Raw genomic sequence first — 283,117 nt, 5'->3', positions numbered from 1 at the left:
GATTAGCCACATTTAAACAAGCATTGCCATAATAAAAAATAACTGGGGCCACTGCACCTCTGAAAAAGCAGATATACAGAGGCTGTTTATACATTTTTACAGAGATTTCAATAAAGAATTAAGCAAAAAAGCAAATGTTTTGAAATAAAAATTTCTGGCATTAGCTCATTATTTTAAAAGAGAAATATCTTCCTCCGCTTTGAAATTTTTCTTCCTTCAAAATATCATATGTAAACAAGCTGTGGTGGATGGATATATTTTTACGCTTTCCAAAGAGAAATATTCCTATTCTATAGTTAAAAAAATGTTGTGAAATGCATGGCATTAAAATTTCTAAGTGTGAAATAAGTAACATTTTTAATAGGAAAGGGAAAATCCACCGACCATTACTTCTACTTGGAAGGAAGACTTCAAACGAATACCCGAAAAATGTATGTTCTGTTTTCAATGTTTCTAAAGGTAAATCGCTATTAACAAAAGAAATCCACCCATGCAGAAATCAATTGCAAAGTCTTTAAATACATCTGTAGCAACAATAAATAAAATAATAAACTAAGATTTATAGTTTAGAAAAGCTAAAAACGTAACTTTCAGCAGGCTTTGTCGATGCATGTGGCTCAGGGTAGAAGAACAATTTGTGCAATCCTGTTTGAAAACTATTCAGCAAGAGATAAATAAAAATTCTTTGTAAAATTTGATGAAGCATGGGATTACGTCATACTGCAAAAAAAATTATTATTGAATATATTGTTGTGTTATTTTCTTCCTTCACGTTCATATGGAGTTCGTAGATTTGGAGTGAATAACGACGACACTTGATCAGCTATCGAAACACACTTTATTTACCAGTATTGTCAGGACAGCTCCAAAACACGTTTTACAGTCGTCGATGAGCTACTATAAACACGCTGACACGATCAGCGACACAGCCTTCAGGTTATCAGGCTATCACGGTGGAGACAGCTTCACTGCAAAGCACTAGAGTACAGCTCCTGACTCTGCTCGGTCGTTCTCGGAACTCCACGTACTCTCGAGACTCTCTACGCTACAACTCATGGTGCACTCGACGACACATAGAGCACGGCTCCCGACTCTTCGGTTCAGTCGTTCCCGGAGCTCACACGCTCTCTCGATGATGCACTAACCGCGATACACTACGAGACTCTTTTGGTGCACTCGACGACCCACTCGGCACTCGCTGCCCGGCTTTCAACTCGATCGACTCCGCAGGGATTGACTCGCTAGACGAGACACACACTAACTCGTAACTGACTCTCTCGCACTCTATGCGAGGCACACACACTCGCCCTCTCGATGAAGCACACACTCTCAGTACTACTGACTGACTGCGGACCAGCAGGGTTTATATAGCTTTCGGCTTGTGTTCGGGAACATTCTGGGCTAAACCGGTAAGAATTCGTTTCAGAAGGTTCTCCAACCGTCCATGGTATATCGCCAATTTTGTCGGCAAATGGGCGATTTATCGCCAAATGTGGCAACCATGCCATCCTTTGCCATTTTATGGCAACCCTAAAACTGCTTTGCGGGAAAGCTATCTTACCGCGCCTGTACATTTCGTAACAATATTGTTATTATCCATTTATTATCGAAAACGAAGCCAAAAAATGTACAAACCTGATTCAACTCAACACACTATCAAGAGAAAATTTTACGTCCTATATTTACAAAAGAAAGTCCATCTCTTTATCCCAGTGATTTTCAAAGAGTGAAATTTCTTGAAATTTTCTAAAACAATTACTGCATTTCTTTGGAAAAAAAAAAAAAAAAAAAAAGGAAGAATGATACAAGTATTGCATCCATCCTTTTCAACGAAAACCTACGAAGTCCTTTGACGTTGCACTTATGAACTATTATGCTTCTGGTCTCTTGAAAAGAGCACTTTCTAGGCGCACTCCGCCACGATTGATGGACTTTGGAATGTAGAGGAAGGAGAATGAAAATCAATACCCGTGAAAATTTTACAAAAAGCCCTTCTGTCATGGAAATCACGAGACACACTTATAATCCAAAAGAAAGGCTATCAGAATGAGCATTTAAAAAATACTCTCTACATTTTAAATGTTTAATAAACGGCCTCGAAATCATTCCAGAAGCATGTAAAAACCCTCTGGAGGGCTCTTCTATATACTTTGGTACCACTCAAGGTTTCTAAAATATCCTAAAGGTTTGTGCATTCGGGTAGCTCAGCAGTCATTGGCTATCTGTTTTTGACGTAGCTCGTAGACCAGTCGTACTCTTGTTTATGTCGTGTTTACGATATATGCCAGCATCCGATTGATATTTTGGAATGTAAAATGCTTTATGAAACATTATTTTTTAATTATGTTATATGCTATTAAAACAAAACAACATTTTATTGTGTTTATACTTTCAAGTTGCGAAAAATATATGAAATAATCATTGTTCACGCAGTTGAATTAAACTAAACTGGCAAGTCATTAAATATACTGTTAACCAGAGAACAGAGGCTCCATTACCTAGCTGACATGATGTCTGCCTTACACGGATTAAAGCCCCTGCCTCCAGAAGCTATTTATTATGACTAAGCAGAATAAGTTTACAGTGGCATACAAGGCCTTCAAGAACACAAGAACATAAGTAACATAGTCATAAAAGACCCTAAAGAAAGCATGTTACAAGTAGTACCTATAAGCATTCAAACAATTTCAAAACTGAGTCCAACTAATTTAAATAAAAACTATGGTACAAACAAAATATAATACAACCATTACTGTATTATACACAATTAATATCAATTAGATTCACAATTTCAAGAAGAACCATTCAATTTAGAAAAAAATGCATAAAGATAAACTAAGACAATAATAAACTGCCAAATAAAATATTTTCATATGAATTCAGAATTAAGAACCAATAACTTTGATAACTGAACAATATTATCATAAAATACACTGAACCTGAGATATTATTACAATACAAAACATAAATTTGGTTTAAAAACAAAACCACTCCAAGTAATATAAAAACTCTACATCAGGTTTTCTGGCAACGCGATAGAAATACACTACAAGAATAATGCCAACATAAAGATATGAAAAATTTCCAATTCCAAAAACCACATTCATTCAAAAATAAGTCAAACATTCAAAAATAAGTCAAAGAAAATTATTATAAAATACTGCCTTAAATGCACATTTTACAATAGAGAACTCAAGTAAAACCAATCAAATTCACAAAAACAGGTCAACTATTCAATTCAGAAAAGTGCAAAAAGGTATACAAAATAATTATTCTAGATTAGGTTTGCTGGCATCGCTAAGACAAATGCAATACTAGAAAAATGCCGACATAAAATTTTACAGAATTTCAAAATCAAATACAAAATGCATTCAAGATTAAAGTAAAGAATAATATAAAATAACTATCATGAATGCAAATTTTTATAATAGAATGCACAATTAATGCCTATCAAGTTCACCAAAGTGAATCAATTCAATTACAAAAGAACGCATTAAAATATGCAAAATAATAAAATTGTCACAAAAATTTTCTGTTAAATTTAATTAACAATTACAAAACTGAACAAAATAATCATGAAATATATATATGATTAAGAACGATTTCAGTACCATACATCAAATACTATGTGCATCACAAATAAAACCGACTATTTGTACAATATAAGAAAGTAATAGGCTACAAGTAACCGTTACAATTTATAAGAGCATAGATGCATTCAATGTCAGATACGTCTGTTCTACGTAAAACCATTTCTAATTTTAAATCAGTAACATAAGTAGTGGAAACAACAAAACTGAACAATAATAAGCATCAAACACACAAAGTTAAACAATTACCATTGTACAGTAAAAATCTAACAGTCGCTGAAAGTCAATTACTCACTCCCAATAGAGATGATCTGAGAGAATTATTTACAGAAAAATTTAATTCCTGATAGAAAAGCATAATTTCCTTAAATTTCTTACTTTCACTAGAGTTTTTTAATATCAATTGAGCCCATTTTGGCCTGTGTTGATCTAAAGGTTTATTCAAGTGAAGGTTTTTAGTAAATGGACAGTGAAAGATAAAGTGTTCAGGGTCTCCCAACTCCCCGCAAGAACAAAGCTCAGTCATTTTTTACGAATGTATTTCAGCTTCTGTGTAAAACAGTGTGTTTAAGTATGTTTAGAATTTATTGAGCTATGTTTCAGTTTTCGCCGCATCACATAAACTGTAACAAATTAGCAATGAAACTTATAATGTTGCATATTTTAGTTTTGTAATTATTTGGGAGTGTTTTTTTTTATTATTATTTATCTATTTATTTATTTTTTTAATTTTTCAGAAAATTTCACCTTCCATCATAATTTTGGGTGAAATTTGTCGAATCCGGAGAAGTTTGATTAGAATATTTTCTTTGTATACACTAAGTTATAATTTTCTGTAAAATATGATTATATAAAAGCAACAGGAATACCTTTGTTTTTAGTAAATTAAGGTACTTGAGAAAATTTTTGCTTCTTTTCAAATGTAGATTAGTTTATACTTGCCTTCATTTCAAAACATATTCTTGTTTGTCTAATTAACTACACATAAATCAAGTATAATTTTCTTAAAAATTCTATTTCTCCAGGTGTCTTAAGGGAAATAAATACAATGTGAATGTGAATGTAAATTGTAGATTTAAATTCAGTATGTTTATTTCTTTTATGGAAATCAGAATTTTTATCCAGAATTTGAAAGGCAAAACCTTACCTTCACAAGCAAAAGCATATTTGATGGTTGATCAACCATTACCCTAAGATGGTCATTTCTAAAATTGATAAGTATTTCTAAGAATATAAGTATTGATACAGAGCATCATTTCTTTAAAATGACCATCTTCATATAAGAATCAATTAATCTGTAATTACAGGCTGTCACCTTCACTATGAATATGATTGACTGAAACACTATTCGATGAACTTCATGATTTATTTTGTAATGTGTGAGAAATATTTTAAGTGATGTTGAAATTGTGCATACTTAGACTAGACTAATTTTACTAAACAGAATTTTTTTTTATTTAATGACATGTTAGTGGAGTTCTTGATTTGAGGGAAATTTATGATATGTTATATCCTTAGTATCTGGATTACATTTTGTTTCTATGTAACTATTATTGCAGAGCTACAGTAAATCGTGTTCCAGGCATTTTTAATCATACATTTAAACCAACATCGCGCAAATACAGCAGAATAGCGTCGGCGGGAAGGAATTTGGGTCTACGAATGACGTGTTAGTGACGTCATAGAGCATGCGCAGTAGCTATCGCTTTAAAAATACGCCAACCTTATAAGAAAGTATTTTACTGATCTTGGGTACCACTCATATAATCTCTATCAAAAACCTTGCACAACCCAATAAACCTCTGTTTTCTGGTCTCTTTTGCGCATCTCGGCGGACAGACAGAGAGGACCATGGTTCTCTCCAGATGAAGGTATATCGAGAATAAATAGTTAGGCTGAACTGGGACCCATCTGTCCGGGAATGCTACAGTCTATCTATCGTAAGAAAAGCTCTCGCCAGTTAGTCTGTAACTGCCTGTTGCCGTAGAAACCAGCCTTGACCCATTTTCCGTAGGGGTGTCTTGAAGACGAATGATAAACTCTTTTCTCCTCAGCCAACAGTCGTCAAAAACAAAATAACAATAAAGCAACCCTTGGTTCGCCCCTATTCGAAATATACTAGCCCTGTTGCTATAGCGACCGCCTCCCGCCAAACACTAGGGCGGGACTCTTTTTCTCATAGACAGACAGTAAATGGACTGTGTTGTGTACTGATGTAATGCCGAACGCAAATCGAGGTTTTCTTGTAAACTGACGAGGTCTCAGAGCTCCGTGTTTTAAGTATGTAATTATATTGTGAGGTTTTTCGCTTAAAGAGTTTGAAAAATACGAGTTTTACATTGCATCATATTTCATTTCATAAAAGAGGAAAGCTAATGGAAAGAGAAAATTTTCTCGTAAAAGGGCATTAAAGTAGAGTAAAGTAATGCTATAAAAAACAAGAAATTTGAAAACTATACTATTATTAAAATTTAAAAATTCATCGATGTTGACGGCAGATGTTTAAATCTTGTTCCCTGAAAGAACTTAAGTTAATTTTATTTATCATTTATTTACATACTTATTTACGAATTTTTACTTAATGTTACACCACTTTTTTTTATATAAATTAAAAAAAAATAATACTTTCTATTATGTTCTTTTCTTTAATGTTTAACCTGATCAGAACCGCTGTTTTATCCTTTTCAAAAGTAATTTTGCTGTTTCCTTGTATTTTTATTTATTTATTTATTTATTTTCCTAGGTTAGATGTTCAGTTTTCAACATTTCTTTACATAGAACACAATGTAAGGGTGATTGGACAGCCGTAGCTGGCGGCCGAGCGGTAAAGACGCTGAACAATGGTAGTTCGATCTGAGGTTCGAATCCCGTTAACGGGCTGGCTGCATGGGCGTTTTGTGGTTTTCCTCATGTGTAACGTGTATACGAGCCAGTTTCCCTCGGAGAGTCCTCCACGAAGGCATCCCTCTTTAGGCAGATAGCCTTCCTGTGCTTTGCCATAATTGAATAACCCTAATCCAAAATCCGTTTGCCGGCGCAAACGATAAAGTTGCCAATAATGGTACAACTGATGCCAAACGGAATATCTTCGCTGGTAACATTTTACGCTTCATTTTCAAAACAAGTCGCAGCCATTTCTTATCAGATTGATTGGTTCTTTCAATGCTGGCATACAATTACATAGAGTTTTTACCTAGATAGATAAATTTTATGCCCTAAGAGCATTCGCGGTAATTAAGTCAATTAGGATGCAATCACACCGCTCACCCGAAGGCGAAAATATAGAAAAGGCAACATCAAGGTTTAAATTCATCAGTTCTAATGAGAATGCACTAGCGAAGTAAAGCAATGCGGTTTTACATAATCTCTGAGTAAGCTAATCGTACGGATGAGATACATTCCGATGACTCATTGATCACGTGACTTATGTATACCTTTTGTAAACAAACAATGCAGAAGACCTCAGAGATCACGTGACTTATGTACAGCTAATGCAAACAAGCAAGGTCATTCTTCTTCTTCTCTTGCGGAATGTATCTCATTGAAGTAATTCTTGCGTTTAAACTTTTATTCCAAATTTAAGATTTAACTTGAAATTAATGTAGATAATTATTGAGAGAATTAGATTTTTGTAGCGCAGTTTACTTGAGATCACTTGGGATCACATGATATGGAAAGGCGAATCAGGATGTTGAACCATGAAAGCATGGTAAATACCTTTTTACAAATTTATTGTCTTTATTTATTGGCCTTTTACAAAATTTTAAACGATATTAATATGTTTATGCCTTCAAAATAAAAAAATTCTTAGAACTAACATTTGTTAACATTTTTCTTTGTGTATACTGTATGCTTTCGCCAATAAAGTCTGTTTGGCGAGATTTGCGCCGGCGAAACGGAAAAGTACCTTATTTATTTATTTTTCTAGGTTAGATGTCCAGTTTTCAACATTTCGTTACATAGAACACAATGTAAAGCTGATTGGAAGCAAAAAGTTTTTAAAAAATGATTTAGATAGAAAAAAGAAAAAGAAAACAATGATAGAAACTCCTGTGTTGACTAATGCGGAAAATACGCTAACATAATTATTTGAATGCATCATTTGAAGCGATATATCCTCCAAGATTTTAAAAAAAAAAAAAAAAAAAAATGCATAGGTAAAATAACTAAGGTAAGTGCAGCAACTTAGAACTAAGTAACGAGAGTATTAATCAGCAACTTAGAACTAAGTAACGAGAGTATTAATTAGCAACTTAGAACTAAGCAACGAGAAGCGGATGGGATCTTCTTATTGGCTCGATCAACAGGTAAAGGTGCAGATACCTTTTTTTTTTTTTTTTTTTTTTTCTAGGAGTTGGCCATTATCTAACAAGACGCAAGGATTGCAGGCACCCCTTGGGAGTTTACACCATGAATAATGTAATTTCATCAGGATGCCATGACGCCTATGTGAAAATCTAGTTGAATAATTACCGACTTGCATAAGGTGTTAGCAGGACATGAAAATTCTTCACTTTATTCTGTGGAGTTAAGAATTATGTTCAATCACTTTTGTCTACGCTATGCTGTGCCCACTTGCTGTTCAGGTCATGCTGTGCTGTATATTTATTTTGTTTGTTATAAAAATGTTTTGTCAATATGTATGCCTCCATGCTATTTTCATATGCAAGGCTATGTTCTGTATGCCGCGTCTCTGTATGACGCTGTGTATTTTATTTTATGTTGTAAATCTGTGACATCAATATGTTATGTCGCAATACTATGTATGTTATGCCTATGAAATGCTATGGTATATCGCTACGCTATATGCACTTTTCATGTCATCAAATGCTCCCAAGATCTAATCTTGTTTTGTTACATTTTGTACGAGAATGATGTCTGCATGAATTTTACCAAAAAACCTATCTACCGTATAAAATCAAAATTTTGTATGTTTATCAGGTATTTTCTCCCTCTTTTCCGAATGCCTTCGTGGTGTAATTGGAAGCATACTAGACGCGTATTCGCGAGGTCCAGGCAGTGGAGTAGCGAGCATAACTGGCGCCCGGGGCAAAATACCTTTTTGACGTCCCTCCCCCGAAAAAAAACACAGTGTATAAAATATTATATTCACCGTCAAGAATTCAAGTTATCCTGGTTAAAGAACACTAATTCAAATCACACATAACATCAAGGTAAAATGAACCTCACGAATCAGGTTTCTAAACTGCGAAGTTTATTCACGTCTAAGACACATTCAACTGGCACTGCCAGATCCAAGAACAAGAAGTATAACATCATGAAAGATTTACGCCCTCTTTGGCGATTAAAATATATTTTCACATAAAATTTCTTACATACTGGGCCCAGCTGAACTGTAGTTCAGAACAATCAAGATTATCAGTAATACACGAACATTTTCAAGAATTATTTTCTAGAATCATTATGCATTTCAATACAAATTCAAGTTTTTGTAATCAAGAAATGTCACATAAACCTCAAGAACATGTAAAACTTACCATATGTTTCAAGAATATCAAGTAAATTTTCATTCATCAAGGATTATTGTTATAACATTTCTGTTCAAGCATCAGGATTTAAATCAAGAATTTAAATAATTCAAGATAATATTAAACAAATAACATTTCAAAATCAAGATTATCATAATTCAACTAAAATACTAGAATTATTACAAGAAACCTGTCTTTTTCTTTTTTTCTTTCAGAATTAAATTAACTTTTAAATACACTTATACATTTCTACAACCTTAAAATTTTCTAATATATACATTTCTTTAAATATTAAATATACAATACTTTAAATATTAAGCATAGATACAGCATTAGTAGCATTAAGATTACTTTTTCAATAAGAAATATACTATCAAACAATATTAATACTCTTATCATTCTAACTTAACTAATAATTGTAAAGTCTCTTTATAATGCCTTTTTCAGTCTTTATTTCACAACTGCGAATTAGTCCATCTCTACCAGTAAATATTTTGAGAACCTTTCCTAATCTCCACATATTACGTGGTAAATGTTCGGGCCCACCAGCGGCCGAGCGGTAAAGTTGCTGAACGCTGGTAGTTCGGTCCGAGGTTCGAATCCCGCGAACGGGCTGGCTGCATGGGCGTTTTCGTGGTTTTCCCCATGTGTAACGTATATACGAGCCAGTTTCCCTTAGGAAGTCCTCCACGAAGGCATCCCTCCTCTTAGGCAGATAGCCCTCGAGGCTTTGCCATAATCACATACACACACGTGGTAAATGTTCATTATATATTATCACCATATCGTTCACACTCAAGTCGTGCTTTGCACGGTGATTGTTCACACAATTTGCAGATTTCAGATTCAACAAATAATCTTTATAAAAGATTTTTCAAAAGTTACTTAATAATTTTTCACGATATGGATGCGCTTTTAAATGAATTTTTTTAGTACTGCACTCTTCATGAGTGTATTTGACAGGAAGCAAATTAGCAATTTTCTGCCCTAGCAGAACTTGGGGCTCATTATCTTGGACGTAAGTCAAGGGTCAACGATTTATCACCGCCTCAATTTCAGTCAGTACAGTTTCCAATTCTTCAGGTAGCAGTGATGTTCTACCAAGAATTTTTCTTAATATTGCTTTGACAGATCGCACAAGTCTCTCGTAAAATCCGCCCCACCAGCCTCCTCTTTCAATGATATACCTCCATTGAATGCCCTTTGCTGCATAATAATTCTTTACATCGGGATGGCTTAATACCTGCCACATCTTTCTGAGCTCTGCATCAGCTGCCTTGAATGTACGCTCGTTATCTGAGAGCACAACTCTCTTCTTGATGTGAATCGACGAAAAGCAAGTAGGAAAGATTTAGTTGTGAGATCTTTTGTTAGTTTAAGATGAATGCCTCTAGTCACTGCGCAGGTAAATAATAGGATATAATACTTTGTATCTTCATTTTTCACGAAAAGTGGGCCTGCATAATCCAGTCCTATAACATCAAAAGGATTTGCTTTTTCAATTCTAGATGGAGGTAATGGTGCTATGACTTGTCGCATCGGTCGGGAGTTATAACGCTGACACAGTACACAGTTTCTTATAACAGGTTTCACATTTTGTCTGGATCTAATTATCCAATATTTTTCACGGAGGAACATGAGAATACTAGCTACACCTGTATGAAGAACTCGTTTATATGCATCACGTGCCAGAAGAACTGTAAAATGAGTTTTTGAAGGAATAATTATAGGATGCTTTTCATGAAAACTTAAAGTTGATTTTTGTAGTCTTCCTCCTACTAACAAAACTCTTTCCTCACTTAGAAAAGGATTTAGTTCATAAATGTTTGAGTTTTTTAAAATCAGCTGTCCAGACTTTAAACTATTAATTTCATCAGAGTAATGTTCATATTGAACTTTTTTATCAAATATAATTCTGCGGCAAAGAGTTCTTCTGCTATTAAGGGTCCTGTTTTCTTATCAGTTTTATTTTTCAGATTGTGAATAAACCTAAATATCCATGCAGTCACTCTAATAGCTCTAATTAATTTACTATAATTTTCAAGGTTCAACAGAGAATTAGAGTTTTCTGCAATAGTGTGTGTGTGTGTGTGATTATGGCAAAGCCTCGAGGGCTATCTGCTTAAAGGGAGGGATGCCTTCGTGGAGGACTTTCTAAGGGAAACTGGTTCGTATACACGTTACACATGGGGAAAACCACGAAAACGCCCATGCAGCCAGCCCGTTCGCGGGATTCGAACCTCAGACCGAACTACCAGTGTTCAGCGACTTTACCGCTCGGCCGCTGGTGGGCTTTTTTTCTGCAATAGACGGTAGTATTGTCGTATCATTTATACACTTTTTCTGCTTTAATTTAGCATCAGAAAATTCCGTTGTCACGATAAATTTACTGTGCCAAGCACTCACTGATTCAACTAACCAATCTGGCCCAGACTGCCATAATCTTGAAGACAACATATATTCGGCTGAACATCCTCGAGATAAAATGTCCGCTGGATTGGACTTTCCATTACAATGTCTCCAGTTATATGGGCAAGTTAAAGATTGTATTTCAGATACTCGATTTTTTACAAACATTTTCCATCGTTCAGGAGCACTATGAATCCAGTGAACCACTATCATACTGTTAGTCCACAGATAAATATTTTCTTCATTAATTGAAAACAGCTCTTTTAAATTTTTAGCAAGTCTTGCCGATATTAATGCTCCTTGCTACTCTAACCTTGGAAGTGTGAGTTTTTGTTTTATTGGTGCAATTCTAGATTTTGCCATAATGAATGCTACCTGCCCTTCTTCAACCGATCTAAAATATGCAACTGAACCGTACGCTTTAATAGATGCATCACAAAATAAATGCAGTTCGATGTCTTTATTTTGATTCAATTTGCCAGGGAAATATTCTCGAAAAATTTCAAATTTCTTTAACTTTTCGATTTCACCGCTCCACTCGGACCACAACTGCTTACAATCAGTTGGAAATTCGCCGTCAAATTCTAAACCCAACTGCCAAAGGTTTTGCATTATCAATTTTGCACGTATTACAAATGGCGCCAAGAAACCTACTGGATCGAAAATAGTAGCACTCACCTTTAATATATTTCTTTTTGTGGTTTTTCTACAACTATTTAATGTTTCGCACAAGTTATCTATGTTCAAGGAAATTATATCTTTACTCGTACACTAGTTAAGCCCTAATACTTTGAAGGAGCTATTTATTTCATTTTATGATTTAATTATTCCACAATCATCCCAAAGTTTTTTGAGTTTCTCTGAATTTGTATTAAATTCACGCAAATTCATTCCGGCATCTTTAAGCACGCAACAGGCTCCAGTACTTAACTTAAAAGCCTGTTCCACAGAATCTGCACCATAGAAAACATCATCTACGTAGGTCGAACAGTTCAACATCTCAAATATATCTGGATTTTCTAACTCTATTTTCTTTATATGCTTTTTTATAGTGCACGCCAGAATGAAAGGGCTACATGACACACCGAAAGGAACGCGAGTCATTCTATAATGTTTCAAATTGTAATTATTATCAAAGTATAAAAACCGTAATACATCTCTATCAATTTCAGAGATTCCAATCTGGAGAAAGGCCTTTTCAATGTCTGCTGAGAACGCAATTTTGTATTGTCTGAAGCTCAATATCAAGTACAAAACAGAAGGATTCAAATTTGGGCCAGGCATCAAACAATTGTTTAGAGATACCCCATTACACTTCGAAGATGCGTCAAACACGATACGGACTTTAGTTTTCGATACATGTTTTCTTACAACTGGAGAATGTGGCATGCAATACATTTTACTACTATCACAACTTTCAATTTCGCACTCTTCAATTATTTCATTTTTTAACTGTTCGTTTATTATGCTATCATAATTCGCCCTAAGCCATTCATCACTTAGTTTATTAACCAAAGATACTAGACGTCGCTTGGCATTTTCTAAATTATTACCCAAGTTTGCATGATGTGATTTCCATGACAAACGAGCTACATATCTACCATTAGTAAAATGCAATTCTTTTTCAAATTTCTTGCTTTATTATAGTATTTGAATAGAACATGTGGCTACGATTAGATAATTCTTTAAATGATATAAATTTTGTGCATTCTGAGTTATAATATCATTCTGAGTTGGAATTTGCTTTGAGTTGTTTGTCTTTTTAATCTCGTCCAGATCGGGTTTTTCAACGCATCGTCTGCGCATCCATTCGGATATTATTGCTTTTCTTTGGAGTACGCCTTCCGGTATTTCACCGAAGCTGCTGCTCTGGATTTAGGTAAGATATTTTTGCTTTTTGATTCCCTCGCTATGCTTTACCTCGGTGAAATATGAGTGAGTGTCAGCCATTAGCAGATTTAGATAATGAAATCTCAGCCGCCGAACAAGCCTTCGGTAGAATTAATATACACTTAGAGAGAGCTAATCTCCCACCCAATGTTAGCTCTTACACAACCCTAAAAAAGCAAGCTATTGCTGATCTCCTTAAATTCAACTCAGTTGAAAACAAAACTAGCGATGATCTCAAACGTATAGCGGAACTTGAACGCATCATTCAAGATTACGACGCATTCTTAAATCTGGCCGTCATGCATAAAAATCAAACAAACAATTCCATTATGGAAAATAACAGCGAAAGTGATGCTATGTTAAAGGCAGAAGCATCTAATAAAACACAAAAAAGCGATGCAAAAAATATAGAGCGTTCGAATATATCTAAGGATATGAAAAAGAAAATTGCTACTGACAGCGAGGGGTTTAAAGCCCCCCGCATCACGCATAAACGAACGCATTCAAATTCATCGGAAGCTGAACTACCCGTACAGAAAAATAAGTTCAATGACCTACAGGACGATGACCGCATGGAGCAGGAATCGAACTCAGAGTCCGCAGGATTTACTCTCGCCAAAAAAAGCACTGGACATATTCCCCCAATTGTTCTCTCAGATTTTACAGCCAACTGGGATACGTTAAAAGAGGAAATCGAAAATTTAGGAGTAAAAAAAGTCAAAGGCAATCTCACAGGAGATACACTCAACATCAAAGTCTGGGATAAAGATGACTATCGCGCAATCACGGAGTTTCTGGCCAAACGAGGTGTGCAATTCCACATATACAAAATTAATTCCGAAAAACCAATCAAAGTAGTAATTAAGAAGCTGCCTAGAAACTCAAACGTGGAAAGAATTCACAAAGAACTCACTGAACACGGAATTCCTGTAGAAAAGATACGTCAGCTCGAAAGATTCCGAGAAGGAAAAATTGTTAATTTACCTATATTCTTAGTCGAGGTCAAAAGAAACGAAAAGGGTAAACAAATCTACCAAATAAAGCAACTTCGTGGATTAGACGTCATAGTCCGTGCTTACAAATCCAGACCTGGCCCACAGGTGCCAGAGATACGGACACACTCGAGATCTATGTTACAAACCTAGGTGTCTTAAATGCGCCGAACCGCACGAAACTTACACCTGTAAGAAGAACAAGGACAAACTACCAGCGCTCTGCGTTCTGTGCGGCGATTGCCACCCGAGCAACTCGAAGGAATGTAAATACCATCCGGATAACCTACCCAGAAGAGTCTTCAATAAGAGCAATCAAAACGAGAAAAAGCATGAACAGGAACAATTTCAATTAAATAAAGAAGATTTTCCTACTCTCCCTGGAGCTACGGAATACGAAAATACTAAAAATCAACCAAGCTGGACAACTCAAAAGGAAAACAAAAATAAACAAGAAAGCGAAGCTAAAGAAGTTTCATTTTTTGAGTGGATAAAAACCCAACTCCTAAAAGCGAAAGAATTCTTTACAGAATTTAAAAAAGCAAAAAGCATCATGGGTAAACTCGTCGGAATGGCCGCAATTGAATATTTCACTTCTTTAGACTATGACTTTTAGACCTCATAGCAATATAAACGCGATGATTTCAGCTACCAATAGCTTCTTAAAAATTTCCTATTTCAATGCGAACGGTGTCATAAAACAATATCAAGAAATTAAAGATTACTTGGATAAGTACAACATTGGTGTCATGATGATAGGTGAAACTCACCTTAAAGCTTGGGATAAATTTAAAATAAACGGCTATAATATTATAAGGAAAGACAGAACCCGAAGTAGATGGGGTGGTACTGCAATTATCATTAAAAATCACTTAAAGCATACTGAATATGATCTTCCTCACAATAGTCTGCTCGAATTTACTTCAGCTATCATTTATACTGCTTTAACTGAAGCCTACCTATTTATTTCAATTTACAATCCTCCTAATAATCTGATGACTAATAATGACCTGGATATCTTAACCTCCACCAGCTTCCCGACTATCATCGCAGGGGACTTGAACGCAAAGCATAATGCTTGGAATTCTAGAGGATCTAATAGCAATGGAAACATTTTACATGACTATTTAATTAGCAACGACCTCGATTTTGCTGCTCCCACTTCTCCAACAAGATTTGGTGCTAAAGGAAACGGCGAAGTTTTGGACATTGTACTTCTTAAAAATATTCCTCATACCCCTCTCTTAGAAGTAATAACGGACTTAAATTCTGATCATCTTCCAGTGAACTTCGACTTTTATGGATTTTGTCCCCCGTTAAAGAAACACAGAACTAAGATAAATTGGACCCAATTCTCTGATACTATGAAAGACTATAATTGCAGAAATAATTATAATCATTGCGGTGATATCGAAGATGAAATTTATAAATTTACCACTAAAATGAAAGATGCAATAAATAATGCGACTTATCCCTGCAAAAGCACTAATTTTCTCTTCCTTCCTAAATATATAAAAGATATTATTACAGAGAAGAATAGAAAACATAAGGAATGGCAGCGGTCCGGTGACCCTCGTGCCAAAAGGCACATCAACTTTTTAAACAGGAAAATCAAGCAAGAAATTATGGAATTCAGAAACAAAAAATTGGACTTTCTCCTTTCAAACCTGGATCCTCAAGATCAAGAAGTAAGGAAAATTGCTAAATCTCTAAGAAATAGCAGACCAAATCAAACTCATGCAATTCATCACATGGGAATCTCCTATCAATCTGAGGACGAGATTGCTAATATAATGGCTAATGAATTAGAGAAAATATTTCAACCTCACCCGCTTGAGAATAACTCCCTAGAAGAAGAAGAAGTTAATTTTACCATTGACAATATTAACAATTATCCTATAACAAATTTCATTCCCTTTACTTCACCAAGAGAAGTAAGAGAAATTATTCACAAACTCAAGCCAAGGAAAGCCAAAGACTATGATCAAATTAGCAATGAAGCACTTAAAGCTCTTCCTAGACGTTGTATTACTAACATAGTCAATATTTTTAATGCCTGCATCCGAAATAATTATTTCCCTCAGCAATGGAAACACTCAATAATAGTCAATATCTTAAAACCAAAGAAAGATCCTAAACTCGTCACTTCCTACAGACCTATCAGTCTTTTACCTTCATTAGGAAAAGTATTTGAGAAAATCCTCTGCTCAAGGCTCACTAACCATCTCGAAAGACTCAATTTAATAGATGATCTGCAATTCGGCTTCCGCAGTGGACACTGCATGACTCATCAAATTCTCAATTTGGTGGAATTTGTTTCGCAAGCCTTTACTAAGAAAAACGGGGTGGCTGCATGCTATCTCGACTTCGAAAAGGCCTTTGATAGAGTGTGGCATGCAGGCCTCCTGCATAAATTGAATAATTTTATGCTTCCAAACAGTTTCGTAAAACTCATTAGTTCCTATCTGAAAAACAGGACTTTTCAAGTTCGCTGCGGTGACGCCTTATCTGTCAGAAAAAGAATTCATAGCGGGGTTCTGCAAGGAGCCGTTCTTTCCCCCCGGCTCTATAATGTTTATATCAATGATTTCCCGCACCCATTCAACACGAAAATACTCAAATATGCTGACGACACTGTAGTACTGACTGAATCCAGAAGTCCCCAGCTCGCTCTAAGTAATTTACAAATGCATCTCAATATGATCAATCACTGGTGCAAGACTTGGAAAATTAAGCTCAACGCCTCTAAATGTTGTATTGTGCTCTATCGGAGATAAAAAAACAAGATTAAGAGTTAATACTGATATCTACTTAGATAGAACTCTAATCCCTGTAGCTAATTCCTATAAATATTTAGGTGTTTACATAGATAAGTCTCTCAACTTCAAAGATCATATTTCTTATATCTTAAACAAAGCAAATGCAGCCTATATGGCAATTTATCCTATTATCGGCAAAAAATCGAAGCTCAGTCTAAAAATAAAGAAAATGCTTTACATATCTCTAATTCGACCGATCATGCTATATGCAGTGCCGGCCTGGGCAATCGCCAATAAAACTGAGCGCAAAAAATTGGATATACTTCAAAATAAAATTCTACGTAGCATTATGAATGCACCTTGGTACGTGAGAAACTCTATAATTCATAACGACCTGGATATTCCATCTGTGCATAACTTTATACTCATGACAGCTCACAACTTCTTCGAGAAGATGAAGCATAGTCAGTATAACGCAATTAAACAAATGTTGGATTATGATCCAACCATTGAATATACTGTCAAACGCCCAAGGACAATTCATCACAATTCGTTATGGTGGTAACTTGTAAATTTTAATTTTAAAATTTACTTGAACTCTAATTGGACTCTATCCTATTATTTGTGTTGCATCTTATACTTATGTTAATCAAGAAAATTTTTTATTCAAGATTTTTATGTTACTATTTCATTTTTTAAATTATTTTGTATGGATTTTTACTTTATCGTATGATTCTACGAACTTTTGAACTTTTTACGGCCTATCTAACTACTGCATACTTCTGAAGGACTTTGAACTCTTATGCCATTCACAGCTTCAAACTGTCTTCGCGCCATTTTCATGATGTCTCACTATTGCTTATCCTGCACTCTTACTAGCTATATTGCACTCACCACCTGCATTTGCCATACAACTCACTGCCTACATGCTTCAATTTAATGCCATTGCTTACCACTGCACAATTTTTATGATGAACACCTACTTTCGTAAGTATTAAGATAGGCCTGCTCACGCAGCTGAATTTTCTTCGCCCACGGGTGAAGGTACTTCCCTAGTACTGTAAGGATCTTAAGTTTTACTAACGTTTATTTTATTTTAAATCTTTACTATCACTTCTTATTTTCTACTTCCGGCCAGAATTATAAGCGTGAAGGTTTTTATGCAAAGTTTGTCTGGCGAACGCCAAGTACTTAAGTTGTGGCTTTTTGCCAAGCGAAAGAGAGAGGAAGCAGTGAGTTCGAAGCAGGCCGCTTACCTTAGAAGTTACGCAGTTGCTATTTGCCTTCCAGGCCAGAGGTTTTAATCCTCTTGATAAATTAAACGTATTGTAGTGTTCACAGTCTCTGTGCTACATACGCTTCCTGTTATTATAAGGCCAATCTTCCACGTGTATTATTCTAAAGTTAAATTAGAGTTTAGTTTTATTTTTATACCTTTTTACGTTAGACCCCGAGTGGAGGGTCATTGTATTCCGAAGTACGGAAGTTATTGTATATAGAGAAAAATAAAGGGTTTTGTATACCCTTCGTCTGTATCCTGTCTACTTAATACAATTAGTGAACATAGCTTTAGTAAGCTCTCTGTTCCTAGTCAGGTCCTTGTATGTTCCCGAAGAAGGTTAGAAGGAACATTGAACCTGATAGTGGCGCCCGACGAAGAAGAATAACCATGGCCGAGTTTCAAGAAGAACCTGTGCTGCCTGCAGAAACGGCTCAGAATCCAGAAATGCCAGCTGCCGCCCTGGAAGGATTTGGGTACATCGTCCAGACCATGCGCGCTTCGATGAAACCAGAAGCAACGTTTAATGGAAACTCACCGGTAACCAGGTTTTTGGAAAAATTGGATGACCACTTCATGCTCTACCCCGTGCACGAGTTTCAAAAAGTTACCTTAGCTACCAGCGCTTTGAGGGGCCAAGCGCTTAACTGGTTCAAATGTATCGGCAGAAGTCTCTTGGGTCAAGCAGGAAGTCCCACCTATACTTAACGAAAATTTCAAGACTGCCCTACTAAAAGCCTTCCCTGTTGTAAGGGATCGTGCGAAATTAGAAACGGAACGTTTTAGCATATATCAACAAAGAATCGAAAACCTCTCGAGCTTTATTTTAAGAAAAATTCACGTTTTCAAGCTCTTGTATGGAAACCGTCCGGATCCTGAAATAATTCAAGTGATTTTGCCGAGGTTACTACCCCAAGTGCAAGACTTTATTGAATTGAGAAATCCGACTACACTGGAAAAATTATTTGAGCTAGCAATCCAGTTTGAAAGTAGAAGAACGGCGGACGTCGAAAGAAGACGCCAATATCAACAGCGAAACCAATTTGGTACGCCAAGACTACAGCAAACTCAAGCATACGGCTACGGAGAAAAAGCGAATCAGTGGGCAAGGAAACCCGAGCATTCAAAAACAGCCGGCGAACGTCGACAGTTCAATAGCAACCCAGGAAAAAAGTCTCAAGGCCAGTGGAAAAAGGAAAGCACGGAAAGGAAAAATAATTTAAACTAAAACGGATTTCTGCTGACGAGAGGGTGCGGAAATCCGAAGGCCACGAAAACCCCTCTTCCTTCAAGTTAAATACAGTAATGGTGAAAAATTTGACTCTTCCGAAGATTGAAGTGTTGGTGAATAATATCCCGGCCACCGCACTCCTGGATACCGGCGCGCAGTGTTCCTGTGTGGCAGAAGTCTTTTTTAGAAAGTATTTTTGCAAATACCGCATATATAATGCGGATAATACGACAGTATTATCGGCGCAAGGAAAAGAATGTAAGTGCGTAGGTAAAGTACCTTTATATATCCGTATCAAGGACGAACAAGTAAAGGTGATGTTTTTTATAGTAAAGAATTTGCAAGCACATTTAATCCTAGGAATAGACTTTCTTTCAGACGCACAAGCTACACTGGATTTTAATGAAGCGTCCCTTAGGCTGACAATGAAACCAGTGCGTGTAGAAAAGGTTGAACCGCCAAGGTTAAATCTTGACCACCTGCCTAATGACGAGCAAGACAGAATCCGACAAGTGATAAGTGAATTTGCTTCCTTATTTAGTGATATTCCAGGATTTACTCAGGTTACTAACCATAGTATTGACACCGGAGATGCATTGCCAGTTCGTCAAAAACCATACCGGTATGATAAGAATAAGGAAAAAATTATAGAATGGCATATTACCGATATGCTACTTAAAAAGATCATAACGCCCATCTCAAGTAGTTATGCTAGCCCGGTGGTTTTATGTAAGAAAAATAATGATTATCCTTTGGAGCATACAAAAAGGTGGAGATTCGGTATTGATTACCGTAAATTAAATTCCATAACGAAATATCCGGTATATCCGTTACCGATCATAGAAGAAATTTTAAGGAACATAAAATCAACCAAATTGATGACGACTTTAGACTTAACGAATGGTTATTTTCAAATAGGGGTCAGGCCTGAGAACGTGCCTAAGACTGCTTTTATAACCAAGTCTGGCACTTATGCATTTTTGCGTATGCCGTTTGGCCTTTCTGGGGCCCCAGCAACATTTCAGCGATGCATGGACATTGTGTTAAGACCTGTTCTTGGAAAGTCCACATTTATCTATTTAGACGATATCATTATTACTAGTGATAATCTCGACCAACATTTACAGGATTTAAGACAGGTGTTTTCTTTATTAAATGAGGCCGGTCTAAAAGTTAATGTCGAAAAGTGCAAATTTGCAGCCCCTGAATTAAAATATTTAGGTTACAAAATATCGCAAAAAGGGATCGAGACAGATGAATCAAAAATAATCGCTGTACAAAAGTATCCGACTCCAAACATGGCAAAGAAGCTCTCTTCTTTTCTAGGACTTTGTTCATATTATAGGTCCTTTATAAAAGATTTTGCGGCTATCGCTGAGCCATTGTTAAAATTAAAAAGGAAAAAGGCAAGATTCTCGTGGACGGCCGAAGCCAATAGTGCTTTCGAAAAATTAAAACAAGCATTAACGCAAGCCCCTGTGTTGAAATTTCCTGAAAAGGATGAAAATTTAGAAATTTCAGCGGATGCTTCGGATTATGCGGTAGGAGCGGTACTTTCGCAAAATCAGCAGCCCGTGGCATTTTTTAGCCGAACTTTAAATCAAACACAAAGAAACTATTCCGCGACCGAGAGAGAGGCACTTGCAGTTCTGTTAGCAGTGCAAAAGTTCCGAGTCTATTTTGGAAAGGCGCCGATAACAGTATATTCTGATCATGCGGCGGTAACTAGATTGTACTCAGGGAAAAATTTATCCCCAAGGTTAATAAGATGGGCACTCAAGCTGCAAGAATATAATCTGGTAATCAAGCATACCCCCGGAAAGGAAAATATCGTAGCAGATGCCCTATCACGAATTAAATTAGACGAACAGGGTAATACCGTAAAAGTTGCAATGCTTACAGCGTGTACAAAAAATTTCCGAGAAACTGTAATAACCGAACTGGGTAAGGATCCTGAGTTTGGAAGTATTTATGAGTATTTGAAGGATCCTGAAAATTTTAGCCACCAAGATATTGTGGCGATAAGAAATAGGGCGGCCCATTACGAACTAATAGATGGTCTATTATTCTATACAAAAACTACGAATTCCAACAACGAATTTCGACCTGTTATCCCAGCTAGTCTTAGATTAAATATCCAGCAAGAGCTCCATGACAGCCCTTTAGCTTCTCATGCTGGTATTCGAAAAACTATCCAACGCGTACGCGAGGCAGTCTACTTTCCTGAACTGCAAAAGTTAACAAGGGCGTATGTCGAGTCCTGCCCAACATGTCAAGCCGTTAATTATATTAATTTCCGCCCGGCCGGGTTTCTAAATAGTATTAAATCCGAATTTCCAAATGAAATAATTGGCATCGATTTATTGGGCCCTTTCCCAAAAAGTCAGTTAAATAAAAGTCGCTATCTCCTTGTTATGGTTGATCATTTTAGTAAATGGACCGAAATTGTTCCCTTAAAACGAGCCTCCGCGAAATTAGTTACTGATTCTATTTTAAATAAATATATTTTAAAATACGGGGCGCCCCTAAAAGTTATATCGGATAATGGTCCTCAATTTGTAAGTAATATATTTGAAGACATGTGCCAAAAACTGGGCATACGTCATTTAAAAATGGTCCCGTATCGGCCGCAATCAAATATAGCGGAACGGGTCAACAGAAATATAGTGAAAATTATCCGTAGTTATATTAAAAATTTTCATAAAAGCTGGGATAACTATGTCAATGAATTTGCTTTCGCCCTTAGGACCGCAAAACATGATACAACGGGAAAAACTCCTGCTGAGTTATTTCTAGGCAGAAAGATTATAACACCGTTAGATAAATTATTTTATGTGCAACAAAGAGCCCCAGAATTTAAAATGGGTGATATAGAAAAACTAATAAAAGAAGCAAAAAAGAATACGGAAGTAGCACAAAGAAAACAGAAGTTATATTATGATCTGAAACGACGGGGAGTAACTTATAAAGTAGGGGATGAAGTTTTAAAAATTAAGCATTCACTTTCTTCAGCACCAGAAGATAAAACTGCCAAATTTTTTCTACGATTTGAAGGACCATATGTTATAGAAAAAATAACTCACGCTGTTGTAGTGTTAAAGGCCAGAAATGGTGAAACCTGTTCCGCAAATATTGATCAAATTAAGCCCTACTTCGATCGTAATAAAATGCAAATCTTTTCAGACCTTTTGCAGGATCCGGCACGGCAGACACCGCAGGTACAAGTTCCAGAGGTGGGAAAACGACAAGTACAAGGGCAAACCGATGAGAGACAGAAAAAAGTGAAAAGAAAATTGCCCCGCGGAAAAATTGAATGTAACAAGAAAAAGAAGCCGTTCCACCGTCCAGAAAACAGAGTTCACGAACACCCCCAGAATGAAGAAGGAAGAAGGACGACGTATGTGAAGAGGACCAGGAGAAATGACGGCAACTATAACCCGGCTTTAAAACGGAAGATCGACTCATCCGACAGAACTCTCCGCAGCAAAAATCGCCGAACTGCGGAAGGGCCATCAGCGGCGGAGGAAAAAGTACAAGGAAAATTTGAACGGCCAACAACGAGGTCCAAGCAGGATCACGACAGAAGTTTCCCGGTTCCGCCAAGACCAGCTGCCTTCAAACGGCCAAGACCACAAGCAGAGGAGAAAAGGAAGGTGTTCAAGGGTGGCCGTACTGGTGAAAAACGGAAGCTTCCAGAGGAAAGCACTGAAGGGCGAGCCCGTACAAGAAGGAGGATAAACCAGGCTAATATCTGCAGTACCTTTAAAGACTGGGCCCAGAAAAGGATGTCCGAATATTACAAAGATAAGTAAAATTTTATGTTACTTTGCAAACTTAAGTTAATCTTTCATTCTTACTGCAAGTGGCAGATTTCAAGAAGTTTTACCTCATGCGAGGTCTACCTTTATCGCCAAAAGGGCGAGAAATGAGTTGTGACCGATTTTCTTATTATGTTTTTCAATTACTCGCGCGTAAAACTAAAGTTGATGTATAATAGCGTTGTGTAAAAACTTAAATATTGTAAAAAGTTATTGTATAAATTTTATTTAAAACATTCTAGCAAGAGAGAAGTTTTAGTCTGAAAGACTTTTTGAAATGTAGTATTATTTCAATGTAGAAAGAATTGGCACTTGCTTTGAAAAGAATAGAAGTTAACAATGTACTACTAATGTATGTTTTCAAATCTGTAAAATTAACGGCATGTTGATATGTTCTGTTATTTTAAATGTTAAGAAATACCGTGATATGGTAAAAGTGAAAGTAATGTTAAAAATTTGTTATTCGTGTGACTGTAAAGATTAAATCATGGCGAATATGTGGTAAAGGTTGAATGATGTAGTTAGGCTCTCTGACGCTACACTTTAGAGTTAGCCACTTTTAGAATAGTACCTCAGGGTTTAGAGTTGAAAGTAGGGTGTGTTAAGAGGTCTCGTTATGTTGAATTTTAACACGTTAGTCTTTTGATTGTAGGAGGAAGTGTGGCACACGTAGACAGAAACACATTCGTGTTTGGTGTTCTTTTACAACACATGTCAGAGAGCACGGGGAGAGATAATTAAAATATTCATGAATGAAATAAGAATGTTAAGAGAAGTATATTCTATATGTTATTTGCAATGTCATTGTGTAACATTTCATTAAACTAGTTTTCCTTCCAGATCTCTGGAAGGAACCAGAATTGAATAAAGCTCCTGTTTAGATGCAGTACAGATGAAAAAAAAGATTGTTGTATATCCTGGGAGCTGCTATTGTAACAAATTTCTTTCTTTTAAATTTTCTAGTTTCTAGCTAAGTTGTGGTTGTAAAAGGTTGGCCTCGCGTTAGATTCTAGAGCTAAAAGTTTTCAACAAGGTCGTTTTAGACCTCAGTTTCAAACTAATTAACTCTGGCGGGAAGTATGTAAGGATCTTAAGTTTTACTAACGTTTATTTTATTTTAAATCTTTACTATCACTTCTTATTTTCTACTTCCGGCCAGAATTATAAGCGTGAAGGTTTTTATGCAAAGTTTGTCTGGCGAACGCCAAGTACTTAAGTTGTGGCTTTTTGCCAAGCGAAAGAGAGAGGAAGCAGTGAGTTCGAAGCAGGCCGCTTACCTTAGAAGTTACGCAGTTGCTATTTGCCTTCCAGGCCAGAGGTTTTAATCCTCTTGATAAATTAAACGTATTGTAGTGTTCACAGTCTCTGTGCTACATATGCTTCCTGTTATTATAAGGCCAATCTTCCACGTGTATTATTCTAAAGTTAAATTAGAGTTTATTATTATTTTTATACCTTTTTACGTTAGACCCCGAGTGGAGGGTCATTGTATTCCGAAGTACGGAAGTTATTGTATATAGAGAAAAATAAAGGGTTTTGTATACCCTTCGTCTGTATCCTGTCTACTTAATACAATTAGTGAACATAGCTTTAGTAAGCTCTCTGTTCCTAGTCAGGCCCTTGTATGTTCCCGAAGAAGGTTAGAAGGAACATTGAACCTGATAGTACCATTTATTTGAAAATACCTTTGCCTAGTGCACTTTAATGCGATCTACTGGCGAAAACTATTTAGTAGTTAATGACCAGAAAAAAGTAAGTCATAAGTCAAATTTCTCAATGACTGATTTATCATCAGGATTCTCGTTCTCCTCTAAACCCAAGTAAGTCCAAAACCTTCGCAAACAGTCATTGACTGAATTATTATCTTCCTTGAAGCAATGAGAAGTACCAGTTGCAAAAATACAGGCACTAGAACTGATCACCTTCCAAAGATCTAACCAAGGACCAACCAAATATAGAAGACACCGCAAATAATTTATTACTTACTCTTTTCTTTTCGCCTGTTTGCACTTCCCAACATGAATCAGATCCTAACAATATTTTTATTTCAGCTGCTTTATCGGCTAATTTTAGATTTTCTGATTTTAATATTTCTAAAATGTTTTTGGGAGGAATTTTTATGATCGCTCCTGAAATTGTATCTGTAACAAGAACTTCAACAGTGATTGAGTCACTAGGGCAATGTATACTTTTCAGGGTAATTTGAACAACATTATATTCCATTAGCCTAACCTGGATATACCCAAAAGAATAAATATATAACCTTTCTTTCCTTAAAGTCCTTAATTTTAGTTCTTTAGCTAAATCAGATCTAATAAATGACCTCTCTGATCCACCATCAATTAAGATTTTTACTATTTGGCTTCTAGTATTATCTGTATCTGAAGCATAAACAGTGCAAGTTTGTAACTATGCACCTTTATCAGCAGTTTTAGAAACAGTCTTAGAGTTAAACGACAGGGATGCAACTACATTCTGCTTAGAATCTGATACTATTCCTACTTTCTGTTTAACATCTAAAACTGCTTCCACTTCAGGAACAATATTTTTACAAAATAACTTATTATGATTTAAACCATTACACAACTCACAAGGCTGAAGTTTCATTTTACATGTGGGGGATACATGACCTTTCTTAATAACATCTGTAACAACGTCCATGGCATTTTAATATCGCTCTTTTTTGCTCATTTGTTTTCTCACATTTCCTACATGATGTGTATTTTGATTACAATAGAAACAATATGGCTTAGTCACTGTGGCTAACGCCGAAGCAGTAGGAACGCTTGCCCCTTTTAAGTAATTATTTTTATTCTGCTTAACACCGTAATTTGTGACTCGTTTCTTTGAGTTTATTATTAAATTAGAAGCTTCCCGACTCTCAACTTCCAGTCTAATGAATTCGAGAAGTTCTGTTAGGCTATATCGCTGTTTAGAGTTTCTTTTTCTATTAAACTCCAGATTCATATCGTCTGGCAAAAGCTTTAAAATAACAGGTCCTAAAAGGGTTCCGTAAGCTTCCGACACAATACCTAATGAATTTAAACTTCTTATATTGATTTCACAAGAATCATAAAGTAGTCTTAGTGCTTTCACTTTGGACGAACTTCTAATCGCTTCAAGATTCAAGAGTTTATTCATGTGCGAAGATATTATCAAATCTGTTCGTCCAAATCTTTCTTTAATTAAACTTATAGAAGCGTCATAATTTTCATTAGATAGTGCAAACCCGGATACTGCACTTAAAGCAGGTCCTGCGAGTAAGGATTTAAGATAGTAGATTAAGATAGATTAATCTACTGTCTTAAATCATATTATCTTTAAATATCTTTAAATTAAGATTTATATCTTTAAATTAAGATATAAATTATTTAAATTTATATCTTTAAATTAAGGATTAAGATAGATAAACTTCTCGACCTTTGTTAACTCATTATTATTACCAATAGCATTTTCAAAAGAATTATAAAATTCCAGAAATAAACTAGGATTACCATAATATTTAGGAATTGAAATTTTAGGTAACCGAATGTTAGTTTTGTTTTCGACCTTTACGGCAGCAGTATGGTTACCAGGCGAATCATTTTCAATGCTCACTATCTGAAAATTTAAATTAAGCTTCTTTTTAGCCCTAAAAATACATAAACTCATTTTTTCATCATACTCTAACACAGTATTACATTCTTTCTCAATTTCAGACTCATCCCCTTTAAAACAATCTAGTATTTTTTCATTAATTTCTTTTAACGCAGACTGTTTAGAAGTAAGTAAAAACATATTTTCTTCTACCATATTCTTTTCCCAAATGTCATTTTTAATTTCAGGTTCTAGAACATTCATTTTTTTAGAAATAGCTTGTCTCATAATTTTTCTAGTAGCTTTCAATTTAATAATATCGTCTGCCATAATAACAACAAAAGTAATTTTATTCTCTTACCTGGTGCAGGCTTCAAATGGTATAATCCTAATTTAGGAACTCACTTTCCTGGTGAAACACATTCACAAGTATTCCGAACATTAATCCTGCCACGTTCAGTGCAAAGGAATAATTTTTCAGTAACACGAAAAAACACTGTATTCTAAATCAAAAAAATTGCTCGTGCGCAACTGTTGGGCACCAAAAATATAAAATATTATAATAACCGTCAAGAATTCAAGTTATCCTGGTTCAAGAACACTAATTCAAATCACACATAACATCAAGGTAAAATGAACATCACTAATCAGTTTCTAAACTGCCAAGTTTATTCACATCTAAGACACTTTCAACTGGCACTGCCAGATCCAAGAACAAGAAGTATAACATCATGAAAGATTTACGCCCTCTTTGGCGATTAAAATATATTTTCACATAAAAGCTCTTACACAGTGATATGATGGAAATCTTGTTTGGAGACCATTTGGCGCCCCTCTGCGAGCGGCGCCCGGGCATCATACACCCCCTTGCCCCCCTCGCTACGCCACTGGTTCCAGGGTTCAAATCCCGGTAAGGGCATTGCACATTTTTCACGTCTCCTGCTTCAAAATAACCTAATGCGTTTACAAGTGGCGCCCGAACTACACTCATGTCCATAAATTAAGGATAATGCAAAATCAGGCAAAGGAAGAGTTAGAAGCAAAACAAATTTGACTTATTTGTAAAGATTATTTATTAAACAAAAGGTAAAGAGCAAAAAAAAGATGCTGTATGTTTGATATTATTAAAAAAATTAGCGATTTTTTTCTCCCTGGAGCAAATTACAAAAAAATATATTTACAAAAATCAATAGTACATGCTTGATAAGATTGTTTATACATTGTATGTCTCCCAGACGATGCAATACAGTCCGTACAGCGCCTAGGCATGCTGAGTATCAAATTATTGATCTAATCTTGGGGGATATTACACCACTCAAAAAGCAATGTTCTCCGAAGTTCCGATAGACATGTAGGAGGAGGTTGACGGGCTGCAACTCGTCGGCCAAGCATGTCCCACACGTATTCTACTGGTTTCAAGTCCGGTGAGAAGGCTGGCCAGTCCGTACGGGTGATATCCTCCGATTGAAGGCATTCGCTTACAATGTTTGCACGGTGAGGACGGGCGTTGTCATCTATAAACACAAATTGTGCGCCCATGACGCCCCGAAACAAACGTACATGTTGTTCCAGAATGACGTCACGATAGATTTGGCTTCTCATGGTTCCAATTTGAACATGCAGGTCAGTTCTGGAACCCAGAATAGTTCCACCCCAAAGGAACACTCCTGCACCACAGTAACCGTGTCGTTCAATGATGTTTTCTTGGTGGTAACGGGTACCTGGAGCTCTCCATATGAAAGTCCGGCGAGAATCAGACTGCAAGCTAAACCTGGACTCGTCGGAAAACATCACACAAGCCCACTGTTGCGGTGTCCACAATGCATGCTCTCTACTCCAGGCTAACCGCAGGCGACAGTGAGTTGCAGTAAGTGGAACGCATCTGACAGGTCTACGAGCATATAGACCAATCTGCGCTAAGCGTCTGTACACGGTCTGCCTTGAAATTGTCGTACCAGTGGCTGAAGAGAGCTGACGAGACAGGTCTGAGACTGTGCTCCGCCTGTTTCTTTTGGCGGTAACTGCCAAATGCCGGTCCTTATTCGGCGTTGTAACTCTGGGGCGACCTGTGCTGTAACGTCTATTCACATTACCATCATCTTGGAATCGTTGCTAAAACTTGGAGATGACACACTGAGCAATTCCAAGTTCGTCTGATACTTCCAGTTGGGTACGCCCACATTCCAGACGACCGATAATTCTACCACGTAAAAAATCATCCAAATGCGTCCTTTGTGTCATAACTATTCGGTTATTGCACTGAAATGCTTATAAAGCGCCTGCGAACAATTTTACTTCTTTGCCTGTATTCCTTATCACTCTCTTACACTCTCGTCATTGTGACGTACCATCGGTGTCATCTGGTAATTTCCTGAAATTTGCATATGATTCTTGAAGATGTGTGTAGTGATTTTACAGGTGATATATTTATTTTAGAGTTCGATTTCCGCGTGACTCCGAATTATCCTTAATTTATGGATATGAGTGTAAAAAGTGCTGGACGATAATTCGGTATTTGGCGACTGGGTCCCCTCATCCCCAGTAGCCCTTTAAAAGGAGAGTGTCATTATCATTATAAGGGCACAGCCCCGATCCTTCTAACCGGCACAAGCCGGTCGTATAAAAAAGGGGGAGTATATATGTCATTTTCTGTCTGTTGGGCATTGAGGTGTTGTTCGAGGTCTCTGTCTCCTTCTTATACGTAATAACTACTCACTCTCCCCCCCCCCGCGCTATTTGTATCGCTCAGTAGTTCATTCATGTGACAAAGTGTAAAATAAGCGAGTGTTTTCTGTCTTTATGTTTTCTAAATAATGTTAAATTTAGTGATCGTAATTTTTTATCAGTATGGGTTATCAAACGAAGGAAATAATTGGCAGAACAAAGGAATTTGCACAAGAGGGTTATATTTAGTAACACGAGTATGCTATGTGATTGTAAATATTGCGACGTTAGTATAGAAGGTCAGAAAAAGGATACTGTAACAAATCACATGATTAAAGTTAGTCGTTTAAAGAAGAAAATTGTATCCATCTCAAGCCCACGTGGGATTAAATAGCAGACTACAATTCTCGGTAGTGCAAAACGTGCCAAAATGGGCAAAAGAAGAATTTGTTGAGGATACGGTAAAAATGTGTTTAGAAAACTATTTAACGGTACAAATTAGATCATTTAACTAAGCATGCTTTTTTAGTAAAATACGTGCTTAGTTCAAATAATCTTCCGTTTGGAGATATGTTGAACCGTAACTAAATACCATTTCGCATATATTCTGCAAAAAGAAGAAAGTGAAATAAAAGACGAACTAAATGTTAAGTCAGTAACTATAATATATGGCGAAACATGTTATTAATTTTTTTTTCATATTGTTGCAGTAGTTTATTTGTTAATTTAGTAGTTAATAAGTAGTTAAATTCTTAGAGTAGTGGTCTAAATTTCTTCTTATTTATTTATTTTATATTTTGGAGAGAAAAATGCAAAATTTTTATTTTTGTTTCTTTCAGTTCTGCGAAATTTTCATTTTTTAATTCGATATGCCCATCTCCAACCTTAATTATGGAAAAATTTTAAAAGGTGTGGAATAAAAAGCGAAACGCATACAATGAATCAAGAAGAAAAGAATATTTTTTTCGATTCATAATAACCGGAATTTTATTGTCCTAACGAGAATTTAGTTATATCGTCCTAGACTGTGTAATGTCAGGTCATTAGTCATGTCAAAATTAGTATCCCAAGTGGGTCAAATAGTCACCAGTACACAATAATGCAGACAATGAGAAATAATAATAAAAAAAATTTGCATACTTAATGATGTATTTAAAAATTGAATAAATAAATACAATTTATATAAATATAAATAAACTTAAATAAAATGTAACATATAATATAACTCTAGATTAGTCAGTAGGCTGAATATTTTTAAATAACCTGCAGTCCTTCAAAACTTGGACCCACCAGCTGCCGATTGGTATAATCACTGAACACTGGTATTTCGGTTCGAGGTTCGAATCCCGCGAACGGGTTGGCTACATAGGTTTTTCCCATGTGTAATGTGTATACGAGACAGCCTCCTTTAGAAAATCCTCCACGAAGGCATCCTTCCCCTTAGGCAGATACTGTAATCGAATAAACCAGCAGTTCTCAACCGGTGGTAATCGTACCACTGGTGGTACGCAAGAGAAAAATAGGTGGTACGCAAAATATTTTTAACTACTGAATTCAAAAATCTCGTGAAGGAAAAGAACAATTGATAGACATATCCTATGATCGAACTCTAACCGAAGATTTCAAAAATAACACACTTGCTAACATTCGGCTGAACTGAAAAAAAGAATTTAAAGGCATTTAAAATAAAGCTATTAAATTTTTATTGCCTTTTTGCGCAATCTATTTGCGCGAACAAGGATTTTCTTTTATGTTTCATTTGAAAAATAAATGCAGAACAAAATTAAAAGTGGATCTTAATTTACGGTTAAAAGTAAATGAAATAAGACAAGACTGACATAAATAAATTGATCTCTCTTAAACAGGCCCAAGTTTCGCAATAAATTTTAGAATTAAATTACTATAACTTAAATTTTGATAGCAAAAATGGTAATCAATTTTTAATCTAATATTCTTTATGTGTGCACATTTAATATAAATAGTGAATAGGTCTTGCAAATGGCAAAATATTTCTTTTTAATATTTCTATTGAGAAAATGAAAAATAACCAATGCAAAATGTAGTAGTGGTACTGATGTTTTCAATTTTTGTTTAGATGGTACGTGCTAGTCAAATGGCTGAGAACCGCTGGAATAAACCAACTAAACCAAATCTTCAAACGTTAAAAGGAATATAAGGAAATTCGGGTAGTGGATGGAATTCCAAACTCTTGTAGAGACATTAGGAATTTTTTGGATGTCGGAGAGATGAAAAATTAGCAATCGCCTTCTCGGGGAATCGAACCACGGACCTCTGGAATACCGGCCCAGCGTGCAGAACCACTATACCACGAAGGCATGTTAGGAAAACGGGAGAAATACCTTATATAGTTCCCTTTTTAAAGGGCGACTGGGATTTTTAGGGCACCCAATTCCCAAATCCTGGGTGTGGAGAATCCTCATCCACAATCTTTTTAGTTCGGGCGCCACTGTAGAGACAATAGGAATTTTTTGGAAGCAAGAGAGGTGAAAAATTATCAATCGCCTTCGCCGGGAATCGAACCACGGACCTCTGGAATACCGACTCAGCGTGCAGAACCACTACACCACGAAGGCACGCTAGGAAAGCGGGAGAAATAACTTATACTCTTAAGCTGAAAAATTTTAATCTAGGAAAATATAAAATGATATCTTTGAAATGCATCCAAAGTATCAATCTGAATTGAGTTGGATATTAGGCGAAAAGACTGGCTGCATGGGCATTTTCGTGGTTTTCCCCATGTGTCACGTGTATACCAGCCAGTTTCCCTTAGCTAGTCTTCTGTTAGATAGATAGCCCTAATGTGCTTTGCCGTAATCAACAAAACCTCAAACCTTTAAAATCACAACTCATAAATGGGTATCATTTAAACGGAAAATTCTAAAACAGACAGTTATCTAAAAGTTTGATTTGAAATTTTGAAAATGTTGTGGACTGGATAATTATTTCAAAATGTTAGATACGAGGTGATATCAAAATGTAATTTCTTCTCAGGTTCTGTAACACATCAACAGTTAGGCGCAGAGAGCATCGACTTCAAGACACATCGTTCCTGAGTACGTCAGGAACTCTGTAGCTGATGTTATTTTGACCACATGCGTTACCTCGTCTGTGATTTCATCACGCACAGTAAGTTAGTATTTGTTATAAGCATGTAGTTTTATTTTCCCATTTCTATACATATTGTTATTAAAAATTTACAATTTGTCCTCATTCGATCCTTAATGTATTTTTCTTAGAAAATTTGTCCTCAACACTTAAAAATTTGTTTATGTTTTTTGCTAAAAAATTTAATATTTATTTGTCATTATCGTGTTTATTAAAAATTTTTCCTTGGTTTGTAAGTTGAGGTGATGAATGGTTGGGAAATCTTAAAATCGTTAAACATTAAAACAGGACAAAAATAAAAAAAAAATATGATAATAATAATAAAAGATATTTAGATATGTCTTTTAATTTAATTTTTTTATCAGAAAAACTAGATTTTTTTAAAAACTGCCTTGAATGGGCAGGGTCTGCAATCATTTAATCGGTATTTGTTATTGAATGAATTTTAACAAGAGGGATTTTTAAAAACTGCAAATTTTCAGGAATATTATTTATGGTCTGTATATTGAAGCTCCAACCTAAAGAGCATAGCTGTAGAATGCTGACGTTCACATGCTTTTTTAAGAATGTACAGTAAAACCCCGCTTAACGCGGGGTATACGTTCCATCAAAGTAGAGCGTAATGCGAAACAGCGCTAAACGAGGCTATCTTTACATGTAAATATTGGGATAAGGGAAAGATGGCTAGGAAATTGGTTAGGTATTAAATTTAAAAAGTATGTTTTTTTAATAAAAATAAAACCAAACATTTATTTCTTAAAGCCCAAATTAATACCACATTATTATTTCTTGCAAAAATAAAAACAAAATATAAATAACAAAACGAATATTCTTAAAAAAAAAACAAATAAAATTTTAAGTCATATTTAGTTAGCCTTCCGCGTTTTCAGTGTTCTGCCTTTTTGTGACAAAAGCATCTAATGTTGTTTGCCTTTTTCTTTTGCGTTGTTCTCTTAAAAGTTCTTCATAAACGGATAGAGCATCTCTAACACCACGCCTTACTTTTGAGCTCCTGTCAAAATTCGGATCATTTTCAATGAATTGATCCATTATTTCAGTTATGGTAGACAAACTCCTTTTTACAAACGCCATCGAAAGTTCTTTTTGCTCTTCTTCTGAATCACTGCTGTCAACATTTTTGTTTTCTTCTTGTTCAGTTAATTCCTTGAGCTCATCATTAGAAAGACTAGCCTCTGCTTCTTGAATTATTTCTTCGACATCTTCCACATTTACCCCTTCAAAATATGTCTGTACAATACCGCACCAAACAAGAAATACAAGTACACTCTTTCGGATATGTATTTGAAACCTATCGCTGCATAATATTTCGGGGAATCCCCGTATGCTGCGAGCGATTTCGTGGAATCCCCGGGTTGAAATAAAAGAGCGCTAAACCGAAACAGCGTTAAGCGGGGTCTTACTGTATATATAGTGAGGTGATCTTGAGAAAAATGTTTCAATGGCCAAAATATTAGAAATAATCTTTCTTGAGTTTCTTGTAATTCTTGGTCCTTTTCTGGTTATTAAATTAAGTTGGTGTACATAACAATGAATGAAATGTGCATTATCATAAATTTATTTCACATTTACTGATAGTACTCCTCTGTCTTCATTTATCTCCCCTTCCGTTTCACGGTATTTGCTCCATCAAAAAACTGAGCTCTCAGTTTTAGTCCAAAAGGGCAATTTGCCCAGAAGGACTATTAATTTCGTTTTGACATTTTGTGTTGGTTCACTATAAATGTTTTCAAATTGTTGCCACCAAATATTATCGCCCTGTATTATATTTAAAGAAACTAAATAATGAAGAATATGCATAGATGTGTGCATGTTTCTCGTATTGTAATAAAACAACGGTAGCTAGATTCATCAAATTTTGAATAACGTACGTCTCCACCCGAGTATGGGTATCTGGAAGCCCAAATTTGGAATTTGTTAGTCCAAAGAGGCAATTTGCCCAGGACTAATAATTTCGTTTTGGCATTTTGCGTTGGTTCACTATAAATGTCGGTTCCCTTTTCAAATTATTGCTGCCAAATATTATCGCCCTGTATTACATTTAAAGAAATTAAATAGTGAAGAATATCTATGAAAGTATGCATGTTTCTCGCGCTGTGATAAAACAATGGTGCCTAGAGCCATTAAAATTTGGATAACGTATAATCTTCCATAGAATATGGACATGTGGAAGCTCTAACTTGAATTTGAAATTTGTTTTATTATCGATTTCATATTTTGTAACACTTCAACGAATTTTTGATTAACTAAACGATTTCAAAGCGAGCAATGGCAACACTGTACGGAAAAAAAAAAAAGTTTGAATGTGCCACCTGCGATTTCATTTGCCATCAGTCTGAGGTATCAAATTTTTATTCACTTTCTTGAAAGATTACGTGTAATTGTTCTAGGATGCGGTTTGATGTGCCATCTGCAGTTTGATTTCCTAAAATAAAGAATCTCCAATAAGCCCGCCGTTCAACACGTACCGTAGAACAATATTCATTTGTGTGGTTTCAAAACATCTGATGTGTCATGTACCATGACAGATATAAAAGAAGCTTATCTACTTTTTGTCCTTATTTTCTCTTGATATATTTGTAAAAGGTAGTCAAATGGCTCATTCTGAATAACCCATAGAAACATATTTTAAGACTATTGATTTCTAAGTGATTCTTCAAATCTGGGCAATACAAAATTTATTAATCATCTAAATATCCTTGAATGTAATGAAGTACCTTTTTCAACATGCCCAACTAAGGAAGTTGCAAAGTTTCCACAAAAAACACAGTCTATTATTTTAATGAAATTTCATGGTTCTTATGTTATGCCCATTGACTGAGAGTCTATTTCTCATTAAGTTTCTTCTTAACATTTACATCCCTTAAAAGTGACGGTGTAACCACGTTTTCAATGTCCTTCTTTTATATAGATTTTCACTTACTTTAAATTAACAAAATCATCTCAGTCGCCATTCAGACTGCCAGAGGATTTATCATCCCATCTGCCTTTTAACAAGAAGTGCCACAACTCGGTGTAAAGCTTGAAAATAAAAACTATTTATCACAGGTTAATTTGACGATTGCACAAACTAGAACGTTTAACAGAAATTTAATTTCATTACTTGCCGGTAATTTAGAATGGCAGTTCAAACTGAATCAGGAATACAAAATCAGTGTGTTTATCTAAGCTTTGACACGAATCCAGGTCTTCGCAGTGCCAACGGGATTACTCAAGATTAAGCTGATGTAGTCTTCGCAGTACCAAAGAGATTACTCAAGATTAAGCTAATATAAGTTCAACGAGCATTTACCTTGCTTAACGTCTGACTTACAACTTAGACATTGGCAATTATAAATTTGAAAAAGTTAACAGTTTTATTTATTTGGGAGCGGAGATAAATAATAAAAATGTGTTGGCCGCAGAAATATATAAAAGAATCATTGCTGCAAATAGATGTTTTCATGCCCTGAAGAGTTATTTAAAATCCAGCTTTCGTAAATTAAGAACTAAATTGCTTCTTTACAAAAGTCTTATATCTGTCTTGAATTGTGCATCAGAGATTTGGGCATTGACTTTACATGATGCGGAAGCTCTGGAAAGTTTTGAGCAAAAGATCTGACTTTGCATTCTTAAGTAGGATCAAAGTGAATGGATAATGGATAAGAAGTTCTTTTTTAGAACTCTATAAAATTTACAAACAACATTATATTATAAAATTCATCAAATTACAGAGACCATCTGGCTAGAATGAAAGAAGATAGTTGCTGAAAGAAAATCTTTTTGGCAAAGCCCATGAGAAATAGACATCGAAGCAGACTTCTGCTGCTTGTGTCGAAAAAGATCTTAATATTTTAAAGGTTAAAAACTGGAAAACAGTTGCCAAAAATAGAGATGCCTGGAGAAGACTTCTGAAGAAGGCCAGGGCTCATCCTGGGCTCATCCAGGGCTGTTGAGCCATTGAAGAAGAAGTTCAACGAGTAGGAACTTGAAATAGACATTACAAAACAAGGAACTTGAAATAGACCTTACATTACGAAACAGTCACATTTATATCTGAAAAACAGAGTGGGGTCAGTAATCCAATGCATCATCCAGTGCCAGTAAGTAGACAGAAGCAAAGGGGATGAATCATTAAGTTTAAGCGATCCCTTTAGGCCTTATTCACTACAGTATTAAGTGAGATTCAATGGATCACATGATGCTCTAACGTCAGGAGTCGTTAAATATGCTGTTTTTGTATTCTCATTATCTGCGTCGTTAAATTTGATCTTTAAATTTCGTAACATTTAAGGACAGGTTCGGAGGCAGTTTTAAGTAAGAAAAAATTACTCTGCTTACAAATAAAATAGTTGACGTGTCTACGTTCGAGATGGGTCGCCCAGATGGTAAAAATGACTAATAACTCTGACTGTCGTACCAAACGGCCTGGGTTCGTATACCGGAGAAGGCATGGTTTAGCCTGTCTATCTCTCCTGTCTCTTCATAGAAGGCAATAGTGACCGCTTATTTGGAGCCTCCATAATAAAACGACCACTGCTTCTGGCCTTAGTAATGGTTAAAGCCTTTTAAATGGCTAGTATCCTCCATAAAAAAAAGTTCGAAGTGGATATAAATATTGTTTTGTAAAAATTCTCATGTAATTCTGTAGCGCAGGCAAATATTTAAACGTCAGGAAATACTCCTAATTTATCAGAACATACATTTCTAATGAAAAAAATCTGTTTCTCAAGGCAGTTACCGTCTAAAATTATGGCATATTTAAGCGACTGTTTTACCCCAGGAAAAAAAAAAAAGAATACTAGAATATATAATACGTATCTTTTACAGCTAAAAGAAAAAAAAAATTCTTTCTGAAATTTACGTAAAAGAAGATTTCTTTAATGGCCTTTATATTTCCACATGTATTTTGTTTTAACAAGCACAATTTACCGCTTCGAGTAATAGTTATGGGTAATAGCTCACATGAATGTTTATTGTGTTGTAAGGTTTTTGTAAGGTTTTACTTTATTCTAATCAGTTATTTTTAGTTTGACTTTCTTGTTCCTCTTGATTTCAGTTTCCTGCCGAAATGTAAATTTTGTAGGACGTAGATGTAAATTTAAAACGTGTTTCGGAAGCAGTATTTAAACTGCGTTTCAAGAGTTCAGAAGTTATAGTAGCGGACTTAAGTTCCGATGTTTATGCTGTGAGTTTAAGATTAGCTCTCAAGTTCATTGTTCGACACCTTTCAGTTTATACTGATATTTCTCGGCTCAGCTTTGCTGCGTGCAGTTGATTTAGCGTTGGTAAGCTAAGGAGCCAGGCATTAGATTATCTTAATTTACTAGTAAATTGTTACATTCTTATTTTCTGTTACGTAACCACAAGTGATGGTGATTCGTGAGCACGAAGTGCGTGCGCCTGTTTTAATTTAAGATTTAAATAAAAAGGTTATTTATACCTTTCTTCTGGAGTATTTATTTTTAAAGATATGGCGAAAATTCGCTGCTTAGCCTTCGACATAGGGTTTAAAAGTGTATGCTTCCAAAGAATACCTACACACATTCTATAGTGTGAGTTAGAGTTCTAAACTTATATTCATTCATTAATGCGTGTTTTAATTAACTATTTTCCCATATCTATTCAGTCTTATTCATATCTTCCATATCTATTTAACTATCATTGAGAGGTCATACTCAGTATGTCATATCTTAAAATGCAGGTAGAGATTTTAATAACATAGACACACTAAAATTCTAGACAGCCATATTCGCCACTAAATTTATTTCAGAAATTAAATGTATCATATTTTCTCCTTGTTTCTATTGTTACACTTATTTCTGTCGTTACTACATGAAATTCTAACAGTCCCACGTTCAAGTTTGCCATAAGAATACTTCTTCCGAGCGCATTTAGTTGTTTTCTGTTTTTGAATGCTATTAAACATCCACTTCATAGCTCAACTTACCTGGCCACAATCTGTTACTTTAGAATAGTCACTTGAAGGCCTTTTCTTTCCCCCCAAAACATGGCAAAGAGTCCTGCAGAAAAAGTTCGAATTCTCCAATTTGATAAAACACCCTTGTTAACTCTGCACGGTGAAGACGCTCCAGGTCACGACCTAAATGAGAGGAGGCTAGCTATGACTCAGAAATGCCTATTCCAAAGTAACAGACTGTAGTGGTCCGCAGAGCAAATGCCGTAGGATCAAAACCAATAGTGAATTCTTAGTTGATTTCTGTATTTAAATCATCAATCTTTGAGCATTTAATACACTTGAAAAACTATTTTGAGTTGTCCTGATCGGTAAAGAGATCGACATTGCTGGCTGTTGAGATGCAGAACCCATGTGTGAATTCCGAAGAAGAATGTCTTAAATGTTCGTTAGTACTTAATGTTTTTATGGCATGGGGACACTCAAAATATAGGGGTAGCCGAGAGTTGCCTCGAGTAACACGGGGGCAGGAAAAGAAAAGTGAGAAACACCTGGATTCCTCCAACAAGGGAATTTTCCCTTACGGAACTTATAAGATATTTCTACCGCCTTCTTAGCATGCCTTCGTGGTGTGGTCGTCTGCATGCAGAGTGCGTATGCCAGAGGTCCGTGGTTCGATTACAGGCGAAAGCGTTGCTCATTTTTCATGACTCCTGCTTCCAAAAAATCCTAATGTCTCTACAAACTCTGTAAAGTCCATCCCAGTTTTGTAAAGTCGTACTATCAGCTATAACATAACTGTGTTCCAATTTTGTTGTTAAGAACTATAAGGGGTTACTACTATATTATTACTACTTCCACCTATAAGGAGCCCAAAGCTTAGGCTAACAAAAGACACATTCCTGCGTTTCTCGCTACCATAAATTTTAACGTAGAGATTATTTAATGTTATTGTCCGACAAAGTAAGATAAATTAGAATAAGTAATTTATTTATATCAGATTGTGCATTTTGCTATTAAGTTGTGGTTATATTTTAATTGAAATATACTCGAACTCGGATCTCTCGAATACGTGCCGAATGTACTGACCATTACACCACGAAGGCATGCCAAGAAGGCGGGAGAAATACCTCATATTCTGTTCAGACTTTTAGCACTCGTTTACCGCTGTCTTTAATTCAAATCATCCAATTTAATGCTTTAATTGTACTCAAAGTTGATTAAGTTCATGTGATACTACACAATTTTTTTAATTAACTTTATTTATATTTTAATTGAATTGCATTCGTTTTCTGTCAACTTATGACTCTCGCTATATTTATCAATTAATCGCTATATTTCTAATGTGATCAATTCATTACTTTAAAAATATATTTCAAGCACAATTTTTATTTTAACTGAGATTTTTCGTGTACTAATTTTGGTAATGATGTAATATGCGATGCACCGCTTTAAGTTACCCAGGGGTTCTCAACCGGTGATACGCAAGAGAAACATGTGGTACGCAAAGAAGCAAAGTATTTTTAGCTATTAAATTCAAAAATTTAAACCTCAACATCCTGATTGAGTTTTTTCCCCCTAACACTCGTAATTTTATGGGATCTGAGCTTTGTTCAAGAGTGGTGGTGGTAATAGTACTTTTTAATGGTGGTGCTAATGGTTTTCAATTTTTGTTTAGATGGTACGCTTTAGTCAAAAGGTTGAGAACCGCTGAATTAGACAGTTGTTTATTTCTTAGACGGCGGCATTAAAATGCTATGTTTATATTGTCAGAATTTTTACTAATGAAACTCTAGCATGCATTTGCGAGATAATGTAGAAGCATTTGCGGTACTCCGCATGTGCCGAATTTTAACTTTAAAAGCGCTGAATGGGATTCAATTGTTTGAGTGATAGCACCATCTCCGAAGTCGGCAAGAACTTAGTCGGTCCTTCAGACGGTACTAATACTAACAGTTCTGAAGATGGTATTAAAAGAAATTATCAAAAGAGCAGCCGCTTTTAATGGCGCCATCTAAAACTAACTAAAAAATGGTAGATTGCATTCTTCATCATTACTCTAATTTTTCTTACACGTGATTAAATTTTGTGCTGAACAAGTTCTTTCTGTTGGGCACCCAGTGAATAGATGATACACACAGTTTCCGAGCAATTATCATAGCATATTGAAGGTAAGATACACTTTCTCCAACAGTAACAATAGCAATAAAAGTTCATAGGTTGACTTGGCATACTCTAGTAAGAAATAATGTCTCGATTGTTAGCACTAAGGTAGTAGAATAGCTAGTGGTTGAGATCAAGGAGGTTAGAATAGCCAAAGAATCTCTAATGCTAGAATTCCAAAGAATGCTAGATTCCAAGAATCTCTAAAAGATTCTTTGGAATAGCCTTCTATGACCTCCTTGGTTGAGATAAAAGATCAAATGGCATTTTCTACATTTCAAGTATGGCTGCAATAGAAGCTGAGTGGTGCGCTAGCGTTATCTACAAAATCTCGAGGATGAACAAATAAATAAAATAAAATAAAATAAAATGAAACTAGAAGTAAGAAGCTAGGAGAGATCTCGCTGATTAGTAAGAAAGAGCAGGATTGGATAGAGCACGAACTTAGTGTGCTAGCGCGGCTAGCGTTAGGAGGTACTGGGGAGGATCTTTTTGGGGTCGAAGGAGGTATTTTTTTGAAAGCATACAATTAAAAGTTAAAATAAGAAATAAATACGCATACATAAGAGATTAATTATACATACATAAGAGATTAAGTATACATACATAAGAGATTAAGTATACGTACATAAGAGATTAAGTATACATTTTAAGCACATTAGATGTTCATACAGACATAATTTAAAATAATGCGCATACATATGTCATCATTATTATTAATTAATTTCGTTTTTTCTTGAACAACTGCGTTGTATGAGACAAGCATTATCAGTCATTTTAATTTAGATTGCGAAGTATTGCCCTTCGTCTTTTCTTTATGATTCCCAATATTATTGTAGAATTTTTCTGAGTGTTGGTTATAGAATTTATGATTAGAGGAATATTACATTCTTCATAAATTGCTTCATTTCGAACATACCAAGGGCAGTAAGGAAAATGCCTAAACATTATATTCTGCAGATGATGGATTTTTAACAGAGAACTTTTGCATAAATAATCCCAGACAGGACAAGCAAAGGAGATAAAAGGATCCATCATGTTCTTATAAATGAGTAATTTAGAATTGATACCTAAAACACGGTTTCGAGCAATTAGGGGCTCAAGTGTAATTTTTACCAATTTGAAACTTGGAGATTATTGTTTCATGTAAGGTTTCCATGTTAAGTGGTTGTCCAGAATAACACCAAAGTAATTTACAGAACAGATAATTTGAATTCGAACAATTTCTGTTGGCATAAATTCCGTTCAGTTAATTTTCTGTGGTATGTATAATTTTTTTTGTAAATTTTGATACCCTTTAGATCATAATTGTTCTTTATTTCATAAATTAAGGTTTCATATTTTTAATTATATAATTTCTGCATGCCATCTTACCAGATTTAAACTAATGATCTATAATCCGGAAAAATCGATAATCCGGAATCGCCGAAGTCCCGACGAGTCCGGATTAACGACTTTTTACTGTATTAACTATAATATATTTTTTCATAATACAGTAGTCTTAAAAACTTCGTGTTTTAATGCATTAGATTTGCTATCTAAAATATAGACTTCTTCAGAATTGCTGACAAACAGATGATACTGATGATACCAAGAAAAAATTAAAATCCACAGATATCTATGGTTAAATCATAGAAACTTAATGAAAATGCTTATTATTTTCATAGTTCCCTTGAAAAGAATTTTCGGCATTTTAAGACGTTAAGTAAAAGAAAAAATTTTCTTAATCTTCATTTCCGTTATGTGCCCTAGTGTGCATTTTGAGAACCTTTATTAAAAGAAGTTTTGCAATAGTTAAGTACTCTATGCTATTTACAATATATACAAGTAAAAAAATTTTCATGGAGAATTGAGTGGCATGTGTCAGTTTGTTGAAGTACCGGTGAATTCCTGTAAACGTGATGTGCCTGGGAAGATATAAGCAATAGCCCAGAGGTTCGTTAAGTAATATAAAGTTACGTACATAATTACTTATTAAATGGGGTACATTGCTCAAGTAAAGAAATAATATGAAATGTGCGACTTATAAATGAAAATTTACTATTAGACGAAAAATATATACTTTTGATATTTTCATCCCTTAGTTTTAGGAGATCGTTTCAGATTTATGCCTAAATCTGAACGCTGTTGGAAAACTGTATTTTCACTTTTTGTTGCTTATTAAAAGTTTTTGTTGCATTTATATTTATTAGTATGAACTACGTTTTGACAGTGAGAATTCTCCTCTTAGATGTAAAAATTATTTTACAAAAAATTAAATCGGGTATTAAAACTTAAAAAACCAAAACTGTTACTATAATGCAGTATCTTAAAAAACTTTTTTAATGAGGTAACTGACATATTAATAGGTTGAAACAAAATTTTATACAATATAGTATGTATGTAGCGATATATCCAAATGCTTGAAGGCAGAGCATATTTAAATAGCGCATTTTAATTCTTTTAAGTGGGCTCATATGTGACATGTTAAATGCTCATATGTGATTGTTAAATAATAGTGCAGAATTTTTCTTGTTCATATTTTATCATTTAAGAATAAGATGAAAATAAATACTTTAATTATTAATGTTAATTAAACTTGTTCTGCTTGTTAGATAAAGAATTTCTGTTAAACAGGTGAGCTTTATTGTTTTAATAACAATGCACATTTCTTGCACCATTCAGAGTTGTAATTATTTATTCAAGTATATTTTGTGCAAATATGTCATTGTGAAATAGTATACTTAGGTAAAATCCTAGTATACGGTGCAGCCATGGCGCGATTTTGAAAATTATCGCCAACACCAAAATGACCCGTATAACTACTTATCCTGTATGTCTCGTTTACTGCTCATCATAAAGTCGCCCCTTTGTGCACCGGATACTAGGATTAAACCGTATACTTATTTATGAAATAAGAGAGCAAAATTAAATGGTGGTGCCAAAAAACACTTTATAGATAATTTACTGTCAACTTAATTAGCTGATTATTTTTTTCCATTTAGGCATGCTATATTTTGTTTGTAGTAAAATTTTCGGCTAATCTTTAGAATATGGTAACAGGTAGTTTGGCGACATTTTGGTAAGGCGATAAAGGTTACTAGCTAGGACTTTAGAAATAATCTGAGAAGTACACAGTTCGAATCACAGATTATTTTGTCTCAGAGAAATGAGAGATCATGAGACATGTCATGTGACATTTTCCGGAAAATTCCGATCGTGATTTTAGCTAATAAGCACTTAGAAACAATTTCGCTGCTAAAGTGCAGAATCGCCCACTTATTTGTTTGGCACTTTTTACAAGAGTAAGAAGAATTGGATTTTTGTCAATTTTCTTTGACTTTTTAAGTGAAAATAGGTCGATGTGTACGTAGATAAAGTCAAGAGTGTGCGCAATGCCATTTTTGTGCAATTCTGAGATTTTTTTTTAAGTGAAAATAGGTCGACGTGTACATGGATACCGTGTATGTGCGATTCTTAAAAACGCGGGAAGCGGTTTGCGATTCTGCACTTTCTCCCAATTTCGCACCTAATCTTCGTCATGATTAAGCATTTATGTTCCATAAAAGTTCTAGTATAAACGTAATTCGGCTAGCAGATTGCTGGAAAAAATGTTGAGTTTAAAAAAAAAAAAAATGCCTTTACCTCGTGAATTCGTGAAAACAAAATGGCGTCCAAAACAAAACTAGCAGGTTGCTGTAGCAGGGTTGGTCGCCAAATTTTCGCCAAAAAATCGCCAAGTTACCATAATGTAAAGATTCACCAAATTTTCTGTACAGTAGAAATAAAGGAAAAAGGGCAGAATCGCCCACTGCTTGGTGTATTTTTAAAAATTGCACAAATTGAGTATCTATGTACACGTGACCTATTTTCACTTAAAAAAAAAAATTCCAGAATTGCACAAAAATGGCACTGTGCACTCACTTCCTTGACTTTATATATGTACACATCGACCTATTTTCACTTCAAAAGTAAAAGAAAAAAATCCAATTGTTCTTACCTTTGTAAAAAGCGACAAACAAATCGGTGGGCGATTCTGCACTTTACCCGAAATAAAAGCTCATGCCCTTCCTTACCTGTTGCACATTTTTAATAATTTTTTTTCAGAAATAATTATTTATTGCACTCATTTTATTATTCTGAACTGATTGATATCAATGGCAGCATATTTTTTGTGAAATTAGACATTTTAAGTGACATAAAGTAATTTAAAACTAGTGCGTTTTTTCTTTTACTTGTCTAATTTGTGACTTCCTACACTCAGACACATATGGCATGCATTTATGTTTAAACTATATGGTCGAGATAATTTATATTGCTATTTTATAAGATAATAATTCTATTCGCATAAAATTGCTTATGAATGATTACAGTTTCAAAATTTAATAATTTTCTTGTGTATGATTTAATCTTGAAAGAAGGTAGGCACAATCAAATATTGCAATTCTGTGAAAGAAATAAACTCGAGAAAAAATACTTTTTAAAAAAAATGTGCACATATTTTATTTTGTACAAAGTAGTCGAGCAGTAATTGGTAACATCAAACTTACAAGACTTATCCTGTAATCTGTTGGATGAAGCTTGTAAGATGTGATAACTTGATGAAATCATTTCGGAATGACTCTTTATATGTGAGGCAGATGCTACGCCTAATGAGTCAAATTAAAAGCAACATAGAAGGAAATAAAAATTTGACAGTAACTGTTAACTGTCAAATTTTATTGTGAACTTGTTTTTAAAGTATTTGTAAGATATTTTAGGAAGTTTGAAATGTAAAGACGAAAGGATTGTGAAAAGTGTAAAATTTTCACAGGTAGATATTCATCATACGGTATTGTTAAAGATTTGATTGCATAAAATTTTTATTTTAAGAATTTGCATGGATTAAAATATTAAATGTAAAATTACACTAATGGTTATTGTTTTTGACAACATTCTTTGAATGATACTTATATAGTGCAACCATTTTAGTGCAGTTGGGAAATGTTTTGCAAAAGAAAAATAATGGTGACTTATAATTAAAAAAATTTATTTATTATATATACACATATTGTATTCAAATTTTACATTTTAATTAGCTATTTATCCCAGAAACCTTATAGGAAGGTTTTTAATTTTTTTATCCTGATGAAAATTTTGTGGTTATAAATTTAATAATAGATTTAAAGCAGTTTTCTATTCAGTGAATTTGTGATAAAATAAGTTACGCAAGAATTTTACTGTAGTTTCTTCTATTGCAAGCAGATTCCACAAATGCATATGGCAGCTGCCAACTCTTCTGGTTTATCATTGCATCTCTGGTAGAGCACCAACAATCTTGGTTTTTAATCTTTAGATTTCATTATTTAATCTTTAGACTACCAAGAAAACTTATTTCAGCAGTCGATGAAATTTGAATAGGGTAGATTCCCCACCTTACTGATTTACACTGTAATTTTTCATATAAAATTTTATTTGATCTGAATGTCTTAATTTGCTGTAGACATTTGCAAAACTTTTTATGAAAATATATCAGTATTTAACCAGTTAATATTAGTATTAAATTTTGTTTTATGTCAATACATTGTGTAGTACTTTCTGCATGCCTTCATGGTCTAATGGTTAGCACACTCGGCGGGGATCAAGAGGTCCAAGTGAGAGCATGGCTCATTATTCATGTCTCCTGAATGAAAAATACTTAATGTCTCTGCAGTGGTGCTCTAACTAAAAGGTAGTGGATGAAGATTCTTCACCACCAGATTTGGGGATTGGGTCTCCTAATCCCCAGTCACCCTTTTAAGAAGGAGGAGTATGTATATAAGGTATTTCCCCCCTCCTCAGCATGCCTTCATAGTGTAACAATTAGCACACTTGGCACGTATTCAGGAGGTCCAGGGTTTGAGTACAGGTGATTGCTCCATCTTCAAAAAATCCTTATGACTTTGCAAGTTTATCCAGACATTTAGTAGATACATTTATAGGGTTTTATAATCATATAATTTTTGTAATTATCTTCTCAGAATTTGTATATGGAGTTTTGAGATGAAATCTAGAGTCACTGTCATTGTTCATAAATAAATTTCATCTGAAAACCAGGTTGTTGATGCCATTATTGAGAAACCCGAGTTCTTTACTGATCTGGTATTAGAGCAGCCATGTTAGTAGAAGTTACCAAAGTTTTAAAAGTTGCCAAACTCTAGCAACCATGTGCATAATAGTTCTGTACGTAAACATATCCATTGTAAGTTGTAATTCAAAAACTCACCGAATCTTTTTTTCTTCTGTAAAAAAAACGTCAAACTGCACTAAGGTAGGTGCTCTAGAATGTAAGTACTGCTGATTTTTGCTATGTTGCGTATAACTTCTTTTAAACTTTTTTTTTTTTTTTTTTTACTTTTTTATGTACTAAGAATTATTGGATTATAAGGTCTGCAAAGTAGGGCTTTGAATCTATTCCCTGATTTTTTTTTTCGTTGAGTTTGTTATTTGTCTGCATGAATGAGTCTGTGTATTACCACAAAATTGTAGGATTCTTTTTTTTCTCTTGGTTATTTTATAGTCATATCACATATTCAAAGCATTTTGAAAGATCCACATTTGAGAACAAATTTTCTGCTTTGTCACATAATACAAAACAGCCAATCACCCCTGATCATTTTGAGGTTATTATGTAAAAGGAAAACTAGTACTCAAAAAAAAAAAAAAAAAAAAAAAACGAACAACTTGCAATTTTTTGCAAAAGAAGGAAAATATTGTGCATCTTTCTTTCAGTGGTAAAGCAGGTTAAAAAATTGTCTGGAACAATTGTTTTTCTGAAATAAATAAATAAATAAATAAATAAATAGATATGTGATACCAGCCTTAGGCAAACTTACTGAGATGTTGACTTGCTAATAAGTCAGATGAGTACAGTAGACTTCAGGATTTGTTTCACCAAGTTCGGGAATCTTCTTGTGAATTGAACTTCTCAGTCTTATCAGTTGCTCAATACAGGGTTCGTACAGTGCTTAAGAGTATTTAAAAGTCATTAAGTTTTTTGGAATTGATTTTTGGTCCTTAAAAGTCTTTAATTTTGGCCAAAATCGGCAGAAGGTCCTTAATTTTAATCATTTGAAATTTCTGTCTGTTTTATGACTGCTCTTTTAAGTGTGAATTAACATTTTGGAGGAATATTTTGGGAAGTTCGCTGACAAATATGGTTATCTTTTGAATGGGTTCATGGGTTATAATTTGTTCCTATTTCTAATATAAATGGTGGATACTGGAGTTTCTGAGCAAGAAGTGAAACATGAGCCTGTCGAAATTATTTCATTTTTTCTAATGAAGAGCTCTTAAACAACTTTTTGCTTTTGCGGATGTGAATTCTATTATTAAACGAAATTTTTTCTGCTTTATTAACTTTCTAGTAACATACAGAAACTATATGTGACATCTTCAAATTCAGTGCTTTTTAATGCACTTTATTAACTTGTCTGTTTGATATTTTCCCCTCTTTTGCTGTTTGGAATTAGTTGAGGAATTAATTTAAGTGTACCATATAGTGCCCTGTATCTTGAAGTATTATCATATAGTGCCATATATCATGTAGTATAAATAGTATCACTCTGAGTAATGAACATTTAAGTCATTTATCTAAATTTATAACTTGATTATATAATTCTGTCAGAGGTGCTATACATGGCCTGCCCACTGAATTAGTTCCATGCTTGTTCTGAACTGTAGTGTGACATTACAAACTTAATGTAAACATTTATGGGTACTGACATTTTATCGCAACCACCGTGGTGCACTTTATCAAATTTTATGGAAGAAAAGAGCAATTAATTTTATCGTAAAAAGTTATATGTTATATGCATACATATTATTACATATATATTCTGCATTTCAACTATATAGTTATTCCAAAAGGCAATCAGTAAACCTAGTTACAAATGGGCTTTTATTGTGGTGGAAATTTCATAGCGATTTTCATTGAGAAAGAATTCATAGCATTGTTCCTTTAGTGATTTTATGGCAAAATAATATATTGCTGCGGAAATTTCACTCTTCTTCTTTCTGTTATAGGCAAATCCTACAAGCTTAAATCTTAAAATAGAGTTTAAGACAAAAAATAATCAATTTTTAAGCCATTGGATCTTGGAATGCGATATAAAGAATGCATATGAAACTGAATATTTGTCCTGTGTATCGTTGCGTGATTAATAGTTATGTGTGCAGTTATCAGAGTTTGGTGTATTCTGAAGCTTTGGTGACTGCTACTAAGGTGATTGTAATAATATGTATGTCAAAAGATAATACAGTCAAAAGTCGTTAATCCGGACTCGTCGGGACTTCGGCGATTCCGGATTATCGATTTTTCCGGATTATAGATCATCACTTTAAATCTGGTAGGATGGCATGCAGAAATTACAAAATTAAAAATATGAAACTGTAATTTATGAAATAAAGAACAATTATGATCTAAAGGGTATCAAAATTTACAAAAAGAAAAAGCTTAATATTTATTTGTTTACTTTATTAAACATTTCTTTCAATGTAAGTTGCTTCGTTTCATGTGATAATACTTTCTCTTTAATTCTATTAAACAGACATGATTTCTTGTTTAGTTACAAAGTTCCGCTGTTCAAGTCCTATAATTTGCTGTGTTGAGAATACCGACTAATTTGTCAATCGAAATGTTTTCGTTTTCAATAACCTCTGGGTCACTTTCTTCACTTATCGGAAGCGAATTATTGATTTAAATCATATCAAAGACGCCAATACTACACTTAGTAAGGAATATAAGCCAAATAAAATAAAAACATCTGCCCTGAAGATAAGGATAGTGCTGACAGATCAACTTCCAATCCGCAGCGTGAAATTGATAAACAGATTTCGGATTTCAAAACATACTCTCGCTTTGTAGATACAAATTACATATTAGTAAATATATATCGGAAATTCTATTTGACATAATCGAAAGTTCGAGCTTACTTTTATGAAATTGCTCTAACAGTCTGCAAAAAATAATAAACCGGATCCAATTCGAAAATTAAGGAACAACGCAATCTGCAACATTAACTGTATTAGATAATTTTAGCCTAGCTTATACCTCCATTACACATTAAACGCGCATGCGCACAAACATATTCGCAGCCGTAAAGGTCTTACGCGCACTCTTAAACGCCTGTGCGCATGCGTGGACGCGACGCATGCGCAGAAAGTTTGTAGCTTTGAGGTCCGGATTATGGGTGTCCGAATTAACGACTTTTGACTGTAGCAACCATCACTGTTATTTAATCAACCATCACTGTTATTTCTTATTTCTGAAGTAATAAAATTAGTATAGGTTTGATGTTAAGAGGAAAAAATTTATTTATATGAATTATGCAAAGAGAAGTGACGGAAACCATTTGGTATACAGAAGTGCATGCTCCAATCCCTTTTTTAGTTGTTGATGTTTCGTAATGTTTCTATTATGAGGCATTAACAGAGTTTGTTGGTTGTTACACTTAAAAAGGTTTCTTGCATTAATACTTTAAACTGTATGCTATTGATTTGCTAATGAGATTTTTTGTTGCTATTTTTTCTTTAATGCGTAAAGTTCCTCACTCTTTTTGTCTCAGATGAACATTGAGGAACCTAGTGAACTGTGTAACGATATTTTTAGTGATTATTCACCATATAATGTACACCCAATTATTCACGAAGAAACCTAAACGGTACATGTGCAATGCTATTATCTTTTGAGGTTACTCATTTGAATATTTGTGCTAGTTTTTCGAACAATGCTAAATTGTGCTGACAGTATGCTTGTGGGTTAAATGCCTGAAGGAGTAAATATTTCGGCAAAGAGTGTGGATTGTATTAATTACAGATGTTCAAAAAAGTGCTATTGTAGAGCACTTCCAACCTGAATGAATTCAAGGAATTAGGAATTGGATGTTTTCTCTTTCTGCAGTCATTTGAAGCCGTAATTTTGAAGTGAGTATTGAATGCTGTAGTAAATCGCATTTGCTTTGAGTTGAAATACAGTTGATCTAGTGCTCCTTTTAGTAGTAAATATGGCTCCTGCGAAAAAAAAAAAAAAAAAAAAAAAAAAAAGGTGCTGATTTCAAATGCAAAGCCATTTATTTTGCAAAAGAAAATGGAATTCCTACTGCAGTAAGGATATTTGGTGTTGGTGAAAAATGGATCGGATAATGATTATTTATTTATGGATCAAAATAACAGTGATGGTGAAGATGAAATATAATTTGATGATATGCCTGAAGATATAACGGATGATGAACTCTTCATGTTATCCGATAATGAAAATGTTTAATTTCATAAGGTATATCATTTCTTTTAAATAAGCAGTATTTTAATGCGTGTAAAAATCTAATTTTTTTCTTATTTTTAAGCTATCATTTTTATATCTAGCGTACAACGTGCACCCGTAAATTTTGTTCCTATTTTTTGCATTAAAAGTGTGCTTAATACCCTGGAATGTATGATAATTTAAACTATGATGAAATAGATTAAAAGAACAAACTGATCATGAAAGGGGCTGAAATACTGGACTCAAGCAAATGAGGCTTTTGTATAGTATTAATTACTGTTATGATGTGTGGTATGCTTGGCAAGGCTATAGAGTTGTAGTTTTGTAGCAGGTATGATTTCTGCCAGTTGAATATCCTACCTTCATTGGTATTTCTGTAGTTTTTTCCATGTATAACTTGAATATGAAGAAGTTTTCTTTAAAAGTTCCTTAAGTAAAACATCCCTACCTAAAATACTGATATTCTTTATTGCTGTATTGTAATTATTTCACTAATCTGTTGTTATTTTATTATGCTGGTCTGAACAATTTAATATGTACATTGTTCTTGTTGGACTTGCATCTTAGTATTTTGACAGCAGTTTCAACTAATAATATTAATAATTATAATGAACTTTTATAGCATGAAGAATATGGTTAGTAAAACACGTAGAGTATTGTAATGACAACAGAACTGGAGGACATCGATGCAATCTCGAAAAAATCATGATAAAGCCACAAAATCTCCCAAAGAGGTATTTGTTTTCTAATAATTTAAAAAGAACTTTTCTTATGATTTATTTTTGAATAAATGTTTATAACATAACTGCAGAAGAAATAATTAGTAAAGTTTTATGTTTTTAAAAGTTTAGTAAAGAAAGAGTACAAAACGTGAAGTGTTTTTTTAAAAAAATGTATGTTTGGCTAAGAAAAAAATTCTTAAAAAGTTTTCAAATGTGTTATCTTATTATAAATAAAAATAATGCAGTTATTCTAATTTCTTTTTTCTTTTAAAATTCTAACAGTTGAACATTTTTTCAATGAGTTTTTATAAACAAGTATGCTTTTTAATAAATCATTTTTACAAGAAATCTTTTGAAAAACTGTTTTTAGCATATTTTATTTTGAATACATTATTATATGTGGCTGTCTTACAACTTTTGCCATTTTTCATGCAATGAAAGCATTTTTTGAAATTGATGAAATGTAGAGTGGTATTTTGTATATAGACCATTTGCTAAAATAGATTATAATAGTGGATAACAACTAAACGCCTTGACTCATTGTTGAGTTATTTATTCTGTAACAAAAGAACTATGGCTGATAAGCTTGCAGTTCTGGCAATGGATATATTTCATTTCACTGAATGTAGATAACATTAGTTATGATCAGAAAATTGATTGTAATTTGCTAAATTATTACCCAAATAGAGTAGGGAATCTGAAATTATGGATGAAAAGATGCTAATTCATTCTGCTGTAAAATAATTATACTACTTTTAGTCATTCTTGAATAAATGAAAACTATATACTACAGTACGAAGTCTGAAATATGAATATCCAATGTTCAAAATGATCTAATACTCGAGCCTCTGAACCTATTTTTTAAAAAAATACCCTTATAAAATCTAGAGATGAAGGAAAGCAGGTACGCTTTAAAGGATTTTCCTGCCAACTAATATATTCCTATATATCACTTTTGAACACCCGTGCTGGCTAGGGAATCAGATGGTGACTTAGGACAATACATTGATTGGCATTACCCATGAACACACTTTCTGCCTTTGGGTGGTTGTGGCTGGGGAAGGTAGTATTTTTCTATCTGATCTAAGCTAGGGTTTCTTAAACTTTTTTCAGTTGCAACCCTTTTTATCATTGAGATTTTTTCGTGACTCCCAGGACCCCATAATATTTACAAAAATTTTGTGGGACACCACAAGTATTGCGCAAATCCGACACACGTGCGAGTGAAACTGTCAATTTTTTCACTTGTACTGTAATATGCTGTTGCAGTTTTAGGTCAGTAACTTTAGTTTCTAATTTTAAGACATAGTCAAATGCTCGTGCACACATACACACACACAAAATAAATAAATAATAAATTCGAAAAAGTTGGTGATGGCTTTGAGTTCCAGATTTTAGATCATTCTGGATAATGAACATCCGGATCTTGGACTTTGTACTGTATTATTCATTCTATCAAAATTATAGTTTTAGTGAATGAAGATGTCTCCATCAATCAGCCAATTGATATCGGGAATTCAAATGTATAAGACCAAACTCTACCCCTTAATTGCTCAAAACAGCATTCTTGCTATTGACAGTGAATTACTCATTTATAAATCTCTTCTGCATCTCATGCTTTGCTATGCCTATCCTATCTGGATCTATTCGTGCAAAACTTACTGCAAGGCACTGCAAATTGTGCAGAACAATATTCTACATCAAATTACTTATGCACCGTTATATGTTCAAAATGATAAAATCAATGCAGAATAGAATTTTTTGCTACTTCTCGCCTTCTAACTTGCCAGAAATTTTTATCAAAAACAAAATAGTATAGGTAGTAATGAAATTAAAATTTATAACATATAATATTAATGATCTCATTAATATTAATGTTAAAAGACCTAAATCATTCTTAAAAATCTGGTAACCACATGTAATCTTTTTGTTGTATTGCATTTTTGCTGTAATTTATTATATTTGAACTACTTGGCTGACATCAGTAGATCATACTTGCTCTTCATTAATTTGTGTAATGATCATTTTGCTCTGTCTCCTTTTCTGTACATCAGCAAAACCTGGAACAGTTTTTTATGCAAGCTATTCCTGAAAATATTCATTTGTGATGATTGTTATTGTTACAGCAAATAATTTACAGTTGTAAATTGATAGATGAGGGTAATGCTTCCTGTACTGACACCCCTATGATACACCATTTGATCTCTATGAAGTATAAAGTCTTTTTTATCTGGATTATTCTCAATTTTAAATCTGGCAGGGCAAATCCATCAAAGTTGCCCATTATAGTTCTTCCATTGCTTGTGCATCTCCATATATTCTTCCAAACTTTGAATCACATCAGGGAAGTACTTGGAACCATGCACTGCAAAAAGTATACTTGGCAATTTTACCTGTACTGAGATATTGTCGGTAGTTTCTTGGTACAGTCAAAAGTCGTTAATCCGGACTCGTCGGGACTTTGGCGATTCCGGATTATCGATTTTTCCGGATTATAGATCATTAGTTTAAATCTGGTAAGATGGCATGCAGAAATTACAAAATTAAAAATATGAAACCGTAATTTATGAAATAAAGAACAATTATGATCTAAAGGGTATCAAAATTTACAAAACAAAAAGCTTAATATTTATTTGTTTACTTTATTAAACATTTCTTTCAATGTAAGTTGTTTAAGTTGCTTCATTTCATGTGATAATACTTTCTATTTAATTCTATTAAACAGACATAATTTCTTGTTTAGTTAAAAAGTTCCGCTGTTCAAGTCCTATAATTGCTGTGTCTACCGACTAATTTGTCAATTGAAATATTTTCATTTTCAATAACCTCTGTCACTTTCTTCGCTATCGGAAGCGAATTATAATGATGAGGAATTTGATTTAAATCATATCAAAGATGGAGTACATCGAGATGAAATACTACATTCAGTAAAGAATTATAAGCCAAATAAAATAAAAACATCTACCCTGAAGATAAGGATAGTGCTGACAGATCAACTTCCAATTCATTGTGCGCCGCCGCATTTCTGCCCCCCCCTGCCGCAGAGCAGCGTGAAATTGATAAACAGATTTCGGATTTCAAAACATACTTTCGCTTTGTAGATCTTTTACATATTAGTAAATATATATTGGAAATTCTATTTGACATAATCGAACGTTCAAGCTTACTTTTATAAAATTGCTCTAACAGTCTGCAAAAAATAATAAGCCGGATCCAATTTGAAGATTAAGGAACAACGCAATCTGCAACATTAACTGAATTAGATAATTTTAGCTTCGTTTATACCGTCCGTTATACATTAAACGCGCATGCGTAAACGTATTCTGCGCTTGCGCACACCCATATTCGCTGCCGTAAAGGTCTTACGCGCAGGTCTTACGCGCCGTAAAGGTCTTACGTCAAAGCGACGCATGCGCAGAAAGCTTGTAACTTTGAGGTGCGGATTATAGATCATTCCGGATTATGGGTGTCCGAATTAACGACTTTAGACTTACAGAACTTTATAACTGGGAGCCTGTACAGAATTGTTTTTCATGATAGTAATGAAGTTGCGTTGCTGAAAGTGGCTAATAAAGGGGTGTAGGAAAATTTTGTTACTGAGCTATTAAGTATTTGTATGCAGACATAATATTTCTGAATTAATTATAAAATATGCACTCTGTTGAAAATATATATATCTATGCACCCACAAAACATTGATCCACAACTGTGAAATGTGGCATGTAAATACGGTTTGGTGGGTTGGGTAAATGATTAAACTTCCAGCACCAGTCAGCACCGTGGAGCAATACAATGCACGTCTTAAGTACACAGCTAGTAGAATGTAAAAGGGTAGTTGTCTCGAGTGATGAGCACTTACAACTGAGCTGATGGCTTGAAAACACAACATTGTAAGGAAAGATGCCTTTAATATGTACTCGATGGTGTTATGAACAGTTGTCAGACTTTTTTTTCATATCATTGGGCTGAAAGTTAGTAAAACAACATTGTTGGAACGAGTGCTTCAGCAAAGGCATAGTCAGCTTCTGTAGTAGTTTGGGATGTTCCTGGGCCATCAATGAATGAGATGATCGTGCAGTTAGAAGAGCTGCCATGAAAGCAGCAACAGTTATGCTATCATCAATTCAATGCTTTTTTCCAACTCACAGAGATCTGGAGATATCCAGGGATATGATTCTTAGAAGACTAAATGATGCTGGGGTTAGATCTCGATGTCCATTAAGATTCTTGCCATTGACTGTCCACCATAAGTAATGTTGTCTTTTATGGTACTGCTTTCGCTCAAGTTGGACAATCTCCAGTTGGAGAAATGTAATCTTCAGTGACAGATCGCACTTTTCTCTCGATGCTGATGACTGCCGTATATATGTCTGGAGACGGAAAGGTGAGTGGTCAAATGTACCGTGTGTTACAAAGCAACACACAACCAGGACACAGGGTGTAACAGTCTGGGGAGCAATCAGCTGGGACAGCCATTTACCATTAGTCATGCTGTGAGGTACTCTTGACTGTTTGCAGATACATTGAGACATTTTTCAGCCAGTTGTACTCCTATGGTAGCAGGTCATACAGACTTTGTTTTCCAGCAAGACAATGCTCAGACACACACAGCATGACTTTCCTAACAATATCTTCAATGTGTTAATGTCCTTGAATAGCCTGCCAGGTCCCCAGACCTCTCGCCTATTGAACATGTTTAGAACATATTGGCAGACAAATTCAGCCTTATCCAAATACATCCTAACTTGCTGACATGTTGTTTCATTTGTGGCACATCTATCACAGAAAAACATTTGCAACTTCATAGACTCCATTCCCAAATATCGGCTTGTATAGCTGCCAAGGGTGGCTTTGCTACCTACTGATTTTCACATTCTTTGTATTGCTACTAATAAATAAAACACTTTTTTTGCTCTAGTTTTTGATCATTTGTTTATCTATTTGAATACTATACTATTGCTGAGTTTCAAAGTTGTGGCTTATTTCTTTCTGGGTGCATATATTTTTTTGCAACAGAATGTATTATGTTTTGCTTTTCTTATGAAGGTAACTGAAGCATTACTTGTAAATTTAAGCTTGAATTTCAGTTTGGAAAACATTTTGTTTATTTAGCATATTGATTTAATTTTTTATATAAATTGATCTGTTTTGATGATATTGTTGAATTTTCATTAAAAGTCGCTATTTTTAGTACTTTTTCAATGATCAGCACATTATAGAATTAATTTATATATATGCAAATCAATTCTCTCTGTATGTTCTTATATATATATGTATATATATTAAAATATTTTAAAATTGAATATTTTTGGTTAAAATTTGAAATTTCAGAACTTATTAGATTTTAGTCATCCATATTGTGAATGATAAAAATGATCAGCTACATACTTTTATCAATATTTACATAAAATATCAGGTATATATTTTCTATATTTGTAACTTTTTTGGTATTTCCTAAATACTGACATCTTGACAGGAAAGTGGTAAACTTGTTTGTGACTTTGGAGAGCATTTCCAGACTTGTTGGCAACTAATATTTCATTAAGTTAATGTGTGAAAGGCAACAGCTATTTTCATAATGATAGTGCACTAAGAATTCCAAATGAACAATTCATCAATACAGTCAAAAGTCGTTAATCCAGACTCGTCAGGACTTCGGCGATTCCGGATTATAGATCGTCAGTTTAAATCTCGTAAGATGGCATGCAGAAATTCTAAAATTAAAAATATGAAATCGTAATTTATGAAATAAAGAACAATTATGATCTAAAGGGTATCAAAATTTACAAAAAAAAAGCTTAATATTTATTTGTTTACTTTATTAAACATTTCTTTCAATGTAAGTTGTTTAAGTTGATTCATTTTATGTGATAATACTTTCTCTTTAATTCTATAAACAGACACAATTTCTTGTTCAGTTACAAAGTTCCGCTGTTTAAGTCCCGTTAATTGTTGTGCCGAGAATACCGACTAACTTGTCAATCGAAATTTTTTCATTTCCACTAACCTCTCTGTCACATTCTTCATGTCTTTATCCATTTTTTGCAGCAATTCCACTTTTTGTTTGAGGGACATTGAAACATACTTTCGTTTTGTACGATCCTTTGTGAGCTCCAGAATCGGAAATTCCATTTGGCATAGTCGAAAGTTCAAGTTTACTTTTATAAAATTGCTCTTACAGCCTGCAAAAAATAATAAGCTGGATCCAATTCGAAGATTAAGGAACAACGCAATCATCAACATTAACTGAAATAGATAATTAAATAATTTTAGCTTATACCTTCTGTTATACATTAAATGCGCACGCGTAAACGCCTATGCTCATGTGTGAACGCAGCGCATGCGCAGAAAGTTTTTAGCTTTGAGGTCCAGATTATAGATCATTCCGGATTATGGGTGTCCATATTAACGACTTTTGACTGTAATATTAAAAAAGTAAAAAACATCAGTAATAAAGCACTTTTTCGAGAAATCCTCTCCCTGCCTTTTTTTGCTGTTGTTTTCTGCATGTATACAGTGATCTGCTTGTAATTTGCTTTGCTTTGAGAGTCAGAGAATTACACAGATATGGCACCATACAACTTTGGCATTGCAGACCATCCAAAACAGTTATGTGCTACATGCGTATCTGGGTTGCCACATAAATACTTTTCTGTCACATCATGGGTTTCCACATTTTGGCAATATACTACTTTGCCTTGTGAATATTTTTTCTTGACTTTTTGGTGGGACTGCCGATAATCAGAAAATACCTTTCTTTTTCATTTTTCAGTAAAGATTTTTATTACAGATAATCATTCTACTTTAAATAATATTTTTAATCCTAAGTCTGTGTGCTGTCCTTTGTTTATTAAATAACCAAATAGTTCTAGGTAAACCCACAGAAAAATCAAGTATTGCAAACGTATTTAGCATATTTATGTTTATATCATGCAGTGAAACAGGCTTACTGAATATTTCACATTAACATTTGATGAAGACATAATGCTGAGTGTTTAATTATTGTAGTGCATTATTACTTTTTTATTATTAAGAAAGAAATTTCAACTGTGATTGAAAAGCTAAAAGCATTTGCTTCTGTATATGGTATTTTGAAATACCATCTTATAAAATTTACAAAGAGAAACAAGGAGGATTTTGATTTATGTAATAAAATACATGAAATAGTAATAATAGTTTAAAATTGTAGGCAGATATCCATGTCTTTGGCCTTAGTGTTGTGATATCTGAAGGAAAAGTAATTTCAGCAGAAAAGGCAAAACAGGTACATAATGATTAATTTTGCATCACTATTTCAGAGCATATGAAATAATTTTTGTGTCAAATTTTTGTATAATTTTTGTAAGATAGTCACATTTTTTTGCATATTTTTGTAAAATTTAATTTTTGCTTTTTGCACAGTTTTGTTCGCTTTTGTATTAGTGTAGGAATTTTTTCATTGAGAGTTTTTTGTAAAATTATGATTTTGATTGTTTCATATTATGATGTAAATAAGATAAATATTTCAAATCATATTAAACATTATCTATTTTGTCAATGAAAAAATATAGATTTTTAGTGAATACAAAAGCAGATTTTGAACTATTTTAAAATTTATTTATGCTATTTTTAAGCACATTTAGGTAAATCTATTTCTTTTTAAAAGCTGACAAATTAAGAGTAGGAAAGCTTAATTTTATATTTTCATAGTATGCAACCTAATAAGATATTGTTCTGGATGAGAGATTTAAAAATATTGTTTGAATATGAAAGATGAATACCTGTTGGAAGTAGTTAGCCTCAAAATCATTAGTGGTGTTAACAGTGATGATCTGTAGGGGGTTTGCACGAACAATTTGTTAAATTTCTCTTTAATTTGTGAGCCCATTGTTCTTTTTTTATTTGCTTAAAGCAAATAAATTCTATTTTTAAATTAAAGGGATTTGAAAGATTAACAATTGAAAGCAAGAATAAATTTCACAAATTCTTGCAAGAAACATTATTGAATTCTCTCATGATATCTTTAAAAAATAGATTAACAAAATAAACGAACAACAAAATAAATATAAAATGAAAAATGAAAATGTCGCATAATTAAAAGTAAATTTTAATACTTGTTGTCGAGAAGCATGGGATATGGAAGAAGTACCACACCTATGGCCACAAGGTGATAAAAGGATATAAACAGTTTATTTTCGTATTGCAGTTTGAAATTAAAAAAAAGAAAAAAGAAAGATTTTGTGGGGTTCCCTGAAATGATTTTGACAGGAAAAGTGCATAACAATATGTCTATATTATTAAAAAAGGTAAAGATATTTGGAGAAACATCGCTATTAATAGTGCTGAAGCTGAATGACCTTTCAGCTTGATAAACAGTATTTCCACAATAAGAACATTCTTTGACTATGCTGTATGTTTCATGTTTGAGATTTAATAACACTCTTCTTAGTCAAGAAACCTTTAGAGTTTAATCCTAAACCTTATGAAAGGTTTTTTTTTTTTTTGAAAAATTATCACAAGACCTACTTGAAAATCAGCTGAAGAAAATAATGTATGGCTGTTTGTGGCAGAAACTGTGCAGCATAACTAAATCTACATATTATTTTTACATAATTTCTGCCATATTTTGTAATTTTTTAAATTTTAAAGATTTTTTAATTAATTTTTGTTTATTTATGTGCAAATTTCGTATTTGTAAAAAGTAAATTATTTAACTAAAAAAATAAGAGGAAATGCAGGAATCAGAATTATAAAGGAATACATCATATCATATGTTGATTGATAACTCTTGGGGTTAGAGATTCATAAACTTGTTTGATTTATGATGCCCCATGAAGTTTACTTATGGCAAGGAGAAGAGTGTATTTATATAATGGATTTTTTAAAAAACTTATTCTCTTTTGGGAAGAAATTCTAACAAGGACATGGAGGAACTTTGATATTTCCATGGGTCTTTCAAAAATACTGCTGTTGAGTGGGATCGAAATCAGCCAAAGGATGATTATCATCACAAGCCTAATAAAAAAGAAGTGGAACTCTTCCCAGTATCAGAAAAAATATTGCTTCTGGAGAGTGGTGGGGTAATATTTAAAGTAGAAAAGGAAATGTGCTGCATTAAATTTGTACCTTCATTTTTTATCTGTTTAAGTTTTGTATGTGTGTGTGAGAAAGAGAGAGAGAGAGCGTTAAAAAGTTGAAGGGGACTATTCCTTCACATTTGATTGTGATAATTCATTTTAGACCAAAAAGCATGGAAAGTTTTTTATAGTTATAAGTATGCTACACAATTGCATGCTACCATTTTTTATATAAATATGATGCAACATAAGTATTGGGATAAGTAAGGAACAATTCTAAAAAGAAAAATAAATCTCTTCATTTTCATTGAAACTTTTATAATTTTCAAAATTTTAATATTTTTTCATTTTTATTTATTGGGTAATCTTAATGGAGTTTGTATTTCTTTTAATTAAAATGTAGATGTTGCATAATTATTTTATTGTAACATGTAGATGCAGGAAATGTGATAATGATAACATTTAAATCTTATTCAATGATCATAGCAATGTTTAACCTCTTAACAGTGGCATATATTTCAGAAAAATACACCAAAAATGGAAATTTTGTGACCAAAAATAAATTTTTAATTTTGTTTTTTGTTTTTTATATCAATATAAAAGTTAGAAAATGGTTATTTAGTAAAAAAAGTAAAATTTTAAATGCAATAACTACTATATTAACTATTTTGACATAAAAAGTAATGGACAGACACATGTTATTCAAATACAGCAAATTAAATAGAATTTTGATGCTAAATATAATATAAACAAATGCTAATACAACAATATGATTTGGAATATTCAAATTTCACTAATCTTTCACACTATGATATGCCAAAACATGGTACATCACATAAGCCCATATTTTTCACTCTTTGCGATAAACTCATGTCTCACGTCATCCTTTTACCTTTCCAAAATGGAAACTTTGGAGGGGCAGGAGGAAGGTTATCCAAACATAATGGCTTCCAATCTCTACATGAAGAAATATTACTATCATCTTCACTTTCAATGTATTCATTGGTAGAAATATCGGTATTCAATCCCAAAGAACCTAAACTGTATTCCTCATCAACATTTGAATCAGACATTGCAAAACAAGAAAACTTTTTGGTATAAAATTGATGGAAAAACAACTGAAATAACAACCGAAACTAAACATGGGAAAACAAAACTCATTCTCAATACATGTCTTTCTTTGCCTGAGCAGCTAAACACGCTTATGCCTTTCCCCAACTGAAATTGGTGAAAAAGTAGGACAGTATGCCATCTATTATGAAAATAGTGAATTAAGTCTTAAATGAATATCTTAAAACAGAAATGAACTTAGTTTGGGTTTGATGAAATAGAAACACTAATTTTTCTTCTGCCCAGTCATTCAGTTTGGTCATCATAAATACTGCACATAGTAGTTGCCCAAACTGGACTTGGGTGATGCTGGCAAGGGGCATTAATGCGTGTTTATATCACTTGATGAATCCACTCAGAAGTACTGCTATAAATCTCATACACTTGTATATTAACACACGAATATGTGAATTACTGGAAATTATTTTGTTTACAAGTTATCTTATTATAATTCTTAACTGCATCCATCATAATATCTGCGATTCCAAAAGCTGATGAGTGAAAAGTTATTAATCTTCATATTGTAATTTCACTTCACATTTGTTTATAGTCATGTAAATTTATTTAATGGAACTCAGTTTCTTTCATTGAAATAATTTCATAATTAAAATCTTTTCAGACTCCTCCAAAAATTGCATCGAAGTCACAAACATCTAAAGCTTCTCCTAGAAGAAAATTTCAAACTAGAACAGGTTGGTCCTCTTTTTTTTTTTTTACTTGGATTGCAGTTTTTATTTCACTGTAAAGTTACTAGTAATGATTTTAAATTCAGTTATGTTTTAGTTAAGAGGGTTTTCAGAAGGATTGTTCCATCTTCACATACATTAATCTGTTTTTGGATTCATGAATTTTAATCTTGGGTTATAATATCAAAATATAATTGATAAAATAATTTCAATTTTCATTTGCTTTATTAATGTCATTAGTATATTTAGTAAATTTTGAAATTTTCATAAGCAATAATTTTTAATTTCAGTATATTTTAATGAAAGAATTTTTATGTAAATAAAATGAGATGTAATTTATAAAATGTAAGTAAAATTTGAAATAAAAAAGTAGATGTTTAAACTGAATTGCAATTAGTTTATTTTAAAAACTGGAATGAGTCTTTAGATCTTCAACCATCCTAATAATATTTTAAGTTATATGAGTTAATTTTATTCATATTTTTAATGCAAATATTAATAAAAAATTAGCATATGATCAATAATTTTCACAAATTTGGATGTAAAATTGGATTATTTTGTTTATAAGACACTATGGTCCTTAAACTTTACAAAATGTGAGAAACTGGTCTGTTATGTTAGTTTTTTCAACAAAGAAAAAATAAAGTAGGCTGAAACTTAATTTTTTTTTATTGAAGTGCTTACTTTGAAATCAAGAACACTGTTATTAGAAATAAGAATTACATATTTAATTTAAAGGTGCCCACTAAGTAACAATACCAGTTAAGATCTGTCAAATGGCTTTCTGTCTTATTCTGGCATCCACATGACTTCACATAAATGCAAATCAAATAAGTAGTACTAGAGTGCACATCTTGCCAGAAGTATATTGGTGCATAGAAAATGAAGGATTTTCTATGAGAACTTGATATATTTTGTTCTGTGGCAGAAAATAACTATGAAGTCACTGGACGTGTTTAGTAATGATTGTAATGGAAGAACAACAGTTTTATATGTTCTCTTCTGATGAGTTACACTAAAGTTATTGTTATGCAAAATTGTTTAAAATTATTACAGAAACTTAATAAATAAGTTTATTTTCTAATAATTTCACAATTTAAAAATAACCTTAAAAAAAAAAAAAAAAAAAAAAAAAAAGATAGCAGTACCTGATGGCTGATGTCCAAGGAGAAATTTTAATACCTATAACTCATGTTGGATATGATGTTGTTGTGCTAACTTTTGCACTGTTACAGTTAAATGTCTTTCATTTTACAGATGACATAAAAAATGTACAAAGTACGCTAAACCGTAACCAATCCCCATCTCCATCCAGAGGTTCCAGCCGTGCATCTTCCAGTCCGGTTTCCTCTACATCTTATGTCTCTGATGCCTGCACTTCACTATCGAAGGTAGAAGATGCAACAACTGCCACATCAACATCTATTTCATCTTCTCCTGTCAATGCTGGACCGTCCTCATACAGAGCTCAATGGGTCCTGGCGAGAAAACTTTCGGGAAGATCCCGCTTTAGTGAATTACAAGGTAAAGCATAATTCTTATTCTTAAGATAAAAAATACCACTTTTCCTAGATATAAATTTTTTTCATTTTAGCCTCCCTGCCCCAAAAAAATTATAAAAATGTTGGAAATATTACTATACAACTAATTGATAGCCTTAACTGTTTTTTACTCTTTTCTCTCTCTTTTTATTCATTTATTTTTACACTTTTTTATATTATAAATCTTTTTTATCACATATTAAAAAAACATTTAAATTTCAAAACATTATCGTTTGCTTATTTTTGATGATGACATTTAAAAAACATTTAGATTAAAAAAATAAAGGACATTTTAATTTCAAAACATTATAGTTTGTTTATTTTTGATGATTGATAAAGTGGTGTGTTATTAAACTAATTATTTAAACTTTTTAATTTTAAGATTCTTATTTGTAATTTTGGTTTTTTTGTGTGTTTCTTTTATTGTCATGTTACTTGGATGCAGTGTGATAAATATAATCAACATATTTTCATTCAGAAGTATCTGTTCTGTAGGGAAATCTAAGGTAGCTATACGTATAGCAGATGATGGGAGAATTTATGCTAAACGGTCTTCTGAAGAGAGGACACTTGATCCAGATCGTCTTTCTATAGAAAGGTAAATTTATAGCGATGCCAGATTTCATGTTGTCTATATATCATTCATATTAGTAAGGACATAAGTAAAATTTTTGTAAATCGTTTTAAATAGAAAGACAGTTCTTTTATTTATGGAGAAGTAGTTGTGCTATGTTCTTAAGAAATGGTACTAGAATTAGAGAAAAATATACTAAAAGATTTACCTGTTTCCTTTATGCGTTTTATAGATGCATTGTTATTTTTTTTTAACTTGGCAGATACTTTTAGTAATTATCAAAATTTAAATGTTTGTTTTTAAAGAAACGTTTAGAAATGAATTGTTCATTAATGGGTACTGGGATAGAGGATCCCTTATGGAATATTCAACTGTATTCATTTCCTTAAATTGTTGGTTATTCGGTGCTTGGTAATACACCACGAACATCTATTAGCATTTTTTGGTGACAAAAATCTGGGTTTTTAATCTCTGATGGGTATCAAACAAATTATTATTTTTTGCAGTTTGTTTCTGCCTCTTTATAAACTTGGTAAGTAAGAAGATGAGTGATCATGAGCTATACCAAGTTGCCACTTATTCCTTCATTTTCATGATCCTTGTTCGTGTTCCACTGTTTGCATGAAGATGGCCAATTTAGGATTGATATTGGCATTAAAGAGGAAAAAACATTCCTCCCCAAAAGACATTCACAAGGGAAGAAAAGAAATAAAATTGTAATCTTTATGGAAGAATCTGGAACAATACCTAGGTTTGCTAATGCTAAAAACCAGAGTTATGAGTGATATTTTTGGTTACGTATTGGTGGATACTGGGTAACCAATAAGTAGCCTCATTTTTCTGAAATGTTTTAATCCAAAATCTGCTAATATTTTTGATGAGTATGGAAGCTTAAAAAGTTGATTAGTTAGTAAAGATGGAGATTGTCTTGATAGGTGCTCACAGTGAATCGAAATATGGAGAAAAGTTGGCATGTCCTTTCAGAAAAAGTCTGATTCAGATTGTGTCAAAATACCTATATTAGAACAATGCTATATATAAATTTAGTATGTATCGTAAATTGCGGTTTCGAGACATGAAAAACATAATTTGAATTTCGTCAGTCGGCCCAGTAGAACAAGAGATATAGAACTGTCTCATTTTTGGGGGGGGGGCACAGTGTACAAGCAAAAAAGGGAAAAAAAGTCCTACACTTGACCATTTAAAAGATGTAATTTGAATGCAAGAATTCTAATAAACCTCTGAATTCATAGCAGCAGACTGGCTGTCAAAAGACTGTAAATGATTTTGACAAGAGACATTTCAAGCAACAAGTGTGCATGACTTCTCTAAATGAATCAAATTTCAATTTTGGAGTTTCTGCTAAGACTGATACTCCCTATATAATATTTTAACTATCTATGTTCAGCTTGAAGGCCATCATAACACAGAACCTTGTACCTTGCCTAGACTTGAGAATACCAACAGAGGAGTTGGACAAACAAAATGAGTAGTATAGTCTGACAAATCATATTTCTTGGGCAGATAGATGAGCCCATAGTGGTGAAAATTCTTGAACACAGAATTCATCATGTTAGGAAGTATAGGCTCGTGGTGGCTTCATAATAGCGCAAAATGTATTGAGCTAGCTTAAATTGAAAATCCATCATGTGTGTCTAAAATATTCTGTAATGAACAAAAGTTATATTAATGCTATGTGAGTGGCTTACAAACTTTCATTCATGAATGGAATTGATAAGTTTGGTCTTTACGAACAAGACAATGTGCACAACTGTACGTGCTTACCTTACCTATTTATGGCTTGAATGAGTATCGGTTTATGGAATTCCCTGTTTATTCAATAAATATCAACGTATCAGCCCAATTTGAAAAGCCATGCAATATTCCATTCAAAAAAGAGGTCTACTACCTGGGAGCATTATATAATTATGGACTGTTCCTCAGAAGGCATGACTTCTTTGCCTACATTACATCTGTGTAGGAAACCTATCATACATATTTAATATTTATGAATATTTTTATAGTTTAGAAATCACATTTCTTTAAAGACTATTGGAAAAATTATCTTGTTTCACACAATTTTCTGTAAAATAAATAAATAAAAGAAAATAAAAATATTAAAAGAAAATCTGAAAAGAAAATAATACAGTGCGATAACATTTGGTGGCAACAGTTTGAAAAGTGATTTGGACATTTAAAGTGATTCGATGCAGAATGCCTTTTCGAGACTAATAGAAAGGACCATTTGAATATGGGATAGACTTTAATAAAATCTATCTCATATTCAATTGGTAGCAAACCATGTGCAAACAAAAGCAAAAAATCAGAAAGAGAATGTTTTACATGTTTTGATTTTTGAACTCAGTCCACTTAAATAGAAAACACTTTTTATTAGATTTTTAAGCTTTTCTGATTTCTTATGGTTTCGAGGCTACAATTTTGTTAAACCTGTTTTATTCCGGCGTGTATGGATTCAAATTTTCATATGTCATTATATTTTTTCATGTGATGGATTGCTTGTATTTTCATGGTTTGTCTTTTGGACATGGTCTGCTCAAAATAAAATAAAATAAAAATAAAAATAAATAAACCTGAAAGGTTTCAGATTTTAAATTACGTCTAAAGGGATGTTTTTTTAACGTTTTGTGTGTTGCCTTTATTTATTAAATATCATGTTCTACGTACTCAAACAACTTTAATACTCACTGTGGTCACAAGATAAAACACAAAAATGTAAAAATTCAAGTAAAACTTATTCTTTGTATCCAGTGAGACTTAAAATAATACAAAACAATTTATCACCTTTGGTGCTTTAATCGCTTTTTGGAACCTTAAAGTATATTAACTGGGTTACAACCCCTGGAACTCTACACGAAACTATGACACTAACTGCATCAAACAGAGCCTGACTAACATGCAACACTTGCCAACCATGCCTGGCCTTACAGGTTAGTTCTAATCAGCAGGTCTCTCTCTAGACAAGCAGCAGTGGTGAAAACATTTAGTCTTTTGTTATGAATCATGCTGATTATGATCTTACTTTTCATTTTAACCTATGCCGTTTGACATAAAAATCTATGTGCTACTTACTAAACCTCTAGACTGATTAAGTATGTGATAAAATTAGATATAAAAAAAAATCAACATAAAGCTAACTGTTAGTAAAACATAAATGTCACTTATCTTCTTTCAAATATGTCCAACTATCATAAGTGTAAAATATTAAACACTACTTGATAAATTGCATAAAGTTTATTTTATTCTCAAACTTATTAATTAATTAATTTGTGTACTTAAGGATCTATTTTATTTTTAGGATGGTATTTCAAAAGTGAAATTCAGGCATAGATAATATTTTTAATTGAATTTATTCAGTTCCCATTTGCTCATAGGTCCTTAATTTTTTTCATTCATGGTCCTTAAAAGTCCTTAAAAGTACTTATTTTCCATGTGCAGAAATGTGTATGATCCCTGTTTTACATAATGTACCTGAAAATGGATAAAGATAAGACAGTATAGACAAAGAAAAAAGGGAAACGTTTCGACGCATTCTTTTTATTATAGAAACGCTCATTTTACTTGCTTTCTACATAAGTAACGTCATTTCATCTGTTACTTATGGGGCCACACAAAATTTCGTAAATGCAACACCCTGAAGGAAGCATGCAAATAACATGAAATTTACAACATGCATTAGCAGAGGTGAGATATGCAAATGATTAGAATTTCAGCTCAGAACGCACATCACGCATGCCTGTGGCGCCACTTTAAAGTAAGGAGGCTTGGAGTTTTCGACAATTTCAAGTTCAGCAATTGTGTTTTTCTTGTGGTTAAAAAAAAAAAAAAAAAAAAAAAAAAAAGATCAATTAAGTAAGTAAACAGCAATCATCGTTTGATCAAGTATCTGAGTTCAACAGAGGAAGGATAGTGGCCTTCAGTGAGTGTGGATCATCTTTCAGGGAAATTTGTAGTCGTGTTGGACGAAACCAAACAACTGTAATGCGGATATGTGACTGTTGGATGCTGGAAGGTACAACGGACCGACGTGTTCGATCGCATCCACCTCAGTGCACCACTTCATGTGATGACAGGAACATTGTGTGCATGGCAGTGATAGATCGCTAAGTCACATCACGAACATTAGCACAGCACATACAGTCTATAATGCATCATCCAGTGTCTGCGTGTGCCATTCGATGCCGTTTACAGCAGAGTGGTCTGTTCACAAGACGTCCATTGCTTCGTCTACCCTTGACACAGAACCACAGACCGCCAATGGTGCGATGAAAGAAGGATGTGGATGGCAGAATGGAATGAAATTGTCTTTACTGGTGAGTCACACTTCTGTCTGCAACACCACGATGGCTGGATTTGAGTCTGGAGACACAGTGGAGAGAGGATGCTGAAGACACCGTGGAGAGAGATGCGTTATGCACCGCCACACTGGTCCTGCACCGGGTATTATGGTATGGGGTGGTATTGGATATCACTCTCGCACTCCTCTAATACGCTTTGCCGGTACTTTAAACAGCCAGCGCTACGTCTCCGAGGTTTTGGAGCCAATTGGCCTTCCTGACCTTCAGGGCTTGCCCACAGCCATATTTCAACAGGATAATGCGCGACCAAACGTGGCACACATTGTCCAAGAGTTCTTCGTCAATTGCCAGATTGAATTGCTTCCTGGCTGGCTCGCTCTCCAGATCTTTCGCTGATAGAAAACATGTAGTCGATGGTTGCTAAACAATTGACTCAGATTACATCCCAAGCTGCCACACCAGATCAACTTTGGCAACGCGTAGAAGCTGCTTTGTCTGCTTACCACAAGAACACATACAAAGTCTCTTTGAATCAATGCCGAGGCGTGTGGCAGCGGTGATCTCCAGCAACGATAGCTACTCTGGCTACTGATTCTGGAAGGAACCACACTTCACAGAAGTCTATAAATTTAATCAATTGATACTTGGTCAACATGTGATCTACTAAATAAATTTTTTTGTGTTATCTCTTGTCTTTCTCGGTGTTGCAATTTGGGTGGCCAGCAGTGTATTATGGGGTCCTTGGGGTCGCAAAAAAAATCTCAGTGATAAAAAAAAGGGTCGCGACTGAAAAAAGTTTAAGAAACCCTGCTTTACATTGTTAAATATATGTGAGCTGTATATTCTGAGGTTAGTTAGAGTGTTTCTGTATGAGGCAAAACACCAGACTGTCTGTAAATTAGTTACCAATCTTTTTATTTGAAAATGTGATGCATTTTTATGTTTAGTTTCCATTTAAAGTATTTTCAAATTATATGGAAAGTAAAACCAGACAAGATTAAAATTTAACTGTTTATTCCTCTTTAATTACTGTATTTCTGTAAGTTCAATATTAACTTATTTTTTTTAATTTTATGTTTCTGGAATTTTACCAAATTTTATTAAAATAAGTCTTTTGTTAGATAATCTGGATCACAAGCATCTTGCAAGTTGCAGTTATCAACACCTAGTGTATTGAAATTTATATATATATATATTAAACTTTATTTTAAGTGTGTATGGAATCTGTATACTTTGTGTTCTGCTGTTTAATGCACTGCACCCTTGTTTCAGAAGTAATTTGACACATTGCCCAGTCATTGAAGGCGAAGACCAACTTCATTTACTCAGCCTACAGCAAAATCAAATATCAGTTATTGAAAACTTGGAGTTGTTTTCAAATCTTAAGTTCCTTGATCTATCAGATAACTTAATAGAACAGATCAGTGGCTTGGATAGTTTGTTTTCTCTAAGAATGCTCACACTTGCAAGAAACAGGTAATTTTGGCTTTGCTTTTAAAAAAGAAATAACTAATTTATCTTTATTCACGTTTAAAGTTTTACTAAGAAATAATTGTTAAATAGTTTATATTTTTGGTATAATGAGCAAATATGAATCAATCTAATGAATTATGAATATGCTACATTTTCAGTTTTATTTTTGTAGTAGGATTTTGTGCTTAATGATCACTGCTGATCCATTAAGTTTTTCAATTAATTTCAACATTAAACATTTAAAGTTTGCATTTTGGAATTATTAACATTCAAATTAGTCTGAAATATTACAATTATAAGCATTGTTATTTTTAAGTAATTAACTCTGAATGGAGCTTACATAAATTTAGGTTGAGAACACAGGCATTTCTACCTTTTTGACTAGGAGAAAGTATGTATTTTTTATTAAAATAATTAACTTGCTTTCAAAATATCAAGAATAATCTTCTGTGTCTCTAGGATTCTTACTATTGCACTCTAAAATGTTAAATTGAAAGTACTTCTAATCACTTGTAAGATATTTCAAATACAAATAAAGAAAATCTTGATTTAAAGTGAAAAAAATTAAAAAATAGAAAAAGAAATAATTATATCTAGAATATAACTTACTGTGAATTAATTCTCACTTTACAATTTACAGTGAAAATGTTAGTCAATCTAAAATCATAAAATTAGCAACAATTCTTTTAATTCTGTTTTAATAATGCAATTTATTTTTAAGTATTTTAATAAAACTTCCTTTTGGATGCATTAATTTAAAAATTCTGGCTTACACTTTTAAGTTTTTTAACATTCTCAGTTTCCAAAAAATATTTGTACTGTTTGTATTAATTATTTGCTTAATTTAATAAATAAAATCTCAGCTGCATTAGTGCTGAATTAGAGTTTGAAATTGCATGAAAAGTGCAAATAATTGTTGAAACTAAAATGGAAAAGGAAAAAAGAAATTTACATGTTTCACTGCATCATCATCAGGATGTTTGTGAAACAAAAGAAGTAGATGCATAAAATTAGCTTCTGAACTAACAACTATCGTTACCACCACTTGTTGCTGCTATCAGCGGGCAGTTGGATTGAGTTTAAAACTACTTTGTATTTATTCATATTTATATAGAGAGATATGCAGAGAGGCAAGGTTAGGTAGATAGATTTTGTTCTAATTAATGATATTATTTTTTTGATTTAGAATCCGGTATATTGATGGACTTCAGAGTTTGCACCATCTGGATTCTCTGGATTTAAGTGGAAATGAGGTATTATTTTGGCATCCTTTTGAAATTTGTAAGTTGTTTATTGTGATGCTGTTATGGCATGGAGGTTGCATTTATATTTTATTATTGCTCATGTTTTATTCTTTTTAATTTTTACATTGAAAATTATTGCTGTGTTAATCTGTTAACTCATATATAAAATGTAATTATGAGATAGAGGACTTAAAGGATTTTAAAAACAAGTGCAGGGATACTTAAGATAAGAGAACAGAGAAGAAAAGTTTTCAGACGGTGCCGCTGATTTAAATACATATTTTTTTCATAATAGAACAAGTTTTGATACACATAAATGGATTCATACAGCATTCCTTAATTCTTTAATTAGCAAAATGCACTTCACAATTTTATACAGCTTACATCTTAGACAAAAGACGAAGTGGAAAGCAAATGCTGCCTGGCTAGCAGCTAGGCAAAACAGGAAAAAAAAGGGGGGGGGGTTCCACAACAGTAGCAGTATTATTTATAGCCTTGATTTCTTTGTTTAAATTTTGAGCTATCCACAATGCAGGACAATTGGCATGAATGAATTAATTTGGAAAGATGCATCCCTGAAAAACTATTATAAACAATTTTGAATAGAAAGGGGAATTGGCCAAATTAAAATGTAGAATAAAAAAAAACTATTCCCAAATTGAAGAGAATAATTTTGAGTGACTTATTTTATCTTATATATTCCTCCATTCAAAGAGAAAAAAGTGACAGAAAATTCTTTTAATAAAAACATTAGATAGCCAGCAGAACAAGAGAAATATAATTTTGTACAAAGTCATAAAATTTGTATCTAAATTTTGAATATAATACTTTTAACCAATGAATGCAAAATTTGAAGTTCTATTGAAATTTTCAGTCCTATTTTAACACTTTGCAAGTTCATTTTTTTGTGAAAGTATTGTAAAGACTTCCCTAATTTTTTCAAGAAATAATTGTAAAAGTGCACAGTTCTTGAAATCTTTGTGTGAATATCATAATGGTCCTTGGCATGAAAGACTTTTATAAAAATTGTGTTAGTCGATATAAAGCCATTTTTTTTTCCTAATTCATATTCATAAAATTATATTACAGCGAAATTAATTATTTACTCATTATAAACATTACACATTTTTTTATTATAAAGCAATGTCACATAAACTTAAGAAATTAATAACATAGAAAACTAAGGAAAAACAATACAATAACAGTGATAAAAATGAGCAGGTCCTCAAAAAACTACTTGTTTATGACTATGGGATGCTTACATATAATAACAATTAAAAACCTCCATACTTTATACAAGATAAGTGGCTTTTAGCATTGTATAAATATTTCAAAATTATTAATTATGATTTATGGCCCTAAAATTCTTTAGATAATGCAACTAAAATAAAAATAAGTATACAAAAACTCAAATTCAAATTAAGACAAGTAACTTGTGTATTCAAATTAGGTCTTACAAATTTAGTAAATAAAAAGAAATTTTACATTACCCTACAATAATAATTAAAAAAAAAAAAGAAATGTTAAAAAGGAAAGTTCAGATTTTTATTATTATAACTTGTATTTTAACATCATTTACAGTGTATTACTGAATTTAGGTTTTTTATTATTATTATGACATTTTCAATTTTCTTATTTTACACCAAACTGTAAGACCACACAGCTTTCTCCCGGTATACAAACATATCCATTATTAGGCAAGTTCACCTTAATTAATTTATGATTAACCACCAATGGTTAAAAGAATGCTTCAGCAGTTAACTTACAAAGGCCTCTGTTTCTTGTATGAAGCAAATCGATTTTTTTTTAACTAGACCAATCATTCCTTATATAAAAAATAAAATAATGAGAAGAAAAAAATTAATTTTTTTTCATAATATGGAAGCCTACAAAGCATATCTATAATCTACTTAGTTATTACTTATAATCTTTCTTTCCATACAATTATTAATTAATGTTGACATTATTTACCAAATTCTATACCAGTTTTTCAAAATTATTTCATTTATTTTTCATATTAACATCATTCTCAAAATAATTATAAAATTCTTAGCAGTAATCAAGAATTTTCAACATAAATTCAAAAGTATAATTATTTATCTTGATAATTTTCCCTTAAATATTTTTTAAAATCTTAAAATTCTTTATTTGCTGTAGTAAATCAGATTAAGACTTATATTCAAAATTTACATAAAATTTTTTATAATATTTCCCCAAATTGTGTTTCTCTTGTTCTGCTAACACCCTAATGTTTTTATAAAAAGGCTTTTTTATAAACATTTTTCTATTTGAAGGGGCAAGATGTAAGATATAAAATATGTAACTCAAAATTTTCAGCTTAAATTTGGCAACAGTTCAATTATTCCCCATTTTAATTTGGCTATCTCCCCTTTTTGTTCTAAATCATTTATATTAGTTTTTCTGGACTGCATCTTTGCAAATTAATTCATTCATGCCTGTTTATGCAAACCATCTGCATTGTAGATGGCTGTCATCCAATCGCAGAGCTCAAAATTTAAACAAAAAAAAAAAAAAAAAAAAAAAAAAAAAAAAAAAAAAAAAAAAAAATTCAAGTGTATAAATACTTTTGCTACTTTTGTGCAGAACTTTTTTCTTTCTCTACTTTGCCTCTCTGCTAGCCATGCAGAGTTTGCTTTCCACTTCGAAGCTATACAAAACTGTAGGGTGTATCTTGCATCCACATGATGCTATGTGAATCTGTTTACATATATCAAAGCTTGTTCTGTTATGAAAGTATGTGTTTAAATCAGTGGCCAGCTCTGAAAGCTTTTCTTCTCCTTTTTCTCTTCTTAAGTATTCTTGCAGCTGTTTTTGTAATCTGAAGATATTTACAGAATTATTTTAATTTTTACGTAGAAAAATACTGATTTTTTTTAATAAATAAACCCATATATATATAATACTTTTTTTTAGGTCAAAGAAATTAGTAACATAAATCACCTTTACGAGCTGAGGTTATTGAATCTATCATCAAATCAGCTGACTCAAATGAGTGGTTTGAGAGGGCTGAAATCTTTAGTAGAACTGAATTTATCAAAAAATTTTATAATAGAAGTGGTAAGTGTATTTATCTTTGTGATTTTTATTAATATTAAATTTACAAGATTGTTTTACAATATTCATCTCATGCTTTCATTTTTTTTAATTTGATAAAAAATTTTAAAGTGTTAATTCATGTTGTAATATTTCACTTTTTGAATTTTGAATATAATTTTTTATTTTTAAAAGCTATTTTAAGATCATTAAATATTTATTTTCTACTTTAAATTGTTTCTACAGTACATTTCCATGAAAGCCATACATCTTGATTTTTTTTATATAAATACAAATATAATTAATTTTTATATAAATATAAATACAAATTTTTATATAAATATAAATTATAATTTTTTGTATAAATATAAATACAAATATACAATTTGGTTGTATTTTCTTGGGGCCAGGTGGTGGTGTTTTCTCTTCTGGCAATCATTGCCTTTAAAACCATTGCTTGCACATCATGCCTTTTTAATTTGTCAGTTTTCTTTTTGTTTGTTTCTGTTTACTGCAATGGATTTAATGAGTTTAGCTTTGCCCATGACATAAAAAGCAACTTTTCTAATTTTTTTTTTTTTTTTTTTTTTTTTTTTTTACTGAGGAAGATTGTGTTTGAATAATCAGCTCATGAAATTAAAACACAGCTGAGAACCAAAATGGCTATACAGTCTTCATTCATCCAACAAAAAAAAGGTGTTTGAATACAAACATGTTTTTGGATTCTGCTACTGTCATATGGTTCATTTACATTTGATGTCAAGAGTTAACATATGTAGAATTTTGTGAATTACAGCTTCAAATGAATCACACACAATGGTTGATTAGAATAATTACAATTAATATTACTTGTCGACTTTATGCATTATAACAACTGTCTTGATAGAAGTCATCAAATTTTCAGAATGTGCCAAGTTGAGGCAACCGTATTCATAACCGTTCTTCAGGCAACCATGCTCATAACAATCTTTCACCCAAGCAGCGTTGCCATTTTCATACGTGTTCTTAATGCTGTATTTTTTCAAATTCCAATGGCCTTTAATAAATAAACTGTGAAATTTTCTGCTTGTAATACTTTTTTGATTTTTAAAATATGCAGTTGTGGAATTTTCTGGCAATATAAGAAATTTCAGTAAACTGCAGAAATATAAAATCACCTCCCCCCGGATTTCTAAAGGAACATCGAGGAAATGTGTTTAGTAGATATATGATGTTTCCAAGGTTTTGCACGATACTGAGTCTGTGCAATTCTCTGATGTTTTTAAGTAAAAAGGGAGTGCTGTGTGCTTGGTGAGATAAACAATGCAAAAATATTGCAGAAAGATTTGGAGGGTGAATGTGTTTTATTTTTTGAATGTATCACATAATCCTTATTTAATAATTAAAATTTGTATTTTAAATTGCTAAAGTATTTGGCTTTTCATATGTTGTTAATATTTGCCAACTTACAATAAATAACGATAGTTAGAAAATCTTTAAGGGGAAAAAGTCTCAAAAGCCACTAACCTGTGTACTAACTTTTACTTTTTCATGTGTAAAAAATCACCAGATTGTACCAAGATGTATCAGTATGTAAATACCTCTACCTGTTCCTAGTTTACTCATCCTAATGTTAAAATTGATAGATACAACAAATTGTAGAAAGGGAAGAGAAAATGAAAAGTAACATTCAAGAAGGAAAAGTTACATTGACCATCTTCTTTCTCCATAAGAGTATTTTAGAAGACTGTATTGTGAAACTACAGAGTATTTCGCCCTTTCTGTTCCCAATTAGTCCATGCCAACTTTAATGGCTTTAATAGAGGAAAATGTCATAGATGGATCTATTTATATTTTTTAACTGCTAAAGTGGACATTAATCTTCCAAAGTAAGAAATAAGAACATTTCAAATTTTATGCAGTAAATCAAAGTTTATGGCACATAATAATAATCATGACAGTTTATATTAGATTATTATTAATAATAAATTGAAAATTACATATTTTGCTGTGTAAAATCAAATTAAAAGAATTAAATTATAATTATTTAATTTTACAGCTTTTACTTGAAATATAATATTTTGTATAATAATTCTCATCAAAATTATGCACTTTATATGCTGATTAAAACTGAACTGTATGTTAACTTTCACACATCTGAAGTATGTACAGTCAAAAGTCGTTAATTCGGACACCCATAATCCGGAATGATCTATAATCCGGACCTCAAAGTTACAAACTTTCTGCGCATGCGTCATGCGCGTAAGACCTTTACGGCTGCGAATAAGCTTGTGCGTGTGCGCAAAATACGTTTACAAGTGCACGTTTAAAGTATAACGGACGGTATAAGGTAAGCTAAAATTATCTAATTATCTATTTCAGTTAATGTTGTAGATTGCATTGTTCCTTAATCTTTGAATTGGGTCCGGCTTATTATTTTTTGCAAACTGTTAGAGCAATTTTATAAAAGTAAGCTTGAACTTTCGATTATGTCAAATAGAATTTCTGATATACATTTACTAATATGTAAATGATTACAAAGCGAAAGTATATTTTGAAGTTCATTAAACAAAAAGTGGAATTGCTGCAAAAAATGGATAAATGCATATCCTTTGTTTATCTAAACTTTAACGTTTGTTTATCTAAACTTTAACGTTTGTTTATCTAAACTTTGTTTATCTTTAATGCTGCAGCGGGCGCGCAATGAATTGGAAGTTGATCTGTCAGCACTATCCTTATCTTCAGGGTAGATGTTTTTATTTTATTTGGCTTATAATTCTTTACTGAATGTAGTATTTCATCTCGATGTACTCCATCTTTGATATGATTTAAATCAAATTCCTCATCATTATAATTCGCTTCCGATAGCGAAGAAAGTGACAGAGGTTATTGAAAATGAAAATATTTCAATTGACAAATTAGTCGGTAGACACAGCAATTATAGGACTTGAACAGCGGAACTTTGTAACTGAACAAGAAATTATGTCTGTTTATAGAATTAAAGAGAATGTATTATCATGTAAAAAACGAAGCAACTTAAACAACTTACATTGAAAGAAATGTTTAATAAAGTAAACAAATAAATATTAAGCTTTTTTTTTTGTAAATTTTGATACCCTTTATATCATAATTGTTCTTTATTTCATAAATTACGGTTTCATATTTTTAATTTTATAATTTCTGCATGCCATCTTACCAGATTTAAACTGATGATCTATAATCCGGAAAAATCGATAATCCGGAATCGCCGAAGTCCTGACGAGTCCGGATTAACGACTTTTGACTGTATTTGATGCTGTATCTTACTAAGTCAAATGCTATGATTATCTCAACAAATATACTGTTGAAAACTATATAGGATTTTAATTGCTATTAAAGCATCTGAAATTAATCAGGTATTTTGTGTTATATTAAGGAAGCAAATATTTATTAAAAATTAGATTATTGAATTTTTAGAATTAAATATTTTCAATTTATTTCAGTGTGAAGTGGATGTGTTGCCTCGTTTGCAAAGGCTTTATTTATCACAAAATTCAATAGAAGGGTAAATATATATATAACAAATTAATTTTATGCTTTCTTAATTGTTTATTAAATTATAGATAATGAATAATTATTTTATTATTTATAATTTTATGTGCAGCTTCATTATACATAAATAGAATAAATTTTACTTTTAAGGCTTTTTATCTATATTAGTATATTATTATTTATTGCTATATTGATGTGAACTTTATGGTCATATACTTTCAAATTAAATGAATTGTACTCTTCAGAGGGGGAGAGATTAAAATTTAAAACGTGGAACTTTTTTACAATAAATTGAGTTATTGTTAATACAATTAAATCTGTTTTAATCAACATTTCCTGCTAATAGACAGCTTCAGGATTCTCAGACCTTAAAAGCTGAAGACCAGTGCATTCTCATTTAGTAGACATGCCTTGGTAATAGACGAAAGCCTTGATCCTGTGAGTTGCCAGCTAATAGGAAATTCGATTGTACCTTTAAGGACCAGTTTGTTTGCTTTATTGTTAACCTCAATCCCTACATGTTTTGTAATATAAGTAAAAGAGAAACTGCAAAATTTCATATGTAGAATATAAACAAATAGTTATTTTTATGAGAAATTTAGTGAAATATCTTACTTAATGTACTAGTAGCTTTTTATTCTTCTATACATGCCATATCTTGTATCTTATTATGGTTCAGAATCATTCATTCTTAATAGACTGACTTCTTGCACAATGTTGTGTTACGAGAGCTTAAAGAATCATATTAAAGTTCTGTCTATTTGCCAGCTTGAGTACTTCTGAATATATATCAGCAATATTTGCCAAGGAAAAAACTAGATGTATTCAAGAAATCTGCATATGAAATGGAATTTTTTTTCCCCTTCCCTGAAACTATTTTAAAATGTGTTGCTAGAACACAAATTTGTCATGATTGCAAGTGTTTGTTACCAAGAGATACAAATTTCTATTTTTACCATGTAAGCACTGGTTACAAAAAAGCACAAATTTTTGTTTCCTGATGCTGAAAGAATTAAGTATGTTTCAAGAGAATTTCTCTGGTGTAAATATACATGTATGCAATTTTAACAGGTAGCTTTTCACTGTGTTATTGCTTGATTGCAGATTGATTAAAAATGCAATGTTGTAATTTACTCTTGAATATATTGCATTTAAAATTTGTATTACTGTACAGAATTACATAATCTCTTTCTGTCAATCTTTTTTATGTGTGCTGTATTATAGGCCTGCATAATCTACATTAGTTCTGTAGATGAACATGTTTTTGCTGTCACATTTAACAAAATTAACATTTTTTAAATTGCTTTGGCATGCCATTTGTAGCTTAATGCTCTGCAATATTTCATTCTTTTTTCCATGACTTTAAACGTAGGTCATGCAAAAAAGAATGAAATATTTACTTGGTTACTTGATGAATAAAAGAAATTTACTTGGTTAGCTCATCAATGACTGAAATGCTCATTTTCTGCAGGAATATAATTTTTTATAAATGCATATAACTTGAGTTTACATAAAAAAAATTACTTTGCCAAAAAAAAGGGGGGCAGATTTAAATTTACTATGAAACTTTCTATATTCAATACCATAGAACATTGATTTCTTTTTATAAATAATGAATGCTCATTAAATTCAATTTTTGTAGTAGTCCATTTACTAATGTAAAATATGCTTTTAAAAACTCATGTAAGTATCAGAATATTGCCCACAACACTTCAGTGTGAAGTTTATGTGTTAAATTGCTTCTAGGTTTGAAGATATGTACTGTGTGAGCAACGTTCCATTACTTTGTGATTTAACTTTAGAAGGTTGTCCTATAACTACACACCCAAATTATCGTCACCTCATCCTGTATAATATTCCACAACTGAAGGTTCTGGATACAAGACGAGCTTTGGTACAGCCATTAACTAAGTCACATTTTCAAATATTTTACAAGATGCAGGATTATTATAAAAACTGAGAACTATTTAAATGCTGGTGTATCCCAAGATTCAAGCAGTATTCCTTTTAATGTGAATAATACTGGCACTTAAATTTTTGTAGTTGTTAATTACCTGATCTTAAGGGGAGAAATGTAAACAGGATTTTAAATTAATGAACAGTTGAGTAGTACTATGCTGATGAACAACTAGTGGAGTTTTGTCTTTTTTCTATAAAGCTGGAGAAATAATAGGGGTATTCATCTAAAATGTGATTTAGGTCTTTAACTGGTTTCACATTTGTGCTAACAAGTGCACTGCGAAGAAAAAAAAAGTTCTATATCTCCCGTTCTACTGGGCCGATTTGCGAAATTCAACTTGTGTTTTTCATGTCTCAAAAGCACGCCTTAATGATATGTATTAGATTTATACATAGCATTATTTTAATATAGGTCTTTTGACGCAAGATCCAACTTTTTCTGAAATGACAATTTTTTTCATGTTTCGATTCTACAACTCAAATTATGCTAAAAGTTCTGTAAAAATCGCACGAGTAGTTTTTAAAAAATAAGCTCTCAAAGTTTTAGCTCCTCAATGTTAATTGAATTTATGTATATTTATTAATATATCTCTTTTTTTTTTGATTAAACTTACTCTATTCCTTCTTCCAGAATTCGAAATTTAGGCTTAATCCAAATATAATTTGCAATTTTTTTAATTTATTTTAAAAATTTGTATTTTTAAGTATTTTTTATAAATTTTTTGAAACAATATTTGTATTATAACCAATAAAATTTTTAACATCATTTTAAAGTAGATGTATTTCTAGGCACACCTGCCAAAAATTAGTTTTTTTATTCAAAATTTCCTGAGATATACGTGAAATTACATTTTAGCACATTTTGAAGTTTGTCGTATTTAATATAAGCAATAATAACGAAAATATGGCTAAGCCACATCTTCGTTATTTTGCACTTTGTTAAAATTATTTGAAAGAATGAATGATGCCAAGATAAATTTTTAAACTCCTCCATAAACCGAAAATTACAAAATATCTAGGCATAATTGAGTCATAGAATCGAAATATGAAAAAAAAAAATTGATATATTATTTCAGAAAAAGTACAATTTTGTGTCAAAAAACCTATGTTAGACTAATGCTATGTATAAATCTAATATGTATCCTAAATCGCACTCTCAACACATGAAAAATGCAATTTGAATTTCGTCAATCGGCCCATTAGAACGGGAGATACAGATCTGCCCCCTTTTTTTTGTGCGTAGTGTACTTCTCTGTTATATTTCATTAAATAATAAGTAATCATTACGACAAATGTGTACTGCTTGGTCAAGGTTCCCATTTACTAGAAAATCAAGAAGTCAGAAAAATAAAAAATGGTCTGGCAAAATATGAAATTTTTTTAAAAACAGATGAGAAATTGAAACTTTATCTAAAAAGGGAGGAAAAAATAGAGAACAGTCTTCTTAAGGAATAAAAAATTCATATATTAAATAATAATCAACAAATAAAAATTTCCAAAAGAGAGCTAATGAAGAGTTTTGTAATCTTTGTTTTTCATACAGAAAGTAATATTTGATATAGTTTTATCGTCCCATTACTTTCCTTTCTACTTTAGGGTGATTTTTCATTATGTTAAACAATTACAGTAATTAAACACTTTTTTTTTAATCCAGCGTAAATCTCAGTTTCATTTTGAAGCAATATGAGTAATATTTAATATTAATGATGAGATGCTATAAATTTCTTTAACAGAATGTGTAATCCTCTGCCCACCCCTATGTGATATTTTTTATAAAAAAAGACCACTTCTGTTTTTGAAGAGTTTAGATGCAAATTTTATGCAAATGTATTTTACATTTGCTTTATAATGATAATATCTCATTGTTATGAAAGTTTTCTATAAAAAAATGTTCTTATTAAAGTTAGGGGAAAAAACAAGCTTAAAACTAGTACCTTTAATGTGGGTATTAATCACTGCTTAAATCTATGATCTTTTGCCAACATTTTGATAGTTTTTCAAAGGCTTTGCCCAGATACTTGGTAACTGTGAGTCCAAAAACATATCAACCTCCTTTTGGTTCTTTATGACTGTTTCTTAAAGTAGACTGTATTAATAGCTCAAAGTTTTATAATCTTAAAACATTACAGCATGCAAATTTGTGCCTTTTTAATTCAAAATATATTTATTTAATTTTAATCTTTGTACATATGTAGGGTTATTTAGAATTCATGGAACAAATTTTAAAGGTGGTTGAACACATTATAACACTTTTCTTACAGGAGTGTATAGGTACGAGTAATATGTTAAAGCATAAACATAAGAAATAAGACATGAAAGGAAACAAGTTATTTAATTACAGCATAATTGACAAATGCTTCTTTACAGCAGTTCTTACAATAATTGCCCAATATTGCATTCACCAACAATAATAATACATACTTAGAAGTATCAACAGAGTTATTGGTTTGTATTGTTGCCAGCAGAGTAGTAGAAGGTAGTAAATGGATTGCCACCCATTAACGTTATGCATCTGTAAGAAAGTGCCATTTGCAACTTTGTTGTCACCCACCTTGGAAGATTTCACAACTGCCGAGAAAACAGAGGTGCATGGAACAGGAGGATTGCAAATGGTAACTATGTTTAGAGAGGGAGATGTTCATTTTGACCTTGTGTAAGGCACGAAGAATTATTACATCTATTCCATTTTCACAGAACTAAAACTTTGAAAATGAAAAATACCCTCTGCATGTAGAATTCTGCAAGTGTTTTTTTGCAGCACAGCACATTGCTTCTGATAAATTAATTTCTGGCAATTGTTGCCTTGTGACCATTTTCCAGAACTACAGAAATTTGCTGAGTTATATTTGTCATTTTGAAGCAATGTACAGAAGTTAACAAGCATTTTGATCAACAGAAATGATTAAAAATAAACTAAGTGGAATTAATTAAGAATTTTTTTAAAAAATGCTTTCTTTAACTGATTTAACTCCAAACATTACAGGCTTAACAAAAGAAATGCGTTGCAGAAGCCTGTTTAACTCTTTTGCATCGAGAGAGGACCAGATCTCTTTTCCTTAAACATAGAAAATGCTCGTGTATACGAATTGCTCTTGGAATGCTTTTCCCTCCCCCATGACAAATTGAATACTACGGCGCTAACAATAACCTGCTTAAGTAAAGCGACAACTTCAGTCTTGTGATGCTTTCACCTCGTGTGAAGTTCGCCCTTGGGACAGGATTGCAATTTCGGGCATCAATAGCTAAACATTGACGGCAAACAAAGGAAAAAGAAGGTGCATTAAAATAACAGAACTACTTTTAGTCGCTTCGAAAGAATGATTGACTTGTCATTTTGTAGAGATATTAGGATTTTTTTTAGATGCAGGCAAGATGAAAAATGAGCAATCACCTTCGCCGGGAATCGAACCACAGACCTCTGGAATACCGGCCCAGTGTGCAAAACCACTACACCACGAAGGTATGCTAAGAAGGCAGGAGAAATACCTTATATACTCTCCCTTTTAAAGTGCAACTGGGTTTTTTTAGGGGACCCAATCACCAAATCCTGGGTGTGATGAGTCATCATCCGCAACCCTTTTTTAGTTTGGGAGCCACTTGTAGAGACATCAGGATTTTTTTTGGATGCAGGGAAGATGAAAAATGAGCAATCACCTTCGCCGGGAATTGAACCGTGGACCTCTGAAATACTGGCCCAGCGTGCAGAACCACTACACCACGAAGGCAGGCTAGGAAGGCGGGAAAAATACCTTATAATTTAACAACTCTTGAAAGCAATGAGCAATACAGTAACTCGATGGGGGGGGAAAGCACTAAGTGAGAAATTATTTAGGCATTCGGGCGACCTGCCGATGTCTGAATGCTCGGGCGTTTGGAGTGATGTCAGTGTGAAAAGAAGGTGCATTAAAATAACAGAACTACTTTTAGTCGCTTCAAAAGAATGATTGACTTGTCATTTTGTAGAGATATTAGGATTTTTTTTAGATGCAGGCAAGGTGAAAGTTAATGCTAACCTTTATATGAAATCCTTTTATTTAAAACTGCTAAAAGCATCTATAATACATTATACAATATAATAAATCATTTTATGTATCCATATTATGATATTTCATAAGGGCTGAAAAGGGGTATAAAAATTGTGTGGTGCATTTGAATAAAAAATGAAAAAATTGACATATGAACTGTTAAAGATTGACTATCCTTACTATAGGTAAACTGTTTGTTTCCTTTCATGACTTGAGTTTATGCGTTAATGTATTACATGCTCCCATGTATTTCGATACAAAGAAATATTTGCTATAGTGTCCTCTGCCACCCATCAAAATTTGTCCCATGAGTTCTGAATCACCCTGTATAATTTAGAGCCAAAATAGTTTTATGAAAGAAAATTTTTTTGAAGAAATAGGCCTATAAAAAAGGAAAACTTTATATCAAATCATCTTTATACCCGAAGACATTGGAAGGAATTTATAAATCTTGAGGAACTGAGTTTTGGGATATGCCTGCATAGTATGCACAACTTGTTCAATACTTCATGTATTTACAATAATAATTAAAATGAAAAAATAATAATAATGTATATAATGGTAGGAGGATAAGACAGTATAGTGATGTCAATATCCAGTTGAAAAATTTAAGTTACTTTCTGTGGAAGTTATCATTAATAGCTGAAGTAGGGAATCCAAATTATAATAATCCTGTTAATATAATATCTTTTATAACTATTAATTTTCATTATTATCTAAGCATGCTGTCTAATATTTAACATCTCTAACACTTTAAATTAACTAGCTAATGCTTGCTTCATAGTTTTCTATTAGCTATTTGATTCCTAGATTCACACTATGTATAATCAATTATTCAAAAAGTTATTACTTCATACATTAAGTATCTTATGTATACATGCATACTAATTAAATAATTTTTATTATTTCTGGGGTAAGAAGATTAGTTTTGCAAACTAGGAATTGTTGCTTTAATTCTAGAAAAGATAATTATTGGTAAAAATCTTTTCTTACATATCTTAAACAGAAATATGGAATGTTTCACTTGTGTGAGGTCCTGCATTGTTGTTTATTCTAGACATAAAATACAGATAATCACTTTTGAACAGAACATACTTCAATAAAATCAATGTATTGCATTAAAAAAGTGATCACCTCCTTCTTGTAAATATCTGACAATCCTTGTTTGGTTTTATTGCACTAAGCTGTTTTAAGCTGGTGTCATTAGTTGATTAACCAGACTGAAGATAGAAATGAATCCATAATAAGCAATAAATTCATTCTGTTCTTCAAATTAATTCCTGAAGAGAAGTGAATCATAATCATCTTCAGTGGCACAATAGCCCATAATGGACATACATGTTTTCAGAGAATTCTTACAGTACATTATACATTTGGTTTGGCTTTCAAGTTTGAATATTTACGTTAAATCATTCTTAATGTCCTATAAATGTCTTAATCTGGGTTTTCTGTGCATTCTACTTCCTTTTTGGCTTATGACTAAATATTTTAACAGTTATTTTTTTCCTATAAAGAGGTGAGAGTTTTTTTTTTGGGGGGGGGAGTCAGTTTGCAGATCTTTGAAGCATATGCTAAGCTGGTTCACATGATAGTTTTATTAAATAATGTTTTGGCATTTCTGTTGATTAAGTGGGATTTTAGATATTGAGGCATCAATTTGTAGATACGATTCTTCCCTGTATATTAGTAATATCCTTATTGCAGCTAATTTAAGAACTAGATAATGCTATCTACTTTTGCAAATTTAAACTGATCTTAGTATTTTAACATGCATATAAACCAAACTTGTTTTATTTTAAATCTAATTTTAACTGCATGTGCATTTTGATTCTTTCACAGGTCTGACCTGAGCAGTTTTTTAAAAAAGGTAGAATTAGGCATTATTTAGGCCATAAATGGTCATAAATTTCATTTTATCTGTATTAGTTTTTAAGCCAACATGTCCTGAAGCATTCATAAGAGCCAGATAAAGCTTTTGAGAGAAGTTTATAAAATTAGGTCTGTGTCAACTACATTAGCTAAAATTTGTGAAAACCTTCAAAAATAGTGTCTCACAGTTTTAAACTGCAGTCACAAATTCTCTTTACAAGAGCAAGGTTAAAATGTAGACATGCAAGAGTGACTTTATTTTATTTCAATACTAATATGAAAATAGCTTGAAATATTTCCCTTGATTTTTACATAAGAAGTTTTATCATAGTAAGTATTGTTACCTTAATTAGTTTTCAGGAATTTTAAATTCATACACAGCAGTTTTATAGGTGAGTTTAGTCATATGCTGCTTTAAAGTCCACGAATAAATTATATGTGTCAGTTCTGAATTCCTCTGTTCTGAATTTTGCATTGATATTTGAGCACATTAGTGCAGGCCCGAACACGTCCTCATCTGGAGTCAGCTCATATGAGACCCAGCAATTAAACTTGTACTTCAAGTTTATGTGATACATAGTGCAGCTAATGGCCATGGCACTAGCGTTTAACTCTTCAGCAAGCTCTCAAGTGGTTTCATTCCAATCTTCTTGCAGGCGGACCTCATCAACATCAGTAGGCCAGCCTGAGCACTGTGCTTCTTGAATGTCATAAGCCTTTTTTTTTTAACTTTACCAAACCTTCACAATGTCATATAATACAACATTAGTACCTAAAGCTGAACGTGTGTTTTGGTGACATTCTGTAGCTGACTTTTTGCAACAGAACTGGAAGTAAATGAAATCTGGTAGCATCATAGTTCCATTTCAGACACCTTGTACTTTATGATAGGAATATTTTTTTACAAATTTCGCAACACAATGTTCTAAAGCAAGTCTTTTTCTTTCAGATGCCAAAAATTCTTTGGCAAAATATGATTAAACATGGCAATGTGAACTGTTTGCACAGACAATATTTGGTGGTAGGAAACTTATTAAAACCTGATATATTGCTTAGTATCTGGTTAATGTTGAGTAAATTCAGAAAACATTCAGTATATCTTTTAAACATTTCATCTATTTCAGTGATGATTTCAGCATTTTTATTTTTACGTGTGATAATACCTATTTTGAATTCTTTCCAAGTAGATGTTTCTGTAGAAAGCTTTGGTTTTGTTAATAACTCTGAGGTGTTCAATATCTGTAAGAAGTGATAAAGAATTTTAAGAAATAATAAAGAATCTAAGACTAGAGAAAGAATCAAAGAAATGATAAAGAATGGCACATTTCAGCAGCCATTCTTAAACCAGAATAACTCAACTGAACAATATAACTATTATTGTATTTTAATCAAAGACAAAACCAACATGAAAAGTTAAGGGAGGTGAGCAGAACTGAAAGGAGAAGAAAAAAAGAGTGACACATTCCATCATTTTATCTCACTGACAAAGCAGGCAGACTATCTTAGGAAATAGTTTTTAGAAATAGATTAACTGTTATAGTTTTAAGGCCAGTTTACACCTGTCTGAGCGACCCACAGTGAGCCCCTCATTCGAGTGTCTCGAACGGAAGGAACAGACCTGTACTCCAATAGATTATTTACATCAGTCGGAGCAGACTGACGGGGAAAAAAAGAAAAAAGAAGAAGAAAAGGAAAATAAAATGTGACTGTTGAGCTCGCCGCAAGGCATTTGAAGCATTAAATCAATTCTTAAATGAACTTCGGGGTGAGGATATCCAAAGGTACAAAAACTTCATCAGAATGGGTTAAGGATAATTTGAAACTTTATTGGAAATGGCCACTCCACTTATTCCCCTACAAAAAAACCCCATTCTTTTGAGATGCTCAAAATTTAAATGCAAATAGCATTTCGATTTCTGAGGACAGGTGACTTTTACAGTTCTCTGCAATATTTATTAGAGTGCCAAAATGCACAATCAGCATATTTATTCCAGAAGTGTTTGAGGCCATTTTCTGTGTATGAGGTTGAGCAAAAATTATTAATCTTTTGCTTGAACTCTTCAGCACCCTCAAATTTTAACATGTTAATAGTAGTCTCATTAGCATTCTGTCAGCGATTTTTATTTTAATACTTCCGACTGATCGTTTGTAAATAAAATCTGATTTGTGCTTCAAATAAAAAGGAAAGTATGTAAAACAAAATTTAAAAAATTTACATTATATTTTATTAGATGTAATTGGCCATGAGTAGAAACTGGTTTTCAAAATTTATATCTACAAAATAAAATAAATGTTTGCCTTTTCACTTATTTTTTAAATTAAAAACTGTATTTTATTGGTTAGTTGAATTATTTTTTTGGGTACTTGAATAACATATAATTTAACTGCTTTTTGCTTAACAAAAATTTAGAAATAAATATGTTTAAAATAAATATTTTGAATCTGATACCCTAATTTAATTTTCTTCTATTTGTTTTCTACAATATCAAAAACCTAAATTCATTCTGATCAGTAGTTATACCCACGTTATATTTAGATATTAGTAAACAATGGTCGTAATATTCAGGTAGTGAAGTATCCCATAATACTTCACAAAATGCATATGCATTAAAAAATGCAATAGTTAAATTATTGCTCCATTTTGGAATTTTCTATATGACGAAAAAATTTGGCACGACGTCTCTGTGAACACTGCTCGGAGTTCGTGGATAGATTTTCAACTGGTTCAAAGTAGAAATGGACTCACTGACTCATCTCCCATACATTTCTATTCGGATGAAGGGGGTGTTTATATTGTCAAAGTAGTCGTAGCGAAGTGCTCGCTGCAGGTCGCTTGGACAGATGTAAACTGTTCTTTTAAGTATGTGGTTTTAATCTTGAATATTCGAATAGAAAAAAAAAATTGAATTGTAAATTGATTAAACTAAGTAATTTATACTGAAGGCGGTTATTTAAAAAAAAAATTATAATTTGACATGAAATTCAGAAGTGAAATATGTGTTCACAATCAAGATCAGTAATGGGGATTAATCAGAACAGAGTTGTTCATGACAAAATTTATATTCACTAGATATATAAGAGAATTTTTTGCATAACTTGTAATTTGTTGAAATCATTCCATTGTATGCTAATCTTATTGTAAGGTGGAGAAGTGCAATTTTTGGGCTTTCTGAATAATAATAATAATAAAAAAAAAAAAAAAAAAAAAAAAAATGTGTTCTACAAGACTGTCCGGGAGCATTTCCCACTACATCAAGTCGATAATGTTCCATTTTTTGCGTTTCCCTTTTCTACTTCATAGTGCAGGTTTGCACAAGGAGGATTGCTGTTTATACAACCAGTGAAGATCATACTATGAAATACGCATTCAAAAGAGCAAGCTTAGTATTTAGATTAATTACTCAGTAACAGGAAAGTATAATAAACATGGTCAGAATGTTTATTAATGAAAGTGAATCCTGTCATTGATGGCATTCATAGCTGTTGCCTCCTGAGTGATCAAACACTGTTATGCTTAGACTAACAAACTATGCACAGGATTGCAAGTGTAAGAGAAGATGCATTCATTCATTTTATGAAACTGGTAAAGAATGTCTGGTTTATTAAATTAAGAACTGTGGTTTTCTTAATCTTTCAGCTGGCACATGCATTGAAGAGAGAAGATATCTATAAATGCAAAATTTCATTTTTTAACTTTTGATTTGTTTGTTCTTCAAACTGACAATACATTACCAATGGTTATGTTAATGAACATGGTCTTTGATGTAACACAACTGATAAAAGACTTTTACATGGTATTTGACTTGAGTTATCAGTCAAAAGTGATAACTTAGCTGGGTAAGCAGAATCATAAATTATGTTGCCCCCAATGATTTGATTTTCAGCAATTTTTGTTTGAGTCTGTAGGACTATGTAAAAATCTGTAGGACTAAGGTTTTGATCTGGTGACACAAATTACCTCTGGTTATTTAAATGTTTATGAACATGGAATGTCAGATTGCTATGGGCATACAAGAAGGAGGCAGTCATTTCCATCATTTATTTATTTTGATGCTGTATATTGAAGATTTCACATGGTATAATTAAAAAAAAAAAAAAAAAAAAAAAAAAAATTCTATTATTATTTAGGGTCTTTCAGCAATGAAACACTCTGTGTAATAAATAGTCTATGCTTTTTAATATAATACAGGTTTCACAAAAGAAGTGATCATGCATGCCTTGCAATATTAAAAAATACACAGTAAAAACTTTAAATTTTCTAAACGTATAGGATGAAGAAAGACGCACAGCACATGCATTGATGAGAAAAGAAGAGCAGAGAAGACAGGAGGGTATCAGGCAAGCAAAAGTGAAAGTAAATGTTCTTTCAGTTTTGTGAAATTTGCTGTCATTTTTCTTTTAATGGTAATATACTTGTATCTTTTATATATATATTAATATATTTTTAACCATTCACATTATTTTGAAGTTTTTACAATAAATTATATATTATGATATATTTCACATTTTCTACTATAATGCATTGCTGTTGTGTCAGCATAATGGTAATTTGTTATTTTGCTAACAACTCAGATTAGTTATCATAAAACATAATTATGCTATAGAAGATTTATTAGCATGCACTTCACTTTGAATCATATATTAATTATCACATTTGAGCCTCTTTTTATATAATAAGTACATAATTTAGATTTTCTAAGTTTTCTGAAGAGCTTATAGTTTTGTTGTTTATCTTAAAAAAATAAATAAATAAATAAATAAAAAATTCCGGTATGTGGTGCATAGACCATGTTAAATTTTAAGATTAATAAATTTTTGATAATGATTAAATATCTAAATAAATAATTAATATTTACTAAATAGCTTCCACTTGATGATATAGTTTATTAAATTTGTGTTTTTGTGCTACATAGGAGGCTAAAGTGAAAGCTATTGCCACTGCCCGACAGTTGTGGGAAAATGCCTGTAAAGAACCTGAAACATTAAATCAACGAGAATTACCATCATCTAATTCATCTATTGCTTCTGCTGTACCATTACATCTTCTTGCATCTAGATCTAGCCATTCATTCAGTGAAGAGGAAGAAGATTTGTTTTGCTCTTATTGGTATTTAAATTATTGGTATTTTATAATATTTTTTTGGCATACATTATTTCAAAAGTTTTGAAAAAGTTTGATTCCGCATTTATCAAGTATGCATGAATTACTTGTATATATAGTTGCAGTTTATTATGACTTGCATGTATTTGCTGTGAAAAAAAGTGGAAGGAAAGAAAAGGAAGGGAAAAAAATGTAATAAACAAATTGCAATCCTTAAAAAAGTATAATTATTAACAGTTACTTTATCATTTTACATATATATAAATTATGTAACATAACTCGCACAACATCAAAATATTTATGACCTAACAAACTCCTGTCTGATTTACTTCTGGGTTGCAATTGATATTTTAAGAGCTAATGATTTGAAATTGTTACATGGTGTAAATACTTTTAGCCTTACTGTATTACATTTTTCTAGTAAAATAAAAAATTGCATTTCTGTATGGTAGCTTATAAAGAGAAGCGACTTATCTTGAATTCTTTTTATACAGTGCTAATATAAATAATTATTAATTTTACTTTTTCATCTTTTTTTAAAAATTGGATATCATAATTTTTCTTAAAAAATTTCATGAAAAATTGGATATCTTAAGTATTCAGTTAATAGTTCTGTTTTTATTCTAAATAAAAAAAATAAATAACATATATTAGTAAATTATTAGAATGATTTGTTTCTATCAATTGATTAATATATGTTGTTTCAAAATTTGTTAAGCATTTTCATGTGAAAATTAAGAACACTTGATAAACAAAGAATAATTTATTATTATAAACTTTTAATGTTTTTTCCTTTTCTAAGTTGATTCCCACCATCAATAAAAATTTAAGTGATTAGTATGATTTTACTTAAATATCTTCAAACTACTTTTCATCTGGATGTGTAAGGGAATAAGTTTTATTGCAACATAATGTGAATTTTTTTAATACTGAATAATTACTTTTGCGATTAAGGCACAATCATTTAGCTGAATGCTATTTTATTTTTAGTGGTGGACAAGGTGGTGAATGTAATGAATGTGATGGTGGAAGGCCAAAAGTTGTTTCTAATGGCATTAATCTAAAATCTAAAAAATCAAAACAAAAGTCCCAAAAAAGGAGTTACGATTTACTAAAGGCTAAGTAAGATTTCTTTGTGACTCATTTTAAATCTTTCATTAAGGAAGCAAAATTATGACTCTTTATACAAAATATGCATTACTTTGTTAGACTTTTACTGAATAAAAATATGCTACTGTTTTTCTTTTATTTTTAGTAAGAAATCAAGAACCTCTATTGCTCTGGATTTGGAAGTTGCCGATTCAAGATTGACATATCTAGCTGAACTTGAATTTGGAAATTTGCAACTTTATGGTCCTGGTGCTGTAGCAACTACAATAAGCAATACCTGGGCACCTCAGACTGTTTCTCTTATCCACACAGTGTGCTTCCATTTTATTGTTTTTGACACAATTTGTCATCTTTTAGGCAAAATGAAAACTCAGTTTCCAAATATTGAAGTAAGTACAATGAAATAATATTAAAAGACTTATTTCAATAAAATTTCCATGAGAATTTATCAATATGTTTTTAGGTTATGCATTTTATTTTGATGTTGCATTATTAAAACACATTTTTTACTAAATGAGTAAGAAAAGGAGATGGAAGTTTTGTTTGCAGAATTTTGTTTTGTAATGTAAAACACATATACAGAAGTGTAAAGGTAAGCTTAAACATTTTACCTTGACATTAGATATGAAAAACTTAAATTACAGCTGAAAAAAGTAGCTAACTCTAGTTAAAATTAATAAAGTAATTATGGGTAAGTTGTATCTGTTGCTATAAGCAACATAAGTAGCCGATGCATTAACAATTGCAATGTGCATTTATGACTGGAAAGATTTTCTATTTTATCACACGAAATTATTTTTGATGCTATTTTGATGCTTCTATAAGAGTGAGACTTCAAAAAATCTATTAGATATATTCTTATTTCAACTATAATACTTTTAGCCAAGACTTAAAAACATCACAAAAGTAGCTCACAGCTATCTTTAATAGTGAAGCAGAAGACTACAAGAAATATCATGGATTTCTTTCATTAAAGAAAATACTTATGTCCTGTTTTATTTGAAAAATAGCATTTTCCAACATGGAATGCAGGCTAGCATTACAAAAGGAAATGCTAACATTATTAACCCTTTGATGCACGTGATGTTATTTTTACAATGTTTTAACTTAAAAACTGTAGAAATTGAATATTATAATCCTAGAGACAAATAATATATGAATTAAAAAAATATATACTCTCGCCCACTGATCTGTGGTTGGTGGTCTCCCTGTAAAACTAGCGCTTGTCTAGGACTTTGAAACTGAATGATTTAGTAGGAAAAAACGACTTACCTTTTTCAATGCGCATTTCCAATGAATGACGAAATTTGCAAATTAAACAAAATTTGCATTATATGTAAATTTTTTACTTTGTATTATAAAGTAAATCATCAGAAAAAATGAAAAATTAAACATTTATTTAATTTTTCTACAGCAATGAAAACATAAGAATGTACTTAATAAAGAAGTTCGAATAAATATATAAAATAGACCCAGTAGAATTAAAAAAAAAAAAAAAAAATGCAAAAGAACAAAGTTATTTTTTATGAAACTGTTCAAAGCTTTTTTTTTTTCTTTTTGGTACATCCATAAGCCAATATTGCACGTTTCGCACATGCATCATGCATCTTATTCTATGAGGTTTCTCCCTAGCGCTACAAAATGTACACTGCCAGGATTTGCATTTTACTGGAATATATTCTGTGTTAAATATTTTAAATTTTCATTATAATATGCATATTATGCAATTTCTAGTTTTAATTATCGAAAAATATAATTGCATTTTATTTAAACCACAGAAAATAATTTAGAAAATCATACTACTAGCTTAGGAAGCAAGCGTGTTGAGTTCAGAGAAAATCTCTGAAAATGAAAGACTTTTCCTCTGGACAGGTGCATGTATTGTTTAGTAATAAAATAGCTCTCTGGTTTCTAAACCCCTTATAATTATCTGGGTAAAAATAAACATTCCTATTTGAAAGCAGCAAATACCATTGTGAAGAGCAATGGTTTCAGGGTGCGACCACTGAGCCTGTAGGGAATTGTGAGCACTGTAACACAATGTTCTAGCTGCTCAGTGGTCGTGTCCTGAAACCACAAAGCAAATGCCATAAATATACATAGGTTGTTTATATATGCAGATTAATTTTTGCTGTATTTTTATTGTTTATGATAGAAATAATGACCTGCGATTAATAACTTTTGAAATTTAAAGATGCTTATATTAATAAAAGTAAATTATTTTGTCTTATTGAAAACAAATTTTAAAAGGCATCCGATTTGAAATACTAAGACCTAAAAAGATTTGGTTCTGCTCTCATTTTGCATTATTTATAGGTAAAAGATAAATAATCAATTGGTTTTTCCTCAAAAAGTTTGGAAAGAAGAGTGAGAAAAATTCAGAAATTGGTGGTTTCAGGGCACATCTAAGGGTTAAGCAGATGTGAAAACCATAGAAGAATTCTGAAGTTTGATAGTAAATATTCATTTCTATAGATGCAGTGTCAAGTTAATGTGAACAGTGCATGAGTTTCAGCAGTTAAAGCTTCTATAAGCTTGTAGGTTTTTATTAAAATGTTGTAAATGAAACTGTGTATTAAATGAAGATTTATTTAATCAATGAAGAGTAAATATTTTAAAGGAAACAGACAGTTTTTGAATAAGGTAGTTTTTTTTTAATTGACATTAAGTATTATCTTGATGGAGTGGGAGTGTGCTCCATTTTCTAGGTAATGTTTTTATATTTTTAAACTATTTGTTATTGACCGAGATTTTTTATAAATAAAGAGGGAAATTTACTAAAGTTTGAAATGGATTTATGTTAAAATATTTAGTTACAATAAGTAATGAATGGCATTCAGTCACAATTATTAATTTACATGGACGTGAAACGTAGTGTAAAAATGTCAAATTTGGGGTATAAGGATGATCTCAGATTAGAGTAGAAATTTTGCTTCTGAAGAAGAGGGACCTTTGTCACTCACCTTTGAAATCTATAAAGCTCTATAATCATAATCTATACTATTAATCTTATTTAAAACCTGTGCCAATCTAAGGTTGCTTTTTACCTAATTTAGCAGTGGATGGTATCAGAAATTCTTGGAAAATTATAAAAAATAAAGTTGAAAGCCATTGTAAGTAGTGAATTGTAATGGCCGATAAAATTAAATTATTTTGCATTAGATGTAGTTTATATAGTGAATAATAAAATAATAGAAACAGCAGGGATGAAAAATATATAATAGCATTCTTGAGCAGAATAGAACAAGAAACATAAACTCAAATGAAACAAACATAAGCTATAAACAGGTCAAAATCTATATCAGAATTGACAAAAATGAATGAATTGGACAACGTGTATAACTTTGATCCTGGATGTATTACTTACTGGTAAGATTGGATCATACTGTTTTTGGGGAGATAGTAATCTATCATTGATGGATATAACCATTGCCATAACCAGCATGTACATGGCATGTGTCTATGTGCTGTTAATACCTGAGCTTTTTTAGATGACCCATATAAGTGCAATTTATATTTTAACTGAGTACTGTGTTTTTATGGAACATAAATGATCAGAAGGAAGACTTGCATTGTAAACCTCTGAAAAAATCCTATTTATTTGCCACTGCTAAGTATGCATTATCTGAGCACTTTGTCTAGAGGCAGAAGCATCAGAAGTCAGTCTACAGAATAATGCTGAATTTTGTGATCAGAAGAATCTTGTTTCCTGCTGCACTGTGTTGATGAAAAGATGTCATAGTCTACTAAGTTGATTTTGTTAAGATGGTGCTGTAAGGAAATTTTTGTCATAGTCTAAAAATTTTTGTCATAATAAAAGATGTCATAGTCTACTAAGTTGATTTTGTTAAGATGGTGCTGTAAGGAAATTTTTCAAAATTCCATTAGTTTGACTTGATTAGGCCTTTAAATACTGTAGCATATCTAAAAAGCCACTTTGTCATATAAATCTTAAAGGAGATGGTTTATTTAGGTAAGATATTCCACCACCTCCCTAAGCTGTTAGTATCCTGGCATAGCTTGGAACAATAATTAATGTGTTTTAGGTCTAAAATTGGCTTCTAAGATCTGCATGGCTAAGCTGTGTCAATCTTTATAATGCTGTGGAGTCAGGCAGAAGATCAATGAATCTGGAAAAAATAATTTAGGGTAGAGTAGCAAACAGTGTTGCAGCAGGTGTGATTTACATTTCTCTTGGCAACATTTGAGAGTTTTGATGCTGTCTGTAATTTTAGTCATTTGTATCTTAAGAGTAAAAAAATGTTAGAAGCCTGAATTTATCTTGTGTTGGATTTGTAAACTTTTATTGGCAAGTTTGTAGTAATCATTTGATAGAAATTGTGTTTTTCTGAAAATACTTGGGAACAACTTAAGTAATTAAACTTAACTTAATACTTTAAAAATTATGAAGGGAGAAAAACCTCTGAAATATAAAGATTTCTTAAACTTTTCATTTCATTGTGTTCAAAAAACGGAAAATAAAAAAGTTGCACTTTAAGATTTTTTATAAACTTTCAAAACTGAAATAATTTTCATGCCAACTTTTTGGTTTGCCCTCCTTTTCTAATCAGTTACAACTTTTATAAAATGATTGCTTCAGTGGTCACCATAATAAAACTTGAAATTGTAGGTGTACGTGAATAGAATTTTTTTTTTTAAATCGTATATTGTAAAATTTTTGCATTATTCTAATAATGATCTTTAAATGTTTTCTAGGCAGCTTCTTTTGAATGCACTTGTATAGAATCTTTGTCACAACTTAATGCTTTAGGTCAAATTCCTGGACTTAAAACTCTAACAATTGAGAGTGAAGGAAATCCTGTACTTCAGTTGTCTTTTTGGAGAATGTATGCAATTTATAGGTTAAGTCCTACCATTGAGCTGATAAATGGTACCACTGTGAGTAACTAAAAACATTTTCTGCAAATATTTTAAACATTTATTGAGATCAAAATCTGATTTAAAGTTTGTTTACATTTTGATTACTCTCAGGTTTCACGAAATTCATTATGTTTTTTCGTTAATATTTATTATCAACCTATTTTTATTTGTTTAACCTCTTAACTGCAGCGGAAAATGCACAAGATTCATTTCCCAGTGCCACAGTTTTTCACACAGGTGCGCATAGTTATGCGATGTATTAGTGGAAAAATAAGTGCAAGTTTTACTTTCTAAAAACTGTTTATTTTCACAAAATGAAGAATAAAATAAAAAAATGAATGCACAAAATTTAATGTTTTGAGTAAAAGTATAATAAAAAGATGTAAGTATAATGAAAAAGATCCCTAAAATGGAGCTTTGATCAATTCATTTTTAGACCAGTAAAGTGTAATACCAGGTTTCAGTGTTCTTGTGAAATCAGTATGCCTAAAAAAACATATATTTCTTCTGAACTGGTTGAATGCCACGATTTTGTTCTTGATTTTTCGTTTGCAAGGTCATATACTCGTCTACAAAACGGTTACTTTCAGTAACAATATGAAGCACAAGCAGTTCATCAAAAATTAATTCAACAACAATAAATTGGGTTTGAAACATCCGTTATATCTTTCTTTATTCCTGGAACCTACTACAAAAAGTAAACGAAAACGGAGGACACAGAACAAAAAAAAAAAAAAAGTTTAACTCAAAAAACACCAGCTAATACTGCGCAGTCATTACTTTCACTGCTTTAGACACACCCCTCTTAAATAGTATCCTCCTTCGCATACGGAACCTAGTACAAAAAGAAAACAAAAACGAAGGACACAGAACAAACACAAAAAAAAAAAAAAAGTTTAACTCGAAAAACACCAGCTAATACTGCGCAGTCATTACTTTCACTGCTTTAGACACACCCCTCTTAAATAGTATCCTCCTTCGCATACTTTGTCATTGTGGTGTTGCATTCCAAAGCTTTGCAAATAATTTTACGGGCAGCAGTGCAAAGCAAATGATAGTAGTTTGGAAGGGTGTATATATAAGCCCGGAGCAGTTAACACATAACACGTAGGCTGAGCAAGTCATATATATACGCCCGTGGCAGTTAAGGGGTTAAAGAGAGTTTAATGCAGTATAAAAAGTTCTTATTGAATTTCGAAGTTTGTTCTACACTCTTTTGCAAAAAGTTCGTAGCACCAAGAAGGACTTTTGTGTTCGTGACGAAATTTGGTATGCAAAAATATCTTGATCGAACATGCACATGATCAAAGTTTCAAGGTAAATGAACACGAATTTCAATCATTGCATGCATTTCTAATGCACAATTTGCAAAGTATAGAACCAGTAACAGAGGCAGAAAATTTATCTTTTTTTTTTTTTTTTTTTGTTGCTGCCATTGTAATTCCATAAAGAAGCTACTAAAAATGCCATTATGATGATATCAAAGACCTTACAGACAACTAAACGACTTCGAACGTGGTCGCACTGTAGGTTTGTGTGAAGTTGGGTGGTCATCCCGAGCAGTAGGCCACCACCTGCAGCATACAGACACTGTGCAAAGATGTTGGCAGCAATGGTTGCTACAAGGAAATTGCCGATGAAGGCTCTGGAAGGTCAAGGAGCACAAATGCGAGGCAAGATTGGATGATTGTCCGCCAGGCCCGAATCGCCCCAACGGTATCATTGTCGACTATTCAACACACTACAGCCATGTGTATACCATCGACATGGTACCATCCACCATCTCATGGTGCTTGTTTGAGGCGTGGTTATGCTCACAGAGGCTTTTAAGACATTTGCCTTCGACCCCACAACATCGGCAGCGTCGTCTGGAGTGGTGTAGCAGCCGATCAGACTGGCATCATATAGTGTACAGCGATGGATCCCGCTTGACTTTTGAAGCAGATGACCACCGTGTTCGTGTTTGGAGAGGACGGGGCCAGCGGTTTGTTTTACAAAGGCTGATTGGGCTAGTCTCTGGACTGTCTCCGCGTGGTCGATACTCTTGGTCACCAGGCCTTTCACCAATCGAGCATGTCTGGGACAGGGTAGGCCGCCAGATTCAGGCACCACAAAATATCATAAATCTGGAGCGACAACTGATGAATGCCTGGCAGAATGTGTCGGGCATTCATCAGGATGACATTAGGAACCTCTACCACTCCTTGCCTCGAGGAATTCAAGCATGCATTGCTGCCAGGGGAGTTTCGATCAACTACTAATTTGAACACTCAATGAGTGATTGTGAGCCGGCAACAGGTACTATGACCTTGATTTTTTAATCATTTTGTTATCTGTCTATGAGCTATACACATATTCAATTTCATCAAAACCAACCACGTTCCTTCGTGGTGCTTCGATTTTTTTGCAAAAGAGTGTATTTTGAATATTTACGTTCATCCATATGTAATCTTGGATAGGATTTCATAAGCTGATCTAAAAGATAAATAGTCTTACATATAAAAGGATATTTTATCAAGGAGATATTATTTAAATTACTCAAAAATATTTTTTATGGGTCCCACATGTAATTATTTAATCATTTCTGCCTAAGGGAAGGGATGTCTTTAAGGAGGATTTTCTAACAGAAACGGTTGTATTCATCTTACCTGTGTACTTGCAAAAAATCATGTAAGTGCTGATGCCGCTAGCCTTACCTGTATACTTGCAAAAAATCACGGAAATGCTAATGCAGCTGGCCAGCACACTGCAATTCAAACTCTTGGGCCAGATATCTACTGCTCAGCTGTCTGTCCACTTGACTACTGATAAGCATATTTCAGTCAAATTTAATTTCTGAATTCTAAAGTCATTTGCCCCCCCTTCTTTTCCCTAGGCTTGGATCCTGGACATGCTCTTGTCACCACCATCTTAAATGGCCCTTCTTGGAAAATGAAGTGAATGGGACACAAATCATTTTTCTCCCCATTAGGTCATTAAGCTTTTAGTCAGCAGTAGAATGATTCATTCAAATTCTATCGGCAACCTGAATTTCAATTACCTCAATTCCCCCTCCCCCCATTATGCTGGCAGGGACAGAAAACAAACTTTTAGATGCAGTTGTTGCTCTTGGCTACCTTTGAACAGGCTATTTACTAACTATTTAAAATGTGGTTTTTAGTCCTTGATTGATGGATATTCAGGTCATAGGTGACCTTTGTTTTTGTTTACTCATCCTTCTGGTTTGCTATTTAATTGCCACTTTTTTAAATGATGCCTTTGGGTCATAACAGATAAATACTGATCACTCTCAGAAAGTAAACCAGCTTTAAACAACACTATGCACACACACACATCCATTGCCTCTCTCCGAATTTGCTTAGAGTAAGAGAAAATAATGATAGTATCAACTGTAATGGATATATCATAGTGACAATTTTTGATTTATGATAAATAATATAAAATATTGTATTAACAGAGTATTTCTCTTGGACATTTTGTGAACCAAACTGTTATAAATTGAAGCAGTTACTGTTAATTTGTATGGGAAGAAGCTATGGACATTCTCATGTCCCTCTTCCCATATTACTATCTTATGGGCCCACTTTACTTAAATTGTGTCAAAAGTCTTTTGTTAATGAATTGCATCAGTGCTGCAAACCTTACTTGGATCTCTTTGCAAATTGTCATCCAAGTAGGCTGCAGTCCTAATTATAATCTGTCCATTACAAGAAAAGCTCTGAATCTGTTTGTCACAAATTTCTTTAATAATGTAAATATCATCTTAATGTAAGTTTATGAAAATAGATATTAAAATAAGTAATTATACAATTCAACTAATATATGCTGTTTGAATACAGGTCTTCAATACATATCTAAAATTCTGTGTCACTCAGAGGCTTAATAGAAATAACATTACAATATAGTATCAGCTTCCAAAACTGAAATGATAGAGAAGAGTTTACTGAAAGTTGTAAATAGTGATGTGCATTGAGGTATAACAAAATTGAGATGAAGTGTCTGTGTTTTAAGAGAGAAAACAGAGATCATCTATTATTGTCATTTATATTATCACTGTGTCTACAACAATATCTGTGCCTGAATGGCCCATGGCCCTATGTCAAAAATCAAAATTATTTGTCTGCGATTGATGCAAAATGCTGTTATATTAAGTTTGACTGCTATATTTTTCTGCAGAGTAGTAGTTCTCACATAATCAACATAGCATACAAAATCTTCCATAAATATATGTATTCTATCATAATTAATGTTATTTTTATTCAATAATTGCATTGAATAAATGCTGAACCATATTTTCACTTTTCTCCTGTCTTCATAAAAGCAAACCCCTTTTTTTTAAATGTGTGTGAATTGAAAAATATGCCAATATAGTTTTTTTAAAAATAAATCATAAAGCAGGGAGAATCGTATATCAAAGATTTAGTAAATAATAAATACTTTTATTTGGATTAATTGACTTTTAACCTTTTTATTTGTAAAATGCCATTTTAAGCATTTTATTTTTTAATAATCTATCTAATAAATCTAAATTTATGAAAAAATACTTTTCTGTTTTATAATAGAATATTATTTTGTGCATACAGGTAACAGAATTAGAAAGAGTGAAAGCTGAAGATATTTTTGGTGGGCTTGGCTTTGCAGCATCTCTGTTACTTCCAAAGTATAGGTTATCTTCTCTATTAAATAGTCCTAGGTAAGTTTTAATTTTTGACAATTGTTTACTTTAAATTGCCTGTTAACTGCTTAACTTTAAATTGCCAAACTAATTAAATTGTTATTAAATCTTTATTTAATTATTAATAATGCAACATTATAAGTAAACTTTTATTGAGTAAACCAATGTTTTTACTTCTAGAGTAAAGCAAATGTTTTTGAAAGAAAAAGGATATTCACCAAATAGTTTGCAAAGGCAACCCGATTGTCAAGTTGCACCAGAAGTGATGAAAGCTGTGTTTACTTATAATCCAGATTTTGAGGTTTGTAATTACAAATTATGCATTTTTCATTTCTGTGATAAAACTTAATGTAAGATACTGTGCACATCAGCATATATATATATATATTTTTCAGCAGGGGTTCTCAACCAGGAATATGGTCAGCCCTTTTATTTAGCTATTAAGTTTTAGCTTATGTGTGTAAAAAACTGCTTTCGCTCAAGTTTTGGTACTTACAAACATTTTTTGTACTGTTTAATTTATAAAACATATTAGAAAATAATCTAAAACTTAAGTGCATAAATGTAATTATCAAGTTTTGGAAAGGAGGGGTGGTGCTGTGGTGAAAGGGTTGCATGGGCCAAAGGAGGTACAGAACCACTGCTTTACAGCATCATGGAATGTCCAAGTCTGTCTCTCTTTCGAGGAGTAAACACTGAAATTAAAATTTTCCCATGCATGCAAATAGGGTGCAGTATATTACATATTAAAGTTAATTTCATGTAGAAGTTAAAGATGAAATTTTTCTCTGCAGAATAAATTTCACAAAACATCTCCTGTTTCTTCTGAGAAATTTTGGATGACCTGTTAAAACTTGTGATCATGTTGCTGTTTTAATCCTCATCCCAGCCCAAAACTTACATTGAAAGAAATCTTTAATAAAGTAAACAAATAAATATTAAGCTTTTTTTTTTTTTGTAAATTTTGATACCCTTTAGATCATAATTGTTCTTTATTTCATAAATTACGGTTTCATATTTTAAATTTTATAATTTCTGCATGCCATCTTACGAGATTTAAACTGATGATCTATAATCCAGAATCGCCGAAGTCCCGACGAGTCCGGATTAACGACTTTTGACTGTACTTAAGAGATCCTCTCTCCATTACAGATCCACCAGTCAGTATAGTTGAACATGAAATCCATAGATTCATAAGCTTTTCTCTGCATAGAGATCTTTCCTATTTGAAAACTGAAACAGTAAGAAATAGTAGCTTGGACTTGCTAATCTGAGCTACTACTATGGCCAAGTCGCTGAACACTAATAGTTCGGTTCGAATCCAACGTATATATGAGTCAGTTTCCTTTAGAAAATCCTCCTTAGGCAGATATCCCTCGAGGCTTTGACATAATTAAATAAACCAAACCCAGCTACTTGTTTCAATCAAACCTAAGATCAGATAAGCTACATAACTGTGTGTCATACATTCATCAAGTATAGTTTGGTTTGTTATAGACTCTTAGACTCTATTATATCACATTATTGTTATAAAGTTTTGCAGTCATACAGGCATGGTACACCGAAATACCCTCATATGCGGTCAGGTCGTAAATTTAGAACCCCTTTTTTCACAGGGGGGCTGAAACGTAAGGGATAATTTTGCTCGTGGTCTAGAGGAAATGTGGGGGTCATTTAAACATCTAACTTCTCTACATTCAGTTTTATACAGAGGAAAATAGAAATTGAATTCTTCGAATGAATGCAATTTTGTACAATGAAAATGTATTACTTAACGATAAACTGTAAGATAAATAACATCTTTTTTTAAAGCCATAGGTGTAGAAAGACATATTTGTTACACGAATGAATTTGTAGTAAATATCAGAGTTTTTAATTTCGAATGCTATGTTCCATGTATGCGAAGTAGCTGAGTATGTGAGATAATAGTCATAACCGAATGCTTTCAACCTTTTCACGGCTAAGGACTGTTTCTTAATTACATTGTGGTCGCTGCTTTTTGGTTAATTTTCTAATGACATATAAACAATAGTTGTTTTTATTTGAGACTTATGAATAAAATAACGCAAACTAGACTGCTGAAAAATACATTATTGATGCACTTTTGTGCTTTATATGTAGTAGTATTAACTACTACTATAATCCTTAAATTATATATATCTATGTATATGTATATATTAATGGAACCAAATATAGAACAAGGTATAAAATATCTTTATTAAACAATATTCATTACCATATGTATATCAATATAAATAGTGAGTTAGGTTTCGTACATATTTTATTTTTATATTTTGTATTAGATTGAGTACTGTATACGTATCTGAAGTTTAATTTGTTCTCTTTTTGGGTTAGGACTTTAAGTGAGAAAGAATTGTTAGGGCCTTCATAGGGATTACATTATATACAATCAGTTAGGATCCGACTTTTCCTTTCTTTTAATCATTATATATATTGAAATACTACTTGATAAGTATACGTAAAATATAGCAGTTTTTTAAGCTACTTATTTATATATCTATTGTTTGGTCTGGTTTGTTTGATTATAGCAAAGCATTTGACGGTTATTTGCCTAAGGGTAAGGGTGCCTCGTGGAGAACTTTCTAAGCAAAAATGACTCTCATGCACGTTACACGTGGGGAAAACCTCGAAAACGCCAATACAGCCATCCCCGTCGATCCGGATTCGAACCCCGGATCGACCTGCCAGAGTTCAACGACTTTACAGCTCAGCCGCTAGTGAGCCCCCCCCCCACATACATTAAATAGTATTTACATGTCGTTTATAAAGTATAATTGAGTGCAATTTAATCATAAAGAGTTAGAAAATATTCTACGGAATTACTTCACTTCGTAGATTTTGTTAAGCTTCACCATATTTCTTAAAGAGAATCTCAATGCTAGTTCCATTTCTAAGCTGTTTATGTACCTTATTTTTCATGCTTTGAATTACATTTAGAAAATTATTTCACTTGGTTATAGCTGAAAATGCAGTCTTTTTATTGAAGAATTTAAGTATAAGAAGAGAATTATGCCCTTTTCTAATTATTCTTGAAGCATTTAAATTTTTTTTTAAAACTAAAACACATTAATACGGATCACTGAACTAAAGTGCTTGATACATGACAGATTAATTAGCTACTAAATTTTGATTTTCGTTGAGTAAAAATGAATTCATCTGCATTTTATAAGAAAGTAAATATTCAAAAAATGTTTTTTTTTTCCTATTCTCGCAGTCATAATATTTTTCTTAAATAAATATTCAGCTAATTCATATTCAAATATTCCAATCCATTACAATAAGTAATAAATCGATACAGTAAATAAATAATTAAAATCAATTAAATGTAATTTTAATTGCCATTTTCCCTCTGATAAACCCCTCTTTAGAGTTCAATAGCAGTCGATTAGCTTTTGTTGGGGGTTCATTTTTCTTTATCGTATGCTTACGTTATACAGTCAAAAGTCGTTAATTCGGACCTCAAAGCTACAAACTTTCTGCGCATGCGTCGCGTAAGACCTTCACCGCTGCTAATTTGCGTGTGCGCAAAATACGTTTACGAATGCGCGTTTAATGTATAACGGACAGGATAAGCTAAGCTAAAATTATCTATTTCAGTTAATGTTGCAGATTGCATTGTTCCTTAATCTTCGAATTGGATCCGGATTATTATTTTTTGCAGACTTATAGAGCAATTTTATAAAAGTAAGCTTGAACTTTCGATTATGTCAAATAGAATTTCCGATATATATTTACTAATATGTAAAGGATACTTTCGGAGTCCATTAAACAAAAAGTGGAATTGCTGCAAAAAATGGATAAAGTTTATCTAAACTTTAACGTTTATCTTTAACGCTGCCGCGGCGTGCATTGAATTGGAAGTTGATCTGTCAGCACTATCCTTATCTTAAGGGCAGATGTTTTTATTTTATTTGGCTTATAATTGCTTACTCAATGTAGTATTTCATCTCGTCTTTGATATGATTTAAATCAAATGCCTCGTCATTATAATTCGCTTCCGATAGCGAAGAAAGTGACAGAGATAATTGAAAACGAAAAAATTGCGATTGACAAATTAGTCTTAGTCGGTATTCTCGACACAGCAATTATATCACTTGAACAGCGGAACTTTTTAACTGAACAAGAAATTATGTCTGTTTATAGAATTAAAGAGAATGTATTATAACATAAAAAACGAAGCAACTTAAACAACTTACATTGAAAGAAATGTTTAATAAAGTAAACAAATAAATATTAAGCTTTTTTTTTTGTAAATTTTGATACCCTTTAAATCATAATTGTTCTTTATTTCGTAAATTACGGTTTCATTTTTTAATTTTATAATTTCTGCATGCCATTTTACCAGATTTAAACTGATGATCTATAATCCGGAATCGCTGAAGTCCCGACGAGTCCGGATTAACGACTTTTGACTGTATATGTATGTATTATGCATTGCTCATACTCGTCAATTGCAGCTTTTAATATTTTTTGGAAAAAAATCAATATGAGAATCCAGAAAATGATTTTTAGCGACGCTAAAATAATTATTACTAGGCACTCTCATGCCACAGTGTTTCTATGCCCATATTTTAGTCTAAAATTAAAAGCTGCGAGTCAAAATTAAGGGGGTTGCTCTTAGAAAGCCTCAATTAGAAGTTATAGGATAGGATATGTTAATCAATACTTATAATCTTATGGATTGAACACTTATTACCTATTTGATGACGTGTATGGCAAACAGATATTCGTCATTCATGAAGAAAACAAAGGTGAATCAAAATGAGTTATATTCTTGTTTTTCCAACTGCAAAAACATCTTAAGATACTATCGGATTTAATCTTTTAAATTATTCTAGTAATAATCAGAACAATGGGGGCCATTATTCTTAACTATAATTTACTAGTGCAAATCCTATTTTGGTTTCAAATGGCTTTCATTAATTACGTTAATGATATACTGATACTGAATGAGACCTAAAAACACATTTAAAAAAAATATATCTCCTCTTATGATCCCTAACACAGCCGTTTACTTTCCCCTTCCGTAATTAACGTTAGTCTCCTGCTCTTGACCGCATTTGCCAAGCCACCGGTACACCATTTAAAAATGTAAAAAATTCAAATTTCGCCTTTTTGGAATGCCCATCTTTATACTCCAAATATTATGTATGCCACATGAAGAATTGCTTACATCAGATGTGTGGATAACTAATATAAAACTTCTGTAATACCTATCATTTTATATGTGTACTTTATTATTTATTCATATACATTTATACGAACCTAGCAAGTAACTGTTGGTGCATTTTCCAAAAATTCATCTATACTAGTATTTTTTGGCACTTCAATGTACTTATCTGTGTTGCTGCAAATTGATGCAATTGTAATCAAGTGTATTTTCTCTTTCAGTATTCTTTACCTGGATACAAAACGACAGGGAGTAAGATTGTGGAGAAAAATTTGAGTTACGTTCAAGAAACCACAAAAAAACGTTTAGTCTTTCAACGGCTATGGCCGTCTATGTTTTTAGGCATAGTAAATGATGCTTTAGAAGATTACATCGATCTAAATCGCCACATGAAGCTGTCCATGCAAAGCTTGCTGAAAAAATGCAAATCTCTAGATGAAAGTGATAGTAATGACTAAGTTTAATGATATTTTTTAATCTTTTTTCTAAAACAAAGATTTTTTGAAATTGCAATTAACTCTTAGTCTTGTCTCTATTTGTTGGCTTACTATTTCATAATCAAAATCTTCAATTTTGGAATTTTTTTAATTGACAATCAATGTTCTATTTAGATAAAACACAATTACAACTATTTAAGAATAACACTTTAAATATTGTTAATAAATTTTGTTCTAATAAAGCTTATCTATTTATCTCAGTTTGGTTTAAAAAAATGTTTTATATTAAGTACTTTTGTTGGTAAAGTGGAAGTGTAAATAAAAGTGTAACTATACACAACAGTTTTAAGCTTTTCTGTGAGCACAATTGTTAAAATTTTGCATTAAATATGTCAAGTTATGAAACTGTTAAATTGTATAAATTTTATACAGGAATGTTTAAAATTTATGAAGCAAAACTCCAAAGATCTGCAGTTTCCTCTAAAAATTTTTTAGATAGACTATATATAATTTAGAAAGATTAAAAAACTATTTTATAGTAGAGAATTTAAAACCGACCAAAAATCTGAATAATGCAGAAAATAGTTTTAGTAGTTTACACATCCAATTTTTAGAAGGTATTCCAAAAAGATAAAAAAAAAAAAAATTAAAAACACGTTTTAAATACATAAAAATATGAAGTAATTTTCTAGTATTACTTTTTCATAATGTGAATTAAAACAATTGAATTTTCAAAGTTTACTTCCCCCAAAATGAAAGGTAACACACATTTTAAGTCAGGGCATTGATCCATATGTGTGGGCTCATATGTGCTTGGTTTTGTAAAGCTAAATTCAATTATTTATCGCTCTTAAAAGTACTCGCACTAGTCTTTAAAGTACTATCAGATGTCATATAGAATATGCAACTTTATTCGAAAACAAATGAAGGGCACTGCATTCTGAAAAATTATGACAAAAAATGCTCCATAACTTTTTGATTCTCTAAATAGCTAACAAAGTTCTTTCAAACACTAAGTGGAATGATTACAGCAGGATCTAAAACGAATTTATCACCGACAGAAGTTAGCCAACTGTACGATCTGGTTAAAGAACGAGAAAAGCTAATAATTCCAGGTTTAAAAGCTCTGCAGGTTACTAAGAGAATTCATGAGATAACTATCAAACTTAATGATTTTCAGCTTAAAGCCAAAAATCAGGAAAGTACTAGCACAATGAAAGATCTGAATCAGGAAAATGTTAAAATTACACGAGTTAAAAAGAAAAAAGTAATTAATGATGAGGGTTTTGAGAAACACGTTTGGAGAATGAAATAGCCGAACCACCGACAGAAAAATAAATTTGCGAAATTATCTGATGATAATAAAATGGATAGCACAGAAGAGGGAGAATTCTTAACCCCCAAAAGAACAGCCATACCCCATCGTACTCTGTGAATTTGCAGGAGACGGGGGAAAATTAAAACAAGAATTGAGGATAAGCTAAATATAAAAAATTATAAAGGTGGGATGACAGGAGACACACTAACGATTCGTGCAAAAACTTCAGATGATTACCGTGGAATAACAGACATGTTTCAGAAAGACTGTGTGCCTTTTCAAGTTAACTCTAGAAAGCAGATAAAAGTTGTAATCAAAAGATTACCTCGCACTACAAAACCAGGAGAAATTGAACAAAAATTAAAAGAACTCGAAATCCCTGTTAGCAAAGTCAGGCAAATTACTAGTTACAGAGACGGTCAAGTCATTAAATTGCCCCTATTCCTAGTTGAAACTAAAGAAAATGAAGCAGGAAAGTATGGAAGCTAGAAAAATTGAGAGAATTGGATATTCTTGTAATCGGCATTTATCTATGCCATCCCTAGAAGCTACAGCCAGATCATCAATAGCCTCTGAAAATACAGCCACCAGACCTTCAACAACAACAACTCCAGCAACTAAATGCGGGGTGCTCTCTCCAAGACAGCAGACATCCAACCACCATAATGTCTACAACCCCTTAAGAAAGAAATTGGCCCTGTGCAATGCCACAGGTGTCAGCATTACGGAAATACCATCTGACCATGTAGTGCAGGCCCCTATGAAACGGATACTTGCAAAGATACAAAGGAAAAACTACCAGCACGCCGTGCCCTCTGCGATGGTTCCCGCAAGAAATACCCAAAATTTAGGAAAGCTAAAATTCCTCCCAAAGCAACCAAGCAAAAAGAAACTTTTAGCTTAAATAAGGAAGATTTCCCTGTCCTACCAAACAGGAAAAAAGTATAGAGGACACCAATAAATCGAGCTCGGTTAATAGCAAAACTAACTTTTTTGACTCAATTATCTAAAGTGAAAGAATTTTAAAATTGGGGAATAATGGAGACATCCTGGATACTGTTCTGTTCAAAGGAATTACCCAGACCCCCTATTTAGAAGTTCTGGAGGAGCTTTCTTCTGATCATTTTCCTGTAATCTTTTATTTTTATCTACCCTACTCCGCCAAAAATCCACACTAAAGTTAACTGGAATCAATTCACGGAACATATGAACAATCTGCCCTACAATCCCCCACTTAGAGACTGTGGTGAAATCGAAATCTACCAAAATTCAAAATGTTCTTCTGCCTTGTGAATGTAAGGATTCATACACTAGAAAACTGCCAGATGATATCCTAAATACTAAAGGAACATATTAAGGAAAAGGTATAATATCACTCAAGACCCTACCTTAAAAAGGCAAATTAATTATTTAAGCAGAAAAATTTCTAATGATATTAATGATTTTAAATCACGCAGTTGAGAAGATTTATTGGATAACATAGGTGCAGATACAAACAACAGTTTGGAAAATTGCTAATGCTATGCGGAAAGAAAATACAAATCATATCACACCGTTAAATCACATGGGCTTCACCCACAACTCCGCAGCTGGCATTGTGAATGTCTTTGTTGATACGGAGGAAGAGACTTTTCAGCCAAACCCTATGACCGACACACAACATGAAGAGGAGATCAAAAATGAAATTAATAGCATCAAAGGAAGATAACCAAGATTTTATTAAATTTGTTTCACCAGGTGAAATTCAGTATATCATTAAAAGACTTAACATCAGGAAAGCTTGAGGTTTTCGTGGGATAAACAATCGAGCCTTGAAAGCCCTCCCCCACAGATGTTTTGCATTACTTCCTAACATTTTTAATGCGTGCATAATAAACTGCTACTTCCCCTCTGAGTGGAAACACTATAATTATTACGATCTTAAAACCGGGGGGAAAACCCATCGGAAGCTACCAGTTATCGCCCCATCAGCCTTTTACCGGTGATTGGCAAAGTATACGAGAGAGCTCTTATCACAAGTCACCTAGAATGCCTTCATCTGATCCACCCAGTGCAGTTTGGCTTCAGAAAGCACCACAGCATGACCCACTAAGTACTTGATGTTGTAGAATTTATTCCAGAAGACAGGAGTTGCGGCATGTTTCCTAGACCTGGAGAAAGCGTTCGATAGAGTCTGGCATGATGGCCTGATCTATAAAATCAATAATTTCATATTCCACATCAGTTTTGTGAAGCTCATGATTTCTTATCTGAAGAGAAGAACTTTTCAAGTTCGGGTTGGACAGAAGAAAGTAATACAAAGTGGGGTCCCCTGCAAGGCTGTTATCGCATCAAAGCTTTTTAATATTTTTATAAATGACTTACCTAATCCACTGGGGTCTAAAACACTAAAAATATGCAGATGACACAATGATTTTGTCGCAATCAAGAAGCCCGCAGTTAGCTTTAAACAACCTCTACATGAACATTGTCGCTGCGTTACAGGAAAAATGAGAGAACAAATAATGACATAAAAATTGGAAATGATATCATCCCAGTCTTTTCACATGTTAAATATCCCGTAGTGATTCTTGATTAACGACTTAGCTTTAAAAGACCATGTAATTAACCAAGTTAACAAAGCAAATAGAGCTTACGTGTCCCTCTATAATCTCATAGGACGGAAATCTAACTTAAACGTATTAGACCAATTTTGCTTTATGCAGCCCTGGCCTGGGCCACTGCATTCAAGACTGAACAAAGGAAAATTAACCTCCTGCAAAACAAAATACTAAAAGCGATGGTTAATGCATCTTGGTATGTTAGAAATACGATTATTTATGAAGATTTAAAAATTAAACCAATACTGGAGCAGATCCTAATGGATGCTCACAACTTTTTTGAGAAAATTGAGAATTCGGCAGTCAATACTTTGACAGAACTTACGAACTATGATCACAACGACCTAGGTCAATTCAGCACAATGTAAAGTGGTAGCTGTAAATATGTATACAGTTTTATCCATCTTATCTTATTTTATTCAAGTATTTAATCCTAGTATTTATTTTGTGTTTACTACTAAGAATGTGGACTTGGTGCCTGGACAGGCAAAGTGTTATTTGTACAAAGTGTAAATAATTGAACTCACCATGCCTACCACACTGTGGATCCAACCGTATTGGCTAGTAACGGTCACATGATACTCATACCCTGAATTCCCAAGAATTAGATATTATTCTCTCGAATCTCCCATTAAGCAGTTTTATGTTCTTCAGTCAGGACTCGGATAATTTCTATGACTTAAAAATTGAAATTTCTGCTATTATGTTAGTGTAAGCCACCTTAAAGCTCCTATTGCCTGATCTCTCAGACCCTTTTTTTCACCTTCGGAGAAAATAATTCGGTGTAATTCGATTTCGGCCGAGTGGCATGATAGCACCCTAAATTTTTCTACAACAGTAAATGGCCATGTGGCATGTTACAAAGTTGATACCTGTGAGTGAAAGTAAAGCATAAGCATCTGAAAAGTTAAATCTTATTTGGTACTTGCCTTCTATTAAGAGACTTTGACAAGAAAATTGTATTGCCACAATTTGAGCCTAAGAAAGTGATATTTCAAAATCAGACAAAACAACCTTATTTTGTGTAGATTTCAAACACTATAGAAGCAAATTTTTTTTTAATTAATCAAATTTCTGAAGAAATGATAACAAATGAGTCTTCCATTAAATTCACGGTCACTATCAGAAAACAGCTAATGGACAACATCTGTTAACTGAATTTAGTGGAAATTCTTGACATGGCAATTACAAGAAACTATCGAACTACAGAAATTTAGGAAATGGGTATTAACTCAGAAACCAATATATTTGAACTCAATATTTCATTAAGTGTGGAAGAATGTGAATAATTTCATTAAAATAAAGCTATCAAGGTAGATGGACAGAACAGGACAATGTAAGTGAACAAAAAGTTATTTATTAATTTTACACTCTTGGCCCACCAGCAAATGGCATTGCAACTTGTAATCCAGGTATTTTGCCGACATCCTGAAAAACAAAAAAATATTAAAGATGAAAATAAGTTGTTAAAACAAAACTTTTTAATTAACGCTTGCATTTTAAAAATACTAAACCTAAAATACCAAAAATATGCCCTCATCATTAATTTTTTTAAAAATCTAAATTGAATGGGAATACATCAGAAATTATAGCAAACACAGTATTTTGATAGCTTTTGATCGATAAAAGCAGCAATCATAATTTAAATGGATTAATAGTCAAATTATAGCTCGCTTTCACAAAAAATATATTGTAAAACCAGGTTAGCAATTCAAAATTTGTTCCACATAATAAGAGATCTAGAAATAAGATTTGTATCTTTTGCATATTTCTTAGGTGTAACACAAACCCAATCAGCCACCACTTCTTTGGAAAACTTTATAGAAGTTTGGTGCGATTTGTTATGTAGTTTAAATGTGGGACCGTTGAAAGTTTTGAAACAGCTAATTTACTTAAGCCATTTAAAGTAATATAAATGGCAGAAACTTTTATTGATATGTGTTTCAGCACAAAGGACTATTTAGATGGATTTTAAATGGTTCCAATTTGCATCAAAGTATATATACATGAAAGCGAACAAAACTTACAATTAGCAAAAGTAAATTTTTTTAAAGTATCTTTTGAAAATCTAAAAATGAAACAGTAAATATTTCTTAAAAAGAATTTACAAAACTTCTGCAATAGCCAATGAATATTAATTAGTTTTATATTTTCTTAATTCCTATTTGTAAGTATTACAGCAGTTATCTAATTAGGCATTATGAAAATTAAATGTATATCATTTCACAATGCTAATTCCAAATATATTCACTGAGTAATTACTACAACATCAAGCACGAGTCGGGCATCTTATGCATTACAGTATTCTTGTCTAATACTATCAGTTTTGAGTAACAAAATTTAAGGCAAAATTGTGGACACTTTTGGAAATTTCTATGTTTTTGAACTTTGTATGCTTATAGAAAATGTTACGTTTCGCAAAATGAAAACTTGTATATATCATTTTAAAGAAAATTTATTACTGAATTCAATACAAAACACAAAATTCAATTATTTGCAATACAAAAAGTTATATATACTTTAATATAAATAAAAAACACAGTTATGAAGTGGTTTGTAATGTCTAACTTTCCTGGCCAATCACTGTTCTTGTTCTGAGAACCAATCAAATATTAGTAACTGCCAGTAGAAGCTGACATCATGTTTACACTTGAAACAATTCATTATTTTGCTTTGTTCTGTAGAAGGAGGACCTGTTTCTTATACACTGCAATTACAAGTAGGAATTTTTGTAAAAATTTTTAATATTTAGTCAAGAAGCAATGGACACCTAGAAAGAGATGTAATATCATTGTGTTACAAGAAAGTGGTCTTTCCTATGCTGAAATTGCAAGACAGGTGGGTGGTTCAGTGATTACATCTGGAGTACGAAAGTTTTGTTTACGTTATCAGGAGACAAATTCAATAAAAAACAAAGAAGGAAAAGGCCGAAAAAGGTGCACCACATCTATTGATGACAGAAGAATAAAAAGACTATGTCTCCAAGATAGGAAAATGTCATCAGCGGCCATCAGAAGTGATCTTAATGATGCTGGTGTTTCTGTCAGTTCAAGAACAATCAGGAGAAGATTAACAGATGTTGGACTGAGAGGTAAAATTCCCCCCCCCCCACAAAAAAAAAAAAAAGCCTTATCTTAATTTTCAGCAATGCAAAGAAACACTAAGGGCAAAGGAACACATTAATTAGGCAGATGATCAGTGGTCACAAGTTATATGGAGTGATGAAACTAAGATATCGTTATTCGGTAATGATGGGCAAAAATATGTAAGACATAGAATAGGAGAAGAGCTACATGCTGACTGCATTCAAGCAACTGTGAAGAACCCAGTTAGTGTTATGATTTGGTCATGCATGTCAGCAGATGGTATTGGCCGCCTTCATGTCATCGATGGGACACTGAATGCCAGAAAATACATTGACACTATTCTAGAACCAAAACTTCTACCTTCCCTCAGAGATCTCTTTCCCAACAATGCTTCGTTTATTTTTCAGCAACTGATTCTGCTCCTTGCCACATGGCCAAAATATGGAAAGAGTGGTTTCGTACAAAGAGCATTAAATGGCCAGGAAACAGTCCTGACCTCAATCCTATCGAAAATTTGTGGCACTGTTTGAAAGCTCTTGTCCGAATGAGGTGCCCATCAAATAAAAGGGAACTAATTGAGGCTATGATTGTTTCTTGGCATCATGTAATAACGAAAGAAGAGCTTAAAACTTGTCAGCTCAATGAAACGTCGATGTGAAGCTGTAATAAAAAATAAAGGGTACCTTACTAATCACTGATAACTCACTGCAATCCTCACTATCTAATGTATATCGATAACTATTATCATTTAACTTTTTTTGTATTGCAAATAATTGAATTTTGTGTTTTGTATTGAATTCAGTAATAAATTCTCATTAAAATGATATATACAAGTTTGCATTTTGTGAAACGTAACGTTTTCTATAAGCATACAAAGTTCAAAAACATAAAAATTTCCAAAAGTGTCCACAATTTTGGCCACCACTGTATAATTTACATAAAATATATGATTATCTTGAAACATATATGTGCATAACAAAATACAGACCCAACTGTACAAATTGACCGCACACATCATTCATCCATTCCACATAATTGGTTTCATTTAATTATTGTTATTTTATATAAACTTTTTTTTAAACTTTGAAGCCAAGTACTGATGCGTTAATAAATGTATATACTAGGCAAACAACAGAATTTAAACATCTGAATACAATACAACTGCTTGTATTATGAATACTCCCCAATTAGTGGATATATCTACCATTAATATTCTCCAAGAAACATGTTTCAATATTTCTATAGATTATAAACATTACTATATATATGTAATATGATGACTTGAAGTAAGCTGCAAAGGATTAATTCAGGGTTCGTACACATTTCTGCACACGGAAATTAAGTACTTTTAAGGACCACTAATGAACAAAATTAAGGACCTATGAGCAAATGGGAACTGAATAAATTCAATTAAAAACATTATATATGCCCGAATTTCACTTTTGTAAAAATAAATTAAATCCTTAAGCAGAATGCATTATCACTAAACAGGAATGAATTAACATAATTATTAATAAGTTTGAGAATAAACTTTATGAAATTTATCAAGCAGCATTAAATATTTTAGTATAATAGTTGGACATATTTGAAAGAAGATAAGAGACATTTACATTTTACTAACACTTAGCTCTATACCGATTTTTTTTTTTTTTTTTTTAAATGTTTCATTTTGTCACATACTTGGTCTAGAGGTTTAGTAAATCGAAGGTCGATTTTTTATCTCAAACGGCATTGGTTAAAATGAGAAGATCATAATCAGCATGAATCATAACCAAAAGACTGAATATTGTCACCTCTGCTGCTCTTGTCTAGAGAGAGACGTGCTGATTAGAACAAACCTGAAAGACCTGATGCAGGCACGATTGGCAAATGATGAAAGTTAGGCTCTGTTTGATGCAATTAGTGTCGTAGCTTGGTGTTGAGTTCCAGGGTTTGCAACCCTGTTAATATAATTTACTTTAAGGTTTCAATAAACCATTAAAGCACCAGAGGTGATAAGTTATATTAAGTCTCATTAGATGCAAAGAATAAGTTTTACTTGAATTTTTACATTTTTGTGTTTTATCTTCTGACCACAGTGAGTATTAATGAAAGGCAATAACTTGCTTTAATAGAGATAACTTTTAAGGGTAAGCAGTTAAATATAAATAATTAAATTAGGTAGTTTGATAACCTTAGTCATTATGGATTTACATGGCCACTATTAAATTTTATTTTTTAACAATATTTGTTCAATTACAGCTCATGGTGACATAATTAAACAAAAACAGTCAAATTCAAACTAAAAATGTGAACCAGTGGTCAAAGATTATACAATTTAATTTTGATTTAATCTAGCTCAGTAACTCTATCATATGAGGAAATAGAAATGGAAAATTATAGTAAAGGCTGAAATCATAAACAATTTTGTAATTTACATAATAATAATTGCACATATCTTGTAGACAGATGTAGCCGAATCGCACATAATTTTATTCCTGGACACAAATAATTATCAAAAAATATACTTTCTCTCCCATGATCATGGGCACAATATGCATTCCACAATTTTATACCAGAGCATCACATTTTAGATATCATCATAGCCAAACCTAACACGAAAGTACTCAGGATGAATTGAATTTTTGTTTGGTGCTAGATCCTGTGTCTTAACTGCACATTTATCCAATATGGAGCCTCAACAAAATAAAGTTGTGGTTTAGATTAGAAATGTTTCAGTACTTGAAATTTTGAGTTTAGGTTCTGAATGAATTAGCTACGTCATCAGCATTGCCCCACAGAATGGACTGATCTAAAAACGATGCAGTCCAGAAAAGTTATTACGATTTTTCAATTTAAAAAATACACTGGGGGAATTGAGGACTATTGCTAATTTAGCTTATAATTTTGATGTACACTGCGCAAAAAGGAAGGGGGGAAATTCGATATCTCCTGTTATACTGGGCCGATTGACAAAATTCAACTTGTGTTTTCCTTGTGTCGAAAGCATGTCTTAGGATATATATTAGATTTATATATAGTACTCTTCTAATATAGGTATTTTGACAAAAATCGGACTTTTCATGAAATGACATGCCAATTTTTTTTTTTTAATTTTGATTCTGTGGTTATATCACTCAAATTATATCAGATCGCCAAGTCTTGCAAAAATTGCACGAGTTTTTAAAAAATTAGCTTTTTAATGTTAATCAAATATATATATTTATTTACATATCTTTTTATTAAACTTATTTGATTCTTCCTTTGATATTTTGAAATTTAGCCTCATTCCAAATAAAATTCCCCTATTTTTTATGATTTAATTTTAAATAATTTCTATAAATTTTTCCAAAAAATATGAATTGTAATCTATAAAATTTTTACCATCATTCTAAAGTAGATGTACTTCTTAGCATTCCTGCAAAAATTTAGTTTATTCAAAATTTCCAAAGATATACATGAATTTATATATTGGTATCTTATATATGGCATATTTGTTGAAAGCAATAACATAAAATGTGGTTTAGGCACTTTTGTTAAAATTATTTGAAAGTAGAAACGCTGCGACTTTTCCCCCCGCTCATGCACAATGTAAAAAGCTAGGAAAGCTGTTAATTTCTTTCTGCTTCTGCACAACGAAAGGGAAAAAATAGGTTGCCATATATTAAGAAGTTCGCCAAGCGAATTATTCTTGGCAAAACCTGGAGAAAATGCACCAAGATAAGTTTTCGAATTCCTCCGTAAATTTTGCACAAAATTTTTGAAAACTTAATATTTAGGAATAATTCGAGTCATAGAATGGTAATATGGAAAACAATTGGCATGTCATTTCAGAAAAAGGTCCGATTTTGTGTCAAAATACCTACATTAGAAGAATACTATATATAAATCTAATATATATCCCAAGTCACACTTTCAAGACATGAAAAACGCAATTTGAATTTCGTCAATCGGCTCAGTACAATGGGAGATATAGAACTATTCCATTTTTTTTTGCGCAGTGCACATATTTTTTCTAATGTTTATGAATTTCAATTCACTCATAAACAAATTATAAAATTCATTAATTCTAAAAGAAAGTTCGAATATTTATTTTAGGTCTTACGCTACCTATTAAAATAATATATCTACAAGAAATCAGATGAAACTCCATAAAATGCAGTCAAACATTACCATTTGTTTCAACATTTCATCTGTGTCAGGGTCAACTTCAATTACATCCATATCTATAGCTGAAACCTCTGGCACATAGTTGTCACGTCGTTCTCTTTCCTCTTCCTGTAATTTAATTGAAATACCTCGTACCGGTCCTCTTTGAATTCGTTTCATGAGATGAGTGACGAACCTAGATAATTAATATCAATTTATTTTTAAAGCTCTGAAGGAAATGCTCTACTAAAAATGCAACACTTATATCTAACAGCTGTTCACTATTAGTTTGCAGTTCCTCAAATAGGCAGATAGCCCACACTTTTTCATAATCCACTGACTGACCAACTATCTTTACAAGTTAGTCAGAAAAACTAATATCTTTTTATGCAAACAAATAATGTGGAAACTAGACAGAACTTGCATCATTTATATGATTTAGCAATTTTTAAAAAATGTTTTCAGATACAAAATTTGCTCTTACTTATCTAACTTTAGTATTTTACGTGTTGTAAGGGTCTGAAAATTGCTAAATGAAATGAGTTTTAAATATTTCAGCTACTTGTGCTTTTATTATTTTTTTGCATTAAAAAACTCGACTTTATATAATTTCAAATTTGTGTTAATGCAGCTAAAATGATGGTACTAGGGTAGGGTAGTAATGGCACCTGCCAATACATTGTCAACTATACTGTTTCTAGAAAGATGCAAATTTTACATTTCCTTTCCTTACCAATATGCTATCCCCCACCCCAACTTTAACTATTGAGAGCAAGCACTATATGCACTGCATTTTTTTTTTATTAATTCCTTGCAGAGAGACATAACAAGACTTGTCATAAATAATTACCAGTAACACAATAAATTCAAACTTAATATTTGTGCATTAACTGAAACATATTACAAAAAGACAGCATGGGTTATCTTGCAAAGAGTTGCTTCCATGGAAAAAACTATAAACACATTCATGTAACCAGCCCATTTGTAAACAGGTTGAACTCGGGGTCTGTAATACTGGTCATCAAAATTAAAGAATAACAGAAATAAAACTTAACTGATACATGATTTGGCTATAGAAAATGATTTTAACAATAAAAGCTAATTCTAATACATTTAAATCATAAGAAGTGATATGGCATTTCCAGTTTTATTAAAAAATACATAAAAATTTGCACGAGTTAATTATTAATAGAAAATTGTATAAGTCTTGGTTAACATAAATTACAATGTTTGGCAGTTGATTATTTGCAAAATACTGAAACTCAAAACCAAAATTATGACAATTAAAAAATGATGGAAATATTAAGTTACCTTTTTTGGAAAAATATTTCTTTAGTATGGTGTATGGTCATAATGGACAGCTATGCATACCTCACATTTTGATTTTATAGACTTAACTACCAAAGTGTTGATCAAGTCTTGCTCCAGGAGGGTTCAGGGAGGCCCTCTATGGCATCCCACTCATACTCTCAAGTTCAAGTTGGGTGAGTAAGGTAGGGAATTCATACGAGTGACACTTGTTTGCAAGTATTCTGACACCATGCTTGCTCAATGAGCCTAGCAGCATCCAGTAGCAGAAACTCTGGACCAACAACATCCCCAAACAGTCTAACTTGGGGTTCCAATACCTCGTCCACATGATCTCCAAGTAGTTATAGAGCCTCCTTGAAAGATGTGCAGCCATTTGTCATGATTCCTCCCCAAATTGCATGCTAAAATTCGGCACCCTATGGCATCCCACAGCTTTCGCAGAAATGGAATACTTCACCGACAAGGGAAGGCAAATTCCTGTTCTTTCCTCTCTTTCGATCAAAATACATCTAGGAGCACTCTTCCAAATATATCTGGACTTATCAGTAAGTAATACTCGGGCTCAATCGCAATTGGCTGCATTAAACATGACGACACCAGTTTAAATGGGACCCTCTGGAAGTTGGAAGTGAGCGGGACACAAACCACTGGTTGTTCTCACACAGTTCAACCTTGTTAAGCCTTCGTGCAGTAGTAGAATGGCTAATTCGAGTTCCTGTGGCAGCCTACAGGTCTAATACCAAATTTCTTGTAGTTGCTTCGTAGTTTCTTTCACGTGACAATGATAGAAAATGGTTCTGATGCAGCTGTTGCTATTGGTCACCCATGACTAGGCTCTCTATCAACTAATTCAGTCCTTAAAAAGTGGCTCTAAACTCTATATGATGATTTAAGGGATATTCAAATCCTGCACAACCTATCAATTGATCCAATCTTTAGAAAGCAACTCCAAACTCTTGATACGATACCTTACGAGTATTCAAATCTTGTGCGATCTTTGTTTTTGACCTCCCTCGATTTTAGCAACTATTCCACACTTTTGACTTTCACTGAAATGATACTCTTGAGCCTCAACTCCTGAGTTCTGATCACTCTCAGAAACCACATTCGCTTTAAACAATACTACAGTTAGGAATTCCAAAATGAGTTTTGAAATGATACTCTTGAAGCCACAACTCCTGAATTCTGATTACTCTCAGGAACCACATTCGCTTTAAACAATACTACAGTTCAGAATTCTAAAACGAGTTCATTGTGCACCACATCGTTTATCACCAAATTCGTATATTTGCAGCGCTAACATATGCACGGAACAGCAATTTTGTGTTCAATTGTATTTAATTACCATAAATAATTACAGCAATAAGGCACTGGTTGCAACATTAACTTGGTGATCATATTTTTTCACATTATCCTTTAATGTGATGACCAGTATCCAATGGAGTGCTGCATACAGAATAAATATCTAATGCATGAAAAACACATTACAAACACAATTCTGCATAATTATTATATAAAACTATATGAAATATTTTCTATTAAATTATTATGAAGCAACACTTTCTAAGTAAAGTTGTAATACTGAGATTGTTTTGTTTACGTCATGTTTTGGTTTGAAGCATTAGGATTACAATCTGTCTATCATAAGAAAAGCTCTCGCCAGTTAGTCTGCAGCTGTAGAAATGAGAATTGACCCATTTTCCGTAGGGCTGCCTTGAAGACTAATGATAACTCTTTTTCCCTCAGTAACAGTTGGCAAAACAAAATAACAATAAAGCAACCCTTGATTTGCCCGTTTGAAATATACTAGCCTTGTTGCTATAGCGACCGCCAGACACTGTGGTGGGAGCTGTTCTTGTAGACCCCCACACCTTTTAATGGTTTTCCTTCACTATAATGCTCCCTTGCTTAATCACTTTTAGCACAAACGAGTGATTCTTTCAGCTAGCACTAAAAGTAAGGCAGTCAAAATCTGTGAAACATTTAAGTTTTTTTTAATGCCATGGTGTATATCATTATTTGTTTCTTGCAGTAATTAACTTTTTATTTGATTCACTTTCTACTTTGCAGATCCTGCTGCAACTCCAGAATTAAAATCAGTTTTCAACACACTCAAAAATAATACTTTAATATTAATTTCGAATTTAATGAAACTTATGCCTTTGAGGAGGATTTCTTAAGGTAAACTGCCTTATATTCATGGCACGGGGAAACCACGAAAACCAACCAAACAGCTAGACTATTCACCTACGTTTGAATCTAAGTTGACCAACCAATATTGGCCACAAGTGGAACAAGTCGAGCTGGGGGGGGGGAGGTGGAACTCTCCCCTTAATAAAGAGACATAATTGCAGTTCAATGATCAGGAATAGAACATACAAGATGATTAACACTCCTGCAGACAATGGTTGTTCTTGGCAAAATAAACCCTAGCTTGACTAAAGAAAAACAGAATAATGACTTATTTTTGTCTACACTAGCGGTGCTCTTTTCCCCAAGAATTTGTGAGAAATCCGAAGAGATTAATCTAGTTACAAGCAGATTTTAAATTATGTTATCAAACTATTTGACAGGATAGGCACCTTGGTTAGGTGAAGTTTCTGTCAGAAATCATATACTGAAAATGGAAAGACCATTAATGAAAACAATTAAGGATCCACTGGGAAATAGGAAGTGAATAAATTAAAGTATTTACTTATGCAATCAACTTTACTCTTTTAATACCATTCTAAGAACAAAACAGTAATGTATGCAGGTTAAATTCATTATTATTAATCCTAAACTTAATCCTTAATAACAGCAAAAGTAATTTGAGAATAACACTAATTTCCTAAAAGTTACCAAGTAAACATTACATCAGAAAATTGTTCGGAATATTTATTAAATATTTCTTTCTAAAAAGTGTAACATTTTGAGACCTGGGCATTGCCAGCTGTAAAAGCCTTGAGAGGATGGGGTATTTTAAACTTAATGCCTCCTTTCCTATTTGCAACAAACATCATTAGGTGTAGTTTAATAGATTCTTAGAGGAGTGCACTTATGTCACAAAAGGAAGGGAAATGTAGGGGTTAGTAACCAGACTTCAAGTTGCTTTTCATCACTGACAGGAAATTCCATATTGCAGTTGTTCCGGAATAAGACTACTGGGCTTACTCAGAAGGAAATGTGTAAACTTCCATTGCATAAAACATCATTCTTTATATTATGTTACTTTTGTTTTTATAAAAAATTTGTTGGAATTTTAAATTACTATACAAAATTATTTCAACTATTTGATTATTCCATGGACAATTTTATATTTTGTCCTCGTCTCAGTTCTTTTATCCACTGCTAAATTTCCTTATAATTTTTAATTTGTTTTGGTATATATTATCAAATACAGCTATATTTTTGAACATTTTTATTTGTTGCCATGTTACATAAACATTCACGCTTTTCATACTCCAGGGACATCAAACCTGATACTTCACCCCACCCTTTTAGCTTGGAAAACCATGGTGGTGGGGAGACATGGTCACTAAAGTGCAAACACCCCATCCTTTCAAACAAGGAATAACATGGTCATTCCATCCCCAAAAGGTTAAAGTCTCAACAACCCTTTCATGCTGAATGTCATGCATACGTGACAGCAAGAAGAAACATACTCATTTCTTGGTGGTCACGCTAGCGTACCAGAGCGTTTTTCTCATTCATTCCCGGCAACCACACATTTGTGCCAGATTCCTGAAATTAATAATCAGTGTGTGATATCTGGCGACTGTTTGGCGATCAACAGAGCATGCTTGGCGCAGGTAGCTCTTCTTCGAGAAGGGTTAATGTATTTATTAGGAGTTGCATGTTAGCCTCGGAAGAGGAAGGTAGTAGATTGTACTATGCGGTAGGAGCGACGTACTGCTCTGAGTAACTATTATATTATGCTTTGAATTATATATTTAATAAATGTTTGTTCCGTCTTGCTAAATGGTGCCTTATTAAACCATGAAGTCATCACAACACGCTCTCTTACGAGAAAACCAGAGAGGTTAGAAGCTTAGAGCGTTGAAAACGGAAGAGGCGTAAAGTTAAGCCTAACTAACGAAAGAAGTGTTCATTTGCAAAAGAGAGTAAAAACGTGAGAATTATTTAATCGAGAGTTTGAAAGGCTTGATTCTAAAGGAAAATAGAAGAAAATGTTCAAAAACGCAAAGAAAGAGGATTTAGTTACAGTTCTATTGGAAATTGGCGAAGAAGCACCCCCAGATTTGAAGCTGGTAGAACTGAAACACAAACTCCAGAATAGCAAGGAATACATCGAAGATGCTGATTTTGTGAAAGAAATTCTGATTACTACAGTGGAGAATAGAAAAAGAAAAGAAGAAATGGAAAGAATGCAAATGGAAGAAGAAAGAATAAGAACAGAAAGAGAACACGAAATAGAACTAGCGAAGATTCGAGCAACTAAAAATGAAGGAAGTAGAAGTCCAACACCTTTAATACAAAACACAGAACGAGAAACCGAAATTTCCCTGGACAAGCTGATCAAAGGAGTAGAAACACTGACTATACCAGTGCCGAAGAGAGCAGAAGAATGGAATATATTTTTCGATTCTATCGAAAGAGCATTTAAGCACAAGAAGGTTCCTGAAGAATACAAATCAGAAATATTATTGAAATTAATTGGAGAAAAAGTTTCAAATGTTCTTGTTTATATAAAGGAGGAAGATCTGCAAAATTACGAAAAAGTGAAAACTCTTGTTCTGAAGGAATATCAACCTACTCCTCAAACCTGTTTAGAAAACTTCAGAAAAACTAAACGTTATTCCGGCAAAACGCATATCCAGTTCACTTCAAGACTAACAGCTACATGGGACTATTACTGAGTAGTAAGTCAAGAGAAGTAAAGGATTTCGAAACACTCAAGGAGTTAATTATTTCCGATAAATTATTCCAAGCATTAGATGAAGAAACAGCTGCACACGTCGCAATACGCCAAGGAAATAAATGGCTGAAGCCTCAAGAATTAGCTACAGAATGTGATATTTATTTCACGGCCAAAGGAAAATCTTTCGACGAAGTTCGAAATGGAATTAAGCGATCACCGAGATTCCTGGATACAACATGTGCACACGACAAATATATTCCACCACCCATGAGAAAAGAATATCCAAAACACGAAAGATTTCACGCGAGAAGAAAAGAATGTTATATTTGTGGAAATTATCAACACATCGCGAGAGATTGCCCAGACAAAAGAAGAAAGAACGAAACTGCAGTAAATAAGAAGGGAAAGGATGATTCCAAAACTCAAAAAAATTCAAACAGAACATCAAAAGAAGAAGCCATCGTAGCTAAAGTAGACTCATCCCATCTACGATCTGAATTCGCAGAACGCATCGTTCAACCACTGCAAAAAGTAGATATTTTTATTAACTCTGAGAAAATCGAAGCTATCGTAGACTCTGGAACGCAGATAACGATCGTACATTCATCGCTCATTCCAAATTTAGAGGAGAGAGGAGGTAAAATATTGCTAACACCTGCTTTCGGACAACCAATTGAAGCAAAAGTTTGCCGTGTACCTATTTACCATAAAGATCATGGAAGCAATATATTTAATTTTGTGGATACATTAATTGCAGTGACTGATAAGCTAAATGTGCCTTGCCTAATAACTCCAGAAATATACGAACTGTTGATTAATCCTGCCGAACCAAACGCAGAAAGAAATAGAAATAATTACGGAAGCGAAAACTTACAAACTTTTTTCGCCAATGCACAGTCAAACGACAGCGTCGATTCCCCCCCGCTAATGCTTATGGAGGAGAAAAACGAAGAGGAGGAAGGGAAGAAGGCGAGTGTTTATGTAAACACAGACTTATCGTCTGCTGAACGCCTACGCGAAGAGCAAGTGAACTGTCCCTCACTGAGAGAAGCATGGAAGCTAGCAATAGAAAAAAAAAGGAAATTATTTATTTATTGATCATCTTTTACATCACCAAGAAAAAATATTAGGACAGAATGTTTTTCAGTTAGTGCTTCCACTTAGTAGAAGAGCACAAGTGCTGGAATTAGCACATAGTTCCATTTTCAGTGCACATCTTGGGATAAGAAAAACAAAGGAGCGAATACGATATTAATTTTATTGGCCCAGAAAAGCGATCTGACAAGATTCCCATCACACCGGTCAGAAGGCCAGGATTACCTTTCGAAACAGTTAACATCGACATTATTGGACCTATTGAACCTTCCTCTGCTAGGAAACATAAATATGTGTTATGTCTGGTAGATCAACATTCCCGATGGCCAGAAGCCATTCCACTGAGAAGCTTGACAGCAAAAGCCACTTGCGACGCACTTTTGGAGATTTTCATGAGAACAGGAATCCCTAATACAATAGCTAGTGACAACGGAAGTAACTTCGTTTCAAAATTAACTAAAGAATTCCAGAAAAGACTAGGTTCTCACCCTAGGTTCTCTACACCTGCTTACAGTGCTTCAAATGGATTAGTAGAAAGATGGAACAAGTCCTTCAAGCAAATGTTACATCATGTCATCAGGACTGATCCTTCGAATTGGGATAAGCACATCCCATACCTGCTCTTTGCATACAGAGAAGTACCAAACTGCACCACGGGTGTCTCACCATTTCAGCTGATGTATGGAAGACAACCAAGAGGTCCTTTAGCAGTACTGAAGTCTTCATGGTCAGGAGAAATACCTATACCACCTAATCTAAGTGAATCGGCAGTGGATTACTTACAACTTTTAAAAATAAGGTTAGAACAAGCAGCCGAACAAGCCAATTCAATTGCAAGTGATAAACAACAAAAATATGCTGAGTACTTTAATCGGAGATCAATACCAAAAAATTTCAAAATCGGAGAACAAGTTTATTTACTCATACCAGATTCAAATAACAAACTCTATGCACGATGGACTGGTCCAGGAGAAATCGTGAATCATTGCCCACCTCATTCCTATAAAGTAAAACTACCTGATGGAAAGATCAAACATGTTCATGCAAATAAAATTAGAAAATTCCAAGCTAGTGTTTCCCATCTGCTACGCGAGCAAGAAATTATCGAAACCTCAACAGAGCTGGCCGACTATAGAGCGTGAAGCTTATGCTATAGTATGGGCATTGAAGAAGTTTGAACCTTGGATATTCGGTTCATCGGTGAAAATTGTGACTGATCATAATCCTCTAGCCTTTATAGTGAGAAATGCTCCGCAATCGTCCAAATTACAACGATGGGCCATAGCTTTGCAGAAATATAATCTCGAAATAGAACATTGCCCTGGAAAAAAACTGTCAAACGCAGATGCATTATCCAGACTTCCCACTTGTGAACTTTGAACATTAATTTACTGTTCATCTTCACGAACATTTTGTATAGTTAATAATTATATAGTTTTCTTTGCTTTTCATAATCATTTTAGTTGGAGTGATATTTGAAAATGAAGAAGAATTTGGAGAAATTATAACTTTACCAGGAAAAGATCTCTCGACCCCCCTGGAAGATTTTAAAATAGATGCAAATCTGAATTTAGAAAATTTGAATCCGCAGCAGAGAAGAAAATTGATAGCTTTTATCAACAAACACCGAGCACTATTCACCGGAAAGCTGAAAATAGCTAAAGTTGAAGCTCATAAAATTAGATTAATACCCAATATGGAGAGGAAGAAACCTTACATTTATAGGATTCCTGAAGCATTGAAACCCAAGGTCGATGAAGAAGTAGAAGAATTATTGAAATCGGGACTAATAGAAGAAAGTAATGCAGAAATAGCTCATCCAGTAGTTTGTGTAAGCAAAAAAAAATGGAGATATCAGATTGTGCTTAGATTATCGAGCTTTGAATGCAGTGACGAAGCCAGATGACTTTCCTATGCAAAATGCCATTGATTTAATGTACAGTATAGGAAGAGCCAACGTCATAACAACTTTAGATTTGCTCAAAGGATATTGGGCAATTCCCATGGAGGAACAAAGTAAAGAGTACACATCGTTCAAAACTCATCGAGGTCAATATCAGTTTAAAGTGCTACCCTTTGGATTAAGGAACGCAGCAGCAACTTTTCAGAGAGTAATGAAAAACGCACTGAAAGAATTTCAACAATTTTCAAGAGCCTATATTGATGACATAGCTATATTTTCCACGGATTTCGACACTCATCTCCGACACCTGGATAAAGTTTTTACCAAACTAAGAGTCACTTGGATTTACTATCAATTCGAAGAAATGTTCGTTTGCGAAACCTCAAATTAAATATTTAGGACACATCATTGGATCAGGAAAACATCAACCAGATCCCGAGAAAATAGAGGCAATCAAGAAGCTGGAAACGCCGAAAACGAAAAGAGATCTTAAAAGTCTGTTAGGACTATGTAATTATTATCGCGATTATATCCCAGGGTATGCAGAGATCGCCTACCCACTCACAGAACTCACGAAAAATAAACAACCGGAAATACTCGAATGGAAAGAAATTCATGAGTCAACATTTCAACAACTGAAGGAACGATTAGCGATGTCAACGGAGCTGATAACCCCAACACTGCAGGATCCGTTTGTCATTCATTCTGATGCATCCCAAATCGGAATAGGTGCATGTTTGTCACAGCAAAGGGGAGAGAAGCAATTTCCCATCTGCTACGCGAGCAAGAAATTATCGAAACCTCAACAGAGCTGGCCGACTATAGAGCGTGAAGCTTATGCTATAGTATGGGCATTGAAGAAGTTTGAACCTTGGATATTCGGTTCATCGGTGAAAATTGTGACTGATCATAATCCTCTAGCCTTTATAGTGAGAAATGCTCCGCAATCGTCCAAATTACAACGATGGGCCATAGCTTTGCAGAAATATAATCTCGAAATAGAACATTGCCCTGGAAAAAAACTGTCAAACGCAGATGCATTATCCAGACTTCCCACTTGTGAACTTTGAACATTAATTTACTGTTCATCTTCACGAACATTTTGTATAGTTAATAATTATATAGTTTTCTTTGCTTTTCATAATCATTTTAGTTGGAGTGATATTTGAAAATGAAGAAGAATTTGGAGAAATTATAACTTTACCAGGAAAAGATCTCTCGACCCCCCTGGAAGATTTTAAAATAGATGCAAATCTGAATTTAGAAAATTTGAATCCGCAGCAGAGAAGAAAATTGATAGCTTTTATCAACAAACACCGAGCACTATTCACCGGAAAGCTGAAAATAGCTAAAGTTGAAGCTCATAAAATTAGATTAATACCCAATATGGAGAGGAAGAAACCTTACATTTATAGGATTCCTGAAGCATTGAAACCCAAGGTCGATGAAGAAGTAGAAGAATTATTGAAATCGGGACTAATAGAAGAAAGTAATGCAGAAATAGCTCATCCAGTAGTTTGTGTAAGCAAAAAAAAATGGAGATATCAGATTGTGCTTAGATTATCGAGCTTTGAATGCAGTGACGAAGCCAGATGACTTTCCTATGCAAAATGCCATTGATTTAATGTACAGTATAGGAAGAGCCAACGTCATAACAACTTTAGATTTGCTCAAAGGATATTGGGCAATTCCCATGGAGGAACAAAGTAAAGAGTACACATCGTTCAAAACTCATTGAGGTCAATATCAGTTTAAAGTGCTACCCTTTGGATTAAGGAACGCAGCAGCAACTTTTCAGAGAGTAATGAAAAACGCACTGAAAGAATTTCAACAATTTTCAAGAGCCTATATTGATGACATAGCTATATTTTCCACGGATTTCGACACTCATCTCCGACACCTGGATAAAGTTTTTACCAAACTAAGAGTCACTTGGATTTACTATCAATTCGAAGAAATGTTCGTTTGCGAAACCTCAAATTAAATATTTAGGACACATCATTGGATCAGGAAAACATCAACCAGATCCCGAGAAAATAGAGGCAATCAAGAAGCTGGAAACGCCGAAAACGAAAAGAGATCTTAAAAGTCTGTTAGGACTATGTAATTATTATCGCGATTATATCCCAGGGTATGCAGAGATCGCCTACCCACTCACAGAACTCACGAAAAATAAACAACCGGAAATACTCGAATGGAAAGAAATTCATGAGTCAACATTTCAACAACTGAAGGAACGATTAGCGATGTCAACGGAGCTGATAACCCCAACACTGCAGGATCCGTTTGTCATTCATTCTGATGCATCCCAAATCGGAATAGGTGCATGTTTGTCACAGCAAAGGGGAGAGAAGCAATTTCCCATCTGCTACGCGAGCAAGAAATTATCGAAACCTCAACAGAGCTGGCCGACTATAGAGCGTGAAGCTTATGCTATAGTATGGGCATTGAAGAAGTTTGAACCTTGGATATTCGGTTCATCGGTGAAAATTGTGACTGATCATAATCCTCTAGCCTTTATAGTGAGAAATGCTCCGCAATCGTCCAAATTACAACGATGGGCCATAGCTTTGCAGAAATATAATCTCGAAATAGAACATTGCCCTGGAAAAAAACTGTCAAACGCAGATGCATTATCCAGACTTCCCACTTGTGAACTTTGAACATTAATTTACTGTTCATCTTCACGAACATTTTGTATAGTTAATAATTATATAGTTTTCTTTGCTTTTCATAATCATTTTACAATTCTGTGCAAATAAGATGTTTATGTAATTTGAAATAGATAGAGAAATTATTGGATAACAAATATTCGAGGTAAGTGGTAAATTTAGATATTTGTCTCCCAAGGATTTAAATCATGCTGCAGCATCATTAATTAAAAGGAATGTTAAGAATATAATTTTATATATATATAAGAAACTTAATAATTTTACTGTCATCATTGGAATAACACTAGGGTATATTTTAACATGTTTATAAAAGAAAATATCAACTTGGTTTCTTTGAATTAAGAATTGATAAATTGTTACAATAATAATAAGGTTCGGAACAAGTGAAGTTAAAAATGATTTATCTATGTTTATATATAAAAATGTGTTATCTATGTTTATGTAATAAATTGAGGTATGTCTATAGTAATTGAGATTTGAAAATTAGGATAGAATGTATAAAAGTATATGTAGTTTTTTTTCTTTTTTACGTTGATCGCAAACAGTTGCTAGATTTTAGTTTCCAGATTGCTGATTGATTTGTAAATAATATCAACAACAATCTTACGACGGGGGTGTGATATCTGGCGACTGTTTGGCGATCAACAGAGCATGCTTGGCGCAGGTAGCTCTTCTTCGAGAAGGGTTAATGTATTTATTAGGAGTTGCATGTTAGCCTCGGAAGAGGAAGGTAGTAGATTGTACTATGCGGTAGGAGCGACGTACTGCTCTGAGTAACTATTATATTATGCTTTGAATTATATATTTAATAAATGTTTGTTTCGTCTTGCTAAATGGTGCCTTATTAAACCATGAAGTCATCACACAGTGACCTTCAATTTGATCCCATTCTGCACAATGTTGGTGTCAGCTGATGCAGGGAAGAAGGAAAGCATAATATAAACAAACATAGCTCCAGCTCTTTTAACTTGCCATGCCACATAAACATTCACGCTTTTGATATCCCTTTGAATCCTTTTTTTTGCAACCATGTAATCTTTTAGGGTTACTATGTGGCATTCTATTAAGAGTTCAATTGCTTTTAATGCTTATATTTCATGTAATCCCGTTTTTGTTTTGGAAAGCCCTGGCTTCAGTTTATTATGGCAAGCAAGCATTATTTATCAGACAAAGGATAAACTTGTGTAGTAAATGAGACGATTGCCGACATGAATGAGTAATGATTCATTTTCTAAAGAGTTAGCAACCAATATTTCTAGTGATTCTCATATGCAAAGTTCTGAAATCAAGATTCAAGTGTCTGCCTTCCTAGTTTAGGTGAAAGATTTTGTTACATTCTGTAAATAGCCTTTTCTTGTACTTTTATTAATTAAAAAGTTTATTAACGTATTTTATCAATTAAAACCTTGGAATAATTTGAAATTTATTCAAATTATTTTTAAAAATTATGTCTCAAAGTAAGCAATTTTTGTATTTATTTTCAAGTAAAGGAAAAATGTTATTAAATACTAATTTTAACATATATGACAGCTTAAGTAGTAATTTAAAATAGTACCAAAAAGTATCATGTTAACTTTTTTAAAAAATTTTTCCTCCTGTTAGGCTTAGTGATGCAATATCCTCGGTCCTGTAGGACAATTTCTTTTGACTCCCACCCATCCCAAGGGAACATCTTAAACAAAAGGCACAGTCCTGAACGGGTTAATTGGTAAAAAAAAAAAAAAAAAAAAAAAAAAAAAAAAAAATTCATCCAATAATGCATTAGAAGCACCAAGACGCTTCCGTTATTTTAGCCGATTTATATCCATTTCCTCTTCTAACATCTTTTTTAATCACTAAATAAATATTTCTCACAGTAGTATTTGCTTTGTGTGCTAATATGTTAGAACTTTCAACAATACTTTGAATTTTCCCCATTTATATAATCATCTTCTTCCTCAGTAAGTTTCATCTTCATCTCTGATCTTTTAGATTTCGTTGGCGATTTTGGGGGAAAGTGCAGAATCGGCCACTGCTTGGCTCATTTTTAAGAATTGCACATACTCTGTATCCATGTACACATTGACCTATTTCACTTTAAAAAAATCCCAGAATTGCACAAAACTGGCATTGTGCACTCACTTTATCCATGTACACATAGACCCATTTTCCCTTAAAAAGTCAAAGAAAATTGTCAAAAATCCAATTCTTCTTACTCTTGTAAAAAGCGGCAAGCAAATAAGCGGGCGATTCTGCACTTAGCCAATGCTCATGAGGGGGGAATGTAAAAATAAACAACAATAACATTCACATGTCGTTTCCTAAAAATATTATTAAGCATCCTTATTTTAATTATTTTATCACATGTAATTGTTCCTGCCAACTGTGGCACTTTCACACATATTAAACTGTTTGTTAAAACATTTCATGGATGTCAACTCCTGTGCCCAAGAATACATAAATCTAATTGCAGTTAAGAATGATATTCTGGAACCACTGAACCAATTTCCAACACGCAGGTGGCCGACCAGTGGCAAAGCTGTAAAATCTCTAAACGCTGGTAGTTATAACGTGGGCTCAAATCCAGGCAAACCATATGGTCACTTTTGTGGTCTTCCTTACGTGTAACGTGTACACAAGCTAGTTTTCCTTAGAATGTCCTCCATGAAGGCATACATCTCTTTAGGAAGGTAGATATGAGCTTTGCCATAATAAACAAAACTGACACTGAGGCTCTTTTTGCAATTTTGGTTAGAGTAGAGAGAAGGGTATCCCTTGTATTACCATGAAGTTGTGTTTTCATATATGGTAGCCTGAGGAGTTGAATGTTATGGAATCCCCATTATGACGTAATCGGTTGCATGATTGCAGTAAATTCTGATTAGGAAGTATATTGCTTGCTTTGTGGTTTACACGATAAAATGGCTGAATGTGGTAAGATATTTGAATGTTAAGGAATTATGTTTGACTGAAGACGTGTTAATTCGTAACTAAGGTAAGTAGATTTTTCCTTTGTATAGTGCAAAGATGAATTTCCTTTTTTATGTTATTTCATTGTTTGATTTAAGATGTAGTTTACTGAGATTAATTTTTTGTTGGCTGCTCCTTTGCCTTTTTAAGTGAATATAGTTTGATGTGTACAAAGTCAAGGGAGTGTGCAATGCCAAGTTTATGCAAATCTGGGATTTTTTTTAAAGTGAAAAATAGGTCGATGTGTACATGGATACCGAGTTTGTGTAATTCTTTGTTTTGTTTTGGCTTTCTGTAGCGTTGATTTTTCCTCCAAAAATCGCCAATGGGGACCTGTAAATATATTTTTACTGCAATTTTTAACAATGGTTTCATCGTTAACATAAAAGTCTAATGTTGTGGCCATTTTTGTATACTCATGACTCCGGTAAAAGACCTTTCTTCAAAAAATTATATGGAATCCATCTCATTACTTGGTTAATTAAGGATTGTTAATGTCATACACAAATGGAGGCAATGAATTTATTTGAAAATAAAGAATACAAACTCTAAAACCTCATCAAAAATTAATATAAGAATACAGAGCAAGAGTAAAAGTGCAACATGGTGCTAATACATAGCAAGGTACCTCAGCTCATTGACAATTCAATCCTGAGGGTCGCTATAACAAAGAAGTATTGAAGTTTCTTTCTACAGATGTCAGCCCCAATGACAAGAATTATTTTTGCAGTTTTCCACGATTATAAACCGTGAAAATTACCAAAGCAAATGAGGAAATTAATGTATTAAGAGTATGCCACCTTCTAAGATCAAAGTTAGAAAATTTAAATACTTATTCTTTTTTATGAAAGAAATTAATCCTAACTTTCTTGTAAAATATGTCCATGTTTTTCATTTTGTCACATAATTTTAAACATGTTGATTTGGGTTCTGGAAAACTTCCGTATCATAAATACTGTCAAAAAATTCAATGAATGAACCAATGGGTTCAAAATTGCACACACAAAAATTACCACATGATGAATATGCATAGTCGTCAGCTGCCTCGGATTATGACTTCTTGCGCGTATTAGTATATTCTTAATGTAGTAGCACAAAAATGCAAGGGAGCACACAAATGGCTGAAAAAATGAACCATAATTCAGCTAATTCCTTGACCATGTGTTTTGGTCTTCCGTAAGTCAACAGTTTATGACATGGATACAGCAAAACTTATGTTGAATGTGGGGATAACTTGCCAGTACAAGGTTCAACTAGCTGAAGAGAACTGTTTTGCTCTGTATCATGTACGAGTGTCTATTATTTTATTATATCTTTTGCAATATTCTTTAGGAAAAATAACTTAGCCTTTCATTACATTTTCAATCATTATTTTCAGCATCACTGGGACATATGTGTTCCAGTAAAACACAACAATGGGACACACATGTCCCACTGATAATTCCCCTCCCTGTGATTTATTTTTTAACATATTATCAATATGTATATTGCACTTGATGTAGAAGTATTTAAAGTCAAAAGTCGTTAATTCGGACCTCAAAAGCTACAAATTTTCTGCGCATGCATCGCGTTGACATGCACATAGGCATTTACGCATGCGCTTAAGACCTTTACGGCTGTGCATAATATGCTTACGCATGTGTGTTTAATGTATAACGGAAGGTATAAGCTAAAATTATCTATTTCAGTTAATGTTGCAGATTGTGTTGCTCCTTAATGTTCAAACTGGATCCGGCTTATTTTTTTTTTGCAGACTGTTAGAGAAATTTCATAAAAGCAAGCTTGAACTTTCGATTATAACAAATAGAATTTCCGATGCTGGAGCTCCCAAAGGATCTACAAAGCGAAAATATGTTTCGATGTCCATCAAACAAAAAATGGAATTGCTGCAAAAAATGGATAAAGGCATATCCTTTGTTTCTCTAACCATTCCAAAATCTGTTTATCAATTTCACGCTGCCCTGCGGCGGGGTGGGGACGCCATGCCGAGCAATGAATTGGAAGTTGATCTGTCACCACTATTCTTATCTTCAAGGCAGATGCTTTTTTTTTTTGGGCTTATAATTCCTTACTAAATGTAGTATTTCATCTCGATGTACTCCGTCCTTGATATGATTTAAATCAAATTCCTCGTCATTACAATTTGCTTCCGATAGTGAAGAAAGTGACACAAGAGGTTATTGAAAACGAAAACATTTCGATTGACAAATTAGTCGGTATTCTCAACACAGCAAATTATAGAACTTGAACAGCGGAACTTTGTAACTAAACAAGAAATCATGTCTGTTTAATAGAATTAAAGAGAAAGTATTATCACATAAAACGAAGCAACTTAAACAACTTACATTGAAAGAAATGTTTAATAAAATAAACAAATAATATTAAGCTTTTTTTTGTAAATTTTGATACCATTTAGATCATAATTGTTCTTTATTTCATAAATTACGGTTTCATATTTTTAATTTTATAATTTCTGCATGCCATCTTACCAGATTTAAATTGATGATCTATAATCCAGAAATGCCGAAGTCCCGATGAGTCCGGATTAACGACTTTTGACTGTATTTTATTTTTTCTTAGGAAAAAATATTGGTAGTGAAAGGGTTAAAGATTATATTCAGTTAGGGTAGATTGAAGGGTACCCCTCGTACTTGTTTCATTTATGGTAACCTGAGTAGTTGAATGTTCCATAAATATACTTTTACCTAGAATTGGGTACTTTGACTTTTTAGGAGAAAATATATTGATGTGTAAAAAATCAAAAGCACACAATTCTCCGATTTCTTTTTAAGTGAAAATAGGTCGACATGTACATGGATAAAGTCAAGGGAGTGTGTAATGCCTAGTTTGTGCTGCAATTTGTTTACTTATTAGTTTGTTTCTTTTGCACAAACTCGGTATCCATATGCCGACAAATCTCACCAAGGGGTACCTGTTAAATATACTTTTAAAGGTAACACACGTCTTGCAGTTTCTTTAACCACTTACACTAAAAAGATGTGGCACGCACGTCGAGATGCTTTTGTTTCAAACCGCGAAAGAACAGTAATTCGATACGTATTTATCGCAATAATGAAAATAATGTGGTGCACACGCCGTCTAACAATGGCCATCATTATGGTTGAGGTCCGGATTATGGATGTCCGAATTAACGACTTTTGACTTTAAATACTTCTACATCAAGTACAATATACATATTGATAATATGTTAAAAAATAAATCACAGGGAGGGGAATTATCAGTGGGACATGTGTGTCCCATTGTTGTGTTTTACTGGAACACATACGTCCCAGTGTTAACAGTGGCCGTTTATTTCTCGAATTACAGCTCTGGAGTGCACTTGCAGACGTGGAGCGGCGTAAATGAGACACTTTACTGCTCTTATATTATAGCGCACGGCACCGCAACCGTAAAGTTTAGTCATAGCGCAAGTGTTTAAATGCACAGGTTTTTGAAAGGGGAAAAAAAAAGTGGACCCTTTTAAGGGACATAAAGAGTCTTAAAAAAAAAAAAAAAATGCTTGATATAGATAAACAAGTTTGTTTTAAACTTTTTTATAATATTAAATAAGAAAACTTTTTCAATAAAAATACCAATATTTATTTTACTTTTTGTTAATCTCTTTTTAATATGCTTAACATACTAAATACAAGAATTACATACATACTTGAAAATAAGCAAAATTTTAATTTGTGCTAATATCCACTGAACAGGCTTTTAAAATTTTTCTAAAACAAGAGTCCTCTCTTCACAGAAAAATTGTAATGAAGGCAGCCTTCCCTTAAATAACATTAAGCTTTTTCAATCAATGTAAATTTCAAAAAGAGAACTGAATATCATGCAGCTTTAGTAATGGAATACAGTTAGTTAAATTCAGTTATATTTCTTTGATAATATATTCTGCAGTTAAGAAATGCACGAAAATGTTAAAATATAATCACATTAAGTCAACATTCTATAAATTTATCAATATACTGTAAATACTCTTTACTTATGCTAATAAATAAGAATAAATAGGAAAGAATTTAATTACATACCCTGCAATTTTGTTGCGCAGTTTCTTACTGGGTATAATTGCTATTTCTTCACATATCCTTTTGTTTGTATGAAAGTCCAAGGTAAGTCGTGTATAATATTTTTCAATAATTACACGAGAAGCTTTCTTCACAGTTTTTGTTCTGACACGCCCCTAAACGTAACAAAAATCAACCAATATAAGAATTATTAATCATAAGCATTATCCAGTTTTCAAAAACCAACAAAAGAATATTTTATTAGCCACCTGATTTTTAAATATCCTTTTTTAAATTTGTTTTGAACAGATTCAACACAACAAATCCTTAAAATAGGGCAAAACATTGCATTAGACCAGGGCATGAATTTTAGTTTAACATATACATTAGACTTTTTTAAAGTTGCGACCCCGTAAGTAATGCGCAAATCCGACACGCGCGTGATTGAAACTGTCAATTTTTTTACTTGTACTATAATTATAACATTGCAATTTTGGCTAAAGGGCAGAATCGCCCACATATTTGTTTGGCACTTTTGACAAGAGTAAGAATTGGATTTTGTCAATTTTCTTTGACTTTTTAAGTGAAAATAGGTCGATGTGTACATGGATAAAGTTAAGGGAGTGCACAATGCCATTTTTGTGCAATTCTGGAATTTTTTTTAAGTGAAAATAGGTCGATGTGCACATGGATACCGAGTATGTGCAGTTCTTAAAAACGCGCCAAGCAGTGGGCGATTCTGCACTTTCACCGCAATTTTAGGTCATTAACTTTAATTTCTAATTTTAACTCATCGGACAACGTGAAAATTTTCAATAAGTAACATACGAAATGACAGCGTCACGTGCAAAGCAAGTAAATGAACGCTTTTATTACAAAATGAATGCGTCGAAACGTTTTCGTTTTTTTTCCATCTGTATTGTCTTATAGTATGTATACCCATTTTGAGACACATTGCGAAAAATTATTATAAATATCAAAACTACTAAAATTTTTGGCGACTCCCTGCCGCAGGTAAAGCGACTCACAGTTTTAAGAAACTGCATTAGAATGATGTTACAAATTATGAACATTATCCAGTTTTCAAGAGATAATATATTTCATAGGCCACCTGATTTTTAAATTTTTTAAGTTGTTCTTAACAATTTTAACATAATAAACTATAAAAACATTACTTTTCACAGGGAAACTACACTTCTAAGTTACTTTAACGTTCATCCTTTTCCTCTATGAAGGAAAATCATTACTGTCAAACTATCATTGTCATCATATCAATACTATTATTACTGGAAATCATTACTGTACTTTAAAGTTGAATCTTGATTAATTTTAGGTTTACATTTATGTGCTTTCGTTTTATCCGACACTATACGTTTTTCACTGCTTGCTCAATATTACCAGTAACCCTACATAAAATTATATGAAAGTCACGAAATATAATTACGATTTAGAAACTTTATATATAAACATTAGATATATCACAATTCAATTAAAATTTAAGAATATTATTATTAAGATCAAAAAAGATTATATTTTCTTACCATGTTTCAGAAACACAGTGTATCGCACACAAATACAACGCTTCTTGATGCCAATTCGGGTAGAAATTGTGAGGGATTATGATTAACTTATGATTAACCGATCCTGATTTTTAAAGCCTAATGAAACATATTAGAGAATAAAATATTAAAAGAGTGATATTAAACTACTTAGGTGTAAATGAAAAATTAAAGTTACATTAAAATTTATGACTTATTCTAAAGTAAGAGGTATTTTAAATTAAAAAAATTTTGATAATCTTTTAGAGGTTATTTCATTTGTAAACTGTAACCGTTGAAGCTCGTAAACAACATATATTTCTTTGAATATGGTATGAATAATATTTCTTTGGTGCTTATATTTCTTTGAATGCATGAAAAATTTTGTATATAAACAAATTATGTATTTAAAATTAATTATTAAAATTATATTATATACATAGTAAATGAAAATGAATCAATGTTATGTATGGTTTGGGGGCGTTTCTTAATTCATAAAGTCCTTTAAATACATTTACTGTTAGGACAAAATGAGCTCACTAAAATTGCATTTTTTTAAAATAAAATACAGTTGTAATATGACATAAATTTATTTCAGATAAATGTTAACGTATAGCATTAAGTTGAACGTGCATTTCTTTTCCCCCCTCTCTTAACGTATATTTGAAAATTAATATTTCGAAAATAATATTTCTCTAAAGAAAAATATTGAATCAACGTAGAATGCAATAGTAATTATATCTTTAATTTATGCTTACGTATACACATTTTTATTTAAAAATGATAAAGTGATTAAGGGAAAGCAAATAAATAAAAATGCTTTTCGTTGCCTATGAAACAGAATCTGTTCCATATAAAATTTCTGTAAAAATTATCATTTTAAAATAGTCATTATATTTTTAATGTTAGTTTATTATTTTCAGAACTAGTAGAAATTTGTTTATTTCAAAGAAGCATCAATGTTTCACTAATTGTTTTTCTGCTATCCAACTTAAGCTTTATTGTGCAATATGTTACAAGAAGCAATAATTATAAAGCACATATTTAAATTTATCATTATTTGGTTTTTAGTTGAAAACATACCATTCATAGTAGACCGTATATGTATATATAAATACTAAATTGCCCAGCTGAGTAGCTTGCAAGTGTCTGTCAGTAAGTCTTTAAATAATTTTCATAAAAATTTTTACATGATATTGAGAATCTGGGATAGGGAGTCTAGGTTTAACATTTAATGAAATAAATCTCATAGCCTCCTTTTTCAAACATTTTATGTAAACTCTGGTCACCAGAGAAATCATTAGACACAGCATTTCCGTATCTTTTTTTTTTAGGTGGAATCGCTAATGAAAATAGTAACTAAAGGACTTTTTAAATCTATATTATGGCTTGATTGCTCAGTTATGGTAATTAAATTATATATGTGTGTGTAAGGTTAAAAAAAAGTTATTACTATTTTTAGACAAGAGAGCGAAAATATCCAAATTAAAACAGCATTTTAAGGGGCTATCGCTAATTTAAATTATAATTTATATTCTCATATTTTTTATCTTACTTGAATATAATTTATACTAGTATAGAAAGTATAATATTATACATGCATGATACAAATGCACTTACATAATACAAAAGTATAACCTAATTTTCAGTACACTACTACAAAGTACAAAGAAGTCGAACTTGCAAAAATATTTTGATGTGTTCCACTGAAAACGTTAAAAAAAAAAAAAAAAATAATAATTAATAGAATATTATTTTTAAAGGTGGAGACAATTTATTTAACTCTTCAAATCTGATTTGATTATTATGTTATTAGGAAAAGTTTATGAAAAAGGAGATAGGAAAATCAAATTTGTTTATAACTCTTGAGGTTTTGGTGTTTAGTTTTTCAAGTTCAATATCATATGACCATTAATTGGTACTTTCTAATTATATGCATTTTCATGAAAACAACTTATTAGCGATTCGAAAAAAGTATTCGTTTGGCCATCTTTACTGCTCATTTGTACAGCAGTGTGAATAAATAGAAGTCAAAAACATATTTAAGAAATGATAAAGTTTATTACAGAAAATAAAAAATCTGTATGACTGATATTTGTATTTTTATATTCAGTAGATAATTATCATCTGGGGAGTTTAAAAATTTCTTTGAAACAGTCTTACTTTTTGCTTGCTGAGTCTTCTACCAAGTAAATTTGGTGAGATAAATTAGGTAGTCAAACAAATGTTGGGTACATACATGTATGGTTTGACTACTGTTACATGCATGCTGAAGAGGCAATTCTATGAAATGTTGAAACAAATTACAAATAATATGAAAGTACTCATTATTGGAAAAAATATTTCATTTCATAATAATCCTTAGTACTTTCAGAAACTGAAATAAAAAGTATGGTACTGGGATACTTTTTTTAAAACCAAAACACAAGAAGATTGTGTTGTGTAAAACACTATAATAAGTCTTTTTTTAATTAAAATTGTATTGAATCATGCTTGTAAAGTAAACAATGTCCATAATATTCAGGGCCAGATTTAGACTTGATGAGGCACTAAGCTACTTGAAATATGGGGCCTTTTATAAGTCTGTTATACTAATATTTTAAATTTTTGGGGGCCTCCCAAGACAGTGGGGGGGCTTAAGCTATAGCTTGTGTAGCTTAATACCGTGCACTGATAATATTATTCAAAAAAACTTTTCATTACGTAATTAACAAATATGAAATTTAGAAGTCATTTAAATAAAGTTATACTTAAGAGTTATTTAATTTCAGGTTCACTCATTCCCACTGAAGTTATATGCATGCATGAGGTATGTTGAAACATGTTGTTAACAAAAAGGAAAAGGGACCAAAGTGAAACTCAAGAAAAGGAAGAACCAAGTAAAATTAGTCCATCCATTGTTTTACCCATACGTCAAACTGCATCTATCTTCAAACAGTCTGTGACAATAATTAAGAATCAAGAGTCAAAAATTCGTACAGATATTACTCATGGCACTCAAGAAAAACCAAAACAAGTTTGTATTTTATGTATAAACTATAAATAAAATTATGGCTTGTAATCTTCAAGAGGTCAAGTTTTTATTTTATTGAATTTTAAAAATTCAGTTTTTAAACTGTCAGTTTAAAAATTTTTGCATGAAGAAATTATTTTTTGCTAATTTATTTTGAGCATTTGTGAAAGTTTACATCTTTTGAAGAAAATTAGTTTCTATTTTCCTTATTTTCAAAGGTTTTCTGGGAGAAAAGACTGCAAGGAATTAATGCCTGTGATAAAAAAGGAGAAGTCATTGAAACTTTTGAACTTCCTTCAAAAATCAAAGGTTACATATTTTTTATACTTAAATATTAAAATAATGGTGTTTAAACATTAATTATTATTTTGAGTGATTTCTTTCTTTCTTTCTTTCTTTCTTTTTTTTTTTTAAAGCCCAAATGGCATTAGCCCAGAAGGGCTATTAATTTCATTTTGGCATTTTCCATCAAATCACTTATAAACGGTGCATCACTTTTCAAATTGTTGCCACCAATTGTTAGAGCCTTACATTATACTTAAAGAATTTTGTTGTCCTACGTTTGTTGTTCAGAGGCCAATATTTAGAGTAAAGAAGCCATCGTAGGACAACAAATTTAAATAATGATGAATCTGCATAAATGTATGTGTGTTTGGTACAATGGTACCTAGAGCCATAAAATTTTGAATAACATAATCCTGTACCTAAATATGGGCATCTAGAAGCCCAAATTTGGAATTTGTTTTATTATCTATTTCATATTTTGTAAAACTTTAACAAATTTTTGATTAACAAACTCAACGATATCAAAGTGAGTAATGGCAACACTGTACCGGAAGGGGGGGGGGACATTTTTATCTCCAGCACGCGGCACTTTGTATCAAAAATTCTAAACATATGCTCTTTTAACCCGTAACAGGGGAGGTGAAAAAGTTGAACATAACAGGGGACGTGCGGTCTAAGAGACCGCGCATTATAATAAATTTTTAAAAATCGTCTAATTAAAATATCATCATGATATTTCACTTAAATGTTCTTTGAACATTTTACTCTGAAAAGAAAATATGTTTTTACACTTTAAAGTGAAATTAAATTTTTCCCAGAAAATTTCCCCATAGCCTTAAATTATGTGATGAAAATCATATGCTGCACTTAATTCTATAAAACTAAAAATAAGAATGCATCTATTTTGAATTGACTATTTTATCTATATTATTTAATATTTAAAGCAAATTTTAACCAGAGAAAATTGTATGTAGCACAATACAGAAAATTTTGACAGTACCTGAAATATCAGTATCTCACTGATTTTCTGATAGTAAACAATTTAGTTTTCGTCTTCTTTAGTACATTCATTGCATAACTTGCGTGCATTCCAAACAAACAGGGTCTTGGCAAGATAAACATAAATATGCTGTCTTTCTTTTCTTGCTTGGGGGGAAGCACAGACGACATGTTTTCCTTGATTTTAATTTTGCTTCTTTTGTGCAGTGCTCCAAATCCTTAGACTCAGCTTCTTTTCCTAAAATCCATTTTATCGTCAGGCGCAATTCTCGATTTATTCTTGGATTTTTCACTCTCGTGTGTAGTAGTGGTTGGACTAATTCTTTCACTAATTCTTTCAAAAACACCATTCTGGTCATAACAGGGTTTTGGTTATAACCTTGGTGCAAAATATATGCATTTACTATAGTCATATTTACTAATCGGTAGAAAAGAGCCATAGGCCAACGCGTTGTTCTCCTACTACAGTAATGGACAGAACATTTTTCATCTAAAGCATCAACACCACCTTTGGTTCTGTTATAAAAAGCAATTATTTCAGGTTTCTGTGTTTCTGAGTCTGTTTCTATCGAATGATGCAATGATGACATCAAAACCACTGCTCGCCTTTTCTTTGGAACAAATGAAATCAAGGATATGTCCTTAGTAAATCCATACAATGTTGAATTCTCTTTTCTTGACTTACATGGGAAAAAATCTTTCAGAATTTCTTTTTTATTTTTTTTTAACAGTTCCAACGTATGTCAGTCCATTTTTTCAACAATTCTGTGGTAAGTTCTATGGAAGAAAACCAATTGTCTGCTGTTACATTCCTGTTCATATTAAAAATTGGTTTGCTCAAACGCAGAAAAGCTTGACTTGGTTTGCTGAATTTTTTCCAACTCTCTTCTATGCTAATTCCATCAGAGTCTTTTCCACAATAAAGATATGCATTGTAAGCATAATTATTCTGGGCATCGGTCAAACACATAACTTTTAATCCATATTTCACAGGCTTTTGGAGCATATACATTTTAAAGCAACACTTTCCTCTGAATCCAACAAGCATTTCATCAATGCAGATGCAAGTGCCTAATGTGTACGCTTTCTGGGAAGTTATAAATGAATAAATTCATCACTTCAGAAATAAGTGCTGCCGGATCAGATTTCTTTCATTTTTTCCTATCATCTGGGTTATCAAATCCCAAATTTGAAAGTAAAAATTTAAAACGTCTCATCGACATAACTGCACGAAAAATTTCGCGGCCAGTTCTATCCGTGGCAAATAAACATTCAATATCTTCATGATTGGATTTGATTGGAAAAGAGCTCTCAGTTCATCAACACAGGTGTAGTCAATTTCACCTTTAATCAGACCACATATATTTTTAAATTTTCTTTCAATTTTTAGATTTGTCCATTTCATAATTATGCTTAAAAGTTCGTCAGTAAAAAGTAGTTGCCATACATTTTTGGGATATGAATTATCAATTTTTCCGTAAGGTCTTAGTCCAGGAAGTCTTACGATATTGTGAGCTGGGCTTCTAACTTTTCGATTTGGTTCAACGGATGATCATTTGAACCTATTTTTTCCGTAGTAGTATTTTACGGAATTAGTTGTTTCTAGATCAGAGAAATCATTGCTGTCTGCAGAAAATTCAGAGTCTGGGCATTTTCGCAGAAATTTTCTTCACAGTCATCTTCTTCCCTAAAATCACTTCCATTTTCGTCTAAAATTTTTTTCAGTTCTTCTGCATAATGTGGATCAGAAGGATAAATGAATCTCCGCGGACCTAACTTCAGAGCCATGTGTTCACTACTGCCGAAAATTGTAACACCGAGAGGGAGGTGAGGTCTCACAGACCGCTCTAGAAGAATTTCAACAGATACACTTGCCAAAGCATTCCGATAAGAAGGGGTCAGAAAGAAGGTCACGAAACATGAAGCTAGGGGAAGAATTCATTCAATTGGATAAAGCATGCAATAGGGGTGATGAGAAGAACATGTGGCGCGGTCCGTCAGACTGCACGTCTCCTGTTACGGGTTAAAATTACTTTCTGATATTGCTGTTGAACTGAATATTATGGTTTAAGTGTGAAGAACATGACATTTAATAAATAAAGGTAACATTCAAAACATTGAAAAAAGGCCCTTTGGTTGTAAAATAAAATCTGAAAACTTTCAGATTTTTTTTTTATTGTATTGTGTTTATTTATTTATTTTACCAATTTCTGTTTCAATTGGAGTCACATTTATTTAAAAAAATTAAATCAATCAAAAAATTTTTGTTAAATAAGCTAATGATAAGATGTAACTTGGCTTATAAAATTTGCTTAGTCTGAATTGCTTACAAGATTAATTACCTGTTAAAAACTTTGTTGTAGGTATTACGTTTTGTTATAGATGTTATGTATGGTACATTTTCATGTCAGGTTAATTGCATATCATATTTAATGTAAAATTTATGTGTCCAAATTAGATCTGTGGCCACAGATCTAATTTGGACTTAGAACTGGGGTGAACTGATTGTACATTTCCTTCTGTTTGGTATACAATAAATTCTTTCTAGTATAATGACCCACTTTTCAGATTATTTTTTCAGTTTTTTAAAGGAAAGTACTAAAGTAGAAGTTAGTTTATAATTAATTATAAATGCTATTATAATTAATTCATGATTATATTAATAAAATTATGAATTAATTACAAAGGTAATAGCAAATATTCTAAATAAACAAATAATTTTCTTTATATCCATTTTTTCTAAAATACTTTTAAGTAAATGATATTTTAAATTAAGACAGAATAACACGCCGAATAAATACTCAGAAGTCAAACAACAAAAATCAGCGTTACACCTACAAAATTTTGTAGGTGTAACGCTGATTTTTGTTGTTTGACTTCTGGATATTTTAAATATTGATTGTATTAGATTATGGCAAAGTACCGGGTGGCCATAATTAAACTGACAGTGCTCACAGTTTTCTGTAGCGCGATCTATTTGCGAGAATGATGCCACATTTTATAGGAAGATTAAACAAGACGGGGGACGAAGGATTCCGCGAAAAATCAAATTAGTTCCAAAAGTCACCGCTAGGGGAATATTTGGCGCTGTGTAATAGAAAATAGAGTGTTAACAAATGCAAATCAATACAGAAATTACCTTTTATTTTGCATTCAAATGAGGTTCAATGTGGCTGCCGTTGTTGTGGACCACATATTGCATTCTGTGCACAGTATGCACAACAGCAGAAAGTAACATGTCTGCAGGAATCTCCCGTACAGTCCGTGATATGTTATCCTTCAACGTAGCTAGGTCCTGGACCACTCCTTGATAGACCTTGGATTTAAGGTAACCTCATAGCCAGAAGTTGCATGGGGTAAGATCAGGCGACCAAGGTGGCCATGCAGTTGGAAAGTAGCGGCTAATGACTCTTTCTGTTGTGAATTTCTGTCGTAGCATCTGTTGCACTCGTACAGCAATGTGTGGAGGGGCTCCACCTCGTATGAAAATGATTTCCCCCAGGCATTGTCTTTGCTGAAGTGCTGGAATGACAAAGCTGTTCAACGTGTGGCGATATTTCTCTCCGGTAACAGAAGAAGTTCCCGGTCCTGTCGGGGTAATGTTCTCATAGAAGAATGGATCTATAATAAATTCCGCTGTGAACCCACACCAAACAGTTACCTTTGGTGAATGTAAGGGAATTGCTGTGACTGCATGCGGTGGCTTGTCATCCCAAATTCAGCAGTTCTGGGTATTCACAGTTCCATTCAGGTAAAAGTGGGCCTTGTCTTCCCATAAGATTTTCCACGGCCAAGCATCATCCACCTCCATTCTGGCAAGAAAGGTGAGAGCAAAAGTCAGTCGCTTATCATGGTCAGGGTACAGTAACTCCTGTACATGGCTGATCTTGTACGGATAGAAGATGATAATCTTTCGTAAGATTTTTCATACTGTACTGTAAAGCATATTCATATTCCGAGCTACTCCACGAGTGCTTGAGCTGGCAGCAGTATTGTGTTGTCCTCTGTCGACAATCGCCATGGCAACTGCTACGATTGTATCCTGTGGTACAGGTTTTCGTCCTCTGCCTGACTGAACCTTCAGAACCTGTTTTCTCAAACGTCATAACCATTGCTTTTAGCCCATTAACTGACACAGGACCATTACCTTTATGCATTTTTTTGTGCATTCTAAAAGCACGAAGAGCGGCTGACGCGTTGCACTGGTTGAGGTAAAAGAATTTGACCAGTAACGCACACTCGACTAAAGAAGGAGACATTGCACATAAACTTTCAGTCTGATTGATTTGAAACGTAACACATTGCCTTTTAAAACCCAAGCAGCTGGCACTGTGTGGATGGATGTAACGTGAAATTTGAATAAAGAACTTCTTCCTCTGCTCAGCGTACGTGATATTGCAAATCACGAGACTTTATCGGTGTTTATGTAGATTTTACGCTTTTTTAAAAGTGTTGCCATATTGCACTTGAACTAAATCAAAAAATGTGCATAATAAAAAGTAATTTTATTCCGTATTAATTTGCATTTTTTAACACTCTATTTTCTATTACACAGCGCCAAATATTTTCCTAGCAGTGACTTTTGGAACTAATTTGTTTTTTCGCGGAATCCTTCATCCCCCGTCTTGTTTGATCTTCCTACAAAATGTGGCATCATTCTCGCAAATAGATCACGCTACAGAACACTGTGAGCACTGCCAGTTTAATTATGGCCACCCGGTATATAAAAGGTATCTACTTAAGGAGAGGACTTAGCTTACTAAGAGAACTAGCTCATGCTGCAAGTTAGAAAAACTAGGAAAACTCCAATACAGTTAACCTGTTTGTTGAAATTTGGACCTAGATCAAACTACCAGTGGGCAGCAGTTTTACTGCTTAGCCTCTCATTTGCCTTTAAAATATGAAAAAGAGATCTTTCATGTAAAATAATTAAAAATTTTATGAACACTTAATGCATATTAAAATGTTTGGAAGATGCTTGTTAAAGTGGCCATTGCAAGACCTTTGGTGACATGTAAAATTAATTTGAGAAAACTAGAAAAATGCTACCCTTCGAAAAGCTTTTAATTTCATGGCTAATAAATGAGCTATTCGTGAGCAAGTTAGTTAATGCTTTATTATAATTTTTTATTTTTATGAATAAATTGCATAATGAAGATGCATTCTGTTCTAAATTTTCCAGATTTAATGATCATTCATATTCTGTGAGGTTTGAATTCTGCATTGCTTGCTTAGTTTGGTAAAGATGATAATATCATGCTTTTTATGCACAGCTATTATATCATTACATATTAAACATAAATCTTTGTCATGTAATTCTATAGCAATATAATTGGTATTTCATTTTGCTTTAAAAGCATGATATTTAAAGTCTACTTTTCTATTATTATTTGATTTTGAGAGTGACATGGTAACATTAGGTAATGAATTAATAAAAAATAAAAAGAACAAAATATTGCAGAGTACTTGACAGATGATAACATGTGCAACTCTATAGCAAAATTTTATAAATAATGACAGACAAGAAAATATAACAGTAGCTCCACTCGTTGTTATTGTTCACAACTTTTCAGCTGAAAGGTTGGCCATTGCATAATAGTGCATAGTTTGATGTACTTTACATGTAAAAAATAACATCATGTCACAGGCCACATTAAAAACGAGTGGCAGGTCAGATTTGGATGATGGGGTTTGCTGACCCCTAGTCCGGAGTATGAAATCAAATATGGTGCACAATATAAATATCACAAATGTTTAATGCTTTTTTCCTAAATGATTATAAATAAAAAATGGAAAACACTTTAGAGGAAGAAGGATATTGATTCAATGATAAAGTGAGGAAAACTTCATAATCAAAACAGTCTGAAAATTAAACATATTGCTGGTTAAAAATTCACCGACCAAGTCTGCTAATTCTGGTGCATGATCGAGGTGGCCGCTTTAACAAGGAATTACCGGATCTTCTAGTCTTCTTTGAAAAGGACTGCCAACAATTTTTTTTTAAAATTTATAATTGTGTTTTTGTATTTTATTTGTTGATTTGCAGATGCTGTAATCTAACGTTAATTATTTATGATTTAGAAAGTTTAAGACATGCATATGTACATTGAACTGTTAATTTCAAATTCAATGATTACAATTTACTATACAGTACTTGCCGTTCAATTAGAAAATGAAAACAAACTAAACAGTATAAAAAAGGGGATAAATCATTTAAAGTTGTATTGTAACCCGAAACAAACCTATATATTCACGCATTATCAGTAGATAGCCCTTGCGAGCTTTACTGTATTCAATTGAATAAGCTATATTGATTAAATGGTTCACTACACTGTTCTGTAAAAGTAATTTTGCTGCTAAACTGAGAGCAGAAAATACAGCAGCAAAATAATTTCTGCTCTCATTAGACTTTAAAACACTTGAATGTTATAGTGAAAATAGATATTTTGCTGATTGTCCTCTTTCATATTTGGGGATTGAGTTAGAGAGCAATTAGCGTAGATAATGCTGTTATAATTCATGTTATAAGTATTTATTTATGTTCTCTGAAATACTCACTACATCAGCAGGAGATTTCAGAGGGGAGGGTTTACTGTATTCTACTTATTGTATTCTTACATCTAGAATTCAATTGTAGTCTTAAATTGAGGATAGTCTTTATAGTTGATTTTAGTGTAATTAATAATTTACTGTTTAAATATTTTATATGTTACAGTAAATTATTAATTATTATCAATCTATTAGTTTCATTTTCTTAAAATGATTTTACATCCAGAGGTTTGACTCTCATTGATTTGAAAAACATACTAATGACATCAACCTTAAGTAAATATACAAACACAGAAAAGAGAAATAATCCATATTCTAATTAACAGAAATATATTATCAACAGTTTACTTGTATTTTGTAGCAATTTGATTTGAAGAATAAGTTCATTTCATTATGTAAATTAAATCAACATTCAAAACAAGAACGCTCTTCAAAACAAAACTACAGAAAACAAAACTGTTTATATTATTCTAATATTCTGTTTATATTATTCTAACAAACTACAGAAAACAAAACTGTTTATATTATTCTTCGAGGAGTCAGTGAGAAGCAGAAGATTAATGGTTTCACTTTTAATTTATTTTTACAGTTTAGCAATTAATTTTTAACAGATGGTTTAACAGTATATATATATATATATATATATATTTCAGATTATATTCAATTAAATTGATATCATCATATAACTATCATGGATAAAAATAGCTCCTGAAGGTTATGACATATGTTATCCAGCACATTTTATATTCATATTTTTGTTTCCTTTTAAAATTTTGCTTTTTTTTTTTTTTCTGGTTTTGATAGTAATATTTCTATTATTCTTAATAAATACATTAAACTTGTTTATTTAGAGAAGCCTCTGTTAACCTGCCTCCAGTTAGTTGAGGGTTGACTGTATATGAAAGCAAAGTAGTATTCCTGTGTATGCAGATTTTAAGCATGTTTCAGAAACTATCAAAAGTAGGAATCTTGTAATTTATCTTTGTAGTATTCAATAAATAAATAAATAAATAAATAATAAAAAAAAAATCTGTTCCTTTTCTGAGATTGGGAAAGTACTTTTTTTTATTTTAAAGTGTCATTGGTTTTTCCCATTTATACGTAAGAAACTGACAGCTTCTAGCAGTTCTGTATTTAAAGTTTTTAGCATCTAGGGACAACTGAAGATCTTGTGCCCATCTCTTGTTTGCCAAGAGTGGAAAGTATTTCATTCTAAAAAATTGTAACATCAATTTGGTGCCCACTGGAAGTTTCACCTGGGAACAAATGCCCCTGGTTTCTAGAACACATTTCTTATCATTTGAATCTTTGAAGTATTGGGCTGCCAGCTGTTTATTGTGAATAATGCAACAAGCAAAGAAAGACTGATAAGGTAGAATAATTTTGAGAAATGCACTTAAGAACAGTATTTTCTGTGTTCACTGCAGATGTTATGTCTATTGCAATACTGATTAAATCATTTAATGGAATGTTAACATTTCTGAAAGCTGTGTGAAGTGCATTTTAAATGTCAACAGTCTGTGTTATTTCTTTTAATGCTAAAATCGTGTTTGCTTTACCAGTACGTCAGAAGAAATATGATAAATTATTAAAACAAAGAATACTAAATAAACTCCTGAAGAATTATGATATTAGTTTCTTGAAAATAAAATATAAATATGATGCCATTAATTGGAGCATGTGTTTTATCTATATAGATTTATTGGAAAATCTAAGCTAAGTACTTCAAAACTTGTTAAATCATTTTGTATTTTAATATAAAAATAATTTGTTTACATAATTTGTAGAAACCTTAATGAAAGTTTTCATTAAAATTAAGTTTTAACTAATTTTAATGCTTGAGTTTCTTAAAATATGTATTCTATAAACTGTGATATGAAAGGAATATCAGTCAGCATAATTTTGTTAGTTAAGCCGTGTTAAAGAATCAAAGTCCTTGTAATACAGTGTATTATTTCTACTATCTGTCATAAAAAACTGTTATTAACAGTACATTGGCAATATAACATTTGTACAAAAAACATGAATTTTGCATGGGCCTTTTCTTTGGCAAAGCATGGTGTAACTCATTTTTATATACTAACAGATTTGATACTTATACTGTGGGTAAAAAAAGTATTTGCACACCTACATTTATGTTTGCAATTCATAAAAAGAAGCATTAAGAAATAAAAAAAAATGGATATTGCGAAATCAGAATAAGTTTAATCATCCAAAACAAACAGAAAAATTACAATAATATAAATAACAATGCTTTTTTGTAACAAAATTAACATATCTCGTATCAAAAAAGTATTTGCACACCTGCATGAATAAAATGAAGGAAATAAAATATATAAGCAAATTTCAAATAACTAATATTTGGTATGCATTCCTTTAGCATCTATTACTGCTTGTAATCTTGCTGGCATTGATTTAATTAAAATTTTTGTAACAGTGAGGTCAGTATTCGACCACTCTTCAATAAGGGCTTGTTTAAGGGCAGATTTGCTTGAAATCTTCCTTTTTCTTATTTTTAAATACAAAGAATTCCACAAATTGTCAAAGGATATTTAAGTCTGGTAATTGTGGTGGAGTGGCAAGTTTTCTGGGTACATTATAAAGCAACCACATACGTGTTATACCGGCAGTGTGCTTGAGATCATTGTCTTGCTGAAAATAGTACGAATTACTGATACCCAATTTTATTGCACTTTGTGGCAAGTTATGGCGCAACACATCAATATATGTTCGAGCTGTTATATTCCCATCAATGAAACACAAATTACCAACTCCTTTGCTAGCCATGCAGCCCCAAATCATAACAGAACCTCCTCCATGTTTAACTGTAGGTAACACATTTTTGGTATGAAAAGTAGTACAAGGTATTCTCCAAACTAATTTCCTGCCATCTGATTTAAAGATATTGAACTTACTCTCGTCAGAGAATATGACATTTTTGCAGAAGTCAATTGGCTTATTGATATATTCCTTAGCGAATTCAAGTCTGCTCAGTCTATTTCGTTCACTTATGAGAAGGTTTTTCCTTGGAGATCTCCCATAAATGTGTGCATCGTGCAGGACATTTCGGACACTTTGGGCACAGATTTGAACTCCAGATGTTGAAGCGACATCATTTGCTAAAGTAATTGCACTAAAAAATGGATTTTTCGATGCTTCTCTTATGATTTTTCGCTTCATTCGCAGTGAAAGTTTCTTTGGGCATCCAGAGCGCAAGTTATTTGTAGATCCTCTTTCTTTATGATGTTTTATAACATACCGAACAGTAGAGAAGCAAGCATTTACATTTTTACCTATTTCTCGATAACTTAGGCCATTTTCACATAGAGAAAAAATTTTTTCTCGTAACGAAATCGGCAATTCAGATTTCTTAGGTGCCATTACAATTTGAAATTGACAATCAACTGATAACGTTTCAACAACACCTCCTTTTATAGTTGTCTTACGTATGTTATATACTGCGAAATGACTGTCAAATAATAGCATAAAAATGCAAATTTGCTAAAGATCAGTTGAGTGTGCAAATACTTTTTTGACACAAGCTATTTTAATATTGTTGCAAAAAAATTTTTTTATTAATATTATTGTATTTTTTTTTTTTTTGTAATTAATTTAAATGAATAAGCTTATTCTATTTTTTAAATGCCAATTTTTGTATTTCTTAATGCATTTTCTTATAAATTGTAAACAAAAATGTATGTGTGCAAATACTTTTTCTAACCAATGTATGTTATTCCATTACTGGAAATGTTGCCACCTTTCTCTCATGATTTTGCACCAATGACTTAACTGTACATAGCAAATCATTTCCTATAATATTTTTCTGCATCTGCTAAAGCATTTCTATGAATGAAGTAATATGCAAAACACAGTATCAGAGATTTTGATTTATGCTTGAGAATACTGAAGCTTGGAAGACTCAAAAAATTATTTTTTCCCTCTTTTTTTATGTTTTATCATGAAATTCTTAAATTCATCACCAAGTATGTATTTAAATTGTCAGCTGATTTTTGACTTTGGCTGTTTTTTCCCCCTACCCCCTTACCAAAAAATATATATTGTTTTAACACTATGAATGTGGCATTCACTTGTGGACATTTTTTTTTTTCACTCTCCTCCTTAAGTATATAATCAAGTTCTATTCTGTTACTATCCAGTGGGATGAAAGGGTTTTTATATTTATTGATTATTATTATTATTTTTTTTTTTTTTAACTAAGTAAGTTTGTCATAGCCAAGCACCGAATTCAGATTAGAAAAGATTGTTTGCTGTTTGATATAAAACTGAATGCATTTTCAAGTTGATAAATAATTTCATGCTGAAATCAGAACATTTGTAGTCCTGCATCAGATAAAAATTTACTGTTGTATGAATTGTATTATGTTGTATGAATCTGTTGTATGAATCTTAAACTGATAAATAACATGAAAGCAAGTGCATAAATATATACAGGGTGAATATGATGTTCTGTTTGTTTCTGACTGATGTACAGAGCTTGCTACAGCTATGAATGTGATGTCTAGGTAGTGAATGTACATAATGTCTAGTTAGGAATCTAAAAGGACGTTATATGTATGAAATAAGATCAGTTGCAGCACCTCCTGATGGCATAATTCAAAACTTCATGATCCTACCCCAATCCAAGAAAAAAATCAGTTGCAAAATTATAGAGCATCATTGATTTAATATGAAAAGATGAATTGATTTAATATGAAAGATATATTTGGTGGGTATGATAAACAGTTAGGTGCATGTAAAATGTCCAAAACTGATATGCAGCATTTTCTTTGTGCAAAATGATTTTCTCAAAAAAAAAAAAAAAAAAAAAAAAAAAAAAAAAAAAATATTTTTTTTACACTTGCCAAAAAAAAAAAAAGTTTTTGTACAAAACTAGTAATAGTTATTTTGATTAAAATTCAAAACTTTATCTTAATTTCACAAAGTTATATTCACTTAAAATAGAATGCCGTGGATCTAACTGAAGATTTACCATATGCTTTTATTTGCAAATTGCAAAAGATTTTTCTTTTGTTAGTTAACATTTTAATAAAAGTTTAACTTTTAAATTACTCTTAAACTTATTTTGTATATTTTCTTTTTAGCTGTTGGATTACAACTAGGAGATGAAACTATACTGAGGAGTATTGTAACAGCATTACACATAAATGGTCACCCAATTACAGGACAGAACAAGCCAAAAGCACTACTAGACAAGAGTCCTGGAGTTTATATTAATCCTACACAGCCTTTAGTATTGGTAAATATATTTTCATTATTTTATTTTCCTGTTTTATATATTTGTTTTTAGTTATAATTTGTATAGTTAGTAATTGAGATATAATTTGTATTTTTTAAAAAATTGAAAAGAAGAAATAATTTATTAAAATAAAGTAATGTGTAGATTAAAACATGATCTTAAACTACTAAAGTAGTAGCAGACATCTTACCTTCAACAAATCTGCTGTTATTTTGAAGACCATTCTTCGATAGAGGACATTTTATGTTTTGAATTGTAAACTTAAACTAATTAATTATGCTGAGATACAGTTACTGTTAAAGTCAAAAAGCAACACTAAACCACCACTAATAAATAGCAACACTCAATGTATGGGCTCGGAAGAAAACTTCATGGACTTGATCTACTTCTGCACTTAATATAGAAGCAAATTCTTGTAAAAACATACTGCTGCTATCTAGTGATTTATTGTGAAACTTTTGAGTTTATTTGTTTTGCTTGGAAAAATGTAATATTTGTGCTGTATTGTTCCATTATTAACTCCAATTAAAAAAAAAAAAATTTGGAGTTGTATTTTTTGCTCTGAATTGTCTGAGCAGAGGATTTAGCAAGAACAGACAACTGCTGATAAATATGTAGCTCAATATTATTATATATGTATGAAAGAGAAGAAAAAAACAGGATTGAAATGATATGGGATCATGTTCATTAAATGTAAACAAAATTAATGTACAGGCAACTCTGGCTGTCTTACTACCCATATATTTTGAAAAAGAAAAAATAATAAAAAATAAGCATTGCAAATTTTAACAGCTGCCTAATAAGATCATCTTGAACAGGCAAGGCAGCTTTACATGTACACCTTGCAGATACATACAAGTTTTAGAATTAATATGTTTCAGCTTAATACATCAGTTATAGATTTTGTACTATGCTTTTTTTTTCCATTCAATATGAAAATAGTTGTTTGTACACGTATTGTACTTTATTTTTAGGGTCTCCACGTTACAGATGAAGATATCGAATTGCAAGAAAAAAAAGTTTTGGAAGCTAGAGAACGCTTAAAAGAAGCTCTTAATGAATGAACGATGCATCATGGAATGCTGCACTATTTTCATTAAGGTATGATTAGTAATATTTCATTTATAAATTTAATTTTATTAAATTTTCCAATAATGTGTAATGAAAAATTTTGAGGCAAGTTTTTGTTGATTTTCCTCCTTAATTTGGAAAAAGGTTTCATTAATTAAAACAGTGCATGGTAATGAGTTAGAAAAGTTTTAACACTAGAATTTCTGGAGAAAAATAAATAGAAGTGTTATGTATAAATTTGTAGACTGCTACTGGTTTGTAGAGATCTCCTTAAATAATTATGTCACATCAACAGGAAAATTTAAAACTTGTTTTCTAGCTCAAGATGAATAACAACTCATACAGGTAGGATACATTGTTAAATGTAAATTGATAATACGGAGATAACCTGGAGTTCTCCTAAACATGTAATGATTATTGCAAACCATAAAATCAGAATAAAGTTTAAAGCATTGAATCATAAGCTTAATAGCATAACAGTTTGCAAATACTCTTGATCTTAACTGATTTAGACTCCAATGCAGAATATGCTAAAAATTGTAGTATGCATTGAAAAACAAATTACTTCCCTGCAGACTATTTTATTCAGGCTGGTGTTGGTTCATGAAAGAATTCAGTCCAAATAATATAAGATTTGTGTGTGTTTTATTAAATGTTTTCTGCATTTTTATATATAAATATTTATTTCTGTATATACAGAGTAATATCATTCTTGAGCCGAAGAGGGTAGACTACACCTAAATAAATACTTTTCATCATACTTTGAATAGATGTAACTCAAGTAATGAAGTGATAAGGTTAGCAAACTTTACAACTAGAGAGGAAGAAATGGAAAAGTTAAAGAAATTTTATTGAACAAATTACAAAAGCTACTCTAAAGAGACCAACACAAATGTAAACTTCACACCTTTGATGTAGAGACTGGCATATATTGGCAAAAACACCATTTTTTGAATAGTGGCTATAGAAATTCTGGTAACAAAATCCTCATTGGAATCACCGGGGCTGTTGTATAAAGGTTTTTTGAATAAAACTAATAGGAAAAGTCCAGATATGAAAAAACAGCCATTTTGTCAAGCAAATTGGATCACCTGACCATTCCATTGTCCTGTGAATGCTATATCTAAGGTATTCTGTATGCTCATGCTGAAATGGGGTGGCACTTCTTCGTGTTTGAATCACATGTGTGTTCTAATGTTTACTGTAAAGAATTCGGAAATTCTGGCAAATCCTGCAAGAATACAAAGTTTGCCTCCATCAGCGTGACAAAAGATATGGGGCAATCAAATGATCAGGGAGAATTTTCATCTAAAGCATTTATTGAGAAACACAGTTACCATAATATGGACTTGTAGTATATAAATTCCTGTTGCCCACACATAGGAATTATGGGAACTAAAAATTCTGTCATGTGCATTTGTGCATAAATTAAACATCAATAGCAACATTTATATATGATCTGACACAGTCTTTAGGTTGCTTTTGCATTTCCATCTGCTACTCTGTAAATGGAATTCATGTTCGTTTTACCATGATTCATAAAATAACTCATTCCTTCCAAAATACATGATGACAAAGATGATTGATGAGTGCAAAAACCAATACATATGCCTTTTCTGCTAAGCATCCTCTGTCACTTCGCTGCTTGAGTTATGTATTGTATGAGAAAAAGTGAATTTTTAGGTATGTTCTTGTTGCCACTTAACCCTTTAGGCCCTGCTGGTGATGTTTGTCATCTTTATATGTAGAACTCTGTTTTATTGCTAGTGGGGACTGTTTTACTCTGGCGGCTTCTCTGCATGTGTTTTTGCACTTGGTTGCTTACCTTGAAACCTGATTGTGGGAATTACTACGGTATCCTGATTTCTACAAGCTCAAGTAGAAACCTGTTGATGTTGTAATGTTGTTGCAACAACATTACGTTAACAAGTTCCTACTAGTACTAGTTGTAAGTGAGTTCTAATACCTGTAAACAATATTTCATAGACTATTATTATTTAAAATGCTTGAGTTTGTTTCTGTTCTGTATATATAGACAGAAATTATAATAAAAAAAAAATTAAAAAATCTAAACAAAAAAAGAATAAAAATTCAAATGATTCAGAGGAAATAAACATGTATTCGACACTCATTAATCAACTTGGTTTAAGACTTCAAAACACTTATCCCTTGACAAGTTCTGTTTGAAGCATTAAACAGAGTGAGATTAAAACTTTTATTATTTTTGATTTTGTTATGTACAAATTTCATGTATTTTAAATAATTTTTCTCCTTGAAGTGTAAATTGTAGGATTTTGTAATTTTCTTTAATTTGCATTCTACTAGTTTATAAGGAAACCTGAAGAAATTTGGTTGAACCTTCAAACTTTAAGTATGGAATTTTATTCTTTTTTGTTCCGATTTTTTAAATTTTTATAATTTTTAATTATGCAGCACATAGCACAGATTAGTCTCATTGTTTTTAATTTTAATTTTTGTTGTTTTCAACTTCTTTAAAAAATATACATGTATATATATATATATATTCTCAAGTGCATATCAGTTTGTAATGGATTCAATGCACACATAATTGATTATAGCTTAATAAAATTTAATTTCTAAAAAAAACTTAACAGTCCTGCAGCTTTTTACATAAGTATTTGTACAGCTCTTCTCAGTATGCCAAAGCATGATCAGTAGTTACCACTAAGAATGTTAAACACAACACAATGCAAAGCGCATCTACAGAGCGAAGCTCACACGGATATTTCTCAGTATGGTGAACTCAATTCTGAACTGAGAACTAATGCTCTTTCCAGTCTTATATGGTTTCCCCCTTCCCCATTTGCTGAGAAATTTCCAGTAACTTTGATTCCTCGAAATTGCTGGAAAGCATTTACAGTTACACAGGATAAGATCAAAATACACTTGTTGAGTTTTCAGCAAATTTGGCGACAGAAATTAGTCACCAAAATCATTGCCAGGTTGGCACTATCTTGCCAGTTTCACAAGATAGCCATTTATCTGAATGTTAAATAGACCTGCCCCTGTATTCTTATTCTTCTGGAGGAGTTTCACTCTCCCGAGGCCTTTTATGTTACATTATACAAGTAATGCTACAATTTTACATCTAATTTTTCTATGTAACAGAACTATTTAGTCGTAACCGAACTATTTTATTGAACGCCATCTAATGGCATCTAAGACAGTCAACCTCCAGCTGCGATGTCGTCAGGTTGCCCTGTATTAAACATCTCGGTAATTCGAATGTTTAATGTTCTGTTTGGTATATGTTTTATTTTTATGAGGGTTGATCCAGAAATAAGTTTCCCATCAATGTTACTAATAGACAGCATTGTTTATTCTCATAGCAATGTACATCATTGGAAAGAAGACACTTTGTTATATTTTTTGACATAATTTCCATCTTTTTTCTACACATTTTTGTAGACAGTGCTCCAATTTCTATATCCCAATGTCGTAGAACTCTGCTACCATTCCGTTGAGGAAGCACTTCACCTCTTTGATTTCATCGTTGTTCCGAAAGCGTTGGCCACTGAAGCTTTCCTTTAACTTGGGGAACAAGTGATAATTGCTAGGTGCAAGGTCCGGACTGTATGGTGGGTGGGGTGTGACAGTCCACCCAAAGTTTGTCAGAAGGTCCTGGGTTTGATGGGAGATATGAGATTGGGTGTTGTCGTGAAGCAGTGTTACACCGGCTATTAGTAGTCCTCGTCAGCAGTTCTGAATAGCTCGCCTGAGTTTTCTTAGTATTGCACACTAAGAAGTTGATTGTTGTACCAGGTTCCATGAAATTGATCAGCAGTGTCCCCTTTAGGCCCTTACAATTCCAAAACGCACTGGCTATGACTGGCCAGCAGAAGGAATTTGTTTGAACTTCTTTGCGACTGGTGACCCTGAGTGACGCCATTGTTTGGACTTTTGTTTCATTTCAGGACCTAAATGAAACACCCATGTTTCATCTCCTATAACAATAGAATCCAACAATCCTTCCATGTCTTCTTGACACTGTTGAAGAAACTGGTAAGCACAGGCAAGGCGTTTCTCTTTATGTTCTGCTGCTAACATACGCGGTAACCAACGAGCACAACACTTGTAATACCCCAATTTTTCAGTCAACTCTCTTTCACAGAACTCCCAAGAAGCTGAGCAACAAGTTCATGAATGGTGATCGTCCTGTTTTGAAGCACTTCACGGTGAACCATCTCGATAATCGCCTCCAAAACTGATGGTCTTCCACTCCGTTCTTCGTCGTGAATGTCCTTCTAACTGGCACTAAACTCCCTGCACCACTTTTGGATGTGTTGAACGGACAAATACTTTTTGCCATACACCTCTGTCAACTGATGCTGAATATCCACGGGTGAAATCTCATCGGCATGCAAAAAGTGGATTGCGAACAAATCTCTCATTTCCCTCCAAATGAGAGAACAGTGGGCACCTCCATCTTGGATAGTTCCAGAGCCAAGACTAAGCAGTGCAGCAAAATGTGGCTGGGTGGAATCAAGAGTGGGGGAACAGCTGCGCACAGTGGTGTTGTCAGATTTTGCCTTGCACCTTCCCGTGTGGCTGGAGCTCTTTGAGAACCTTATTTCTGGATCGACCTTATGTATGTATATTTTCTTTGTACCCGTTCCTGTGTGCTTTGTTAATAAATACTTTTAGAGCTAGCTGGCATTTGTGTTTATTGCAAAACAGCTAAGCACACACACACACATATGTATATATATATATGTAATATTAAAAGCACAAGGAAAGAAAAAGCCGGAGCAGTGTAGATGCGTGCTTACATCCATATCGAAGAAGATTTTGATTGCGTAGTATGCTAGTAATGCTAACTTGGTAACATCTAAAGAACTTGGCAGTCGAGGCAGTTTTAATTCCATTTTTATTTCCAATTGATATTTGTGGCCACAATCACTTGGCACTCTAGTCGTGCCTTTCCACAGAAGATTTACATTTTTATATATTGTTAAGATAGAAAGCAAGCCAGCGAAATTACAGCTTAGCAGAGTAGAGGGCAAAAGCTGAAGTACGTAGTTATGAAAGATGCAAGCACGCGAAGAGAAACGTTTTGGTTTACAATTTGGTGATTGGTCGTCAAGAGGCATATGGTATTAACGGTTACGTAAGATCGCATGATTAATTTGAATGACGCAGTTTAGACTTAAGCGCTGTTTTTAGGACAGATAGAGGAAGTTCTCAAATGAAATAGAAAATAATGGAAATTAAGTTTAGAAGTTTGCTTTCATATTTTTTATCTTACATATTCCCCCCTTCAAAAAAGAAAAAGGCGTAGCGACAGACAGAGAAGCCTTTTTAAAGAGAAAGAGTTAAAACACTAGCAAATTAAAAAAAAATATAAATAAATAATAAAATTTTGATCCTGTAAAGTATTATTTATAAATATCATTTTTTTTTTTTTAAATAAATTCTTAATTTTTAGAGTCCTATTGAATTTTTCAACATTTAGTCCAAAAGTCTTTTTGTTTGAGAGTTCACATAATCATAATTCTTCAGAGAAAGTTCTTGTTATCGCAGAATATCACAAAATAAACTTTTACATAATCATTACTTATAATTAAATGTAATGCACATAAATATTTATGATATTAATTTTCATATTGATAAATTATATTTTAATACTAGATAATAATAGAAGTAAGCTTCTGAAATTATGGTTTCACCGTTATCATCTTTCATTTACAATTCCTGATTTTACCAAACTGGAAGCCTCGCAATACTTCTAAACAAACATATCCATCAATAGGGCTGTCCTCTTGAGCTAACCAGTGTGTTCTCTGCACTGGTGGCCCAGGGTGCCTAGGCAGTTACTTGAAAAGGCCTCCGTTCCTTGCATTAAGGTAACTGGCCTTTGAGAACTGCATTAATACATTCCATAATAATATAAAAAATTTACATGCATTCATAAAATGAGAGCCTCCAACATTATCTTGCATGAAGAGGGTAAAAGGAACAACTGTACAGAGGTAATTACAGGCCAGTACACCCTCATCATACTATACTTAACACACAATAACCCATAAATTTTAACATGCATTTACCATAATTTCATATTACTTATCTGTAATAATTTCACTCCTTTTTTTTACACCTACTTCATTTTTAGAATAATTATAAAATTTGTATTCAAAATTCTCAACAAAATTTCAAAAACATAAAAACTTATCTTAATATCCTTCCCTATGAATAATTTAAATAGCTTAAAATTAATTACTTAATTTGCTCACACATAACTATGAAAAATTAGAAAAATTAATGAACAAGAATTTCAGATTTTCTCAAAACAAATTGCAGAAATTTTAACCAAAGTTGAAATGAAAACTATAGAATTCGCAGCATATTAAATGATTTAGTTCCTGAGTTAGATTCACACGAATGTAACAATTTTTGAGCTGTTGAAAAAGCAGAAGCGCAAATAATTTTCTGTCGCACATACTTGCAAACACTTAACTCAGATCGACCTTGAACCTGCTGTAATGCTGAATTCCTAAACGGTAATACACTGATGATTTAAAGCACTCTTTTTCTAAATATTGTAGACATCGGCGAAGCACTTGCAAAACACCATAGCAGAAGAATGATCTGTTATTTTTTAAACACTGAAAAAACAAACTTGATGATTCACTTATTTCACATTATCTTGGATTTATCACAAAACGATGATTTGAAGAGCTGAACTAAATTTTCCATTGAGGTTTCAGGCTGCAGGAAACTATCCTTACCGGCTTAATTGGCAGTAGAATTTTTTATCTTACATATATATATTTACATTTTAATTCTTTTATATTACTTAAACTTAGGGACAATAAAGTTCTTTAATTACTGGTTATAATAATATGTCATGATGGGAACAGTCAATTTCATATGAGCAAATCTGTTTTAATTGTATCAGTGCTTTTAAGTGTCCATATTATTTTGTTTCATATTGTTAATTTTTAGTAGTAAATATCTGATTGACGACTGTAATGTAGCACATTACATATAAAGTGCTTTTTTCTTCCTTTCTAGTTTGGTGATTTAGGAAGGTTCTGCTACAATGCTGATATGCAGATGGCTTGAATGAAGAACTCATATCACATACATGCAGATTGCATAATTAAAGCACTCTGTAAATATTTTCATATGCAGTTGACAAGTACAAATAACTTTTTTATGATCATTTACATTCAATGATTAAAATATGTATTGTTTGAAAGTGATGTCGAATATTAAAACTAGTAATAGAAAATATTTGTATAAAAATTTTCCTACAACAACCAGTATCTTCCAGTTCCCATGCTTATCTTGAAGGGGCAGTTGTTGTATACATTAAGATTTTCATTAAGTTTATTTGAGAAAGTTATGTAAATTTTGGGGACAATAATCATCTAAAATAGTGTGATTTTATGTACCTCAAATAATAGGAAAACCTGGATGAAGCCAATGACCAGAGCCATTTTTAATAAAACAGTCAATGTTTTATATGGTACAATTACACTTTTAAGTTTCTTTTATACTTTATTGAATTCAATACTATATAAAAACAAAGCATCTTTACTGTAGTACAGTAGTTATTATGCTAATTAACTTTTGTAGTACATGAGTTATTTTACTACTACTCATATGATAGTTCTAAGGATAAAATTCATGTATATTATTGTTCTTACATTTTAATATGAATAGTCAGTTTCATATTGAAATTTAAAATAAAATGAATAAAGGAAACAAAAATTAATAATTTTGTAATGCTGTTTATTGTTTTTCTTTTTCTTGAAACATACTCTAATTATTTTATTTATTTATTTTTTTATACTGAGATTACTTTCCCCATTACTGCAGTGTTGCCCAGTCACCTGAACATCAAACTATCAGTGATGTATCATCTTTTTACAGTTTAGTAAATAAAAGTAAAGTTTTAATGGCAGTCATGCTACCTATATGAAACCCTAATGTCTGCATTCTTCATATATACAGTAGCATTAATAGTAAATCTTTTGTGTGTTCTAAGAACTGTGTATTCACCTGAGATAAGTAAAACCTTGACTAACTGGGATTTTTCTAAGGCTACTAGATTTGCTACCTGAAATCATGTCATCTACATTTATTCACCACTTGACAAGCTTCCTTACTTTTCCTATTATCACCAAGTGTTGCAAAATAGTTGAAACATATATTTAGTGCATGGGCAATATCTTACACATACTTTCATGGATCTGATTCGATTAAATCATTTAATTTATTCAAATCAATAGAGGAAGAACAAAGGCTACAGATTTCATTTTGTAGCCTTAAATCTCCTGAGTGAAATTTTGCAAACCAACAGTGAATGGATCACCGATTAATTGTCACTTACCATTAGTGGCATCAGCTCATTTTGTATAACCAAAAATAATAGTAGCAAAACCTTGTACCTGTAAAAGGGATAAATTTAGGGTCAGGATGATGAAACTTTATACATGTACACTGAAAAAAAAAGGGGGAGACATCTCTTGTTCTACTAGGTCGATTGATGAAATTGAAACTGCGTTTTCCATGTCTTGAAAGTGCAACTTAGGATATATATTAGATTTATATATAGCATTGCTTTAACATAGGTATTTTGACACGAAATTGGACCTTTTTCTGAAATAACATACCATTTTTTTCCACATTTCGATTCTACAACTCAAATTATGTGGAATGTAGAAATTAAATGTGAAAATAATATAGAAATTAAATTTTGCAATTTTTGGTGAGAAATTTATGGAGAAATTAAAAAATGTATCTTGGCAATTTTTTTTTCAGTTTGAGCCAAGAATGATTCACTTGGCGAACTTCTTAATTTATAGCAACCTATTCTCCTTTCTTTTTTTTCACTGTCCATGAGCATGGAAAAAGAGTCATCATTCATACTTTCAAATAATTTTAACAAAGTGCATAAACCATGTTTTCGTTACTATCCCTTATAATAAATATGCCAAATTTCAAAACACACTAAAATGTAAATTCACTTATATCTTAGGAAATTTTTTTTTGGTTGGGGGGAAAAAAGATGTTTGTGATTTGTTTCATAATGCTGTTTTACAGGCAGTGTTGTACATATGACTGTTCCAGAACACGGAACACACACCACTTTATCCCTTTATTAATCAGGCCATAATATTCTCAGTCCACCAAGTTTGAAATTCTCTATTATACTTATTATGCAATTTTTGTTATTTTTGTCAAATTAGCCATGTTGAATAATAACTTATTTAAGCAACTGAATATAACTCGCACAAACTTCAGCAAAATGTTATGTTAATAAAATTAGTTTAAAAGCGATTGACTATGATTAATTTTGATGTTTAAAATGACTATGATGTTTATGATGACTATGATGACTATGATGTTTAAAAGCGATTAACTATGATTAATTACATCTGACTTAAGTACACTTTAATAAAAAGAAATAAGTGAATAGCTAGCTTTGTGCCCATCCCATTGCCCTCGTGCACTCAGTCCCGTTTGAGCAAAAGGACAGAGCTAGCAACGATTGCTGCTCACAAGAAAACAGTTTTGAAAGTGGTTAGGCATTGACTGTGCTGATAGTGGCTTAAGTTCCTCAAATAGTGGCGTGCCCAAATTTTTTCTTGCATGCCATTGCTGGGCATAAAACTTTGAATATGAAAATAAAAACTAGTTGCTTTTTTTTTTTTTTAATATGATGTCTTCAGGGTTTAATTTCTAAAATTAGAAGTGCCGGAACCCTATGGAAGACCGTCAGGAAAGAGAAACAAGAATAAATAAATGAATAAATAAAATGACTAATAAAATCATTAATAAAGAATAATAATAATAAAATACTAAAAACTTTCAGATTTTATATCACGCCCATAGGGCTATTTTTTTCATTTGCATACACGTTTCGAGAGCATTTGAATAATGTTCCTTTGGGCTAAAAATATTTAACAACAACCTATCTGTAGAATTTTCTATAGACAGTCTTGTGCACTAGAGATAAAAATGTCCAGCCCCCTCCGGTACAGTGTTGCCACTGCTCGCTTTGAAATTGTTGAGTTTTTTAATCAAAAATTTGTTAAAGTTTTACAAAATTTGAAATACAAAATAAAATATTTAAAAACAGCATATCTTTAGAATTTCCTATAGACAGTCACGCATGCTGGAGATAAAAATGTTTTTTCATACAGTGTCGCCATTGCTTGCTTTCAAATCATTGAGTTTGTTAATCAAAAATTTGTGAAAGTTTTGCAAAATATGAAATGCACAATAAAACAAATTCAGAATTTGGGCTTCCAGAATTTGGGCTTTACATTATCCAAAATCTGATGGCTCTAGGTACCATTGTTTTTTCACAAAGTGAAAAACATGCATACATTCTGGCAAATCCTTCATTATTTACTTTCTTTAAATATAATACAGAGCGATAACATTTGGTGGGAACAATTTGAAAAGTGATTCAGGCTTTTATATTCATTCAACACAAAACCCCTTTTTGAGACTAAATAGCCCTTCTGGGCTAACGATCTTTAATAATTAATTACTACAATAATTAAATAATTAACGATTAAAGTAATAAAAATTTAATAAAATGTACATATAAAAATTGAAGTTTAATTAGCGATTTTTAATACATTTTTATTAATGAAAATAAAATTTTCGACATCAAATTTGTACTGAAATTGTTGTTCAGTTGCATAAAAAAAAAAATGCCAGAGCCTTCTCATTTAGGGCTTGGGTGCGCCCTAGCTAGAATTATGCTTTATCCCCCAAACTAAAAAGTCTCGAAGCCGGGCTCCGCCGCAATTTAGGCTTTGCATGATTTGCTTAAATAAACTGAGCATACGTCTTTGCGCAAAAGCAAAGAATGAATAACATTTCAAGGAATGACAGCATTGGAATTGAATCTCATATTATGAGAACTAATCAATTCACTTTGAAATTCTGCCTCTTCAGTGTTAATATAAGCAGAGAAAATATGCGGCAGCGATTGCCATTTTATCAGAAAACTTTGAAAATAGATTTTAAAAGATTATATATATATATATATATATATATATATATAAAAAAAAACAGTTGTATTACAAGATCTTTGTTACTTCATTAGTAATTAACATCAAGGTTATGTTAGGTTAGTTGAATATGGCAAAGCACTCGGGCTATCTGGGTGAGGAAGGGATGCCTTTGTGGAGGACTTAAGGGATACTGGCTTATATTCACGTTACGTATGGGAAAAACACAGAAACCAACCACGCAGCCAGCTCGTTTTTTAGGATCGAATTCACAGCATTCAGCGGTCTTAACTCGGCCACTAGTGCGGCTCAATCAGCATCAAACTTATCTACGAACTTGCAAATGAATGAATATATGCGGCTGCAGTCAGATATGCAGCATAAAGACGTTTCTTTCTGAAACTAGATTTACAAGCACCTTTTTTTTTTTTCCCTTTTTCTTATATGAAGTATTAAAACAGTAAAATGTTAAAAAAATTTTAAATGAACATCCGCGTAATCGTACCACATCTATCAAACTCGTATTAGTTTTTAAGAAACAGACTCGATTTCTCGTGTTAGAATCGTCGTTGATGTCGTCATACGGCAGTGCTAGGTTCGCCGATACGTGAGTTTGGCATGTAATTCTAAGGTTTGCATGCGGACCCTTGCGTTTTGAGGTAGCTGTAAAACGAATCCTGAACTAAGTAGATATCAATTTGAAATGGCCTAGCATTAAACATTCTAAGTTTTGAAAGCGCCCCTTTTTTAGCTAATGATGTTTTAGGTTGGTAGGTTCCAATCTGATTCTGATTGGCAATTTAAAATCTGTATCTGCTTTTATTAACTGCTCTTCTCTAATCCTTTAAAAGACCACCTGAAGAAAAAGCACTTACGAAATACCAATCCTGTTTAAGGAAATTTATTACAAATGAAACACTTTCTACCTGTGTTACATGGAACATCCGGTCTCAGCAACAGATGAGCTGAGACCATTGCGACGGCTAGATAGACCACCAGCTATAAAGTGATACAGCACAAGACTGTATTTATGGCTAATGAAATTAATGCTGGTGAACTACATGAAAATGAAGCAAATGATTGGGGTCATACAACAAGCAACTTCATAAATTCGGAAGAGTTAGAGAACGAACTGCAGCGACAAAAACCACATGAATTCGAGAAGACTAATTAGCAACTTTTGAACAATTGAAATCAAAATACTTTGCGTCAGCCTACTATTTTTTCTTGTTTATTTTTTCCTCCCTTTGATACTTTTCTGCCAATTCTTATAATTATTTAATATGTTTTCTACCATATAACGCTTAAAAACGCTTAATAAATATAAAGATAATTCACATTCAATGGAAGAACCTCCAGTTGCTTGATATCAGTTTCTCTTTCTGTTTGGATAGCCTATAACTGAAAATGTAAAGCGACCGAGATCTATCTGTCATAATTCTTCTTGGTGGTAAATAACACTGCACATAATTGTTTACTCAATTTTCATTTATTTATAAAAAAATGGGTGTTTTATTTACTCTCAAGTTTGTTTTTCACGCTTTCATTGTACTGCACACTCAAGTGTCTTCATTACTCATGAAACTCCGTAATTCTCAGCGGATTAGAGACCTTTTACCATATATTGGAATCGCAAATTCAATTGCAGAAATATTAAATTATTTAATTTTAAAATACGTGTGTAATTCTCAAGGTCGATTGGCGAAATATTTTAATGAATTTTACATCATAAAATTAAAATTTTGCATTTATTTGAAATTTTACTCTGACTGCATCATTAAAAATGATCAGAGTACCAATTCAGGCTGTTCTCTCGTCAACAGATGGCAGCACATGCATCGGGCGAAAATACTCTCATTCCTACGGGCGAAAGTGCAGTTGCACTTCATTATTTTTAATATTACCGTAAATAGCCTAAAAACATCAATTTAAATTCTCCATGATGAACAAACAAATCGGTTCTTAAGACCCTAGGAAAACAGCCCTATTCTCATATAACTTGCACATAACATTTAGAATATTGAATAGCGTAAGGAAAGAAAATCTGCCAGTTGATGCAAGAAGTCAATCGAGAATTCAAGCAGCTGGCGCCATCTTTCGATTGTTGAGTAGTTAGGAGATATCATGGATTAACTCTTAAGTCAGAGACTAATGCGTAAAAATTAATCAATTTGAATTTTCTGGTCAAAACTAAATTAAGTTATATGCCAGTAGCACAGCTAAAATCCAAGGTACGAAAGAAAAGGAAATGCTTTTGTTTAAAAACCCTGTGTTTAGAGAATTTCTAAAATTAGGAGTGCTGGAGCCCAATGGAAGACTGTGAGGAACGAAAGAAAAATAAATAAATAAAATAGCTAAAAAATTAAAATAATTAAATTTAAATTAAGATAAATGGAAAGAGATAATTAGAAATCTAATAAATTATTAAATTAGTTTTGAATAGTGAAATAGGAAAAAAAAAAAAAAAATATCGAGCTTTGTTTTATTTGCATCGGCTGGAATTAAAATTCCGCTTAGAAGTTTATAAGAGCTCAGCCGATCTCCGTCTGGTTTAAGCCCTAATTATACGTGTAATGTACTATTCTAAGTGATGACAAGTACTACTCTTTATTTATTTATTTATTTATTTTTGTAGCATACCAAGGAAAAAAATCAAAACGATTAAAGCTCCACTAATGAGAAATATAATGTCATCAATCGAATAGAATGACTCTGAAAATGAATTCTATAGATAACATACTTGAGCGTGATCATACAGATGTTTTGTCAAATAAAGAATCCGGAAAAACAATGGTTGTACATTCACCTATATACGTACATACATATATATGTATATACACATATTTGACGCTGCCGATTGCAATAAAAAAGAAAGATGCATAACTAGATGTTATAGCAGTACCATATACAAAATTTCAACGTTCTACGGCCAGTCTTTTTTGAGTTATGTGAAATACATACGTACGTACAGACGGGTCACGAAAAAATTCTGAATCTATTTTAAAATCCCCTTTGGAAAAAAAGAGTCCTTTATCCTGTCTGTACGTACAAATGGTTAGAATAACTGACACAATATGTTATTGCCACGTTAATTCTTTTACTGATATTGAGAAAAGTTGTTATATTAAATTAAATTTAAATCATGACACCATACGTATACGTATTAACATAAAGTGTTAAAAGGTTTTGTTTCCTGGTTTGGCAACAAAAAAATTATTTGCGAATTGTTTGTTACTTGGAATAATTCATTCATGTTTTTATACACTTTCTTTTCAGGTGTACATAGGACTTTTAAATTTTTCTTTCGGCTCAGCCCGCTAGTATTCTATAAAAATAGAAAATAGGGTAGTTCTGTGTTTTCTCTTTGAAATGTATAAAAATTAATTCGAAATATAAATTATGCATTTATTTAATTAAAATTATGGCTTAAAATAAGATCTTGTTTCTTCTGTTAAATAAATATACATTTTTAATAAAGTATTGCCAAAATCAGTAAACTTTTGTTGTACGATGTTTCTAAGAACAATTCCTTGATTAGGTATAGTCTAACCTACACTCTATAGCAATTTCAACTTAGTTTCAGCTGTTAAGGTCTAGAATAAATGTTTTAGTCATCAATGATAAAAAGAACAATGGTATTTTGAAGTCAAAGTCACATATAGATTTATAAATGATCATTGTTAAAAAAATATTCCTCCGAGTACAAAACTGTTTTTTTTTTTTTTTTTTTTTTGCTGGACAATTTTTTTCTCAAAAAGGAAAGATTTTATATGTGCTGATGTTACGTCTGATATATAATACATGAGATATAGCAGCCGCCGTTGCGACCTAAATACAAAAACAAATTACTTTTGGAAAATTCTATACAGGCCTCATCTTGGAATAGACTTCAAGTCTTCTGGCAGTTAACATCAGCTGAAGCATTCTTCTGACAGCTCCAATGACTAGAAAAGAATGAAAAAAGTTCGGAACATTAACAAGTTTGACAAGAAACAAATTACAAGCATTAAGATCTCTGAAAAGCTGTTGACAGGAAAGCTGTGATTACACGTTTTCTGGTGCTTGTGGAAAATATCGGGCAAGGAGCTACAACAATTTCACAAATAATTCATATGTTAAATATTTTTACATTTAAATGGGAGCTGAGGAGGCTTTTATCTATGCTTTTAGATTGGATGATAATAAGATGTTTTTTTGTGCTTCCTTATGAAGTAATGGAAGTGTAATTGCGAATAATTTCGGGTATCATATTTCAACGAAAATAGCCATTCTGACCGCTCTCGAATCTATTTGAATGGTTTTTTTTATATGACATCTGTATGTACGGGTAGAATAAATGACTTTTTTTCAAAAGAGATTGTATAATGGATTTAAAATGGATTCAGAAGAGAATATCGCAAATTTTTGAACACTTCACATGCTGCAAAACAACTTCAAAAACACTAAAATATTTTTAAAATATCAATTCCCAAAGAAAGATTCAAATATTTTTGCAGTACTTCCGAAGTTGTATCATTTCAATTTAACTTAAAAGACATCTTAACCAACTAGCTTTATTACACGATTTAATACATTTCTTATACTTTTTTTACGAAGATGGAAATTTATACTTCGCTTATGCAAACTGTTATATTGAATCAATTAAATTTTATACTCATATTAATTAGCACTTGATTAGTGCGCAAAACTATTTTAAGTGCCATAGTCAGTGTTCATATATAGTCTTAGTATCCATCCAGCTTGCCTAATAATACAGTTACACGGCGCAAACTCGAAGAAAAAACTGAATAACTTAAACCATATACAGAACACACAGCATTTTCAAGAGTTACTTAAAATATGCATTTAATTGTTGAAAAAGTAACCATAGCTTATATAATCATATACACATTTCTTATATTCAACAGATTTCTGAATACATATTTTCACTTATTTTAATTCAGGACCTTATTAAGGAAAAGCATCAAAAGATAATTAATATTCACATTATCTTTAATGTTAGAGTCTATTAATTATTTTATCAAAAGGATAATGTCTATTCATACACGGCAAGTAAATATATTACAATATACATCAGTCTTCGCTTAGATCTGAAAATCCTATGTAAGTGATGCACTTATGTAGAACACACTCCTCTTAAATATTCAAATGATATAAATACTGCAGAAAATTCAATCAAAAATATCTAACTGTAAAAAGCATGTTATTTCAATAATTTTAGTCATTAAAGTATCTGCTAGCTTAGATTCTTTAAGAATAATTTACGAATGTAATTTAGTTCAATCGTATTCGAATTTTGAAGCAGAGGCAGAAATACTTTGTGAGTTAATGTTGCTCGTGGTGAAAGAAACTTTCATATTTAATTACATCCAACCAATCCTCACTAGATAATAAAATATCAGCAGTCTCATATTGTAGCTCAAGTTTGATATTGTAGCTCAAGTTTGATAATATTCTCTTTCAATTTTCAATGCTTTATGAATATGGAAGTAGTAGCTACAAAAATAAATAAAGAAGCAAAAACTACATATTTCCCAGATCCAAAATATTGAACAAATGCTTTGATATACTTCAGAAACGTTCCAAAAGGTATTAAAGTTTTAGGAATGAAAAGTTTTCTTTGCTAGAATCATTAGAAAATGCAAGCAGTACTCTACAAGAACTTTAGCAAATTTCTAATAATATAAAAATTTGGTAAGATCTCTATTACGTGAAGAAAAACTTTCAAGCATGGACATTCTTTCTGTAGAATATGAATACAGTGATCATGTAGATTCTTAAATAAATAAATAAATAAATAAATAAATAAATAAATAAATAAAATAAATAAATAAATAAAAAAGTTTGAAAGGTTTCAGATTTTAAATTACGTCCAAAGGGGCGCTTTTTTAACGTTTTCTGTGTTATTTTTATTTATATAATATTACGTTCTTTGCACTTAAACCATGAAATTCAGTTCAATAGTAATGTCGCAAAATAATTTTAAAATGAGCCTATCTTTAAAATTTCCGATACACAGTTCCGCGCGCTGGAGATAAAAAGGTTTTTTTTTCTCCGTAGATTGTTGCCATTACTCGCTTTTAAATAGTTGAGTTTGTTACTCAAAAATTCGTTAAAGTTTTACAAATATGAAATCGATCATAAAACAAATTCCAAATTTCAAATTTGGTCTTCCACGTGCCCATATTCGTAGGAGGATTACGTCATTCAAAATTCGATGGCTCTAGGTACCGTTGTTTTATCACAATGCGAGGAATGTACCTACATTTACGCAGATTTTTCATTATTTAATTTCTTCAAATATAATGCAGGATTATAATATTTGTTGGCAACAGTTTGAAAAGTGAAACGGACATTTATAGTGATTCAACGCAAAATCGCAAACAAAAACAATAGTCCTTCAGGGAAAAAGCTCCTTTGGACTAAGAAAAGTTCGACCGCCCCCCCCCCCAAAAAATAAATTAGAAACATTTCTTGAAAAATTAGTGCAATGCTTTTGATATTAGTTACATGACAATTTATCTCATTTCAATATTAATTTCCGTTCATCGTAAAGGAAGATTTTTATGTGTGACGTTTCACCGAAATGTTGTGACGCCAGCTATTAAATAAAAATTATAGAAACGCACAATTACCAGCCAGCCTGGACCTGGTTTCAAAGCAAAGCTTTCTTTCAAAAAATGGATATAATTCAACAGTTTTTATCTAACTTAAGCAAACAGTACAAGCTTACCTAGACCGTAACAGACTTCAGACCCACATTTATCAAAACAGGATCTAACTGCACTCTAAAGTATTCCCAGCAAAACCAGCATTAGCGTTGTCAACAGTATTTTTTTCCAACTGGTAGGGTAGCGAAACGCAGAACAAAATTCTCACACGCTATACGGATAAAGAAGTTGCTTATGTGGCCCAGAAGGAGCCTTAATAAGCTATATAAGAGAATTAAACTCTGAGAGCGCAAGGCTTTGACGAGTTAGCAGTTTAAACTCTAGGAACGGTCAATAAAGTAAGGTAAAAGGGGGGAGACCATTGTATCCTGTACTATATGTGTGCCAATTTAATGAAAAGCGACGAGAGACAAAAGTCATGCCTCGCAAGAAAAAGTAAACGTTTGCAGTTAAAGCTAGGTTACAAAGTTGTGATTTGCTTTAGTAAATAAGAACTTCTGAAAAACTTGCAGCACAATTAAGTCCAGTTTTGAAAACACACTTATTAAGTGGAATAATGTGTTCTAATATGGGGTTGAGGCCATCATAGATCAGTTTGTTTCTAATCAGGTAATGAGCATTTATAATTCTTCTCAGAAATTTACTCTATCCTACTCGAAGTTTGTGTAATTCTGCCTTTGAGGCTAACGCCCAGGCTGCGGGTGCGTAGCATAGAATTGGCCTTATAATGCATAGGTGTATCCTTCTCGTTTTGTCGAGATACAGTCCAGAATATTTTCTAATGAGTACAGAAAGTTAATTGGTGATACAATAGGCTTTCCCTACGACGTGCTTAATGGGATAAGTCCATGTGAGCCTTTGGTTAATGATCACCTCTAGATAGCTTATATTATTTACTCGGTTCACAATTTCCCCGCATAAGTATATGCTGTTCAACGTTATTTTCCGAATCTTGCGTCTCCTTAGCAAAAGAAGCTCAGACTTTGAGGCATTTATGCTGATTCTCCATTTTCTGCACCAGTCCTTAATATCTAAAATGAAATCACGGAGTTTGGAGATGACATTATAGGGTTGGATAAAGCTCGTGTCACCACTATATCGTTGACATATAGCTAACATATAACATAGAGTTATTATCCAGTTTATCTGTGGGAAATTTCATTACGTAAAACAGATGGAGAATAGGCGCAAGACAGAAATAATGAGGCACTCCTGCAGTGATGTTTTTGAAGGCTGACACTTTCCTTTATTGACGCTAAAAGTTGGGCCTGTAAGGAAGGTATTAAGGAGAAGAATAATTTCCGGACTAAAGTTCATCTTGATCGGTTTGTAGATCAACTCCTTATGCCAGATGCGGTCGAGTGCTTTTGCCACGTACAGCAATACTCACACTCTATTCGTAAGCTCTAAACTTTATATGAAATCTGCTTGCAAATCAAATCTGCATAAATTGTGGAATGTGCAAACCTCGCGGTGAAAAGAGCCAGAAAGGAAATAAATAAAATAAAATAACATTTCGTTAGTAAAACTTAAACATAAGTGCCACGACGTCGAAGAATATAATCTCTTTAATCAGTAATTCTGTGGTAAGTGTAAAATTAATTTAAGATATGTCTATAGCAGCCATATGGTAAAAGGTTGCGTGAATAGATATAAAAAATTATATTAATTGGACCTAATTAAGTTGAAAGAAACTCATTTCTCAGGAGCTTTACTAGAAGTTTAATAAACGATATTCATAAACATATGTACCTGCATAATGTACCTAAGAAAAGATTTTGCCCTTCATTTTTAGATTTCTAATATTTCTATTAATGCTTGTAATTTCTCTAGATTTCCTATTGTTGAACATGCGTTTTTGGGAAGAAATTTAAACTTTTCTTCGCTAATTTGACAAAATATTTCATAAAATAAATGGTAATAGTGCATCTGTCAAGGAAAGTCTTGTAGATCAGAAGTCTTATTTTTAAAGGTTATTTTGGGCGGTCGCCTTTCAAACGGTTTTAAAAATATTTCATACTTGCTTAGCAAACAAATATCAGTACTTTATATTTATTCTTATGGATTCGAACTTTGATCTCTTTATCTGTCATTCTAGTGTTATTTTTCATGAACCTTAAGCAGTATCTGTTAACAATAAAGATTTTCAACTATTACTCAGCTGTTCCCTTCTCTACATGTTTTTGTAGATTACACAAAATTTATTCAATGAAGCTGCGAAAAGAAAATGTAAATAATTGAGGTGATTGATATGGGAGTTCTTTTCCATCATTCCGATAGAAATCGCTTTGAATGACAGCTGACTAATGGCCACGATAATATATCTTGCACAGGCGCGAATCGTTTCCCTCTTGCTCTGGCAACAGTTATGCTTATCTTACCAGCGCCCCCACGTGGCGATTGCAGTGACACATGTCTGTTTGATGCGTTGTGTTCCAATTTGTCGTCAAAAGCGTTTATAACGTTGCGCGCCTCTAACTAGCACGCAACCAAGAGGTGACTGTGAAAGCTTGTATAAACCACAGAGTCTTATAAAGGGTTTAAGTCCCTTTTTATTCAACGTACTAAATTACAATTGCGTCCTCTTGACGCTTACAAACTGTGCCAACTAGGCAGTCAAATAAAAATAAAAACCTGAAAAGAAAGTAAAGACAATATTCTAACTACGAGGCTCTCTAAAATAACTAACTCACCGCGTTTTACAAATACCGCAGCTAATTCAGCAGACTTGAAGCTCACTGGAACAATTGCAACTACTTCCCGCCAAGCACATAGGCCGCAACGCGGGGTTCTTTAATTCTCGATTTCTACCTCCGCGCTCGCGAAGTAAGAATAACTCTCTCACCGAACTCGTTTCCTTCTATTTAAATCATACTACTTCCGCTGATAATTTGAATGCTTGCGCGTTCTACTCAAATTTACATATTCTGGCATTGGCAGTTCCAGGGGAAAGTAAGGCTTGACAGAAAAGATAGTTTAAACTTAAAATAAATGTTAGTTAAAATAAATATAAACCCTACATTTGCCGCTGCCAGAATTTGGAAAACTTGGAAGCAGGTCCTACAAACGACCTGTTGTAAGTTTATCTAATTCTGAATTAACTGGCGAAAGCCTCGTTTACACAAAAAAAATCTTATGTAACAATTAAAATTCTGTTAGTCGTTACAAAGCTTTCTTCTTACAGCAACTTTTCCTGGACTTCATCAATCAATCTTGGTCTTTCCTTCCAGCATCTGGAAGGAATAAGTATCAGTATCTTTCTACATACATTATAATTTACACTTTCTTGACACAATAAATTTTTGTTTTTAACGTTTCGTTTTTCTTAGTTATTGCTTACTTCACATTCATTCAATTTTTCAAGCATTAATTTAACTTTACCCTGGCTCTCCACCGTGTGTGGTGTCAAACGGGAATATTCGTGTTTTAGTCTTACAACACTTCCCCTAACCACCATGATTTGTTAGAATTCAACAACCAAATAGACACACCTTACTCGACATTCTACAACTCAATGAGCTACTTTAATATTCTTAAAAATTCAAATGTGGGTGGAGAACCCTACAAAACACATTCATTCTAACTTCCCCCTCATTCATCTTTAAACATGCAGGCTTTCGCTCTTAAGCATGACTTTACAGTTTAATACTTAATTTTTGACTTCATTGCTTTTAAGCATTCACTTTTAGCATCTACAATTTTATGCTTCTAGACTAAATTCTACTTTTACATAACATACAAGTATTTACATACATTTACAAAAGTTTAATACATATGCTTTTTACAATTTACCATAAAATGAATAAGAGAAAATAAATTTTTACTTTACTCATTCTTCGCCAAGCTGGCGGTACTGGAACTAAAATTCTTATTAGTACATACAAGAATACGAAGTTATTTTTATCTCCGGCCAAATTTTGGCTTTAACATAACAGAATTAGTCTTTCGACCAACAGAAAATGCTTGTTTTTAGCTTTTACACTTAAAGAAAATAATACTTTTGCCTTAGCTAAATAAAGTAAAACAAAACTAAGTCTCAACCGAGACATATTGACTTTCGTCAAAACATAGAACTTCGTACTTATGCATAACATTTCGGAACAAAAGAGAAAAATATTTATAGAAGGTTTTAACTTATCTTTGAGTTTTCGATGCTTGAAACTCCGTCATCCGTTTTTGACAAAACTGATCCCAAGTTAGAGGTGTCATGGATGTCAATCTTCTCCTTATTGATCTCCGCGTGTCGTCCCCGTTGATCTTTCTTTTGCGTCCTCTACATGCTGGCCTCTTGACGGAGTGATCGTCTGGTTGTTGGCCTTTGCGTTTCTGCCTGGGACGGCTGGTCTTGACGTCCTCCGGTCTGGAGTCCTTGAATTTCTTCTGTTCCTCGTACTTCTGTGCCTCCTGTTGGCGTTTCAGTTTCCGGAACGGCGGCCTTGCTGGCACCTGACTCTGTGGCCGTGTGCGCGTTCTCCTTGATGTGTAATTTCTCCTGCCATCTTTTGTAGGTGGTGTTTTCGTCTTTACCACGGTTTCTTTACCCGGTTCATCTGTATTTTTGTTTTTCTTAAACGCCGGAGTTTGAAACTCATATTTTCTTTTTGATACCGACGTCCGGGTTGAAGAAGTGCTAGGTCTCTCTTCAGTTCTCCGTTTCTTGGGTGGTGGAATAGTTGTTGCAGTCTCTGGCCCTTCTATTTCGTTTAGACTTGAGTCCTGCAAGAAACTTTTAAGGATTTCAAAATCATTTGGATTATAATATTTTTTCACCTGGTCGGGACTTGCTTTACAGATTTCCCCTCTCTCGTTTTTAAGATATAAGACTATTCCTTTGATTTCCTGAATTACATAGGGGCCTTCAAACTTTGGAGCTAGCTTTGCCATAAAATTGTCTGGGGCACTTGATAAAGAAAATTTCCGTTTCAATACTTTATCCCCAACTTTAAAATCTGCTTCACGGCGTTTTTTATCATAATAAATTTTCTGCCTATTTCTTGCCGTATCCGAGGTTTTAAGCGCCTGATCAATTAGCTTTTGCACGTCCTTTTGTCTAAATTCCTGCTCTCTTTGTTGCACAAAGAATAATTTATCTAAAGGCGTAATTAACTTTCTGCCTAAAAATAATTCTGCTGGAGTTTTTCCCGTAGTATCATGATGTGCCGTTCTTAAAGCATAAGCTAATTCATTTATGTAGCCATCCCAGCGCTTGTGATGTGTGCTAACGTAACTGCGAATTATTTTTACAATGTTTTTATTAACTCTTTCTGCTATGTTAGCCTGTGGTCTATACGGAACCATTTTGATATGGCGTATATCAAGTCCATTGCATATGTTTTCAAATATTTGACTAATGAATTGTTTTCCGTTATCGCTAATGACTTTTATCGGTGCACCGTATTTTAAAATGTATCTGTGTAAGAATGCATCTGCGACTATTTTGGCTGACGCGCGTTTAAGTGGAACAATTTCTATCCATTTTGAAAAATGATCTACTATTACTAAAAGAAAACGATTTTTATTTAACTCGCTCTGGGGGAAGGGACCAAGGAGATCTATGCCTAAAATTTCATTCGGAAATGTAGCGCGAATGCTATTTAAGTACCCGGCCGGGCTGTAATTAATATCATTTATTAACTGACATTGATTGCAGGACCTGACATACGCCGTTACTATTTTGTATAATTGCGGGAAATATACCGCCTCGCGTACCCTTTTTAAAGTCTTTCTGACCCCTAAATGACCCGCTGTTTTCGCGTCGTGTAATTCCTTCAAAATGCTTAATCGAAGCGAGGCTGGGATGACTGGTTTGTACTCGAGATTTTCGTTTGTTGTTTTCGTATAGAATAATAAATTATCTATTATTTCATAGTTTTTTGCTCTATTTCTTATCGCATCGATATCTGTATGCTCAAAGCTTTCGGGGTCTTTCAAATAAGCATAGATATTTCCAAATTCAGGATCAGCTTTCAGTTCAGTAATAACCGTATCTCTAGAATCTAAAATTTTTGAAGTCAACACAGCGCATTTAAGTTCATTACCTTCATCGTCCAGTTTTATACGAGAAAATGCGTCAGCTACATTGTTTTCCTTACCCGGTTTATATTTTATTGTGATATTATATTCTTGGAGTTTTAAAGCCCATCTTATTAACCTGGGCGTTAGGTTTTTTCCCGAGTAAAGTCTACCAACCGCCGCATGATCCGAAAAAACTGTTACTGGCGATTTGCCGAAATAAACTCGAAATTTGTGTACAGCCATTAATACGGCTAATGTTTCTCTTTCTGTAGCTGTATAATTCCTTTGTGTTTGATTCAATGTTTTACTAAAAAATGCCAGCAGATGGTTATTTTGCATAAGAATCGCACCCACCGCATAGTCTGATGCATCTGCCGCAATTTCCAGGTTTTCGTCCCCCTCAGGGAATTTTAAAACAGGGGCATTAATAAGCGCTTCTTTTAATCTTTCAAAAGCTGTGTTAGCTTCAGCTGTCCACGTAAATTTACTCTTTTTTCTTTTGATTACTAAGAGTGGTTCAACAATATTAGCGAAATCTTTTATGAAAGATCGATAGTAAGAACATAGTCCAAGGAAAGACGAAAGTTTCTTGGCGGTGTTGGGCGGTGGGAAATTCTTAATAGCTTTTATTTTTGAATCTTGCGTTTCTATACCCTTTTGCGAAATTTTATAACCGAGATATTTAAGTTCTTTAGTTGCGAACTTGCATTTTGAGGCGTTGATTGTAAGACCGGCCTCTTTTAATAATTTAAAAACTTGTTCGAGGTCATTAACGTGTTGTTCCAACGTACTACTCGTTATAATTATATCATCTAGATAAATTAAAGTTGATTTTCCTAGGACAGGCTTTAGAACAATGTCCATAGCTCTCTGGAATGTTGATGGGGCCCCACACAACCCAAAAGGCATGCGTAAAAATGCATAAGTGCCCGATTTTGTTATAAACGCGGTTTTATGTACATCTTCGGGTCTCATAGCTATTTGATAGTAGCCAGACGTTAAGTCCAAAGTAGACATATATCTTGTCGATTTGATCTGTCTAATGATCTCGTCTATAACCGGCAAAGGGTAAACTGGAAATTTGGTAATACTATTTAGTTTTCTGTAATCAATAGCAAACCTCCAAGCCCTTTTATCCGAAGGAGGAAACTCGTTCTTTTTCCTACATAGTACGACTGGACTCGCGTATTCACTATTTATGGGCGTTATTATTTTATTCTTTAACATCTCCTGAATATGTTCTTCGATGATTACGTCTTTTTGTTTGTCATACCGATAAGGTTTAGTCCTACAAGGTTTTTCGGCATTTAATTGAATCTTGTGCGTAACTATTTGGCAGTTTCCTGGTTTTTCTGAAAACAAATGAGAAAAATTACTCACCACTTGCTGTATTGCTTTACTTTCATGGTCAATCAAATGGCTAAGGTCCAATTCAGGTGTCTCCACCGGTTCCACCACCCTCTGGTCCATCTCCAGCACCACGGAACTATCTTGAAAATTTAATTTGGCCCTCGCGGCCCTTAAAAAGTCCATACCTAAAATAAGAGAGTGTTGGAGGTGTTTCACCACAAAAATTAATACTTTGAGATTTTCCTCTTTTATCTGTAAGTTTAATGATACTTTCCCGATGTTTTTCCTTGCGCCGCTATAATTTCCGTATTTCTGGTTTTAAAGAGTCGTATCCTATAAAAATTCTTTTTGAAGAACTTTTCACTCATGAAATTTCCTTCTGCCCCTGTATCGATGAGGGCTTCTACTGGTACATCGCCAACTCGGACTTGTATAATTGGTAGCTGTGAGTTTTTTACGATGACTGTATTTAGATGTCTATTTGAGGGTTTTTCTAAAACTTCCGGGGTCTGGACCCTCCCTTTCACAGGCCCCTCTAGTCGTTTAAAGCTTTCCTTTCAATCTGTGTCTTCTGGGTACGCGGATGCTTATTTTCAAATTTTCTTTTTGGGCCTTGACCTTCGAGTTTCGATGCGTTAGCTTGATATTTCTTTCCCCCATATGAGCGATTTCCATTTCTTGTTTCCTCCTTCCTTCTGGTACTTTGAGAATATATTTCCCCTCTCGCTCTTTCCGCGATTCTGCGATTTTGAAACTTCACCGCCAATTCGAAGAGTTCCTGCAATGTTCTTGGGTTTCTAATTTCAAAGTAGTCTTGGACAGCGGGTAACAATCTTGGTAATATTATTTCAATAATCTCCTCATCGGGTTTCTTGCCATACACCATATCCGTTAGCTTGATTTTTCGTAAAATAAAGTCCGTCAATTCTGCTGTATCCCGTTGATAGAAACTATATAGTTCGGCTTCCAGCCGTGCGCGATCTTTCACTATGGGGAAGGCCTTTACTAACGATTTTTTGAAATTTTCAAAAGTATACGTCGGGCTTCCAAATTCACCTAGAAGAAAGTTGCCTATATTTTTCCACCATAGCGCGGCCTGTCCTCTTAGTGCTGATGTGGCGATGGCGACTTTTTGTCTTTCAGGCACAGGGTAGAGCTGAAAGTGGTTTTCTATACCTTCTAAAAATACGGACACCGAATTTTTTCCGTCGAAATAGACGTTTGGCTTGATTGATGCTCTCAAAGTCTGGACCAGGTATCCAAATCCTTCTAACTGAGTTGTCATTTCTTGGTGTTGTCCAGCGGCTTCCATCCAGTTTTCGGCCATTTCAGTTCGATAAGTGTTCGGGCGCCAATATAACGTTGCGCGCCTCTAACTAGCACGCAACCAAGAGGTGACTGTGAAAGCTTGTATAAACCACAGAGTCTTATAAAGGGTTTAAGTCCCTTTTTATTCAACGTACTAAATTACAATTGCGTCCTCTTGACGCTTACAAACTGTGCCAACTAGGCAGTCAAATAAAAATAAAAACCTGAAAAGAAAGTAAAGACAATATTCTAACTACGAGGCTCTCTAAAATAACTAACTCACCGCGTTTTACAAATACCGCAGCTAATTCAGCAGACTTGAAGCTCACTGGAACAATTGCAACTACTTCCCGCCAAGCACATAGGCCGCAACGCGGGGTTCTTTAATTCTCGATTTCTACCTCCGCGCTCGCGAAGTAAGAATAACTCTCTCACCGAACTCGTTTCCTTCTATTTAAATCATACTACTTCCGCTGATAATTTGAATGCTTGCGCGTTCTACTCAAATTTACATATTCTGGCATTGGCAGTTCCAGGGGAAAGTAAGGCTTGACAGAAAAGATAGTTTAAACTTAAAATAAATGTTAGTTAAAATAAATATAAACCCTACACGTTAAATGAGAAAATTTAAGGCCAAGTTAATCTCTCTTACGGAATTGTAAACGAGGAAAGCTAAGTGATGAGTTGAAGTAGCATTTATCAACGTTCTAGTATTAGGAGTTGGTGATTTATGAGCTGTGTTTTAAGACCTTTAATCTTAAATTTTTGAAGTGATAGATATTATGGAATGAACTGAGAAAGCACGGTTTCTTTCGGCAGCTTTGTTATCTATTGTGAGCTGCTGAAAATTTATCGTATGATTATATACATAATTTATTAATAAATACTTTAATTTTTAGTTTTCGCTTACAGTTTATATTTTTATTTTCTTTCGCTTTTCTGTCTGAGTGTCTATCTTCTTGAGACGACTGCTACTGATAGTGACTAGTATGTCTGAGGAAATAAATACACTTTTGTATTAAATGTCACTTCCCTTAGACGACCAACTCCACAGAAGACACAAATCAATGGTCGTGTAGAGAAGGTTCATTCAATATACTTGTATTTCAGTTTTTATTATTATTACGAGTTAGCGTTTCCTATAACTACTCTTCTAAGTATCGTCTGTCTTGCCCTTGAGCGACTTCTTAAGAGGTATGCTTCTCAAACTTAAGGAAGGTTTAATTTTTTCATTAGTTTAAAAAAAAAAAGAACAAAGCTCAATTAATATTACCAAATACAATATAATGCGTTTATCCCAACTAACTGGGGTGGAATAATTTCGGATAAAGCAATTTTTGTTCGGCTTACCCACGATCAGACTTGTTCCCGTAAAGCATTGAAATCTGTTTCCATAACATTTTTTACAATAATTTTATTTTTAAATTTATTTAGACTAAAATAAATTGAAAAATTATAATGTTAAATTTTTTTAAATCACATAAAAAGAGAAAATGAAAGATAGCTATGTTATCTCTAATCTGGGGGGGGAGGGATGGTTTGGTAGGACATAGAAAAATAGCACTGATTTTTTGTTCACTATTTTGAGCGGTATAAAAGGGATTGAAAAGTAAAATAATTATACGTATCCATAACTGGGGAAAGGCATTGTTCGTAATCGTCTACAAAATAGATGTAATTCTTGTAGCTGATGCTTTTTCTGAGTTGAAGACCTGAAGAGTAAATAGCCTGATCGATTGCCTGAAGATATAGCGACATACTGTTTGCCAAGACAATCAGGGCTGCGCTGGAGGCGGTTCGAACGCGTGATTTTGCATAATCTGTCACTGTATAGATGCTAGCAATCTCTTTTTTCTTTTCATCATCGGCAGGTCTCTTATCGCAGCTCAGTATGTGACGATTTTCATGATGACGGTTTTTGGATAGGATCTTGGTGATGTGAGGGTTCAGTCCCCAGGTAAATTCTTTCATCCTTTCATCCTGTCATTTAGTGGGTGCGAATCTTTATATCCTGGCGATGTTCTATGAAGTTGAACTTTTAATCGAACTGTAGCCAGGGATATTTTACTGATTTGATATTTTTAATTTTACTTTTTACCCTTTTTACTGAGAGTTGTTTCGTAAGTTTCTGTCCTGGCTTATGAGTGGTCATTACGTGCGACTGTTGAATGGAAATTTCTAGTTTATAGGACTCTTGCAGTGATGTTAGAATATGTTAACAATTTCTTGGCAGTTTTGCTGAAGAATTTTTTGTATTCGTCCTCCGATTACGAAGGCGACATCGTCTGCCAACGTTGTAATTCAGGCAAAGTTGGGCCATTCCTGGGTTACAATACCGTCGAACGTGATGTTCCAGATCTGCGCGCATGCAGGTGTCTTGAGGACATTCACGTGTTTGTGCTTTAGCTCAGGGCTTCTTAAATTTTTTTAAGTCACGACCCCTTTTTATCACTGGGATGTTTTTCGCGACCCCTGGACCCCATAATATTTACGAAAATTTTGTGGGACAACCATAAGCGTTGCACAAATCCGACACACGCGTGAGTGAAACCGTCAGTTTTTTTCACGTGTACAGTTTTAGGTCATTAACTTAAGATATTTCTTTTTCTATAAGGTATTTCTCCCACCTTCCTAGCGTGCCTTCGTGATGTAGTGTTTCTGCAAATTACCTAATTAACAGTAGCGCCTGAACTAAAAGGGTGTTGGATGATGATTCTCCTCACCCAGGATGATTCCCGGCGAAGGCGTTTGCTAATTTTTCATGTCTGTCGCTTCCAAACATTACCCAATGTCTATACAAACTTTAATTTATAATTTTAAGACATAGAACAGTGTGAAAATTTTAAATAAGTAAAAGACGAAATCACAGCGTCACGTGCAAAGTAAGTAAAATGAACGTTTATATTATAAAAAGAATGTGTCGAAACATTTTCGTTTTTCTTTGTCTGTATTGTCTTATCTTTATCTATTTTCAGATACATCGTGTAAAAATATTTGGAAATCGTAAAATTATTGTAATAAGTTAAAGAAATATCAAAACTGCTAAAATTTTTGGCGACCTTTTGCTGCAGGTTCCGCGATCCCCATGGGAGTCACGACCCACAGTTTAAGAAACTCTGCTCCAGCTGGTTAGTGTATTGGGGCAATACCTGTTTGATTCTGTAGTGAAGTTTCTGGTGTCCCATGCACTTTTACGTGTTTACTTGTTTACCTCTAGTAGTTATGGTTTTGTTGTGCAATATAATGCTACCGCGGTGTTGGAGGAAGTTTTCAATGATTTTGTAGATGTTGAGTGGGCAACGGATGCTGCGGAGAGACTGACGGATGGCGGGCTACCCTATTTAAATGTAAGAATAATAATGTTTTATTTAAATTGTCAAGAAATTCTTGTTTTTATTTAGCAGAGCTTCTCATTTTAAAAATGGTGATACGCTCTTCAAAATTTTGTTTTTGCATCTAAGAAAAGGGACTTATGTTAGTCCCCCTCGAACTCTATAAATACTAGTGTTCTAATTCTTTTATTAATAATCCAGTATATTTATAATTACATCATATCTAACATTTTTTTGGCCTAGTATTATATCTTGTACTGACGTGTTACCGTTCTATTTAGATGATGCTATTTATTTAGGTATTAATTTTTATTTGTAGTAAATATAATAATTTAAAAAATCATTCACTGAACTACTAGTAAAAGAAATAGAAGATAACTTCTAGTAAAAGAAATAGAAGCTAATACTTATAGTAAAAGAAATAGATGATAATCATCTCCACCTTTTTGAGAATTGCTTTATGCTAGGTAATTCATAGAACGACTTACCTTAAGCTTTAACTCGAAGTGGGAGAACTTAAGGCGAAATGACTGAAAAATGGAGAAATTATCATTACACCGATTTCAGTCCGAAACATTTTGCAGTATTATATACTTGATATGAAAACTGTAAGTTGTCCTCAAATGGTGTAACCTGTTTTTAAAGAAATCATAAACTCCTTAACACAAATGATGCAGATACAAAACTCATTTCAGTTCTAAAACATACTCATCCAGTTTTTTTACGCACAATCAACATGGGTATCGTTTTTCATCGGAAAAGTGTCGAAACGGCAATAAAATTCTTTTTGGAATCTGAATCCACAAATTGCATCTATATACGCTTCCTTTTTTTGGTAATGCCTAAAAGCATAGTGACAAAAATTTATTCTTAATAAATCATGTTAGAAATATCACGAAGGATCAATGGGGCGACTGTCAGTTTAACGTTTACACGCTTTCCGCGTTTCGAACGGAGCTTTTATAATAATTTTTAGAATGGTATAACTCTTGGAAGCCACTGTGTAACATAATTATTACTAATTTTTCATTTGTTGCACATCCTTCTAAACAGAATGTTTCATTGAATAACTTGTTATCATGCTACTTAACATTCGTTAAAATATTTTACTACATAAGTTACTGCCAAAACGCGGAGAGATGATAACAGCCGAGAAGCATTGTTATTTAATCAGTTATATATATTTTTGGAATATCTTTTGTATCTTTTTTTCTCTATAACATTCTACCACTTATAAGATTTTATATTAATTAACGCTGTTGTTTTATTAGCTTGTCTTCACTTTCATTTCTGCCTCTAGAATCCCGCCAACTCCAGCCATAATGCGAATTAATTAAATTAAATAAATGCAGATTTCTCATGTTTCAGACAATGCTTTGGGCAGCCTTTGCTGACCTAACCTGTTTTGCTTCCTCGATGAATGAATTTAAACTCTATGGGTTCTAGCTTCGGCAAGGCGCATTTACTTCTCTATTTCAAGGGAAATAAGGCTCATTTACGGCTTTTACTTTGTATTTCATATTAAATTTGATATCAGCGTCTTATTTTGAATATCCTGCAAGTGGTGGAGTTAATTTTTATTATAATTTTAAGTTTCTGTGTAACCGTCAGACTGACTGACCAATAAATGAGTTTATTTTAATTTTTCGCTTTGTGTTTGTGATTAATGTAGTTAGCAGGCAGACAAGAGGATAATATAATATGTTATCTCCATTCTGTTCAACCATATTGGTGGCACTGCAAAGAGGGTCATAGTAAAAGCAGAGTTTTGGAGAATTCACGGAAAGGTTTAACTCCTCCCCAGAGACACGATACTACTCAGATCCGAAGCCCGGCCTGGTCATTTCAACATACCTTTGGAGAATGTGGAAATATCCGAACACGGAGATATTTTGCTGCTATAACTAATACTTATAGTCGATCGTGCTACTCCCTTCCCTCTCAGCTGTAACGGTTAGGAAAACGGTTCTTGTACGGCATGCCCCCAGAGCCGAGACTGCCAGAAACCTCAGCCAGTACGATGAATTACCTCGAGGCGGGAGTGGAAGGATAAGTCATCTGACTGTCTTTTAGGTTTCAAGTAGATTCGCATTTTAGTATGTAGAACCGGTCATGCCTACTTACTCCTGTAAAGGGCCGTTTCCTTTGTGGTTTCTCTGAGCTAATGGAGTTCCATGTGTCGACTAGCTCCGCTGTGCCTGCAGTTCCAGTGAGAACGACCCTTTCGAGACCAAGTACCCCTCCCCTATCACCTGTCTACTGAATGTACTTTTATACTGTATTGTTGCGTTTTTTTTCTTACACCAGTTGTTACGTTACTTTCTTCCTTAACGTTCGCACGGAGTTCGTGTGGATTTAGAGTGAATAACGACGACACTTGATGAAGTATCGAAACACACTTTATTTAGCCAATATTAATCAGGACAGCTCCAAAACCCCGTTACAATTGTCGAAGAACTACTATAAAAACGCTGACACAATGAGTGACCCAGCCTTCAACTTATCAGGCTATAACGGTGGAGACAGCTTCACTGCAAAGCACCAGAGTACAGCTCCCGACTCTGCTCGGATATCCACGTACTCTCGAGACTCTCCATGCTACAACTCGCGATGCACTCGACGACACACAGAGCACGGCTTCCGACTCTTCGGTTCAGTGGTTCCGGGAGCTCAACAGGCTCTCTCGACGATGCACTAACCGCGATACATTAAGAGTGCACTCGACGACCCACTCGGCACTCGCTGGCCGGCTGTCAACTCGATGGTCTCCGCACGGACTAACTAGATAAGACACATTCGCACTCTAGACGAGGCACACTCTCTGATTGCGGACCAGCAGGGTTTATATAGCTTTCGGCTTGTGTTCGAGAACATTGCGGTAAGAATTTGTTCCAGAAGGTTCTCCATCCGTTCCTGGTATATCGCCAATTTTGTCGTCAAATGGGCGATTTCTCACCAAATGTGGCAACCCTGCCTTCTTTTCTATTTTATGGCAACCCTAAACCTGCTTTGCGGGGTAGCCATCTTACTGCTGCTGTACATTTCGTAACAGTATTATTTCTTCATTGCACTTCTTATTTAATATTGCACTACTTTTTCATTGCACTATTTTTTTAGATTTTATTACGAATTTACTACTTGCGTACTTTTATGTTGCACTACTTCGTCATTGTACTTTTACGCTTTATGTTTTCTGTTTTATATTCTGGTATTGCAATATGTTTCTTGCACTCCTGTTCCCAAATCTGTAGCTATTGTACAGCCACCTAACCCCATACCATGTTTCTCACCTAAATCCTTAAATTCTTCAACATGCGCTGGATAGTGGAGGACGAGGGACTATAGTAGAAGCCAGGTATCCCTGTTCTCAGCCATCTGTCATCTGTACAACCGTTCACATTTTTAATGAATTTACACTAAGCAAAACAAACTTTCGAAATTTCAATCTTTTTTTATGATCCAACCCTTGGAGCAAAAATGTTTCTGGCATTATTATTTTATAATACATCTAGACTCAGTATGTTGGAGAAAAGTGTTTTTAGGGCAGTTCATGTGCAGAATGGTCAGAAATATAAAAAATTATGATTTAGTCACCTTAGAAGTAACATGCATCGAAGAAGTATACTTGCTATTGCTCTTCTGACATTAATGGAAATATCCAGGGAATGTCACTTTTGGTATCTGTCGCAGGCTGGCTCTCTCATCGCTTAGGACGTATTGAAGAGTCTAGAGAGAAGAGTGAAGTCTCAGGACTTATTACTACCGACTAGTTAATAACGTTTCACTTATAAGGCATTTTCTCCTTCCTTCCAGCATACCTTCGCGGTGTAACAGTTAGCACACTCGGGGCGTATTCGAGAAGTCCAGGTTCGAGTCCCGGAGAGTGTATTCATTTTTCCCGTCTCCTGCTTAAAAAAAAAAGACTCGACAGTGGCGCCCAAAATAAAAAAAGGGTGGTAAATGATGATTCTTCACCACCAGGATTTGGCGACTCGGAGCCCTAATCCTCATTCGATATTTAAAAGGGTATTTCCTCCCTTTTTCCAACATGCTTTCGGGGTGTAACTGTTAGCACACTCGGCGCGTATTCCAGAGGTCCAAGTTCGAGTCCCGGCGAGTGCATTGCTCATTTTTCACGTCTCCTGCTTAGAAAAATGACTCTACAGGGGCGCCAGAACTAAGAAAGGTGGTGAATGATGATTCTTCACCACCAGGATTTGGAGACTGAGTTCCTTAAACTCCAGTTGCTCTTTAAAAGGGGGGATATAAGGTACCACCTGTGGGCAGAGCCTGACCCACGTAATCGCCTGAAGGGCGATTGTAATGGTCATAGAACTCCACCCACTCCAACCACAAAAGAGGGCAGCCAGCGAACCAACCACTCCGAGAGTATATAAGGTGTTTTCTCCCTCCTTTCTGCATGCCTTCGTGGTGTAACGGTTATCACACTCGGAGCGTATTCGAGAGGCCCAGGTTCGAGTCAGGGCGAAGGCATTGGGTATTGGGGTGAAGGCGTTTTCCTGTTTCCTGCTTCCAAAACAAAAATAAATCCTAATGACTCTACGCATTTATTCAGGTTAATTTAAAAGACGTTAATAACGCTTCACTTATCGAGAGTAATTTACAAGCTGCTAAAAATGTTTCACTTATTTAGAGTGGTTTACAAAATGTTAATAACGTTTCACTTATTTAGATTAATTTATAAGACGTTAATAACGTTTCACCTATTCAGATTAATTTATAAGAAGTACAATATAACTGATGTTAATTTTAATATAATGGATCAGGGCTCTGGCAACCATTCTTCCATGCAATACGGACACGACAACAACAACGCATTTTAAACGAAAAACGGGACAAGTTTCATGAATTCTGCATTCAGCCGGATAAATTAAAACAGCCAACTGTTTAATTTCGTGCTCAAATATTTACTTAAGAAAATACCTATAAATAATCTTCGTTCATTTCCCCTTTACACCATTTTTCAAAATATCTCGAGTACATCTAATAAAGTATTCTTATCTTGTACCAACTAAAAGCGACATCATTTCAAATTGGATGCTCTAAGCTTACCATCATAGCTCTCCTATCAAATAATCTTGGAAAGGATTGATTAAAATCTACCTACCCCCTTACCCTTCACTGCGCTCAGCCACGCGTTGAGCAACAGCTGGTGGGAAAATATCTTAGAAGCTCGCTTCCCTCATGTGTAATTTTCCAGATATTACTTTCAGGCGTGATTAATTGTCATCTTGTCGTATCTTCCATCGTAGAGGATGTAAAGGCAAGCGGGTCTACTCCAGCTAGAGCTTCATATTAAACCTCTGAGATTTCGAGAAAAGGACCAGCGGGAAGAAGGATGACTTGTTAAAGCAGTAACTCCAGCCAGATTTATTTGAAATAGCTATACGCAACATTACGCATGGCAATGAAGCAAAACACTATCGTTGTGCGATTACTGAAAGCGCATTGATTTTGCTATAATGTTCTTTTTGGCTTAAGGAGTTAGATTAAATTTTGTAATCAAGAAATATATACAAAACTGCATATGATAAAAATGTGTAAGCTTGAGATGAACGTAGCATATTTTTATTTTTAGCCCAAACGGCAAGGGCTATTAATTTCGTTTTGGCATTTTGCATCGAAACCTTTAAATGTCTGAATCTCTTTTCGAATTGTTGCCATCAAATATTATCGCCCAGTATTATATTTAAAGAAATTAAATAATGAAGAATCTGCATAAATGTATGTACGTTTCTCGCGTTGTGATAAAACAACGGTACCTAGAACTTTCAAATTCAGAATAACGTACGTCTCCACCCGAATATGGGCATCTGGAAGACCAAATTTGGAATTTATTTTATTATCTATTTCACATTTTGTAAAACATTAATGAGTTTTTGATTAAGAAGCTTAACGATTTCTAAGCGAGCAATGGCAACACTGTAAAAAAAAAAAAAAAAAAAAAAAAAAAAAAAAAAAAAAAAAAAGCATTTTTATCTCTAGCGTGCGAGACTGTGTATCGAAAATTCTAAAAACATGCTCTTTTAAAATTATTTTGCGATATTGCTGTTGAATTGAATTTTATGGTTTAAGTGCGAAGAACATGACATTGTAGCGTGCGTACGGGTTCGTTATGAATTAAATGCACAAGTCCGATGAAAAATGAACACACATTTATTATTATCACAACAAATACATCAAAATGCTTAAATTTCCTCAGATATTCGTACAGTATTACAATCTCTCACGGTAGTTATCTTTTAACTACTCAAACGTTCAACAGAACTTAATTGAAAACAGCTAAAGAAAGTGAATCCGCGTATTCGCTACGGTCAACAAGACCAGTTTTCCAAACAAACTCTTAAAACAACAACTCACTGAATTGAGAGGTTTTCCTCCTTTTTATACGCTCTTGAAATCTCGCGCGAGATTGTTCTAGCAATTTTCTCGAAATCCAAAAGAGATATTTATTTATTTATTAAATGTTAAATACACGGGCTCTTGTATTTTTAATTTTCTTTTAATATTTCTTTTTTATTATTTAATAATTTCTTTTTAACTTTCTTTTAATATTCGGCACGCGCTGCACTGCACGGGGAATAAAACAATTTAATTTATGATTTTACTAACATTAACTATTTAAATACCAAATCCGTAACAATATTTAATAAATAAAGGTAACACACAAAACGTTAAAAAAGGCCCCTTTGGGTGTACTATAAAACCTGAAAGATTTCAATTAAAAAAAATTATGTTTATTATATTCCCCCTTCTTACTTTTTGTTTTGATTTTTTTTTTCAGAACTATAAATGTTTTCTCACAGAGTTGTAAATGTTCTTCTAAGCTTGAAGAAATATGAAATAAGTTCAACATTTTCACAGTGCTCATCTCTGCAGTGCTATTTGAGTTAAATTTAGTTGTTTTAAAAATAGCATTTCGTCGTTAAATACCATGAAATGTTAATATTATTTCAGTAATAACTTTTAGTAAGGAAAATTTTAACTTCACTGTATCCTGAGTTTTTCTTATATTTAGTTAGTCCCCTGGCATTAACAGATTCCCATCTGCACGGAATGAATTATATATCCATTCTTCCCTGGTTTATTTCCATTTTAATATTTATATGAATATTAAAATGAAAAACAAATATAAGAACGCACTTATGAATAAATATTAAGAAATTTCAGAAAATTTGTTTCTACATACACGCACACACTAGTATCGAAAATTAAAATTACAAGTACATAGTATCTGTAACCATTCAAAACAGTTATAACTAATGTTAAAATATTTAAATCAGTTGCTAAATTATTTTACTTGTACTGCTGCTCAGAAGGATAAAAACGGATAAGATACCTGAACAAAATACAGCATAAAGAACTCGAGAACAGCATAAACTGTATGATCTGTAGGAAAGAAAAGAATTATTGGTTTGTAGTGTCATTGTCTATGAACAACGAATTCGTACCAAAACATCAGAAACGTAGGTTTATTGAGTGCAACAAAATACCTTTACAAAACAACAATGTTATTTTTTGTGTCTCATGGAGGTGGTTTGCATTTATTGTTTAGGAATGGATGTGAAATATAGAAAAGGATTCTAAGCATTATCCTGCCCTCCAGATTTTCCAGATATCAAATCTGTTGAATACCTATAGAATATATTAGAATAACAAATCCTATCTGCGGTGGCACAACAAAACATTACTTGTTAGGAATTAAAACATGTAGGTAATGTGTAACACAAAACTCAGTCCGAAATTTTACGCAACTTCTATGCCTTACATGCAATCTGTTAACTTTAAAATAAGCATTTCAAACCCGTTTCTTGTTCCCCCCCCATTATGCTATTGTTCCTCGTGCGGTTATCACATCACAGCATTTATTTTCTCCATGTCATTTGAGACTATAATTCACGTCAGCGTTTATTCGCGCGCTTTTCTTGAAGCGAAACACCGTAAACGGAAATAAAGTAGGAAAAATAAATCTAAGCGACTCGACTTTTTTCACGCTGCTATTGTTTCTATGGTTACGAGGCAATCTAGAAGGTGGAAAATAGCCTTGAACTTCCTATTTTAAAGTGTCAGACTACAGTAATGACTATCTCGTTAGCACTTGAGAGAAAATCAATGTCATATTAGGCGATAGGTGTAATGTTTTATATATATAAATGCGCTGTATTTATTAATTCATTTTTGTCAAACATTGGCATCTTAGGAATTGTTGATTATATTGTATTCTCAAAGGCATTATTGTTCTCAACACAAAATTAAACATGTTTAGCAGAAAGGAAAGCTCACGACAAAGCATATTGTTAAACAATGGAATTTCAAATGCAAACTCCAACTCTATTTTGCCAAATAAAAAGGGAAGTTATAAGAGAGCAGAATAAAGTAAATATTAAATTATCGAACACCGCTACTGAATAATAAAGGAAAAGAGACAGATATGTGTAAAGACATGACGAAAAGAAAGAAAATACAAAATGCTGTTGCCATACCGAAGTAAAAGAAACTTGAATTAAAAGTCATTTGCAGACAACATTTTAATTAGATTCTTTAAAAGGACAATAAAATCTAAATTCGAAAATTCAATTATAATGCCGATTTACTATTCAAAGAAGAAAATTTTTTTGCTTTATGACATGGAATTAATTGCTCAACAAAGTATTCAAACTAGATCGATAACTGACTCCTTAAGCAAACTACTCTTATTCCCTATTTAGAAATCAAACAATAATATAATTTCTTGCTGTCAAAAAAGTGTAACTGAAGAAGTATTGTGAAATGAAATTAAATAATATGCAAATCAAGAGGAAATCCATAAACGTTTTGAATTTTTTTCATCTGCATGAAATGTATCATAAAACTGTTTGGTAAAATAGAAAACATTCTCAGTTTTATTAATTAGTATTGGAATATTGATTAAGAAATTCTTTTTATGCAGTTTACTTTCATCAAAAATAGGGAAAACTCAAACACACTAAATCTTCAACTCATAAGGCAGTGTTCCCCGAAGCAATTTTATACGGCCTGCGAATACGTTTCAATTGTGTATTTAATACGATGTTATAAAGTTTTTAAGACTTTTAATTACGTGAAGTCCGAGCTTACATTATTTTCATTAAAAATCTCTTAAAAACTACCTTTAACAAACGCACCAGAAATTCAATAAATGTAGTTTAATAATTTAAAATGTGATGTAAATCTCATTTAAAGATTTGAAGATACAGATTTGATTAACTTTTATTCGTACTTGTGAAAAAATACGTAAATTCCGTTCCGCATCTTTGCACCAAAAATAAGCACTTTGGTTGGGAGTGCATTTATATCTGAACAGCTTATTTTTACAGTTGATCGCTTGACCGTTGAGCATCTACACAGTTCGTGATGAAAGTAATTTCTAGTAATTGTCTTCAGCGCACGAACATTATCAAATTTTGTATCTACAAGCAATATTTATAATTATTTACAAGGTTGTCAATATTTGTTCTCAAGTTTTGTTCCACTTGTAAAGTTTTCATAAATTGTTCACTTTTTAATTTGAATTAAATTATTTTGTAGAGTCATTAAGTTATTTTGAAACAGGAGACGTGAAAACTATGCAATGCCCTCACCGGGACTCGAACTTAGAGGATCCAATCGCCAAATTCACCACCTTTTAGTTTGGGCACCACTGTAGAGTCATTAAGTTATTTTACCTGTACAGTAGTTTTTTTCACTGTAGAGTCATTAGTCATTTATATTTATTATTAAGCAGGAGACGTGAAAAATGTGCAATGCCCTAGCCAGGACTCTATCCTGGACTCTCGAATACGCGCCAATTCTGCTACGATTACATCACAAAGGCAATCAGAAAGGAGAGAGAAAATACTTTGCAATTTAACGATCAATTGAATATATCAATATTAACTGAAAGAAATGCCAGTCTGAAGTAACATTTTGCTGTCAATATATTTGAATTACAAAGTGTAACCAACAAAAATATCTTGCAGGTACAAAGCTTTAGGTTTCAGATAGGAACAAAAATAAAAGTATGATTTTTTTTCATTTGCTTCATTATTCTTATTGTTTATGTATGCTTTGATAGATATTTTGTAGAGTCATTAGCTTTTTATGAAGCAGGAAACATGAAAAATGAGCAATGCCTTCGTGCGTATTCGAACCTGGATCTTTCGAATACGCGCCGAGTGTGCTATCGTTACACCACGAAGGCATGCAGAAAGGAGGGAGCAAATACTTTGCAATTTAAAAAGCGAAATTTAAAATTTAATTTAAAAAGTTTTATTTTGTTGCTAAATAACTTTAATTTTACTTTAAAAAATCTACCCCTTCAGCTTTCAGATCATTCATACGGCTGGCATGTAATCTGAATTTGAGAGCATTATCGTAAGGTATTTGAAAAGGTTTTGGATCGAAAATGTTAAGAATATGTAAAATTTGAAACTATTACTTTTTATATATTTTTATTCTCTGCTGATACAAAATTTTTACTGCATATTATAAGTAAAAAAATCTTAAGTACATTCTTACAGTTAACAACTGGTGAGCATAAAAGATGACCGACGGTGAACAAATATAATTTAACTGGGATAACGTTTTTTATATTGTTGTCACTTTAGAATTGAAGCGCCGCTACACTAACTAATAGTGATTGCAATTCATCTAGTTATTAAAAACCGTTATATGCATTCTAATAAATTTAGGAATTAGATTAAACAGTAAGCAGTTTTCCCAATAAGTTGGTAATTGTAAAAAAAAAATAATAATTTGCAACGAATCCTCTGAAATTTTGGCATTAATTTGCAATAGATATTTTTTTTAAAATTTGACTAGCTCTTCCTTTTTGTCCTGGCTAATAGCTATTAAAGAAAGCTCCCGGCCATTCAAAAATCTACCTTCCTGTCCTAGAAGTAAGTAAACTTATATTAAATCTTTCTGAAGTGCAGCATTTCAGAATTAAGGCCTATCTAATGATTCTAAAACGATGCAGGCGATGTACTTGATTATAAAACTACAAAAAAAAAAAATGAAAATAAAACCCTTTATTAAAGAGTTTACAAATGAAAACTTTTACCAAGCAATTATAATAAAGCGATGCTATGATTACATATTGGGAATTTTTTTTTCCAACCCCCAATGGCAGGCTTTCAAAGCAACTTCGGCTTGGCCTCTACTAAGGCAAGAAATGGTGGTCACTTCATTACGGAGGCATCTAAGTGGGCTACCTTCGCCTCTTATGAAGGGACGGAAATTACAACCATGCCCTCTCCGGGATTCGAACCCCGGCCTTTGGTATCGCACTCGACTCCCCTAACCATTATACCGTCTGGGCAGCATGTTGAGAAATAAAAGATTAGGGGTACAACATCATTCAATAATTTTCAGAAGCATTATGAACAGTTCAAAAAGGAATTTTTGCGTAAGAATTCCAGAAAAACCAAGTGTTACTGTGAAAGTAAATATTTATATGTTTCCCAGTAATATTTATATTAAAGTACTTAAATTCCACTGATATTTCGAAAAACACTTTTCTCATCACTTAATGCTATCATTCGGTTACCGTTATCAAAACAGTCCAGCACATTATGTGATCACACTAAGCTGCGCTTATTGTATCGTTATCTTAGTTAATCCATTGATAATAAATGATCATGAACGAGCTCAGCTCGCAATACAATTATACACGGCAGTGGGCGTAAGCGAAAAACTCGCATTACAAATTCACAACTGATCACTGATCGCGAGTGATCGGGAAAAAAGGGTTCCTTAATCTCGCAACCACCGATGGGTTAACGAAACTATTCTAATAATTTTAGCTTCAATCAAATGGACTATATCTCTTTCTCACGTTCGCTTTGGAGAAATAGTATTGTACTATAGGCGGACTTGCTCGCGTTACAGTAAGTGTGAAAGCTCAACTTTTCTTCCGAAGCCTTATTCCAGAATTTTTATCTCTGCCAACAAGTATAACATTGAAGGTTATACAATGAGTCCTAGGCGAACATCTCTTGGATAGATTTCATCCCAACCCATTTTCAGGCTGCAGTTATTCCGTATTAGCAGCTTCAAACAAATTATCAACGGACATAGGATTCTAATGGGATTAAAGATACTATAGACCGTGAAAAGAATCCTGTAGTAATGAGTTTTGTTTCAAACAGACTTTTTCAAATCATAAATAAAACCTCTTTAATTTTGTGCCACAATAATCAAGAAACAGGTACAGGGTTTCTCTTCGCACTCTTCTCTTGTTAGATTGAAATGTTCCCAGTCTCGTAGATCGAAACAACCTGTAGCCGGAATCTGTTTTACTTCAGAAATGAAATTTCAAAGTTCATCTTGACTAGACACCGTATAAATTATCTGCATGAAATATATTCCTAAGCTTTTCTACGATTTCAAGAAAACTACTTTCATTTTGCTTCAAATGGAAAACGGGAATAGCAGCTAGCAGGAAGGATCTGCTCTGCTCGCAAGAGCAAACACTGTGCTTCGGTAATGAAACATTATTTTTCATCCTTTATAATCTTCCCACTATATAAATCTTAGAAACTCTTGATCTTCTATGATATCTATGATTCTTCACAGATATCTGTAAAAAAAAACTTTTTTCTATATTTGAAACCACATCAATTTTTTTCCCTGAAGGAATATCGTAAGTAACGGAGGGATTTTTTTTCGATAAGATTTTGTCCCATTTCTAAACAGTCGTTAAATTCTTACACTAATTCACCTATACAATGTAATTGCAACTATACTGTAATTGTAATTAACAAATTTCACAATTCCAATGAAACTAAATTTACGAAGTAATCGCATAATCTAATTACAATTACGATGTAATTGCATTTAACAATGTACATTGCCTAACTATGTCATGCAATCGAAAATGTGGCAATTAAAACTCACAATAAAATTCCACCAGCTATAAAAATTGAAAGCAGTGATGTATTGCTTTCACTTCTTGCTCTACTTCAATATGATTATTATATGATCATGCTATACTATGCTTCGAATAAAAAGGAAATTAAAAGTCAACGATTGCTTTTGAATGGTTAAAAAAATTTACTAGCTCCGGCATTATCATCATTTATATCACATCAAAAATTCAGTTACATGCATGCATAATATGTTCTTAATTAATAAAATATTAAAATACATCACTGCCGCTGTTTAGTACAAATGATCTATAGCTTAAATAAATAAAGGAATTTATTGAAGTTCACCATCACGAGATTTACAGCAAACCGGACGAAGATGGTTACGAGTTTTCTTAGCAGTTGGAACATCTACATTGCTGTTAGACGAATACCGTATTTGACGGCATATAAGACTCACGCTTATTTAGAAGGCCACACACATGTAGATGTAGAAAAAGTTAGGTGTGTTTAGACCTTTATCCGGGCTAAAAATAGCATTTAGTATTGAAAGTTAACCTGTGTCCTTCACATATAAGACGCAGGAAACCTTTTTTGAGACCAAATTCAGGAAAAAAAGTGCGTCTTATATGCCGTGAAATACGGTAAATCCAGCTAAATATTATTTTTTGATGTAAAGAACATAATTTTAGGAAAACCATCTCCATTCTGTGGGGAGGTTTCTGGAAAATTAAAATATAGCTCTTTACACGGTATAGCCTCTAGAGTAAAAGTAGAGATAGCAAAAGAATCTTACGATTTTGAGAGTAACAAACGTGAAAAATGAACTTTGCCCCAGACAGGATTCCAACCACAACTGTCTTCCAGGTATTATTTGGACGTGCTAACCTTTATTCATAAGAGCACGCGAGGAAGAATACTGTAATTCCTTAGTACTTTAGCTAGTTCTTTTCGTCTGACGTGAACCAAGATATAACATGAATCAATTTCTCTCAGAAAATATTCATTCTGTATCTGTATCTGAAAATATAGGCTATTCTACCAGAAAATCTCTTACCAACTGTGACACCTAGCACTTTCCATTTTCTAAAAAAGTTATAAACTGTTCATTTTAATGTCGTTGTAAGAACAGAACAATAACAGACTGAGTTTAGAAAAGGTAGTTTTTTTTCCCTAAAGATATAAATTGACCGATTGAGATAATTTACCAGTAGCTTTTACATACTGGTAATTGTAAGCATTATTAGCGAGGAAACTGAAATTCTGAGAATAATATCGATTTGTACATCAATCAAATCAATAATGGAGGCATTTTTCTCTGTATCAAGTCAATATATTTTTATTTTGATGTCTAATAATTTCAGCTGCACGCAATGTAATTTATTGAGTCAAATATTACTGACATTTTTTAAAATGCATTTTTACTGAAAAGTTTCAAATTAGGTGCCTTCTGTACATTTAAACAATATAGCTAATAGGTATACTATTGCAAACATGTAAATGTATTTATATGTAATTCGAATTTCGTTCCAGAACACAGTTCTAGTCCTTTTCGCTCACAGTAAAAGAATATAAGAATGAAAAAGACGCACTAATAATAAGTTTCGAGAATAAGATCTGGACGCACAGGTTGGCTATAAAAAAGTAATTCCTTTAATGTTTCCAAGATATGAAGATTCACGTAAAAATAATAATAAATTAAAAAAAAGAAGAGTTTTTCAGAAAGGCATTGCGTTTATCTTTTTGTAGCGTGTCATAATCTATTATGCTGTTTTTTACCCGCGCGTGCATGCTGGTCGCTCCTCCCCTTTCCGCAACTCTTAACAACAGTGACTCAGGCCAGCGATTGAAACTCTATCTAGGTTTAATTTCGGAAAAAATACAAGAAGAGAAAGATTTGGTCATTGCTACCGAAAGCAGAATTTATAGCGGAGGAATATTCTACAAGAGGCAGATCGATCTTTTTATTATCATTCTTCCTTTTTTGGTGCTCTCCGGAAAGAGTCGATGTAATTTCTTGATGGCTTTTCGTCAATGGATGTTCGACCACGTGCGTGTCATAGACATCAAAATGAATAGAGTGTTCTTGTATCGGAGAAGCAATCGTGTGCTGTTCTCGAATTGGTATTGATCTTCTGGAGGCTAGGACAATCTTCTCACTGGTGTTCTTAGGTCATGGCCCTCGATTAGGCATAATAGTTCCACGTAACTCGCCCCACCCATAGCAGAATAGATGTTAAATAATAATAAAAAGAATGTTATAAAAATTAGGAAAACTTTTCGTTGGCAACTTTTCTATCAGTGTCACTGTAGTTTCCAGGGCCTATTATAGCGAATAATTATAATTCAAAGACTTCAGTCATGTTAAGTAGATTGGCTTAAAAAGTTTCATTTTGCCATGCTGAAACTTACAATGAGTATTGAATTTTCCTCCTATTATTTGAGAAATGGGTAATGGGAATACATCATTATCTATAAAAAAAACTTGAGAGTGTCATAGTTTTCCATCACAATTCTGTCTTATGCAAGACATTTGAAGCAACATGTTCTATTTACCTTATTCCAAGAAGTTTTAGAACATTCAAGATCTCTTCTTGGGTATCGTTTATTTTTTCGTCCATTCTGTAGGGGCCAGCAAACACATACAGACAAAAGTTGCATTAATAAAATATCGCTTAATATTTAGATTCTTGATCACTGTAGTATCTTCAGCAAGCTTCTGGAATTAATCTTTCATAATCGCCTTTAAACCGTTTTACAATAAAACTGCAATTAACATATTTAAGAATCATGAATTTTTAATAAAAATTCGTTACTTCGAATTAGCCTGTGAAAAGGGTTTCGTAAGTAAATATTTATAACAATTTGTAGATAAGTCACAGCTGTAAGTTTACAGTCTAATTACATACAAAGTAAACCTCTAGTTAAACATCCTAGATTGCCGCCAAATTCTCGTCCCGTTTTCAATAATACACAATCCAACAATACAAAAATGATGATGATAACGTCGAAATCAGCTAAACATTTATTTATACTTCGGCTTGAAGTTACGAAAACTAAATCAACAGAAATTTAATATCCGCTTTTTGCGGGTTTATAATACAACCGTACTTTAATGATTTATGGAATAAATATCAAAACAGAGATTAAAAATCTGGCTGGTATACTAACGCGCCTTCAAACTTTATTACAAATAAAGTCAACATCCAAAACTTACCAACCATCAGCACAATGCTATGGCAGGGTACGATCAGAGAGATACAGTACTCCTGGTTTAAAATACCAATACCCTCTCTCTAAACTTAGATTCTCGCTCGCTATTAAACCCAGTTTTCATTTTTAATGGAATTGACGAAAAGCAGAAGTACAAGAATGATGTAACACAAGAAACGACGTGTTACTTAAAATAATCCGTATGAGGCTTGTGAATAATATTCGGAGATTAACACGAAAATTATAAATTTTAATGAAGCTTGAAAATTTCGTTATTATATGCTAAAACCGCTTTTTTGTATCTCTCATAGTCAAAACATTTCACAAGGTTAAAAAACAAAGTCTGCAAATATCTGAACTTACTAAGCTATCATTGCCAAGAAAAGTAGTACAAAATTACAGACTTTCTTTTTTTTAATATTAAAGAGGCGAATGCTTCTAGAGAAAAATTACTTTTCCTATGTCTTTTTCAGGTCTTGTCAACTATGGAAAAAAATAACAGAACCCAACTCTTTTAGATAATCATTTCAAGTTCTGAGAAAAAAATTGGAACGCAGTGTTTTTGAATTTTGCATAGCTTATCGGATTCTACTGTGTCTATCTTGTGTCACGACTGTGAATGGACGCCGTAGCAGTTCTTCGAATGTTTATTCTTAAACAAATTCAATTTAAAACTAATTTCACATAGGTTATCAGTATCACATTTTAATGCAAGTACGTAACTTAATAATTTGAAATTAATAATGTGCAACCTCGATAAAAAGTATTTAAAGTACGTTAATATACAATTTTTTGTTTTGATAATTTTCTTTTCTCTTCTTCTGATCTTAGGTTGTTTTCTTTACTTAAAAATATAATTTATTTGCATATAAGCGAAATCCCAATGTAACCCCCGGATATAACAAATGAGCCTTTTCGTCCCGTTCAGTGTTTATACATTTAGTTGTTATTCTGTATGGATCTAGCGAACTTCCAAATGTATAAATTTTGATATAACGAACTCTGTTAATATCTTAGACTGAATTGCTTCATAATTTCTTTCAGTATTTCTGTAATTTTCAACTGAAAAATTACTAGCCCCTAAATTTATTCAGGTTTAGGTTATATATTAAGATAACAAAATTCATCTTAATGTTAGCGTTCTTTTCATCTCCAGTCCTCCTTTATCTGTGTTCTAAACAAAAGCTATCGAAGCGCGTATAGCACTTTGTTCTTAGAATCCTAGATCACACAATAAGCATACCTTAGGAGATAAATAGTGTATCAGACATTGAGCCAAAGAACTTGAATCGATTCTTTGATACCATTCAAGTTCTTTGATTGAGCTGCCACAGAAAGCTTTGTTCAGGGCTGATGTTATGTTAGAAATTTTGATATTTTCGCCATTCAAGGAAATGCGAAGAAATGAATAGATTCTTATGAGCCTCGGGACTGTACAGGTGATTCTTCTATTGAATCGTCATCGATTCGTTTCGTTCAGTGTTTGAAACATTGTCCAAGCTCTATCTTCTGAATGGAACATTTTGCATTCTTTACATTTTTGAGGGATATTCTTTATAGAGACTACCGAACCATTGCTTTGCAGTAGAAATGAATACATTCTCACTGGGCATTGGCTAGTTTAGTTTAGTTTAGTGACGGAGGACGTGGACACCATCCCTTTACCGTTATGGTGAATTGATAATAGCACCACGTCCACCCTTATTCAGAGACTAGTGGGATTACAGGTCATACATTACAGTACTTACGATATCGTAATATATAAATAAACCATAAAATATCTTACATATGCATCATACAGTATATAATCAAACAGGATTATTAAAACATAATGCTGGTGCGTATACAGTTAAAATGGAAAAGGCTTTATACTAAGTATCAATTAAGTTGTATGATTAAATAATATAATATTATACATGCACAAAAACCTCCATAAAATAATCCGCTATATATATATAGAATATGCCATACAAAATAATACAGATACACTTATACCAGTCAATGTTTTACAAGTAATTATTTTGCATATAATATTTTGCATATTAGGAGCAGAATGTGAAATATAGGGTAATACAAATACAGGATGAAGTCGTGAGAATCATTGAAAAGTACATACTTAATGTGCTTTACAAATTAAGACATTATGTGCCATAAGTATCATTCATACAAACGTTTGAACCAATAATGGTGTACCCTCATATTTGCTATAATACACTACACTGGTATTGGATAGGACAGAGTACTGATGAGATTATATTCATTTTTTGTAGCTTCCAGAAAGGGGAATTTTCAAGTATTCTTTTACTCATCTTTCTTCGCCCACCAGCGACCGAGCGGTAAATTCGTTGAGCACTGTAGTTCCGATCTGGGTTCAATTCCAAGAGAATGGTCTGACTGCATAGGCGTTTTCGTGGCTTTTCCTATGTGTAAGGTGTATACGAGCCAAATCCTCCACGAAGGCATCTCTTCTCTTAGACAACCCTTGTATGCTTTGCCATAATAAACTAAACCAAACCAGATCTATTTCTCTTCACTGTGTACTAAGGAAATTTTCTGTATCAAAATTCACTCATATGCCCAGCTGTAAAGACCCTATCTTCAATACATTCTGTATTAAAGATAGGGTGAATACAGAGGCGTAGCTAGAGGGAGGAAAAGAGCTACCTTAACGCAGGGCCCGGGTTCGAATTTCGGGGAAAGTATGGATGTGAGTGTGTAGAATCTATGCAGCATAGAGGTACTTAAAGCACTGTTGACCGAAAGTTCCCTAGAGAGGTCGAAGGAAGGGGAAGAGGGACGAGAGACCATTGGATCCATCTCTTCTAAAATTGGGACACAAATTCGTATTGTCATCTGTTTATAAGGTGCCGAAGATTTAAGCCAACGGCAGGCGCAACCCTTGCCTTTTGACACCAATGAGACCGAGCACTTGATATAATATTATTACCAGACAAGTGCATAAATAGAGCAACATTCTTCAGAGAATGTTATTTTACACAATTACTGTAATGGGTAGAATAGGTTTATAGCTTATTTAATAGACTATTCTAATCACTCCTCATCTTACTACAGGGGCTGTTCGTACATTTTTTAGACGACTTTGCTTTGCTATGAAAATAGCCTGATTGCAAAATTTTTATATTAACTGAAGCTATATTTTTAAAATGTAAATTATCGTCTGCTATTTGACAATCTTGTTTTCATGAAAAACGGCGCTCTTTAAAGAAGCAGTGCGGACGGAAGGCTATGTTTGTGATCTTTCCGAAGAAAATTATTTATATTTAGTTCTTAAAAATGCTGTGAAAGCCATGATTTTTCGGTATCTAAGCAAACGATAAATACTATTATCATGAAGAAACATCATGAAGAAAGGGAAAAAAAACGAAGTTTGGCTTCAAGTAGAAACGGAATGTTTCGAATGTTGCAAAGGTAAGAATTTTAATGTTAAAAGAAAATTTTCGAAGTCAAAGGACAGTTGCATAATCATTAAAACACTCATCGTCAATTGTAAACAAAGTGATTAATGCTGATTTGAATCCTAAAAAGGCGAAGAAACGTAATGTGCATCATCTTTCTCTACGACTTATCGCCGAAAGCAGAACGCGCTGCAGAATTCTTTATGAGAAGCAATTATTCGGACAAAAATGGAAAAAATGTTGTCACAGTAGATGAATCTTGGCTATATTTAGATGACCACAATAAAATGAGATCCATTTATTATCATCAAAGAGAATAAAAAAAATCTTAAAACAGTTAAAAGAATCTAAACAAAGGTTTTCAAAGGGATTTATAATTGTTGCTGGTTTTTGACATAACGACAAATAAAAGGCAAAGACAGTGCAGAATACTGTTAAAGTCAACTTCACATATTATCAGAAACATATTTTATACACAATTTTTAAATATGAAATAACTTCTATGTAAGGATTATGTTAATTTTATTAACAGTTAAATTTTGAGTTAAACTTCCTTTCTATAGCTTCTTAATTTCAACTTTCCACTTCCGGTCAGAACGTAGTTTCAGAATCACATCTGAATGCTAATTAGGAAGAGCGGTATTAACCGCGAAGTTCTACCTAAGTAGTGAGAGAGATACCAGATATTCTGGCTGCACGCGTCCGGCTTTTTAGGCTACTCTCTCGTAAGCTACTATTACGCTCGGTCATATTTTAGGCCCTTGATAGCTTCGCAGTTAATTAGCGTTAAGGGGCCAACTCTGTTAGAATTTTGATAGCTTCGGATATATCTTCTTTAGTTAAGATTAGGTTAGTTTGATTCTTAGTCTCTTAAGTTCAAGCCCGAGTGTCGGCTTTATTGTACAACTTCATAAGACGGAGTTCTGTTAAATCTTATTTGAATAATAAAGTGCCTTTTAACCCTTTCCATGTTTATTTATTGTCTTACGAACTGAAGAGATTATTCGCTTAAGATTCTTCACTTTTAACTGAGAATTACATAGTCGGAAATCCTACATCTCTTTCCCCGTAGTGCCATGAAACTGCATCAAGACAAATCAAGCAGCCTCACGTCAACATGCGCTGTTAACTTCCTGGGACAAAAATGAAACAAGAAATAGGTATCAAGATCATACCCTTCGCCCATATTCCTACTAAATTTACTGATGTATGATCCACAGATTTTTGCGCTTTCAGATTTTTAAAAAACGAATCGTCCAGGCTTTGACCTACAACCATCTTTGGACTTTGGAACGCTGTTCAAGAGGATTGGAATAAATTAACTCTCCCGCTACTGAAAAAAGCTGTATTGTCCTGGAAATTACGGTGCAGAAAAATAGTGAAGAATAAGGATTATCAAATGGAACATTTAAAACACAAATCTTTTAGGTAAATACAACGAAAATCGTCGAAAATGTGTACGAATAACCTCAGTACATGAAGAATAAAATCTAACCATAATGTTGAAATTTTACAGTAATGTGCAAATTGAAATCTTTTATATGCATTTCATTTTCTTATAGTTTTATTCAAGAGAATACTATCTTTTTAGTCCAAAGGATATGAGTCCCCAAAAAGACTATTACTTTCGTTTTGGTATTTTTCGTCGGATTCCTATAAATGTCGGTTCATTTTTTAAACTGTTGTCACAAAATGTTAGAGTCCTCCATTATATTTGAAGAAATTAAGTAATGAAAAATGTGCATAAATGTATGTCTATTTCTCGCATTGTGATAAAACAACGGTATCTAGAGCCATCCAGTTTTGAATGACGTAATCCTACTGCGAATATGGGCATCTGAAATACCAAATTTGAAATTTGGAATTTGTTTTATTATCGATTTCATGTTTTTTAAAACTTTAACAAATTTTTGAGTAACAAACTCAATGATTTAAAAGCGAGCAATGGCAACACTCTACGGAAGGAAAAAAATACATTTTTATCTCCAGCGCGTCGAACTGTGTATTGAAAATTCTAAAGATAAGCTTATTTTAAAATTATTTTGCGACATTGTTATTGAACTAAATTTTATGGTTTAAGTGCAAAGAACATGCTATTTAATAAATAAAGGCAACACACAAAACGTTAAAAAACGCCCCTTTGAACGTAATTAAAATCTGAAACATTTCAGATTTTTTTCAATACTTTTTAATATACTGATATTTTTCTTTATACTTTATACATTATATGAATGTGAAAACATTCAAAGCGAAATTCAGCCACAAGCGTCTCAAAAAGGAAATTATTTTTTAGTTGAGTTTTAATTTTATTTAATAGTAAAGATTTAGAAAATCTAATTTAATAAATTAAAATAAATTAATTAACTAAATATGTATATTAGAATAAATAAATTAAAATAAAAATAAATTAGAATTTATCAATCGGTAGCAATAGGTACTGTTTCTTTTATTTATGTAAAGAGAAAATTCTTTTTCAGGTGTTAGAGTGGAATAGGAGAGCTTCGGACTGCAAGTTTATTAATATTATTTTTAAGTTACTATATCATTTAACGATACGAAGAGACAGGAAAACGTATTCAGAAGTCGATCAGATAGTCTTAAGAATACACAAGAAAGTCAATTTAAATATTTTTAATCTATAATTTTGAAAGTATAAGATGATGATAAAAGTGACTTGAAGTTTGAGAAGACCCTGTAAAAGTGACGTTCCTTGTTTTCTTTCCTTGATCCTCGCAGCGTACAACTTAGAGTATTCTAAATGCTAAAACCTCATTTTACATTCATGAAATATTCCCATCAGCATACGTAAGAGAAAGAGAGCATTTGAATAGATGGGGAGATAATCTACTTTTAAAGCAGCCGAGTTCACTGAAATTTTATTCTTCGCTCAAGAAAAATAGAGTGCATTAGAAATACGTCTTACGATAAACGAAGAATTAACGAACAAATGTGTTGGGAGCTTATTCTTTCGTAATTATGAGAAAGTGCATTGAAAATAGCTGATGTTCGACAGTTTGAGTTTTTGGTGTTACGCATATTTTGCTTTTGATATGTATTATTCTGCGATTTTGGTTTTGATTCTGTTAACTGTAGCAGAAGAAGGTATGTTAATCATAAAAATATTCTTTAATAAAATTGTCCTGAATGTAAAAATACTTTTTGACTCCACGCAACAATTTTTGGCATTTCTTATTTTTGAATTTTAATTTGGAGTGTTGTTCAGAGTTTTGGCGTAGAGTGAAACTTGGTTTCTTCAAGCACTTACGTGCTGTAAATTAAGAGCACGTGTTAAATTCCCAAACAGCATACGTGCTGTAAGTTTGTAAAGTATATTTTAATTTCAAAGTGCTTTTTTATCCATTCTTATTTCCACTTTTTCCCTACCAGAATGAGGTTTTAGAATCGCTTTGAATGCAAATGAGTTAGAAGAAGTATTTAAGGAAGGCTCAGCTTACTTCGCGAGAGAGAGCTAGGAATCTTATAGCACGTGTTTGCTTTCGGGCTAAATATCTCTTGAAGGGATAACAGATGATTAACTTGAGTGAAATTTCGTTAAATGCTTGGCACCAACAATTCCATACCATACTTCTTATGAATGCTATCTGGGACATTGCTATTTCCTTTATAATCCTTGGTAGCTCCATTCCATGTCAGGATTCCATACATCAGCTCACCGCACCACGCTGAAGAGAATCACGGCTACTGACCACACCGACAAACAGGACGTCGGGAGGACTACAGTCCTCTCGCATACACACACTTTCTTGGCTTCTAGACTACCTCCGGAATTATATAGAGTTGAATTTTACGCATCTTCAGCACTGCGCAGTTACAAGAGAAAATGCAGATTGCCCATTACTTATATACAGGCATCCAAAATGGTATATATAATTTGAGGTTGCTTGTAAAACGAAATTATACGATGCAGCAACGAAATTTTATGCAACAAAGAAAGGCATACAATCCAAGTTTTGAACAATACAAAATATCTCCACATGTGCACCATTGGTTGCATGTAGGATATCCGAAGGATATTTCATTCCTGTCACACACAGATTCATTCATTCCTACAGGATGAATTCCTATTTCATTCTTGCAGAATGTTGCTTGTGACATATTCGAAGGCTTCAGGAATGTGTGCTTGGATGTTATAAACCGACGTGATCTATGTCTTGTGGATCATATCCTTGATATATATATATATATATATATATATATATACCCATAGAAAGATTAGCCTTTCTAATAATAGTCTTTTGTTATCACGAAAAAATTCCGGATATCATATTTCAATGAAAATATCCATTTTGACCGCTATCGAATGCAATTTAAAGACGTTTTTACATGACATCTGTACGTAAAGACAGAATAAAGGGCTGTTTTCGCCCAGACGGATTATAAAATTGATTTAAAATGGATTCTGAAGAGATTTTTTTGTGACATCTGTACGTACGTACTTTATCAGGACTTGTATTTCTTCTAATTTGCTTGGCGAACATGGCGTGTTCTAACTAGACAGTGAGTTTGAATACAAACTATGCCCCATGGAGTGTAGCAAAGACGACAAGATGAGAAGGGTTAAATTACCCTTTATTTTCCACATATTACAGGCGCTCTCGCACTTCGGGATACAAAGACCAACCACTTGTGGTCTGAACGTAAAAATATAAGACTGCTAACTAACTAAAATTTAAATAAGAACTATTAATATTTTACACTTATGACCAAGACTAAGAATGGCCTTTTACGTTTGTAGTACACAAACTGCGGAAAACTACAATACATCTTTAGCTTTCCAGAGGACAAAAACTCTGGCTTTAAAGACAGACAGTAACTGATGGTAAGCTCGCGTGAAATCTAATGGCAAGACGGCTCACTCTCTCCCTTCTAACTCTGCTCTTGGCAAAACGCCACAACTTAAATACTTGAGCGTTAGCAAGTACAATTTGTAACAATTTTTTTAATATCAAGAAAATGAAAAACTGTACTTAGGAGATTTTGTAAATACAACTAATTAGCTATAGAAATTTTATAGGATTCAAAATTTTCTTAGAGATTTTTATTAATACTATAGCTTTCTATAGCTTTAAAGAAAGCTGTTATTAACTACTTTTTTTACATTTCTCATCTAAAGTGATATGATAATTATTACTTAAACCTTAATTTTAGTTAATAGTTGGTATATACATCCACTCTGTTACTCCGCTCCGTCAGCTCAGATTTTTTTTATTCTTATATAGTGGTAAATTGAGCATTTTTTGCTTTAAATTTGATTGAATTATGTTGTTCGTATCTACCAGTTAAGGTTTTTATGCCTTTAGTTAATCTGCATGCAATAGTGGTAGAATTATCAACAATTTAAAAGTTTCTTAAGTGCTACTAAGTCTATTTTTTTTTTTTTTTTTTTTTTTTTTTTTTTTTTTTTTTTTTACCATAGCATCCATATTTTTTTACATTTGAGACTTAGCAGAACTGTGAATTAAGTCAGTTTCTACACCTTCAGTGTCTTTTGCAGAGGGGGACCAAAAGTAAACTTTCAGTTTTTCGCCCCAAAAATCTGCCTTCTTGCCCGCTGGCCGAATTGCTTGTTTTTGTGTAGAAACTCTAATTTTAATTGTAAAATGTTTTAAAAAATTGTTTTAACTGTATTTGGTGTTTTATGTTTTTCTATATTTTGCAATTTTTAATGAAGATATTTTGAGGTTTTATGTACTCGTATTTTTGCCTTGCCGCGAAGTGAGAACTGAATTAATTGAATGAGAAATCTATCCCTAAAGAAATTGTGGGAAATAACTTTAAATGAAATGCAGCAAAAAATGCGTATAATTTAATTTCCTTTCAAGGAAGTCATGTGGTGTCCGTATCAGATCTTTTTTATAGCTGAAACTTTTTCTGTTTATTGAGCTTACTAGCTTGAGCCGTTCGTCGCACTCTGAAAATAAAACACTACTGCGAAACTTGACAGCTGCCAGTTTCTTTCCTGTTAAAAAAATACTGTATTTTTTATTGTGCAGAACAACAAAGTTGCTTACGTTATTTCTAAAAGTCCTGTTTTTTATATTGCTAAATTCCAATATGATTTTTTATTATCATCCACCAATTTTAAGATAATCGAGAAAATAAAATACTCTTGAGCTAAAAAAATTCTCTTTGAATTCGCCCATTTCCTATTCCCCGTTTCTCTACACAGCTTTAACACGTCTTTCATTACAAGGCTTTAACGAGACTATTTAGTTTTACACGAAGCTCAGGTAAGTAAACTTCCATTTTGTTTATTTGTGTATCACTTGCCATATTCTTCTCATTAGGCCTATTATTTTCCTGTAATGGTACCTTTCTTATAATGCAACGCTTGTCACTTGCTCAGCTACTTCGCATAGAAAGTAGCATAAAAAAGTAATTATTTAGTAAAACGTACGTATAGTCGTATCAGCAACTCCGCAGCCATTACATCGAAGGAGAGATTCTAGTACATATTTGGAAGCGAATTTCAAATTTTAGTCTTTTTCATAGTATAAGACATAGGAATGGGAAGAGACAGACAGAATAAAATTTATTCCCATTAGAAAATAAAAACTTCAAAGTAAAAGATTAAACTTACTCTGAATGAACGGAGTTTACTGATCTACGATGGGTTACGTTCAGTCAGCCTTTCTTCGCTATAATCGTAATATTTTCTCTCACAGTTGTTAGAATTTCTATTTAATTCTTTTGTACTTAATATATGCATGTTGTGATGCTTATGTTAAAAAGAATTATTGCATTCCTCTGTAAGTGGTAACTAGTAATAGAAATAACAGTGGTTCGAAGCGCGGCGAGAACATAGATGATTTTTGTGCGCTTCTTGTCTTGACATTAAGTTACAGTGTTACGAGGAATTTTTTGAGCTGAGGCAACAAGAGAAGAATTAAAATGTCGCCGTTGTACTTTTGTTAATTTTGGTCCTTTTCGTTCTGGTAGGTGAAATATTTTTACACACACACACACACACACACACACACATATATATATATATATATATACATTCTAATTCAGAAGTCAAACAACAAAAATCAGCGTTACATTTTCAAAATTTTCACAGGACTAGTTTCGATGGTTTTACCGAACCACCATCCTCAGCTACAAAACCGTAAATGAACAAGATAGGAAGTAATGATTAAATAAGATAAGAAAGCCTGGACAAGAATAAGCAAGTGGCGCCATCTGTTGGTGAAACCAGAACTAAAACATAATTTCTTTAAAGGCCGAAGGCAAAGATGGATTGGAATTAGGATCGTTAACTAGAACAGAAAGATTTTTTTGAATGTGAAATGCCTCTAGAAAATCCAGTTCTCCAATGGAAGATGTTTTTTGAATAATTTTGGCAGCAGAAAAATTGAAAGTGTGATTTTCGGACCAACAATGTTGAGCAACAGAAGACTTCTGTGTTTCCTTTTTTCTAACATATGCCTCATGTTCCTTGACGCGAAATTTTAAGGCTCTCCTAGTTTGGCCAATGTAAATCAAACCACACTGGCAAAGAATCCTATATATACCCCAAGAATTCATATCCGGAATGGGGTCCTTGAGTATGGAACTCGGAATTTTATTGATGGGAGAATAAACAACTCGAAAGTTAAATTTCTGCAAAATATGTGCAACTTTATAGCTAATTGATGGAAAGAAGGGAATGACAACAGAATTTTTATAATCTCCTAAAACAAGAGTGTGCTTTTTAGTGTGTCGAAATGAGAAATTTTTAACTGCTTGATCCTGTGAAATTTGTCCTGATCCTTTGAAAAATGTCCTGTGAAAATTTTGAAAATGTAACGCTGATTTTTATTGTTTGATTTCTGAATTAGTATTTATTCGGCGTGTTTTTGTGTCTTAATTATATATACATTGTTTGTGTTTTAGTAGGTTTGTAAGGATCTTAAGTTTTACTAACGTTTATTTTATTTTAAATCTTTACTATCACTTCTTATTTTCTACTTCCGGCCAGAATTAAAAGCTTTAACTTATTTATGCAAATTTGTCTGGCGAACGCCAAGTACTTAAGTTGTGGCTTTTTGCCAAGCGAGAAGAGAGGAAGGAGTTAGTCGAAGCAGGCCGCTTGCCTTAGCAGTTTTACTCGGTTGCTGGTTGCCTTCCAGGCCAGAGGTTTAATCCTCTTGATAATTTTAAACGTATTGTAGTGTTAACAGTTCTCTGTACTACATACGGCTTCCTGTTAATATACGGTCAATCTTCCACGTAGGCCCTTGTTTATTATTTCAAAGTTAAGTTAGAGTTTAGTTAATATTTTTATATTCTTACGTTCAGACCACAAGTAGTTGGTCTCTGTATTCCGAAGTACGGAAATTATTGTAAAGAGTGAAAAATAAAGGGTTTCGTATACCCTTCCTGTGTATCTTGTCTACTTCCCACATTTATTGAACATAGCTTTAGTAAGCTCCCTGTTCCGAGTCAGGTTCATGAATGTTCCCCAAGCAAGTAAGGCGGAACACTGAACCTGATAGGTTGACCATCATATATACTACTTTCTTCTTTTCCATTAATAACAACAAAATTATAATATGAGAGTTAGCTATATGAGTTGATATCTCATCCTGAGTACAGTAGAAGATGATATAAAACATGCTAAATCAGTGCTGACTGCACTATAGAATTCCTCAATTAAGGCAGACTTCTCCATAATAGTCATTTTACGAAAAGTAATAAATGTAAACAGATTACTAACCCAGTGAATATAGTTTGCATTTTCTGTTTCATCAGAAGAAAATAAACTGAAAATTATCATAAAATATTTTATGAAATTTTAATGTGTTACAAATAACATGAAAAGATAAATCCAGCCGACTACGTTTAATGTTTGAAGTATAAAAAATATTTTTACGAATTTTTTACATAGATAAATAATTTGATGCAGTTATACGTGAAGTGCATTTTTCTGTGTAATGCAACGTTAAAAATCTAACGAGACAAGCTATGCCGGTAAGGTAAAAATATAGTGCAAGTCTGTTTAGCATTGAGTGAATGGGTATCTCGGTAATTTGGCGAGAAATCTTCAAAACTCGCCAAAATTGGCAACCAACCGGCGGAATTTTGTTCCGGTCCTTGTATTACCGTAATAGGTATTGTAATTGAATAAATGTTTATGATCACTATATTAACTGTAACCGTAATTCGAACCTCACATTACCTTCCAGTAATTTCAAGTTCTAGAAATATCTCGGCGGCCGGGTGAAAACTATATAAGGCCTGAGATAGCATCTGCTTTCAGTTGTTGTTGTTGTTATCTGTTAGCTCAGCGTGAATTGAGTACTGAGATATCTCCGGGTAGTTTTTCTCTTTGGTTGCGCTTTGCATTGCGTTGTGTTTAACGCTCATAGTAGTTTGAAGTGTAACTACTGATTGTACTCTGTGATAATGTGAAGAGTTGTACGAATATCTTTGTCGAAATGTACAGATCTCTAGAGTGTTTCATTTAATAAATTAAATCTTATCAATATATGTGCATTCAATCTATTACGAATCCGCACGCACGAAACAATATATATCTAGCGTCGTGAGTAGAAACCCTCTTGAAATGAGTTTGAAATGAGCCCCCTTGAAGTGGTTCCAGAAAAAAAAAAAGACATTAAATGAAACAAAACAAAAAGACATCGAGTAAAATGTTTAATAGTTAGCACTTTACTATATGACTAAACACAGCAAAACGTTCTTAAACGAATAATTTTCTACATTGATAAGCAAAGTATTGTAATAATACGCAAAGTAAGAGAAATGTTTTGGCTTGTAGAAAGCTTTTGTTTTTGTGCGGATTTTCAAATAAAAGAATTATTCTTGAAAAAGTTTTTCAGACGTTTAATAGCGTAATAATGTTAACATTTTTTTGTTCTGAAGTACGTATTCATTCTCGTATGAATATCGCTAAAACAGAACACGAATTAAAACTGATGACGTCTTAAAGCTGAAGATTTTCCCGAATTTCTAATTATTCCAAAGTATTTCATTTTTCTAAAATGCTAATTCATGTAATCGCACTGCTCTTGTTAATAAATCAAAACGGATTTTTAACTAATACTTGCCAGATGTATTGGAACATTTATTTTATTTGCCTAGAATCAAATTCTTTGTTAATTAATTAATTAATTAAATTATTATTTTATTGGTGGAAGCTCTGAAATTAACAAGTGAATCTCAGAATCGGAGAAATATGGTATGATGTACACTTATTTGAATTTCTAAAATTAGATTTAAATTTAAAAATTCTAATGTTTGTAATAAATTCTTTGCATAAAATTTATGAGTTTTGTATCGTGGTGATGCACTATAAAAGTTGATCCGCATGTATATGTGTAGCGACGGTATGGGCTAAACATTGACCGGGAGAGAAATATTATGTATTAGATAATTAACACCTTTTTTTTATTTCATTTACAGCCTGAACAATTAATTTAGCTTTCGGCTCATAAAAAAGTTCAAAATTCAGCTATGCAGGTCATTCACATAAAGCAGCTCCATTATTTACTACCAAATATATGAACCTTGTGACAAGAAAGCAGGAATTCACGAAGTCATTTATCAAGCGTCACTGGTGGTTTCTTGCCTATGTGTTTCTTTCTCTACAACTTGGAATGAAGAAAAAAGCTTTTCTGTTGGGAAATTTATTAAAAATTTCTACTTGCATCTATTTTCTTACTCCCCCAATAATTTTAATTACAGGTCCTAATTTCTTTCTCTCATATTCAAAGTTTTTCCTTTTTTATACAAAACAGAACGTTAAAGTAACACACATTTTCAGCTCTCTAAATATTCTTATCGCTTGAATTTATTGTTTATTTTCTGAAGAGAACAAGCAGGTTATCTCTTTCCTATAAATTCTTAAATTTTAGAAAATGTCATTTAATACATGAATTGCAATGTTCTAAGTTTAACTACACAAATAAGATTTTATACTGCCCTGACTTTTTACTCTTCTTTTTCGGAATCAGTATATGTTTGCTAGAAGATGAGATGCAACTCGCAGTTCTTGCTCTGATTAACCTAGTTAAGCACTTATTTGGAATCTTGTGACTGGATCAATTTAGTCAAACTTCAGTTTTAGTACGTGCAACTAAACCTTGGCTTTCAGTGAGTGAGTTTAAAGCTATACGTTTTTCAAAAAGGAGGAATTAAACTTTTGCTAACTTTGTATATAACGACAATAGTTATTAAATTGTAGTCTTTTATTTCTAAGTAGCTACTACGCAGCCAGCCTTCGTCTGGCTTTTAATTGTATCGGAAAAATGCATAAAGGGAACACCAAACATTAAATTTAAAAATTGCACAGAAAATTACTCTGAAGACAGCTTTATTTCAAAAAATGTAGTCTCAGCATTTTTATTAATTATCCTAATAAAGAAATTAAAGACTTCCCGTTGCAAAATCTTAAGAATTCAAATGTTTTAAAGGAAATTAAGAACTTTGTTTCTTAAAAACAAATCATGCAAAACTTTTTATACAATTAAAATTATATATAATTAAAACGTAATATAAAAAAATTACAATGAAATAAACAATAAATCTCATATTTTCAAGAGAAAACAGTCAGCTGTCCAGTGTCCAAAGCATTGAATGAAAAACTGTTGCCAAAACCACATTTCTAAAAGAATGAAACTATTATCAGAAAGCAATAACCAATTAAAATTGTGCTGTGTGGATGACATAATTCAAAATATACAAACCTTTTTGCCATTATCTAATAAAGAGAGAGAGGGAAAAAAAGAAAATTCTTTCTGTTGTGCCTCACGAGACACATGCGCGTCAGAATAAGAAGATTGCGATGTGCGTGTCCAAAAATCAAAAGAAAATAAGCAGCATTTTAGGTCATATTTTCAACAGTCAGTAGTCCAGTATACAAAGCATTGAATGAAAAACTGTTGAAAAAAACTACATTTCTAAAAATTGAAACTATTCAAAATGATGCGGTTTCTACAAAAAATATAAATAAAAAAATGTGATTCGAATTTTGAAAAAATCTTTTCGAGGTACATTGCCTCTTGTTTATATGCATCAATGTACCAAATTTTGTAGCCCTAGTCCTATTAGTTTACGCGCAGGACGAACGAAAGCACACACACAGACTCTTTTTTTTTATTATATGTAGAGATTTTTTATAAATCATAGAATTATTGCAGTTAAATGCCAAACCAATCAATACTAAGCAAGAGGAATAGGCACAATTTAAATGCATTTTCTGGAATATATATATATGTGGGATTTTAAATCCATAGCTTAATATTTTTCCTCGCGCGCTGTCTGAATTTTAGCTGTTGACTGCACGAGTGAAATTGATAGAACTCTCGCCGCTTTGCTTTATGAGAGGAGATGCAAGATGATATAGATGTTGTATTAATAGATGTAAGACGTTATAGTTGTCGTGTTAATAGATATAAGATGTTATAGATATCTTGGTAATAGATAAATGATGTTATATATGTTGTATTAATAGATGAACTATATTATAGATGTATTAGTGTTTTATTAAATGTGTTTTGTTTGAACATGAATTGTGATTTCGAAACTAAAGAACCCATATATATATATAATAAACATAACAAAAACAAGAGGCAAAGACATAAATGTTAAAAATTAACTAACAAAAGCTGTCACCGTAACGTAAATAAATATTCCGGATTATAATTTCGAAGGGTAAATACAGTCTTCTGCTTCAACTGTGAAACTGAAAATGAAATGTTTTATGCGAAAATAACAAAGAAAAAAAACTGACAGTTTTTCAAATTTTAAGGGTCGCCCAAAAGGGGTTTGTGAAGGTGTTTTACGTTCTGCCTGACCTTGGAGTCTACAAGTTTGCTGTTACGCTCAAATCCTCCTAACCCATTTTTTTTTTATTATTAAGCATCATTTTCCCTTACGCCACTCACTTAATTACAAAAATTTTAAAAGAAGCATAACAGTGTGAGTTTAAAATTTCCGGTGTTGGCATATATTTTTCTGCTTTTTTTTTAAATTCACTTTATTCTCAGTTTATCATATCAATGCTCAGTTTTCTTACTAGCATGGCTTTACAATATTTTTTGTTCTCTTTTTATTATTAATGTTTTGTTTGTTTACTTTACTTATTAAATATTGTAGTCTTGGCACTTGCGCCACATAAAAGTCGATGCAACAGCAAAATTACAAAATATTTAAAAAGAAGAGCATATCCTTAGAATTTTCGCTACACAGGCTCGCGCGCTGGAGATAAAAATGTTTTATTCCTTACAGTGTTGCCAATATTCGCTTTCAAATCGCTGAGTTTTTTTAATCAAAAACTCGTTAAAGTTTTACGAAATATGAAATAGATAATAAAACAAATTCGAAATTAAAAATTCAGTCTTAGAGGTTTCCATGTTCGGGTGGAGGATTAAGTGTGTTGAGGATTATTCCGGTGGGGATACCATCTGTTACTGTAAAGTTAACGAAAAGGCAACTAAAAAATAAATTATTGAAAAGCGACAGTAAAAAGAGATTAGAGCTACTTAAAGGCGTAATTAAGGACCGGGTCTAAGAATAGGTTTAACAAAGTTAATTTAATAACTGTTCGTGTATCTAAAATTCCATCTGATTCAGATATTATGTGCATCTTCCAACCTCATTAGAATGCAGAAATTGAATGTGTCTTTCAAAAGCTTATTCTTCAAGAGCAAAAATAGGAAATATAATTAGACTTATAAAAATGATTAAACGATGTTTAAATCTTTAAATTATTTGATCGCTTGTCTCCTGTACTATTATCCTTACCCGTATAATACTTGTAACAGTATTTTCTTATTCTTGATAAACAACAAGATATATGACTGAAACGTGGATTTTGTGTTGTAACCTACCTTATAACTTCCAAAATTTCTAGTTTTAATATTATAGTTCTAACTCTTAAAGAGAAAAAAATTCAATAATCTTTAATTACGAAAGGTGGGGATGAAATTAATCGTAATTCGTAATCCTCACCTTTCGTAATTTCGTAATTCGGTTCTTTAATAAAACTGTTTGCTGGTTTTCTACATGTTATTAGCTTAAAGCACTGGCATCGGAACATATATTTTTCTTCATAATAATATATAGCAGGCATTCGAAAATTTCTAAAAATTTAATGCTTTAAGTATTATGAATAAACCATTAATAGATTTTCAGAGAGAAAAAAAAAAAAAAAAAAAAAAAAAAAAAAAAAAAAAAAAAAAACATGAAAATTTAACTCTTCTTCAGGAGTTAGGAACGTTTTCACTGTGGGTCAAAATCAATAAGAATGTTTGCAATAAGATGAGGTTTTGGGTCAGTGGCATTTTTTTAAACAGGTTTTTTTTTGGTGAATAATAAGATAAATTTTATTGAAGAAATAATTACAATACGCTTTAAAAATACAAATTAATATTTTTAAAGGTATAATTTAACTATTTCAAATAATTTAATTAGGTAGCTAATTAAATTATTAGAGGTTAGAATTTTACTAGTGCTCTTCAAATTTTAGCTTTGAACAGAATTTGTAACTCTTATTTTTCTTAAAGAGCTTTTCACGAAAGGAATTATTTACTAGAAATAATTCCATTAGCGTGATTTACTTATTATTTAACAGCAAAATGAAAAATATCAATCATCTGTAACTTGTTGCATCAATAATTGCTAATCCGTCATTGCCCTGATTGTAAATCAAATGTGTACTATCTAAGATGAACAACTGATTTGAAATATTTCTATGCTGTAATGAACTAAAACCACCAAAACAAGGAAATGGTCTCTAGATTGCATGGGTCACGGATAATTTTCTGATCTTTGGATTAGTTTCTCCTACAGTATATCCATTTCCAGCATGCCTGTGCCTTTTCAGAGATGTGGTTGCTGTTTGAACGAAAAATAAATTTCCAAGACAGCATTATTTACGAGAAAACATTGGTTCGCACTTACTGCCGATCAGGGAATGTGTCGAGACGTAAAAGGAAAAAGAAAAAAAGAAACTGTTCGGCGACGCGATCATTTAAAAGAATGGTAACTCCGCAAAAGTAACGAGCGATCTCGGAAAGGGAAATAATTCTTCATGTTGTTGAAAAGAAAAGAAGAAACGCTTTACAGACTTTTTTCGGACGCTTCAGATTGAAGCATTGCTTCTGCAGAAAGATTTGCCACTTGTTGTCTACAGTTCTTTGTATTATCAACTTCTAAACTTCTGTATGAATAAGTAAAATTGAAAAATAATATCTATTAAAAAGATTTTCTTTGGATTTTGACTTATGGAGCATGATGTCTCCGAAACGAGCGCAGACCTTGGAAATGGAGATGCATTCAAAGACATTTACAATTAAAAGAAAATGGAGTACATTTATAATATTGTTTGCACTAAACTTGCTACTCAAATCGCGAACTACAAGTGTTGGCGAGTTGACAGTATTGATTCTATAGAACAACATAGATTAAAGCCTCATTGTTCCTGTCTCCCTCACCAGATTGCAATTTCCGTTACGTTGAATACATGGTTTGAATGCATGAACACGAAACAATGGAAAATGTTACACGACCAAAGGCAAAATAAATATTGATTCCAAACATGCAAGTCAAATCACGAGGACACACTTCATAAACTATCATCTCCTAGGAAAATGCATAAACAACATAAACCTTTAATAGCTGAACATAAAACGTAAGAGAAGAAAGCATTGATGTAGTATTAAATTTAATTAAAAAATACTTTTTCTACTTAAAACATGAAGTATAAATTTTCTTTTTTCTCATCACCATATTTTCAGTATACTCATTGATGTGTTTTTTATTAAATTTTCAGTGTAAGTTCATTTTTTATAAAAATATTCATATAAAAATTTGTTTCTTCTTCAGATACAGAATATTTTTATATAGAAAATATTGATTTATTGCATGAATGTGGACTATTTTTATCCACAAAATATTAATCACTTTGTAGAGTCTGATTTTGCAGAGTCTCTTTGTAGAGTCATACACTAAGTCAAGACTCTCAACAGAACTAAGTGAATTATCTCTATGTTTAGAATGCAAACAGAAACGTAAGAGAAGTGTAAAAGATCCTTTTATGAAGTATTCAAACAGTTGAACAGAAAGCACTCGTGCTCGAAGTTTTTAAATTATTTCTTGTGAGTTTATATTTCAATTCCATTTGTATTAAGTTTATTCACTAAAGTTTTATAATTTCACTTACGTTTTAATTGCTTTGGGTAGAATTATCTTTGTTTAAAAAAAAAGAAAGGTAAACTTTTGATTAGAATTTACTTCATTTTTTCCTAGCTTTTTGAAGGGGCCTGAATTTTTGGATGAACTATTATAATTAAAATACATTGGAATGAATTACTAGTCCTGTGAAAATTTTAAAATATAAGGCTGACTTTTGTTGTTTGACTTCTGAATTAGTACATTGGAATGGTTCATCGGCTAATTCTAGTTACAGAAAAGCAAGGATTTTTTTATGGAAGAGAGATTTCAATTGATTTCAGTGTTCCTTCTTCTGACGAAGTAGCATTGAAGTTGATTGAAATCCTCTTCGTTTATATTCTTTAAATTTCATTGATTTTTTGAATTAGGTTATTACTTGTTCGAAGTATTTTAGTTTTAACATTTATTAAATTCTTTTTTTAACATTTAGGATTTTATGAAATTTATTATTTATGAATTCTAATGTTTGATGTTTGTGAAAAACTGGTTCTAAATTTCTTATTTTATGTATTTACTGATAATGTTTTCAGCAGCTTAATGCGCGGAAATACTAGGTATGATTACATTATATCTTTTTTAATTGTTTTGTTATTATATATATATATATATAATTTATTTCCTAAACAATATTGATTAATTGATTATATTATCTCCTAAGTTTAACTAAAGTAGAATTATTTTAAAAGAATGAATTTAAGATCATACAACATTATATATATATATATATATGTAAGATGTAACAAAATACGAAGGCTGCTCTAAAAAGGTGTTGGTGTATTTAATTATGGCAAAGCACACGAGGGCTATCTGCCTAAAGGGAGGGATGCCTTTCGTGGAGGACTTTCTAAGGGAAACTGGCTCGTATACACGTTACACATGGGGAAAACCACGAAAACGCCCATGCAGCCAGCCCGTTCGCGGGATTCGAACCTCAGACCGAACTACCAGTGTTCAGCGTCTTTACCGCTCGGCCGCTGGTGGGCCTACCCTCTAAAAAGATTAGCAACCAATTAACTATTCTAGTAAAATATAACAAAACACGATGGCTGCTCTAAGAAACGACTGGCGATTTCAAAATTAACTATTCCAAATTTGGTGTTCTCCCCACTAAATTCATCTGTTCTCCCAAATTCGAAATCTTTCCATGTTACAAAACGGTGCTTGAAAACTGGAACTAAAACCCAAAATTAAACAATCACAAATTAGCTGTACTTATGCACCTTGTAGTATAAACAGCTGCTTACTCCGTAGTCTCTTTCTCTTTCGCCTCTTCATCTGCCTGTTGACAGCGTAATCTGCCTGTTGACAACTTGCATCTGCCTGTTGACAACTTGCTATTCGCTTGTTGACAACTTGCTATTCGCCATTATTTAAAATGTAATTGCATATCTCAATTTATGGGGTACGTTCAGCACTTCTAATCTTCTACCGGTTATGAAGATATGAGTTAAGAAATTCGTCATCCGAAAATAAATGATGTTTTACTATCAAGCTGGTCGTGCTTCTTCTAAAATTCCATCGGATCTTTCCGTTATGACGCAATTTTCAGTCATGCACGCAGCAGTATTTTCGGCCATGACTAGAATGGGAATTATTTTTATCTACCCCCAAAAGTAAAATCATTACATATATATATATATATATATTCAAAATTAAAAATTGAGCTAAATTTTTCTTCGGTACTCTGAAGGTTTCATTATAGAGCAGGTTTCAACATAAATGTCGCATTATTGACGCTTTTTTTTTTTTGTTCGCAATACTTGCGAATAAGAGGGTGTTGTTTACAGAACCCTCCCTTATCTGCTTGAGCTCATTTTTGTTTCTGATTTGGCGTCTCGCAATTTGTTGCTATCATTTAAAAAAATGGATTATGGTGGTAATACGAAAAAATTTTACTTTTCAGAGGGAAGAAAATTCAACTATCTGAATTTTTTCATAAATTTTTCACGAACGTTTAGAACTTTCCAATGTATAATTAAGATATAATAACACGACGAACAAATATTAATTCAGAGGTCAAACAACAAAAATAACGTAGTATTTTTCAAATTTTCACAGGACTAGTTTCGATGGTTTTACCGAACCATAATCCTAAGCTGCAAAAGGGCGAATGAACGAGATAAGATATAATGATTAGATAAGATAAGAAAGCCTGGACAGGAGATAAGCTACTGGCGCCATCTGTTGATCAAACCAGAACTAAAACACAATTTCTTTAAAGGCTGAGGGCAAAGATGGATTGGAATTAGGGTCGTTAACTAGAACAGAAAGATTTTTTTGAATGCCTCTAGAAAATCCTCTAGAAAAATGCCTCTAGAAAATCCAGTTGAAATCCAGTCCAATATTCAACAAACATCTTCCATTGGCGAACTGGATTTTTAAACATGCACCGTGTCGAGCATGCATTACGAAAGCGACAAAATTATTCAATTAATTACGTATTTGCTGCACTCAAGATTATATACAGAATTTTAATTAAAGAAATAAATTATTGGAATACATTTTAGTCAGTATTTTGAGTATAAGTTATTTAGATTTCTATTGCAGTAAAATTTAATAGGAAATAATATTTTGAATCGTAAAAATGCTAAAAATTAAAATTGAAAAGTAAAATTTAAAGTACTGAAAAGATAGCTACTGTCACTGACAGTAGATGAATTGACTTGTGGAGGGGACCAAACCATTCCACTAGCAATTAACAATAGCCAAGTTAAGTGACAGTCTTTCGTCTTTTTCCCAAGTAAGAATCGAATTAGTAATTTTGCTAGAGTTAAATCATAAACTACGAACAAAACTTAAAAATTAGAAAAATATTAATCTGCTTGAGCTAAAAGACTTGTCATAAACAAAAATTAAAATAAATATTACTAAGAAATTCTTAATTTAAGGTACTCATTAAGAACGGAATTAAATTAGGAAAACGAGATCATTACTTTAGAAAAAATATTCCCCGACACCGTCACATTATTGTAAAAACAATAAAAACCTATTAAAATCTGTACAAATTAATATATAGAAGTATATATTAGTATATATTAATATAAAGAAGATATTAGAAAACAATATTTAAATCAATGCATTACGTTAGATTAAAATGTAGTCATTTAATACCAATTAATACATTCTTTTAGATCCAAATGCGAAATCAAAGTAAAGCTTTTAAATACAAATTTCTACATTCTTTTATATTAATATTGTTATGGACTGTAGCTACGAAATAATGAAACTAATTTTCCTTTAAATCCATCTTTTATTTTATTCGAAAATTAACCGCTCAATTAGCAGCGATTTAAAAATTAAAGCAGCAAATTTTTCGTCGAACAAGCTAATAAAAAGAATTACAAAAAACAAACGATATTGACGCATGTGCATTACAAGATTCGTTGCTAGGCAACTACGGTAGAGGAGAAAGTTTTCGTATAGCAGACGATCAGGCGCTAAAAAATGTGTTAAATAAAAAGTAGTGATTTATAGCATACAATTTTAGGTTTAATGCCAGAAAGGAAATTAAAATTAACCTACTTGTTTGCAAAATTTGAAACGAAATGGCTGGAACTGTAAATGCACTCAATGATGGAATGGAATGGGTTGTCATATGGTGACGTATTGTATTGTACTCTGAGATATGGTAGCCTAGATAGAGGAAAGAGAGAGATGGATATAATGATAATGACATTGAGCATAAAGTTGGAAATGGGTATGAAGACGTAATTGCAATAATAGCCATTAAGTATTCAAATGTACATGTCAATTGTACATTCAAATGTACATACAAATGTAATGTGGAATTGGTACGAAATGTTTGCGTGTTCGTCAATAATAACATTCGTGCTTTTTATATCTTTAATGTATCTGAAGTAAGAAAGAGAAACGTCTGAAGAACAGAGAAGTTTGGGGAAAAAAAAAAAAAAACTTTTCTGTCAGAATACCGATGTTAGTGAAGTTATATAACTTTACTTTATTTCGATTATTTAAATAAATTTTTAGTTTGAAAAATATAGCATTACTTTTGGATTAATAACTTTTCGTCATTATGTAAATGCATGCGTATTGAGCGTTATATGAGTATATATATATGAGTATCATACGATAGGGATTAATTTGGGAAATAACTAAAGGGGACTTCAGGGGCTCTTACAATTAAATCTGGAATTTCATCTCATATATAATGCGTGTGTGCGTGTGCGGGTGTGGGCAAGGCCGGTACCAGAACAGGTACAACCAGTCTCAGAGTCTGAACCGAACGACAAAACGACTAGCACCGGCCCTGTGTGTGACTTTATATGTTTGAGGGGAAACGGAGTTTATGTCTTTCCGCTGCCAGAACATTCACTGATGAGGAATGAAATTCGAACACCAAGAAGAAATCTGTTTAGAGCAGTTTCTTAAACTGTGGGTGCGACCCCCATGTGGTTCGCGGAACCAGCAGCAGGGGGTCGCCAAAAATTTCAGCAGTTTTGATATTTGTTTAACTTATAATAATTTTACAATTACCAAATATGTTTACACAATGTATCTGAAAATAGATAAAGATTAAACAATACAGACAAACTAAAGACGAAAAGGTTTCGACACATTCTTTATAAACGTTCATTTTACTTGCTTTGCGTGTGACGCAATAATTTCGTTTGTTACTTATTTAAAGTTTTCACATTGTTCTATGTCTTAAAATTAGAAATTAGAGTTAATGACCTGAAACTGCAATAGTACAAGTGAAAAAATTGACAGTTTCACTGACGCGTGTGTCGGATTTGCGCAATGCTTATGGGGCCCCACAAAGTTTTCGTAAATATTATGGTGTCCTGGGGTCGCGAAAAAAATCTTTGAGCTAAAAAGGGGTCGCGAATTAAAAAAGTTTAAGAAGCCCTGGTTTAGAGGAATGAAATGGAAGCAAAGCCTCTGCCTAGGTAAAATATTTATTTGATTAATGTTTCAAGGTTATAAATTAAAGCATGCGCAAGTAGAGCCATTTCAGTACCCTAATAACCGCTGTAGTCTCCACTATGATGACTGGTGGTATGCAAATACGCTGTGTCGTACAGGTGCCTTATGTTATTTTATGAAATGGAGCTCCGTTCCATCATGCTTCTTTCCTTTTTGTTTTAAGTAAGTAAGCACGATGTTGTTCTTAGGCAATCAAATCAACAACGTTCCGTTCTGGTTGTGGTTGATGCTAGATTTGTCTTTCAGTCATATTCCATATGTACTCGATGGGAGAAAAGTCAGGTGATCTCTCAGGGCAATATCTCGACGACAACCAAGGCAACATCTCGATGCTCTGTAGAGCACGATGGCTGATAACAGCAGTGTAGAAACAACCGTTATTCTGTTAGAAAATGTTATTTGGGGTATTGCTCAAGAATGGCAGTACAAATGGTGCTGACATAGGAAATTGCTCTCCAGGATTATAACTTCTATTGTAGGTCCAATGTGTCTACGCCGCAGACAGTTTCAGTGAAAAAATTGAGAACATTAATTAGAACTTTAACATTTGAAACTTCAAATAAAATTCATTGACTATTTAGCGTGTTCTGCTACCCAATTGAAAAGACCGCAGTTTGAGTTCTGGCAAAGACATGATTGACATTTTACATTGTCTACTTCGAAGAATCTGCAGATTATTTTACAAAGATAGTATCCACAAATTACAGAGCTAAAAATTGAGGAAAAATAGCTTTAATAACATTTCGTTAAATGAACGCTTCAAATGCATTTCCTTTATTATCAAGTAGAATCCTATAGTACCCCTCTGTTGGTGCATTTCTGTCAGAACATATAACTGAAAACTGAAGGTTACTGAAGTTAACAAACCGACTCAAACAAGAGGAATGACCACCAATATTAAACGTTTCTTTCTATTGCCATTTAAGCCCTTGAAACAATGGTGACATTGCGGTAATGGAATTTAGTTTTTAGTATCTTCGATAGATGGCACCACACACTCATCAAGCGTTTCGAATGAGCAAAAAGAATTGCGTGCTGGAGATGATTTCGTTCATGGTCAAAATAAGTTTTTAGGTGTATGATGTAGTAGTTAGTTGAAAAGGTGCTTCAACAGAAGCATTCTTGTGCCCATTTTTTAATAATACTTAATATTCAAGTTTCAAAACAGTACGTAATTCAATAAAAATGTAAAAATGTCTTGCATGTCAGCGTTGACGCTTTTCGAAGTGTTTCCATTTTCGGTTTAATTAAAATGTAAGAACACTAAAAGTTTCTCTCAAATATTAAATCAATGCTTAACCCGAGCATTTTTTTTCATCATATTTTTAATCTCGAATCTAAAAGGGTGAATCAGTTTTGGAGTTTACTTAAAATAAAAAAAAAAAAAAGAAGCACGATGGAAAAAGAGAAAAGAAAATAAGAAGGGTTTTCTGCTGTTAACGTTAATGAAACTGTCGTTAACTTTTTTCCACTTCTTTTGTAAGAACTCGAGCAAATAAGCTGATTAGCATTTCTGGAACCAAGTGGTCGAGAGAATTAATCACTGTTAAATGGAAAGGGTAGTTATTTTATTTATTTATTTGTTTGTTTTACTTCTCACGGTAGCTGTTTAAATAACAAGAGAGTATTTTAAATAACGTAGTTTTTTAGTGCTTCGCATAAAAGAGAAAAAAGAAAAGTATTTAGTTTAAATTGGAAGAAGGGGGGAAAAATCCATGCATAATAATTCTCAGTGTTTATTGAAAGGAAGCCACTTTTTCTCTGAAGTGAGTTAAAATAAAAAATTCACCTAGTTTTAATTCATTAGCGCATCTAAAATCCTTTTTGGACTTTCTCCATATCCATATCCAATTTGAGAACGTTCCTTAATTTAGAAAGGGAAAGCAATGTATTGCAGTAATGTATAACTTTGCTCTACAAATTTGATCACTGAGAATTATGTATTAATGTTTCATAGCATTTTTAAAGAAATGTTTGAAATTTCAGTTTTCAAGAAAAGAAATGTATGCAATACAATTAGCTACAATTCGAAATACAGATAGAAAGTTAGCATGGTAGATAATGCAGGTATTTTTGGGTTCTTCTCAGAAGGGTAGCATTTTAAATCCATCTGTACAAGCTTCTCTTGAAAGATTATCAGGAGTAGAAGAGAAATACAATAATTACTCGTATTTTGCTCAAATGTCTACCTTGGCTCTACATCTGATAGAAAATGGTCATGAGAACTCTACTCTTAAAGCTGTGAAACACGCGAGATGTAATGCGCAACTTACAAACGCGTTCTCTGAGAATAAGTTTGAAAAGTAGATTCTGCCACTCAACATTTTACTGCGAGACTCAGGCTTATTGCGGGTAATTTAGACCAAGAAACAAGACAAAAACATTCTACGACCAACACGAGTGATAAAGGACCGAAAATTATCCTACTCCTAAGTATAAACTACTACTATAAAGACAGTAACCTTTATTAGTAGTATTTTATACTTATGCCAAAGTACGCGATTAAGCCAAAGTGCGCGAGAGCTATCCGCCTAAGATGAGGGATGCCTTCGTGGAGTACTTTCTGAGAGAAACTGGCTCGTATACTCGTTCAGCGACATGGGGAAAACTACGAAAACGCCCATGCGGCTAGCCCGTTCACTTGGAATCGAACCCAGATGGGAAATACAAGTGTTCAGAGACTGGTCGATGGTGGGGCGACAGTAATCTAACTATGTGATACAGATAGATCGTAACCTAACGCAATTATATGACTATCCATTGACGACAGTAGTCCCACTATGTGAGCAAAATTCCCGTGAATTTTCTGTTCGAGAGATGTTCTGTGAATTCGTCGGAAAGCTTGTAAGTCAGCTATTTCCCTCCAGTAAGAATATCGAATACTTATTACTCGAAAATTCGATTACTTACAACTGGAGCTAATGGAGAACACGCTGTTATAAATCAAACTTTTGACACGTAAATTAGATGTTTAAATACGTTTAAGTGAAGGCAGTGTATTTTTGTATAGTGTAAAGAGAAATAGTGAATGGTGCATTAAATATGAAATTTCATTCTATCGTTTTAAATTAGTATCCGTACTCAAACTTATGTCATTAGTCAACATGGCTCTGAACACTCAATTACAACACGAATGTTTATGTTTGAAGTTGCCAGTGTTACAGTTATTAAAGCCCAGGTTAATCAGGGAAAGGATCTATTTATTAATTAAATACAGCCCGAAAGGATTGCGAGATCATAAGATAGGCGGGACATGATTTTAATGGTGGAAAAATGGTTGCTTGCAAAGGAAAACATCAATAAAAGGAAATTTGATTGAAGCAAGACTACAGTAGGATCATTGGCACGGACTGGAAGCATTTGAAACTGTGTTGCTGTGGATTGGTGTATGTGATTATGGCAAAGCCTCGAGGACTATCTGCCTAAGGGGAGCTATGAATTCGTGGAAGACTTTCTAAGAGAAACTGGCTCGTATGCGCGTTAAACATGGGGAAATCCACAAAAACACCAATGCAGCCAGCCCGATTGCGGGATTCGAACCTCAGACCGAACTACCAGTGTTCAGCGACTTCACCGCTCGGTCGCTGGTGGGTCCATTTGAAACGGCGAGCAGTTAAAGGAAATAAAGTGAGTTTGATTGGTACTACTGCGCATTGTTCTTCAGATTGAAGATTTAACTTTTCTAATGGCATTATCATATTTCTCTTAGCCATAACACTGTCATAATAAGGTACGATCAAACGTGTAGTCAAATTTCTCACTTATCCTCCATTTGTTGGATGCCGTTTCCAGAGGTTGCAGGGGCAATGGATGAGGGCTAAGGAGAATGTGAAGAAGATGAATGAAAGCTGTCAAGTTTCGTTATTAAAACCAGGAAGGATAAGAAATTAAAAGGAACTACTTCAACTCTTTATTAAGGTGTAAATAAACCAGTGCTAGCATAGAATGTTTTAAAGAGCAAGTTTTTTCCGTCTAGTTTTGTTCAATCTAATCAATCGTCAAATCAATCAATCTAATCAAAAAAAAAAAAAATGTGTCAAAAAAGTATATTTGATGGAAACAAGTCTAAGGTCTTGTCTGAGTTTAGAATACCAAACACTTACAAAATTAGCATATACATTCAAAGATTTTGAGGTTTGAGGTTTGTCCCTAAATGTCATTAAATGCGATATAACTAACGAAAAGTACACATATCCTGGTTCTCAATTTCTGGACTTAATTTTTAATGAGCAAATCGAAATTTAATTCTCTGTATCTCTTCAGAAAACATTCTTATTTCTATTTTGCAATGCATGCTGAAGACGATAATTTTTACTAATTATCAGTTACTGTTGACAGTAATTATCACTTACCGTTGGAGCAGTTTACTTCTCATTAACCTGAAAGAAAAGTCTCAGTTTCTACCTCCATTCATGCAATTTAAAACGAAATGCATTTCATGCACTCGTTTTCGTTCCTTGTAATTTAGATCGTTTATTCGTATTTTTTATAATTTTCCTCGTAAAATAACAGTTGCTGTTTCAAATATTAACACTAACTTTAGAATATGTTTTATTCGGCTGCATGATTTTAGAATACGTCTACATCGTTTTTGGTTGTAGTGCATGAATTCGGAAGTGCTTTTCTTTGATAGTTTGGGCATTTGACTGATTCTGCTGAGCGGTTTTAACCGTAGTAGATACCATATTTTGTGCTCGGAGTAATCATATATCTTCGAAATGACTATTTTCCTAATTTGTTACTATTTTATGTGTAAAGCTATTAACAATGATATACTAATTCATAAGTCAAACAACAAAAATCAGCGTTATATTTACAAAATTTTCACAGGACTAGTTTCGATGGTTTTACCGAACCACCATCTTCAGCTGCAAAACCGCAAATGAACAAGATAGGAAATAATGATTAGATAAGATAAGAAAGCCTGGACAAGAATAAGCAAGTGGCGCCATCTGTTGGTAAAACCAGAACTAAAACATAATTTCTTTAAAGGCCGAAGGCAAATTTGGATTGGAATTAGGATCGTTAACTAGAACAGAAAGATTTTTATGAATGTGAAATGCCTCTAGAAAATCCATCAAAAAACATCTTCCATTGGAGAAATGGATTTTCTAGAGGCATTTCACATTCATAAAAATCTTTCTGTTCTAGTTAACGATCCTAATTCCAATCCAAATTTGCCTTCGGCCTTTAAAGAAATTATGTTTTAGTTCTGGTTTCACCAACAGATGGCGCCACTTGCTTATTCTTGTCCAGGCTTTCTTATCTTATCTAATCATTATTTCCTATCTTGTTCATTTGCGGTTTTGCAGCTGAAGATGGTGGTTCGGTAAAACCATCGAAACTAGTCCTGTGAAAATTTTGTAAATATAACGCTGATTTTTGTTGTTTGACTTATGAATTAGTATTTATTGGGCGTGTTATTGTGTCTTAACAATGATATAGTTACGAAGTGCCCGGCTGCAATAAGATAGCTTCCCCGTAAAGCGGATTTAGGATTGCCAGACTTAAAGCGAAGTCGCCCATTTGGCGACAAAACTGGCGATATGCCATACACGGAGCGAGAACATTCTAGAAAGACTTCTTACAGGTTTTCTAGAGAATGTTCTCGAAGGCAGGTTAAAGCTATATATACCCTGCCTGCACGTGGAGGAGTAGCAACTTGAATTCAGTATTGTCTTAAGTTCAGAAATTAGCTTGAGAGCGATCGACCAAGTCGGGAGCTGTACTTCAGTGCTTCGCCGTGAAGCTCTCTTCACCGTTAAGGCCTGAAGGCTGTGTTGATGATTGTTTCAGCGTGTTTATTTTTCAGCGTGTTTATTTCAGCGTGTTTTCAGTTCTTCAACGACTGTAAAAGCGTTTTTGGAGCTGTCCTGTGTAATACTGGTGAATAAATTGTGTTTTTATTCTTCATTAATTGTTATCGTCAATTACTCCAAATCCACGAATTCGTAGAACGCAGCAATATATTTGTTGATATCATAAAGTTTGCTTTCCAAGTATTATCCACCTCTTCCCTTTTCAAACTCAAATGATAACAGTACTCTTTTTTTTAATTGCTTAGTTGCAATGGCTTAATAGGTTGTGACATATGGAATGTAGCACCAAAACAAACAAACAAACAAAAAACGTCTGAAAGGTTTCAGATTTTAAATTACGTCCAAAGGAACGTTTTGTTTAACGTTCTCTGTGTTATCTTTATTTATTAAATATCATGTTCTTTGCACTTAAACCATAAAATTCAGTTCAGCAGCAATGTCGCAAAATAATTTTAAAATGAGCCTATCTTTAGAATTTCCGATACACAGTTCCGCACGCTGGAGATAAAAATGTTTTTTTCCCCGTAGAGTGTTGCCTTTGCTCGCTTTGAAATCGTTCAGTTTGTTAATCAAAAATTCGTTTAAGTTTTACAAAATATGAGATCGATCATAAAACAAATTCTAAATTTCAAATTTGGTCTTCCACATGCCCATATTCGCAGGAGAATTACGTCATTCAAAATTCGATGGCTCTATGTACCGTTGTTTTATCACAGTGCGAGAAATAGACACAAATTTATACAGATTTTTCCTTATTTAATTTCTTCAAATATAATGCAGGACTCTAACATTGGGTGGCAATAGTTTGAAAAGTGAAACGGACATTTATAGTGATTCAACCCAAAATCGCAAAACGAAAACAATAGTCCTTCAGGGACAAAGACTAAAAAAAAGCACCTTTGGACTAAAAAAAAGGAGAGTTCCATATCTCCCGTTTTATTGGGCCGATTGAGAAAATTTAGCTTGCGCTTTTCATGTCTCTAACAATCGACTTATATATATATTAGATTTATGTCTAGCATTGTTCTAACATAGGCATTCTGACACAAAATTGAACTTTTTCTGACATGACATATGATCGTTTTCCATATTTCAATTCTACGACTAAAATTATGCTAAAGTACAAAGTTTGTAAAAATCGCACTAGTGGTTTAAAAAAAATAGCTCTCAAAATTTAACTCTTCACTGTTAATTGAATTTGGCATACATTTAATAATATCTCTTTTTTTTTATTAAACTGACTTGATACCCTCTTTCACAATCCGAAATTTAGGTTCAATCCAAATAAAATTCGCAGGTATCTTCTGGTTTATTTTTAAAATTTTTACTTTTTAGAAATTCTTGTAAATTTTCCCGAAAACTTTTAGAATTTAAAACCTATAGAATCTTTACCATCACGATAAAGTAAATGTATTTCTAGGCATACCTACAAAAAATTAGTGTTTTTCACTCAAAAGTTTCCCATATAATATATATATATATATATACTCGAATTTGAAATTTGGCATATTTGTTATACGCGAAAATGACGCCAAATGTGGGTTACGTACTTTGTTAAAACAAGAAATTTGAAACAAGGCGCAATGAACCTTTCTTTCCGCTCTTCTAGAAAGAAAGGGAAAGGAAATAGTTCACCGTAAAATCAAGAATTTCGCCAAGTGAATTATTCTTGGCGCAAGATAAATGCATGGATTTCTCGGTACGTTTCTTGCCTAATTTTACGAAATTTAACATTTAGGCATAATTTGAGTCGTCGAATAGAAATATGTAAAAAAATCGCTGTGCCATTGCAGAAATAGTCCGATTTGGATTCAAAACACCTACGTTAGAACAGCGCTATATATAAATCTAATATGTCGTAAGTCGTGCTTTCGAGACATGAAAAATTCAAATTAAATTTCTTCAATCGGCCAAATAGAACGGGGGGTGTAGAACTGCCCCACATTTTCTTTCTTCGTGCAGTGTGTACATCCGTTTTTTGAATTATGTTGATAAACTTAATAAAAGACTCACAAAAACAGTTACGTCTATTACCCGAAGTCTCTAAGCTTCTTTTAATAACAATGTATATAAAATTTTGCCCGAGTTCGTTCCGTAATAAGTGTTTTTCGAAATATGTCTTACCTTTATTAGCAAATCATCTACCGTTGTTGTAAATCAAACAGTTTATCGTTCTGGACAATACTAAGTGCGGCTAACTTTACCGCAAAGCTTTACAATTACAATAGATCAGCGATTATTCACAGTTATAACAACACTGTATTTCCCCGGAGGGTACGCTATTGACTCTTGCCATCCCAACTTAATTAAACTCACTTTACCCCTACAAGGTAATTACACACTATAGCTCATTTACAATTCCCAGCTTGAAACGTGGTCAGCAGAAGGGTATCCTCAATAGACTCTTAGCAGCAACATCCTTTAAGAAGGGGTGTTTCTCAGAAATCGGCAAAATTAATAAGAAAATCTTTACTTCAATTTCACTTATAACTGAGTGAATTGAACTTATAACTGAGTGAAGTGAAATTGAAGTAAAATTTTATTATCACAAAAATGTTTATAGTTGTAACAAAGAAGTATTATGTATCAAATACTGAATGATCTAAATGCTAATAATGTATAATATACAGTGAACAGACAGTACAAAAATATACAGTAAACATACAGTACAATAATATGCAGCGAAAGTACAGTAAACACCGTGAAAGCATATTTCACAAAGTAATAGGACGTACAAATTGACAACGTTACACGAATATTTAAATGCTCATTGTTGGGTGTTAAATAACTCAGGGACTCCGTTGGACAGAGAACAAAGGTTTATTTAACTATCACAGAAAAAGACACATTTCAGTGTATAGGTTTAGCCCAATAAAATCACCAACAGCTGTTACAGTTACTAAGCTTATTTGCAACAAACTCTTCAGTTCACTTAACTGCACTGCAGCTAGATACTCTCGATATAAGACTAACTACATCTTAATTTTTATATGCGTATCCCACTGAATTCGTCTGTTAGTATTTGTTAATATCATGGATTTGGAAGTAAGCTATGTATGTATCTTTACATGTAACTTTAACCCTTTGCGGCACAGTGTGTCCGGTCTGGACATCTGGACACACCTAAAATTTTCCTTCTGTACGCACAGAAAAATTGAATGAAAAACGATTTATAGGTTCCTATAGGTTACTATGAACCTTCTTTATTTATAGTAGATGGCAACTCAACACAAACCAGTCCATATATTTTAGCCATGCTTAGTTTTTTAAGATCCTCATTTTTCAAAGAAATCTTCCAGATTTTTTTAGAGTATAAAAGGAATTGTTTTAAAAGAAATTTCTATGTTATATTTTTGGCTGCATGCTAATCTCCTTATTCTATATTAGTTTTAAATTTTTACCTTGAAGTCTTGCCTAAAATCAAACGGCAAACCCTAGGTGTGCCCAGACCGGGCTCACCGATCATCTAGGACAACTGAGAGTCTGTATTCTTTGTTTCTCCGCATCTCATCGGTCAGTTCATTGACAACAATGCTCGTTTCAGCACTCTTTTCGAAGCTCTATTTAATCAGTGGGCCCACTTTGGGCACACCCACAGAATTAAAAGATAAGTGCTATCTTCACAAAATTTTACTTGTGTACTCCTCTAGGCCTAATTAGACTGCCTACTTTTTTTTTTAATCAAAACTCCGACTTTAAAAGGTAGCGTGCCGGAAAGGGTTAAAACATGAAATAATATTTTTATTAGCATAAAAAAATACTAAATATGGGATATATCCACAACACTAATAAAACATACAGTGAAAGCACAAGTACAAAAATACAGTGAAAACTCACTCAAAACAGTGAAACAGTGAAAGCATACTCGACAAAGTAATAGAACATGAAATTTAACAACGTTACACGGGTCAATGAGAATCTTAAGAACCGAAACGAGAATTTTCATTTACAAAGAATTGTTTAAACGAGTTTTGCTTGCAGACATCAGACAACTTTATATTTCAGAAGAAATGCTTTCCAAAACTGTTCTCATAACACAAAACTAGTATAAAAATTAGCGAAAGATGTATTGACTTCTATATTTCCTTTTTAAGAACATTTTCAGAGTTCTGGGAATTCTGCTATCACGGAATGCATTTCATACGGCAGTTACGACTTTTAATCTTGAAACAGTTCCGTAATTTTAAAGTTTGGAAAGGAACATTACTTTTATTGTCTACTTAAAAGAAAAGTAATAAAAGTCCCACATTTATTACTTTACTCAAATGATCATTAAAGACTACATAAATGGACCGCTGTTTCTCTGTACGATGATATCTGGTAAATTTTAAATAAAGAGTATCTCATCGAGAATAATTAACACAGTAAATTGTTAATATTACGTCATGTCTGAAAGTCTTGTTTCTTTAATAAATGTAGGAAAACCCCGTTCGAAAGATGCGAGAGAGCAATAAATTTTGTTGCGTGAGACGCCGTAGTCTGGTAATTAGCCGCCAACCGATGTTAACTTCTAATTGACTGCAAGAATAGCATAGTACCCCGAACTTAGAAAGCTTCATAAACTTAGTGATATCTTACAGACGAATTTTCGTGAATATTTGTAACATAAATACCAGTCTGCTTTAACAGTATTGTAGAAGTTCTTCCGCAGAACAGATAAATGTAGATGGTATATGTCTTGAAATTCAGCACGCGTTCTACAGATGTGACTAAAGAACTGGAAAGGCCTAGCTTAATTAGAAAAATTCGAGAATGGCTTGCTCCCTTCTTGGCGGATGCGCACGAGTTGGCACATTATGTCCACGGGATCACGTCCTCCTTCTGTCAACTGAACAGGAATCCTTTCCTTCCTCCCTCAAGACTCCGAAAAGAGTTGCCACTATTGATCTTTCGCCGCATTAGATACAGACAGATATGAATCTCAGGGGATGGGTCGGACGACGGAATCATCTATTTGCTGAGGTCTAATAACCCCTGCTGAGCATTGATTGTGGGACCCTATCATCTCACAATGACCCACTCAAATGAGCAATGATTACCATGGGCCGATCAATACGTTTGGCTTCTCATTTGTTTACAAAATGTACTTGTGTTATTGTATATTTCATACGACAGCGTTTGGTTATTTCATACCACGTACGGCAATAAAATTTTATGAGAGTTACTAAAAGTTATTTTTTTACCTATTGATGACGTTTACAAACGTTAAGAAATCTTCCTTAGAAGAAAGTAAATCTTCTTTTTCTGTAGCAAAGATTTAAACGTTTTATTAGACAGATAATAAATATCATCCAAAATTAAATAAATTAGGGAATGCCCTGTTTGACTTCTTTTAGAAATTGCCCCCACACCTAAAAAAAAAAAAAAAAAAAAAAAAAAAAAAAAAAAAAAAACAGTGGGGGGAATGTCAACAGAAAACTATAAGATTACTAGTGTTTTTTTTTTTTTTTTTCTTTTTTTTTTTCTTTTTCGGGATATTTTCATGTTAGTAGCGTAAAGTGACGTTACCCCATAAGAGCTATTATTTTCAAAATGGCATTTTGCGTCAGTTAATTATAAATGCCCGTTTCACTTTTCAAAGTGTTGCCACCAAATATTATCGCCCTGTATTATATTTAAAGAAATTAAACAATGAAGAATCAGCATGAATGTGTGTATGTTTCTCGTATTTTAAAAAAACAACCATCAGAATTTGAATAACGTAGTCCTCCTCCCTACGAATATGGGCACACGGATGCTCGAATTTGGAATTTGTTTTATGGTCTATTTCCTATTTTGTAAAATTTTAACGACATTTTGATTAACAGACTCAAAGATTTCAAAGCAAGCATACGCGAGATTGTCTATCGGATATTCTAAAGATATGCTCTTTTTAAATATTTTAGCCCAAACGCTCCCGAAACGTGTATGTGTATGTAAATAAAAAAAGCTCCCCTTTGGGCGTAATATAAAATCTGGGAGCTTTCAAATTGTTTTATTGTGTTACTTTATGATTTGTATTACGCTTTTCGAATTCCTTTTATTCAGTATTTTAATTAAAAATTATTTAAACTAATTATACATTTGAAACATTTTAAACGTAGCGAAGAGGCATAATTTTGGTCTTATTATATTCTGAGCTTTTATACAAGCATTACGACTTTTAAATATTTTAAAATTTTATTCTTTAAGTCTTTGATATTTTAAGAACATTGTACCATATTTTTGATTTTATTTGAGTCCGAATGATGTTATTTACTGTTTTAGTCATTATGAAGTTTATTATATACGAATTATAATGTAAATTTAGAACTAAGGTTTAGAAATCCTGTACGCAGAACTGACACAGAAATTGATTTTCACGCTAGAAACGCCCTTACGGAAGTCTTTTCAAAATTTTTGGACCATTACCCCGGTTCTTTGAAGAACAATAAACTCACTTTTCAATAAAAATCAACGTTTCTCAACCTTTTGATTAACGTGTACCATCTAAGCAAAAATTGGAAAACTTTAGTACACCACTACATTTCGCAATGATTATTTTTCATTTTCTCAATAAAAATATTTAGAAAAATTTGTTATTTGCACAGCCTATTGGCTATATTAAATGTACACGCATAAAAAATATTAAATTAAAAACTGGTTACCATTTTAATTATCAAAATTTAAGTTACAATACTTTAATTCTAAAATTTAGTGCAAAATTTGGGTTGAGAATCGCTGATTTAGATTTTTAGTTTTTAATTATACATCGAAATGAAATGTATTAGAATACATGGAGAGTTGAAATGTTTGTGATGATATGTATTGGTTTACAGAATTGTTTGGTTTATGCTTATATAATTTTAACTTTCGATTTAAAATGCATATCGGTAGAATCCAAAAGTTAACTGGCACTAAGAATTATTAACTGTCTTAAAAACATCTTTTAAAAAAATCTTTTTGTCTTCATATACAGGTCTTTATTACAAAAGAATTACAAGTTAAGACTTAAAAAGTTGATTGTTGCTGTCAAATATTTTAAAAAAGTAATTCAAGTTCATTATCATCAGGCAAAAATTATTTCAAATTTTATTCAAGATTACTAATTACATGACATTACTTACATCGATGACATATTTTTAATCATGAAACAAAATTTGTCATTGCTTTTTCTACCTTATTTTGTGTTAGGTATTTTATCTTGCTAACCAGTTAAGCTTTTGTTAGTTTCTTTTTCCCTCCGCCCATTTTTTTTTTTTTTTTTTTTTTTTCATTTTCACTCGCTCGTTTTAGAAACATGTAAATTAAAAGTAGAATAAAAAGAGTTAAGGAAACCAATTATAATTATTTATTTGAAAAGATTGAAGTATTTTTTACCTTAGCAAATTAAGCTATCTCTGTAATTGCTCTCGATAGAGTGAACTTCTGTCTTTTCAGGCGTTCTGTAGTTGTGCGGTGTACATTTGATTGAAGCTATGCAAAGTAACTGAGAGTCACAGTAATTTCTACTAACTTTCGGTTTTGAAAAATTCAAGATAAACCTAAAATATAGGTAAATTCTTTGCTCATCAATAGCTGAGTACAGCTGAATACCGACAGCTGAATCTGACTTGCATTTAAACCCCGGCTCGCTGCATGGTTAGTTTTCGTGATTTTTCCCATGTGCAAAGTGAATATGAACCAGCATTTTTTTCTGAAAGTCATCCACCAAGGCATCCCTCTCAGGCGGATAGCCCTCATGGCTTTGCCATATTCAAATAACCTAACCTCAATTCTTTGTTTTGTATCTTAGACATACATTTAAGTTTTGGTAAATCATCTTAAGAGAAAGGTCTTCAGTGGTGGATATTAAAGACTGAGGTAGTCAAGCCCTTAAAATTCAATCAAGTTAATAATAAGTAAACTGCATTTATAAAATAACTTGTAGAGACATCAGGTATTTTTGGAAGCTGGCAAGATGAAAAATTAGCAACCGCCTTCACCGGGAATCGAGCCACGGACCTCTGAAATACCGGCCCAGTGTGCAGAACCACTACACCACGAAGGCACGCTAGGAAGGCGGGAGAAAAACTAATCGTGAAACTGAATTGCAAATGAGTAATAAAAATAAAAAATTCCTGATACGCTTTAAAAGAGATAGATGCCGAACACAAGTAAATATGACTGTATACTTAAACTTTGCCATTACTAAAATAACCTAAGTCCACGAGTTTAGGTAGAAATCAAGAAGATCCTCTGTAGTTTTTACGAAAGTGATAAAAGAAAAAAATCAATCATGTCCTAGCTGGGACGCAGATTCAAACCTGAATTTTTCACTAGCCATCTGGACAAGCTTACTGCTAACACCACAAGAGCACGCGAATTCCTTACATTCTCCCCTACTACACCCAGTCCCCCAAATTCAGGTGTTGAAGAATTTTTCAAGAGTTAACTTTCTATGAAGAATTTGGTTAGTAGGTAGAAATTTATTATTTTTACTAATAGTTATTTTAATTTGTTAACCTTTTCTGTCTTTTCTTATATCCCTCACGTTTCCTCGCCAGTATGTAAATCAGTTAGGATGAACGAGAATGTATTTAAACTGAAGTAGCAAAAAATTTAGCTAGAGCGTGGTTCCGCTACTGAGAGCGTACGTTGTTAATTCTGAGAACTGCTGGACTTCGAATCTCGGCTTCGCATTCTTGTAACCGAAGTTATTATCTCGCCACCTTTTTATATGCTTAACGACAATATACAGGGTAATTGAGAAGCCGCCAACCAACATCAAACTATAAAAATATTATCGAGAGTCCAAAAGGGACATTTAAGGCAAATTGTTTCAATAGATCACACACTGATACTGTTACAAATAAAAAAAATCACTTAAAATTTTAAGTGCAGTTTATGCCGTTTAAAATGCTTTAAAAAATTTTTGACTGTTGCTAGCTGGAGCTAAGCGTTTCCTAGCGAAATGAAGTTTTATGATAGAGCATTGCTTCACAATGCATTCTTACGGAAAAACTATAGAAACGTTTAAACAGATCTCCCCAAACATTCAGGAACCTAGCAACACAACGCTATCCCTTTTGGTAACGTTCACCGTAAGACAAGAATTGGCCGCTCTTCTGCTTGAGTTTCGATAAGAAAGACGAAACCGGGAAAAAATGTGCTGTAGTCACCAATAAAGACTACAAGAAAGCTGGAATCGCAATCAAATTTTTCATACGGCAGAGGAGGGGAAACTGAAGAAGTTGGATCTTTCTTCTCATCCTTATATTCGCATTTTTCAAGAACTGGAAGCGCTTGATTAACCGAAGCGGTTGCGCCAGTGTCAGAGGCTCAGATTGTTTATCGACACAAATGGAAGAGAAAAACTTGGTTCATTGTTTTGTACGGATGAAGTTTGTTTTTATCTAAGTGGAATTCTCGATAATGAATACACGAACGTAGAGATAGGAAATTCGCATGTGTTTTCAGGAGAGACCTCTACATTCATAAAAAATTGGTATCAAGTGCACTGCGTCCCCGCCGAAAGAAAGTGACTCCATTTTTATTTTTCTCGATAATAAATGGAGTTGTACGCATCGGCATGATCCATCAGTTTACTTGCATTACTTCAGCAACTGCCAAATCTTTAATGAAACGCCATTTTTCTAACATTTTTTGCTAGCCAACTCGTTGCTTTTAAGCCTGCGGACCCCTGATCTGTCATCACCCGCCCCGATTTCTTTGTAAGAGAACGTCTAAAATTTGTTTGTTTATGAGAGCGATGTATGCTCTTTCTATGATCGCACAACGAACACTGAAAATGAAATTTAAAAATTCTGAGATGGACACCACGACTTCCTCGTACGACCAATTAAATTATACAAATTTTTCGCTCCATTTCATTTAAACTTATTTCGCCGAATTTCATTACAGATATATTTCTCATGCAATCAATTCATTTCTCATTTCGAGGCAAGGCAAAAATACATAAAAACTCAAAAAAATCTTCATTATTCCTAACAGTATCTTTTATTCCGAGTAAGACGATAACAGGACAATCCTTTTCCATTATTTGCTTAATAAAATCCTGAATGATGCGCAATATCTAAATTGATTGCAGGTGTTAGTTCAGAGTGACCAAAGAGTAAAAATTAAAAGTGGTTCGTCTATCCTATAGCAGAGAAGTTTGTGTCAGTCAGTCAAATAGAAATAAGTTAATATTTTTGTATGTAGGAGACTTACTTAGTGCCATACGTATATTCCGCTGTTTTTATGCCAAACCTGACATTTTAAGAATTCTTTATGCACTCTAATTTCAATTTAAGATTTATACTCAGTGCTTTCACTAATGATAATTTTCGACGTGCTTTTAAGGTCTTTCGGTGCTTTATTGTAAAACATGATGCTTTTCCTTTCAGAAGAACATCAAAAGTACCTTTTCCTTATCCATCTGAAAACGATTTGATGAAACGCATTCCAATGTTGCAATTACCATTTCGAATTTTATTTATAATGATATTCTCTTATATTCGTAGCGATACTTTTTTTCTTTATTTTCTAATCTTAAAGCTTCCACTCTTTTATTTTTGGACCTCTTAGGAGTTACGTTTTTTAGATTTTAATATCAGAAGATAGCATTACGATTCTAAAGCGGAAGCTATCTCTTTGAAAGTAAAAAATGGATGGCAGATGTATTTCGTTGATTTGCAATCAAAGCAAAAAATAAGGGATATATTCAAAACATTTTTAAAGGTACCTTTACTATCGTAAATTAATTTTTTCCATGTGAAAATACGCGAAAAGTTTAAACGGCTGAATTTAAATTAGATTCTCTATTTCGAGAGAATAAGTTTAGAAATTCTTCTGCAGTTATGTCAAGGCGTAATGGTGAAGGTTCCGTTTTTAAAATTCCCGTTGGCAGATGTACGATTATCGCCTGTTTGCAAAAAATTTATGTGCTTCTACAATCTTAATTTGCGTCAAAGAATTCTCATATTTCTTAATTAATTCGAACTTCTGCTGCCTCGTTTTTTGGCGGGGGGGGGAAGACATTCTAAAAAAATTCTTTTTCTTTTAACTTTAATAAATGGGTACCTATTTTTTCAATACATATTAATTAAAAATTGTAACGCTTATTCTGCAACGAATTAATAAATATCGTTAGAAGCGTTTCCAAATAACTCGAAATGAGTCTCCTTAAATGTTTTATTTTACCAGTTGGCATTAATTCATAATCAGATAATGACCTAACAATCTTTTTTCCATTCGGCTTTGTTATTTAAAAAGCTAATTTTACGTCCGAAATTTTGTGTTCTATATCGTTAATTTGTGGGAGATTAATTTATGATCTAGTAGGTCTATCAAAAATTCTTCGCTGAATAAGTTCTAAACCACATCTATTGCAGTTCTTATAAAATACGCCTACTGCTGTTACAAGAAATATACTGGTGTAATTTCAACGGTAAATTTAGAACCTTGTAAGATATATTTTAATTTTAAAAAAGTTATTTTAAGTTTATGCTTCTTTCCTGTCCTTCCCAGCTTCAGCTTACAACTCCATACCAAAATGAGTTTTTAGTATCACGTTACATGCAAATGAGAAGGATAATAGTATTTAAGTCAAGTTCAGATAACATTGATAAAAAGAGTGAGGATTCCTGAGTAGCGCGCGTTTGGCTTTGAGCTACGTCTCTCTACGCTATTATTAAGCTCGGCCGTATTACGTGCCTTTTGATAGTTCGATGGCGAATTTAATATTACGGGCGGAATAGTTTAGAATTGTGTTAGCTTCGGCTAAATATCTTTAGTTAATCATTAGTTAGCTCTTATTTCTTACATTTTGCGTTTAAGCCCGAGAGTGGTGGCTTTGCTGTACACCCTGAGAAAGGGGCCGACTGTTAACCATATTTTGAGTGAAATAAAGGGCAATAAACACTTCTTGTGTTTACAGTCCTGTTCTTGGATTTAAGCGATTATTAGCTTAGCAGTTCACTAGGTTCCTCGACATTTAATTTAATGGAATATAAGTGAGGAAATCTATAGCCTCCCAGAGTAGCAACAGCTGTCAGAATTTGCGCAGAACGATAGACATAATAATAATAATAATAACAAACTAAAAGAAAAAAATCTGATGTGTACACCACATGACTTCCTTGTACGGAATATTAAATTATACGCATTTTTTCTCGCATTTCATTTAAACTTATTGGATTGAATTAATTCTACTTTGTCGATAGCGCATAAACCATAATAGAATAAATGCACTTTTGAAAATTCACTATATTTGTTTACCATAGCGACACTCTGGAGCTAGGTTCACTGTTAAGTGAATAACGCGGTTAAGCATTATATTTCGTTCATATTATAACTCAGAATGCACAAAATTTATATGATTTGAAGAATTATCCAATCGTTGCTATATGTTCTGTTCAAATACTATAATCAATCTAGAACGATGCATAAAAGAAATTAAGCAAACAAAACAAAACAGGAAACAGTTTTTCACAGACGATTCAGTATTTCTCATTCAATTAATTCAGTTCTCCTTCAGCGACAAGGCAAAAATACATAAAAACTTAAAATATCTATATTAACAATTACGAAGTAAACTCTTAAACACTTATTTCCTCGAAAAAATTCCACGATTACGCACGATTTAATTCGCAATAATAAATGAAGGTGTTATCTTTGTTGTTTCAAAGCTTAGTCTCTCTAGATTGGCAATAAATCTACTATTCTGCTGTTTCAAATGAAAACAAACATGTCCGCCATGTTATTTAAAAATTAGGCTTAACCACACTTAAACTGCTTTTAAATTGTTGATAGTTCTAAAAATATTGCTTGCAGATTTCCTAAAGGCATATAAACTTTAATTGGAAGTTAAAAACAGCATAATTCAATCATTTTTAAAGCATAAAATGCACAATTTACAAACATATAAGAGTAAAGAAACTGAGATCACTGAGCCGGATAACAGAGTTGATATATATGTATAAATATATTTATATACGTTTGGCGCGGTCGATTGCAACCAAAATAGGAGGTGCACTTCTGCATGTTATAACAGTCCCTATATACAAAATTTCAACGTTCTGAGGCTACTTGTTTTTGAGTCATGCGAGATATATACGTACACGTACGTACAGACACCACGAAAAATTCTGTTCAGAATTCATTTTAAAGCAGTTTTATAATTTTTTGGAGGAAAAGAGTCTTTTATTCTGTCCTTACGTACAGATTTCAAGCAAAACATCGTTAAATTGCATTCGATAGCGGTCAAAATGTATATTTTCGTTGAAATATGCTGCCTGAAATTTTTTGCGATTACAATACTTCCTTTTTACTTCGTGCAAGGAAGTAAAAAAAGAAGGGAATAAAAAAAGCACAATTTAAAAATTAAAAAAAAAATTACATTTAAATGCAATTCTTTTAAATGTAATTTAATTATACAAAATAAATAAATAAATAAATCTATTGTGAAATTTAAAGCACTACAGGAAAAAGTATCTTTATTTGTTGTGTTATGGCTAAAGCTTGAATTTATTTTATATATACGTTTACTAGACATAAGGATAAGCAATCTAAAACGCTGTAATGCAATAAAAGGTTTGCAATATGAATTTTGACTTTTACCAGTACTGTATAAAGTACGATGTTAAATATGAACGATCGTTATCAACTTCCTGTACTAATTACTATTATCAACTTATTTTGTTATACGTTATGAAAATAGTATATTTTTTAACTACATTGTCCTCTCAACTGTTTCGAAAGCTGTAATATAAAGCAATGAACAATTTGTAGCAGCAGAATTTCAGAATAGTAGATACAGAAAGATTAAATTCGTTTTTCTTTTTCAGTTTTTCCCGCTTTCTGTTCGATTTTTTTACTTAACCAAACAGACATAAATGTCTTTCTATAACTTTATATTGCATTTCTAATAAAGCTGGAATGCGGAAGAGTAATTTTAAAACTGATATATATTTATTACTACTGCCTTTTTTTAAAATTGCTTTCTTTTACGAAAAAATATATAAGTTAGAAAAATTAAACTGATGTTTATAGTTTGCGAAAATTTTATTATAAAAAATTATTTATTGTTGTAATTTGTGTTGGATTGTTTTTGACAAAAAATACATTGTTGTGTGCAAATTTACAAAATCTATTTTGCCAAAAGAAATACATTACAGCTCTGGAACTTTCCACAACAAATACTCGTACAGGTCTTGTCTGCGTCACAGAGCACGATCAGTAGCTACACTTAAAGCTACTAAAAACGTTTAAACACAGCGGAACGAAAAGCGCATCTGAAGAGTAACGCTCACACGGAGATATCTCAATATTCCGAACTCAAGCTATGCTAAAGAACATGCTTTTATATACCTTTCCCTCTGATGTCAAGAAATCTCTAGTACCTTTCACTTCTCGACATTACTGGAAGGCATATAAAAGCCGGATGCAGATACAGTTACATATAGGAATCAATTACAGTTATTCGGTTACAATACCCATTACAGCTATATTGGGATAGGTCCAAAATGTCGCCAAATGGTGGCTAAGTTTGATGACTTTCGGAGATTAATCTCTAAACTTGGCGAAAAAAAAAAAAAAAAAAAAAAAAAAAAAAAACACTGATGCGGGCACTACATGACTTCTTTGTACGGAATTTTAAATTATACTTATTTTTGCTGATATTCATTTAATTTTATTCCCTCAAAATTTATTAGAGAAATATTTCTCATTCAATTAATTCAATAATCACTTCGCGGCAAAAATGCTGAAAACCTCATTCAATTAATTCAATAATCATATATATAATTTACTCAATAATCACTTCGCGGCAAAAATAGAAGAAAGAATATTAGAGAAATATTTCTCATTCAATTAATTCAATAATCCCTTCGCGGCAAAAATGCTGAAAACCTCAAAATATCTTCATTAAAAATGGAAAAATATAGAAAAACATAAAACACCATATACAATTAAAACAATTAAAAAAAACAAAACAAAATTTGCAATTAAAATTAGAGTTTCTACACAAAAGCAAGCAATTCGGCCAGCGGGCAAGAAGGCTAATTTTTCAATGTACAAAACCGAAAGTTTACTTTTGGTCCCTCTCGGCAAAAAGGCATCGAAAGTGTACTATTCTGCTAAGTCCGAAATGTAAAAAAATATGGTTGTTATTGAAAAAAAAGTTAGTCGTGGCCGCATTTAAACAACTTTTAAATTGTTGATAATTCTAAAACTATCGCATGCATATTAAACAAAGGCATAGAAACCTTAAACGGAAGATAAGAACAACATAATTTAATTGTTTTTAAAGCATAAAAAATGCACAATTTACCAACATATAAGAATGAAAAAGCTGAGCTCACGGAGCCGAGTAACAGAGTGGGTACATATATTTACATAATTTCGGCGCGGTCGATTGCAACCTACAGAAGTATCGGGAGTCTGTCCGGAAAATAATGCAGGTTTTTGCAATTGTTTATCTTGTACATTTTTAGCAACAAAAATATTTTGGATTACACTGGTTTATATATCATTTTGAAGCTCTATTTTAGCTCTTTAGTTCTATAATAATCATTTTGTTCAAAAATTATTTTAAAAATTATTTACTAGGTATTTTTGTTTAGATGTCGAAACGGGATTTTCCGCAAATTTACTTTTATGAGTACAAGCTAGGCTACAGAGCAGCACAAACGGCTCGAAATGTCTACGAACTATGGGGCGTGAAACGTGTTAATGAATCTACAGTTCAGCGGTGGTACCAAAAGTTTCGTTGTGGAGAATTTGACCAGGAAGATCAAGAGCATCGTGGACGCTCTTCAGCTGTTGATGACGATGATTTGAAGACTTAAGTTGAAACAAACCCGTGCACAACTGTTCTAGAGCTTGCGGAGGAGCTTAGCGTAAGTAAAACAACGATTTTGATCACTTGAATCGTATAGGAAAGTCAAAGAAGCTCGATAAGTGGGTGCCTCACAAATTGATCGAAAATAAATAAATAAAAAAAAAATCTGAAATGTTTCAGATTTTAAATTACGTACAAAGGGGCGTTTTTTAACATTTTGTGTGTTACCTTTCTTTATTAAATATCATGTTCCTCGCACTTAAACCATAAGATGCAGTGCAACAGCAATATCGCAAAATAGTTTTAAAACGAGCATATCTTTAGAATTTCCGATACAGAGACTCACGCGCTGGAGATAAAAATGTTTTTTCTGCACAACGTTGCCATTGCTCGCTTTGAAATCCTTGAGTTTGTTAATCAAAAATTCGTCAAAGTTTTAAAAAATAGGAAATCGATCATAAAACAAATTTCAAATTTCAAATTTGGTCTTCCACATGCTCATATTCGTTGGAGGATTACGTTATTCAAAATTCGATGACTCTATGTACCGTTATTTTATGACAATGTGAGAAATATACATACATTTACGCAGATTTTCATTATTTAATTTCTTCAAATATAATGCAGGACTCTAACATTTTATGGCAACAGTTTGAAAAGTGAACTGACATTTATCCGTCCGACGCAAAATGCCAAAACGAAACTAATAGTCCTTCGGGATTCAAATCCCTTTGGACTAAAAAAAAAAAAAAAAAACAAAAAAAAAAACGCCTTTTTTGAAGTGTTCTTTGTTCTTCTTCTCTGCAATAAAAACGATCCTTTTCTTAATCGAATTGCTACGTGCGATGAAAAGTGGATTCTCTCTAACAACTGGCGACATTAAGCTCAGTGGTTGGACAGCGGTCAGACACCACAACACTTTCCAAAGCCAAATTTGCACCAAAAGGAAATTATGGTGACTGTTTGGTGGTCTGCGGCCGGTCTCATCTACCACAGCTTCTTATATCTGGGCGAAATGAGTACAGCAGATAAGTACTGTCAGCAAATCAACGAAATGCACCAAAAAATTGCAACGCATGTGCTCGCGGCATTGGTCAACAGAAAGCGGCCAGTTCTTCTCCATGACGATGCTCGGTCGTGCAACTGACCCTACAGAAATTGAACGAATTGGGATACGAGACTCTTCCTCTTCCCCCATGTTCGCCTGACCTCTCGCCGACCGATTATCACTTTTCAAACATCTGGATAACATTCTGCAGAAGAAATGCTTCAGAAACCAAGAAGAGATTAAAAACGTCTTTGACAACTTTATCGCATCCAGAACTCCAGAATTTTATTCTACCGGCATAAATAAACTTATATCTCGTTGGCAAAAATGCACTGATTCGGTTGGTACTTATTTTGATTAATAAAATTGTTTTGGAGTTGAGTTATGATATTTTAAAAATATAGGTTAAAAACCAGCATTATTTTCCGGACAACCTAATATTTTAATGTTCTGAGGCTACTCGTTTTTGAGTTATGCGAGATACATACATACATTGTTAAATTGCATTCGATAGCGGTCAAAATGGATGTTTTCCTTGAAATATGATACTTGGAATTTTTCGTGATTAAAGTATTTCATTACTTGTAATAAATTACTTGTAAGTAAAAATACTAAACGTTCTCTTGCAATTTCCCTAAAATTATTTACATATGTACAAAATTGTAACAACATTAATATAATTTTTTAAAAACTCTCGTGAATTTGTGCTTTTATGAAATTTAAACGAATAAAAAAATTGTATACTGAATATTATTTCTTATATCTTGAAATACATTTCTTTCTTCTACGAAAAGTGTTTTGTAGAAACGAAATATAACTTTTTAGCAAATTTTTACAACTTAAATATTTGTGAAGATACACAATATATTTGTGTTTAATGGGTTTATACCAAAATGTGAAATTCCAGCGATTTATCGTGAAAATGTTTAAAAGTTATTGCAGACTTCACTGGGGGGGGGAATTCATTAACTTATAGATGACCGGCGAATAAACTTCCCATATTTCTGGTATGTAACTTATATATTACTTTAAAAAATGCAAAAATAGATAAATAAATAAAACGAAATTAAATAAAAAGTCATAATCCGTCCCTCTAAAAATAAAATTAAAATCGTAAGGCAAGGCGCAATAGAGATGCACCTCTCCTATCCTGGGAGTATTTATCCTCTTGCAAGCGCTTCCACGTCTCGTATTTTAGTTTTTAGTGTTTCATGAAAAATGAACGAAATTACGAACAGTAATTTCTAGAGTAAAATTTTTTTTTGCGTAATAGGTTTTATTACTTATCTGTGTCTATGAGTCTTTCTTTACTTTTTAATCGCATCTGGAATTTTAAAAGAGTTTTTGGTTTTTCAGGTAATGCCTGAGTAAAAATTATAATACCTACAGATCGAGTTACTTTAGTTTAATAAACTAAATTAAAGAGTTAATAATTTAAAAGTAATTTTCAAAGAATTTTTTCAGAGCAGTAAATATTTTTTGCGGATTTCTCAAGTTTGTCCAGCTTAGGAGGTTACTGTCTTTCTCTTCGTAAAATTTATTAGCTGTAATGTAAGTAGATATAGAAAGCTTAAGTTCGCCTTTTTCTCTCGTGATTTCCTCTTCCGACTTTTTTACTTTACACAAATAGACCTAAGCTTTTTATCACAAATCTCTGCTTCGCAGTGTGCTAATGAAGCATGGAAAGTGTGCAAAAACGTTTTTTCCCTCTTTTAAGCTTGAAAGTGGCTGCTTTGTTAAACTCACACGGAGCAACAGAAAAAAGATAATTAAGCTCAGCTTTCCGTTCTTTGAATTTTGGTTTTCATGTATGTTCAAATTTCTAAAGTTTCTGTTAAGCTAGAACACAGAGCAATGTTTTTTTGGAGATAGGCTTGGTAGGATTAACTACTTTTTAATTATATCAATTAAAAAGTCAAAAAAATTTTGCAATTAGATCATTTATATTATTCTAAAACTTAAAAGTATTTTTTACTTCCTTGTAATGGAAGCATTTTAATCGCGAAACATTTCTGGGATCATATTACAACGAAAATAACCATTTCAACCGCTCTCGAAACCATTTGAACGATGTTTTTCTGTGTGACAATTGTACTTAACGACAGAATAACGGATTGTTTGTGCCAAAAAGAATTGTAAAATGGATTTAAAAGGGATTCAGAAGCGATTTTTTGGTTCATGTTTGTACGTACGTATGTATGTATCTCACACAACTCAAGAAGGAGTTGTCGTAAAACGTTGAATTTTTGTATATGGGACTGCTATAACATGTAATTATGCATTTCCCTTTTTCATTGCAAACGGCTGCACCAATCATATATAAATATATGTATATATATATATATATATATATAATTCATAATAAGAAAATTTTCCATGCACCATCTCCAAGGAACTCAAATTCAATTTAATACCATGAATGGAAAAAAAAAAAAAAAAAAAAAAAAAATCATTCATGGTTTTAAATTGAATTTGAGTTTCTTGGAGATGGTATATGGAGAGTTTTCTTATTATAAATTATCGCAAGTCATAAACTTTTTAATTTACTTTTAATTATTTTATTTTGAATGCATTATATATATATATATTCTCCCTCTGTTACGTGGCTCGGTAAGCTTAGTTATCCTTATATATTAAAAACTGTGCATTTTTTGTTTTAAAAGTGATTTAATTATGTGTTTTTTATATTCTGGTTAAGGGTTTTATGCCTTTAGTTAATCTGCATGCAATAGTTGTAAAATTATCAACAATTTAAAAGTTTAAGCGGCCAGTTAAGCCTAATGAACGGCTATTTGTTTACATTTGAAACTCAGCAGTATAGTGAATTAAGTCAGTTTCCACTATAGTCTTTTAGTGTCTTTTTGTCGAGTGGAACCAAAATCAAATTTCCAATTTTGCACACCAAAAAGTCTGCCTTCTTGTACGCTGGCCGAATTGCCTGTTTTGCATAAAACCTCTCACTGTAATTGTAAAAATTGTTTTTTTTTAAATTGTTTTAACTATATTTGGTGTTTTATGTTTTTCTGTATTTTACTATTTTGAATGAAGACGTTTTGAAATTTTATATTTTTTGCGTTGCCGCGAAGTGAGAACTGAATTAATTGAATGAGCAATCTATCTCTAATGAAATTCGAGGAAATAAGTTTAAATGAAATGCAGTAAAAATGTGTAATTTAATAGGCCATACAAGGATGTTATGCGGATTTTTTAATGAAAGAAACATGATTGCTGTAATTCTGAGAAAATTCTTTCTCCACCTCTGCCCGTAGCAGTTTCATATTTAAATAATTATATAACTTTTCAAATATTTCATGGCTTTAGAAATCCGAATTTCATTAAATTTCTTTAACAGATAATTATTCTTAGTCAAAATATTTTCTCTCTGAAGTCAAACTTTTCTCCCCGTATTTGCATTCTAAAGTATTTTCCGAAGATAATAAAATTTAAAGCACATTTTTTCCAAGCAAGAAACGCACTGGGAATAGAAATCCAGAAATTCTTTTACAAAGGAATCTTTTTGTTGACGTTGCGAATTTCCTAAAAGATATATCTGTAAAGCACCCTTATTTGATTATTGAATATATTTCCATTCCCAAAAAAAAAAAAAAAAAAAAAAGTCTATATGAAGAAAAAGTAACAAAATTCATGCCAACTACATTTAAAAAAATCCGAGGATATTTACAGAATGCCGGACGTTTTCCGCTACATATCCTGAAGCAAGATATTGCTTCAGTTTTACAATTCTGGATGTCTGGCCATTTTACTCTAAATTAAACGTCATAGAAAAAATAACAAGCATTGTTTTGTACGAAAAATGTTTTTCAAAAACAGGTGAACTACTTTAATAATTTATTATAACTTTCAGAAATCAAGTTGCGCCGCCCATATGGTATAGTGGATAGGGAAGCCTACTGCGATGCCGAATGCCCCGGGCTCGAATCCCGGAAAAGGCATGGATGTTTGTAAATGTAGTGTCTTTGCGGAATGGGGTTATTCTAAATAGATGGCGAGCCTCTCGTGTGGATTGATGTTAGGGAAAAGCGGTGGAAGACCATCAGACTATCCCATCCCCAGGAGTGCTCTCCCTCAAAAATAGGTTGAAAACAGAAGTCCAACCTCTTTGAGATTCTAGCAACCATTCTTCCATGAAATTCATGGATAACAGAAAAACAACAAATTAAGTTGCAAGTTTTAGTGAAAATTATCAATGGCTAATCTTTCTCCCTATGTATTTCAATGTTTATAGATGCATGATCTACATTAAAAATCGTAATAAATTAAAATTTAAAACTCTAATCCACTTCAAACACGTACATTTTGTAAAACTTGGCTGTGGATTTAAGAAACAAGCCAAGCCTATTTAAATAAACGAAATTGTATTTTGAAGCGAACTGGTAGATATTCATAAAATTATTAAAAAGACAGTCGATTATTAAAGGACAACTACGTTAAGAAATACTTATTTACGATTTAATTCCGTCGCTCTTTATATGTAGTAAACAATTATTTGCTTGAATACCTTTAAGCGCACGTTTAATTTCATTACTCATGGCAAACGCACTTTTGAATTGATTGTCGCCATTTACTTCGCCCACACTTTTACCCTTCATGGAAAACCTCTGTAACCGTCGAATTCTTTCTACTCAAAATAATGTCTGTAATCATAAAACCATCTGGGCTTGCCATGAAGTTAATGTACATCGACACTGTTTTGGGGATTTGCTTGTTTTATTAATCTAACTTAATAACTAGATTTATAATGAGAGTAAATAACATTTGAACCTGCTTAAGGTTTCATTACCGTTGTTTGATGAAGTGGTAATGACCAAAAAAGGTTTTACTAGGATGGTGGGGAATATTAATTGTCATTCAATAACAATTAAGTATCTGAACGAGAAGTAAATTTAAGTTCACCTGACAGCTTGTGCTTATAATCTAAGACACGTAATTAGGCAATTATGTAATCAATACTGCTAGCCATGTAAAAGATCCTTTTATAAAGAACTCTGGAAGAGAAAATGGGCAGTATGTATCTTGCTAATAAGAAGGAAACTTGACATCTGAAAATTTAAGGTCATAATCTAACACCCTGAAGAAAAATTAAATTAAAACAATCTGAAAGCTTTCAGATTTTGTATTACTCCCAAAAAAGCTTTTTAACGTTTTGTGCGTTACCTTTACGTGTTAAATATCATCTTTTTCGCATTTAAACCACATAAAAATCAATTCAACAGCAATAGCACAAAATATTTAAAAACAACATATATTTAGAATTTCCGATAGACATTCTCGCGCGCTGGAGATGAAAATGTTTTTTGCCGTATAGTTTTGCAATTGCTTGCTTCGAAATCGTTGAGTTTGTTAATGAAAAATTCGTTAAAATTCTACAAATATGAAATAGATTGTAAAACAAATTCCAAATTCGAGCTTCTAGGTGCCCATATTCGAATGGAAGACTACTTTATTCAAAATTTGATGGCTCTAGGTACTTTTTTTTTACAATACGAAAAAATATTTACATTCATGCAGATTCTTCAGTATTTAATTTCTTTAAATATAATACAGGGCGATAATATTTGGTAGCAATATTTCGAACAGCGATTCAGACTTTTAAGAGTAATGCATCGCAAAATGCTGCTTTCAGATTAATAGCCCTTCTAGGCTAACGCTCCTTTGGGCTAAAAATTACGAATAAAATTAATCTATTGAATAAATGAAAGCATTATAGTACGAAAAACTATTTATTTATTTTTCAGAATAAAATGGTCTTATTCATTTATTATGCGATTAATAACAACATTGTTTACATTCGAAATTTCCAGAATATTATAAATGCATTGTTGATAAGGATGCGCTCCAAGATTTCATAAATTTCTCCTGCAATTTTATTATATACGGAAAAGTGGGAGGCAATAAATAGTGTGCTTAGTTTAAAACCAGCCATATATATAAAAATCAAGGCTAATGAATAAATTAGTTGCAGCAGCAACAGACACTTTGTTCTTAATGACAAATTAACAATAATAAGAAAACTGAAATAATACGGAAATGCGATTAAAATTTAGAATTTGAAAGCTCATTATTTGCTCTTTTTACTCCACAGTATGGGGCAGAAGGAGGTATTGGAGATATAATGAATGTAGTTTAATATTTCTGTTATATTTTAGTTATTTTATGATGAAGAATCTCTTTTTACTTCCTTGTACGAAGTAAAAAGGAAGTATTGTAATCGCGAAAAGTTTCAGGCAGCATATTTCAACGAAAATATCCATTTTGACCGCTATCGAATGCAATTTAACAATGTTTTTGCGTTACATGTGTACGTAAGGACAGAATAAAAGACTCTTTTCCTCAAAAAAAAAATTATAAAACGGCTTTAAAATGAATTCTGAAGAGAATTTTTCGTAGTATCTCTCGCATAACTCAAAAACGTTGAAACCTCAGAATGTGGAAGCCTCAGAACGTTGAAATTTTGTATATTGGACTACTATAACATGTAGATGTGCACCTCGTATTTTGTTTGCAATCGGCCGCACCAAACGTATATAAATATATTTTATATATATATATATATATATCCATTTTATTACCCGGCTCAGTAATCTCAGTTTCTTTACTCTTATATGTTTGTAAATTGTGCATTTTTTGCTTTAAAAATGATTGAATTATGTTGTTCTTATCTTCCGATTAAGGTTTTTATGCCTTTAGGATATCCGCAAGCAATATTTGTACAATTATCAACAATTAAAAGCTGTTTAAGTGCGATTAAGCCTAATTTTTAAATAACATGGCGAACATGCTTGTTTATACTTGAAACAGCAGAATAGTACATTTGTTGCCAATCTAGAGAGACTAAGCTTCGCAACAACAAAGATAACGCCTTCATTTATTATTGCGAATTAAATCATGCTTTCTGGAATTTTTCAAGGAAATAAGTGATTAAGATTTACTTCATAATTTTTAATAGAGATATTTTGAGTTATGTATTTTTGCCTTGTCGCGAAAAGAGAACGGAATTAACTGTATGAGAAATACTGAATCACCTGTGAAAAACTGTTTCTTTTTTGTTTTGTTTGCTAAATTTCTTTTATACATAGTTCTAGATTTATTATAGTATTTGATGAACATGTGGCAAGGATTAGATAATTTTTCAAATGATATAAATTTTGTGCATTCTGAGTTACAGTAACGAAATATGACGCTGTTAAGTGAACCTAGCGCCAGAGTGTCGCTATGGTAAATAAATATAGTGAATTTTAAAGAGTGCATTTATTCTATTGCATCTTATGCGTTATCGAAGAAGTAGATTTAATTCAGTTCAATAAGTTTAAATGAAATGCAAGAAAAAATTCGTATAACTTAATATTCCGTTCAAGGAAGTTATGTGGTGTACATATCAGATTTTTTATATACGTGATTGAAGTTTATTGCGTTTATTGATCTGAAGTATTAAGAAATCCTATGCACCCATAATTGCTGCATATTTGTATAGTATTATCCATAGCTTTACTCTCTTATCGCTGCTTGTTTTTCTAATACAACTCACTATCTAAAACAAACAAACAGTGCGCAAATTGCAGCCGTTATTCAGAGGTCTTATTTCTTATTTTCTAGTAATATTATTGTGGAACTCAATGGAGTGACATCTCACTCCGACTAACTTCTTACATTATTTTGCTTGAACATTAGAATTTAAGTTAGAGTGCTACTAATACTATAAAACGTGGCAAATAAAAGCGGGTAGGCTCACCAGCGACCGAGTGGTAAAGTCCCTGAACACTGGTAGTTCGGTCCGAGGTTCGAATCCCGCGATCGGGCTGGCTGCATGGGCGTTTTCGTTGTTTTTCCCATGTCCCCCAAGCGTAAATAAGAGCCAGTTTCCTTTAAAAAGTCCTCCTCAAAAGCATCCCTCCCTTCAGTGAAGTGCTTTTGGGAGGAACACGTACGTAATAATAATTAATAATTAATAATAATAATAATAATAATAATGATAATAATAGTTAAAATAAAAGCAGGTAATCTTGCTGAGCAGCAGCTAATTAAGTAAGCTTTCAGCATTTTATGTGTTAATTCACACTAACAATATAGAATAATGACTTTCTTTGAAGCTAAAGTTAAATACCATTGCAGACTGGCCCAAAACTAGATGCATCATTAATAGATAACATAAATAGCTAACGGAACGGCAAATGCAAGTAATAATAACTCTGAGGCATAATAGTAAGTCATAAACATTTAGACAATAGCAAAAAGGGGCAGGTAGGCATAACAAAGCAAATAATAATAAACAGTAATAGCAGCATAAGGCATTTTCTCCCTCCTTTCCGCCTACCTCGTAGTGAAACTGCAAGAACACTAGATGCGTATTCGAGAAGTCCGTTCGAATCCCAGCAGGGGCACTGCATATTTTTCACGTCTCCATAAAAAATCCTAATGATTCTACAGTGGCGCCCGAACAAAAAAGATGGTGGACGATAATTCTTCATCACCAGGATTTGGAGATTGGGTCCTCTCATACCCAGTCGCCCATAAAAGGAGGAGCATATAAGTAAGGCGTTTACTCCCTTCTTTCCGCAAGCCTTCGTAGTATAGCTGGAAGCTCAAAAATCCTAACGACTAGAGTAGTTCCATCACTTTTTGCTATGTTACAACACCATAAGTAATGAAACGGGGGACACCAGTTTTATTTTGCGATTCCATTTAACTCCGCCTTATCTTGTGTTGACATTATGCAATGGATAACATCATGTTTATCTGTTTTACATCATAAGCTGTCAATCCTTCATTTATTTTTCCAGATGGTAAAACAAGAAAATAAATTACAAAATATGGTATAGTACAATGTTTCAAATGAAGACGTTTCATCTAATATCTTCATTTCAGTATAATTATTTGTTTCCTTCGGTATTCGTTTTGAGCTGTTATTTGCTTACTTTTTGTTTCAGATGTATAAGTTTAGTGCCATTTCGCTTCCTTTAAATCCACGTTATTGTTTTAATAAGTTCTTATTAGACAACGCACGAGAATTTCTATCGTATCTTGCAACAGTTGTCTCTAAAATTCAGCCCTTTCTTGCCATTAATTTTATTAAAAAAGGATGAATTTAGTTAAATGAATGATTAAGTTTTCGCTGAATTTTTCATAACATTTCGCCTGCCAGCTTTAAAGGATGTTTTAGAATTTAAATTCTACTTACGCTAGAGCCATTACAAAAGGCACAAAAAGATGGTTTAAAACAGTACTATAGAAACAAATTTTTTGGTTTAAGTTAAATGAATTTATTATTATTATTAAGTTAAATGAATTTATTATTATTATTTATTAAATGAATTTAGTTAAATGAATGATTAAGTTTTCGCTGAATTTTTCATAACATTTCGCCTGCCAGCTTTAAAGGATGTTTTAGAATTTAAATTCTACTTACGCTAGAGCCATTACAAAAGGCACAAAAAGATGGTTTAAAACAGTACTATCGAAACAAATTTTTTGGTTTACATATTTTATATCCCAGCAAAAAATATTAAATTATAACACAATAGTCACTAAAAGCAAAAAATATAATAAAACCTTACAATATCCGATCATCTGGTTTCAGTCGTGTTTCCTACAGTAGTTAAATTATAAAAACAGACGCAAGTATGTACATAAATCTCCTTTTTAATATTATTGTTAGAAAATGCACTGTATCTCCAACCATAAGGTTACTTCTTACTACTATTTATCCAAAGTCAATGAATATAGTTTGAGAAACTGTATTCGAAGCAATTCCTCATGTCTATTTGGACTATAAAAACATCACATAAATAAATCTCCGGGATTAGCTTTAACCACCGGCCAAAGGCTTAAAGGATGTTTGCAGTAAGTAGAAGTTTTAAATCTTTTTGACAGACCCATCAATGATAGAGGAAATAAAAGTACTGAAATCTAAGTATTTGGATTTGGGACGATATTTTGGATGAAAACCTGGAGGTAAGGGAGATATGGGTCCTTCAAGTGTTATTACCAATAGCCAATGATTCATATTCACCTTTCTAAAACTGTTTAAAGCTAACACCCGAGGGGTATGAAGTTCTTTTTAGTTAGCCAATCTCAACGAGTGTGCTGCGAAACATTCGAGACTTTATGATCTTATTAATAAAAGTAATTAAAATAACTGATCCAAAAATAATTTTAATAAAGAGTCAATAAAATATGTTCAAGAAATTAAGCATATTTATTTCACAAACGATTTATCGCCTTGCAGTTAGAAATTTGAACTATTAACTAGAAACCTGAGGTTGCCATCTTTCACACCCAAGTTCAATTCAGGGTAGAAAACACATATAAATTTCTTGTTGAACTGAAAGGCTCTCGTTTGTCTGAAGTCAGAGCAAGCCCACGAAATTGGTAGTGGCAAGGAATCAAATTGTGCCTGTCGTTGGCAAGAGCCTTGAGCATCATACAAGCGACAATACAATTTTGCTCAGTCCCACCCCCAATTTTGAAGGAGAACAATCCGGGTGGACAGTTCGAGGGTCTCCCACCCTCTTCCACTATCATCAACCTCTTGAGAGGACTTTCAGTTCGCCATATACTATTTAAAGTATACCCGTGCCGTAAAAACACTATGCGTTTAACAAACATCCATGTCTTCTCTGGGATTCGAACCCGGGGGCTTCGCTACTGTAGTCAGAGTTACTAAACACTATGCCGGTTGGGCGGCATTAAATGCCTCTTAAGTGCATAATAGTATCCTTATTTACATGATAAATTCTTTGATATTTTTAGATACCCATTTTTTACCAACGTCCAAATTTAAAAAGTGAAAATTCATTCTTTTTAAAAAATGTTCGGCCAAGGAGTTGCTTTTGTTGCTCTAAAAGAAATCGGTGGTAGATTCTGAGAATGCAGTGCAATAAGTTTGTTTTTCTACTTATAATTGGCGACAGTGTTGGCTATTTCACCATATTTTCCTCGAGATTCAAAATTAGTGTCTTTGGAATATTTTTATGCTTCTTCTTTAAGTTAGAATAAAAAACTATGATTATGTTATCTCTCTGATTATTTATTTCTTAATGACCCCACTGAATCAAGAGAAAATTTCATGATTAACCTTATTTGATAAATTTTATCTCAAATGAAAAGTTCATTTACGCTTTCTTTAATCAGATTACTATGCATTATATCTTAAAAATAAAGAGGAATAATAGATTAAGTATCAATAAATATCTGTAAATAACTTTCCGAATATCTAAGCTTAAATATCTCATAACACATCTGAAAGTTCACCATGGAATTTATGAGCAGGATTGGGAGAATTTCTTGATGATGGTCGAAAATGTTCGAATTTTCACCTCATCGCTATTGTTTTTACACAAGGGCTTTTATTGCTAATATACAAAATTATTTTAATTCTAATTCGTCTGCTTAGAAATTAAGAAATAAAATTGATGGTTCCTACTTTGATTGGAAAACTGAAATTTTGATTCAGTCGTACTTGAATAGCTTGTTCTAAACAAACTAAAAATGTCTCTCAAGTATCTATAGAGTACACTTCTTAGAAGTCTTTTTATGTCATACAAAGAAAGTGACATAGTATTAAAAAAATTCGTTCTTCTCTTCTCTAAAGAAAACCTACTCGAGGAAGTGGGGAGAAAATGACGAGAAGAAAAAGAAAGATCAGGAAGCATTTTCTGAGGTGATGATACAGAACAGCAGATACCACAATATGGCTGGGCTATTAGAACCTTATCAGGAACACTGCGAATCCCCTCTTCAGGGTTTTTCTAAGAAGTTCTAAGATAGGCGACGGTACAACTGTAACCGCACGTCTTGGATTATTTTGGAAGTGGGGTGGGATGACACATTGGTTACATCTGAAGAAGGGGGTGGCATTTTTTCTCCCTAAATTTTTCTCATACAGAACGGCCTCTGTAAAAAGAAAGCTTAAGTCTCCTCCTTTTTAAAAGTTCATTTTCCTTTTATTGAAGCTTCTCGCAGTTCTTAGCCATAAAACTTTTGTGATGTAATTCTGAGTCTTCCTAGTTTTTTCATGTAACATTTTTTAGAAATATGTGCTTAACTGTGCATCGCTTCAGAGAGTAAAAAAGTTTTTGTATTTCAATAACTTAGTTGAGAAATCTATTGTATAAGAGCAGCTGTTTTAACGTGCTTCTGCCACTATGCAGGTTTTGCGTCTGTTTCGTAAATAATGTCTAGAGTAAAAATTAAAAGTCACAAATTATTGAAATTTTCAATATTAAATTATGTTATTCAGAAAAAAATTTTTCAGCTTTTACACAAAGGGATAAAAATGATTGGCATTCATTTTGTAGCGTTGTATATCTTTGTAATAGATTTGCTTGCAGTTCTAAAAATAAACGATATGATTCTTATACCCTTAAAACTCGGCACAGACACCTCTCAAAAGATGTTTTACCCGGCAGAATAACAAGACCATGCAATATTCTTGCCCAAAATACAAAATATATCCATATATTTCTTCCTGTTAATCTCAAGTGGAGCTTGAAGGTTTGATTCCATCTTGCTTAAATTTGACCTAGCTGGAATGTGTATTTTCTGATTCCAACTGGTGTCTTCAATGTACCTTAAGCAGAAAATGTGATTTTTGACTCTGTCTGATCTCGGGCTGAATGTGTGTTTTCTGATACCTACTGACCTCGAATTCTACTCAGGGAAGTCAAATGTGTGTTTTCTGGATTCTATCAGTTGTTGCTTTCGAAATGAGTTTCTCTAGTGGAACCTGTGTTTCATGATTTCTCGATTGTCTAATATAAGAGCTAAACATTTTTTTTTTTTTGCAGTCGTGTTGAGAAACAAAATTGTCCTGATATATCTCCGAGACAAAGACTGTATTATCTGGAAGTTTTCAAATCTACTAGTGAAGAAGTTTACATGAATCAAGGGAAATTGCACCGAAAGACTGCCCATATTCATTATTAAATTATCGACAACAAGAAATTAAGAAATTCATTTAATGTGACTTGTATCATGAATTTGAAAGTTCTCATCGAAGAATTAAACGCCAGCTATTGTTTCAACGGTTACGCTAAACTCACGCATTTATGTTTCAACGGCTTCTGTTGAATCAAGGGAGAAGAAGAATACAGAATGCTCGCCCAATAAAGAAATCTGAAGGCTCACCCATTAAAGAAAACTTAATGCTTTTGCGACAGTCCACATGTAAACACTTTCATGGTTAAATCGAAAGTAAAAAAAATTCCAATTCGGAATTGAGAGTCCCTACAGAAGAAGCAAATTTCTCCTTCAATTAAGGAAGATTCACCTGCTTTAATAAGCTCTCCACACAAGAAATAACATTCTGTTGCAGAATGGAAGAAAATTTAGCGAAAATCCCTTCATACCCCTCCCGAGAGAAACTATACATCCAGGCAACCATTTAATTACATTGCAAGAACCTGTTCCAGCAGATAATCTTTCTGTTCACTGAAGTAAAACTTGTCATATCGCTAATGATCTGTCAGATTTTCACTTGCAGAAATAAGTTCGCTGAAATAGAATACAGCGTTTTTCATCGACTTTAACATCTTGATAGTATGTCTCTCATTTTAATCGGTGGGCGCTTCGCATATTATTAGTTATTACTAAGAACGACCCATAGGATAAATTTCAAGGATCCAGATAAAATATCTTTAATATTATTTATTGCACACTGCGAACAAAAAATGAAAGGGACAGTTCTGTATCTTCCGTTTTACTGGACCGATTGACGAAATTCAACTTGCGCTTTTCATGTCTCTAAAAGACTTAGGATATAGTATATATATTAGATGTACGTCTAGCATTGCTCTAACATAGGCATTCTGACACAAAATTGAACGTTTTCTGAAATGACATATGATCATTTTCCATATTTCGATTCTTCGGCTCAAATTATGTCAAACTGCCAAGTTTTTTTTTAAATCACACGAATAGTTTTTTAAAAATTAGCTCTCAAAATTTTAGCTCCTCGATATTAGTATTTGATGTATATCTATTAATATCTTTTTTTTATTAAACTTACTTGATTCGTTCTTCCAGAATTCAAAATTTAGGTTTATTCCAAATAAAATTCGTCCATTTTTTATGACTTATTTTTAAAATTTGTATTTTCAAATAATTTTTATAAATTTTTGAAAAGAAAATTTAATTATAATCTATTAAATTTTTACCATCATCTTAAAGTAGATGTATTTCTAAGCATACCTGCAAAAAATTTGAGTTTTTTTATTCAAAATTTCTGAAGATATACGTGAACTTACATACTCGCGAGTTTTGAAATTTTCCATACTTGTTAAAAGCGATAAAAAATCAAATGTAGTTTAGGCACTTTGTTAAAATTATTTGAAAGTAGGAACGGAGTGACCTTTTCCTCGTGTACAATGTAAAAAAGGGAAAGGAAAAATAGGTTGCCATATATTAAGAGGTTCGCTAAGTGAATAATTCTTGGCGCAAACGTAAAAAATTGCACCAGGATAAATTTTTGAATTTCATAGTAAATTTCGCACCAAATTTTACAAGATTTAATATTTAGGCATAATTTCAGTCGTAGAATCGAAAAAATTGGCGTGTCACTTCAGAAAATGACCGATTTTGTGTCAAAATACCTATATTAAAACAAAGCTATACATAAATATAATATATATCTTAAGTCTCGCTTTGGAGACATGAAAAACGCAATTTGAATTTCGTCAATCGGCCCAGTAGAATGGGAGATGTAAGAACTGTCTACCCCCTTTTTTTTTTGCAGTGTACATCCAAGTTTCAATTTCCCTTAGAAAATCTTCGTTGAACGGTTTCCTCCCAAAGCTTAGACTGTTTGCAGTATTAATTTACCTATGGTCAGAAGACATAAAACGCAATTGCCTTTGATATTGTGTAAGTGTTTTTTTTTGTTTTGCTTAGCCTTGTTTTTATATCAAATGTCAGAAAACAGTAATAAAATATTTATAATTTTTCACTGCATTGCTTTGGCAATTTAGTTATAACGTTCCATTACGTTAATCTAACCAGTTATTTTATGATCTAGATGCTTACTGTCATTTCGCTTTCCGTTTCTCTACTAGAATGTGAATTAGATTGATATTTAAGCCGAAGTTATTAATTAGACTGTAAGACAAAGCCTGTTTGTGCGCCTCGAGATTATGTTACTAGGTTAGCTTGGTTCAGATAACATAACATTCTTCGGCTTTAAGCCGGTGAGAAGACTTCGTGTCAAATAGAACTTCGCATCAAATAGAACTTCGTGTTAAAGTAAACCAACTTCGTGTTAAATAGAACTTCATGTTAAATAGAAACATCTTATGAACAGCAGTTTCAGTCTTTCGGCTACTAATTTGTTCCAGAAGTCGAGCTTCTGAGCGAAGCACATTATTTGCTTGTTTATAGCTGGTATAACTTTAGCTCATCACATTCTGCATTGTAATATAACATTCTTTTAAGCTTTGGGGGCAAGAAACAAAGTCTTATGAATGGGTTTGACATAGTATTTAAGCCAGAAGTGTTGGCTTTTGTGTGTGCCTAAGTGGGGCCAACTGTGAAATTATATTGAGTTAATAAAAGGGCTTTTTTGCATCTTTCTCTATAGTCGTTTGCCCTTAAGACCCGAGGATAGTTCATCGCCCATTCTTCTAGGTCTCGTTAGTTTATGTTACCAAAGAAAACGAGACTATATGAAGTAAAGTAATTAAGGCGTCTAATAGTAACGAAGTACTGTTTTCATTTAACTGAAACAGGTAAAGATGAACTTAATAATAAACGTAGTAAGTTTAGCCTAACGATTCGCAAGATAATTTAACGCGCAAGAAGGCTCTGACTCGTAAAAGTCGGCGTAAACAAACTTAATGGCTAGAAGCGCTCAACGCCACAGAAATTTAATCGCTAGTAATTCAGAAAAGCAACGTGGCCGTCAAGCAATCATAAATACGCTCCAAAATCACTTTCCAAAACCTTCCCTTAAAATTCTACGTCTTTCTACCTCATTTGAATAGATTCGCACTAGCTAATTAACATTCTGGCAAGAAAGCGTGGGTGGAAACGAGAATCAAAGAAAAGTTGTTTTCAAATAAAAATAAAGTGTTAGATAAATTAAATGAACGCCACAATTTTTGCATTTTTTTTTTTTTTTTTTTTTTTGTTGTTGGAGGGAGTTGATGATATTGACTCGACGTTCACCTTTCTTTTTAGCATTTTAAAAGACAAGGGGCAGCAGTCATTATAAATCAATCAAATTCTACTACAGCACAATTCCTGTGATAGTCTGTTACGAGTCTCAGTGATGTGTTATCGTAGAAAATAGATAATTATATGACCGATATTTTAGTTTACTGATGATTGATTTACAGTTACTAATAATAGTTTACCGATTTACGGCTGATGTTTTAATTTTTATATACATTATATATTACATATATATTTATATACTATAAACTCTTATTAGTTTTGCTAATAAGAGTTGTTGCTCCAAAAGTTGCTTTTACCTTAATTAGCTTTTTTTTCTTTCTCAGAATTGTTTCTTGAAACTGCTGCTATTATTTTCTCAGAACGGATATACATCACTGTTATTATCGTAAGAGGATATATTTAAACTAGCCGATTCGATTTTATTTTGTTCTATTCTTTAGTATCTCGCTTTTCCCGCATCCCTCATTCCACGCAAAATTAATGAGCGCTGCGCAAACTTAATGAGTTTAAAAGAAGAGACAGAGCCCGGATTAGATACTGCAGTTCGAGTAGCTGCTAGATGTGTCCTTGCGTCTCTCCTTGTTACACGAGTGCACAATTCCTTGTGACTGGCCAGATGCAATTCATTAGTAGCTAGAGCTAAGCTGGTAGAAGTGGCAGCCGAACTTTGATTCGGATGTGAAGTTTAAACCAACTTTCTTACCCGAGTAATTGGTGCGAATTTAAGCGAACAATTTATTCTTTCAAGTCAGGGACTCAGGGCTTAGTAACATGTTCATACTTTCTGCTTTTAATTAACTCGTATATAAGTTTCCTGCAACTCTTGACAGATTTTTGAGCTGTAGTTTGCTTATTTTGCATAAGGGTTTGAACATTGCATACTTTTTTGAACACATATATATGCGCTAGTTATTGGAATTTAGATGTTCATTTAGAAATTTTATTATATTCTCTTGCAGCGACAATACTTTGATAACTTATGAATCTAGTCAGAGAGTACGATATAAAGAAGATAAGTTTGTAGAGACATTAGGTATTTCTGGAAGCAGGCAAGATGAAAAATAAGTAACGCCCTCTTCGGAAATCGAAATGCGGACCTCTGGAATATACGCCCAGCGTGCAGATCACTACACCACAATGGAACGCTAAGAAGGTGGGAGAAATACCTTATACACTCCTCCTTTTAAAGGGCGAGTGAGGTTTTTAGGAGACCCAATCGCCAAATCCTGGACGTGGAAAATCATCACCCACCACCCTTTTAGTTTGGATGCCAATGTAGAGACATTAGGTGTTTTTGGAAGCAGGCAAGATAAAAAATGAGTAACGCCTTCACCGAAAGTTTCTAATTCCCTTAGAAAAACATCGTTGAAAAGTTTCTTTCCAAGGCTTAGACTGTTTTCCAGTATTAATTTACCTATGGTCAGAAGACATAAAACTAAATTGTCTTTGATATCGTGTAAGTTTTTTTTAATCGAACCGCAGACCCCTGGAATACGCGCCCATCGTGCACACCACTACACCACGAAGGCAAACTAAGAAGGCGGGAGAAATACCTTAAAAGCTCTGTGCTAGGATTGTCCTAATTTAGCAATTTTATACAAAAATGATGTTTTTTCCCGAGCAAAACTTCTACATATAATCTCCTTTACTGTGTAAAGTCATTAGGTATTTTTTGGAAGTACGAAACACGAAAAATCAGCAATGCTGTCGCCAGATCTCGAACCTGAACCTCTCGAACACGCGCCGAGTGTGCTACTGTTATACTACGAAGGTATACAGGAATAAAGAAGAAAATATCTTATATACTACCTTTTTTTTTAAGGGGCGACTGGGTCTTAGGGGACCTAATCGCCAGCCCTGGTGGTGAAGAATAATTTTCCATTAGTTCCATTCCATAGTTCGGGCGCCACTGTAGATGCATTAGGGTTTGTATTATTATTTTTTTGGGGGGAAGTAGGAGACACGAAAAATGAGGAATGCCCACCCCGGGACTCGAACCTGGACCTTTCGAATACGCGCCGAGTGTGTTACCGTTATACCACGAAAGCATTTAGAAATGAGGGGAAAATACCTTATAACTGTTCATAAATGGAAGATCATTTTATTTACATTATACCAAAATGTTACCAATAATTTGGGATATTTAAAAGTTAATTTTAAAGACAGATTAATAAAAGATTGGCTTCTTCGTAGCTTCAGAGGTATTCACTTGATTAAACGTTTCTGTAAATAAAATGCGATAGCAAGCGAAGTACAGGAAAAGTACTTTACTGTAAGAAATAGAATTCGTTAATGGTTTCTTCGTTCCTAGAGAATTTAATTAAAATGAAGAATGGTAATTAATTAATTTCTGAAGTGTTTTGGAAAAAGAAAATTAAGCGTGAAAAAGTATTTGGAAAGGTATTATTTTAAATCGCGGACGATTGCTTTATAAAGTGCAAGTAAGATGAAAAAGGTTTTCTTGAAAAAATATCTGAAAAAAGGGAATTATGGGTTCGAAAGAATGTAATAAAAATATTGAAAATCTTATTTCACGGAAAAATCAGATGACACACAAAGAAAAAAGACTGAATTATTAGATTTTTTAAAATTTTTATTACATTAATGAATAATTTAATAAGTCCTTTAAAAACCCTAAAACGTCAAACTAAAAAACCTTTAAACGTCAAACTAAAAAATATAGGGACTACAAAGCATGAAAATGCTTTAAGGAAAATTACGTTTGTTTTTAGGAAAATTTTGAATAATATTCTGAAAGGTTCTTATGTTAAAGTAATCGGTTATTATGATTTTTATCTTTACTTTAACTTCTTTTAGTACTCTTCACCACAATACAATTTAGCTTGTAGTATATTTTAAGTTGAGATTTTGGATCTTGAAAGAGAAAGTTCTTGGCATTCGCGTAGCGTAGTTAAGGTTAGATAGATTCAGATAAAATAGATAGATTCAGATAAAATAGATAGATTCAGTTTTCAGAAACTACAAAGCTTTAAATGTTTCATAAACTAATGAATTTTATTACACTTTTAGAGCTTCGTAATTTCTGAAAACAGAATCGCTAACATAATTATGGTCTCATGAAATAATATGAACTAAAATTAGTAATTCGATTCGTTAAACACAGAAAAAAATGATTGATTTAAGCGAATTAGAAAAGATGCATAGAAATTAAACTTGTAGAATAAGTACAATACACACTCACTCTCGATTGGCTGGAATTATCCTCGATGAACCTTTTGATGTTGTGCGGTGGTAAGTTCAATAATTATTAAAACGCTGGATGATCAACATTTTTTCTTTGTTAATGATTAAGATGATCAACCTTTTTGTTTGTCATTTTATATTTATTCATCGAACATCCTTCTTTTGGCATTTACGCCACATAAAATTCAACAACAAAATCACGGAATACTTCAAAAATCTTTAAAATTCCCACTAGAGTGTTAATTGCTGGCATACATTTTATTATGGTTTGTTACATTACTTATATTTCCTACAACATACTTACTACATACTTATATGTCTTTAAAAATGATACATTTGGCCGCAGCATCTTTTATTTGAAAAAGGATTCGACACAAAATTGAGGATTGAGGATAATAATAGTTTTACAACGAGAGCTCGTCTTCATAATAAGCTTATTCTCGTTGCATTTAGCATAACTTCAAAAATACGTTTAATGCTTATAAATGTAATATATTGCTTTCAATACCAAATTGGGAAAGAGGATCGGTTTGAAAGCTGGGCTTCAGCTTGGGTCCGAAGATAAGGTTTGTTCTCTAGAAAAAGGCTGCCCTCAAGGCTCTGTGTCCGGCCCTACTCTTTGGAACACAATAATAAAATGATCTTTTAAGTCATCTTGACGGTTGTTTAAAAACTGCATTTGCAGACGACTTACTTTTAATTTTCCATGGAAAGACTTTGAATAACATTCTTTTAAGAGTACAAGAAGTGCTCGAATTTGTCTCCGATTGGGTGATTTCTCGTAAACTCACTTTCAATCCTTCAAAAAGTGAAGCTGTGATTGTTCCCAGAAAGTTTGAAGAACAAAATATTGCTGCTTTGATACTCGATGATTCTCCGTTGGAATTTGTAGAAAATGTTAAGTACCTTGGTGTCATTCTGGACCAAACTTCAACATGAAAAAACACATTGAATTCTTTTCTACGAAATGCGAAAAAATTAGTAACAGCTTTCACCGAATCGCCAAAAATACTTTTGGAGTAAGCTTATAAGGTATTTCTCCCGCCTTCCTGGCATGCCTTCGTGGTGGGGTGGTCTGCACGCTGGGCGCGTATTCCAGAGGTCCGCGGTTTGATTAGCTGCGAAGGCGTTGTCAATTTTTCATCTATCCTGCTTTCCATCAGAGCTTCAAGTAAAGCATCATTTTCGTTTTATCAACTTTAGTGGAAATTTAATAGATTTTCGCATTGTCTTAAATACTAAAACTGAAAAGTTTTATTGAAGGTTTTCATTAAAAAGTATTATGGGATTAAATTAGAGAAACGCTTACAAGATTCGACCTGAATTTCATTCATTCAGTTAGTTCTCCGCCAAAAAACGTAAAAATCTAACATTCAAAATAAAGCAGACAATCCACCTAAGTAAGAAAACATTGCGCATTTAATCTTTTAGCATTCTTTAAACGTCAAACTAAAAAATATAGGGACTACAAAGCATGAAAATGCTTTAAGGAAAATTACGTTTGTTTTTAGGAAAATTTTGAATAATATTCTGAAAGGTTCTTATGTTAAAGTAATCGGTTATTATGATTTTTATCTTTACTTTAACTTCTTTTAGTACTCTTCACCACAATACAATTTAGCTTGTAGTATATTTTAAGTTGAGATTTTGGATCTTGAAAGAGAAAGTTCTTGGCATTCGCGTAGCGTAGTTAAGGTTTCTACTAGTCTAGCTAAACGTAATTTTCTCAGCTTTGCGTTCCTTTTCAGCTGATACTTTAACACTTTCGCACTGTTAAATTATTTTAACCACATTATAGCACGGTATTTAACTGTGCTGTTTTAGACTACTGATTAACATTTAAGTTGAACTGACTGTTCTTATTTGATTTGCATTCTCACACACAAGGGTTATCTGTAGCACGAGTCGTACCCTGTTTTGCTTAAAATTCAGTTTAATAAAAGATTGTTCTAAACCTTTGTAAGTCTTGTCGTGATATCTGAAACACAACAATGTGACAATTTGCATATTGTTCTATCACTTCGAACACGGTCACGACTCGTTCGCTCCAGAGGGTTATTCAAATTTTAAGAAGAGCGTAGTGATCTAAGCAGTTAACTGGAACCGGTAACAGGTTCTTTAAATCTGAAATTATTTTAAATATCTTTTCATCATCAAAAATCAGTCAGTCGGTCGGAAGCTTTGTCTCATGTCCGATGTTTGTTTCCGCCTGAGTCTACTTGAAGAAAGGCAGCCAAGTCTGGTCATAAGCGTGGCAGTTCATATAGATGGAACTACTGGAAGCAGCAGCCGTTAATTATTCATCCTGGAGTAAGTAACGACGAGAAAAAGGTCTTATGGAAATCGGTAAGCTAAAGATTTTATGGCTGGCTTGATAAAAAGCAGTGAATTGTGGCTCCTTGTAGGATTATCTTTAAAATGTGAATTGAAGTTTTCTCAAAGAGACTGTTATCTTTATATTTTTGGTTGTAAATCTCAAGATGAGACTCCTTAAAGTTTTAATGTTAAATGCTATTAAGTCTTGGTCTTCATGTATGTATCCTTTCCATCTCGATAACTCGGAAAAAGAAGTTAATGGCACTTTGTAATTAGGTTCCATAGAGCTAGCTGTGCTGTCAAATGAATTCAAACATCTTGAAGCAGAGCCAAAAGCAAAAACGTCCCATGTAGAAGGCCATTAAAAATAATAATAGCGTAGATTTTGAGTGACAACTTTTATGGGCTTCAAATACAGTGCCATTTGCGGTTGCCCAATTTTGCTCAAAATCTAAACAATTATTTATGGGAATACAGCTTAAATATGGAAAATGGAACTTTTTCCAAATGTGACATAAGGGTTATCGTAGAAGAAAAGGTCCTCGTATTCATAGAGACACAGAAAACCAGAAACTATTGTAAAAATAGTTCAGTGGAAGTTTAGTTACAAATAATGTTGTGAGGACCCTAGTTTTTGCTTATTCACTGAAAACTCACTGCCCAATTTTAAACCGAAAACATTCCCTCATTTGTCTACGTATACAGTGCAGGATTTACGCATAAGGGCTACACAAGTTATAGCTTAGGGCTTTCACTATCTTGGGGCCCCTAAAAAATTAAAATATAGTATAACAGACTTATAAAGGGTCGCATAATCTCAAATAGCTTAGGGGCTTATAAAGTCTAAATCCAACCCTATATGTATACAGTCAGGATGGCAAAAGACTGAAAAGAAATAGGGAGAGAGGAGAGAGAAGCACGTATTTTTTGTTTTCTCAAAATTCAGGTCTGTAAGCTACGAAAAATATTTAAAACTGACTGTAATGTAAGTTGTAGAAATTATTTTCATCCATGACTTTTTCTACGGAATCGATGACGTCTTTATCGAAAAGTCGTTCCATCTGAATTGATAACTATCTACGCCATTTGTACATGTTACCATGTAACAATGATACAATTAAGTCAAACAATGATTTCATATTTTATACAAATTTTTAGAACAGGATCGATTTTTGAGAGGATTTTAAATCATTCAAATAAAATGCTGCTTAGTTTCAATGCCCAAAGTATTTCAAACAAATAACCATGGAAAAAAATTCTGATCCTTTTTAGAGCTGTTATGGGTAAAATAATCACACATGCGCTATTGTTGCAGACATTCCAGTGCAAGTCATTTCTTGAATAAATAAATTAAAGGTAACGAAAGAAAATTATTTTGTGATATATTTTTATCGTTTCAAACTTTTCTTTAAATTTGAAATTTTTTTAAATATCTTTTATAACGACTTCTAGCTTCTTTGTAATAACCTCCAGAAAATATCCCGGAGAATTTAAATTCTCAGATTTTGTATACACAGTTGGCATGAATTTTGTAACTGGCGCTGGATATGATCATGGAAGTGTTCGTGGTATACAAAATATTCAATAATCAAATAATCCTACTTTCTAAATGTACACCTTGCACACACACACACACACACACCATAATATATCACACACCATTATATCTCCTGTTCTATTGGGTCGATTGACGAAATTTAACTTTCGTTTTTCATGTTTAGAAAACGAAACTTAGGATATATATTAGATTTATATATAGTATTTCTTCTAACAGTGGTTAGTTGTAGGAATTTATATTTATTTTAAATAACCAATTTTATTTAACTTGTTATTCGTTCCTATAAGCCTTCATTCCCCTAATTGTCAGTGCCAGAATATTTAAATATGGTAGAGCGCGTGAAGAAATGCAAATTCTATATTGAAGAAAGAGTTTAAAAACTGAGTTTCAGTAGGCAAGAAGGAGAGTTAGGCTACTGCAGTCACCTCTGCTGCTTAAGGGTTTGCTCCCAGAGTTACTGCTGGGCCGCATGGCTTAATTGCATTTACTTGCTGCCACTAGTTTTCGATGGGGGTTTAAGAAATGGGATTTAGCTGAGCCTGTTGCGTAGTTCTCTTACTTGTACATATCTTCAAGATTTTAGTTAAGTATATCTGAATTTCAGTTACCGCCCTAGAAGAGGCGTAGCTTTTTATCGTCGAGTTGGCGCATTGTAAATTTTAAAGAGTTAATAATGGGTACTTTTAGCCCTTCTTCTGTGAAGTTACTACTCTTACAGTTACCACACAGGAGTTATCCGAGTGGACACTACAAGGTTACTGGAATATACCAAGGCAGTACGAGGGTTATCTACCTAAGGGAAGAGATGTCTTTATGGAGGACTTTCTAATGAAAATTAATTCGTATTAGATTACACATGAGAAAAACAATAAAAACTTCCATTCAGCTATCCCGTTAACGATGTTTTGAACACTGACCAAATTATCAATGTTCTGCACTCTACAGGCTCATCCACTGGTGGACTGCATTGATTACTAAATTTCGTTTATTTGGAAAATCCGCACAAATATGTATATATATATATATATATTAATTCTAATTTCAACTCCTCGTGTTCCACAAAGTATACCATAAGCTTATACAAATAAGTTATAACACTAATAAATAAACAAATATACAATAGCACTGCAAATGGGGAAAATTACTTAAAAAAAAGAAAAAAATGTAAACGGTTTCAGATTTTAAATGAAGTCCAGAGGGGCGGTTTTTTTAACGTTTTGTGTGTTACAAAATAATTTTAAAATGAGTATATCATTAGAGTTTCCGATAAAGTCTCGCGCGATTGAGATGAAAAAGGTTGCCATTTCCCGCTTTAAAATCATAGAGTTTGCTAATGAAAAATTCGTTGAAGTGTTACAAAATATGAAATCGATAATAAAACAAATTTAAAATTCAAATTAGGGCTTCCACGTGCCCATATTCTATGGAAGATTACGTCCTTCAAAATTGGATACTTCTAGGTACCGTTGTTTTATCACAATGCGAGAAACATACATATATTCATGCAGATTCTTTATTATTTAATTTCTTTAAATATAATACAGGGCGATAATAATTGGTGGCAACAATTTGAAAAATGAAATAACGCTTATCGTGAATCGACGCAAAATGCCAAAACGATATTAACAGTTTTTCTGGGCAAATTGCCCCTTTGGACTAAAAATAAGTAAAAGAAAAGTAAAATAAAATAAAGAAGTAATAAAATAAAGAGAACTCAATAATCTAAATTGAGAATGAAATTACGAAAATCAGAAATTGTTTCTTTTGTGCGAAAAAAAATTGGTGGCCAAGATACAGGAAGGTGCTTCAAAGTTGAAGTAGAAAAAACTTTTGGTCCATTGTGCTTTGGGTGAGGCCAGATGTTCTTTGTTTCAAATAAAGATAGAATGATTTCTAAGAAACAGGAAGAGGGATGTGACGTTTCGTGAGTAGCTTCGCTAGAGCATCAACTGTCTCATTTCCAAAATTTCCTCAGTGTCCAAGATCGTAAGTAAACAGTGAATCTGCTCATGGTATCAGTTTTAAATCGTGACGGTGTTTCTGAAAACATAAACAGACCGCGTTGTATCAAACGATAGTTAAATTTTCTAAAGCGACTACTTTCACTGAGTAATGAACTCATTTGATGTAGTCGGTTGATTTCATTGTGACCTGGGAACAACTGGAAAACATTTAATCAAGCATTAGTTCTTTGAAATAATAATAATATTTTCCAGCAAAGGTCTCTCCCCTCCCCCATCTCAGCCATTCTGGCCACTTTAAAAGTGAATTCCGAAGTTTTTTTTTTTTTTTTTTTTTTTCTGTTATTCATTCGGTCGTTCCTCCGCATTTCGCAAGAAATCATATCTAACAGGAATAAATAAATGTTTACCAAAGAAAAAACAAAATATTCTGCAGATACGAAATAATAATTTCAAGGTCAAAAGAACTTTCTAGATTTCACTGGAAATATGAATAACAAATTATTTTATTGAATATCAGTTTCTTTGCTCTTCCACTCCGCCTTTACCCATGTTGTTTGTTTACTTCCAGATTCAGGGGTAAAAGATCAAAGAACTCGCCGCAAAACTCTAATCTTTGAGCGCATGTTTATTTGAAATCATAGAGCGGAAGTGGTGTTTACGATTTCGCGGAAGAAAATGAGATAGACATTAAAACTGGATGCTGTTATTCGAAAAGGAAAATAAAGAAAGCGAAGCATATCATAAAACCCAAAAAGTGCAAAAGTGTTGTTAGTAAGTGAGGTTTTTACATATTCCTCTGTGTTTTTATTTACTGTATTTTAAAATGCATGAAGAATTTAAAATATTTCCAAATCATGAATGGTATATTTTGAAGATGAAACATTCAGCATTTATTTTTGTTATAGCAAAGATGTTTAAATGTTTACTATTCTCCCATTTTAGGAAAATTTTGCTTCATGAAATTATCGAAAGAAATGTTTAGTAAAATTTATTTTAAAGCATTTTACATTCCTATAAAAAAAGCTCGTAATAAGTGTATGTTACATATAGAGATAGATAGATAGATAGATAGATTAGTATAGACTCATATGATTTGTTATTTTTAGGTTAAATAAGTATTTAAACAATGAAAAATCATGACGTAAAAGAAATAAGCATCTGCATTTAATACGATAAAGCAAGGATTTTGTAATTGGTTACATTATTCTTAATAACCACATTAAAAAATACAGAGTTATGCTAAAAAATACTAATAAATGTGTTATCAAGACGGAAGAGAAACACGCCAAAGTAAAACATAAAATTAGCAAAGCAGCAGTCTTCTCGTGGCTTCGTTGCAGTCCCTGATGAAGAGGGACCTTTACTGTTTGCCTTTGAAATCAGTAGTCTTGTCTAAAATCTGCACTAAACATATTGCTTTGCTGATTTTATGTAAATTTGCTATACTAGTTCGTTGCTATCAAATAAAATGAACTAAATGTTTGTAGAGACATTAGGTATTTTTGGAAGCGGGAAAGATGAAAAATAGCAAACGCCTTCCCCGGGAATCGAACCATGAACCTCTGGAATACCAGCCCAGCGTGCAAAACCACTACACCACGAAGGCACGCTAGGAAAGCGGGAGAAATACCTTACATATTCCCTTTTTTAAAGGGCGAGTGGGGTTTTTAGGGAACACAATCGCCAAATCCTGGGTGTGGAAAAACCTCATCCAACACCTTTTTAGTTCGGGCGCCACTGAAGAGACATTAGGATTTTTTTTTTGAAGCAGGAGAGAGGAAAACTTAGCAACGCCTTCGCCGGGAATCGAACCACGGACCTCTGAAATACCGGCTCAATGTGCTGACCATTACACCACGAAGGCACGCTAGGAAGGCGGGAGAAATACCTTATATGTTAAACAATTTATTATATAATAATTAATTAAAAACATTTTCAAATAAGTTTGTGGAATATTTCAGAGAAAATTTTAAAGTGCTTTCCTTTGTCATTATTTAAGAACTTGACAAGAAACCTCCTGAAGATCATGTGCTTAGAACGTAGTTAACATATGGTTAAGTAACTTTGGTCTTCTGTCGAGGAACATGCCTCAAAGAGGTTATATTTTATTCTAATGTTTACTTCCTTGTATTAAGTAAAGGAATTATTATAATCCCGAACAATTTTGGTCTCATGTTTCAACGGAAATATCCATTTTGACTTCCATTTGGACGATTTGTTTTTGCGTGACGTCTGTAAGTATAAGAAAAAAAAGATTCTCTTTTCCTAGAAATGTAGCGCAAACTTTCATAATTAGATTTCCAACCTTTTTGACTCGCAGAGGTTTTAGCATTAGATTGTATAGTGAAGTATGTGTTGGCTTTTAACTATTAGCTATATAATTTTTACGTATATTGTGTAAGTTAATGGTACTGAAGAGCAGCTTTATTGAAGGGTGGGAATAGAAGGTAAAGTAAAGCGATATCTAAAGAATAGCACAATCTTCATGCAATAAAATTGTCTTCCAAAATTTTGAAATTTAGCTTCATATATCAATATATTTTCATTTACCCCCAATACACATGATATTTTCAAAACCTGGCTATACATAAAATTTCTTGTGAAAGTCATTAAATTAAAAATTATGTTATAAAAGATTCCGCAGTATTTGTGAGAGCAACGGCAAAATGTCCATAAAATAACTTCAGTTTTTACAGTTTGATCATTACACCTCAGTGCCATTCAATTATATATTTGTTCAATATTTATTATTTAATTATTAATCACAGGAGACATTTTCAGTTTAATTTTACTAACTACAATGCAGTTAGAGTACACTGTAATGCAAAAGTAGGGTGAAAGCAATACAGTCATACATCAACGTATGTCGCAGTAACATATGAACCTATTGTGCATATGATAACAGAGATAAAAGGGAAATCAAAAAATTAACCCACGTTTACGTATACTTCAAGCACATTAACGCTGACTTATCAGGAATCATTTTCATCATTAATCAAGAATTTGAAAATTCTTCCAAGATTAACGTTTTCGCGATTTAATAACATCAGAAATTCATAGCAACAAAATATTAGTATCAAAGTAATTTACTTGTGCTTCCAACTTAAAACCTACACCGATGGAAAATGAAATTCGAACATGAAGAAGAAATCAATTTCAAAAAAAGTATTTGTCTAGATAACCCATTTACTTGATTAATGTTTGCTGGAGCTCAAGTATGCGCGAGAAGAGCTATTTCAAATATGAAATGGTGATACGTTAATAACCACTGCAGTCGCCGCGATGTTGAGTGTAAGCATGCAAAAGCCCATGCAATTGTGTCGTACAAGTGTTGCATATCATTTCGTGGTGTAGAATTTCATGCCTGTTCGCTTAATCAGTCAAACATTGGACCTGCCAACAAATCAAACCAGCAAAGGTCCGTACTGGTTGCGGATGACGCCAGATTTGTCGTCAAATGCCCATCCGTGCACAATGGGAGATCAAAGATCGGGGATCTCGCAGTACATAGCAAAATGTCGACACTTTGTAGAGCACGTTGGATGATAGCAGTGGCCTGGGAACGGCCGTCATCCTGTTGGAAAATGCCGCATGGAATATTGCTCCAGAATGGTAGTATAACCGGTGCAGTCAGTCTGACATAAACATTTGCTCTCAAGATGTGTGGGATAACGATGACAGTGATCATGCTGTCATAGAAAATTACGCCTCAGAACTATACTTGTTGGCAGGTCCAATGTATCTTCGTCGCAGGCAGCTTGGTACCAAGCCATTACCTAACTTTCATCTAACTTCTTCAACCACTAATTGAATCAAGACAAAAAAAAAATAACTCGCATCTGAGAACACAACAGATCTCTATTTAACCTCTAATGAGCTCTAGCTTGACACCACCGAACTTGCAGATGGTGGTGATTTGGAGTTAGTGGTATATGACCGTTGCAAACCAACTGAATTCTCAGACTGGCTCGAAGTTGTTCCTCAGGTAATCGCTTTGTTGCAGTTCACTGTATCACTTCGATGTCAAAAAGAGCTCGAATATCTGCTGTAGATGCAATGCCATGCGCCACACACTTGCGGCGAATACAGTGGTTTTTCCTTTGAGTGATGGCACGTGTGCAGCTGGACCCCGGCCTTCTTGAGAGAGTACATTCCCGTGACCATTGCTGCTAAAATTAATGGACAGTGGATGCATCCCTGCCAAATCTTTCTGCACTATCTCGAAAAGAATTCTGGACTGAAATCTCGCACACAAAGCGCAGTTCGGAAGATAAATAAAGCAGGCGACGTTAACGTTTAATTTAAAGTAAACGAGATTTTCTTTTCATAGAGGTGCCACTAACTCTACAATTCTTTTTCTAGCTCAAAATTTGAACAGATGGGCAAATATACGTCCCAAAGTTACTTTTAATTTTATAACTCCATGGTGTTGGGAGTTAGGATTTTATTTTCCATCAGTGCGTGTGTTTGCCTTGGAAGGAAATTATGTCACATAACTATATTATGCCTCAGGAACTGCTAAATGCAATTAAAGCGAAACGTCCTGACAATTTTATAACGGTTATTATACTACAGTGCTCTTTTTCATTGTGTCAAACTAATGAAATGAAAACTGGTCGCTTTTACTGCATTTACGTTTTCTCCTCAGGAAACGAAATATCTAAGCGCGCACCCATTAGCGAAGGAAAACGGCCATACTCGAATTAAATTAATGAAGGGAGCAGAGTTTGGAAAAAGAACATAACTTTTCAAAGGATTCAAAGTGCACGCAGGTAACCCTGGAATACAATAGATTTGAAAAAAAAAAAGTCTTTGATATAGGGTTGGTACCTCTGATCCTCTATCGCGTTTAAATCGCTCAATTTATTGTACTGACAAACAATGTATAGTTTTTATTTGAAATATAATTCATTTAATGCTTCAGAGATGAAAGTGCCTGGTGATTTGCCAAGCAATAAAAGGAACCGTTTCCTTCATTGACCGCCGTGAATTATTCTGTGTAATATACAGTACATAACATAATAATACAAATAACTGCACATAAATAACTCAGGTTTAAAAATCAGATTGAGAATATGAACAAGTTTGGAAAAAATGGTTTATTCGATTTATGCTAATGTCTGTTTTTTGTTGTTATTTTTTTATTTTACCAATAGAAAACGCTTTTCAGAAACAAATTTCAGATTTCAAATGCACAAGAGGTGGCTGCACTTGATGCACTGATGCAAATGTTTTAATATTTTTCACAAAATTGCTTTATTCAATTTTTTAATCCCCTCGTTAAATATATTCAACTTGTTCTTTATTTTCCATTCCAATTTTGTGTTTTTTTATAGTTTTGTATTTTGTTGTTGTTTCTTTTTTGTTCATGGAAGAATGATTATCAGACCCTCGAGGAGGATGGACTTCTATTTTTCCATCCTAGTTTTGAGAAAGAGCGCCCCCATTGGGGGTCCAGGTGTCCCCCACCCCTCTCCCTTACCACCAACATTCGGCTCACCATATATTTAGAGTGCCCTCTGTCGTAAAGACACTAAACATTTACAAACATCCACGCCTTTCTTCAGGATTCGAACCCAGGCCCTTCCGTATCGCAGTAGGCTCCCTTAACCACTATACCGTCACACAAGGTACTAACTGAATGCATTCATTTGAAAGAATTCGGTAATGTTTAAGTTAACCAACTGAGAGAAAATTTAATCTGAGCGTTTCAAGTCCTTTAAATTTTATATACTAAGTTTCCAAAAGCAAGCAAAAAATCGCTTCTTTTTTACTATTATGTATTTCGCGCTCTCAAAGTTTGTTCCTCAGAACCTATGTTAGAACCTATGTTTCTCAGTTATTTGAGATCAGTTGCAAGTGGCCGAGGATTTTCTCTCTGTCATTGATACAGGCTTTGCAAAACTTTCAACTTGCCATTAAAGAAGACATTCCGCTCTTAAAAATGGCATTAATAATTTTGTTCCGCTTCCACTTCATCAATCAGGTAGAAAATGTGATATGCACACCACATATGACTTCCTTATACGGAGTATTGAATTAGACACATTTTTTGTCGCATTTCGTTTAAACTTATTTCCTCGAATTTCATTAGAGATAGGTTTCTCATTCAATTAATTCAGCTCTCACTTCGTGGCAAAGAGAAAATACACAAAAACTCAAAGTATCTTCATTAAAAATTGAAGAATATAGAAAAACATAAAACACCAAATGTAGTTAAAACAATTAAAATTAGACTTTCAACGCAAAAACAAGCAATTCGTTCAGGGGGCAGATTGTTCAGTGCACAAAAATAAGAGTTTCCTTTTGGTCACTCGGCAAAAAGACACTGAAGGTGCAAAAAGACTTAATTCACCATTCTGTAAGTTTCAAATGTAAGCAAATAGGGCTGCTATACTAAGAAAACTTAGGCTTAGCCGCACTTAAAACACTTTTAAATTTTTGATAATTCTACAACTATTGCATGCAGATTAACTAAAGGCATAAAAGCCTTAACCGAAAGATAAGAACAACATAATTCAATCATTTTTAAAGCACAAAATGCGCAATTTATCAACAAATCAGAATTAAAAGAAACTGAGCTCACGGAGCCGTGTAACAGAGAGGGTATATATGTGTAAGAAAAGTATAGAAGATTAAATTAACAACGTAAATTTCCCTTCTCTATTCTAAAAACAGGAACTTCTCACTGCACTGCGTCATTGTGAGAAAAATGTATGTTATATGACTCTTATGTAATTATGATTGTTTAAAAGGAACTAAAACTCTTAACAGCCAATAATAATTTAACAGCAATATTAACCATCCAATCAGAATGCTTTGAGAACCAAAACTAACTCAGTCAGCCTTAAGATTTCATGCTAAACATTACGCACTTACTTTCCACGCTTTGGCCTAGCTACACTGATGTCTGTCTGCCTCTTCTTTTTTGCTACAAAGTTATCGAAAATGTAAGCCTTTTGGAACAGGCACATTTAATGTGGCGACTTGTGTGTAACCGCAACATGTTGCTAAAAATAAAACTGAAGATCTAATCTGCATTCGCCTCCAAATTTCCTATTCATTGTGGATCGTCGTTTCTGCATTCTAAAACATCAAAATTCCTTCTCCTGAATTTATTACATATATATACTTTTAGTGCTGCCGATTGCAACCCAAAGTGAGGTGCACAACTACATGTTATAGCAGTCCTGTATACAAAATTTCAACGTTCTGAAGTTATTCGTTTTTGAGTTATGCGAGATATACGGACGCCACGAAAAAATCTCTTCTGAATCTATTTTAAATCAGTTTTATAACTCGTTTATAATTCGTTTTATAATTCGTCCGTTCGATTTGGGAGAGAAGAGTCATTTAGTCTGTCCTTAGGTAAAGATGCTACGAAAAATGCATCATTAAATTGCATTCGATAACGGTCAAAATAGATATTTTCGTTGAAATATGATACCTGGGACTTTTCGTGATTACAATACTTCCTTTACTTCGTACAAAGAAATAAAAATTGCTCGGAATCTCCAGAAGTTCAATTTTAAAGTCATTTTCTCGCCTATCAATAAAATTTGTGGTTCTGTTCTTAAGGATTAAATTCGCGGCTTTCATTCTTAGAGGTATCTATAGCATATCTTACCTGAATGATATAATATATCTTATATGTTGAAGTATATAGGCCAAACTAAAAGAACGTTAACGTTTGCCATCAAGAGACACGAAACTAATATCCGAAAAGACGAAACTGACAAGTCTTCGATAACTTATCATATTTGGAAATTGATTTATAATTTTGAATTTCGGTCCGTAAAAATTATGCAGAAAACTTCTTCCATAAATGAACTGGATTTTATTGAAGTTTGTTACAAACACAGATTCATGTTGCTTATTTACACTCATGTCCATAAATTAAGGAATAAATTAAGCAAAACAAATTTGAGTTATTTGTAAAGCTTATTTATTAAACAAAAGGTAAAGAGCAAAAAACGATGCTATATGTTTGTATTATTAAAAAAATTAACACTTTTTCTCCCTCGAGCAAATTAAAAAAAAAAAAAAAAAAAAAAAACCCTATTTACAAAAAACCAATATTACATGGTTGGTATGATTGTTAATACAGTGTACGTCTCACAGACGATGCAATACAGTCCGTACAACGCCTAGGCATGCTGAGTATCAAATTATCGATCTGATCTTGGGGGAAATTACACCACTCAAAAAGCCATGCTCTCCGTCGGCCAAGCATGTCCCACACATACTCTACTGGATTCAAGTCCGGTGATAATGCTGGCCAGTCCATACGGGTGATATCCTCCGATTGAAGGCATTCGCTTATGATGTTTGCACGTTAAGGACGGGCGTTGTCATCCATAAACACAAAGTGTGCGCCCCGAAACAAACGTACATGTTGTTCCAGAATGACGTCCCGATAGATTTGGCTTGTCATGGTTTCAATGTGAACATGCAGGTCAGTTCTGGAACCCAGAATAATTCCACCCCAAACGAGCACTCCTGCACCACCGTAACGGTGTCGTTCAATGATGTTTTCTTGGTGGTAACGGGCACATGGAGCTCTCCATATGAAAGTCCGGCG

The 283,117-nt window shown here is 32.9% G+C and overlaps 3 protein-coding genes and 1 long non-coding RNA gene across 8 annotated transcripts; 2 read left to right on the top strand and 2 right to left on the bottom strand.

Annotated features, from left to right (window-relative positions):
* The first annotated feature begins 42,698 nt into the window (after nucleotides 1–42,698).
* On the top strand, nucleotides 42,699–107,952 carry LOC118202927 (leucine-rich repeat-containing protein 49-like). 3 transcript variants are annotated; one of them, XM_035375142.2, is made up of 19 exons: nucleotides 42,699–42,835; nucleotides 51,781–51,892; nucleotides 59,070–59,144; nucleotides 62,666–62,738; nucleotides 63,990–64,256; nucleotides 64,769–64,871; nucleotides 70,439–70,639; nucleotides 71,823–71,889; nucleotides 74,815–74,958; nucleotides 78,396–78,457; nucleotides 80,191–80,338; nucleotides 90,568–90,651; nucleotides 91,211–91,404; nucleotides 92,389–92,520; nucleotides 92,654–92,897; nucleotides 97,225–97,407; nucleotides 101,973–102,082; nucleotides 102,245–102,365; nucleotides 107,477–107,952. In XM_035375142.2, the coding sequence occupies exons 2-19, from the start codon at nucleotides 51,845–51,847 to the stop codon at nucleotides 107,711–107,713; spliced, it is 2,493 nt and encodes an 830-aa protein (XP_035231033.1). In that variant the 5' UTR covers nucleotides 42,699–42,835; nucleotides 51,781–51,844; the 3' UTR covers nucleotides 107,714–107,952. The 3 variants fall into 3 exon arrangements, with proteins under 3 accessions (XP_035231033.1, XP_035231031.1, XP_035231034.1); XM_035375140.2 differs by having other exon boundaries at nucleotides 70,436–70,639; XM_035375143.2 differs by lacking the exon at nucleotides 59,070–59,144 and having other exon boundaries at nucleotides 70,436–70,639.
* Nucleotides 107,953–112,947: 4,995 nt separating this feature from the next.
* On the bottom strand, nucleotides 112,948–139,323 carry RpS17 (ribosomal protein S17). The gene is made up of 4 exons (XM_085819506.1): nucleotides 139,170–139,323; nucleotides 137,653–137,804; nucleotides 118,849–119,020; nucleotides 112,948–113,038 (listed from the first exon to the last, which is right to left on the bottom strand). The coding sequence occupies exons 1-4, from the start codon at nucleotides 139,170–139,172 to the stop codon at nucleotides 112,976–112,978; spliced, it is 390 nt and encodes a 129-aa protein (XP_085675632.1). The 5' UTR covers nucleotides 139,173–139,323; the 3' UTR covers nucleotides 112,948–112,975.
* Nucleotides 139,324–139,361: 38 nt separating this feature from the next.
* Nucleotides 139,362–165,646, top strand: LOC118191234 (methyl-CpG-binding domain protein 3-like). 3 transcript variants are annotated; one of them, XR_004758545.2, is made up of 7 exons: nucleotides 139,362–139,498; nucleotides 141,938–142,182; nucleotides 142,398–142,488; nucleotides 155,115–155,269; nucleotides 156,244–156,370; nucleotides 160,473–160,949; nucleotides 163,373–165,646. XR_004758545.2 is itself a non-coding variant. In XM_035362034.2 (6 exons), exons 2-5 carry the CDS (start codon nucleotides 141,988–141,990, stop codon nucleotides 156,331–156,333), a joined length of 531 nt encoding a protein of 176 aa, XP_035217925.1. In that variant the 5' UTR covers nucleotides 139,364–139,498; nucleotides 141,938–141,987; the 3' UTR covers nucleotides 156,334–156,370; nucleotides 163,373–165,646. The 3 variants fall into 3 exon arrangements, 1 of the variants encoding a protein (XP_035217925.1); XR_004758544.2 differs by lacking the exon at nucleotides 160,473–160,949 and adding an exon at nucleotides 158,666–158,711; XM_035362034.2 differs by lacking the exon at nucleotides 160,473–160,949 and having other exon boundaries at nucleotides 139,364–139,498.
* On the bottom strand, nucleotides 164,680–225,355 carry LOC118191236 (uncharacterized). Its single transcript, XR_004758548.2, has 3 exons — nucleotides 225,243–225,355; nucleotides 171,184–171,278; nucleotides 164,680–164,754 (listed from the first exon to the last, which is right to left on the bottom strand). It is a non-coding gene; the product is annotated as an uncharacterized LOC118191236 (long non-coding RNA).
* Nucleotides 225,356–283,117: the final 57,762 nt, after the last annotated feature.

Source organism: Stegodyphus dumicola, chromosome 6 (assembly GCF_044657685.1).
Source record: "Stegodyphus dumicola isolate Sdum_Otavi_A_Nest chromosome 6, ASM4465768v1".
NCBI classification, from domain to species: Eukaryota; Metazoa; Arthropoda; class Arachnida; order Araneae; family Eresidae; genus Stegodyphus; species Stegodyphus dumicola.
The sequence above is the reverse complement of the archived record's forward strand: the minus strand, read 5'-3'. Positions and strand labels throughout refer to the sequence as shown.

What these genes read in the sequence shown, in the direction of transcription:
- LOC118202927 (XM_035375140.2), top strand. Translation starts at nt 51,845, where the DNA reads ATGCAATCTCGAAAAAATCATGATAAAGCCACAAAATCTCCCAAAGAG. An exon ending in CAGCAGAAAAGGCAAAACAG is followed by an intron (nt 59,145 to 62,665) that starts GTACATAATGAT and finishes AAATCTTTTCAG; the next exon opens with ACTCCTCCAAAAATTGCATC. An exon ending in AGCTGATAAATGGTACCACT is followed by an intron (nt 97,408 to 101,972) that starts GTGAGTAACTAA and finishes TTGTGCATACAG; the next exon opens with GTAACAGAATTAGAAAGAGT.
- RpS17 (XM_085819506.1), bottom strand. An exon ending in CTGCGCAACAAAATTGCAGG is followed by an intron (nt 119,021 to 137,652) that starts GTATGTAATTAA and finishes TTAATTATCTAG; the next exon opens with GTTCGTCACTCATCTCATGA. An exon ending in ATGAAATGTTGAAACAAATG is followed by an intron (nt 113,039 to 118,848) that starts GTAATGTTTGAC and finishes TTTGTTTTTCAG; the next exon opens with GATGTCGGCAAAATACCTGG.
- LOC118191234 (XM_035362034.2), top strand. Translation starts at nt 141,988, where the DNA reads ATGTTGTTAACAAAAAGGAAAAGGGACCAAAGTGAAACTCAAGAAAAG. An exon ending in CTCAAGAAAAACCAAAACAA is followed by an intron (nt 142,183 to 142,397) that starts GTTTGTATTTTA and finishes TTATTTTCAAAG; the next exon opens with GTTTTCTGGGAGAAAAGACT. An exon ending in CTACACAGCCTTTAGTATTG is followed by an intron (nt 155,270 to 156,243) that starts GTAAATATATTT and finishes CTTTATTTTTAG; the next exon opens with GGTCTCCACGTTACAGATGA.